Raw genomic sequence first — 247218 nt, 5'->3', positions numbered from 1 at the left:
ACACTGAACTGCCAAGCCCCTGCCTGCACCCTGGTCTTGGCTCAGAGACACTCAATTAAAAGGGAAAGAGGACCCCATCTGAAGACGTCAGAGGCTCCGAAACGCGATCCAGCCTCCCTCTTGGCCTTTAGTGCTGACACCACCGACAGTTGCTAAGAGACAGCGGCAGCACAGATGCTGGCAGGAGGAGTTCCCCTGAGCACTAGGCAATGCCTGCGGGCAGCTGTCTGGGGCTCTGCCCACATCTTCAGCCCCTGCAGGAGCCAGAGGTCGCAGCCCGGAGCCGGTGGCTTTGCTGAGAAGTCACCTGCTTGGAGCAGACAGGCCGCTCAGGCGGCATGTGAAGGCCACCTCTAGGGTTCTGGTTGCCAGGGAAACTGCAGCAGCCGGAGCCGTGAGATCACAGAGGTCACACTCAGGACAGAAGTTCTAAAAAGTCAGTCCTCCCCCGTGGCCTAAGGACAAATGAGAAGTATCAGGCCAACGGACGTACAGAAATGTACAAGTTGTCAAGGCTCCTTTCTTTGAAGACCATCCTGAAGTCTGAGGTCATGACCATCCTATTATTCTTGTATCTGGATTTTATAAAATAATGGTGATGGTAGGGGAACTGGGGTATTTCCATAAACACCTTTTACATGGCAAAATCAACACCAGCCTCGTTCGATGGCCCCTCCATTTCTCTCTCCTTCCCTCTCCTCTGCTCCCTCTCTTCTCTTGTCTTTTCTCTCTCTCTCTCATCCTAAAACCCAAGAGTCTTGGAATGCAAGGAAATGACATGAAAACCAACAAGCTCACTAAAATGGTGCAGGAGCCGTCCACGGCAGACATCTCTCTATACCTGGCCCAGTGAGGTCACAGAGAAAGGGTGTGGTTAGCTTTACCTGAGCAAACTTCACCAAGGAGGTGATGCCTGAGCTAAAGGTTGAAATATCAGGGGCTGCTTGCCAGGGGACAGGTGGATGGTGGGGGGGTGGGGGTGAGGGATGGCGGCAGAGACGTGCGGGAAGGACATACTGCCGAGCCCCTTGTTTGAGATGTCGCTACCAGAGTGTCTCTTTTGAGAGGGGCCACGTCGGGTCATGAAGCCAGAGCAATTGGTAGGGGCCAGGTAATAGCGGGTGGAAGCAAGCTAAGACCTGTGGCCTCCAGCCTGTGAACTCATGTCCTGAGCACCAAACGTCTGTTGTCCAGGATTCGAAATTCCAAACTGAACAGAGGCAGGAGGGTGAGTGGCAGGGCAGCCCATGGGGTGTCCCTTGGGAAGCCCCTTGTACTGGACGTGAGCAGGCCTCCCCCAGACCACAGGGGATTCTGAGTGATGTGAGCCGGTCTCCCGAGGTGACCTGTGGTTCTGTTGCCTGTTCCCTAGAGACATTCATGGAGATACAAAAGCGGGGATTCCACTGAAGGTGGTGGTGCCCTCTCTGGAAGGGCAAGGTGCTTTCTGTACACGAGGTACCGCCCAGGCTCTCAGTCCCCAAACTCGGGCTTTCAGGGATTTCCTACTGGAGTAAAATGGGGCTGACATTTTTTATATCTCAATTTAATTTTGTGCCGAGCCTGTTTTGCTAGAAGACAGAAATGTCATCTCAGGCAACTTGGGGTGCTCACCCCTTTCCCGAGGGCCGTCTCTAATTTCTGGGGCACTTCTCAAGGGTATGTAATGGAGGGCCTAAGGTCCCTTGTGTCCTCCAGCTTGCCGTGAGGACACCCCTCCTCAGTGCTCTAGGCGTAGGGCCTCTCTGGTGGGGAGCCCGCAGCATTCCTCTGAGCCCACTCTTGGAGGCTTCCTGGACCCCCGCCCTTTCTCTGCATCTTGCTGCCTCCCCAGGGCCCTTCCCAGGAAGTGGCACTGGGTGCTCTGGGCGTTGGCTCCACTGTTCAGCTGGGAGTTTTGCCTCCAGCCTGAGGCGCTTACTGGGCACAGGGGTCAGAGCCACTCCCAGGACTATTAGCGTCCACTGCAGGGCGCCCTCCTGCCCCTGCCCCTCCCCAACCCCGGAATCCCGCTGCCCTGGGGGAAGGGCGTAGGTACTCATCACGGACCCACCTCCATCTTTAAGCATTGTATTCATCCTTTTCATTTGTCTAAAGTCACTAGCTTTGAAGTTTTGAAAGCCAGGAAAAGGACGTCTTCTCCTCCACCTCATCACTTCCTTCCACCGAGGTATCCAGCAACTCTGGGCTTCGCTGCAAAAGGAGCCACAACGAGGTCTGGGTAAGATCTTCCCTGCTGAGGCCCTGGGATCCCCTCTGGACTGTTCTGTGCCAGATATTTGTCTCTTCATCTGGTTTCCTCCTTAATAATTAAAACAACACAAAACAAATAAGCAAACCCAAAGCTCTCCGGCTCTTGGCTGCAGCCCTTGTCTGGGCAGCTTATCAGTGTTTTCTGCAGGTGGCCTCGCTGCACAGAGCTGTTCTGCGTGCCAGGCCCTGTGTGAGGGGCATGGACGTGGCCGAGCTGTGGCGGCCACTGAGAAACCGGAACCGGCAGATCCATCACGGGCTACTTCGGCTCTCTCATTCCAGCGCTCAGAGATTTTTGTTTCCTGGCCACCATCTGCTTCCTGCACCCTGGGATGAGGGAGGTTACAAACAGGGAAAACTGTCTCGCTTGTAGTAGTTACAGCTAAAATTGAAGCGATGTTTCAGGCCCATTTGTTTACATTAAAAACATTTTTTTTTCTCTAGCCACCAGCAAACATCTTGTCCTCTGACTAGCTGTCACTTGCAAAGGAGCAGCTCTTTCTGTCTTTTCTTTCGATTCAATTTCCAGAAATAGGACCTGCCTTTTTTGGAGACTGAAGTGTTTGTGGTTAAGAAATGGGGTCCTGTTTTCGCCACTTACCACCTGATACCTTTAGAGAGGTGATTTGTATACACCGAGCCTCAGTTGCCTCATCTGTAAAATGGGGATGCTAATCGTATGTACCTTAAGAACTGAAGGATTAGACAAGTGAACGCACAGAAGTGCCTGGACCAGTGTCCCTGCCACAGCCAGCCCTCAGGGAGTGTGGGCTTGGATTATTATGTGACTAAATTGTTACTTTCCCACGGCCCTTGGGAATTTATGGGGAAACTGGCATCAGGAATTCAAGATTTTAAACTAAAGGAAGACTATGCACAGGGAGGAAGTGAGAAAGGGAAATGCTTGGGGCCAGGAGAACAAAGCAAAATGATATTTCAACTATAAATAGCAGTGGAACTAGCCATCCTGCTCATCCTGCAAAACAAGGAGCCCCTTCCTTTATGTCATTTAAAGGCTAAATAGAGCCCCACCCACTCTTCCAATAGCCGCACAGGGGAAAACCCGGTCCAGCTACAGAGGGAACTAGGACTTCCTGGCGGGTGCTGCCAGGTGCTCTGTCCAAGGTTGCCTTTGGCCTCCCACCTCCCTTGGCAACCCAGAGCCTGGGAGCCCCGCCATGAGCTGCCAGGCGAAGTCCCACCTTGGCAGGCTCCTGGATGACCCTGTGGTGTGGACTTCTGGGACAGGGTCCTTGGACAAGGGAGACGCAGAGAAACAGGTTTGTCCATGGATTTCAGAAGCATCCCTCAGGATTCCGGAGCTGGACGCCATCCTCAGGAGCCCATTGGCTCCAACCTCCGTCTTCTTCAGACAACCCAGCTTCTTAACCACTCCTGACTATAATCATCATCACCACCTTCACCATCATCACCACCTTCACCATCATCACCACCTTCACCATCATCACCATCATCATCACCAATGCTTGTTTTGAGCATTTATGACACACCTGGCACTTTTCTAAATGCTAGTTCCTCCTCTGCCAGAGCACCAAGGCTCCTCAGACTTTCTCTGAAATGCTGTTCAAAAGCCCCCTTCCTCCACGAAAACTCTGCTGCTCTGTGAAACTGGTAGAAGAGGTCAGGCCACAAATATAAGGAACACAAATAAGGAACAGGCCACTGTTCTGAAAAAAACACACTGTTACATTGCTGCCATTAAACAATTGCAAATGTGATGGAGGTGAGAAAAGGGGGTCTACAGGGTGCCACTGGGAAGTAGCCACCATGGAGAGCCCACCTTCTCCAAGGTCCCCAGGTTCTTAGGACCAAAGCCCAGGCCAGTCACCGAGCACCTCCCTGGTCAATTACTCCATCTTATTGGCTGCTGTTTCACACCACCATGTGTGTCCCTCATTCCCTCTGGTGGATGGATGGTGAGTGACTTCACAGTGACACAGCTGGGAAGTGATTCTGGGGTGTGTCCAGGCTGTGAGCTCCCGAGGACAGAGAAATAGCTCACACCTACGTCTTAGTGCCAGTAGGGGACATTCAGAAATGAATGTGGCACAGCGAAAGAGGCCATCAACAAAATGATAATGCAACATACTGTGTGGGAGAACATATTTGTAAATCCTATGTCTGAGAAAGGGTTAATATTCAAAATATATAAAGAACTCACACAATTCAATAGCAAAAAAACCCCAAACGATCCAATTGAAAAATGGGCAGAAGATCCGAATGGACATTTTTGCAAAGAAGGCACACAGATGGCCAACAGGTACGTGAAAGGACGTTCGACAGCACCGATCATCAGGGAAATGCCAAGCAAAACCACGATGAGATGTCACCTCACGTCAGATGGAATGGCCATCATCAAAAAGACAAGACACAGGGGCCGGCCCAGTGGCTCAGACGGTTTGAGCTCCATGTTCCTAACTCCTAAGGCTGTGGGTTCGATTCCCACATGGGCCAGTGGGCTCTCAACCACAAGGTTGCCGTTTGGTCTCCTCAACTCCCTCAGGGGATGGTGGGCTCCACCCTTCTGCAACTAAGATTGCAGCTGAGCTCCCAGGCTGAGCTCCCAGGCGGTTGGAGCATGGACTCTCAAACACAAGGTGGTCGGTTCGACTCCTGTGGGGGATGGTGGGCTGTGCCCCCTGCAACTAACAACAGCAACTGGACCTGGAGCCGAGCTGCGCCCTCCACAACTAAGACTGATAGAACAACAACTTGACTTGGAAAAAAGGCCTGGAAGTACACACTGTTCCCCAACAAAGTCCTGTTCCCCTTCCCCAATAAAAATTTTTTAAAAAAAATGACAAGACACAACAATGCTGGCGCGGATGTGGAGAAAAGGGAACCTTCACGCACTGTTGGTGGGATTGCAGATTGGTGCAGCCACTGTGGAAAACAGTATGGAGGTTCCTCAAAAAATTAAAAATAGAACGACCTTATGACCCAGCAATTCCAATTATGGGTAGTTATCTGAAAAAGACTAAAACGCTATCTTGAAAAGATATCTGCACCCCGCATTCATTGCAGCATTATTCACAATAGCTAAGACATGGAAACCGCAAGATATTGGTGGCTGAATGGATAAAGGAGAGGTGGTACACATATACAATAGAATATTATTTAGCCATAAAAAAGGAAATCCTGCCATTTGCAACAACATAGATGGACTTAGAGGGTATTATGTTTAGTGAAATAAGTCAGACAGAGAAAGACATTGTATGATCTCACTTAAATGTAGAATCTAAAGATAAAACAATAACAAAAGTTCATAGATACAGAGAACATATTGATGGTTGCCAGAGGCAAGGGATAGGGGTGGCAAAGTGGGTGAAGGGAGTCAAAAGGTACCAACTTCCAGTTGCAAAATAAATAAACCCGGGAGAGGTAATGTACAGCATGGTGGCTTCAGTTAATAATACTGTATTGCATATTTGAAAGTTGCTAAGAGAGTAGATCTTCAAAGTTCTCATCACAAGAAAAAAAATGTGCAACTGTGTGGTGACAGATGTTAACTAGACGTATTGTGGTGATCATTTTGCAGTGTTTATAAATATCAAATCATTATGTTGTACACCTAAAACTAATATATGTCAATTATACCTCAATAAAATAGACCACAGGGCAGCCGGATGGCTCAGTTGGTTAGAGCGTGAGCTCTGAACAACAGGGTTGCCGGTTCGATTCCCACATGGGCCAGTGAGCTTCGCCCTCCACAATTAGATTGAAGAAAACGACCTGGAGCTGATGGGCCCTGAAGAAACACACTGTTCCCCAATATTCCCCAATAAAAACTTAAAAAACAACAACAACCACAAAATGATTTTTTTTAAAAAAAGGAAGAAATATGGAGTAAATTAACATAGGAAGGAGCAACCGAATAAGTGAAGCCTTCATTATTTCCTCTTACAAGGAAGGTAAAATGGTAGGGGGCTTGAGCAATGTCCCGTTTACCTGCCCACGCCCTGACTCAGTGCTTGGCCCCCAGTAAACTCAATTATGTTTGTTAAATGAATAAATGGATGCATGGTTGAACATGTGTAATCCTGGTTGTCTATCATAGGGTACAATACAGTGTGTAGTGTGTGCTCTATAAACATTTGATAATTAAATTGATGAATAAAGTTATTAATAATAGGCACACCACTTAGAAAACAACCAAAGTAATTTTCCCCATTATCTTCCATTAATATTTACTGGTAACAGATTTTCTACAACCACACGTCGGCTTACTCCCTCTTCTGGATTTCTTAGCAAGTTAAAAACAAACAAACAAAAAACAACCTCCTGGGGGAAAAGCGGGCTGAGTCCAAATCTAAACACCTGTCCATGTGAGTGTCTGCGTAGCCTATGGAGTCTGCCAGCTCCCTTCTGCTGGGCCCGGAGCTGTCACACAGAAAGGACTGGGGGCGAGGATGGGGGAGGAGGTTCCCTGGGCCCGCCAGGCCGCCTGGGAAGTAGGCACAGCTGTCTCAGCCACATTCTCTCTGGGGATTCACTTTTCCTATTTTCAGCATCATTATCTGATTTCCACATGATTTTACAAGATACAAGGTAAATATTCATCCAAATACTTCTTTGCAAAAAAGAGTCCATTTAATCCGATGAGATAGGGTTGGTTGTCAGTGATGGACGAATGTTTGTACAAGTCGACTTCATACAAAGTCACCAGTTATGGGGCTCTCAGAGCAGGCTCCTCCACTAGATAAAGCCATCCCACCTCTGCTCAGCGTGGTTCTCCATCAACCAGAATCAGCCAGAAATGGGAGACAACAAAGGGTCCTTTCCTAAGCAACTTGGACTTTGGCAGACCGAGGCTGGGAGCAGAGACTCTGGGCTGAATAACCCTTGGGGGCTTCTGCCTCGTCCGTCGGATTCTCGGAGGGGGTCACTGAGAGTTCACGGCCACCGTCCAGCACTAACCCTCTTCTTGCTCCACGTCGCCTCGAAGGCTGAGCAGCGGAAGGTCTTTCTTTGCCACCCTCCTCAGGAGCCATTTTCTTCGTCTTCCCTCTTGCTAGCGGTATTTTCTTTTTAAAATAAATTTTATTGGGGAATATTGGGGGACAGTGTGCTTCTCCAGGGCCCATCAGCTCCAAGTCATTGTCCTTCAATCTAGTTGTGGAGGGCGCAGCTCAGCTCCAGGTCCAGTCGCTGTTTTCAATCTTAGTTGCAGGGGGCGCAGCCCACCATCCCATGCGGGAATTGAACCTGCAACCTTGTTGTTGAGAGCTCGCGCTCTGACCAGCTGAGCCATCTGACTCAGTGGCAGCTGGTTGTCTTCAGTCTAGTTATGGAGGGCGCAGCTCACTGGCCCGTGTGGGAATCGCACCGACAAACTTGTTGAGAGCTCATGTTTTAACCAACTGAGCCATCTGGCCGCCCAGGGGTATTTTCTTTAAAACAGAAGAAAGAAAAAAAAAAACCCTCAAAGAACAGGAAGGTGGGGTTCGGCAGAGGCAGGGGCCTGGCCTTCCAATCCACCTGTCCATAGTGCCATCAGATGATGGGAAGAGGATGGACCGGAGACCAGCGTCCTCACTCACTGCCTCGGCCTCGGTGCCCTGCCTGCCTGGTCTGTGCCCCCCAGTTCCCGTCTCTCAGGAGCGTATCCCACACTTTGGAGGGCATGTCGCCTCCAGACTGCCTGCTCAGCTCCCTGCTGTCTCAGCGTTTTCCTATTTCCTGCTTCATCTCGCCACCTTGGCTTGTTGGAGACTCTGCCGTTGTTTGCTCCCAGATATCTTCCCTGCCTTTCCATTGTTCTCTGTATTACAGGAAGCCACATTTCCCAGGCTCCCCTGCCAAGTGGCTTGCAGATGGCTGTGAGTGATGGGAGAAGCTGGTGGGAGACTGCAGTCCCAGGGCGGGGAGAATTGGGGCGTTCCTCCCTTTTGCTCTGCCCTTGGTGGCACCGTCAGCAGCTGTCCTGTGGCCCCGACTCCTGCAGGACGGCCCTTATCTCCACGTGGCCAGCTCCCACGGGCAACCCTTGACCTGGTACAGCTTCTGACAGCCAGCACTGAGCCCAGGCTTACTCCCCAGCCTTGGGGACTCCCTCCAGCTGTCACTAAGCTGTGTTCTCCACTGTCCCGTTTAGCGTCTCATCTCTTTCATTTCCTGCACAGCCAGTTCCTGGTATTAAAGTTCCCCTGTTGAAAGGTCTAGAGTACTTTCTGGACCCTGATTGATACAGATAGCAGGGCATCAACCCAGCTTTTATGAAGGCCCCAAGAGATCCTCACACAGCGGTCACTTGGCTCTGAGAATCGCCCACGCCTCACCCCCTGTGAAACCCAGAAGGAACATAAAGGATGGAGGGGGAGCCTCCAAGCACCTGCTACGCGGTCCCCGCCCCACCTGACCCTCCTTTCTCCCCTTGCTTCTTCCCCTCAGGGCAGCGCTAGCCCTGCCGGGCTGCTGGGTTTGTGGGAATAACTCCTTTCTGCTGGCTCTTCAAAAAATGCAGTGCTCTTTGGTCCGGCGGGGCCTCTCATTAACCAAGATGGAAAGAAACAGAGATCACACAGTGGGACTTAATTAGGAGCCACTTACATAGGTGGTTTTATGAGACCTAATTCCCTCTGTTGTTTCTCAGTGGTGCCCCTGAGAATCTGAAGGCTTACCCAGCTCCCACTTTCAAGTGCAGGTGGGAATGCCTCTGCAGGTGGAAAGGGCAGGAGGGAGGCCACCCCTGCGAGGAGGGGAAGCCCAGCCGGCTTCCAGCTCTTTGCCTTGGCCTCTGTTATCATTTCCTGCTTGGAAATGGGCCATGGTAGTGAGATGGCCAGAAATGAGGTCCGGGGAGGCGATCCTGGTGTCGAAGCTGCCACGAGGGTCGCGGTCACCTCTTTGCTGTGGGGTCCTAAGACTTCACCAGTCTTAAGACAGAGAAGGGATTGCCTTCAAAACCCACACAAGGGCCACCAGAAAGCAGGACCTGCTCCACTTCCCTTGTGTGACATATCTTTAAAAAGAAAAGAATAATAACACTGTGCAGGTTTGTCACTGTCTGTGGATGTCCCCACAGTTCGGGCAAAACAACTTGATGACCCTGGATTCAGAGTCCTTCCAGCGGCTCACCCTCCCAGGGGCCTGGTCAGATGGCCGACGGCGGAGGCTCCCCTCCCACGGGGCAGCTGCAGCAGGATTTTGCTTCAAGAAGGAATTCCCAAACAGCAAAACGGGGAGAACAGGCTCAGGAGCAGGTATTGGCAACAGAGGGAAACACGGGACTAAAGCTGGGTTTGTTTCCTCTTACTGTTTTGGTAAGCATTCTTTCAGTACTTACGTGTGTCAGGCATGAGCCTAAACCCATCTCATGCCTGGCTCATCTGATCTCCCCACAGCAGCCCCAGGAATCAGGTGCAGGGAGGAAAACCAAGGCTCAGAGAGGTGAAACAACAGGCCAAGGTCACACAGCTGCCTGTGGCTCATGTTGCAAGAGCAATGTTTAGACTCCTCAACCTGGGAGGCAAAATAAACATCTGGGGAGGCAAGGGTCAGCAGCCAGAGAGGCAGAGGGGAGGGTCCCGGCTTGGGGATGGTAGAAGCTGAGCCAAAATAGCCAAATGAGAGGCAGGGGTAGGGAGTGGGGGGCAGGGAGTACCCCGACTGGGTGTGAGCTCTATGGAAGAGAAGATCAATGTTCCCATTTCATCTGGACCTTTGACCCGAGGGCGCTGCCTGGAGCTTGTCTTCCTGCGACATGGTCCCAACAAAGTAAACTGAAGTGATCTCCTTGGCAGACAGGACGGGAGGACTTGGGAAAACAAGAGGTCCAAGAGTACTTCTGAGTCTATTTGGCTACATGTGTAATTCCCTCTGGGTTATAGCGTGTTTTAAAAAGTAGTTGTTGGAATAGCATTCCTAAGACGAAGACATATGCAATGAATTAAACAAAATGCAAAAACCTAAATTACAGAAAACTGTGTGTATTTTAAAACCAATGATGAGTGCTTTAAATTGCACTTGACAGATGATTTATTTAGAGAGATGTAGAGGGAAAATTACCCTTCTTGAGTTACATTAATGTAATCTTTTTAAACAGCTTCATTGAGATATAATTCACAACTGTACATTTCGCCCATTTAAAGTGTACAAGTCAATCGTTTTTACTATATTCACCGTTGTGCAACCATCATTACAACCAATTTTAGAATGTTTTATTTACCCCCAAAGAAACCCTGGACCCTTTAGCAATCACCCTTCATTCTCCCATTGCCCCAGCCTTGCTTAGGCAAGCAACTACGAACACGTTTCCTGTCTGTCTGGATGTGCCCGTTCTGGACATTTCACAGAAATGGAATCGTGATTGTGGTCTTCTGTGATTAGCTTCTTTGCTTAGCATGATGTTTTCAAGGTTCATCACACTGTGTATCGATACTTCATTTCTTTTTATCGATGACTCCTCCATTGTATGGACAGATCACATTTTCTTTATCTACATACCAGCTGACAAACATTTGGGTTGTAGTTTCTATTCTTTGGCTATTATGAATAATGCTTCAATGAACATGTGTCCAAGTTTCAGTGTGGCGATAGGTTTTCAATTGCTTTGGTCTATACTTAGCATGGAAATCATTGGGTCATACAGTAGCTCCCTTTTGGGAGACTGCCAGACTGTTTTCCCAGGTGGCCACACCATGTCACATTCCCACCAGCAGCATAGGAGTTTCCAAAATCTCCACATCCTGCCGACACTCATTCTCATCTGTCTTATTTTAGGATAGCCTTCCACGGGGTAGAAAGCGGCATCTCTTCGTGGCGGTAGAAAGCGGCATCTCGTCGTGGCTTGGGTGCACACTTCTCTGATGCCTAATGATGCCGAGTGTCTTCAAGCATCGAAGTGGACCTTTCAATTCTCTAACCCCCAGCCCTGCCTGCGTAGGCCCTCCCCACTGCTTCCCTCACTGGTTTGCATGCCTCCTAACTGGTCTTTCCATTTCCCATCCCGCTCCCTAAACTGCAGTCCCAGACCATGTCACTTTCTGCCTAAAGCCGTGAAGACTGACTCCCTGCTGCCCACAGGACTGAGTCTGAACTGCTGGCTGTGGCATTCGAGACCCTTCACAGACTATTGCAACTTCTCTATGACCCATCTCTCCCTGTTCCCGTCTGTGCAGCTGTGCTGTGGCTTTGCCCAGGCTGTTCCTTCTGCTTGTCATCCCTTCCCTGAAGTGTCTACCTAGTCAGCACTGGCTCTTTTTCCACACAAAATCTTCTGAGTGAAGCCAGACAGAGCCCTCGTGACGCACAACTCCAGGACAGGCCATTCTCGTTGAAATCCGTATCAGGATCAACGAAGTACCACTCGTGGGCCAAATCCAGCCTACCACCTGTTTTTGTGTCGTGCACTAACTGAGAACAATGTTCACGTTTTTTTAATAGTGGAAAATCATTACAAAGGAGAGTATTTCATGGCACAATCCTGGAGCCTATAAAGTGTCATTGGAATTTAGGCCAGCTCTCTGTGTCCATATCGGCTACCCACAGCCGCATAACAGCAGAGTTGAATAATTGCAACCCAGACTGTGTGGCCCACAAAGCGTAAAATATTTAGTATCAGGCCCAAATCCCGTCTATGCGAAGGGGACCCCGGCATTGCAAGTGTGCAGCTTCTGTGGGGGCGCTCCAGGAGCCCTGCCTCCACTCCCCTGGCTCTCTTCATACCTCTACTCGTAACACTCATCACTGCCTCGTCCTCTTGCCCCACAGACCTGGTGCCCCCAAACCTGAGGCTGCTCTCTGAGTTGCCTCATCTTTGTATCCTCAGAGTGTAGCGCAGGGTGTGACACAGAGAAGGACCCCCTGACTGTCTATGTGCCTGCAATGAATTAAATGCTTCCTGGATGACCAAACACCGCATGTTTTGGGATTAATGTAACTCATCCGAAAACGCTGGTGCCACTGCTCTAGATCCATTATTTCTGACTTTGAACCCACTCCACCCTTCAGCGCAACTTGTGTGATTTCTTCTCTTCCCCTCCTAGAGAAGTGCTAAGTGGCCTAGTTCATCGACAAATGAAAATCACCGTGGTCGACTACGCGTACACCTGAAACTGACATAAAATAATATTGAATGTCAGCTGTCATTGACAAAAATAAATAGATAAGTAAATAAATAAAGTATGCGCACAAGTAGAAAAAAATAAAATTGAAATCGCCGTGGCTGCTGTAGGCCAGGTTACAGCTCCCCGTAACTGGCTGGAGGTCTTCCCGGCTGCAGAGTTGAGAGTCCAGCCTCTGGAACGCAAGGGTAGGTGAACGCAGACAGGTTTGTCTGGCGAAATCGGAGCTCTTGGTGAAGAGGAAGCCTGGGCTCAGTCTGGAGGAGGCGGTAGGACGTGAACTGCGAAGCTGCTACACTCATGGCACATTGGTGGGATCGGGGGAGGGCACCAGCCAACAGTGAGCCCATCCCTTTGTGCAGTACCCACGAGAAGAAGGGCATCCGGTCTCCCTCATCTCATTTAGTCCCTGAAGAAAACAATCTCAGTTGAGGGTACGGACCCAACAGGTGACATCACTTGTCCATATGGGCCCTGGGGAGCTTGCATTCCAGTCTGGGTCTCGCTGACCCCAGCCCCTGCCTCTGCGCCCACTGCGGGCCCTCAGAGGCTCTCGAGAGCTTGTTGTTTCATCGGGGGACCTCAGCAGGCCTTCTGCTGCTCTTGGTTTCCCGGAAATGTATTTGTTCCCTTGCAGGAGAAAAGTCCTAACCTCTTCACATGAATTAGAAGGCCTTTCAAGGACTGCCCTGTGTATCCCCTCACCATCTGCGTCGTCCTTCCATCTCTTCTCCCATCCCGCACCCTCGGTCTCCAGGCCAGCCAAACCAAACTTAAAAATAATAGCCACGGCTTGTTCTGTCCATGCCATGCACTGTTCTAAGCAATTTCAGCTATCCCGTCTCATTTATATTCTACACAGCAGGTGCAATTATCCGTCCTACTTTATAGATGAGGGAACTGTGCGCAGGGTTGAATAACCTGCCTAGGGTCACACAGTCAGTAAGCGGCAGAGTAAGAATTTGAACTCAGGCAGTTGAACTTGGAAAAACATCAGGCTTACCCCAGCTGTTCATCATGTCTTGCAAATGCCATTTTTTCACTTTTTTCAACATGCCATCCTCTATCTGCCTTCTAAATGTTGCACTTGGAGTTCCCTCTTCCTAATACACTCTCCACCTTGCCTGACTAACCATACTCATTCTTCAGCACTCAGCTGACATATCACCTTCTCCGGGAAGCCTTCCCTGATTCACGGTCTGTCTGCTGCTCAGCTACCACCCCCATAGCACCCTCTGTTTTCTCCTTCATAGTACTTACCACCCACTGACACAACTGTTTGCAAGCCTGTCTCCCCCACTAGACTGTAGGCTCTGTGAAGCCAAGTAGTACGCTTGTCAGGATCGTGTGAAGGACACTTGGCCTGACCCAAACCAGGCTCTTAACACATATCTGTGAAATGAATGAATTTGGCAGTAAACTTCTTAGCAAAACCTTTACTGTGGATCAGGCTGAAGGTAAAACTCAAATCGGGATCTCAGGTTACTTGTTGTAAGATCTATGGGGAGCAGGGGGCAGGAGGGAGAAGAAAGAAAGAGCCTGCAGAAGCAGTATACGCATTGCGGTATACTCACTCACATACTGCTCTTTCCTCCACTCCCATCAATCACCAAGAATTACTTGTATTAAATTTCTATGCTCTTAGGGCTGATCTAAACCACTGGCCTCCATCACAACAACGCACCAGTTCCGGGAGCCTGCCATCCAGGCTCTTTGTCGTCACTGGTCATCAGAGCCGCTAAGCAGCCCAGGGGCTCATTGATGGTCTCGCCGAACACAGAGCAAGGGTTTTGGACCTAAGTGCAAGTGAAGAGTGAGGAGGTAAGGACCGTGGGGCGATATGACACTGCCAGTGTGAAAACGAGGGCCAGGTACCTCCACACAGCGTGGTTCCTGGAAAGACACAGGACACTGGTGACAGTGGCTGCCCTGGGAGACTGCAGGACAGGGACGGGAAGAGAATTCCTTTTTCCTGTAGTGCCCTTTCAAATGTTGGAGCTTTATTTTTTTTAACTATGGGCATGTATTGTCTATTGTAAAAAAAAAGTCAAAATGCTGATTTAAAAAAATGAAAGTAGTTAGAATATTTGCAGACTTCCTATCTCACTCGGGGCTTCTGCCCTCAGGGCCTCTGGCCCAACCAGTTGGCTGTGGGACAGTGCAGGCTTGCAGCCCTCCTACTCCTGACACTGCAATGCCCACACCTTCTTGGAATTTCAGGCCTTCCCGGCTTTCCCTGGAGTGACTCACAGAGGCTGTTTCCCAGCGCCGGGCTGTTTGCTGGCAATGCCAGGTGTTATTAGGGAAGGATGCACTCTTTCAGGTCCCAGACCTGGCCAGGTATATCCCCGTGGTAAGAGCAAATATGGGTAAAGGGGGGGGGGGTCAGGAGGGATTCGCACTTCCTAGGGTTTTCCCCTTTTCTTTAACTTGCTGTATTATTTGAGATTTTACAACGTGTACAAGTTACTTCTGCAAACAGACAAATCTGAAGGTGTGAACAGTGACCAATGAACTCCCAGGAACAACCAGCCTGCCCAGGGCCACTTCTGTGTCCTGAGGGAGGCCCCGCCCTCACACTGAGGAGGAGGCTGCCTGCATCTGAGGGGCTCACAGCCAGGTTAAAACCGGCGCTCTAGGCCAGAGGGAACAACAGATCACCTCTGGTGTTGCCTCACGGGCATCTTACTGTCTATCCACCGGGGATCTCACGGTTTTTCATGCAATTTAGTGTCTTTGCACGTGCCTGCTCCCCTGGGATCTGGATTCCTTCACAGAGACCAGCTCCTTTCCTCTCCCCCCACTTTCTCCCAAAGTTATATCCACTTGACCCTGTCTACACTTACTAGTAGAAAAATCAAAATTTCACTTCCTCACCAAATCCTCCGCTCCGCATTGATCAGGCCCCCTAGCCTGATGAGTCATTTGGCTGATTAAAAAAATGAGATCAACAGATTCAGTTCAGAATTCACCAAACGGGGGGCATGATTTGACAGCTCTTAAAGGGATCCAGCGCTTATGCAGAGCGCAGAGCACCCTAGGAAGGCAGCTGCAGCCTGACCTCCACTTCCGTCATCCTGACCCCGTGGCCTCTATTGTGAGAGGCCCTGCTGAGCAGTGCCACAGGTACCTCCCAGAGGCACCCCCTCATTTGGTCCAGGGCCCCTGAGATTAGAGGGGCGCAGGCCTACGAAAATAGTAATGCGTGCTAACTGACCCTCAGAGCGTCACACCCACCACCGGGTACTTTCCTTAGCCACAAACATATTTTCTAGCGTTTGTTCCCTAGCCTGACTCTTGTATACGTTGTCTATCACAAATACGCGTATGATTCCATTCCAACGAACCCACCTTTGACGACTGGTGGACAAGGCTGGGGTCAGAGACAGTTTTAGTGTACTGTTTGGGGTACGTGATTTTCTGAGCAAGGCCGAATTGCTTTTTGGTCGCTAAGAAACAGTTGGTTTGTAGTGCAAAACTTGGGTGAGGTGAGGCTTGTGCAATCGTGCCCTCTCCCTGACTAGTCACCTCCCCTTTTAGCTCAGGTATTTCCATCAGCAGACGCTGCCATGCGTCTTGCCGAGGCAGTCACGTGAGTAGACACATGTCTGTAATTAGTGTGGAGGAGGAGTCAGTCACAGGATTCTTGTGTGAGTGCCACGAAGGGGCAGGACTCCATGGGGGAGGCTCCTGGCCACCCTGAGAGCTGGGGAGAGGGGGAGCCCACTTTCTGGATGTTGCCCGTCCTTGAGCTCCCAAGGACCCAAGGAAACCCCCTCACTGACTATTCAGGCTGTGGACACAGGACCTGAGATGGATGGGGCTGAGGGGAGGAGAATGCAGCGGGGAGCTTCTCCAGAGCCCCTTTTGCGCATTACTCAGGTGTGTGCGCCTGACCCCTGGCCTACTTCAGATCTGTTGTTGCATGTCGGGTAATTGCTGTGTGCCCAGCCGAGCTGACTCCCAGAGTGACTGGTAAGCCCTCTCTCTCGGCAGGCAGTTAGGTGCTGCTTTAGTCCACTCTGGGAAGGGCTGTGTGAGGTCCTCCAGGGTATTTCAGGACAAGGTCCTCACGAGTTCCATCTAACGAACAGGTTGGTCTATTTGTTTTTCTTAAAACAAGAAAAAAGAGAGAGAGAGAGAAAAAAACTCTTATTTTTCCCTTGTAGGTTTATAAGAATTGTTGCCCAATCTTAAAGGATCTCAAATTTAGTTTTTAAAAATTATATATTAAATAAGGGTTTGTAGAAATGAGAACGGATAGCCATAGCACTTCTTCCAGCTTTAACATTTTAAAATGCCGGGAATCTCAGAGATTGGTGTCATTGAAACACGTTCAGCAAAGTGGAATAAAGCCCACGCCCCGGAAGTATGACTTAAGAATTCAGGATCTGTAACTTCACTGACTTGAGGCCCTGACTTGGGAAGCGGGGTCCAGGCTGTCCGTTGGTCCTTCCCTGGCTGCACACGCGCACGTCACAGCCGCTCTGGCCACCGCGAGGAGGGACCGAGGAGCAGGGTCTGGTTTTCCGAGGCAGAGACATTTCATAGACACGCTGGCCTCCCATCCGCCGTGCCCTCTCTTCTTCCACAGTTGCCTTTTCCTTCATTGTGACTTTCAGCACCCCAACAGTTCCCCCTTCTTCCACTTGTCACCCTTTTATGGCCTTCCTTTATTTAGCGACTTGATCACACACACCCACAAACACACACCACTAATCTAGACCGTCCAAATTTCTTGGGTATTGAAACCTGATGTGACTCCATCTAACCTTTGCGCCCCGGGAGGTCGGACTCACAGCCCAACGCCGCTGGCCTCGCCTCTGTGCCCCTCCCACACCCTTGGTCCAGGATAGAAGCTGCTTTTTCCTTTGGGCTGTGCCCCCTACGCTGAATTCCTGCCTCTTCTACATTCTCACCTCTGCATTTATTTTAGTTATTTGTACACGAGGCACCTCCCTCACGAGATAGTAAATTCCTTAAGGGTAGAGAGTAAGCACGTACATTTTTCTAGTCCCCATTAGCTTAGTACAGGTAGGAAAACAACATATTTTTAAAGGAGTCAAAGAATTTTTAAAGAACTTCTCTTTGCTCTGTTTCAAGCCGATGATTGAGCTCCCCCCATGTCCCCTCCCCGACAAAACAAAGAAACGAATCTCTTTATAACACAGGGGACGAGAAGGGACTCATGTCCAAAATGTTTACCAGGCTCTGAAATTTTCTCTCTTTTTATTTGATATCAGAACTTATTTTTGCCATGATAGCGAATTGTATTTCTTTTCAAAAATCTCTTTTGTTATAAAGTCATGGAGCTAATTGTACTAAAAATTATGACAGTATACAACACAGGTTGCTCGGTCAGGATTATGGGAAGGAAAACCCATGGCGCTGCCAGTACGATGGATGGGGCGCCGTGGGCTGTGATATCGGCCAACACAGACGTACAAAAGGATAGTGCGAGGTCCCCGATAAGCCCCCCTTGTTTTCTTTCTCTCTGTTTGTTTTCCTCTTTCTTTCCAGGGTAATGATTGGCAATGCCTTTGTTCTGCAAAGCTTATGAACATGGCAACGCTATGGGATTCCCTTATAGTGTAACAGCTTCTCAATGAGCTCCCTGGCAATTTTATACCCCAGAAATAGTACAACTTCAAGGTCACTGTACTCTGTGCTGTCACTGGATGCTGGGAGCGTGAGTGAAGTGAAGCCATGTCACCTGAAGAAAACGTGGCTGTGGGTGTCGAGAACTGTGAAAGGTTTGGGACTTGGCCTTACTTGTGTGCTAAGTGGTTATCCTGCCACAGGTGCGTGGATGCTGCCAGCAGGCTGGGACTCCCACGTCAGAGGCAAAGGACCTTGTTCCTCACAGCAGTAGCAGTAGCAAAGTACCTGCGTTTTCTTGTATGGGTTCCCCCTAGCCCCAGTTCCCACAGGGTGATGCGCAGAGGGCCGGGCAACATCTGCACTCGTAGGGGCTGCATTTCAGGAGAGGACGCCTGCATGTGTTTGGGAACCCACGTGTTTTGTAGTGGGCAGAAGCATGCCTTCTCCTTGCTCAACAGCTTGCCAGTTTATCTGCCAAGGCTGTCAGCAAACTTGCTCTGAAGGGAGGCACTCTCTCGATCTTCAAAGGCTAAGGTCCGATTTATTCAGTCACATGAAGATCAAGGGTAAGAGAGGTAGGCAAGGGCCCGAGCACGTAAATTAGGAGTTTGGGTTTTATTTTAGTGTGGTGAGAAGCCCCTGGAAAGTTTAAAGCAGGATTCTAGGGTATATGACAAAAATGGAAATATAGCTGCCCAAAGGGGCACCTCCTTTTGCCAGCCTCCAAGGTCATTCATGTGAGTGATGGGAACATTCAGCCAAAGTCCACTACAAACCTAGTTTCTGATGAATTCTCAACGAGATTCACCCAGCAGAAAGCTGTGGCCTCTGCCTGGAAGCAGATGCTGCCACCACATTCACTGAATGGACATCCAGGAAACAACTGTGGAACGGTGAGCTGAACGGATAGGAAATTCTCAACTCCTGGACTGTGGGCTTTGTAATGGCGGATCCCATCTGGTTTATGGAGCATGCTCAGTGATGGGGGGACCCTTTGTCTCATCCAAGGCAGTACTGCAGCCTACAGATAAACCGAGATGCTTAGCCTCCCTAGGTCTGTTCTGTCTCTGTAAAATAGGGGTAACAATGGTGCCTATTTCCTAGGATTTTCAGGTCATGGGAGCATGTAATGAGCTCTGTCCAACGTGTGGCCCAAAGTGGGGTTCAACCCATGCTTGCAGTCCAGTAAAGAGACTCAGTGGCCCCGAGAACAAGGTCGTTGAGAGCAAAGACTACAACGAACGTGTAAATGCAAACAGACTCTGAAGGCCTCAGGGGAGGACAGGATGGCTTCATCTGTCATTCTCGCAGGCTTGCCAGGGCCTGTGACTTGTAATAAAAGTGGTAAAGAACTCAAAGGTGACACTGAGGCGGAGTGTGTAAAGAATGGACTCTGGACCCAGACAACCTCAGTGTGAAGGGGGCTGCATGACTGCCTGCCTGTGTTGACAGTGACTTTGGTTGGGCATTTAAGTTGGTGCATTTCCTGCACCTTCTTTCCTCATCTGTAAAATGGGGGAAACAACTGATGAAATGGGGAAATCCCAGTTGTGAGTTAATATAAAGTGGCTGATACAGGGTAGATGGACAGTCAATATTAACAGTTTTTGTTTGTTTGTTTTTATAGAATTAGAGCTGGAGAAGTGTTTCTAGGCCGATGCCTTCACTTTATAGATGGAGAAACTCAGAGAACAGCTACTGACTTGTCTGAGCTCTTGGTGTGCTGGGGTTAGGGGTCTTTCCCAGCTCCCTGGACATTGCTCTGCCCCATCTCCATGGGGTCCCTGTGACCCAGCTTCCTGAGACAGCCGGAGGATATCGGAGAAGTCCAGGGGGAAGGAGAGAGGGAGAGAAACCTAACCCTGCTGGGAGTGTTGTCAACTCCCCAGCAGAGCCTGTGTCAATTAGTTTAATGGACTCCTTTGTGCGGGGCAGCTGGAGGGGACAGTGTTTATTTGCTTTTACCTTTCACTACCTGGGTTTCACAAATGCGCATCCTTATATTGACTTTGAGGCCCTCAGTGTCAGGAAATCCATGCTTGCCCATCCCTGTTGCCATAACAACAAGGTCCTGAGGGTGCCAGATGCATAATGTACTGCCTTGTTCCTTCATACCCAGGGAAAAAAAATGTGACCATTCAGATCTTAACACTCTTTCCAAGAAAAAAAAATCCAGCACTGCAGTTCATGTAGTTTAAAGAATCATACACATTATTGGGAAGCTTCTGAATGACTCGTTTAACCAGATGCCTGCATACCCTGAGATTTGGCTTCATGTCTCACCCCTAGAAGCTCTCTAGCATGGCCTTCAGGTCTCCAATGCTTCTCAAGCTGGCGGAGAACGTCTAGAAAATCTGACAATCCCCCAACCCTCGTACACACACACACACACACACACACACACACACACACACACACACACACGAGGACCAAGTGTCCGGGTTTAGTGGAAAGCACTCAGTTCTTCACTACAGGAGTATGTCACTTTGCTGGGCCAAAAATTTAGCAACTTGTTGGGGACTGAATAACCCCAGTCCATTTTCACACGAATACCCTTCACTTTCCTACTAAAGCTTATTCTCCCAGGCCAGCATGGCAGGAGAGGTTTGCATTTTTAATTAGAGAAGGAAACATTTGAACTGGGTAGAGGAACCCAGTATCTTTGTCTCTTTGTGTTTAGAAAACCATTTTGGTTGGACATGTTCATCCAGCAAGAGAGGACCAAGGGCTTCTCTACAGATTGGAGCCCTTTAAGTTCTGGAATCTCTTAAAGCTATTCCTAACTTAATGACCTCTGGTTTTCTATTTCTAGTCTGTTTTCATCCTGTGTCTTCCCTTCGAGGAGTCTAGAAAGTGTGAACTCAAAGGGCATAAGAAATGGATACACATTCTAAGGGACTTGCCCAAGACAAAACAAAGATGAAAGAAATGTTCTTTAAAGATATATGTGAAAGTGCTAGAGAGTTAGTCGTCCTGACAGAGCCCTGGTCACAGATGACCTCCTAGCAACCTGCTGTAATTCCATCAACATCACAGGAGAAACAGACAATTTGCTCATCGCCAATCAGTCTGAAATTACCATTAGGACTCTGGAGTTAAGTCCTGTCTCCTGTTCTCCATCACATTTCCCTCTCTCCCTCCCTTTTCCTCCTTCTTTTCTTTCCTTTTTTCCTTCTTTCCTTCTTTCTTTCCTTTCTTCCTTTTTTCCTTCTTTCCTTCCTTCCTTCCCTGAAAACTTTTCAATCACCTTTGCTGTCTGGTGTGGGGAAGCCAAACATAGAGAAATCATAGTCTAGTTATGGGGAGAAGACATACAGACACTTAACGGAGAACAAAAATGAGGGGCTCCCTACTGCCTGTCTAAAGGGGAAATTGGCATCAGGTCATTCACAACAAAGCTGGGAAATTTTCTGAAAGGCCACTCTGGGTTGGCTCTTAAAAGAAATAAATGGGAGGTGGATTGGCAGAGAGGTGGCCTTCTTGGTTGGGAAGATGAGGAGGTACAAGGGGAGAAATAACCAACTGAGAGTTAGGAGAACTTGGGGTGTATCCAAGCTGCTTTGAAATGAGATCTGTATTTGGGGAGTGGGGCGCCTCAGTGTCTTCAGAGCCATTTTCCAATGTGAATAGCGTATGGTTCTGTGATGGGTCAGGAATACAGTGATGCCAGGCTTCTGCTCGGAATGTGTGTTATGTCCTACAGTAGCCCTCCCCAGGACCTTTGCACATGCCCTTCCCTCTGCCTGGAACTCATTTCCTCTGGAGCAGCTCTGTTCACTAGAGCTTTCTGGGTGATGGAAATGCTTACCGTGTTTCCCCGAAAATAAGACCAGGTCTTATATTAATTTTTGCTCAAAAAAATGCATTAGGGCTTATGTTCAGGGGATGTCATCCTGAAAAATCATGCTAGGGCTTATTTTCCGGTTAGGTCTTATTTTCGGGGAAACATGGTGTTAACCTATGCCGTCCAATACAGTAGCCATCAGTGAAATGTGAGTATTTCACACTTGAAATGAGGCTAGTGTGTGGGACTGAGGAGTAAATTTTATTTAATTTTTATTAATTTTAATTTACATAGCCACATGTGGCCTCCATATTGGGTAGCAGGCCACCAGACTTTCTCATGGCTGGCTCCTTTGCAATGTTCAGATCTCAGCTCTCAACAACCTTCTCAGAGAAGCTGTCTCCTAGGATTACGACCTGTGGTAGGCAGAAGAATGGCTGCCCAAAGATGTTCATATCTTGATGCCCAGAACCTGTGACTATGTTAGGTTACATGGCAAAAGGGAATCAAGGTTGCAGATGGAATTAAGTTGTTAATCAGCTGACCTTAAAATGGGAAGGTTGTCTGGATGGGCCCAATGCAATCCTAGGAGTCCTTAAAAAGGTGTAAGTGCAGAGGCAGTATAGGCTAGAGACATGACATGGAGGAAAGATTTGAGAAGAAATCAACGCACCATTGCTAGCTTTGAAGATAGAGGAAGAGGGGCACAAGCCAAGGCATGTGGGTGCCTATAGAAGGTGGAAACTGCCCTCAGCTGACAGCCAACAAGGAAACGAAGACCTCAGTTGTACAACTGCAGGGGACTGAGTTCTGCCACCAGCCTCCCAGACAAGCATCTGTTTGGGAGGGAGTTGAGGCCAGAGCCCAACACTGTGAAGCCCTGGATGGGCATGTCAGAGTCTGGAGGGGGAAGGGTGGCAGAAGAGGAGCTCAGGAGGAGGGCGAGCGGTCCAGCTGGCTGGCTCTCTGTGCTGCCATGGTCTGTCCCAGAGGGAGTATGGGAAGTCTGCAGATTTAAATTCAAACCTGGCATGCCAGGTCTTTTTGAGGCTATATTTGTCTATGTGGCAGAATAGAACATATTTTCACTAATAGTCTGTTTTCTTGACTTAGACTTGAAATATTTCGGCTTATGTCTTGGGACCTCCAGTTGTGCTCTCGATCGGGCCTCCACAATGAGGGGGCTCCTCACCCCCTGGCTGGCATTGCTCTTCCCTGTCCAGTCCATCTCTCACCACCTGGTTATATTTTCTCCAGAACTCCTGACGCTGTCTGACGTGACTGATGCCTCCAATATCCCTGCCTTTCCCCATTCAAGTGGACACTCCAGAGAGCAGCACGTCTGTCTTGCTCAATGCTCTTTTGCCAGCAACTAGATGGAGGGGGCACTTAATTGATAATTGTTGGATGAGTGGGTGGGCAAAAAGGAAGAAGGGCCTTGTTGCTGGGCAGACATGTTTCACTTTACACGGGCAATTTGGGGATGTGGGGCTCTGCCATCGACCCGTCCCCACTCTGGAGAATTGGAATAGGAGTCCCTGAGGTTTCTCTAGGTTTTTAATTTCTTTGATGTTCTAGGAAAGGGGGAACCCTCGTGGATCCTGGCCAGGGGGCTCGTCTGGCTGACTTGATTAGTTGTCTATTGCTGTATATCCAATGACCCCAAACCGAGTAGCTTCAACCAACAGATTTTCTAATGGTTTCTGTGGTCAGGAACTTGGGAGTGGCTTAGCTGGGGGGGCAGGGTACTGGTTCACGGCCTCTCATGAGATTGCAGTGATGCTTTTGGTCAGGGCTGTGGGCATCAAAGCTTGACTAGAGGGGCTAGAGGAACCACGAGAGACAAGTCACTCACAGGGCTTCCTGGAGGCCTCGGCTCCGCATTGGCTCTTGATAACAGGCCTGGGGATTTGACATTATTCTGGCCACTGTGTCGCTGACATGACAGAGTGGAAGGCATTAACTAGTCGGAATTATAGTAAGTGGAGCACTCTGGGGAGGCTGAGCGGGGGAAAGTCCACATCTGTGGGGCACGGCTGTCCTCGAGTCTGGTTGGTTCTGCAAGGTTGCATGGCTGGCCTCTCTTGATGAAACCTTTGGCAGGAAGCAGTCTGAATAGAGAGAAAAGTAGGGCTTCCTAGAGCTTCCCACGCCTCTGAGAGCCTGCGCAAAGAGAATGGTGAAATTCAACGGCTGATTCTCTCTGGGCCCCAGGAGAGCCGAGTTCTGAGAAGGGCCTCCCGATACACACCGTGCCCCAGTTCCACGGAGTGAATCAGGTCTGATGCAATTGGCAGGAGACCTGAATCACAAGCCCCATCTCGCAGGTTCGGGACAGATGAGCTTTGTCATTTCTCCTAGGGAATCACTGCCATTTCTCTTCCAGGGTCAAAGCAGCTCCCCCTGCCCCATCTAGCCCTGATGAGATGGCAATTTAAAGAGCTCCGATTACCAGGTTTCATTAGGTAAGGAGGACCGACGAAGCAATGGTGGCCCAAATAACCTTAGTGGTACAGACACTGTTTCCAAGCCAGCAGAAGTCTTGCCAAATTAAAGGATGTGAGGATGAGATGCTATGAATATCAGGTTCCTTTGCGCGGGCAGTGGAGAGGATTCGTTAAATGCTTGTGAAGTACTTTGAAAATTCAAGCTATTAAGAATTATTGTTCTGCGTAACAGGGCAAAAATAGAATTCTTGGCTCATTAAATCTGTAATGTTGTTATGCCTGAGTGCTTTTTTTCCCAGGATATCTTTGAGAGCCACTTTTCTTACTATCATTAAAAGGAAGAAAGAGCAAGACAGACAAGCACGGTGTGTGTGAGTATACATACACACTTGCTGGAAAGTCATCTGGGTTACTGGATGTTTCTGTGGAGGAAGAAACGAACTGTGTGAGAACGGCTTCTTAGTGATTACTGAAGAGACCATTACTAAGACTCAATTGTCCAAATGTGTAGGGTCACTGTCACTAAAACATTACAGACAGGCATTTATTTTCTTTTAATAGGATCAAGGGACTAAAAGGCTGTGAGATTGTGCTTGTGCAAACAGTTCATCGGCAAGCTCTGATGGCCTATTCCGTCTTAACGTAACTGAACCAGGTGGACGTCCTTCGGCCTTCACTTTGTTGGCACATTTACCCAGGGACCTTTGGGTTTTGTTTGCAGACGTTCTGTGATATCTGAGAGAGTCCCGTCCTCCGTGGACCCTCACGTCTCATTCTGCTTCCTTTTGTGTATACCAGCTTCCTGGTACAGTGGCTGCTGTAACAAATCCACACAAATTTCATGGCTTAAAACAACACAAATGTATTACCTTACAGTTCTAGAGACCAGAGTGTGAAGTCAGTATCAGCAGGTCAAAGTCAAGGTGTTGGCAGGGCTGGCTCCTTCTGAAAGATTCAGGGGGGAGTCCATGTCCGTGCCTTTCAGCTTCCCGGAGGCCACCTGCATTCCTGGGCTCGGGGCCCTTTCCCGGCGTCACCCTGGCCTCTGCGCCCATCCTCACATCTTCCGGCCGACTCTGCTGCCTCCCTCTCTGTAAAGACCCTTGTGGTTACATTGGATGCACTGGGGCAGTTCAGGATAATCTTGTCACCCCAAGGTCCTTAACTCAGCCACCCCTGCAAAGTCCCTTTTGCCAGTCAGGTAGCATATTCACAGGTTTGGGGAATTAGGCTGTGGACATTTGGGGGGGGGGCATTATTCCGTCTACCACAGTCTCTATCTCCCAACTTTTTTTTTTTCCTGTCTACTCAAGCCGGGCCCTGACCTACATGTTTTCCACATGTTAACTAATTTAATCTTCACAATCGCCCTAGAGGAAAGGAGAGCTCTGCTATTAGAGGCGAGGAAACTGAGGCAAAAGGTGAAATTCCTTGAGGCGGGTCAGCAATTTAGTACTCAAGCCTAGGCAGCCTGATGTCAGAGCCTGCCTTCTTACTCCCAGATCACACACACCTCGTTTCTGTCTTTTTTAATGTCCTTGGTTTTAAATACAAGTAACAATACATGTGATTAAAAACAATTCAGATGAAAACCAGTCTCCTCTCTTCCTCCCACCCTGTCTGGATTCCGCGCCTCGCCTCGTAGCTTTTGGACCCTGTGACATCAGTCCTTCCGGCAGTCACCACTGTACCCTAAATGCTGTGCTATACAGGCACCTTCATTTTTCAGTTAATATAGAGAGTTGCACGTAGTTGTCCGAATAATAGAAAATGTACTTTTATTAATTCTTTCAGAATTACTAATATGAAAACCCTAAATTTAAAAATCAGAAGGCTTGAGGGCTCTGGAGAATTGATGTGTATACCTTTTGAAATCGGTGTACCTTGGTTGAACCACAGAGCCCTAGAGCAGAGAGAGAAGACTCTGGAGCCAAGAGATCTGGACCTTGGAAAATTCCTTATCCTTGCCGAGTTTCCTCATCCAGGAAAATGCTCCCTTCATAATGGTAGTTTTAAATTAAGTAACCCCATAAACTGAAGCACACGTTAGGAGTTCAATAAATGCTAGTTCTTCCAAGAAAGAAGGAAAACAAATATCTGCCGACAATGAATGAAAACATGGAAAAGAAAAACTAAACAGAATCCGTTCACAGTCAGAGGTTTTTAAGGACACGATCCTTGTCTAATGTTTCTTCATTTGCTCAACAAAACTTTTGCAAGCTATGTGCCAGGCACTGCTCAGCCTTGATGGGGACACAGGGTGAGTGTGACATGCCACTGCCTTCACGGGGCTCAGTGTAGACCCTGGCCGTAACAGGAGCTTCTCATGGACTTTTAAGAAAGGCTGAATTCCAACGACTATAAAGAAAATATTTGAATCCATGGGAATGAGTATGTGTGTGTGTGCATGCGTGAGGGGTGGGCAGAGATTGGATAAAAGCACCGGACAGATAACAACTCTGTCAGATGACAGACACATTTGGGAAGTAATTTTTTCTTTTTTTTTGGGCCTATCCTGCATCAGCTTTATTTGTTCAAATAGCACAGGAGGACACCAGCCCCACGCAGACAGCAGCCCAGGGCCACACCAGGCTCTCCGTCCTCCATCGGCATAGAGGCCTCTACTCTGGAGCCTCCCATGGGGGGCTTTGGGAGCCAGGGCCTGAGCTGGAGGCGGAGCTGCGGCTACAGGACCAGTTGGGGCCTCGGTTTGAGACTTGGCCTTGGCCTTTGGCCTGCAGAGCCTGAGACCCCTGGTGGCACGGGCTCCAGCACGTTTCCCAAGCTTGGGGTGGGCAATGTAGGCAAGTCGACCGAGCTTGCGGCTGCCGCCCTTTGGGATCTTGGGCTTGACCTCCTGGGCTTTCCGAGGGCCTCGATGGCCTCAGCCCGTGCACTCACGGCCTGGGCGTTGGTGGCCTGCGTCTTCCTCAGGCCCTTCTTGTTGTGCTTCCTGGCAAAGCGCATGTTCCTCAGGGACTTGGGGTCCAACCCCCTTAAGAGACTCGTGTCTTTGTGATCGGGGTTTCTTGATGCTGTTTCTGTGCCGTGTTCGCAACCGGTGGTGGGTGGTGTGGTCCTTGGACTTGCCCATGTCTGCACCCAAGCCCACAGCTCCCAACCCCGCTGGAAAGTAGTTGTCACTGTCACCTACCCCCATAGACTACCATTATGTAAAAACCTAAGTGATTTCCTCGCTTGTTAAATTTAGTGCCTAGCACACAACCTTTTCCTAAAGAAATAGATTAAATTCAAAGAGTTGTGAGCCAGGGCATTTCCTGATCATTCAGGCTTTGGGGGAACTTTTTGCAATTAGTTCCAGTCTCATTTTTGGATGCTCATGCTGTGTCTCCAATTTCTTCTCCACCACGTTTGGCAGAATTTGTTTGGGAAGCTGTTTAATACATACACCAAGCCCAGGCAGCGAATGACTGGCCACAGGTGTGTCTGATAAAGAAAACATTGTTTCTGCTCTACTTCAGGCATGTCTGCCATGTTAGGGACCTGCTTTCTTCTGCATAGCTGATAGGAATCTATTTGGAAGGGAGGAGTGCCTCCCACTGTAAAGTCAAGGAGGCTCTACTCCTGGCTAACAGCAGAGCTAAGCTGGGAAGGGAATGCTGATGTCTGCGGAGCTACCCACCAAAGCTGAGTGAACGACACATGGCGATGCCTGGTCTAACATAAGAGAAGTCAGAAGGTGGTTCCTACGCAAGAGATCGCTATGATTGCCGAGAAATAAACCCAGCAGTGATGGGTTTGGTTTTCTGAACTGGTCTGCTGCAAAACGATTGTATTGGCATCAGACAGTTGGAAATCATCTGTCTTGACTGGTTTAGCCGATTTAGTCCGCCTTCTCTGGGATTGTGTGTAATGCATGAAAAGGACAGCTTATTTTGACTATACACAGAGGAGGACAGCCGGGGTTCCTGGAACGGGGCTGACATTCGTCACGTGAGTCAGAGAACTAGTAGAGGCTTGATGGAGAAGTTGGAGAAATGGGCCTTCCCGAAATTCAGGGGTTGCACAGACTCATACAGAAAGCTACTAATGAGAGCAGCTGCAGGATAAGGAGTTAACAAAGGCAGGATTTGTGTTATGGAAAAAGGGCCCTGGTGACTGGGAGGAGGGTGGGTCATGCTAAGTGAGATTCAGGTTTTGAGCTTTTGGGAGCATTTGGAAAGATTTGGAAAGTTACTGTAGCATTGTATGGTATTGGAGGGACGAAATGGAGGTTAGAATTTTATATATCTGAGATACATATATATAAAATATGTAAATACAAATATAAAGTATGTGTGTAATTTGCATTCATGTTTCTTAAATTGAGTACACTGATGTGTCCAAGGTTCTAGCTAAATAGGTGGGTCTCAATGTTCATTTGTGGAGCTGTTTAAAAATAGTCATAGAAGAAAATGTGGGAGAGAGGAGGAATGTGTGTATATATGTGTATTTTTAGGGAATTCCCATGTAAAAGATGTCATGATAGCTAATTTTGAAAACATGGTTCCGTTGTCAAAACTCATGGACCAATGCCGTAAGTCAAAACACTTTCTACTTATTCCATTCCCTCTTGGAATAATCTCTTGGTAAAATCTCACCAGGCATCAGGGAAAGAGTGGTTGTTTTTGAGATGATGCCAGTGAGTTGGTATTTGACCTATTTTAAATATCAAGTTAATACAAATTCATATAGGAGCCCTGTCGTGCAAGGTGACAGGCAGGGTCTCTGGTCCCGCTCTCCACATAAGAACACAGGATATGGTGACACCAAAAAGGAACATCCACGGAGCCATAGGTAGGGGAGTCATACCACTATAGTCTCACTGGAGGCTGGATTCACACAACGTGTCTGCTTTTCTGCCAACTGACCGACTCCCCTCGCTAGCTGCAATCCGCTGTGCTAACTGCAATCTGTGCTTGCTAGCTGAGCCACCATCTTCTTGCTAGCCCCCATTTGCTGCTAGCGTAGCCAAGGCAGTTATATTAGTGGCCAATGGCTCACTGGTTACAGTGGACGGCCAGCTAGCCACAGCTGATGGCCATCTGATCACAGTTGATGGCCATTTCCTACCGGAGCCAGCACCTTTCCACGTGAGGCCGAGAGCCTGGAAACTGCACTCCTGGCTCTGTCCCCACAAGCCCCCCCAATACAGACGCTGTCACCGTGCTCGCTTTATTCCTAAGCAGGAAAGAGGAAAGTAAAGCCGCTTACTATCCCTGGAGGATTTACTTCAGTCAGGTGCGGGACCAGCACTTTGTTCCATTGGAGAAGATGGACTTGGCATTTGATGTGATTTGAGGGGACCAGGAAGGCTCTCTACCCTGAAATATTTTCTCCATGTAGCCTGAAAATACTTGGCACTCATCCTGAAATCCCATCAAGTGCATCACTAGCTGGGTTGCCTTTACAGTTTACAAAATATTTTCTCTATAGACTGTTATGGAAGCAGAATTGCCTGCCTATTCAGAAAATGATATCTACTTTACGGACGGACGGACGGGGCTATTTTCCTTCCAATGTTTACAATGTATAGTAGTGCTGTTTGTATCCCACCCTACCTCTCATTCATTCATTCATTCATTCATTCATTTATTCATTCATACGGAATAACTCAATCAGATTGAACCCCTCCTAAATCTAGTTAAGATTAGTGGAGCTGTAGTTAATGAGATTAGTTTTGTATAAAAGGAAGCAGAAGGAGGAAGGAGATGTAATTTTGACTCTTCTAGGGAAGAGTAAGGAGCCAAAGCCCAGGAAAGCAAGTGAGAGAATTCCAGAGGCAGAAGATGCTTCTGAGTGGCTGACTTGAGAGCTCCAACACTGTTTGGCCCATGTGTGGTGTCTTCAGAGAACACGCTCCTGGGCAGGCCTGCAGCTTCACAGAAACCACCAGTTTCTAAGGTAACTCCCTGACGTCAGCAGTGGGCCACATGGCATACTGTCATTTTCAGATGTGAGGGGGCCAAAATGGGATTTTGGCAAACTAGGGTGTTTGCCACATTGGCAAATTCCCTTTACACTGTTTGCAGAGAGACCAGAGGTTGTGGGGAGTAGGCAGCCTCTCACCCCGCTACTTCTTCTCTCCGAGGGCTAGAAAGTGACGTGTATCTTTTACAACCCAGTGGAAGGCCACCTGGCTAGTGGTGGGGCATTACCTGTGAAAGTGGAAAATCTGCCTCCGCACAGAGCGAAACGGAACTCTATTGACCTTTCCATATACGGACGAGTTATAACTTCCCCCCAAAACCGTGAAGGAAAATTGCAGTTTAAATAGTGTGTGATTAGGAATACTGTAAAATTGTATTTTGTGTAAATCGGCTTTATCACACGCCGGGCATTTATACATACATAGCTGGTATAGGATTGTATAGACAAAACAATGTATACTGTAATTTATGGGTGATTCAAAGGATTTTCAAGGGCGATCTTAAAATAATTTTTAATAATTACACTTATTTTTTCTTTATGGGCGGAGTTTACAACCTACACCTGGTAAGGTCTAGTGCCACTATATAATGTCTGTCTACACTTCTGTATGTATATGTCTACTTTTTCTATTGGGTTGGTTGAGATTGATATTATATCTTAAAACTATGTTCTATGTTTTATCTTGTAAAGTCTAGTTTTTGCCTTAGTTGAATGGAAATTGAATTGAAATGTCAATATGGCCTCTCTACCAAAAACCCTTCTTGGTTTTCCACATTCACCTCTTAGGCCCCTACTCTCTGTGGCTCCAGAATCTGATTACACAGAACACCCCCGACCCCCACCCCCCCACCCCGGGAGCCACCTGCAACCTCTTTCCAGAGTCCTGGGACCCTCCCTATTTCCAGTTGTTTTCTGTTTGCCCGCAGGCACTTTGCACCTAATGCCTCCAAACCCAGAATTTACCTTTCCTTAGGTGCTCCCTGTCCATCACCATTTGCCAAGCTAGAGATCTCTGAATAGGCCTTAGAGCAGAGCCATGAAAGCTGGGCTTGGGTTTGAATGCTGGCTCTGCCACTTCGCAGCTGTGTCACCTTGGGCAAGCTATTTGACTTTTGTGCCTCAGTTGTCTCATGTATCAAATGGGGATGATAATGGTATTATTTCCTTCACAGCGTTTTTATGAGAACTGAGGTAATGCATGTGCCTGGCGCAGAGTACGTTTCATAATGGCAGCTGATACTATTTGTCATTATCATCAGCCCTGGTTCCTTACTCTCCTTCACATCCTACCTTCCTGAAATCCAATTGTTTCCACTCCAAATCCAGCTATCTGTCCAAGACCCTCCTCTCCGTGTCCCTTGCCACCTCTTTGGTTCAGGGCTTCATTTCTTGCCCATATAGATAGTGTTCTCCCCAGTCAGTCTTTGCTCATTTTGGCTGATTTCCTCAGCCCATCCCTCCCTCCCTATAACCCCTATTCAGTATGGACCCACCTATTCTGTCATTGTCCCTTCACGTGCGTGACAGCGGCCTGGAAAGCCTTTCCATCTTCCTCTGGGAAACTCCTCCCCTTTAGCCTAATTCCTCAGTGACTGCCTTCTCGGCCTTACCAGCCTGCGAAGTATGGGCGCTCACATAACCTGAGCCCTCTGAGAACCCCACTGACTTCAGCGGCATGTGTCCACCACCTCCCTGGGCCTTGTTCTTCCACACCCTCCCGACCCCTCCCCGCAAGGGCAAAGAGCCATGCTGGAATTGGACAGTCGCCTCACATGCAAGGGCTTTCCTGTGAAATGCTTTCCCCTTATTGAAGTCCTCCACTCTACACTCCCCTCCAACCTGCTTCATTCCTTCTAATGCTTTGGTTCTTTACTCAGTACCTGTCCTAGTATATACCTGGCCTGTTATATACCTTAGGATCCCCTCAGGGGCACCGCCTTTTTTTTTGGTAACGCTTTTCACAGTTGTAGTGATGAATTTGTGAGCTTGGTTAATGTTTGTGTCCGCTACTAGACTGCACGCACTCCCCGAGTGCAGGGCTAGAGGTTGTGTGTTCTCAGCACCTGGCATTGGTTGAGTGAATGAATGAATAAATGAATGTCTTCATATCCTCTGCACTAGGTAAGCTCCATGAGTAAGCACAGCATGACAGAACATGTAAGATTCCCTCTGTACACCTTTATTGCTGAAGAAATGGATGATAACAGCATCAGTTAATGCTCGGACCCAAATAACTCACCCAAGTTCTTCAACTGCCTTTTGGGCTTTGGGGACCAGCAGCATAGCACAGCTTGTGGCTAAGAGTTCTTTTGGTTTTTACCTTCCCACCCTTAAGAAACACTGTTTGGATGTGCTAATGGTCCTGGAGGGCAGCAGCCACAGTGAGCCAAGCATCAGGCCGAGAACCGAAGCAGCCTGCCAACTCAGTCTGCAAACTAGGGGGAAGCTGGAGTTTCGCTTCCATTCGTACCTAAGACAACTGTGCCTTCGGCTTCCCAGCAGAGCCGTTGGAGTGCTCAACGGAGTGCGTGCATCAAAACTTCCCATTGAAAAAGATTTCCTGTTGGTGGGGAGGCTGGAGATGATGGGGGTTGGGGGGGGGACACAATTCCTTGGGTGGTTTCTAACGTATAAAAAGCGTCTTTTTAAAACACACACACAAAACCCCTGTTCTTGGCTACGCTGGTCCACGTTTCCACTCTCCACGCGGAATCCTGTCCCTATGCAGGCTCTTCCGCGGAGCTCTCCTCGGGGCTCGTGAATGCCCGCACAGCGGCGTGGCTCCGGGGCACGCACATCGTGTCCGTCCAAGAGGCGTGGACATTTCCTTCCAGTTCTGGTGGCAAGAGAAGGAAGCGCGGGTGCCGCTGAGCTTCCAGGGCAGTGAGCACGCGGCAGGGGCGAGCTTTGCAGCCAAAACACGCCTTTGAAGCCCGTCCCGCTGCCGCCGCAGCGCAGCTCGCATGGAGGGAGGGGCTTGGCCGTTTCCTTCGGGGTGGGGTCCCCGCCGGCGGCCAGAAAGTCAGCGGGTTTCTTTCTCTTTGGAAGGAGAGGCGCCGGGAAGGGCCCGAGGAGGCGCCTGGCGGCACCCGCGAGCGAACCCGGAGGGGCGGCACACAGGGCGGCGGCGGCGGCCGCCCGGAGCCCGGGGCCGCCTTCCCCGCCCGACGACCCCGCGGCCCCGGAACAAAGCCCCGCGGCGGCGGGCAACCCGGGGTCCCCGACTCGACGGGTAAGCAGCGCGCGGCCCCGGGCTCGGACGGTTGCGGGCGGCAGCGTGACCCGCGTTCGTCGGGCGCGCGGTGTTCAGCCGCAGCAACGGTAACGGAGCAGCCCGAGCACCAACCGCCCCCCGCGCAGAGCCGCCCCGTGGAGCCCGCGCGGGCGGCCGGCAGCGGCGCGGACGCCTGTGCGCCTGCGCGCCGGGAGGCCCCGCCCCCTCCGGGCTGCCCCGCCCCCTCCGGGCTGCCGGCCGCGGGGCCGCGCCTCCTCATGGCGGCCGCCGCAGTGTGTGGTATTTAGCGGGCGCGCGCGGCGGGCTCGAGGACGCGCGGAACGGCGGCGGCGGCGGCGGCGGCCAGGGGGGAGCCGCGGCGGCCGGTGCGGGGCGCGCTCTCGAGCGGCGGCGGCGGCGGCGGCCCAGGGTGTCCCGTCGGTGTCGGCGCGGGGAAGAGGCGGTGGCGGGGGGCGGCGGCGGCGACGGAGCGCGTGCGAGCCGGGACCCGGGTCCGAGGCGCGCTCTCCGCCCACAGGTAAGTGCGGCCCGGCTGGAGGGAGGAGCCGGCGCTCGGGGCGCTCGGCAGGAGGAGGACTCGCAGGCCCGGTAATGGCGGCGGCGGAGGCCGCCGGCCCGGCGCCTTTGTCTGGGCCCGTCCCCGGCCCCCGGGCCCGCCCGCCCCCCGGCCCCGGCCCCGGCCCGCCGTGGGGTCGCCCGCGCGGCCGGGCGAGGGCGGGGACCGGCCTGCTCGCCGCCCGGGAGGCGGGCCCGGCGGGGGGAGGCGCCTGCGCCCCCGGGGCCCCGGCGCCGGCCTTTGTTGTGCGGCCCGGCGAGCGCGGCCAACATGGCGGAGGTCAGCGGGCGCGGGCAGCGGCCGGCGCGGCCCTGCGGCCCCTCCCGGGCTGCGCGGAGTCCCGCGGCGCCGGCCGGGCCGGGCCTTCATTGTGCGGCGGCGGGAGCGCGGCCTCCTCCCTGGTTTGTGCCGCGGGCGGCCCGCCGGCCTCCTGGCTGCCGGCCTCGGCCTCGGCCTCGCGGGCGTGGACGGTCGGGCGCGTCGGGGTCGTGCCCGCCTCGCCGGCTCTGTGCTCGGGGGGGGCTCCCGGGGCCGCACGCGGACGGGCCAGGGGTCGTTTCCGTGCCGGGAACGGTGCAGGATTCGTTTGCTCTGCCGTCAGAGAGGTCGGATGTTGGGGGGATCCCATTGTCCTGCTGACCCGACGGGCGTAGCAGCCGCGAGCGCGGACGCGGGACGGTGACCGCACTGCCCCGCCTTCCCGCGGCGGCGGTCGGACGTTTCCCCTTGCTTGCCAAGCGGCCGTCGAGGGTAAATTGTGAACGCGCTCGGCACCGCGACGTTGGGGGCACCGCTCGGCCGCTGACCGCCTGCTTGGGTCCAGGCCGGCCCCACCGGTTTGTGACCTTGGGCGACATACGTAATTAACCTCGCTCTGCCTCATTTTCCCAATCTGCAAAATGGGTATCATGACGGTGCCCACTGCACAGGATTGTTAGCAGAATTGATGAGGTGATAGGTGAAGGGCTCAGAGCCGTGGTAGGCCCGGGGTAAATACTCGATAAATATTTGCTGCTAAGTCTGTTGTTGGTTACTAACCTTAGGAGGTTGTCTTGGCATGATGGACACGTTGTAAGTGCAGAGGCTAGAATTAGCGAGGTCACATTATCAATGGTTAGTGCTTGGGATTTTCTTTCAGTATAGTTTGTTTTGAAAAATGAGAATAAGAGTTTTAGAGGATAAATTGAGAGCTGTTTTGGGATGGTAGCTTTTGGAAGTTTCTCTCGTAAGGGATTTGGATAGGTCTCGTGTGGTCTGGAATTCAAAAAATCAAATTGATTAAAATGAGGCTTCCTCTTAGCCCTTTTCCATTTATGAATCAGTGTGCTTCCAAGGACTTGAGTTAACTGACTTGGAAAAGTGGCACAGTGAGGCCCTTTGAGCGTTAAGGTGTCTGTGGTGTCACCATCTCTTTTAAGACATTACTGAAGAGCAAAGGATAGTGTGATAAATGTAATGCCCTGGTAATCTTCTCGGGGAGATACTGGTTCAAATTGTGGAGGAGAGAATTTAGGTTAGCTGTTAGAGAACTTTGTGATAAGTAGAGTTTGGATTATACATATTGTGTAATTTTTCATTCTGAAAATTAAAGATACAGATTTCTGTGATCTGGAATGGTTAGTTGCTACCCTCAAGTTTGCTTTGCCAAATATTTTCTTTAGATACATTATAGAGTTGTACACCCCAGAGTGACACACATTTGTTACCGTTGATGTGCCTACAGTCACACGTCATTATCACCCAAGGTCCGTGGTTTACATTATGGTTCCCTCTTGGTCTTGTATGTTACGTATGAATTTTGACAAATGTATGATGATGATGTATCCATGTGCTTCACATTGACGTGTCCAAAACTAAAACCTTGATTGCTCTGAAGTGTCCAGGGCTCTCACCTGTATACCCAGTTAGTCACCCGCCCTGGGTTTTGTACTGTGGTTCTCGCAAATCTGGCATGCTTCTCTCATCTTCACAGTTAATTGCATTCGATCCTCTTCTGCCTTCTGAGTGGTCTGCCGTTTAAGGGAGCTTTCTAGTAAGTACACACACAGCCCCTCCTCAGCTGGCTCTCTGTGTTTGCAGCTGCCCATGTGCACCATGTTTTCTCTTCCTCAGCTCTGATGTCCTCCTCGACAGCACTTAGCTGAGCTGCTCTTTCTGGACTCCCACCTTGAATTGGGTGTCATCTCTGTGTTCCCATAGCACTCGGCTTGGCCTCACTGTAATGTGTATCCCCTGAACCGTAATTTACCACTTTGCCCCCCTCCTGCCACCCCCCCCCCCACCAAATAGACTGTAGTCTCTGTGGGGACTTTCTTTTGATCACCCTTGTTTGTCTAGAGTTTAGCATTTTTCTGACACAGAGTTGGTGCTCAGTACATATATTTATTGAATGACTGACTAATACCTTCACACTCTCCTTCATATGATCTTCCCGCCGTATTCTCCAGCATTTTCTCTTTGCTCTGGTCAAACTGGATTCTTTTTGTTTCTTGAACTGTCTGTACTTTAACATCTCTGTGCCATTGCTCATGATTGTACCTATTTTTTCAAATGTCTCTGTTCTACTTCGGGCAGATTATTTAGCCTCTCCTTAATTTCCATTAGCGTGTGAGCAATTATTAAATATATTCCCCCCCACCCCCCAATGTCCTAATGCAAGAGTGGCAGTATAGTTAAGTGGTGAAGAGGACAGGCGCTTAGAAGCTAAACCAGGATGTGTCTCTTGGCTCTGTCACTTACTAGCTGTGTTTGTGACTTTAAGCTCCATGCGAGCAGGGACACTGTCTACTTTTGCATCTAAAAGCACATTGCCTAATGCAAAGAAAGGGCTTCAATTGTGAAAAAAAACTAGTTGTGGAGTAAGTTATTGAATTTCTCTAAATATCACCACTTATATTTTAATGAGGGAAATAAGCAGAATTACAAATTGTGATATGTACTCTATGAGCGTCAAGTGTGAAGTAGAGAATAATAGGAGTAGGCCGGAGACCTGCTGTCAGAAGTAGTGACACTTCAGCAATGCTAAGAGGACAAGGTGCTAGCGAGCTGGTCCTGGAAGGAAAGGGAGAGCATGGCGGGTCCTGGAAGGAAAGGGAGAGCATGGCGGGTCCTGGAAGGAAAGGGAGAGCATCGCAGGTCCTGGAAGGAAAGGGAGAGCATGGCTGGTCCTGGAAGGAAAGGGAGAGCATCGCGGGTCCTGGAAGGAAAGGGAGAGCATCGCAGGTCCTGGAAGGAAAGGGAGAGCATGGCTGGTCCTGGAAGGAAAGGGAGAGCATGGCTGGTCCTGGAAGGAAAGGGAGAGCATGGCAGAGTGAAGGAGCAGGCCAAGGCTCTGAGGCAGGGATGGACAGAGGAGCTCCGAGAAGCGAGTGTTTGCTGCTGGAGCGAATGCGTAGGGGAAGAGATAGGCAGGGGTCAGAGTCAAAGTAAGGAATGTGAATTTTATTTTAAGGGTACTGAGAAGCCATTCGTTAAAGAAGTCATGTAACCCACTTCTAACTTTTGAGATTGCTTTAGCTGTTGTTTGGAGAATTGATTGGTTTGGAGGCTGTTCCTTTGATTGGACGGTGGTTGGCTGATCTGGATTAAGGTGGTGGCAGTGAAAAGGAAGAGAAGTGGATGGATTTGAGATCTGTTGGAGGCAGAATTAACAGGACTTGTTGATGGATTAGATGTGAGAGGTGAGGAAAGGAGGGAATGAATGGTTTCTGGCTTGAGCGACTGGATCATGGCGCTATTTACCAAGATGTGAAAGACTAGACGGGGATGGGACAGAGGGACAGCAATAAAATTCAGGATTCAGAGTCCTGCTGTGTGGGACATGCAGAATGATCAGTGAGGTCGAAGGGGAATCGGGGATGTGGTGTTCCAGAAGCCAGGTGGGAGGTGGGAGCATGTTTGGCTGTTAGAGGGCTTGGACCAGAAGAACAAGAGGGAGAATTGGATGCAAGAGTGAAGGGATAATAGGGATGTGAAGTCCTGAGAAGGTGAGAGGACGGTGCCCAAGTGCAGGTCACTTCAATTCTAAGGGGGGGGAAGGAGGAGCTAAGTCAGCATTTGATGGCGTCTGTTGTGTTTTCTAAACGTTGCATGGGCGAAGCCGTCAGTTGAGAGGATGTATACTTAGTGAAAACTGCTAGGCAGTAGCCTGATGTAGTAGGAGACTCACTGAGAAACAGCGGGGGAAGAGGAGATGCTGGGAGCTGTCAGCCAGTGACGACACTTGATCTGTTCACAAGAGATTCTAGAATACCTAGAACAATAGTGTTACTGGTTTTTTCCTGAATGTAGTTTTTTTGTTTGGAAGTATAGCATAAATACATACAGACAAGTGTTCACATTATAAGTGTACAGCTTACTGAATTTTCACAAAGAGGACACGTTATTGAGGGCATCTCCAAGATCAAGAAACAGAACCTTATCAGAACAAGAAACCCCCTTCTTTCTCCATAGAATCACCTGTCACCGACCTTTTAAGGAAACCACCTCTTGACTTTTAACACCACAGATTGATTTTGCCTGTTGTTGAACGTTATATGAATGGAACAATACAGTATGCCTCTTTCACTTCTCCCTGGCAAGGTTAGCAGCTGAATAACCATGTATTTCTTTCTTTCTTTTTTTTTTTTAGTGTCTTTTTTTTTTATTTTTTTATTTTTTTGGTTTTTGAGAGCCCACTGGCCCATGTGGGAATCGAACCGGCAGCCTTCGGAGTTAGGAGCACGGAGCTCTAACCACCTGCGCCACACGGCCGGCCCCTAACCATGTATTTCATTACTTTTTTTTTTAATCTTCAGGAAATCTAGGCTGAATGATACAGACAAGATAGTCCATTTTAGGTCAGTTTATTCTCTAGCCTTCAGCCACAGTGATCAGCATGATGTTGGCAAAGACCTTTCATTAGGTTTGAGGTTGCCCAGTCAGGCTGAACTTACGTGTGGTTTTCGTTTGCTTTGTTTTGAACAGCAAAGAAGGGGCTTGGGGATACAAGGAAAGAACTAGAAGGAGGAGGTTGGAGAGAAACCTTTGGAGAACTGCTCATCTATTTATAAAGCAGATATTGCAAGTGAAGAATATTTTCTTAAAAATTAGAAGAATTTACATAGGAAGTGTTTTATAGGAAGTATACTATACTCTTCTTGTCATGTTGCAAAACTTAACTAGTGATGGTGAGATTAAGTGCACATTAGCCTCTTTGCAAAAACTCTACACCTGGAAAGGTTACTTCAATAGTTGGTTTCACTAATTGTTAAAAAGTCTTGTTTGTTTACCCCCCCCCCCCTTTCTGTTTTACCTTTTTATTCCTTTGAATTTGGCTAAAGTTCAGGGTTTTTTTGGGGGGGGGCGGGAATGGGTCAAGGACCCTACTTTATTAGCTTTGTTAGGGACACTGGATGTCTTGTCAATACAGATAGTTGTGAGCTAATTTCTACAGACTATTCTTTTGATTTTGTTTGGAGAGGTAGATAAATTTGTCTTATAATTAACTTTTAAAGTGCTAAATTTAAGATTTTTTTAATAAACATAAACTAAATGTGTATATATGTATATGAAATATGTGAGTTTTTTAAAAAATGTGAATAAGCTGTTTTAAAAATATTTTTCCCTATAAGTAAGTATCCATCTGTTTCAGGCATTGAAAAAAATAAAGAATCAGAGCAGTAGACAAAATCAGCTCTTGATTTATGAGTATTTCATTTTGTGTCTGAAGTCAGCAGCAATTCATTAGCAGGGGAGTGTGGGGACATAAACTATGCACTGATATTTTTAAATTTATTTATTACCAAAATATGTTTTATGGAATATTTTGAGAAATACATACAGAAATGCCGCCCTCACCTTCCCCAAGATCACTCATAATCTCGTAATTGAAAAGTAACCATTGTAGACATTAGGGTGTAGTTGCTTGTCTCTGTGGTTGTGTCACATTTTTCGAATCAGCCATAGATATTTTAAATTTAATATCTTTGATGTTACTTAAATGCTGGTAGATATTTTCCTATTAAATGATTAGCACTTGTCAGTAACTATGCATGTTTGAACTGTGTAATTCCAAATGATGAAGTTGGTGCTTATTGTAGTCTGTCCATCTTTCAGTTCTTGATACTTTGTGTGCCTGTAGTTCAGTGTCCCGTCTCTTAACCTGGTGGTTTCTAGTTCTAACCTTGACCTCCCTCTCCCCTTCTCTAATCCCGCCCCTTAAGTCTTTAAAGGAAATTCTGCATTTCGGATGCCCTTCCATTTTCTTTTCTGTCCCATTACATGGGACATACATGCACACATACATGAATACAGACTGCTGTATGACTTACTTTTTTCCTGCACCAGTTAATTTGTATTTGTACACTTTTTCCTTGTAGTTTATACTGTCTTTTTCCTGTTTTGTTTTCTCTGTGCTAACTGCTAATGCCACCACATGTTCCTTACCACTTGTTTAAATGTTCAAGTTGCTAGAATGCCTCAGTGCCTTCTTCCTCTAATGTAAAGTTGCCTTTATCCTCAGTTTTCTTCTCTTCTGGGTTGAGTCGTCTGTTTACTGCAGCCCATGTTGTCCTTTTTCATGGTCCATTCCTTTGCGTTTGAGAGCTGGCCCTCCAGGAGCTTCCCAAGAAAATATCCAGGGGAAGAGCTGTTAGGAAGCCCTGCATCGTTATTCTGCCCTCAACATTTTTAGGATAATTTGGGCATAACATTCTGGAATGGTAATCCTTTTCCTTGAGGATTTTAAAAAGCATTGCTCTGTTGGTCTAGCTTTTGATGTTACTCAAAAGTCCAAAGTTCGTTTGCTTTCTGATTTATTTAATTCATCCAACAAATATTTATTGAGCCTGTACTCTGTGGCAGGCACTGTTTTAAGTGTTTGGGGTACATCATTGAACCAGACAAAAATTCTTACCTTCCAGGTTGGGGGGCTACAGCAACAAACATAGTAAGTAAATTGCATAGCCTGTTAGAAAGTACTACAGTCTATGGAAAAACAGTAGAAATGGGAGAGGAAGAAAGGGCAGAGGGAGAGAGTGGAATGGGCAAGGATTAGGAGTGCATAGTGGAGGGGCCAGTGGGCAGAGCCCTGGGCAGTGTTGTAACTAGAGGAGACCGGGCAGGCCTCACTGAGAAGGTAGCACCCAGCAAAGCTAGAAGGATGTGAGAGCAGCAGTGGTGAAGGCTGGGCCCAGAGGGGCAGCCCGCCCTCCGGAACAGGGAGGCTGGGTAGTGAGTGCGGGGCAGAGATGGGAGGGAGGGGGGTCAGAGAGTAACGGGACACATCCCACTCACGGTGTGTAGGGCTGTACCAGCTGTCGTGCGGGCCAGACCTGGATACGGGTGCCAGTGGGGGTGCCAGTGGGGAGCGGAGGAGTGACTGATCTGATTTAAATGTTAACTGGACTTTTGGTATTGCTATGCTCAGACTGTGGGATGGGGGGTGGGGGAAGACACGGACGGAAGCAGGGAGACTGGTTAGAAGGGTATTGCAGTAATCCAGGTGGGAGATCGAGGCGGCTTGTGCTGTATGGTCGTGGTAGAGCTGGTCAGCAGTGGTTGGACTCTGGATGTAGTTTACAAGGAGGGACAGTAACATTTCCTGGTCGTTTTAGATGTGCGGTGTGAGAAGGAGAATCAAGATGCTTCCAAGGCTATTGAACTGTAATGGGAAGGATGGAGCTGCTATGGAGTGAACGGAAGGCTCTAGGCACAGGAGTCTGGGAGAAAGGGAGGGGATCAGCTTTGCGGGGACTCCCCACCGAAGGAATGGCGAGGAGGAGTTGGATGGACAAATCTGGGGTTTGAGACAAATCTGGAGGAGTTTTTGTTTGTTTTATCTGGGCTGGAGATAAAACATTTCAACTCCTTGGCAATATCGGTGGAGTATAAAAACTGCAAGACGGAATGAGGTCACCAAAGTGAAGAAAAGTGGACAGTGGACAACTGCCAATTTCAAGAGTTTGGGGAAAAGAACAGGAATCGCTCAAGGAAGCTGAGGAGTAATTGGTGAGATGGGAAAAACAAGTGCTCAGAATCAGTGAGCAGAGTTTGTCAGTGATCAGTCAACTCTGAGATGTTGGTGACAGTTCAGAACTTGCAAATTAAATGCAAACAAAACTACAAAACCAGTGAAATTGAAGTCACACTGATTTATAAAATATTAGATACTGTCTGCTAAATTTAAGTCTTGAAACAACATGGGTTATGACTGTTGCGCTGTAGGTTCTTTTGGAGTTGAGCGTATCCAAATTGCCCACATGGTGTCACCACATGACGCGTTTTCTTACTGAGGTGTTTAAGTGCTTCTGTGAAAACCATGTTGTCGTTTGGCTTTTCTTCACTCAAAGGCATCATTTCTGTGGTAGGTTCCCGTCTGCTTTGCTCTGCAGCTTGTCATAATGAGAGAACTATAGCACTGGCTTGGGAGCATTCAGTGACACGGCTAACAGAGGCATTCAGGTGAGGAGAACGTGCTAATACTATTATTCAACATAGGAGAATACAACATTACATCTTGGTAGAAAAATTTGGACCCCAACCCTCCTGTGAGAATAGGATCTTAGCTTGAGGAAAATTAGAGTATAAGTTAATTCATGTGTTATGTCCGTTGAAATAATTAAAATGATTTCGTTAGAGTTTCAGATACAATATTTATGAAGACACAGATTGTAACTATTTCAATGGAATATAGTTTAATTTGAAGGAGAATCTGTGAATTTTTAAATATGGCATTTTCCCCCACAAATTTCATTTTTCTGTTTTACTAGGAAAAAGCCATCAGTCCTAAGTAGTAAGACTTTCTGATGTGACTTCTTAACCTTGTTTCTTTAATTTCTCTGTCTCCCAAGCAATGTACTCTCTTCTGTTTATTGTAGCACCAACTCTTCATAGGTTACTACCGATTTTGATCTTTAAAATTTTTTGCTCTGAGAGAGTGTGTGTGTGTGTGTGTGTGTGTGTGTGTGTGTGTGTGTGTTACCTTACCATACTTGTCAGATGGAATGTGGAGTTGAAAAGGTTGTATGTTACAGTGTAGAGCTCTGGGCACAGTATATTTTACGGGAAAGGTTTAAAAAGCATAGCTTACTGCCTAGATGGAGCAAAAGTGTTAACATTTACTAGAATGTGTGATAATTTTACATCTGGAGAGAATATAAAACAATCAGGAAAATAAACAGTTGTATTCAAAGCTGGGCACAAATAATAAGTTACTAGAATTTGGATGCTTTTACCTTGAAACTGTGAGACTTGTTTACATTGCAGTAGTAATTGTTTTGTAATCTTGACTGAGATAGTTTTCAGTAATTTCAAGTGTGTTACCAAAATTCTATTATTTAGTAATATGTGCTATGAAATAAAAACGTTGGCAAAGCCTATTTGACGTTCTTCCTTCTTTTACTCTTATTTCTCTGCTCTTACCTCTCTTCTTGATACTTTGCTTTGATTTAATGTCTAATGATTTAACGACAAACTCAGACTATCAGATTTACCACCTTGATACAAAAAATGTCACCAAGCAATGTACAGAGCTTTCCCGTTTACCTTGCCCGTTCATTGCCTTCCCCTTTTTCAGCGTAACCCCCCACCAGAGTGCTATGCCTGTCACAGTGATGGACCTACAGTGACACATCATTGTCACTCAGAGTCCATGATTGGCTTTAATGGTTCACTCTAGTTGTTGTGTATGAGTTTGGATGACTGTATAATTTATGTCCACCATTGTAGTATATAGAACAATTTCACTGCCCTAAAAATCCTCTGTGATGTACCTTTTCATCCTTCCTTCCCCCCCAACCTCTGGCAAACACTGATCTTTCTCCTATCTCCATAGTTTTGCCTTTTCCGGAATGTCATGTAATTGGAATTATACAGTATGTATCCTTTTCTTACTGGCTTCTTTGACCTAGTCATATAAGTTTCCTCTGTCTTTTCATGGTTTGATCGATTCTTTCTAGTTGCTGCACAATAATCCATCGTCTGGACGGACCAGTGTATCCATCACCCACTGAAGGACGGCTTGGTTGCTTCCAGGTTTAGGCGATTATGGGTAAAGCTGCCATAAACATCTGTGCGCAGGGTTCTGTGTGGACATTACGTTTTCAGCTCATTTGGGTAAATACCGAGGAGGGCGATTGCTGGACCATAGGGTGAGAGTATGTTAGTTTTGTAAGAAACCGCCAAACTGTCTTCCGAAGTGGCTGCGCCATTTGCACTCCCACCAGTGATGGCTGAGATTCCCGTTGCTCCGTGTCCTCACCAGCATGTGGAGTGGTCAGCGGTCTGGATTTGGGCCGTTCTGACAGGTGTGGAGAGTGTCTTGCTGTTTGCATTCGCATTTCCCTGATGACATGTGGAGCGTGTTTTCCTCTGCTCATTTACCATCTGTAGATCTTTGGTGAGGTGTCTGTTAAGGTCCTTGGCCCATTTTTAAATCAGGTTGTTTTCTTATTGAGTTTCAAGAGTTCTTTATATTTTGGGTAATAGTCCTTTATCAGATTTGTCATTTGCAAATAAATAGTTTCTCCCAGTCTGGTTTGTCTTCTCATTGTCTTGATAGTATCTTTTGCAAATCAGAAAATTTTAATCAACTCCAACTTTTCAATTGTTTTTTCCCTGGTTCATGTCTTTGGTGGTGTTCCTAGAAGTCATTGCCAAACCCAAGGTCATCTAGATTTTCTCCTATGTTATCTTCTAGGAATTTTATAGTTTTACATTTTACATTAGGTCTGTGATCCGTTTTGAATTTTGTGAAGGTGTAAGATCTGTGTCTAGATCCATTATGACTTCTGTGTTTGCCAACCTGTGGCCTAATCTTACTTGACCCCTTAGCAGATTCCACATGGTTGACTGCCATTTTTTTACTACTTCCTTATATGATTTTTTAGATTTTATAATTATTTACACCTTGCCAAGGTTTATAATATTTACATTCTAATTTGTACTTATAATGCATACAGTTTAATCTTGCTTCTATATTTAAATGGAATCATTGTTTTTTCTCCTTAAGTAATTTTCTTAAGGGTTTTCATGGGTACTGTATTCCTTGTTGCATGTTTAAGCATATCTGCTTTATTGCCTTTTTTCTTAATTTTTTTTCTGATTACAGAGATAATACAGGTTCCCTGTAAGAATGTAATAAAGCATAGTTGGTTCTAATATTGATGCTCATGTGAGTTTTTACGTATCTTCTTAGGTCCCCATCTTCCCTTGACTTCAGAGATACTGCCCTCTCCCGGTTTTCTCTCATCTTTGCTTTTCTTCTTAGCTCTTTAGACTTTTGCTACTTAGTGTGAGCCTCAACCAGCGGCATTGGCCATACCTGGGAGGTGGTTAAAAAGGCAGAATCTCAGCCCCAGCTTCAGACTCATTCTGATTCTAAATCAGATTCCGCATTTTAACAAGATCCCTGGATGGTTAGTAAGCACGATCAGATTTGAGAACGATTGCATTCTTTTTCCTTTAATGAAGCCTTAAATCTTTAAATGTTGGGATTTCTCTTGTTTTAGGCAAGCCCCTCTTTGACTTCAGATAGCACCTGTATGTCAACAGCTCTCAATCGCCAACCTTAACTCTTCTGTGTAGCAGCTGCTGTTTTTGATTAGACATCTCACAGGCAGCTCCTACTTTGCATTGAACCTGTGATCGTGTTTTAGTATCCAGTACGGGGCCTAATAGGTTCTGATGAAGTATGTGCTGTTTCCCCCGAAGTGGAAGCCTCGGTGACGTAGGCAGTGGAGAAACGAGCGCCCTTTGCTTTCCCTGTTTGAGTTGGGGTTTGCAGCCTTCTCTCCATTTGCTGCGCCCTCATCTTTGTTCGGACTTGGGCTTTTAGAGCAGCCCTTAGTAGGTCCTTGTCCTGGGCTTTCCCACTTGAGACCATCAGTCTTACCAGGCACATACCTCTTCTATAGCTACAGTTTTCAGAATTACCTGCAGGAAAAGGGAGCTCTTAGGAAAATCCGTACAATTAAAATGTTTTTTTTTTTTTCTCATTAATTTGCTACAGTTCTGGAAACTAAAAATGGGTTGTTTAAATTTTTTTCTTAGCATTATTGTTTTATAACAAAGTTTTGATTTTTGTTTTTTAGCTTGGTATTTAAAACTTGAATTTTTGATGTGGTTCTCCCCCCCCCCCCCACCCCTCCCAAGGAGGGCACAGCTCACAGTGGCCCATGTGGGGATCCAACTGGTGACCTTGTGCTACCAGCACCTCGCTCTAACCAACTGAGCTAACCGGCTGCCCCCAAAAATCTGTTGAATTTTTAATGAGACTTGCCTAAATTTTAATTTTGTTATGTGAAGAGTAAATATTAAAATAGAAGCAATTTTTAACATAATTTAACAAACATTTTCTGCATAATACCCATCACAATGTCAAATGTAAAAAGTATCATTTTTGCAAAAAGGAGTTTAGGAAAGGAGGAAAGCCCTTTAATGTTTGGAATGAAGTAGTTTCATTTAACCCATTGATTTCTAAATATAGAGAGCAAATTTATAATCTGAACCTGTACTTTTATTTTACAATAAATATGTTTCTAGGAATAATTTTTAGAGAAGTAAAAGGGGTCATATTTACATCCTATCTTTTTAACTAAATTAAGAATTTTACTTCTTCTTTTGACGGTTTTCACATTTTGCAATCAGACTAAGTTTTATAAAGCAGTTTACCGTCCCCTTTGAAGGAAACACAGCTAAAAGTCAGCAGTACACTACCAAGCAGATAAGTAACTCTCGGATCATTTTCTGGTACCCAGCCTTCCTGGTGTCTCATGCTCCCTCCCGGTACTTCCTTCCCATGTATGTTCTGGCTGTAACCGGCTTTACAGCACATTGTGATCCGCTTTCCATGTCTATTTCTCATCTTCAACTTTGATTTTGTAACTAGCTGAATTAGCTTCCTGCCGCTGCTGTAACATAACATTTTCACAGGTTCAGTGGCAGGCATTAGGATGCAGACATCTTTTAGGAGGGCATTATTTGCCTGCCATAGTAACATTTGTAAACTAGGAGAAAATGGTAAGCACAACATTGTTATGTAGTAATTAGAGTAGCCAGGCATGGGTTGTGACTAAGCAGAGAAATTCATCGGCTGTTTAATAAAAGGAAACAGGTTTCCACCTGAAATTGAGAATGAAAGTTTAAGTTCTTCTGTTAGGTTGGTACAAAAGTAATTGTGGTTTCAAAGGTTAAAAATAATTGCAAAAACCACAATTACTTTTGCACCAACCTAATACTTCTGTGTGTTAATGTGTCAAAGCAATGTTAAAATGCTCTGAAACTACTAAGGCAATATTAAAGGCTGACTCTAAAATGTGTTTATTTAGATTAAAATCTATTTAAACTTTATACTAAACTGGTCTTTAGAAAGTATAGATAATCAGTGCACTCTTGGAAAAACTTGGAATGTTTCCTTACTTTGGATTCTCTGGGCTTTTCTTAGTGTAATGGAGTTTTTCTTAAATTTTTAGCTAGTTGAGAAATTCTGTTAAGGTTTGTTGGACTAAAAAATTAGTTAAAATGGCAGTTGATCTTTGGCAGACATGTTTGATAACCTTTACCAGCTAATGGCATCTTTTTTAAGTGTGTGTCTGAAACCCACTGGTTCTAGACCTCTAACTCTTGATGACCTCGGGCTAGTAAACCTTGGAGGTCTCAGGTGAGTCCTTACATATTTTGGAATATGTGGTATCTGGGATTCACATACGGTACCCACCTCTCTTAATCTAGACAAAAGCCATGTGAGGTTGGAAATACTGTCCTGGTTTTACAGCTGAGCAGGCAGTGAAGACTGGTTGGAATCCAAGTGTAGATGGCTCCTCACACGTCTGCCTCTGTTGTCCTGACTCACTGTTGAGAGGTTTGTCCATAGATGGATGGTTTGCAGACCGCGCTGTAAGGCTCTGTACGGTCCTTTGCAAGTTTGGGGGGAAAATGAATCGTTTTTCTTTGCTTCAGGAATCAGTAATCTCCCTGACTTGTTTATACATTTGGGTGCTGTCTTAATTATTTGGAAAGAGTTTTTCTGCCTAAAATATTTGAAGTCACCTGCCCTGGAAACCTGAGACCTGTCTAGAATGAATATGTATTAGAAAATAAAAATGTAGGTAATAGTAATTTATATTTTCAGTAGATTATTTTCAATTCTGTTTCTATTCCTAATGATGTTTTATATAGCCTAATAGTAAAATAAGGTGAGGTGGCTGAACACTTAATGAATAGCGTGGGAAGTGGTTCGGTTTAGAATTTGCTGCTGGAAGTGGGTGATGTGCAGTCCCCCGCGGGGGTCCAGAGCCCACTGCCTGCCAGCTCTGGCTGCCTTTACAGGCTGCCGTAGGGTGATGTAATGACAGGCTACACCTCAGCACGCACTAGCTGATGCAATGCACATCGGAGGCCCAGGACTTTATGGGGCAAGGGTGATGCTTATTTAAAACCAAAACAAGCAGCTCGCTTTAATGAGGCCTTTTCGGACGGCTTTCCCAGAGTGGGAAGAGAATGTCTGAGCGTGGAGGCCGAGCCGCGCTTTCATATGGTTCTGTGTGGTCACTGCTCTCACTGCAGCCTCTTGGAGGTGGGGGGGGGGAGTCAGAATGTGGTCCTGTCGGGTGGAAATGGAGAAGTGAGCGGGGACTGAGGAACCATGGTCGCCGACGCCTGGCGAGCACGTCCTTGCTGGGCGGAGGCGGCGCGTGCTTTTGCTCTAGAACTCGGGGTTCAGAGGGTTAACCGGGGAGGGCTGTGGGGGGCAGATAAGGGCTCGGGCCGGCCGCGCATTCGCCTTCTGTGGGGCGCTTAGTTTGGAACCGCGCGAAGTGACCGATTCCGAGTGTCTGGCCCGTAGAAACCCGGCCTGTGTGGGCCGAGAGGTTACGTGGTGCGAGAGGTTACGTGGTGCGAGGCCGGAGGGCGGAGGGCGAGGGGCTTTGCCCCGCGGGTCGCCGCTTGGGGGCGCCCCTCCCTCCCCTCTCCTTCCCCTTCTCTCCCCTCCCCCCTCTCTCCCCCTCCCCCTCTCCCCTCCCCCCTCTTCTCTCCCCTCTCCCCCTCCCCTCCCCCTCTTCTCTCCCCTCTCCCCCCTCCCCTCCCCCCTCTTCTCTCCCCTCTCCCCCTCCCCTCCCCCTCTTCTCTCCCCTCTCCCCCCTCCCCTCCCCCCTCTTCTCTCCCCTCTCCCCTCTTCTCTCCCCTCTCCCCCCTCCCCTCCCCCTCTCTCCCCCCTCTCCCCCCTCCCATCCCCCCTCTTCTCTCCCCTCTCCCCCCTCCCCTCCCCCTCTCTCCCCTCCCCCTCCCATCCCCCTCTCTTCCCCTCCCCTCTCCCCACTCCCCTCGCCCTCTCTCCCCTCCCCTCCCCCTCTCTCCCCCTCCCCCTCCCATCCCCCTCCCCTCTCCCCCCTCCCATCCCCCTCCCTCCCCTCTCCCCCCTCCCATCCCCCCTCTTCTCTCCCCTCTCCTCCCTCCCCTGCCCCTCCCCGCGGGGTGCTCGGAGCCTGGGCGCTCGCACTCGAACTGCCTTTCCCTTCCCGGCCCTGGGCCCCCGGGGGCTTCCGCGCAGCGACTCCAGCGCCCGCCCACGAGGCCGCCACCCGCACCTCTGGCCCCGGCCGTCCGGGGAATGGGGTAGACACCCTGCCGACACAGGGCGGTGTCGCGCCGGATTGGAGCGTGGGGAGGTGCGGTCCGCTCCACGCCTCTGCCTCGGCCGGCCTCAGGGAGGGGCGGGAGCGGCGGGAGCCGGGCGCCTCCCTGCGCCTCTTGACAACTTGACCGTGACGTGTTCAGGAACAGAAACTATTCCGGGGCCTCTGGCCCAGGCTTGCTGCCGCGGGGAGGGCCGCGCGCCGCCGGCTTCTCCTGCCCGGGAAGCGTCCCTTCCCCTCTGTGCGCTCACCTGCCTGCCGGCCGCTCGCACCGGGAAGAGAACAGGTACTGGCGGCTCGGGCGCTGGGGGCCTCGCCGCGACGTGGCTGGGCTGGGCTGTGCTGTTTAAAGCAGATTCGGCTCGCGCAGCGCTGCTGCACAGGTGTCCCGAGTCCTGGCTTCCTCGCTGCGGGGCCGCTGCGTTTGCAGGTGGAGCTGGGTCCCGCCTCCGGAGCTCCTGGGGGCGCCAGCCGCTGCTGCCCTGCGGCCGCATTTCACTTGTTTTCAGTTTGAGTAGGAATTTAAATTGTGCTTCCTACAATGTTTGGGAAAATAATAAAGACATTGTAACATGAACCCGAACTACTGATGATAGGTGAATGTCTAACTATTTTGCTAGGCCTAGAAATTCAACAGTAGTGTTTTTCTTGCTTGGTAGTTCCATTATGTTGAATATAAACTGAGTTTCCTGACCCTCAGTGACTGATTAGCCCTGTTGGTTTAGCGGTTTGAAAGGCATTGGTGGCTTCGACTGTTTTGGGCACTTTCCAATACTGCTGCTCACTTAAGTGAGCGGCCTGAAGTGGGCCAGGAAGGCATGTGGCACATACAGGGCATTGTGACAATGCTAACCCCGTTCTTTCCCACAGGACCCAAAACTCGTGGCCCAGCATGTGCACCTAGACTCTCCTCAGGGAAACTTGGTGAACAGGAGAGCTGCTTCTGAGTCCTTTTGTTGGGCTAGGACACCTGGTTACAGAGCATCAGATGACAGCTGATTCCTGCTGTCCTAAATCTGTGTCACGGCCCACATCAGGGTAGAATTCTGCTATGCTTGTTTCCCCTTGAACTTTATTCCTCTAGTGACATGGAATTAATCTTTTCTGGCACCCTTACCCCCCCATTTAAGGTATCTATTCTTGAGTAACATAACCCAAATTGCATTTACATGGTCACATTGGTAACCAGCATTGTTTTTTCAACATTATGTTCTTTGCAACAGAATCTAATGATTATAGCTGAGAAAACATTAAATTTGAGGCACTGAAATTTAATTTTGTTAAAATATGGCTTCTATAGTTATTGGGAGTACACACGCTTAGACCATCAGTAGATGTTTTGTCACTCCAAGCCAAAGGTAGATTCCTGGGGAAAAGTGTTTTATCTTTCATTCCGCTCTAATGCATCTTTTGGAGCAAAAATTAATGCAAGACTGGGTCTTTTACTATATTATATTATATAAGACCCGGTCTTATAGTAAAATAAGACCGGGTCTCATATTAATTTTTGCTCCAAGAGACGCATTAGAGCTGATTGTCTGGCTAGGTCTTATTTTCGGGGAAACACGGTGGTTACATTGTTCGTTTCTTCCAGATGACATTTATCTCTTAAATGTTTATTTATCACTGTCCTGTTGAATGTTTCAGCGGCAGTGGTGAGCCCTGGGGTACACGGTGCCTGGTGACTGAATCCCCCATCCGCAGTGCCGTGTCTCTCTTTCTGGTGCTTTTATCTTTGTTCTTTATTTACCTTCTCTTCCTGACTCCTTTCCCTTTGCAGATGATGTCTGATTTATATTGTGGAGTGGAAGTAGGATAGAAAGATTTATTTTCTGTAAATACCAGACTAAAATGGAGGATGGATGGCCCTCCATTTATTTCTCCTCTATTCTACTTTCTCTCTTTTGAGGGGGACACCGGTCAATAGGAAACAAGATTAATAACTAGCTGACGTTAACATTGTGGGGAAAGACTTAATCGGTGAAGATGGATGATGGGATGGCAGTAGGCCCTTGTAAACCCCTCCATTCCCCGAAACAGTGCTCGAGCAGATCACTGGTCATCAGCAGGTCGATACCTTGGTGATCCTTGGGGTCACTTATAACTCCCTCTGGCTAGCTACAGCTGCCTCAGAATGGGAAAGAGACTAAGTAGGGGAATTGAACTCAGAGAGGGACAGAAAGTCCAATGAAAACTGATTAGATTTCTCCTTATACAGAATTTCTTAGTTGCTTATGGTCATTTGTATTTCAGCATTTATTTATTCCATGTAGTTCACCCAAAGATGATTTTGAACTTATTTTAAGAAAGGGAATTCTGATGCGTTCTGAAATATTTTGGAGGTGTCATCCAGTGTATAACTCCTAATAATCAAAATGTGTATTTTGGGTAATTTATGTTTTTAACCCTGTTGGTTTGCTCACAGTCAATTTTGCATGAAACAAGTATTTCTGGAACATACACATTATTTGTAAAACAAGTTAGAGTTGTCGTTCCTTTTCTCGGGCCGCCTCTTATTCTCCCTGCTTCTGTTACAGAGATGAGCCGCCAGACGGCGACAGCATTACCGACGGGGACGTCCAAGTGCACTCCGTCCCAGAGGGTGCCCGCCCTGACCGGCACGACCGCCTCCAACAATGACTTGGCCAGTCTGTTTGAGTGTCCGGTCTGCTTTGACTATGTGCTGCCACCCATTCTTCAGTGCCAGAGTGGCCATCTTGTTTGTAGCAACTGTCGCCCAAAGCTCACGTGCTGTCCAACCTGCCGGGGCCCGCTGGGATCCATTCGCAACTTGGCGATGGAGAAAGTGGCCAATTCCGTACTGTTCCCTTGTAAATATGCCTCCTCGGGATGTGAAATAACTCTGCCCCACACAGAAAAAGCAGAGCACGAAGAGCTGTGTGAGTTCCGGCCTTACTCCTGCCCGTGCCCTGGCGCTTCCTGCAAGTGGCAAGGCTCCCTGGACGCGGTCATGCCCCATCTTATGCACCAGCACAAGTCCATCACAACCCTGCAGGGGGAGGACATCGTCTTCCTGGCCACAGACATCAACCTGCCGGGCGCTGTCGACTGGGTGATGATGCAGTCCTGCTTTGGCTTTCACTTCATGTTAGTCCTGGAGAAACAGGAAAAATATGACGGTCACCAGCAGTTCTTTGCAATCGTCCAGCTGATAGGAACGCGCAAGCAAGCGGAAAATTTTGCTTATCGACTTGAGCTAAACGGCCACAGGCGCCGATTGACTTGGGAGGCCACTCCTCGATCTATTCATGAGGGAATTGCGACAGCCATTATGAACAGCGACTGTCTAGTCTTTGACACCAGCATTGCACAGCTTTTTGCAGAAAATGGCAACTTAGGCATCAATGTAACTATTTCCATGTGTTGAAATGGCAATCAAACATTTTCTGGCCAGTGTTTAAAACTGCTGCATTCAATTTCACAGAGAATAGGCACCATCTGCCTGCCAACCTGAAACTTTTGGTAGGTAGAAGCTAGACACATGAAGGTAAATAAAAAGGAAAGGCTGTTAAATGCAGGAAACAGTTGCATGTAGTAACACTAATATATTTAAAAATAAGTCAACAGTAAACCACTGAAGAATATATATATATATACATACATATATATATATATATATATATATATATACACCCAAGATGGGAATCTTTTGTATTAAGAAAGGAAGCATTGTAAAATAATTGAGTTTGTGTTTGTTGTAGATGGAGTATACTGTTGAAAAATACTGGGTTTTTTGTTTTGCTTTTGAGTGCGTGTGTGAGTGTGTGCGTGCGTGCGTGTGTGCGTGCGTGTTTGGGTTTTTTTCTTTAACTGACAAGCCATGTGGAGTGGTCTCGGACCACTGCTTTCCCCCTTGTGAGTCACATATAGTGCTGCTGTGTGTGTATACTTTTTTGTGTGTATTTGCTAATTTTTATTAATTCTAGTTTTTCATTAAATAAAGTTGACTTTCTTTTCTGTAATTCAAGCTTTTCCTCACTTTTTTTTTGTACCTTTGGAAAAGTTAAGTGTCTTTTTGATAAGCATAATTGTTTATGGTAAAGCTTATACATGTGTGTTCCATACATATTTTCTTTTTCTCCCCATGAATCAGTTCATTTAGAAGTATTTTACATTCAGAGATTTTGTTCCAGAGTTCCAGAGATCCAGAAAGGAAAGGTAACATCGGAAGAATCATTAGAAGCTGTTTACAGCCGCTGTAAGATGGTTGGTCTGTCTCTGTCTCGCTCTGTTTTTCTCCAGTTAAGTCACACCTTCAAACTTATTTGAAAGGTTGGGGTATACTGATTTTTTTAAAATACTGAAAAAAAAAATCAGGCTCTCCCCCCCACCCCCAAATATCTTGGACAAATCACATGCTTAAAATTTGTTCTTGTATTTATTGGTTTTGCAAAAGAAGGCATCATCTTAACACGGTATTTGTAATGAAAAGCAAATCATTTGTTTTAAAAAGAGGCAGTTTGCAAAAAAATGTTTTTGGTCTTTTATAATTCTCATTAAAAGAATATCTGGCAAATTAAAAACTCTTTTGTGTTTGCTTTAGCTCTAAGTTTGATTAAAATCCAAAGTTGTTTTCCTGTTCAATTTTGTACTTTATAGCAGAAAGCAATGTGCTGTATTTTGAAATGTAGTAGAATTTTATTGTAAAGTACAGCCTAAGAACGGGTATGGTCTCTGTCTGGACTCCAGTCTTTCTTCCCTTCTTGCTTACATTTCGACTCTCACAACTCCTAGGAGACTGCTTAGTGAAAATGCGGATCACTTTTTATCTCCTTTAAACACCAAGATGAGTTCACACCCACAGCAGCCAGACTTCAGGGACTGCCGCCAAGCCCAGCTCTAGCCCCCTCACCGGCTGTGCGACCTGGGCCATTTCCTGTGCAGAAAATGGGGTCAGGTCACCACCTCAAGGAAGTAAGTTACCTAGTCCAGTGCTTTGCACGGAATGAGCACCCAACAAATGTTAGTTAGCTGCTATGATGCTTTTCACCAGCGCCATCCAGTTAACTGTTGCTAGCTACCCTGAGGCAGCCGGCCAGATTCTGCAACTGCCTTCCGAATGGCCAAAGATCATTTTATTTGTGTGGCTCGTATGGGCACCGCAACGAGAGTTAGTTAAAATTACCTTGGATTTGCCCCTTATCCCACCCCTACCACCAATTCTGGATCACAGGTAACTGCTGTTCCCATTTTCAGTGATGACTCTGTAGTCTCTTCCCTACGTTTGTTTTTTTAATTGGTTATATATGTGCCTATGTAACCATTTTTGTGGAGAAAGGGAACACAGGTTAGCCCCAAGTGTATATCCAGGTCTATTCCTATTAACGCATGTGTGTTTAGAAAAGCAGTTTTTCCCCTCATTTAATACACAGTTGATCCTTGAACAACAGGAGTTTGAACTGCACAAATCCACTTACGTGGGGATCTTTTTCAATGAATACGTACAGTAATGCACATGTATTTTCCTTATGATTTTCATACCATTGTCTTTATTGCTTCATTGTAAGAACATGGTGTATAATACGCATAACAGGACTGTTACCTGTAAGGGTTCTGGTTAACAGTAGGCTGTTAGTCAGGTTCTGGGCGAGTCAGACCCCTGCATTGTTCAAGGCCCAGCTGGACAGAATCGTTCTGTGGAGGTGTAGCATTTTGTGTTAAAAATATTTTTAAATGATTTTTAATTTTAAACATTTAAAAATATCTTAAAATACATTTTTACAAATGTGCTCAATATTTAGACTTTGGAAGTGAGAGAATGGCACCCACAGTAGAGACCTATAACTTATCTATTCAGATTATGAATATTTTTCTAGTACTTTGTGTATTTACATATTTTCACATTTATTTTGAAATTATGTAATCTTGGATCATATAATTATGTAATCCCCTCACATCCCCACACATGTAAGCATTTCAGCACTTTTAATAATCTTGGAAAAACTCCATTTTGGGTAGACTTGTGAGGACTGACTATGATTTTAACCAGTTTCCTGATGTGTGGGATATTTGTTCTGCCCATTTTGTCCAGGTAAATCTTTTTGGCTATTTATAAATAACCTGCGTACATTTCTGTTTTTTGATTATGTTCTTGGGATCCTTTTTAATTTTTTTAAGGTCTTGATACTTTTATCATTGCTTTCTGGAGAGTTCCAGTAGACATAATAACTGAAGGATTTTACATTTCACTGTAACCTCATTATTTTACGAATTTGTGCAAATTAAGATAGTAAATTATGTTTGACAGCTCATAAGGTTGACATTTTAATATTTGTTAACGACATTTCTTCTAAGTTGTCTTAATATTCTTGGCCTCTGGTGAAGTTGAGATCTAGAGACATATTTCTCTCTTTTTTTTTTATTGGGGAAGGGGAACAGGACTTTATTGGGGAACAGTGTGTACTTCCAGGACTTTTTTCCAAGTCAAGTTGTCCTTTCAGTCTTAGTTGTGGAGGGCGCAGCTCAGCTCCAGGTCCAGTTGCCCTTGCTAGTTGCAGGGGGCACAGCCCACCATCCCTTGCGGGAGTCGAACCGGCAACCTTGTGGTTGAGAGGATGCGCTCCAACCAACTGAGCCGCCCGGGAGGCAGCTCAGCTCAAGGTGCCGTGTTCGATCTTAGTTGCAGGGGGAGCTGCTCACCATCCCTTGCAGGACTTGAGGAGTTGAACCGGCCACCTTGTGGTTGAGAGCCCACTGGCCCATGTGGGAATCGAACCAGCAGCCTTCGGAGTTAGCGAGCAGGGAGCTCCAACCGCCTGAGCCACCGGGCCGGCCCTATAGCTGTATTTCTTGGTCCATCTGAGATTTGGGGTCTTTTGTGCCTCATCTTTGTTAATGATCAATATTCGACTTTCTCCTATTAATGCCCGCCCCTTCTTTCGGTGTTTGGGTGTTTTCTTTCAGGGAATTGCAGATGGTAGGGATCACCGCTCTTTTGCTTTTATACTCTTAAATATGAATTTGTCCTGAGTTGAAATCGTGGGTCAGTTTATATGTTAATGGCTGTTGCGGAACGATTTTTTTCCCTTGTGCTTTGAGTAATTTTAACATGTATGACTTTTTTTAAGGCCCACATTTCTGCAAACTTTAAACTTCCATGAGTGGCTGTATTTTGGCTCCCCCAAAATCGTAGTCCTGTGTTATCCCCACTGCCTTTTACCCCAGGAACTTACAGCTCTTTATATCCGGGAAGACCTGCAATGATTCTACTAATGGAATTTTATTTCACGCAGCTTCCTGAGTGGAAGAATTGGTAAGTCACCCAAATTAAAAAATAAAACGCTACACTGGGGCCAGTTTGTGGCTGCTATATTGGAATTAGGGTGGGGTCAGGACATACCGTGTTTCCCCGAAAATTAAGACCTAGCCAGACAATTAGCTGTAAAGCGTCTTTTGGAGCAAAAATTAATATAAGACCCGGCATTATATATTTATTATATTTTATATTATACCTGGTCTTATGTAAGACCCCATCTTATAGTAAAATAAGTAAAATAAGACCGGGTCTTACATTAATTTTTGCTCCAAAAGACTCACTAGAGCTGATAGTCCGGTTAGGTCTTATTTTCAGGGAAACACGGTAATAGGGTGAGTTGAGTGTCTGACCTACCAACTAGTGCTGTAGTCACGTGTGTAGATTATACAAGAAAGGTACAGATAGTGACGTGGAAACCTGTGGCCAGAACCCTTGTCATTGCCCTCACCTGCCAAGTGTGCATGTTCAGAGAAAACAATGGTGGGTAATCCTGGGAACCGTGTGGGGGGAGGGAGGAGTGGGGAGTTATTGTCCGTTACAGGTTAAGATGATGAAAAAGTCTGGAACACACATAGTGGTGAGGGTGGCACAACCTTGTGAATATAAGCAGTGTCCCTGAATTATACACTTAAACATGGTTTGAAATTACATTTTTTTCCACAATATAAAAGGACAAATGAATAAAAGAGGTTAGACTTAAAAAATGAAAACCAGTGCTAGAGAAATGGCGGTCATACTTGGTGTCGTGCACAGCCAGACATTCTGGCAGCTCCTCCAGAAAAGAAAGGCGCGTGGCAAGCCCGGGCCGCCGCTGGCAAATACCAAGCTGCCTATTCAGGCCTCCGAAAGGCTACAGGTCAGTGCCACCGTGCGTGTGCTGGGTGGGAACAAGACAGTAACTTGGGTGTGGACTGACTCCCTCTGGTTGCTGAAAAATGAAGTTTCTTTTCCTCCCCTGCAGGCTCACTGACCAGCAATGACCAAATTGCAACAGTGCTGAGCTAGCCGACCTGCTGATGCCCTTTCCCGCCGCCGAGCCCCAGGGCTGGACGCGTCTCCCAGAACAGGCAGACTTGCTCGCAGGGCTGTGCCGTGTTTGGTAACTCGCAGACCTCATTCCCATCCAAGAAATTCCTCAGTATCCTTACATAGCTCTTCTCTTTTGAAATACGAGATTCTGAAGTCGTCTATTGGCTGGAACAGTCATTAGCAGCTGCTCAGTGTTGCTTCACATTACATCCTATCTTCATCTTCCCAACAACACTGATTCAGGAACTGGGACTTGCATCTTAAGGTGAGACCTATGAGCCAAGAAGTGCACAGACGTGGCTGACGTCACAGCCCTCATCCCTGGACTGAATGAACCCCAGGAGACGGGGTAGCCACCAGGTCTGGGAACCGGCACAGGCAAACAGACTAGAGGGGAGGTGGCGGGTCAGGACAACAGCTCAGGGGCCACCCCGGCCTGGCTCTGGGGACCGGCCTTTCTCCTAAGATGACAGGTGGCCAAGGGCCAGCGTGTCTGTGATGCGTGCTAACACCTGCCGCTCAGCTCCGTGTAGATCGTGCCGAGTGCTGGGAAGGGACCTGTAGTGCCGTGCAGCCCTCATCCCAGACGTCACCTAATGCGAAGCCTCTGCGCCCACGGCCTACCAGCTGCTCTCTTCTCATCTACGCAGGTCCCCTCTGAGTGACTGTTTCCAGGATTCAGCAGCAGTTACAGGGGAGTCTGCTACGGCGACGGTCTCGACCTCGACTGCGCCCGAGCCCCCCCGAGGGCATAGTAACAGAGTGCTGGGCCAGCGCCCGGTGATGGGGAAGGTGTGCTGTGGGGTGAGAACGAACACGTCAGGGGACAGGCTTCTGTTCTGGGCCCGTCCTGAGAACCAGCGCCCGTCCGCTTTCCAGGGACAGGAATGATCCCGAGACATGACTCGAATTTTCCCCAATTTATTAAATGACCATTTCTGCAGTAAGCACAGCCATCTGTGATCAGGACATAATCATTAGGGTACCCTGCTCACCCCCTGCTGTGAATAAGTCACCGTGTCGGGACCTCTTGGCACTTCGTGACCTAAAATTCTGAAATGCTGAGATGTGAGCCTACAGTTTGCTATTTAAGAGACCAGGTCTGGTCTTCACAGTAAAGCCACCGTCAAAAGCGGCATTCAGAACTTCATCCAGACAGCTCGCTGTGACAAAACGTAAGTCGTGCCGCACGTTGCCTGGGATTTCTTCAAGGTCCTTTTCGTTCCTCTGGGGGACGATGACCGTCTTCAGTCCCGCTCTGTGTGCTGCCAGCACTTTGTCCTTGATGCCACCCACCTGCAGGGAGAGGAGAGCGTCAGGCGCGGCTGTCCTCAGGCCCAGAGCAGCCCTGGACCGCCCGTCTTACACGGCGATTTTAAAGCATCCGAATCAGAGCTAGGAAAGGTTCTAAAAAGGTCAATGCATAGTAGACTCTCTGCATTTCAATCATGGAATGGTACATCCTTTTCACGGGGGGAAAGGCTCAGTTTTTGATAGGAAGCACCTCTTCTGTCCCTGATGCCTTGTTATGTCACCAAGGCCACATTTGTGTTCCATTCTGCACTTAACGATCTTGCCTGTCGGTTGATTCTGGAAAAGCGCCAACACCTCCCTACAGAGCTTAGCTTAGTGTACTGGGGTGACTTCCATGGGGGGGGGGGGATCACCTCTGTGCCACTGGATGAAGAAACATCCCGAAAGGATCTGGGCTCTTGTGGTTTTAAAATACGTCCACAGCGGTCTCTTGAAAAGGTGACGTCTAGCTCCCTGTCCCTTGAACGTGGCTCACAGGAAACGGTGGTGGAAGCGGCTATGGCTCCCAAGGAAAGTGAGAAACAGGAAGAGCTTCCGCCTCAGCTCTCCTGGATCTCTGGCCCTGGGGGTAGCCAGCTGCCGTGCTGGACTGTGGAGAAGCCCTAAGGTGGGGACCTGGGGCAGCACGCTGGAGGCAGACCCCCCAGCCTCGGTCCTCCCTCGGATGGCCAGCCTGGGGTGCTGACTGCACGAGGGGAGAGAGCCCGGAGAGGCAGAGCCTGGCTAAGCCTCTGCTGAATTCCTCCCTACAGAAACAGCACAACGCATCTCCCTGTTGGGGTGGGTGTTATGCACAGCAGGTAACAGCTGCCACTCACACCTCCTAGAACGTGCAGTCTGGGAAACCAGCCCTCTCGGAGCCTCTGGCCACCCGCACAGCTGCCATCCCTATCCACTGCCTTCCTCTTCCAACGGTTTTCCTTTACGCAGCTGAAGTGCACTTTCAAAGGACCTTCTTCAGAAAGTAAGATAAATGGATTCCTTGCATAGACATGTAAAGCTGTGTATACAACACTGGATGTAAACAGTTTTCCTGCCGAGTGTTGAAGGTACTGGACATCCAGTGTCACGCACAGATGAGACCAATGAGAAAGCTTCCCTTTGATCTGAAAAGTCACGGGGACGAAACCTGTTTCCTACGTGGTGTAGGCCCTTGCAATCTGAAGAGAACCTTCAACTCTAGGAAACGTTCCATTATTTCTTTGGTAATTTGTTCTGTTCCGTTTTCTGTTTGCTAGAACTCCTGCCAGACTGTTTTCCTACGTGTGACTGTTTTCTGTGACCCATTCTAAGACGACAGCTGTAAGGCCTGGCCACTGTCATACCCGTTCTGGCATCCTGCGCTCTCCAGCCTGAGCAGGTCTCTCCCCTAGATGCCGCTTCAGCACCCCCTCCGCTGGCTGGGAAGCCTGTGCTCCCCGCCTGTTCCCACTCCTGCCTGAGCCGGTGCACCCCCAGATCCCTGCTGTCTCCCTCCAGGTCCCTCACCAGGACACGTGGATGTTGTACAAGCGGCTGAGCTACCAGCTGATGACACCCCCACTCATTTCTGAGGGTTAGAATTTATTCCCTGTATCCTGACCGAGGAAACTGAAGAGTTAGTTCCTGGTCAGTAAAGCACTGGCGCATGTCCTTTCCAGCACACCTAGTACTAGCCACTCCTGTCACCTGGAATGAGACAGTTCCTGCCGCAGGAGGGTAAGGTAAGACAGGTCAGCCGTTCCTTCTGAGGACAGACTACAGGAAGGGCATCATGAGGGGTTAGAATGGGACTTGTTGACTTAACTGGGGGAACTGAGAGCTTTTTTAGTGACCTTAATTGGTGACTATGATCTGCTTTCACCATTACCTCATAAAATAAAGATGGCCTTACAATAAAGACATTCCTTTTTTTCTCATTTTGCTATAAACCTGCCAAAATTCTGTTGTGGACTGATACAGGTAACCAGTGACTTACAGCCCTAAATGGTCCCCCAAGTTCTATGTATTTTACCAGATTTTTATAAGTAGTTTAGGCTATGGCCCCATCTGGACAGAATGTTTTCCAAATTTAGCAACCAGACATGGTTAGTCTTTATTACAGTTTCCATTTGTACTACATTTTTTCCCCTATAAATCCATCAATGATAGTAATCTAAGTTATCTCTAGGAGGACAGGTGGCCTCCCAGGAACTTCAAAAGGTGAGAACTGGGCTCAAAGTTTGAAAATTGCTGCTCTCCTGTTTCATACCTATGTTAGATATTTAACAATTTGCTACTTAGAGCAAAGCCTCAAATCTTCACCTGAATAACTGGTATTTCTGATGACCAGACTGATACTTTTTTCCGTTAGCAAGTCTAAATTCTTAGAGGGGGAAACATGGGGAAAACTGTCAGTTTTCTTTTATTTGATCATAATTTAAAAATATGAATTAGTTACAGGTATAAAACTTTAATATGTATTTAAAACTAAGGAATTCACGGGAAGAAGGCAAACCACTGTTAATTTCAATTTAAAGATACGGTTAATTAAAATTTAAAATTAAAAAATTAAAAAACCATCCTCATACGTTTCTCATACTTACTGGAAGAACAAGACCTCTCAGAGTAATTTCACCAGTCATGGCTACATCTGAACGAACCAACCGCCCACTAAAAAGTGAGGCGAGACAGGTTACTATGGTAACTCCAGCAGACGGTCCATCTTTTGTGACAGCTCCAGCTGGGAAGTGCAGATGGATGTCTGTGTTGTCAAGAAGATCAAAATTTCCAGAGGCTTTAAAAAGGGAAAAAGGATTTCAATGTAGAAAAATTAAACCTATTTTACTTTTCTCCTAAAAAAGAAAATCCCAGAGAGAAAAATGTTTTGGGTAAATGACTCCTTCAAAATATTAATGGGTAGTCCAACTAGAGTGGGGGTCTAGAAGCTTCTTTCTATTCCCAGTAGGATTAAAAACAAAACGAAGCCTTGGACTTCTTGTCTAGTGCAGGCACTGGCCAGACAGTCCTAACGTGGGAACTAGAATTTCCATGGGGTTCAAATCAAGATTTGTGCTTTAGTGAAGGTATGTAGACCAATCATTCAGAGCTCGTCTTGATCTTTGTCACACAACAGGGACATGCCACCTGGATCCTGACCCAAAGGCTCCTCCAGCCCGGCTCCCAGCTGTGTCTGACCCGGGGCCCGGTCACTCACCATTAGTCAGATGGTATTTCTTTGCGTTGCTGCGGAGCCAGCTAATAGCGAGGTGGGCAGACTCCTTCATGACGTCCCCCAACTGGCCGGTCAGAGTTAGCTGGCCTTCGCCATCCATCCGACTTGCCTCCACAAACATGATTTCCCCCCCTAAGGGGGTCCAAGCCAAACCTATGGCCACTCCGGGCTGACTCAGGCGCTCGGACACCTTGAGAGCAAGTAGGAAAATGATCCGTTGAAGAGCAATTATTTCCGGGCTGACGACCCAAATGCAAGGGGCCACTTCTCCCTCTGGGGCTTAAGTTGAAGCCACACCCCCAGTGCTTATCACCTGGCATGATTTGGAGTCGCTCTTACCACTTACTATGGATGGCTTTCGGCCAGAAAAAAGCTGAACTTCCTCTGGCATTTATCCGAGGCAATTTTACCTTAAAATATGCACAAATAACCGATTCTTAAGAGCCACATCGAATTACACATCTCCTAATATTCAAGGAACAAACCGAACTGTTTTGTCGTAAACACTTTTATGGGCTACATATTTAGAAATACTCCAGATCCTAAGTTCATTTCAGGAATCATGAATTTGTTTCGGAAAGTAGAAACCTCTTTTTACCATACATTTCGGAAGTGTTGGCTCCAGAGGCCGAGGGTGAAGGCAGACATTAAAGCCCCTTGATTTCACTTCTGTGCCGCTCATTTTTACTTTCTCTTCCCGCTGCAGAGACACTGAAATCCCACGTGATTTCAATGATCCTTCTCGTGTGTGTGTGCGCGCGCGCGCGCGTGTGTGTGTGTGTGTGGAGGCCACATGCTGCCTCAGTGCCACTTCAAACAATGTGTCACCTGCGATCATGAGCCTAGGCAATGAGCCAAACATGAATACATCCAAGTCATGAAAACACATAAAGGACCAATAGAACGTCAAGCTAACAATCACTGCACCCTGTGGCCTCAGCATTTCTTATCCTATAGAAGCTATCGCGTCAGAGAACCGGGGCACAGAACATCAAGCCAGCACTCATCCAACACGACGCGTTCCCACCGCCAGGCGACTTCCTCAGCAAGGAGCAGCAGGGGCTGGAGCCCGAGTTTCGGGCTGCTGACGCTTACTCCTTTCCTGAGGGGCTTAGCTGGTGGAAACCCTGATTTTAAAAGGTCCTCTAAAAATCACAGGTGGCAGCCATGAAGCTATGAGTAGCCAACATGGTTGTGTGTTTTACAAGCTGAGTGCTGACTGACTGCGTGTGACAAGTCAGAGACTGGAGGCCACAGCGCAGGGCTGGCTGAGGGACACCGCGCACCAGACTCTCCCCGCTGCTCTGGCGCTCGTCCACCCGTGGTTACTCAAGGAGAGAGACAGAAGATCACCACGTAAGGAGAGAACAGAAACAACCATTTAGACGCGTCCACAAGGCCTGTTTTATCTAATCAAGTCAGCCCTCTCTGCCTTCATGACATCTAGTTTGGGTGGGATTTTGGAAGTTCCTGTTTCACCACATAACTTGATGGTGAGGGTTCTAATAGTAACCTGAGATGTCACTAACGACACGTCTGTAACTTAACATTCGTGGGTGGAGTTGCCCTCAAACGCAGACTCTGCTCAAGGCTCACAGGTACCGAGGAAGGAAGGAAGCTTTAACTCGACTTGGAGTCATACTCTTCAAGGGCACGTGTTCTGGAACAAACAAGTACCGGGTTTCCATGTACTGTCCCCTCAGAAGCGACCAGAATGCCAGGAAACATGACTTTCAAGAATAAGACACCGCTCCTTCCTCGCCATTTCCAGCCGTCTTCCTTTAACCCCTTTGCACAGAACACTATTTTACAGCCTTCCTCAGTAAAGGATCCAACACAAGCATTTCAACACTATCTACTCGCACTTCTATTGGTGTCTAATTAATTCCACAACTGCTTGGTGGGGTCATCGGTTACATGCGTCAGGACAGGCCCAGGCTTGACGCTCAGATGTTTCCCAAGACAGCCAAGTGGCACGTCAGGATCTCAAGTGCGTTTTTGTTATTCAATTTCCCACCGGAATATTCCTGCACTTCAGTTTCCTCACCTGTTAACTAAACCTTGTTCAAAGCATTCTATCACATGCCTACGCAGACCGAGAAAGTGTTTAAAATATTTAACAGAAACCTAATCAATACCAGACGAAGTCTCATGGTTGCATCAACACTTCAGGGACAGCGGTATTGAAGGAGCAGCTGAGTGTTTAACCACTGCCAATTTCAGACCGTTCTTCCCTTATGACTGATTTAAAAAAGTGACCTTTGACTGCAGTAGTAAGGGTGTCCCTTCCAAGCCTTGACCAACACTTGTTTTTAACCTGTTCTGCAATAGTGCAGCCCGGCAGAGGGACCGAGAGCTGGACCCTTTAGCAGGGCTCCACCCGATGAGCCGGCTCCATCACCCGTCATAGAGCCAGGGGTACGAGAGGGAACAGCTCCGGGACGACAGGCTCCAGGACATGAGACAGAGGCGGTTACACTCCCGCACGGGGAGCACAACAACAGAGTATCTCCAGAGCCCGGAGGAGGCACGGGTCAGAGGAGAGGCTGAGCAGTTCTGGGCGGAGAAGGGCCAGGAAGCCACCGTAAGAGGCCAGCAGGGGCCAAGGACTGAAGATGTGAATGACACTGGTCTTTCGGGGACAAGAACAGTTTCATGCCAAGCACGAAGCCCGAGCTGTCAGCTGGCTGTGCCGTGTGTGCAGGCTGGTTCTGTAGTGATGTTTACACTGTAAATTAGTCCCCTTTGCAGCTCATGCAACACTTTTTACGCTCCTGCCAGGGCTGTCACCACGGCAGCCACCCATCTGCCAACTTCTTTAGTCTTTGTGCTGAGATCCTAAGCCTTGAATTCATGAATATTTGGTTTTTCTAGTTGTGAATTTGTTTCGGTGGCATTTAAAGAAGGGGATGTCAGGTTACGTTTCCCTGGAGAAGTGCTGGGTCCACCCTGCCCTCTTGTAGCAGCACTCAACAGCCCATCCGAGCTGATCCTGGCACTGCTAAGCACCGCTGCTTTCAGACCCTCCCAGCGGGGCCTTGTCTTGGCCCCGCGAGCTTGTGGTGGGGCCCTGGCCAGACCAAACGTGCACATCTCTGCCATCCTATGGGCGTGGGCACAGCTTGCTGAAACGCAGGGGCTGCAGGGCCATTTATGGCCGTGGTTCTGTTGGGCAGTTTGTGCGTGTCCACAGCCCGCCCATTTCTGGTGCCTGGTTTTCTGTCTCAAAGGCCAGTAACCTGAATGGGACCTCCTGAGGTTCACCTCAGTGTGCTCTGTTCAGGATGCCTTTAACATTTGCACGTCTGGCCTCTTTTCCCTCTATCATTATTCTTCTCTTACAAGGGCAGTGACCTCCAGATGAGCACACACCACTGTCAGCAGCCAATACAGAGCAAAGCATACTCAGGCGGCAGTCTTGGGATGAGCAGGCTGGACAGGATGTAGGCACTTGTGGCTGGGATGGCTGGTTTAGAGGCTCAAAGTTAAATGTATCCTGGAAAGCCTGGAGCTTACTTGTTCTGACGGTTTGTGTCACTACAATTACCATCTGTGTCACCAGAGATAAATAGGATCTCTCTCTTTTTTTTCTTTTTTTGTCAACTGCAAGCCTGGGACGCTGGGATACGTCACTAGGATGAAAATGGAAGTGACAAGAGCCTCATTCCTCCCCAAAGATGTTCGTGTCATCAATGAAAGCGATTGTCACTGAGTTGACTACTGCCGACGGCCACCACACCACTGACCAGATCAGTTAGTGACGCGTCCCTCTGCCCACACCTGGCCTGAACCCAGATGCCTGCGCTGTACCCACTCTTCCTCTCAGCCTGCAGGGAGAGCTTTCATTTTACTGTATTTTTTAAAAAGTGGGTCTGGCTGGTCTTGTTTCTTTAGGAAACTTGACTGTATTTGAAAAGGCAACTTAAGATACTATTAAGATATATTCCTAAATTTGAAATTCAGACTACGCTCCTAGAACTCATTTTTCAAGCAGTTTACAGAAGTCTCAGGGGACGTAATTCTTGAGTACAAGCGTGCCTGTCACCTTTCTTCCTCACTGTCATTCTCAAGGTCAGGAACACTTTTTGTACCAACGCATTTTGCAGACCTGTCATCGTGAAAGTAAAGAGCCCCAAGGCCGGTGTAAGGTCGTTCAACGCAGGCACAGAAGCAGGATTCTAAAAACAGCAGGGATTTCTTTTTTGGTGATTGGGGGCAGTAGCTGTTTCTTTCTAGGGAGTCTGGTGGTGGCAGGAACCAATGTGTGTGCTACCACAGTGGGGGAGCTTTGTGTCCCTGAACCCCCCAATTCTACAGCCACCTGCAAAGAGCCATGTAGTCACCCCGTGAGGAAGCTGCCGCTGCCCGCTGCCCTCAGGGCCCATCCCGCCTCCTTCCCCAAGCTGGGCCTGGGGGAGCCGGCTTCGTCTTCCTCATACACAGCTCTGCCCGCAGCACTGCCCTGAGTCTGTGCAGCCAATATGCCCTCTGACCCGCCGCTAACTCCAAGAGCAGCTTCCTCACCTAACTCGCCTCTCCCAGGTCCTGGTCAGCAAGGGTACCACTCCTCCTGTGAACCTGCACTTCCAACACCCGCTCCCCGACCTCTGCGTCGGATCCTTCACGCCCACGTGTACTCAAGACCGTCAGTTCTACCAGCTTCTCATTACGGAGCAGCCCTGTCCTCGCTTCCTTCTCTCTGGGCAATGAAAAACACCTGTGACCCATCGTTACAGTCATTTCCTTGGGAAGACCCATGTTTGTGCCCGGCTTCAGTACACGCAGCGGGCACCCTCGCGCAGACCACTTTCTCCCTCACACTTTGGATCCCACCCCTTCTCACTTCCCGAAGACTTGGGGACACCCCCCTCCAGGCACATCAGTCCTGCTCCCTTCTGGATTATTCTCACGAAGCACTGTCCCGCTGACCTCCACGCTCCTTTCCAGCTGCCTCATTTCTCGCTGTCATCACAGCCAGACTTCAGAAGCCAGTTGCCTCCTCATTAATTTGATTTCCCCAGCTCCCATTCTCTCTTCAACACTCCTGAGTCTACTACCGTCCCCACGACCCACTGCCAACCTCCACACTGTCAAATCCAACAGACAGCACGGCCGTTCCCTCCTCCTGGAGCACAGCAGCCTGTTCCCCTTACCTGGTTGCTGTTCCTTAGTCTGCTCTGTCTGCTCTTCTCTACACGTACTTTCCTTGGGTGAACTCAACATTCTGGGACTTGATCCTCTATTTTCTGACAACTCTTGGATTTTTATCTCCATTTCGGATCTCTCCTCTGAGCAGTGATCTGCACGTCCAAGGGTAGCCACTCAGATGCCTCACAGGTTTTTCAGACTCATGTTCAAAATGGAGCTTCCAATTGCTTTTTCACCCCCTCCCCCACTAGTCTTTCCAATCTCAGTGAATGGCACTGCCACACAGATATCCGGTCGCTTTAGCCAGAACCCTGGAGATCCCTTTTCACTGCCGTTGCCTTCATTCCCCACGTGATCCATCAGAAGTAAGAAACACACTTTTTCTAGTAACTAAGCTGTAAATAAAAGCTCCCAGAAGCATCCTATGAAATGATCAAAATGCCTCAGCAGTCAGATTCAAACACCTGTTTCCATCCAGCTGCCTCAACTCAGTCCTGGTGGGAGAAAGGTGGAAGCCGGGCTAGACCTGTCTGTGGGTTTAACCGGAAGGAAGTGCTGACAAGGAGACCATGGGCTGCTGGAGGACTCCGCCTGGACCCGCACTAGAGCGCTCTGCAGCTGCAGTGAGGCTCACCTTTTCAGGTATGTTGTGCGAGGCTGTTTCCCGACTTCCTTCCCCCAAGCCTTTGATAGCACAGTGAAATCCTTAATTAGAGCACATACAAGAGGCATGCAGAATGACACACTGTTCTGACACGGGACCAGATGGCAGAGGAAGGTCACACTGCGTTTCTGAAAGAGGCCATGGCCAGGGTCTCGGGCTCTGAAAAGCTGTATTATCAAAGGAAGCACTAAAATCGAGTACAGAGAAAGCAGGTTTCCAACTGTAAGACGAACTCCAGATGCTAAAACACCCTAATCTAGTAAGCAGCCCCCAGAGGAAACTGGTGTGCACCAATGTAAACATGAGAATGAGTACCTCCATTTCGTACATCGGGGGCCCGAGGATGTCCTTCAGAGCGTGGAAATCAATCAGGATTGGCATTTCCGGTGGCAGAGCCAAGTCAGTGGTGTCCCCGATCGATTCAGCCTTTGTGTCTTCTACGAGGTGTTCTCTGCAACCTGAGAGAGAAAACATTAGAGATTCCCAGGGACTGGCAGGTTTTGGAATTCGTTAGCAGTTGGACACCCCTGACACCAGCAGTCCAGTTGCCTTTATGCATTTATAAGGCAGAGACCCTCGCCAGTGCACCTGGGGCTCGGGCAGAAGACTTAGTCTTTCAAGAGCCCTGTGAGGTGACATGGTGCTCTGCCTGTTCACTTACTTTCACTCCAGGAGGGTAGTGACCTTGCTGTTTTCTTTTTAACCATTATGTTCTTTAGCCAAGATCAATGCCTGGCACTCATCAACTAATGGCCCGTAGAGGCCAGATGTCAAGGGTCAAATGCAGTAGACTACCTGTACAATTCGGTTAGAGCCACGGAACCCAAGCTTTTAAATTCCCTCTTCAGAGGGGTCCTATCAGACGTCCTGTTTCCTGGTAGAACCCAAATAAGCGACACCGCTTTCGTAATCATAAAGCTAAACAGTAAGATTATCATTTTCCAATTAAAATAAATATAACTGGCAGTGCCAGGCTGGGAAGAGGAAATCCCTGTCATAACGGACTATTTCCTTACCTGCCTAAGAGCCTCGGTTGGGGACAACTTGTCAAAGTACTGACTCGTGTGGGTTTGAGCCCTGACATGCGGGGAGCAGGAACCAACTGACCGAGGAGACCATGTTTCCTGAGGGTCTTTGTAATTCCAGTTTGAGTAAAGAGAAATGTTACTTAAGTCGGGAGACAGAAATCTAAAATGAGTAGAGTAGAGGCTTCAAAAATGTAGGAAATATTTGGCTCTATTCTTCCTCACTCCTAGCTTTTTTCTTTTAATTTTGCCATAATTCTAGTTCTTGTACTATTTCATGAAATGTTTTAAAATACTATCTTTATTACCCTTTTACACACACCTTTCCTTCTGGAAATGTTTTATACACACACACACACACACACACACACACACACACACACACCATATAATAATTATAAAGTCACCTAATATTTAGATACACCATTGTGTATCTAAATATTTTTGTTTTGCTACGACTCTCCCATTCTGATAGCTCATGAAGTTAAAAGAACTGTTTTTCACTAACTCCTTTCCTTCCTGAAGCGATTACTGAGTATGTTTAACAATATTAGACCCTCACTGTAGACTGCAGAGACAACTGGAGACATCCCGGAGTGTGCCTAAGTGACCTCCGGCTATGACAGCCTTGGGGTGACCTTCAGATGAAGGTCAGTCTCCTCTCCTCTGGGCCCGTGGGGCTCCTCTACAAGACCGAGTCACGTGACCGATACAAGAGAGAAGCAGAAAGTGGTTCAGGTTTCCTGCCACTTGCTGGCTCTCTGACTGTATCCAGAGCATTCCGCCTCTCACCACCGTGTCTCCGCAGAACTCCTGTGAGAGTTAGAGAGCAAATCCTCTGCAGACGGCAAAGGGCAGCGTCACACTGCATCCTAAGTGTAGATCCTGAGTTACACATATTCTCACGTCCTCTCTCTGCAATGTCACTTGATCTTTCCAACTTCTTAGAGTGCTTGTCTGTTTCACAAAACCTAGCAATTACTGGGTCACTCAATAGCTTGTGGAAATGGGAGATTTTCTGTTTGCAACCTATCTAAGCAATGTCAGTGACCAAGGGTGGGAAGGCAGTCAGATGATAGTTCAGCTACACGTAGATCCCGAGCAGAACAGAAAGCAGGCGTTACCGCTTCATTTAAATTACCACACAGACAGAAAGGCACTATCTGTGTAAGGTTACTGCAGCCTAAAGACGAAGGCCTCTGAAACTTCAGCCGACGCAGGAGGCTGCGGGTTTCTCTAGCCTGTTGTACTGTGTGATGGGCTTTTCTGTTGCCAGCCTGGCTTCCACTGTCACAGGAGGGAGTAAAGCAGGATGGGTGAGAGCCAACCGCAATTATGTAACCGATGCTTTAGGACATGCAGCCCTTTCCCAGCGGAGTGGAGTAGTGTACTCGGTGCTCTAAGCACTAAGGGAGTGGGGCGGGGAGAGCCACTTCTAATGCAACGAGACCTTATCATGTAAAAGATGGCAATTTACTTCAGGCTGTAGGCGCAGCAGCTGTGTCATGAAAAATTCAATAAACTTAGCACTCATCTGTGCTTCAAGGTGTTCCATCATTAGAACACAAGCCCAGAGAAGTAAAGCTTAAGTCAGAAATGGTGCCAGCTGATCAGGAAAGACAGGCTAGCATTGGATTTTAAGAATCAGCCACTGGACCTTGTGTAATGGAAAGTGAGAGTAAGGAAATACTAGATTTTCATGGGATCCACACTTTGATTCCTCATTAAAACAACAAACAAGTAAAACATCTCACAAAGATGCCACTCAAGAGCGAGACCCCGGTTACAGCTGCACCTTCTGAGTCGCGTGCACAAGCTTTTCAGGGCTGCTCAAGCTCTGGTGCCACGCGCGCCCTGGCCAGAAGGGATCAGCACTGAGAGGGGACAGAGCCAGTCTCCAGGACTCACTGCTGGCCTTCCCCGCACCGTAACATTCTAACAAGATGGACTTTTCCAGGCTAGGCGAACATAATTGAAGAAGTTCGATTTCTCAATATAACATGGACCCTGTCCCACAAATCTTCCTACTGGCATCGCAACATTTTCTCCTTCTCTGTCCTTCTCTGGGGCTACAATAGTGTTCTTAACAAATGGTTAGATGTCACATGAAAAATTGATTAATTTCACCAAGAAGTGAAATTTAATTAAAAGCAGGATACCATTTTCTGGTTACCAAAATAAAGTAACTAGTAAACAAGTTTAAGAAACAACAAAGATCGATGTTAACGAGATTGTCTGAAACACTGTTGCTTATGGAAATATAAATTGGTTCAATCTTTCAGGAAAACGATTTGTCAATACACTGAAAGCCTCCCAAATATTCAAAATCTCAGACCCAGTGATTCTATTCTGCAGGAAGGTGTCCTTGAGGACAACTGTTGTTCGGACAATGAATGAAGCAACAACACAGCTACTCACTGCGGTCCTACTATGTGTAACAGCAAACGTTCGATCCAATGTAAATCTCAACATCAGGAACATGGTTAAGCAAACTGGTACAGCCACCTGATGAAATACAGGCTCTACCACTGTTTCCCAAATGTTTCTAAGTAACGTCAGAAAATTCTTTTGAAACATCAAATTGAGGAAAGAGGAGGGTATAAAATTTCACATGGCATGAGTTTTGCTAATATACTATAAATATATATGAGAATGAATGTAATGATACAACCTAAAATGTTTACAGAAGTTACTCCCCAAGTTAGGAGATTAAGATTACAGAATGAAATAGCCAGTAAACCATAGTCTCCCATTCTGGCTCTGGCTTCTTAGTTGGCCTTGAAAAAAGTCCCAGCCTTTGGTATCTGCTTTTTGAATCAGTAAAACCATAATAATTACAGTATGCTGAGAGTAGCTGGGAGAATTTAGGAATGCTTAAATCTTTCCTATGTAGAGATGAGAGGAACTAGTATTTAGACGAATACTTAATACACTTCTAAGACTCACGTGTCTTAACCTCACAGCCCTTCATTAGAAGAGAATAAACTGCTCTCTACCACCTTGTTCCACCCAGAACCCCCCAGACAGGGCCTTGTCCACAGTCAATCCACTGCTGGGAGTCACAGAAATGAAATACATGTAAGAAAAAAGAAAAAGGTATTAGGAATCAAGACGCTGCCCTATACTATAACACATATTACTATTATTTGTGTAGTAAAATTCTCTTTACAACTTTGAAGTGTATTCTTAAAAGTAATAAAGTGCGATTAAATAGAGGTTGAAAAGAAAGGCCATGGAAAAATAAAACGAATAGAATAAGCTAGCTCAACCCCTCTCTTCAACTATTTCTTCACTGAGAAGAAAACGAAATTGTTCCGAAAACGGGAGGGAGCTCAGGTGTGTGTCAGTTGGTTTCCTCTGCCCGAGGTACCTCCCAGCTCTTTCCTCGGTATTATCGACCTGCTTTGCGTCTAATTCAGGAGGCAGGCAGGATGGGGAGGGTGTCACCAAGGGGATGACAGCAGCACAGGCTGCTGGTGGAGCAAGAGGGAGATGTGGGCGTGCCCCGGGTGGGCCGCTCAGCCAGACTGGAGTGAGGGTATCACGACTATTAGGGAAGGACAATTCCATAGCCCCAAACTCCTCAGGAGGGACGACCAGGCTTCCCAAAGCAACTGTCCCTGGGCACGAGCAAGTGTTCCTTTCCACCCCCTTTCCCTCTGCCAGAGGAACACGGTTTCAATGGAAGCAGCCCCAGAGCCAGTCATCGTGGCAAGAAGGGAGAAAGAAAGCTATGAAGAGGGGCCGTAAGGGGGAAGGACGGAAGGATGTAGTGTCTTAGGAAACTCCAGCAGCTTTCTGTTAAATAAAAAGTTTCTTGCTTTTCGAATAAATCTTGCAACAAATGGCGTCTCCTGAGAGGTGATCCAACCCATGGAGACAGCGCAGGCCAGGAACACAACAAGGCTCCCAACACCGACAGTTGCCCAGAACGTGGCAGAACAAGTCCGCCTCAGCACGGACAGCCCTGGCCCCCTGTAATCATTACACTGCAGACAGGAAAGGTGAGTCCCCACTTTCTACAGTCTACGCACTGCTAACTTGAAGCACACACCACACTGTCAAGCCCGGTCTCGGGCGTTCAAAAGCTGTGTTTTGTGGTACGGTGATAAGAGAAACCCCTCGAGATTATGGAAAAAAGCATTCATTTTCACAAAGAGCAGTTTTCCACTGCATGCGAGGCAGGGAGGGAGGAGGGACGGACGGGGTGTGCACACATACCAGCCAGCGATCAGACCAGGCCCAGAACGGGGTTAACGCTCCAACAGAAACCAATACTCCTTGTTTCTGTCACACTAACACCATCCAGGGAAGCAGTTCCCTGGACACGCCCAGGTCTCGTTCTGAGGCTCAGCGCAGGGCAGGAAGGAGCAGGAATTCAAGAAGCATAGGCTGGAACCATGACATACAAAAGTTTAAAAACTGGGCAGAAAGTCAAAGACCTGGTCCAACCGTCCATTTTACACTAAAAAATACTGAGACTGGGGGGGTTAACCCGACTGCGGGAAGCCCACGGCAGAGCAGACAGCACAGGACTCCTGCCTCCCACCCGGCCAAGGGCACCTGTTGTCCCAACCTCAAATCAGTCTAGAAAAGCTGCCATGAGCCCTGCTGTCTGGGTCCCCGCTTTTGACTCTGGGGTTTATATCTATGAGTGGAACTGCTGGGTGTCTGGTGGTTCTAGGTTTTATTTTTTGGTGAACTGATGAGTTGTTTTTTACAGGAGATGTGCCATTTTACATTCCCACCGTCAATGCACGAGGGTTCCAATTTCTCCACATCATCACCAACACTTGTTATTTTCCACTTTTTTTTTTATTATGGCCATTGGTACTAGGTGTGAAGTAATATCTCCTTGTGGTTTTCATTTGTATTTATCTAAGGACTAATGATGTCAACCATCCTTCCGTGTACTTATTGGCCATTTGTCTATCTTTTTTGGAGAAATGTGCATTCAAGTCCTTTGTTCATTTCTGAATTAAGTTGTTTTTTTTCTGGATATCAATCTCTTATCAGCTGTATGATTTGCAAGTTTTTTCTCCCATTCTGTAGGTTATTTTTTACTTTCTTGATAGTTTTGTTACACAAAGTTTTTAATTTTTATTTTTTTCGATTTATTTTTATCTTTTTAAATTCAAGTTTATTGGGTAAAAGTTTCTAATTTTGATGAAGTCCAATTTATCTCGTTTCTCTTTTGTTGCCTATGCTTTGGTGTCATATCCATGACGTCATTGCCAAATCTAATGTCATGAAGCTCTTCCCTCATGGTTTATTCTAAGAGTTTTATAATTTTATCTCTTAAGCTTAGGTCACTGATCAGTTTTCAGTGAATTTTTGTATATGGTATAAGGGTCCAACCTGATTCTTTTGCATGTGGGTGTCCAGTTTTCCCAGCACCATTTGTTAAAAAGACTTTCCTTTCCCCACTGAATGGTCTTGGCTTCCTGGTTAAAAGTCACTTGACCATACATTAGCCTTTATTTCTGTCCTTTCTATTCTATTCCACTGATATATCTGACTGTCCTTGTTCCAGCACCACACTGGCTGAATTACTGAAGCTTTGTAGAAAGTTCAAAGTCAGGAGGTGTGGGTCCTCCAGTTAGTTCTTTTTTAAGATGGTTTTGGATATTTGGGGCCCATTCCAATTCCATATGAATCTGAAGTCTGGCTTTTCCATTTCTCTGGAAGAGATTGCATTGAATGCGTCGATCTTAACAATGTTAAGTCTTCGTATCCTGGAACACATATCTTTCCATTTACTTTTTAAATTTCTTTCTGGCAATGTTTTGTAGTTTCCAGCTTACATGTCTTTCATCTCCTTGGTGAGATTTCATCTTAAGTATTTAATTCTCTCAGATGCTACTGTAAATGGAATTGCTTTCTGAACTTCCTTTTTGGATTGTTCACTTCCCTAATCTCTTTAAGCTTTCACTTCCTCATCTGAAATGACAGAAACAGTACCTACACTTCACACAGATGTTACGTGGATGATGGATATAGGCTATACAGGAATAACGAAGCATAACATAACCACCGAGTTTAGATTCAGAGCCAGTGTGCCTAGGTTAAAATCCTGACTGACATGAACTAGCTGTGAATTTTGGGAATGTGACAATCTTCTGTGCCTAAAAACAACACCATATAGGGTGTTGGGTCATTAGAGGATTAAATGAGTTAATACATAAAATGCTTAGAACATTTTAGGCATTTCAGGAAGCACATTCCAGGAAGTTTATAAATGACAATTATCCTTCATGCCTGAATTATCACAGTAGCCTACCAATTTGAGTTCTCTATCTAGCTTTCCCACTATCCATTTTATTCACTATTTGTAAATGAGTTTTTCTAAATCACTGGTGTAATTACACTGCTTCTAGACCTAAATTTCTTCACTAGTTTTTCTTCACAAATTAAGCAAATTCCTAACTTCTAAGAGTTGCATTCAAGACCCACAACAATATAGCGTTGACTCTCCTTTCCAACTGTAGCTGCCCCTCAGTCTGGAATGCCTTTTAGGCAGAACGATACCACCAGCCAGACCGTAACTCAACTAACATTCATGGAGCACAATCTTGGGTAAGAAACCGGGACCCCGATTCTTGATCTGTAACAAGAATTAAACTGTTTACTATAACAAGAATTGGGGCTATTTAATTCTTCAAGCTTAGTAACATCTGCGGACAAATCACCAAAATACTTACTAAGTTGACTTGCCAAAAAATTACTCAGTTTTTAATAACGCTGATTTTTGTCAAGCAAACATTTTTAACCAGTAAAATTAATTATGTAACAAAAAGTATTACTGAATAATTGAAAAATTTCTTTGCAAGTTGAATCCAACCACACTGGGCTCCTGAATTCTGAAGTAGGAGCAAAATGACACAGGTTGTTTTGCCGAACTGTACTTGTGAGCACTGTGCACGAGGTGTAGTAACACTGCGAGCAGAGGTTGTGCATGAACCAATGAAGGATCGTGTTCACACGTTACTCTTGAGCACACCTGGTGTGTACGTGGATCCAGACCCCCTGTTTAGGCGCAATGAGGTGCAGTTATAAAAATGAGGGAGGTTTTTTTTCCCCCCTAAACTGAGTCTACTTTAAAAAGTGAGCTGAGATGCTAAGATTGTAAGTGGTTTTGTTACTTCTTCCGCTGAGTTAAACCAACTATGGATACAATGCATCTGAGAACCTCCTCTTGGGAAGGCAGAAAGGGGAAAACAAAGTATTTTAAAAACAAATCAGAAAAACCTGAATGTTTCCAACCGTATAATTTGTGCTGTCAGTTGCACATTAGTCTTTTCCAGAAAACCATGCTCCCCAGCCAGAGAAAGTGTGCTAAATGCAACTGAGATTCAAGTTACTGACCAGGCCGGGGAAGGTATTTGTGCCTGCATATGTTCAATCTTTTTTTTTTTTTAAAGGAACCAGTTGTAATGGAGAAATCCGTGTGGATCAAATACCACATGCCCAGAAAAAGCTTCATGCTAGCAAGAAAGTCTCTTAAGGCCTTTCTGCCAATATGTTCATTGTTTTGGGGACGGTAAAATAACCTTAATATTACTAAATACAATTTCTTTCAAGTTTACCTACTAAGCATTTTACTACACAGTAACTATTGCGATATAGATGGAAATTATGATTGTGAACTATTTCTGAATTTTAGTAAAGTTACCTATTGATGAAAATAAAGAATATCAAAAAAGAGTACTGGGAAAACTTTTTTTTCCATTCATTTATCCATTAAAATTAATTTTAAGATGTAAGCAAATTAATACTTTGTCTCAATTTACTAAAAGCCCTTTAAGAAATTTACAATTCTATAATAAATAAAATGAAGCTTTCAATGATCAATTCAGTGCCTACACAGCACTTTAAAAACCAGCATTTATCTCCCACCTAAAAATTATCTATTTATATGTCTACCTCCCCCAATGGATTAACCTGCCTACTTGCTGGTAGCTCGCTTCCATGTTTCCCAGAATCCAATCCAGAAGCCGGCATACAGTAGGTGCTCAGTAAATGCTAGCTGACTCACTGATTAAATGAATTAATATTATACGAGAGTCCAATACACAGGATCCTACTTTTGTACCACACGCGAGCTTTTACCCGTCTCCAGTGGGTTTTCTGCATTAATACATCTCATTTTCTATATGAGAGAGTCAGGAAATAGTCTTGGAGAATTGTTTTCATTAGTAGTTAAAATGCAGAGACCATTTGTAATACTAAAAAAAGTTAAGTATTGTTTTTAGTATCTGATAACTTTAAAGCCTGGTTTGGATAATGTATGACAACAACACCCAAAGGCCACTGAATCTTCCTGTATGATTTGTTAAATGGAACAATGACTTTTAAATTTTTTGACAGTATTTGATTTTCCTGTCCCAAAACAGAATTTAAATAACAAACGTTTGGCTCCTATCATACATAAACAGGGTTTTTCCTTCATTGCTGTTCAGCTTCTTTCTGGTCTACACAGACCAATAAATCTCTTCAACCAGCCGATACTGATGAGTGAATCAGTGTAAACGTCACAAGAATATCTAGTATGTTGTCACAATATCGGCAGTGCGTGCCAACATGGTATTTTCATCTCAATAACACACCCCCACCTGCTTTAGCTGTTTGGACTAATATCCCACCAAATGCAAAGGATTTAGCATAGAAAGTCTTATCTCTAGATTTAACTTTTTTATAATCTTGGTTTGCAAAATCCAGCCAGCTGGAACAGCACCCTACAAGCCCCAAAGCTTTCAGAACCAGCCCGCCAAGTGCCTTGGGACTAAAACTCGCTCTGAAGTCCGTATTTCTGAACAGTTAGCCCTAGCTCCTTTGACTATTAGAAATGTTTCTTTATTTGTCCTGAGCCATTAATACAGTCACAGAAAAGGTCAGCAGGAACAGAGGAAGCAGCACTGTAAATACTGAAAATGCAAAGCTGAATTCAAACTTCTCAGCCCCACCTGTGCGACCTGTGTCTTTGATAAGAAATTAGCCCGAGTCTGACGGATGATTTCAACAGCACAAATGCCAATGCCAGCTCAGCGAAGTCCTTCTGACAATCAAGTGTCTTATGAGACGGTGACGACTACTGAACCGAACCTCTTAAATAGTCCATTCCATAGGGATAAACAGCTGTCAAAGTTACGCTGCTTAAAGATTAGGGAAGCGCAGGGCAATTTAAGTTCAGCCCCCATAATCATATTAAAATTGTGACTTGTCACACTGTGTTCAAAGACCTTTTACCACCAGACGCAGGCATTGCTCCAGAAACGAAAAATCTGACTTCGGAGAATAACAATCACAAATAAACAGCCAAATTATCTGGTCTGTGGTTTTTGGGGTCAGAGGCACACTCACAAATTACTCTCTCTTTTTTTGTTCTGACTCTAGTCAGAAAGGAAAATATGGGATTTAGGTTAAAATGCTTGAGGACTTTTATAGGTAAGTGGAACCCAGTAACAGAAAATTCCCAATTATCCTTGTTTCACTAAAGACCACTAACACAGTTTTTTTTTAATGTCCACATGCCAAAACAACACAATCCTAATTGAACGCTGACAAAGGTTCTCCGAACACGAACTGCTGCTGAAGAGGGATTCGTGTGCTCGTGGGTCTCACCGAGCTTTTCTCCCCGAAGGCCCACTGTTCTGAACTGGTTCTTGTAGCACTCACATTTCCACTCTCCATTAATAGCCCAAATCATAGGTTTTCTTTAGAACTCTAAACAAACTATTTCAACTCTTGGAAATAGGGGTTGTATTACTAGAAATGAAACGTACAAAAGCCTTGTTTAAAATAAGCAAAAAACCCACAAAAAACCCCCACCCAAAACACCCGGGAAGGCCAGCCTTCAAGATGGTCCTGACAGCCCATGCTGTGCCATCTCTCACCACACCAGGTTGGTGTGTGTGACCAACAGAATGTGGCAGAAGTGGTGATTATAACAGATCACAGCAGCTTCTGTCTCGGGCTGTGTCTCCCTCCACATCCCACACTCTCCAAGGAGGCCAGCGGCCATGTCGCGAGCCCTGGAGAGGCCTGCGTGGTGTGGATCTGCAGATCTGGCCAACGGTCAGCAGGCACCGAGGTCTGTTCACAACCACGTCAGTGAGCCTGGAAGCAGACGCTCCCTGACTCGAACGTTCGGTCGGACGACAGCTTGACTGTAACGTCATGAGCGGTCTCGGGCCAGAACGAGCCAGCTCAGCTGCTCCTGGCTTCCTGACCCACAGATCCCGTGAGATGACAAATGTGAAAGGCTTTAATGTACTAAGTTCTGGGGTGATTTGTTACACAGCACTAGAGAACTAATGCAAAGGCTAAGGGCCAGATCCTGCAACAACTAGAAGACTGCTCCACGAAGTGAAAGACAAAGAATTAGCGGAAAGTTACACGAAGTGCAGAGGTTACTTCTGAAAAATAGATTTTCCATCAGTGTAAGAAATGAATTCATGACAACAGCCAGGAAAAGGGTCAAAAGTACCTGATTCTCCTGCAGGAACAGCTTCCTGTTTTGGTTACAAAGGAGTCACACTTAACTACCACAAAGCACGCTTTGGGCTTGAGAAGTCAATGGCAGGAAGCCACAACCAAGAACCCTGAAAGGAGCCCGACAGAAGCTGAGTGTCCCAGAGAACTGGACGTGAGAAGGGCTAAAAGAAGAGAGAACTTAGGAAGTGAGTGGGGGGAAAGAAGACCGCCCAGCAGTGGGTGGGCGCAGACAGGTAGACCGGTGAGGACATGGTATGCTCCTGCCCTTTGGCACCAAAGGCTCACCGAAGTGGCAGGAAGCCTTCCTCAGCCAGCAGTCCTGCCGACGGTGAAGAGTGCGGTGGACTGGGAGAATAAAGTGAGTAAGGGAACTAGCACAGTAAAATTCAGGTAATTTGTTTTGCTGTACCTTTAACTGTGAAGCTGTCTGGTAAGGATCTACCAAAAACTTAAGCATATTGCATCTGCCGTCTTCCTCCACATCAGGTTGATTTCACTTTCTCCACAAGGCACATATGTCAGAGAAACAATACGTGTCAAAATGCAACTCAGTTCAACTGAGATCCAGACTCAGTAAGATCTGTGGTCCAGCCAGCCCCATGTTTTGTGGCCAGCAGGGGCCCAGGGAACTACCACCAGAGGGCAGGCATGTTTTCATGGACATCAAATCCGACTCCTTCTGACTCATACCACCCAACCACTTAGCCCCTTTTCCAATTTACAGCTTCCATTTTCCTGTGGACTGGGAGACAGCCAATTTATGAAGATGTGTGTGTGAACACAGTCCAACAGGCAAGGCACAGTGTTTATTGGGGAATGTTGTGAAGGGATTTATGAGTTAAATCAGAGTCAAACTAGACAGCTACTGAGAATCGTATTCAACCGAGATTTTATGATAGTCAATTAGGTGTGATGAGTGGTGGCCCAATGATACAACACAAAGGCTAGAATGGCTGGTAATTTCTTCACAGGCTTTTTTCCTGCCTACTTTGTCTATTTCTATTCAACATTTTCCTGGAGGTCCCAACAGTATATTAGGAAAGAAATGAAATGAAAGGTATAATGATCAGAAAGTAAAAAGTAAAAACTGACCTTATTTACATATGTGATGATTGACAGTATACAAGAAAATGCAAAAGAATCTACAGTTAGAATTAATAAGTCAATCTGGCAAGTCTGCTGGATATAGGTCAGTATAGTATTCCCATACACTAGCAACAAAAAGAATTAGAAAATAATTAAAAATACCATGTATAGTAATACACACATAAAGATCAAATAATTAGGAATTTATCTAAAGAAAAAATATGCAAAAGCTCACCACTGAAAACTATTAAAATACATTTATTAAGACTTAAATAAAGGTAGTCATCAATCATAAGACGATATCAAATTGTCAATTCTCTCCAAGTGATTGAGATTCAATGTAATCACAATCAAAGTATCAGGTTATGTATTTACTTATTTACTGGTAGAAACTGACAAGCTGATTTTAAAATTATATGGCTATCTGAAGGACTTACAGTAGCCAAGGCAATCTTTAAGAACAAAGCTGGACGACTTCCACGACCAGGTATCAGACTATCTGCGTTAGTCGTTCCTGAAGCTAGAATGATTTCCCGATTTACCGCAGCCAACGGCCCCAAGTACCCATTCACTTACCATCAGTTGGCCAGTTTATTCATTTTTCCTGTGTTTATCTGAGATTGCCATAATATAAACAGTTACAGTATTGCTTTAAGGGACATTTAAAAAGCTTAATTATAATAATATCTAACACACCTCATGAATAATTGTTAAATTTGTGTAAATATTGTCCCTTTTTTCCTAATCAGTTTTTCAGATGACTTCTATGAGAATAAAAAACTAACATCTTGAGATTCATTAAATTTAATGTAGCTTCTCTAATAAATATTACTGTTTTTCAAAAATAATTGAGAGTGCTCCATATTCTGAAAAACTTCATAAGGCTTGGTTATAATACAAATCCTTCTGCTGAGGATACTTCTTGAGGGAAAAATCTTACTAGATATTAACAGACATCGCTGGTACCTGAGTACTTGAAGAAACGGACATTGGCCTGATTCTACAGAGAAGCATCCAACCATGCAAATTGAATACAGAGAACATCTGTCCTTGGCTAAAGGCAGGCAAAAAGCAGAATAAAACTTTAGCCACTACTTTTATCTCTCAAACCAACTAATATCCCAGAAAGGAAAAGCACAGTTCGGAATACACTAATAACATACAGAAAGACACAGGCCGTGCTGCTTTTATGAACTAATTCCATATTTATAAGTAAGTGACCGAAACCATAAAAATTCTTCCTCTAACAAAGAGCAACTATTATCTTTCTATGATCCCACCTGCCTTTCAAACGCTGGTATTTTTGTTCTGTTTAACTGCCAGTTAAGACCCCACAAATACAAAAACAAACTGTTCACACAGACCAGTGTCTCTGGGCCTTCTCCACAAAGTTTGTTTGATACGCTGGAAAGGTTTCTGCCTGTTTTGAAGCTTGTGGCCTGACATTACTTTTTTTCCTGGCAGTAACTCTAACTCTAGCAATATTTTTAACATTAAAAACAACTCCCTCACTGTATTACTTGAAATTTCTAAAACACTCTAATTTTAAATAATTCATTTCTAAATGAGAAACTTTCAGTTACTAAGCTAGCTCCATTTGAACTCTGTGGCACGAAACCCTAATAGAGACTTTGTAGAAATTCTTCTTTGGGCTTGGTTGAGGTCATAAAACACCAATTCAGGATTAGCTTATAATTATCTTACTGAAATCTGGAGGACAGTCATCTACAGTAACTCAGGGGTATCTTACAATCTTAAAACCAGCTTATAGTTCACATGCCTCTAATAAAAACTACAACCAAAACTATCCTCAAGAGAAAAGTATTTATGCTAATTATTTATTCATCTGGATGTTCTCAGTAATACTTTAACTACCCAAATATACCAAATATACTTTAACTACCAAATATATAGTTACATGCTTAACTATATTACCATGTAGAGAACAGTGGTTTTTTTTTTTTTTTTTCCCCTTTTAAGGAGGGCACAGCTCATAGTGACCCATGTGGGGATCGAACCAGCAACCTTGGTGTTATTAGCACCACGCTCTAACCAACTGAGCTAACCGGCCACCCCCTACGTTACCATTTAGGATTTTTTTCTGTGAATCATGGATCAAAAAACAAATGTTATCACGAAAATCTGTATGTTCTCCCACAGTTCACAAGCTGTATGAACAAGTTCTTGAATATTTCTGGATTACCTTTAAATAGCTAATACGATCACAGATGTATAGAAATATAAACACTGAGTACTATGTAACTATGAAGTTTCCTTTTGACATCAAATCCCTCTGAATGTATTATCATCAAAAACACACCATCTAGGGTGGCCAGTTGGCTCAGTTGGTTAGAGCGCGACTTCTTAACAAAGTTGCCCGTTTGATTCCCACATGGGCCAGTGAGCTGCACCCTTCACAACTAGATTGAAAATGACTTTGACATGGAGCTCAGGGGTCCTGGAAAAACACACTGTTCCCAAATATCCCCCAATAAAAATTAAAGAATGAAAAAAAAACAACCCCGACCCCCCAAAACACACCATCTAAATAAATCCTAAACACAATTTTCAAAGAGTTCACTCCATAAGCTCTCTCTGTCTTTCTACTCACAGACAAGAACAAAAAAACACTGGCTCAGTTGCTTATGGCTATAGTGTACAGAGAGTGTTCCAAGAACAAAAATGGGAAATTTGGGAGGATGTAGGCCGTACACGTAGAAAGGGAAAAAGGGAGACTTACGGGGGGAAATCACTCTGTTAAGTGACATGAATGTCTAACCACTACGCTGTACCTGAAACTCATGTAATATTGTACGTCAACTGTAATTGAAAAATAAATTTTAAAAAAGTCAATTAACACATATTTTGAATGTTATGTGTATTAGATACTGTGTCCTTACAATAAACTGAGCTAGAAAAAAAGAAATGTTATTAAGAAAAAGTGTAAGAAAAAAGGGAAAAGCACCTCCATTCTCCACTGTCCCTGTGAGCTATACCAGTGATTCCAGTTTTGGCTCCTGGAAACTTCTTTGAAATGTCTTTTTAACTAAGTTGACATGCAATTACATTAGTTTTAGGTGCACGGCACAGTGGCCACCACAGAAAGTGTAGTACCCACCTGGCACCATCCAGTTACGACGACATTACTGACTATATTCCCTGTGCTGTACTTTACATCCCTGTGACTGATTTTACAACTGGGAGTTTGTACTTCTTAATCCCCTTCCCCACCATTCCTCCCACACCAGTGATTCAATTTCTGATAGGTTCTCATTCACCCGCGGCACTTTTTAATTATTTGGATTTTTGAAAATAGTGGTCTGAGCATGTGTTTATCTTTAGTTGCTCTCTAAATCCTATTAAAATGACAATTCAGAAACAAAAAAAGGAAAAACCCACAAGAACAAAAAGAATAAAAAGGCAACAGCTGATACGAGATGCTGGCAACATTTTGGAAAACAGAAAGTGGATGGACGAGAAGCAACACACTTAGCAGGCTGGAGAAGGTGGAAGCCTTAATGTCCTTGGGGGAGGAGGGCCACAAAGGCTCAGGAATTTGAGGTACACCTGAAAACATGGGTGAGGAGTGGGCCTAAAGACGAAGAATGCTAAAGTCGGCAAGAAATAATCAGAGCTTAGACTCCCTACCCGCCTCCGTCACCAGAAGACGGGGGTTTGCTCCCGGGAGAAAGGAACCAGTGGGAGCGGGGAGACGCATCGCGCTGGAAGGAGGACTCCACAAATGTCTGCTTTGCCGATGCTACTGCTGTTAATGCACAGTGCTTAGCAACGGGCTGAAAAGTGGGGACGATGAGTCGTGATCTGCTCCCTGAGCCTGCCACAAATCACGGCTTCTCAACCACACTCCCCAGACTCCTTCATGGATACAGCAGAACAGCTAATAAATCTCTTTCCTATGAGCGAAGTTTCCAGTTCCCTACCGCTGGAGTCACGTTTGTCAGAGCAAGTCTGGGAAGCCCGTGTAGCAATATGCTAGGGTGAATAGGGACCCCACCCACGACTAGGCAGGAAGTCAAAACATTTTACTTGGGTACCAAAAAAAAAGTTTGTATTTGATAAATTCTAGTAACAGAACCCTTCCCTTTCTTTGCCTGCCATCACCTCCACATTATTTTTTTTAAAGTAATTTAAATTACATTTCAATTGGGTGGCTATCAAAGAAAGTGTGATAAAACGGATCATGCGTGGTGCAGCCATCCTGAGGGCAGAGACCCGCCTGCCAGCAGCACGCGGACAGCCTGGGTCTCTTACTGTTGTAACCGCTTTCTCGGCTATAAATATTGAAAGACTTAACAATCTGAATCAGAAGGAAAAAGAGAACGCCGGAACCCATACACAAAGCTGACCATCGTTACACATCTGGAGAACTATATCCTTACAGCACTAGTACGTGGTATTATTCCAGCTCAAATGCTGCTCTTTGTAAAAGAGAATTCTCTTGATAAAATACATCACAGGCCAAGTTCTTACTTCCTCACTGGATGCACTGGCTGGGGGAGCAGTCCGTGCCTTTGCTCTGAGGCTACCCCGCACCAACCCTCCGCACACAGCCCTCTTCTGTCACTCACTCCTCGCCATCCCCCCCCCCCAGCCCCTCAAGGTCACAGACCTTCTCCCTCCGTCGCATCAGAACGGTCCAACTTGGCTTCTTTATGCTGTCCTTCTGCCACTTTCACAGCAACAGCTCGGCAAATGGCCCCAAGCTTCCGATCCAGAGAGCGAACCCCTGCCTCTCTGGTATACCTGTCATCAGACAAAAAGATTTAATTTTTGCCTAAATACCAAAATTGGGTAGTGAAAATAGAAGTAACGTGATTAGCATTTACATGCAAGAAACAGTATACATTTAAAAGTTCATTACACTTTCTTGAGTACTAACTCCCTCATGTTTAAAAAACTACTTATTAAAGGGTTGTTATTTCTTAAATATTCAGCGGTATTCTCAGCTACACCTTTTACCTTTATATAGGTTCTCTTGAACTATGACCTGGACTTACAAACGAACCCCTCGTTCTTCCATTTCTAGTGCCCAAGTTAAACCGCAGCTTGTGAAATGTCCTTTACTCCTTGCTGATATGTGTAAGAGCTTTCTTACACAAAATATGTCAACTTAAGAAACTTCTAGATACATTTATTACACTTGCAATAGTGCTGACAGAATCTGAAAAACAGAACATTCTTTTCCCACTAAAGCAAAACATAATTGGAGACAGAAATCTACTTTTTACTAGGAACTGTGCTCATCACCTCTATTCAGTGAATTTTCATTGTAGAGACTACTACGGAAAGAACAGTAAGTGACGCAAGCATTGTGATTTTGTGTAACAGATACTAAATGTGGGTAAGCAGAGCTGTCTTAAAAAGCTTGTATGTTAGACGCAAATTCCATAAACCACTTCACAAACCATTACACAGTACAACCATTTTTGGCAGGATTTGAACAGGCAATATCAGGTAGAGAATGCAGTTTTATCTGAAAAACTGGACTGCATTGGGCAATCAGACATATATTCTAGACTTTAGGGAAGCAGATTTTTTTACATTTTAATTTTTCAATGACAGTTGGCATTCAATATTACATGAGTTTCAGGTGTACAGCATAGTGGTTAGACATTTCTGTAACTTACAAAGTGATGCCTGATAAGTCTAGGACCCACCCGGCACCACACACGATGATTACAATAGTACTGACTACATTCCCTGTGCTGTACTTTCCATCCTCGTGATATTCTGTACCTGTCAATTTGTACTACTTAATCCCTTCCCTTTTTTCACCCAGCCCTGCCCCCCACCCTCTTCCCCTCAGGCAACCATCAGTTTGCTCTCTGTATCTGAGTCTGTTTCTGTTCTGATTCCACATATCAGTGAGATCATGTGGAATTTGTCTTTGTCAGTCTGACTTAATTCACTCAGCACAATACCCTCCCGGGCCACCCACACTGTCGCCAATGGTAAGATGTCATTCATTTTTGTGGCCGAGTAATACTCTATTGTATATAAGAACCACCTCTTGTTTATCCGACTGTCTTTTGACGGACAGATTGCTAGAGATGCAGATTTTTTAACTTCTGAGAAAAGACAAATTAAAGCTCTTGATGACACACTCTCAAAGTAAAACTCATTTCCATCAAAAGGATGGGAGGCTGTAAGGATAAAATCCATATTACACAAAGGCACATAATCTCAGGAAGGAAGGAAGCAGGACAGTCCCTTAAAAATAAACCATGCGTAGAAACAAAACCCCAAACCCGACGTCACTTCCTGGACAACTCTCTCATGAGCTCATATTAGAGGGTCTGGGGAAGCTTATGCAGGAAAGGCATGAACACGCAGTCCTGGTACCAGAAGTTCAGAATGAATTGGAGCTTGTCAAAAATAATAAGGACAACACCGAAACACCTTTTTTTAAGGCGTTTAGAATAAGAATGGGCCAGGAACAAATGCAGACAGCGTAACATTAATAGCGGACTGAAGGAAAGTGCACACACCAACCCCTACTTGGTATTTTTAAACTGCAAAGTGAAGAATCACCAGTGTCAGATAAGAACTGGCTAACGTTTCTGAGCAATGACTTGAGCATGAACACGCCATACATGCCAATTTTCAGAGGACGTAAAATTCATGTCCATGGTGATAATCGATATGAAAAACATCAGTCTGCTATGATGGTCGCTGAGGCAACAAAACGACAGACACAGCTGCAAACGTCCACATTTGGGCTTTCAGAAATTCAGCCCTACCAACACAGAATGGCACCGACCAAGCTTCGCAGAAATTCACACGCAAAAGAACTAAAGATGTTAGGTAACTGCAAGTGCAACAGTCTGGAGGATGACCTAAGCAGCTCGGACTCTGGAGATACAGGTACACTGTGATCGCCAGACTGAGAAAACCAGTGCTCTTCTTATACTATGAGCTGTCCAGGTGACATCTGAAATACTGAGCTCCACTGTGCGTGTTGAATTTTAAAAAGGGACATTGATGTCACAGCAGTCATTCAACAGAAGACTCATTGGGATACTCAGAGTCTTGAAAGTGGGTCAAGAGGACAGAAGTGCAGTTTGAAGGAGAGCATTTGTAGGGCGTGGGCCTGAGACAGCATTTGTTTTAATGCTAGAGGGGCTGCACAAGGGAGGAGTTATACTTAGATTCCAGGTGCTGCTGCAGGGCAGAACTTGGTATTTTTTTTAGGAAAGTATGGGAGGGGAGTAGAAAGACCACCTTTATAACGATTCCATTTACCCCCAAGGAGCAGTGAGCACAAGAGCACGGAAGAATCAGGAGGACTGGCTGCGAGGCAAGGAGGCCTAGACGCCTTCCAAGGTTCCCCGCACTCCTCCTGAACATTATGGGGCAGTGACTACGACACACGAACAGATGAAAACCCATGTCCTAAGTCTGCGAACTCAATATCTGAAACTTGAATGGACTAGCAAATACCTGTGCTGTTTTTTTAAAAGTGCTCAGAGAAATGTCCTAATATCCATCACTTTTATGACCTGATGGTTTGAGCTACAAGTAGATAAAAAAATAAAATAGTTCTTCAGGCAACAACTGGGAAACACAAACAGTGCTTACTCTTCGGAGTCATTATTATTTAGATCCAGATAAGCGATGGATAATTACTCTATCAGTCATATTGTACAGATGGGGAAGCTATCAAAAAGGTTAGGTGACTTCTTAAAAACTACCCAAAGGCAACAGGGCTGTTATTTGGAATAACGACATTGCTGGAAGACTTTGGCACACAAACCACCTAATTTATTTGTCCTGGCATTATCCACACAGTAAATCACAAGTCAAGAAAAGGAACTCCCTGGTCAGATGTAGTCTTACTGTTTTGTACATAAATTTAAATGGACTTCCAAAGAAGGCTGGCTTAGATCAAAAAGCAGTGTGACTGGCCAAACTCTAAGTCCAAGTTCAAAATGAGGAGATATTTCACTTCTCTTGAAAAACAGCCCGTCCTGGGAAAGGCTGCGTGCGGAGCACTTGGCAGGGACACAGCTGCCAGATGACGCAATGCCGAGGCAGGGGAGCAGAGAGGCTACTGCAGACACACACTCTCAACAGGGCCTATTGTCCATTGAAACACGCAGCTGATACATTAGGCTAAGCAATAAGCGACTCAGATAACGTACTGCTTGCCACAGGCGTAAGCCCTTGGTAACTAACTTGGGAAAGCTCCTTCTCTACTGGTCCAGTGTTAATTCTGGAGATGAAAACTCGAAGGACTTTTAAAATCTCTCAAAGCGGAGAAAAGAAAATCTGAATAACTTAAAACAGATGTCTGAAAGCAGCGTCTCACTTAAGAGATTTCAACTTTTAAGATCCAACTTTTAAGGGCCATAAAAGGTGTCTCAATATTTTCCATGTTTTTGGTTCTTAGTTTATCAGATTAATCCCTTCTACTGCTATTGTGGAAAGGTTGAGATTCTGGCTCAGGTAAAGTCCTTGGCCACGAAGATACTCTGAATGCTATCTTGATGAATTTCTGCCTAATATACAGGCCCATGCAAATCAATAGCTGCGGAAATGCTTGCTGGGAATCTGCTGGAGAGAGAAAAATGGCTGCTGTGAGTTGCCAGAAAATCGCCGTCTCGGATTCAAACATTAAAGAAGTCGCAAGATGGCTGACTCACCTGGTGATGATGTCAAGTGTCGTGACCTGCGGGACCTGGATCTGCTGAGGAGTCAGGCCGTGCTGTTCCAGCTGCTTCGGGATCAAGTGCCTGTGGGCAATCTCGATCTTCTCCTCCTGCGTATACCCTGGAAAAGAGCAGACCGCGTTTTGCAATTATTCACGTGGTTTCCACAGTGCCATGCTTTTGTAAGGGATCAAAGGCAGATGCAATGGATCTTGGATTTAGAAGGAAGGGAAGAATTACTTTACCTCAGATTATAATCAGAATACAGAAATTTAATGTTCAATCAACAACTGTTAAAATTTCCAACTTTTTCACAAAGCGAGCATTCATTCACTAAGCACAGTACTTGAAAGTCTTTTGAATAAATAACAGCTCTCAAGAAAGAAAAAAAGTCTCAGTCTAACTGTAGAGATAATTATCTCCTTAACTTAGAGTTTTTATTTTATTAGTTAATAGGAAAATAATATAGCTCTTTCCTTAGCATAATTTAATACATAATTGAAAAAACTTACAAACACAACAACAACAAGACTTCAATTAAATAAGCAGCGGGTTGGGTTCCAAGGAAAGAGCTGCACAGGAGGTATTTCCGGAACTCTGACATAAACCTTAGCAACAAAATAAACCCAAAACTAAGATGTCCCTGAAACAGTTTTCTCCCTCTACATACTGGAATTTTATTTATTTATTTATGTGTGTGTGTGTGTGTGTGTGTGTGTGTATGTATGTGTATATACAGTACATACTATATATATTGTGTGTGTATATGTATATATGTGTGTGTATATATGTACACACACGCATGTATATACCGGGGGTGCCAAAAAATGTACACACATTTTAAGAGATGTTATCTATGTGTTACTTTTTGAACTTGAATTGAATTACGCAGCAATGTGTAGTATGTCATTTGCTCAAAAGATGGCGTTAATCAAATGAATGCTAGCATCAATTTTCATACAGTTTTTTCCTTTCTTAAAATGTGTATACACTTTTTTGGCTCTCTCTGTATATGTATATACGTATATACGAAGTATGATGAACAAATACGGTGAATGCTGCTGCCGAGTGCCATCCAACAGAAAGGCAGGGATCTTTAATACGGGAAGTGGCGTGTTGAACCTTAGTAACGGTGTGTGACAAGTTTCAACTTGTTTGGTGCAGTCAGTCGGGTGTGAGCTACGGCTGAGAGGTGTGCTTACAGTGTGCCATAATTAATCATCTTCCATCATGACAACGCTCCGCATCACACATCGCTTCTGGTTTATGGTAATTTCTGTCAAATAAAAACATTATGGTGTGTTCTCATCACCTTATTCGCAGAATCTGGCACTGTGCGATTTCAGGCTCTTCCCCAAAGTCAAAATGATTCAGGACATTGAGGCAGCCACGACAGCGCAATTAAAGACCCTTGCGAAAGAGGACTTCCAGAACTGCTTCCGAAAGTGGCAAAAACGACGGGGTGTGTTCGAAGACACGGGGAGAATTTTGAGGGGGATTAATAGCAATGTGCCTTTTACTATAATGAATTTTTTTAATTTAAACATTCACCGTAGTTTTTGATCACACTGTGTGTGTGTATCTTATATAATTAAAAGATTTTATGTTCTTGTTTATTCAAAAGCCTAAATGAGTTCAGATTTACTTTGTCTTTAGACAAAATTTCCCCTAAACTAATTGCCTCTTTCCATTTAATAGCAAAAATTTAAAAGGTGAATTGATAAGTCATCTTTTAAGTAGAAAAAGGGAAGAAACACCACAAAAGGTAAAAGACAGGATAACCAAACCTGCAGGAAGAAACTGCCATCACATGTCCACCTTTGCAGCAGTTGTCCTGATTATTTCACTTTGCACTAGTGTTTCCTATGCATTTTCTACCTTAATTTGGCGTTTCCAGCAATTGGGTCTCATGATGCATTTATTTTAGTCTTATAAACATACACAAAGCAATTTTTTACTCCACGGTATTTTAAAACTTAGTATAGGAACTGGCAGGGCTCACAGATAACTAAGAAATCTAATTATCATTCACATAATAGTAAAAAATATACTATTTGAGATTCATATGTAACATACACTTCGATTACATTTAATCTCAATATATTTAGATTTTACTCTATTTTCATTTTAACAAACATCCACTGATATTTGATGTCTTCTAGGGAAAAGTAATTCTGAGCAATTAAAAAAAGGTGAAAACACTGGGATTAGTGCTAGTTAACTAAAGGATTTTTTTTGCACACTTCAGTGGAGGAGGAGACATGGTAAAAAACATATAACTACTTGACAGATCCAACTAAAGGGACGAATTTAAAAGCACTCTGCACTTTTATATAAAAGTGAGACCAGATGTAATAGAGAAAGTTCAGCTACTTTTTATGACTCATCTCTTACTTAACGAGAATAAATGATTACACTTTCAGAGATGGTAAAAAGCTTCAAATTCTGATAAACAAGAAGCTAAATTGACCATGTGATGATCTATTTTTGGTTTTCAAAGACTTACTTTGAAAAAAAATTATTTTTATCTATAATTTTAGAAATTGCTTCAAATGAGAATGTCTTGTTTTTCACAAAAAATGATCATTCCTTAATGCTAAGTTCAATCTGAAACTGTTATGCAAAATTTATTCTTGATACTCTGTCAGGGTTAAAGCAAATAAACAAAATTTTGCCTTCCAGACTTCTGAATCTACACAAAAGCTGGTTTATTCACCAGCCTCAGAACTCTTGAAGGCAAATCAACTTTTTACTCAAACTTTCACAGCTTGACCAATTTTAATGGGTGATACTCAGAAAGGCAACAAATATCAAATAATGATTTTACTTATGAATCAAGTACCTGGCACCTGAATGATCTCCATTCTGTCCAACAAGGCAGGTGGAATAGTCGCAGTGGTGTTGGCAGTGGCTATAAAGAGAACTTGGGAAAGGTCAAAGGCCACATTTAGGTAATGATCTGTGAAGTTATGGTTTTGTTCTGGATCCAGCACCTATGGGAGAACAATAAACATTAAACAAATTCAATACTTCCAATAGAAAGCTGTATAAATTAAAACACACGATATACTAGCAAGGTTGATATTTTTGCTCAGTATTGTTAGTTTGGGGAATGTGGGATAACTCTAAAACCTGGGCATCATTCTTTACATTCCCCACATTCTAAATACTATTTTTTAAAAAAAGAATGAAACATGTTCAATGTCAAAATTTTTGAAAACATAAATGCACAAAGAAGCAAAAACTACTCTTTCAATTTTATTAGTAAATCTATTAACGCCAGGTCGTATGGCTATAAATAAGTTACCAAACCTGCAGAACCAGTTTCTGTTGTGGTAACATAACCTCTCTCTCTCTCTTTTTTTTAAAAGTTTATTGGGGTGACAATTATTAGTAAAGTTACACAGATTTCAGGTGTACAATTCTGTAATACATCATCTACATATCACATTGTGTGTTCACCACCCAGAGTCAGTTCTCTTTCCATCACCATATATTAGAACACATCCTCTCTTAAACGCTAGGGGAATTAAAGTAAATGTGTAGAGTACTTTGAAATTCTTAGGTAATAGGTAAAACAATAATTAGTATATTCCTCTTCAAACATTATCAGAAAGTTTGGTATCAAGTTTTTAACTGAAAGGGAAATTCCAAACAAGAGTAAACTAGTAAAAATTACTATGCTACTATATTCTGATATAGCACAAGGAAAAACTCACTTTTTAAAAATGTCTTAAAGCAAAACCTTCCTGTTTATAATGAGCAGAATATCAGTTTCTCTTAAAAATATTTTAAATGGTTAAATCAGATAATTTACCGATCATATGTTTTTCTTTTTCTTTTTAATGAAGTAAGATTCTATTTCAATTTTATTTCTTTTTATTTATTATTATTTTTTTTAAGGAGGGTGCAGCTCACAGTGGCCCATGCAGGGACCGAACCTGCAACCTCGGTGCTACTAGCACCATGCTGTAACCAACTGAGCTAACCAGTCACCACCACTAGATTCTCCAAACAACTGTATATTAAGGAGGCTGTATCTCTAGGTTACAGCTCGGATGTTCTGACTCACAGGCGCTCTCTGTAGAGAGGCCTACACAGGACTTTAAAGGAGGTTTCCAGGGCCTTCTACATGTTGTAAACCTTTAACATATTGCCACTTCCACCAGATTAGTATAGGGGTGTGATCAAACAATACGGTGAATGTTTAAATTAAAAATATGTATATTACAATAGAAGACACACTGCAATTAACCTCCTAAAAATACTCCCCCTTGCTTTGAATACAGCCCATCATTCTTGCCACTTTCGGAAGCAGTTCTGGAAGTCCTCTTTCATGAGTGCCTTTAGTCGTGCTGTCGTGGCTGCCTCGATGTCCTGAATCATTTTGACTTTGGGGAAGAGCCAGAAGTCCCATGGTGCCAGATCCAGTGAATAAGGTGGATGAGGACACACTGGAATATTTTTATTTGACAGAAATTGCTGTACCAGAAGTGATGTGAGACACGGAGCGTTGTCATGATGGAAGAGGAAGCAAAAGACACTCACGAAAGAGGACTTCCAGGACCGCTTCAGGAAGTGGCAGGAACGATGGGAGAAATATGCTCAAAGCGAGGGGAGGATTTTTGAGGGGGATTAATGGCAATGTGTCTTTCACGGTAGTAAATTTTTTTAAACATCATATCTTTTGATCACACCTCGTAGATATAAATAGGGCTGACATACATATTCAAAAAGGAAGTAAAATGACTAAAATACTTACCAATCACAATTTTACTTATCTAATTAGAATACACCATTTTCGCTAAAAATATAATTACATTATCTCTTAAAATTTATTCTGTGTGTGTTATATATATATATATATATATATATATATATATATATATATATATGTACATAATACCGTGTTTCCCTGAAAATAAGACCTGGCCGGACCATCAGCTCTAATGCATCTTTTGGAGCAAAAATTAATATAAGACCCAGTATTATATTACATTACATTATATAAGACCCGGTCTTATATTATATTGTATTATATTATACCCAGTCTTTATTTTATTATATTATATTAATTATATTATATTATATTATATTATATAAGACTGGGTCTTATATTAATGGTCTTATTTTCGGGGCAACACGGTGTTATTGTAGGGTACTAGGGTTATGAGAGAGGCCTCAGGAGAACTCAAATCTGCCAACACCTTGATCTTGGACTTCCAGCTTCCAGAACTGTAAGAAAATAAATTTCTGTGTTGTTTTTTTTTAGCCACCCGGTCGGTGGTATTTTGTTATGGCAGCCTTAGCAGACTCTTAGATCCTTATTACATAGACATTTATGTACGTACACAGAGAGATATTTTCAAAATATTTTACTGATGGAATCTGTGAACAAAGTATGTAGAGATTACTGGTGCAGGCAAGGAAAAGATCTTAGCAAATATAAAAGGCCTCAAAATATAACCACAATCAAATCTTTGAAAAAAGGGAACCTGAAAATATATTCCACCTGAACGACAGGTTAAGTCAAAATAAAAGGATCACAGGTTAAGTGACCAAATCATTTAAGCACAGAATTAAAACTAAATGTAGGAGGGAGCACTTCTAGAATGGCAGAGTAAGGAATTCTGAAAATCTCCTCCATTAAAGCAACGAGAATACGAGCAAAATTGTCAGAATCAACTTTTTCAGAATTTTAGAAAGTAACTTGTAACAATCTGAGGAGTGCTTATTCAAGAAAAAAACAGATGAATTTCAGTAAACAGAGCAAGCTTTGCGGTGTTTTAAGTTGCTTTTCTCCCATCCCTTTACTCTTCTCAAGTTCATGGTCGCCTTGAAAACCAATAGCCTCGTAACCAAAGCAGCTATGCAACCACTGTTGGTGGCAGAGTAGGATCAGAGCGAACTCTCTCTCTTCAGAGAACTGTCAATATTTGACCTGCAAGGCAGTTCCTTGGAAAACTTCATTCTCAGCTATTTATGACTGGACTCAGAGAACACTGTGTGAACAGCCCTATCCCTGGGGCACTTGCCAGAAACAATCAGTAGCAACTGTTTAACATTTAAGCTGCCTGAGGCAGCCTAGGTAGCTGGGACTAACACCAGGCTGATCACAAAACTTAAAAGGAAAAACTGGGGAATGAGATACTCATGGGGGCCTAAAAAAGCTCAGCCATATTCCTGAGATGCTAGAAGGTCATGCTACCGGACAGGACTATAAATGTGATGTAAATGTGACGGGACAGCTGTGAGGAGGCTCTACAAGGTGACGTCAGGCAGACACTGGGGCTGTGGAAAAGCAGGAAGCCAAGGCCAAGGCAGAGACTAAAGGCGTGCGTCAACACACACAGCCAGGGCCCCTGCAAAGAGAGCGAGACCTACTGGAGGAGGCACTTACGGAAATCTACGTCCAATCATTAGCTGACCACTACACAAACTGAGCAACCTCAGTGGCCACACATGGCCGAGAATACAGACTTGACAGAATGAGAGCGGGGAAATCACTAAAAAAAACAGCAACAACAGCAAATCCTTGGAGTGGGGGGGTCTCATTATATTATATAATTATAATTACACTACTTTATACATTTGGGTTCAACAAAAATTAGGAGACATACAAAAAACACAAAAGTATGGCCGAAAAACAGTGAGAAATAAAAAGCCGTGAATAAAAACTGCCCCTGAGGAAGTCCAGGTGTAGACTTCCTAGACAAAGAATTTGTTGAAAAAAACTAATATGTTCAAAAAAAGTATGTTCAAAAAAACTAATGCTACAATATGGATGAAACTTAAAGTGACATAAGCCCATTACAAAAAGACAAATACTGTATGATTCCACTTACATAACACATATAGATTAATCAAACTTACAGAAACAGAAAAGAGAATGGTAGTTGCCAGGGGCTGAGGGTGGGAGGAAGTGGAGCTGCTATTTCGTGAGTTTCAGCTTTGCAAAAAATTTTGGGAGACTGACTGCATAATAATGTGAATATACCTAACACTACTGAACTGGATACTTAAAAACGGCTAAGATGGCAAATTTTATGTGATGTGTATTTACCACAATTAAAAAACAAAACTAAAGGAAATCATGTCTAAAGAATTACAGCAATCTATGAGAATGATGTCCTGACATGGAGAATATCAATAAAGAGATAAGAATTATAACAAAAGCAAACAGAAATCTTAGAGTTGAAACTATAGTAACTTAAATGAAAAATCCACCATAGGGTCTAAATAACAATTTCAGTTGCAAGAAGAAAAAAATCAAGGGACTTGAAGATGGGTCAAATTGACTGTCTCTACTGCTCTCAAGTGTTTGTTGTTGTTTGTGTTTTTTGTTTTCCACTTTACTACTGAATTCAGTGGTGGGTCTTGGCAGAGACAGAAATGTGGCCAGAACTCAGACCACAGGTGTGACCCCAATGGAGCATCTGAGGATGGTGAGGGAGGAAAGAAAGGCTTGAAGATTATATAGTCACCAATTTGTCACAATATGTCCCACCCACACCAAGAGTGATTCTCATGTAAAACTGCCTAACCAACATGAGGGAAACAAAGAGATTTTCAGATACACAGAATCAGAAACCATTTACCACCCATCCGAACTTTCTCAGGAAACTTTTGAGGGATTCATAGCACAAAACTGAGAAAATGAATCAAGAACAACGAAGTCATGGAATACAGGAAACAGGAAATCCCACATGGTGGGGGGGTGAAGGGGGAACCTAGGAAGACAGCTAGGGGCCAGATGTGGACAGTTCCAGATTGGAGAAGGAAAGGTAAACATGATAGAACATCTATGTGTCTGAAAGATTCAAAAGGAGAATCAGACAACTGGTGAGAGCAGACAAAAGACGCAAGACAATTATTAACTTTAAAAAGACTTTTAAAAACATGTACAGAAAAATGAAAAGGAGGACAGAAAAAGAAAAGGGATCACATTTTACCACATGGCTCAGCTGTGAAAAGCACTTCTGTAATGATGTAAATACTCAACGAGGAGCTAACAAAATCAGGATGAAATTTATATTGGGAGACTAGGGTACTAAAACGATATAGTAAGGGTAGAGGGAAGAAAGCAAGAAAAATCCTCATCTCTTATAATGCCCCAAACTGGAAAATCAAAATGAGGAAGTAGCAACACAACCATACCATTCTGAGAACGCATTCATCAACTACAAGTTAGAAGTCAAAGTGTACGAGAGGAAATGGGGGCCAGGGAGGAGACCTGCTCCCTGGTTTGTAACAACCTTGTAGAATTACTGGTCTCTAAACAAGCATGCATAAAATTTCGTTAAACTACTACTTGAATACGACCATCTGATCCACACTGGAAGTGCAGACAGGGAAGTCTCTAAATCTTACCTCCAGCAGAGCGGCTGCAGGATCGCCCTGCAAGCTTTTTCCCAGTTTGTCCACCTCATCCAATAGGAACACTGGATTGTTAACCCCAGCGGTCTTCAAGCCATTGATGATCCGACCTGGCATACTGCCAACATAGGTGCGCCTACAGAAAAGTGAGCGAGCAGCAAATTAACCAGGAGATCTCAGCAGGCAAGAGCAATAGCATTCAGAAGCCAAAACTTTGCACTGGGAAAGGTCGCTTAGCTACTCCAGTAATACAGCAGAGAGGTACTACATCCTGAAAAAGCCCTGCGATACATCAAATTATATTAGGTTCAATTCTTATCTCATCTTCCATTTAAGTCTCCTTGTAAGTTACCCATAATACTGGAAGAACTGTATCTACTTTTTGCCACTTAGTGAAACTAAACAAACATTACACTTAAGTCGCATAGTTCTGATTCTTACTCCTCCAGATTCCCAAATGTCCAAGGGACCCTGAGTTTAATTCCTACGCTGTTCATAGCTTTCCAGAGCACCTTCCTTGAACTGCCACCCCACACACAACCCGCTTTCTCTGCACTGAAGAGGCTGCCCCACAGCTGGTTAAAGCACCACCATCATCACGGAGGAAATTAGAACTGGGTCAAAGGCCACTCAAAATGCAGACAGCCCCAACCCCCGAAAAGAAAATTTCCAAACTTTAATTTTCAGAGGCAATAATCTGTTATTAATTGTAGTAAGAGGATCTGGGTTAACAGTACTGCTATCAAAACATCATTAATTCTGGCCTTTTGAGTAGACTGTGTTCATCCTACACATACTGGCACAACCAAGTTCACGCCCAACCAGACATTGTTAGTGCATTACAACGTCAGAGGCAGCTTTAACACACCCGAACAAGAACCACCTACCTAAGGAGGCATGAAATAAAAGTATGTCTGTCAAACTGAAAAAAGTACCTTTTTTATGAAGTCAGCAAAACTTTAAGCAGCAACACACTAACTTTAATTGTTAACTGCTGCCTAAAGCCACATGCAAAGCAAATGCAGTTTGTGGAAAGGCAGGTGACTGCCTACAAGAAACTGATCAGTGCTAAGTGGGACGGAAGCAGTTAGGTCCCGACCTGCAGAGCCGATCCGTGGAGCAGCCCTGGGTTCTGTCACATGCCTGGTATAAAGTAGGACAGAATACATGAGTGTCCTTTGAAATGACAAGAAAGCCTCAGAAATACTGTGGGAATGCTTTTCATCCCAGGAGGGTGACCAAGGCACTGATACAATAAACATCGTCTTGTTACAAGGAGTTGGCACATTCAAGATTTCAGAAGAGGATATAGGAAGGACAAGACTCAAATTAATAAATCCTCTGAAATTGTTTCTCTAGAGAACTTACATATTTGCCGATATTCTTTGAAAAGCAGGAAAGGGAGAAATTGGGGGAAAAAAAGACAACAAACCCTCAGTGCCTCTAAGGGTCCTTTCTTGCTGCATGAATTTCTTTTCCTCTCCTTACTGGTTTTTTGTTTGTTAGTTTTTTAAGTATGTTTTTCCAGGACCCATCAGCTCCAAGTCAAGAAGTTGTTTCAATCTAGTTGTGGAGGGCGCAGCTCACAGTGGCCCATGTGGGGATCGAACTGGCAACCTTGTTGTTAAGAGCACCGCACGCTCTAACCAACTGAGCTAACCAGCCGTCCCTCCTTACTGGTTTTGATAGGTAGATGTCAACAACAGGTACGGACAAGTCTAGACCTAGAGCCAGGGAGAGAAAATCATATTCCAGGCAGGGACCCTTTCTAAAGAAGAAACAGAACTCTACACACTAGTCACTGTATACAAATTCCTCCTGAACTTCCCATTGCTTTCCAGGGCCCAGACAGTCAGGTCTATTACACCCTCATGCTTTTCCACCTTTGTAAATATGGTGCCTTCCTGTCCTCGACACTCCCCCTGCCTATGTAAATCCCAGCCCTTCTAAGAAACTGTTCCCGACCACCTCTCACCAAGGGATTTTTCTTTTTTCTTTTTTTTTAAAGGATTTTATTGGGGAAGGGGAACAGGACTTCATTGGGGAACAGTGTGTACTTCCAGGTCTTTTTTCCAAGTCAAATTGTTGTCCTTTCAGTCTTAGTTGTGGAGGGCGCAGCTCAGCTCCAGGTCCAGTTGCTGTTTCTAGTTGCAGGGGGCGCAGCCCACCATCCCTTGTGGGAGTCGAACCGGCAACCTTGTGGTTGAGAGGATGCGCTCCAACCAACTGAGCCATCCAGTAGCTCAGTGGGAGCTTAGCTCAAGGTGCCGTGTTCAATCTTAGTTGCAGAGGGCGCTGCCCACCATCCCCTGCGGGCGTCGAACCCCAACCAACTGAGCTATCCAGGAGCTCAGCATCAGTTCAGCTCAAGGTGCCCAGCGGCTCAGCTCAAGGTGCCGTGTTCAATCTTAGTTGCAGGGGGCGCTGCCCACCATCCCTTGCGGGACTTGAGGAGTTGAACCGGCAACCTTGTGGTTGAGAGCCCACTGGCCCATGTGGGAATCGAACCGGCAGCCTTTGGAGTTAGGAGCACGGAGTTCCAATTGCCTGAGCCAAAGGGCCGGCCCCCCAAGTGATTTTTCTAATAATTCAATGTCTACAGCATTTGTTGGGCCTATAATTCAGACACATACTTCCGATCTAGCTTTTATTCATGGGTGCCAAGTACAGAGCCTCCTCTGAAGAGCCAGTGAGCACTTGCATGACAGATAGTGGTCTTATTACAGAACAGATGCTGGATACAGAACTATAAGATTGTCCCCAAACAAGCTCGCTTCTCCTATTTATTAAGGACACCCAATCAACGATGCCAGCACCCACAGTATCTTTCTATCACCCCTGATACGTTCATGCAACTCTGCGAATACTGCTTTGGGCAAAGTACTTGAGCTAAGCTTCAGTTTCCTGATCTGTAAAATGGGGATAACAAGAGTCCAGCCTCATGGAGTATATGAGGAGGATGACAGAACCTTACAGGTAAGGCACACAGCAACGTGCCTGGTACGCAGTAAGCTTTCTAAAGATGTCCACTGTAATTGTCATTAGCAACAGCTACTTAAAGTCCACTTCTGGTTTCCTGCAAAGAGTACAAAAGTAGAAATTGGTACACCTAAGTTTGGGTCCCACTTCGCTCTGTCTCATGGAAGCAACTCTTATAAATGTCTGTTCACAGCACTGAGCACACTCAATCACAGGTGACATCCCCTACATGTGTGCCATTAGCCTAGAGCTCCAACCGACAAGACAACTCTTATCACAGGGCCCAGAAGCTACGGGAAAACATCTACAATGTGCTTCTCTTTTGCCAGGAGGTATGATAACATGAATTCACTGACTGAAGATACAGAATATATTTTCAATGAATTTTTGGAACATGAATTAGATGGTGAAAAATGGAGCAATACAGAAAATAAAAATGTTCTCTTTCAACATCACTAAAAACAACTATTTAAAAAACAAAACAAAAACAAATTAGCATACCGAAATATCCTGAGAATTGCATAGGTAGGAAATAAATGAAACTGGCATTCTTTCATAAATTACAACTTTTTTGAGGACAAAATATTAGTCTTTTTCATGTTCTTCCTCATAATACAACACCTAAAAAGCAACGTAGCACATGCAAATACAGGGCAGTTTGCGAAGAATGTATCACTTAACTACATATCATTCGGCCTGAATACGCGATCGCCTAGAAGCTTTTCTGAAAATTCAAGTACACAAGTTAAGAATATATGAAATCATACTTTTTCCTGTAATTGTTGTAGGCAGTCCAATAGGTTTATCAGGACTATATAACTAGTGTATAAGATAACACAAAAACAGAAGTGTCTACATAGTTCAACATTTTAAGTTACAAGGTCAGCATTTTTCTTTTTCTCAAAATGGCCTGGTTTATACTTCAGAAAACAATTACAGAGAATTACAGTATCACCTATTTACAGCTTTGTGGTAATCAATTATGCTACTATTCTGCTCCATCCTTAGGTATCTTCACATCTGACGTAACCCAGAAGGCTGGTCGGCCTGTCACTGCCAATGACATCTAAGTATCAGGGATAAGACGCATCTTCACTCACCTCTTTTCCAGTACGTAGAGAAGGGAGAAAAACAGGCATTTACCAACAATTTTTCTTGCCTATTCAATTAAAGAGCTCTCATGGGCTATAATGAGAACTATTAAAGTAATATTTACAAAGAATTTGTAGTACAAAAAAATGTATGTTATAATGCTAAGTGGAAAGGGTAGGATTCAATTCTGTTGCTTAAAAATAAAATGACAAAAGCTGCCCAATGAAAATTCTGTCAGGAAATAAAATATGAAAAATGATTATCTTCATGTTAGAAAAACATGAGGATCTTTTTCTTTTTTTTCTTTTCCAAATTTTCTACGAAGAAAATGTGTGTGAGTGTATCTCAAACTGGAAAAAGGCATAAGCCTTAAAGGAGACCCTAATGATCTCAAAAATAAAAATAGTCTTTAAGAAACTAAAAATAATCTTTAATGCAGCATGTCTAAAAAACCTGGTATTCTTATAGGAGTCATTCCTCAATCTTCTGACACACTCATCTAAAGGACTGCACGACTTCCAAAATGTAATCATGTCTTCGTCTTAGTTGAATTCACAAAGCACCCACGGTTAGTACTGAGCTAAGCAGCGTGGAGTAATACCTGGAGTACGAGATACGCTAAAAGCCCTATTTGCATTAGAAGTGCCAGTGGCCTGTAGCAGTTAATCCTTACACAGGCACAACAGACAACCAGTGGTCAGCTTGGAGGAGAGTAAGATCATACCTGACTGCACTTACATGACTGGAGGAAGTCTTGGTTGAGGCCTTAAAATAAACCTAAGTTTTTGAGTGGCAAAGGAGAGCTATGTGCAAATACAGGTTCTTAGGAGAGTAGTGAGCAACCCACAACACGCCTGGCAACTATGCTAAAAATGCATTAAGGCTTGCTGCTTCAGCTGTTTTTCCCTGCACAGACCAATAATGAAACAGCTCATTTATCTAAAACATCACCATTTCAGGTTACACATGAAAACTTAACGTGGAAAGCAAAAGTTCAGTTTTCTTCTCATCTTGTTTAACAAGGATTTCTTGTAATGACATAATTTTATTATCTGATGTACGGCTGGTAAACTACTTCCAAAGAGTTAATATCAACAGTAACTTGAGATACAGCATGACAATTGGTATATTTCACTGAGGAACAATGAACGAAAAACAGATTACTGTGTGAACATGATTTCATAAAACTTCATCCTAAAAGAAGTTATTTTGTATTTAATTTATATTAAATGTAACTGATTTAAACTATTTAAATGTGATATTTAAATATAAAAATGTAAGTTTGAAAAACTGATGGATGGGCTTAAAAAGTGGACAGAAAATCCCAATGGGTAGAGAAGTGTTCTACCCAAATGAGAAGTGTTGAGAAGACTGAAAAACTGCAGGAGGTAATATAGAGCAGACACGTGACTTCCTGTAAGCCACTCAAAATATAATAATATGAATAAAAACAATGGGCCAATATTTAGTCGGATCACAGTTATCTTCTAAGTTTAAGATTTCAATGTAAACCAAGTCTTTCTTTTTCTTCCTCGCCTCCCACCTCATTATCATTTAACCCTTTGGTTACTTTTAAAATCAATCCCTAACTTATTAGCACCTTCCAGAACATAAACAGCAACTTCTGGCCAAGGCTGGAGTTCCTTGCCTGGGGAGCTAAGGAAAGGGAGGAACAAAAGCAAGAGAATAAGCAGGAAGACAACACAGCAGCTCTGCTTTCCCTGGGCTATTTTATAACCACACAACAGTGGTGCCCACTCAGAGGCAGAGGAAAAACAAAACTCAGCATGAACTCTAATCGTGAGCATATGACCAACATTTAAATGCCAAGACCTAGGCGTTTCCAAAATACCTCCACTGTCACATGGAGCCACTTGTTCCCACAAACTCCACCCCATACTCCTGCTGTGATACTCTACTGTTCTTTCCCTTTTCCCCCCTCCTCTTCTCCCCCAGCCCTGGACTCTGACACAAGCAGGAACTTGGCTCTCAACCTCTTCTTTCCTCCACAATCACACCCACTCGCCAGCTGCTTCCAAACAGGGTTTCAAATAAAACTTGCCTCTCGGCTTTGATAACTTAGAGGTGGGCGGGTGTTAAGTCCCCAGTGGCACAAGGCAGTGTGTAAGGAAACATCGGGCAGTGATAGCTACGGAGTACCTCCTGGCAAGGTGGACCGGAAACCGGGCTAACAGAATGATTCGCAGGAAAGTCCACATAGCCTTTAGCTGGCAACGGTCACAGCCTTCATACACGCCAAACACGTGTCAAAAAGCTTCTGTTTACACGTTTTAGGCAACTTCACAACCTTTTTTTATTTATTTATACGCCCCCTTCTTCCACCTACCCCACTCCGGTTCAAGCCATTGTTTCTCAATCTAGTTGTGTAGGACACAGCTCCCTGGGCCATGCTGGTATTATGAGCCTTGTGCCCCCACCCCGGGCTGAGGCCGGTGGCTCATAGCAGCTCATGCCAGCCCATGCCAGCCCACACCAGCCCAGACCAGCTCCAGGAAGTGCTGTTGTTCATAACCTTAGCTGTAGAGGGCGCAGTTCCCTGGCCCATGTGGGAATCGAACCAGTGACCTTGGTGTTAGGAGCACAGCGCTCCAACCACCTGAGCCACCGGGCCGGCCCCACAACCTTCTTTTACAAAACAAATTCTTATTTTCTTTAGACTCAATTCTCTTAACAACAGTCACACACATAAAAATATATTCACTTGAAAAAAGTGAACAAATTTTGTATCAGTATCAGTAAAGATTTCAAACAGAGATCTGTTTACACCCCATACTCAAAAACGGTGAGAACTATGACATTACTTGTTGCCCACCAACAGGCATCAAAATTTTCCACAATTTTGCCACACAAATTAATATTTTTGGTACAATTTAAAAATCAGATTGAATTTTATAAAAAGTCGTATTGAAACACATAAATCTAAACTTGCCCTCTTGAGAATCTAGAATTAAAATAATAATTAAAGCTAATTTTTATCAAATGTTCCCTGTGTGCCAGTCACCGAGTAAGTACTTTCCAAGCTTTACTAAATGTGGAAATAAATAAGGACAAATTACCTACATGTCACGTGCCCATGACATTGATTTCATGACAATTCCACAAACTCATTCTCTAAATTCCGTAATACCTAAATACTGTGGCTATGGATAACAAAAGGAAGAAATAAAGTAAAACAACTCTGAGCAGGTGAATCAAGTCACTTGAATAGGGAACACCTCCCAAAAGCTCGGTAGCAAAAATTAGAAGATTTAGGGCTGAGATCCAGCTTCTCCAAGATTGGTCCAAGATGCCCATTTCTCTACAAGAGCAAACTACAGCCTCTAGTGGCACAGGCGAGAATAAGAAAGTCTAGGTAACAAAAATATTGTTTGAAACTTCCAGAAAGTACGACCCCAATCAATTCTCTGACCTAACCTTCAGCCCTCATTGCTTATGTATCAAAATCCTGCAATAATTTTTCTTTAATGCATAAGAATTGTAAAAAAGCAACTAAAAGAGAATAGAAAGAACCATTTTTCATAGAAAAATCTGTGAAGGTTCCTATCCCTGCCTGAGGCTGGTGACCTTAGGAACGGGGCAAACGGAAAACAAGACGTTATCAAAGCCTACATGTATTCTTTTTCCCCCCACAATCCATGTTCAATCCACATTCAGCAAGCTGCATTTAAATCACCCCTGGCAGCTGGCACTGCTCACTGCTTGCACTGTGAGCTCGTCAAGACCCCACTCAGAACCTGGGTTGCTTTAAGGACCTTATGAGTGAGGGCATGATCTTGACGACAGGAGAGAAGTTTTATCTTCAGTTTCATTGTTTTCCAATGGAAGTTAAGTACTTGCTTTAAAAAATTTTTTTAAATTGAGATTTAATTGGTATATAACGTGTTAGTTTTGGGTGTCCATCATATTCTTTTTTTTTTTTTTTAATTGGGGAACAGTGTGTACTTCCAGAACTTTTTTTTCCAAGTCAAGTTGCTGTCCTTTCAGTCTTAGTTGTGGAGGGCGCAGCTCAGCTCCAGGTCCAGTTGCCGTTGCTAGTTGCAGGGGGTGCAGCCCACCATCCCTTGCGGGAGTCAGAACCGGCAACCTTGTCGTTGAGGACGCATTCCAGCCAACTGAGCCACCCAGGAGCTCAGCGGCAGCTCAGCTCAAGGTGCTGTGTTCAATCTTAGTTGCAGGGGGCGCTGCCCACCATCCCTTGCGGGACTCAAGGAATTGAACTGGCAACCTTGTGGTTAAGAGCCCACTGGCCCATGTGGGACTCGAACCGGCAGTCTTCAGAGCTAGGAGCATGGAGCTCCAACCATCTAGGCCACCGGGCTGGCCCCATCATATTCTTTTATAAGCAGTTCATGATTTCTACATTTTCAAATGTTCTTTTAACACTGACACTATCGGCATGTGATCTCACAGCCTGCAGCTGCTATGGAACCGACACCATGAGACAGGCTCATGTTTTCCCAAAGCATCTTCCAATGTGAGCAACAGAGACCACAGAGAACAAAACAATGAACGTAACATGCAAATCTGATTACAATGTCAGGTTAATCAGACGTAGTTCTTAATAGTTTAATGTACTTTTACAGAAAGTGTCAAAAATGCAAGGATAAGCCTTAATAATTATCCTAATCTTTCTCCTTATTACTCACTTATACTGTAAACCAGGCTTCTTAAAAGGAAGTTTAAACTGCAAACCTAACAAATTTGTTTTCAAAGGTCTCTGCCCCCTCCTACCTGCCCTAGCCATACTGCACGCACTTTTTAAACTCTAAGAGTTGTAGGTCAATACTTAAGAAATGTTACTAGGCCAAAATGCATGGGAAGACATCATAATATCTAATTGTAACTAATTTATAACTGTATGCAAATGAGATTCAAGGAGGGCTGAGGCACAGACCAGCCATCCAGTGGCATACAAACAGCAAAGTTCGTTTGGGTGTCCCACGATAGACAGGTTAGCTGGGAAGTAGGGTAAATGTCCCTTCCATTCAGGTGTCAAAACAGCCCTTTCAGAAAAAGATGTACATTATGTCTGAGCCTGTGGGGCTGGGCGTTGGGGGTGAGGATGGAGTCAACGGAAAAGCAGCATAAGAGACTGAACCGAGAGCAGTGTCTACCTGTGTCCTCGGATGTCAGACTGATCGCACACTCCTCCGAGAGCAATCCTGTGGAACTCCCGCCCTAGCGTCTTGGCCACTGATCTTCCCACGCTAGTTTTACCAACTCCAGGAGGGCCAACAAAGCACAGGATCGGGCCCTTCAGGTTGTTCTTCAGCTGCCTGACGGCCAAGTATTCCAGCACTCTTTTCTTCAATTTTTCCATGGCATAATGGTCATTATCCAGAAGAATCCGGGCTGCTCGAATGTCCAGACGGTCTGTCAAATAACCCAACAGAAATAACCTGAGCACATGGAATTTTTAAATGGAAGGATTTCTTTCAAGGCTTGTGAGAGTCAAAATATTTTTTAGGAAAAAGATGTAACAAGAACAGACGTGGATCTTTCTAAATGAGTATTTAGGAAGACCCAGACTTGGTTTTCTTGCTTTAGAAGTACTAGTAGCTACAGAAATTGTAGGCACTACACGATTAAAAATCAGAGTTAATACTCATATCATTTTGCTTGGAATGATTTTCTAGATACACGTGATTTCTATGGAAACATAATTTCTACAGATTCTATTTGTGCTGGCATTTGTTCCTTTTTTTTCCTCATTACTTTTATAATATATGCTCATTCCAGAAAACGTGATGACATTAATAAAAAGGAAGGAAATAGTCATCCATAATCTCATGCGCCCAAGAGAGCATCCTGACCTTTATGTTGGTAGGTGTTATTCCAGGTGTGTGTGTGTGTGTGTGTGTGTGTATACACATACCTATTTTTCAAAATGGCAATTATATGAGGGCTTCAAGTTTTGTAAAATGTTTTTTTACTTACTACATTGTGGGCATCTTTCAGCGTCAAACGTATTTTTCAGTAACACGTCAGTGGCTACATAATATTCCACCATTTCACCATCCACTCATGTAACTTGCTGACCACTTAGGTTGTCTAAATCATTAGTTGCAGAGCAGTCTTCACCATGCACCCTCTTTTAACTAAATCTCTACATATATCCGTAATTCTTTCCTTTAGTTAATCTTCTGTGAGCAGAAGTATTGGGTCAAAAAAATTAAGACCGAAAGAATCGCCTAAGTTCTACTGATTCAAGTCTCACGAGAGACATATGAATCAGGCTCTGTCTCCGAGGCCAAGCTTGCATCAGGTTTCCTGATGTGCTTCAGTACTTAAATGCTCATAGATTAAACATAGATCATGGAGCCAAGATAAGTTCACCAGCTGGGTGGCAGCTAGGGTATACTCCACAGCCACGTGACCGTACTGACAGAGAAAGAAGAGGGTGAGAGAGACAGAAACACACTGAAGTCCTCTTTCAATCAGGTATTTGGAACTTGCTATGTGTTTTTCCAACAGGAAAAAAAAATGACCTTAAATAATAGTTTGGTCTACAAAAACCTAGCTAAGCTGTAATATACGTAATTTAATTGATTTTATTGAGAGTTTTGGCTGAGAGATTAGGAAAGGGAGAAAGAAAATTTCTTTCCCCCTTCTTGGCTTCAGAACCGAACCAATAAATATGAATAAATGAAAGAAAGTCTTGCAATTGTTTACATGCTAAACCTGGCACTAAAATCCACCACAGTTAACACAGAACCCTGGACCAATCCCATTCTGTATATCTAAATGTTAAAATGCCCCAGTGGGATTTATTTTAGTTACGCCAACATGGGTCAATATTAGGTTATTGATATATTTATGATATCACTATGTCCAAGGAGAAAAATCTTTCCATCAAAGTGTCATTTTGTACCTAAAAAGGCAGTTGCTATAATGTAACACCCATTCTTGATTAACATTTAGTAAATTCAGAACAGAATTCAAGGTAATTTAGAAAAAAAGGAAAGCACTATGAAGGAATTTCTTCCAAGAAATATGCCAAATAAAGATAATTTAAAAAGCAAGTTCTTTCCAACTTTTAAGGAAAGATAATTTCCATGCTATATAAATTACTGTTTCGTATCATTTCTATACAGGATTATTTTTTTCTGATTATTCTTTTCAATGATTCGGAATGCATACTTCCTATTTTGAATACTTGTGGTTACATGTAAAACATTTAAAACTCACTTGAACATCTATTTCTGTATTGATAGCTGGAAGTTTGAAATGGTATCTACTGGCTCTTATTCAAGGTGAAAAATCAGAAAACTGATTTCCTCCAACTCTTTCTCTCTGCTTTCTTTTCTGCTTTTGATGACCTCTACTTAGGTAAACACCTCTTTCAAAAATTATGAAAGACATTTTCTGGTTTTATAACTATACTCACAACATTTATTTAGACCTACTCCTTTCTATACAGCACTGGTTTAGGAGCGCAACGTGACTCCCTATTACACCACAATTACCCACTCTCAGTTCTCTGCTGAAACGCTATACACTGGAAGTACTCTCATGATGGGTACACGAGTGCTATGGATCTCTCATGCTGACGCAACTTCTGCAGAAACTCTTGTAGTTTCTGGCACGTGAGTGGTCTTCTTTCCTAAACTGTTTAATAATTGCTTTGCCCGGTCTTTATATTTTCTTGGTTATTTTCCTAAAGAATGGGACTCACTCAGCTCTCTGTTCAAATAAACGTTTTGCCCCCAAATCTCTACAATTACACTGTAGAAGCGTGGTAAAAATCCCTGCTTAGTAACTAATCTCACTCTATAACTAGGACAAGTGGGGAGGGAAGGAAGCTGAGGTCAACTTACTAAAGGCAAACACTTAGATCTGTAGTTTTCACATTCTTAGGCCATTATGCTACGTGCACCCTGCATTTCTCTTAAGTCATGAGCTAAAACAAACCCTGCCATGCAGAGAAACATTACTGAGAACATTCCAAAATTTCAAAATAAGACTCTTGGTGTTACCAGTTACTTAGACGTCCCTCACACTGTTCACTAGCCCTGCTGTCAAAGGCAAGAACAACAGCGTTTGAAAATGGTCACAAATCATGACGCAAATGCCTGCACACATATATCAACGTGGAAGCTTGGGGAGGAAGTGAGAGCAGAGCAGTGAAACGCCTCTAAAGCTTAAATGTCACTTTCTTTCCCAGGTCTAAACGCTCAGGGAGCAGAGCTCCCTCCAAGTCTCACAGAATAGAGCCACTGCACGCCAAAGGTGGGCACTGGGGAGCTGTGACTTCAGGGAAGACCACCTCAAGCAGGTCGGCACTGAGAACACACACTTCACCGACAGCAGAAAAGCCTACTTCCTCTAAAAGCAGGCAAAAAGGGACTTGCGTGCAGCCCCTTCTTTTCCTGTTTGAGCCCAAGACCCAGGTGATGCAAGTTCAATCTCTAAATGATTGTCACCAAGAACTAACGGAACAGTAAGACAAGCAATGGTATTTCAACAGAATTTGCAGCGCTTCCTGAGTCACAATTAGACTGCAAAAAAGGTGTCCTTTGGTTGGCTCACCAGTTGTACTCTTGTTCCAAGGCAGTTCCACCATGAGTTCTAAGTAATTTCTAGTCAGCGCATATTCTGGCATTGACTGAGGCATTTTTTTGAGTCTGTAGGGAAAGAATACATAGCAAACATGTTCAAGAATAAAGACTTCCATACAAACAGAAAACCAAGCTTATCTCCATTTCTTGGTCAGGTATACAGATTTGATGAAACAAATCTGAAAAAGTTTTTAAAAATCTAGTTGATAGAACATTTATTTTGTTTGTAAGTGTGTTACAAAACAAAATGCATTTATAAAACAAAAATAGATAGTTGCAAAGTGGGGGCGGGCGGGGAACACTATCGCTGCTTCAACCCTTGCAATATGGCTTTGTCAGTGCAGGTGTCTCACAGGGACAGTCTCAGGTCACATTCATCTATTGCTTTTCTTAGGACAACCAGATTTAAGTGCCTAACCATGCATAACACAATTATACATATTTTTCATATCAGAGATCAAGTTAGCTCATATAAGCAAGCTAACATCAGATATTTAATTAAAACAACGCAACTTCCATCCTCTATGCAGTGTTCTGTACACAACAGACGCTCTATATTTACGAACTAATGTCAGAGTCAATACAAACATCCCTCCACTACACTAACTAACGTTCTTAACTGTGAACCTCAGAAAGTCAAATCTTTAGTTTGGTTCATTATAATTCACTAATAAAAGAAAATGCGATAGAGTTATAATGTTACAAGTATGTAACGAAAAAACTGGCTTTCTATTTAACTCTGAGATTACCCAGAAAATGTAATCAATCCATAAACTGCCAGTCCCTGCCCTCTAGAGTTTGTATTCTAACAAAGAATACAGGACACGTAAAGACACAATGATAACTGAACAAAGATTATGTCTAAACAAAGGATGGTCTACTCTTCCGGATAATGAAAAGGCGGTCACAACAGCGTCATGGGTGACGGCATACTGTAGGGGGAATGGCTGCATCACTTACACTCAGCACTTCAGAAAAAGATTAGGGAGAGGGGGGTTAACTCCGCAGTACTAAGAGGGTTTTAAGAATCAGATTCTGGCTGAGGAATGAAGAGGGAAAAGCATTCCACAGATCACAGCTATAACCTGAGAATTTGGAAAGTCATGAAAGGTAAGAGCTGACAATGCAGAGATGAGAGGGATTGAGTGGCTACACTAAATATAAAAGGAGAAAGATCAGAAAATACAAAATCAATCAGTTTGTGATTCAAAGTAGCAGATTTGTTTCTACGAGCGACAACTTTTAACATTAATAAGCAAAATGAAAGCGCTAATGAACGCATCGCTTCTACAGTTTACCTTTTAATCTCTTTGACGCAGACTTTGTGGGCCTGCTCTGGCATACTAGATGTTCGTATTTTTTTCTCCAGCAGGACAATGTCATCATTATCTTCATCCTCATCCTCATCTTCTAAAGTACCTGGGATGTGCGTTAGCCTCCGGATAGGGCGTACTGCTATGACCTAAAGTCGAAAGGAGAAGAGTAAAACCATATATCAAAATACAAGGGAAATGACGTCCCTAGCTACACACAAAGCTAAAAGTGGTGCTGAATAAACCTTTTCAGGGCCCGAGTCGAAACCTTTAGGGAATGACAGAGTTCAGCATGACAACTAAGAAGCACACACACGTATGAAGGCAGCAAAATTCAGGAAGCAGCCCCGGATCGGGTGACATGACTCCTTGGTGTATGTTTACCTACTATATGAGGGGAAAAATCGAAGAGCTGGCTACTAGAAATAATGAAAACATGTAGGAACTTCCTTCCTTTAGCTACTACTGCAGCCACTACGCTCCTGCTGTACATTACTACTTCCGATTTGGCAACCGAATAAGCCATTTTTCCTCCTCCGTCCCAGCATTTCTAACATCTTTAATGTGGCCTCTCTTCTTGTCAACACACAGAAGTCTTCCTCCTTTCAAAGTACTTGCTCTCACGCAGGGTCCCTTCCAGTTAAGCCCCTGCCATTTACGCAGCTCCCCGTGATGCTCTGCTCTCCCACAAGCGGCCCTGAGCGTCACCTCCCCTGCCTGGACCAGCCATTTCCACAGTCTGCAGGTGGGCCGGTCTCCATCGTACTGAAATTGTTCTTTGAAGCCCAACAACCATCTTTTAAACAACCGTATTTAAAAATGACCTATGTGCTCTCTGAAATTCTCTATCATTAACATAATAATTAAACTCCAGCCATTCCTGGAGCAAAATGATATATCAGTATTTAAGTCAAAAGCCGTATTTTTTTAACCTATGAAATTGCCTATTTAATACATTCAAATATAAAAAGTTAAAAACAAAGCAGTAAACAAATTGTAGTTTTATAAAACAAAAAAAATCAGTTATGCTGTTGTTGAGACGAAGTACTTCTTTCCGCAGTGTTGTTCCCCTGCTATTAGAGAGCACATTTCAGCTCTAAGCGGAACGGATTAAAAGAAACATTTACCCTCTTATCATCATCCTGCTTGTGTTTTCTGGTTTTCTGAAGCAATTTCAGGCCTTCAATTTGTCTGACAAGCAGTGGTATGGTCATCTTGAACCGTTCCTCCAGGCTCACAGCATCTAAAATCTAAGGAAACACGAGTCCATTAGCATCTCTCTTTTTCAGAAACCCATCTCCAAAAAGAAGGCAGTCAGAGTCATAACTTAATTGTCAAGTAAAAAAACGCCAGCCCCTGGCAGTATTCACAGCTACACTGTGGCTAACACCCAAGTCAACTTCTATCAAACCAGCAAGGTTGTTTGACATGGATATCAGAATTCTAAAAACACCAAGAAAAAAATTACCTTGAGCTTTTATTAAAAAATGAAGCCATGAGCAAGAACAAAACACACATTTTATGCCAACTCTCTTTGGGAATTGTTCTCTTAAAGTCGGAATGTACCTACCTATTAGGCCTGAACAAATTCTAGGTTCAAATGATTAAATTTTATACACACAAGAGACGAGGACTTTTACGCATCCCCTCCATACTGTACGTCTGAGTCACTAAGGCTCCCCAGTCCATCAGGGTAACACCCCGCCCGGGCCCGCAGCCAGCTCACTCCAGGACCCCACACTCTTCTGCTCCGACCGATTAACTGAATTCTGGTGTTTACACACAACCCGCTTGTATTAGGTGCACTTGTTATTATCCTTGTTGGATTTAAGTGTTAAATAAACTGATAAAATAAGGAGGGCTGTTTCACTGAAAACTAACTTAAACGTTCTGGGAAAATTCAATAAAGCAGACTACTTAACAATACTATAAATATAAAAATAAGTGAGCAAGAGAACTTCTATGGTTTGGGGAAAAATACAAATCTAAGATTTTGCACTTGGATTATTTTTCAAGTGTCTTTAAAACTCATTTCACTTTAGAGAAACAGAAAATGAAAATCACAGAAAATGCACCATAGGTGTGGTTTACATAAGAAACACAGAGGATTCTAATAAAGCAGGCCCACACCCCAGGGAAGAGGCACAGCTCCACATGTTTAAAAAACAGTGCGACAAATTATGTTTATATACTTAAGTTAAATAGCTACCTTTTCATTATTCTCTGCTTTAACTTTTCCCGTAAATTGACAAAGTACTAGCACGGATCATGTGAAGAGCAGTCTGAGTACACAAAAATGTAAAGCCACTTCAGTGTGAAAGCATTCTAACTATTTCTGGGAGTCCCAGCATCTCTTACCTGAAGGTCCAAATTTACTCACTATCTAGATCCAAATGAAAAGCGACAAAGCAACTCAGTATTGAAGGAGAGGACGCTACCTGGAGCTTCTCTTTGTTGCTTGTTCGGATGATGGACGTCAGAATGTCCGGTAAAGCTTCCCTTGGCAGACTATCTAAAAGACGTCGCAGCTTAGCAACTGCAGGGACGGACATATCCAACATTTCAACCAACTGCAAGGGACAAGAAAGTCTTTTTACAGAAATCGGCATTATTTCTGAATTTAAAGAATCTGATTGCCACACAGGTTTAATGTTTGGGCCCAAGTCCTTGTTTTTGAAAGATCGTTGATTATTATAGTCCAGAGGCTTTATAGGCCTCAGATGAAAATAGAAGTACTTTCAAAATGTGAATCAGAGTGAAAAGCAGAAATGGCTCAAAAGTAGGTAACACTAGTGTTTGTTAAAGGTTTTGTAAATTTGTGGCTTTAAATTTTATTTTGAAAAAATATTACAATTGTTATTAAAATACAGAAGAGTTGCAATACTACAATAAGCGCCTACAGATCCTTCCCCTAAATTCACCAATTAACAGCTTGCTACATTTGCTTTCTCTCTGCACAGTGCATGCAGGCGCAGGCACACACAATTACTGCTGAACACTGTAGAGTAAGTTGCAGACACCATGACCTTTGTTCCTAAGAACAAGGACATTCTCTTACACAATCACTGTATAATTATTAAATCCTGGAAATTTAACATAGTTGATGCTGTTATGTTAACCAATCAGCAGCTGAAATACTGTTTTTTAGTAGAACATGTGGATTAACTGGAATCTGAGCACTGACAGTGAATGGTTTTTATAAAAACAATTTCAGGACATATCCTGGAGTTAAAAGAGTTAAGCTCAGGCACGCTTTCAGTAACTGTGACAGTCACTGGGGCTACTGGCAAAGGTTCCCCTTTCTTTTGGGCACATGGTAGGCCCGCTTTTTCTCACCTCCTTTGAATAAATGTGTTGCCTGATCCATGAAACATGAGGGGAAGTGACAGTTCCTTTTGGGCAGAAGCATTAAAAGCTGGTGAGAGTTGCCACATTTCCTTGTTCTGCGTCAGCAATAAGTCAGCGATAACGGAAGCATGTTTTCAGAGCAGTGTCTCTAAGTGACTCTCAGAGGGGGCCGACCACAGTGTCATACAGTGCTAGGCATGAAGCACGAGTGAGAAACACACCTGTGTTAGGTCATGGGACCGAGGTTTTGGAGTGTACTTAACACAGCAAAACTTAGCCCATACTGAACACTGCAACCGATGAACCGAATCCTCATTTAGTCACTCTAGTAAGTAAGGTCTTACGTGCTAGTAATAACTGAACCTCCCTGAAAGCACTGTAACTTAGGAACCTACCCATTACTTGCCTGGAGTCAAAGGAATTAGTGTAACTATGAAGGAGCTGTTCAGGTGGGAGAATCTGAAGACTCTTTGTCGTACACATTCATGCTAAGAACATAAAACAGGTAAAGCCCCTACTTGGAGCACTTACTGAGTACAAACTACCTGCCAGACACACTCCCGGTAGGACAGGATGGCTAAAGCAGGGTGGATTCAAGTTTGCTGGGGGACAGACCTATAGGATACGTTTCAATACGATGGGATAGCATTCAAATAAAGGGGTATGTTGGGATGTGGAGGGACAGGCCCCAAACCCTGCCAGCCTGCAGGAGCTGGCAAAGCTAAACGGAACCTGAAAATTCAGAGGGAAGAGCACTCCTCGTAGGGAAACCGAAGGCAAACTCAGAGACAGGAAATAAGACGCAAAGCTCTTTGATGTACACTGTGGCTGGAACTGCGGGTCTGAATGGGAGGAACTCAAGTTGTGAAGGGCCCTAAAGCGACGCTAAGAAATCTGCACTTGACCCTACAGCCATCCAAGTTTGGTACTCAGGGGAGAGGCGTGGCCACAACTTAGAAAGGCTTAGTGAACAGCATGGGGCAGAGAGAAGAAGCTAGAAGGATATCAGTTAGGAAGCGACGGCAAGTCTACTGATGACGGCTATATAACATATAAGGAGATGTAGAAGAAGAGGATGAAAGGAAAGCATTAACTGGAAACTACTTGATGTCTAAAAAGATGAATGATAAAATTCTGATATCCCAACTCAATGAATTTTTATAAAAGTACTTAATGTGAAAATTAGATATGGATATAAAAACAAAACAGGAGACTGAATATGGACTAAGACCAGAAAACAAGCAAAAATTAAATTAGATGAATGACGGTAGTGAAATTAACAGTGATGTTTCTCACTAAAAATCCTTGTCTTTACAAAATTCATGTCTTTACAAAATCCTTACGTTTCAATTTTTTTCTGTTGATTCAAAGTGGGGAGAAGTAAAGTGTAAAATGAAAGATGCGATGAAGCTGGGTCCAGCAAAAGAACAAAGCCCCCGGGCCGACCCCCAAGACGAGGAAGAGAAAGCCTGCTTCCCCCTCCATAGCCTTCATTCCTAAACAGCACATCCACCTCATTCAGTTCCCAAACTGCAGCGTCTTTCTTCAGAGAAAAGTTCTCCCGTTCAGCCCCCACAGAAGTCATAGCTCCAAGTTTTCTGCTTTTCTGTTGCTGTTCACACCACATCAGGAGTGTGTCCCATCAAATGCCACTTCAGGCACAGCCACCACAGGCTGCGGACACTTGCCCAACACACTTTTTACTGATCAATGGTGTTGCTAATCAAGACCTCTGGGCACTGCTCTGTCCTCACAGGTCCAGTTACAGGCCCTGCATTACATTACTAGGAAGTAGAAGACTACATTTTATAACACAACTGATAAGGTTTGAAACAAAATGGGGTGAGGGGCTTTTCCTGTTCAATCTAGAGCTAACCAAAAAACTCCAGCCTAGAATGAAGATGTCAAATATTTCATGCACACCTACTGTGTGCTTCCCTCCTAGTTAATGGAGGTTTTAACCACTCAAAATCTATCTACCATGGGCTTACACTTCCACAGTAACTGCCAGGCACAGCCTGACCTTGACTTCTGAACCAACGCAACTTACACAATTGGTGCCTCGATATTCTAGTGAGAGATCGCTTCTGTGCAGTATTCTCATTTTTCCAATTATTTAGGTTCGATAACTCTCGGGTTTGGAGACGCTGGGAGTTATAAGGAAAGCTCTAGAAAGTTTTGGGAAAAATATGGCAAAGTGTTGGCTAATGCGTCCTCGAATGATATAGGTACAATCTCAGACAAAAACAAATTGAAATTAATATACTGTAATATATTATTAAACCATTTAAACATATGCTGCCCTAGAACTTCACCACCCAACAAATTCCTCATATCTTACGGTGGCAAAAACATGGAAGATAAAAAGTTTTAAGGAAAAAAAATAAGAGCAACTCACTTGGACAGCGTATTTGTAAAACTGCTCTGATAGCTCTAGTCCCTCCCCAGTTTTACAGGTGTTGGGAAATTCTTCAAGTCGGTCCAACTGTTCCACTTCAGCCACAGGATAGGGCTTCTCTTTTAGGACCTGTACAATCTGGAAACGGCACAGGCCTGTGATCAGCAAAGTGTAGTGGGGCTTGGGCCAGTTGCTGCCCACAACCTGAACTGCCAGTGCGGCCGTCCCAATCCTGCAAAACACACAGAAACGCCATGACAAACGTGCCATCTGGTAAAACAGAAACTCACCTCAAAAACTGTTGCGTTTTCTGAGAAATTTGTTACAAAACAAAGAACATTATTGCCTTATTTAATTTAGCATCTATTACATGGTCTGTTCAGTCACAACCATCAGCTATGGGGCAAAGCCGGCCATCCCATCTGAACTGGCAACTCTTTAAGAATTAGGTACAAATTCCGAACATGTGGGTTATTTAAGCACAAAAACAAAAAAGTAGTTGACGATTACATATCTTAAATTAATTTTGCCCACTGGGAATCAGGCAATGTCACACCAGAGTAAATATTAGCATTTTTAACAGATTTAAATATAAATAGCATGATGTAAACCAATCGAGTTGCAATACCAGTTTTGCTACTAACACCCAACCAGGAGTTCACGCAATCAATCTACAAAACTGCTACATACCCACCTTATCACAAATTGACATCAAACCTGGAAATTAACATATGTGCCCTTGAATTCTGAATTTCTAAATGTGGGGGCTAAATAGTAGCGACCACATCCTGCCACGGACTGCGTTGAAGACCCACATACATCTCAAGAAGGTACAGACCTAATTCTGTCCTACGGGGCAATTACCTCACCTAATACTAGTTGGAAAAGTTGTATGTTAAGTCTTAGCTCCTTATCCAAACATACAATTCTGACCACGTCACATATAAATGTAATTCGCAGAAAGGAAGTCTCATTCAAACGAAGCCAAAGTTACATGAAACAGAAAGACCAACATTTGAAGACACTTCCAGGTCCCAAACTGAAATTGCATTTCTCATTTTGGCCACAGGAAAGCTTATAATTTCAGAAAAGAAACTTGAACTCGAGTGACTGGTGCTCTCAACGCCCTGGGAAAACACTGACACTGCACTTGCCCATCTGGAACGTACTGAATCGCGTACAAATGCAGCACGTGAACATTTTAGTGAATCTGCTTGCTTCTATATGCAGGTAGCTTCGGATGACTTCCTTATAAATCACCCATTCTGTAGATCATATGTAACCTCTGGCTTCCCTCTGCCAGATGTTACACATAACTCATCTTTCCTTACCACCTCATGTACACAGGGGATAAAAACTGATGTCAACGGTACCAAAAACTAAACAATTAGAAGACAGTTTGGAGGGGAGAAAAAGATCATATGCTTTAAAAAGCTGCAAAGATTTGGCAATTCTCTAGTAAGTGATCTGTGCGGTGGCAGCTTTTCTTCGCTCATGAATCAATAGTGGGTCATAGGCCCCATTTCCTGAAAACCAACTCAGGCTGCCTGAGAAAGTTAGCAGAACCTCAATGATGAGAGATTCACTCATTGCAGACAGTATTCACCAATGCTTACACAATGCAGAAAGAGTTCACAGTTCTGTCTACAAGAAATATCACCAGACAGAAACCGGATCCCTGGCCTACAGGGTTTACAAACTAGAAACCACAGAAACCAGAGAGAGGGGGGCCAATTCAAACCTCAAGATCAGGAGAGAAATTTGTTTGAGCTACATGCCTGGTTAAAGGTGAGACTGAAAATGACTTTTCTTATAAAGCAAGTTAAATACTTTTGGTAAGTCTGAAAGGAAGATGTTCCAAATGGAAAAGAGATGGTGCTGGATTTACACTATGCCTCTCCTCCTAAGGAGACAAACTATATAAAGGTTTTATTTAAATATATTAATTGGTTCTTTAAATCATTTATAATTGACTAGAATGTACCCCTCTTAAAGAAAAACATGATCTGTGAAATGATAGCTGGTAAGAAACAGAATGCCTGGTTAAACATTTGGGTGAAAAGCTCTGTGGAATGGTGGCCAAGACATGGAAACAACCAGTGTCCTTTGATAGATGATTGGATAAAGAAGTAGTGGCATATATACACGATGGAATACTATTAGGCAGTAAGAAAAGATGACACTTATGACAGCATGGATGGATCTTGAGATCATAATGCTAAGCGAAACACGTCAGACAGAAAAAGCAGAGAACCATATGATTTCACCGATATGTGGTATATAAACCAAAAACAACAAAAGAACAAGACAAATAACTGAAAGAACAAAAACTCCTAGACACATGGTTTAGGGGTTACTAGAGGGTAAAGGGGAAGCAGGGCTGTAGAAGAGGGTAAACGGAGTCTAACACATATGGTGATGGAAGAGAACTGACTCTGGGGGGTGAACACACAACGGGATATAGAGATGATGGATTACAGAACTGTACACCTGAAATCTAAATACTTTACCTAAGAACTTTACTAATAATGGCCGCCCTCAATAAACTTTAATTAAAAAAAGAAAAGCTCTGTAGGAAAAGATCACGTGTAATGTTACTGCAGACAAATTCCATCGTGTACTGGGCTCCAGCGTTCACACAGGCAGACCTCGCAGGGGTGCCAGGTTCTACCCTGCAGGTCACCCACAGCTATGGAGAAAGGCTCCCTCCAGGCAATGTGGCTGCACACTAACATGCAAAAAGGACTGCCGTTCACAGCAGCACAGGAAGTGGTTCAGGTCAGTCAACACCTGGCCCTGCTCCTTAGTGTGGCAAGGAACACAGGGGAACCAGTGCACTTCTGCGGCTCCCTGAAGACGGAGGCAGGGTCACCTGGATGGTCTGAAGGCAACAGGCAGGTACAGAGCCCTCAGCCACCACCTGGAAAAGCAGGTAACTGGGGAAGGAAAGACTTACGTTATCAAAACAGGATAATGTCATGAGTGATTCAATCTTTGTACTACTAAAGCCTTTTTACGTTTTTAAGTAAAGAGCGTTTAAAGGTTGTATTAAAGAACAAACATTGGAACCTAACACTACGGAATGCGGTGCAGTCTTTCTACATAGACTTTTCAAGTAGCAAATAACAGTTTTGGGAAAAGTGGATGGTCGGGTGGGTCCTTATAATGTTGGCACTCTATGAAGAATTTTCAATGTATGTTTTCTAACTTAAATAATTGTAATATTGTTATTCATTTAAAACAAAGGCAGCGATATGAACATCAAAGATCATCTGAATATTAGTGATTGCTTCCAAGCGAGAGAGTTTAGAATTTAATTATTGTTGTTTCGGAGGGATTTACATAGAAGACATTAAATACCCTCCAAAATCTGGCCAGAATAATATTACCAAATGGTTATTCAAACCTAAAATATGACTAAATCTACTTTTGAAATTCACGGTGTACCCGTGGGTAATCACCATACATATGCACAGCAGAAAACAAAAAAATTCTAATCACGGTCCGCAACCAAGTCCATCGGCACAGAAAGCGAAAAGGTATGGGAGAAATAAGCAGGCGTAAGGAGGGCGACATAGGTAGGGAAACCCAAACCCAATACAATTGATCAGAGTTTACTGAAACTTGAAAAGTATCCAATTCCACTCAAGCAATAACCAAAGCAGGCCAGATGGGAGCCAAAATGTTTTCCATGTTGGAGACAAGCAAGGCTTTTACAATGTGGCCTGACAATGGGCTGCTAAGGCATTTTGTTTTGTTTTGTTTTGTTTTGTTTTGTTTTAGGAGGGGGGGGGGAAGATACCAGTCTCTGAGAATTTGAAGAAAGTTATGGACTGTCTTTAAAAGCCATGTATATATCACAAGGTTTTGGATAAAAATACGGCTTTCCTAACTGTCCTGAAATGCGTTTCAGAGTCAGGCACCCCTAATTGTGAAAAGGGTAAGTGCAGGGCACGGAGGAGGTCTGAACGGAAAACCTGCCAAGGAGAGTTGAGGAAACGGGGCCGGGGCCTGGGGGGCGAGTGTGGAGCCGCCACGGCACCTGCGGAGAGCAGGTGACGCACCAGCGCTGGCGGCAGGAGTGGCGAGCCGGCCACACAGGGAATGTCTGTCGGCAGCCAGGTTTCAAAGTCTAAAGAAACACGCTGCTACTTTATTTAACCTCAAAGAAGCAAAATGCCACCATTCCAACCTTCGCTCCACATAAAACGGACTGATTTATTAATCAACAGAACACTTTCCACAGGAAGCGTTGGAAACGTCGCGTGCACTGCACGCGGGCGGCACACACGTGCGGGGCGGGGGTGTCCTGGGACGCGGGGCGGGCGAGGGGCCACGGGGGGACAGTCAGCGTTCTGCCGGGACTGGCACCAAGCAGGTGACACGCGTTGTGTCACGTCTTGGGGACCGAGGCCATGAGTTCCTAAATGACTGCTGAAGAAAGACACAGGCGCACGTCAAGTCTGTCCCCGAAGTCGCAGCGCGAGGCCCACGGCGCAGGGCGCTCCGCTGGGAAGCCCGGGGCCTGGCAAAGGACACGCGACAGAGGACCGAGGGGCGGCGACCCGACGCCGGGGACGGTGCAGGAGAGGAGGCAAGGGGACACGCGGCCGGCGGCCCCGTAGGAAGGGGACCGAGGGGCAGAGCGGAGGAGCACGGGGGAGGGGGCCCGGTCGCTGTCACCCGCCGCGGGAGCTGCAGGCTTCCCGCCCTCAAGACTCTCGCCACGTAACGGCCACCTGGCAGCGCCCACTTCGCGCACGAGGGGCCCGAAGGCACAGAAGCGGGCCGCCCACCTGTGCAGCGGCGGCAGGTCCTGCGCGTCGCTGGCCGGGTCGGGCGTGTTGGGGATGACGCCCAGGATGGTGCTCTGCAGCGACGTGCCCTTGAGCAGGCGGCCCCGCACCAGCTGCAGGTTGCGGGCCGAGTCCACGCTGGTGCGCATGGTGGAGCCGGGCAGCAGCACGCCCTCGTGGGTGAGCAGCAGCGGCAGGCGCCTGGGGATCTGGATGGGGCTCACCGACGACATGGCCGCGGCCGTTCGCGCCTGCACGGCTGTCGGAAGGAGCCGCACTAACACTTCTGCGCGGCCCGCGGGCGCGACCCGAGCTCCCAGCCGCCGGCGCGCCGGCACTTCCGGTCCGAGCTACGGCAGGTCCCGAGGCTCAAACGCCGCCGCTTCGCGCTGCCCCCTCCGGGAGCCGCCGGGGAAGACTCGCGTCGTATTTACGCGAAAAGAGGCGCACCCCGCCCTCTGCGACCTTGACGTCTGCAGCCCTGCTCCTCCGCTTTCTCCGGAGGCTCGCTCACACAGCTGTCCATCCCCTCTGCTGTGTTCGGAAGGACGATAGTGTGTAAATTATAGCCATTGAAATCCTTTTAACTTTGAATTCGAATTGACTTTAGATGTACAAAAGGGTTACAAAAACGGAGTAGAGAGTTCCCATACGGCTTTCACTCAGCTTCCCCGTAATCGGCTTACATAATCATGATTCAACTATAACAAGCAGGAAATTAGCGTTACTGTGATAGCGTTACTATAGACCTTACTCAAATTTTGCCAGTTTTATTAATAATGTCTTTTTTTCTGGTCCAGGATCCCACTTTTCATCTACTTGGGAGGTCTCGTCATCATTTTCTTTTCTTCTAAAACCTTGGTGTTTCGGTCCATTACTTTGTAGAATGTCCCTCAGTTTGGGTTTATCTGATATTTTCTCATGGTTAGATCAACGATATGTACTTTTGGCAGGAAAACCACAGAAGTGATATATGTGGTCCTTCTTAGTGACACGTGGTGAAAGGTCGTATCAATGGTGACTTTGACCTTGATGACTTGGTGACGGTGCTATCTGCCAGGTTTCTCCTCTGTAAGCTACTATTTTTCTCTTTGTAAGTAATAAACGTGGGGAGTTAAGTATATTAATTGGTATTCTGTAAGATGAAGCCGCCCCATCTTCCTCATTTATTTACGGTAATATGGACTCATGCATTTTTAAGAGTTACAATCCAATCGTATCATGCATTTCATTGCTTGAATTGTTTCAGGTCGGGCCATTGGGAGTTCCTTGACACTGGGATTTGACTTGAGTTTGACTGTAGGTGGCAGAGGGAAATCGTTCTGCCAAATATGAAGTCCAGCAATGCTCTCAGGGTCCAGGAGAGAATGGAAAGTCCATTCAAGTCAACTGGCCTTTCTGAGGGACGGGCAGTGCCAGGCCCTGAGCGAGTGGTAGAGCGGCAGAGAGGGTGACAGGAAACAAGTTCCTGCCCTCAAGCTTCTCTTGGCCAGAAGGACAGCCCCCCAGATGGCTGAGTCTGGCACACGGCGGTAGGAACTGTATGTTTGTGTGTGTGCAACAGAAAAGGGGAAGGACGTGCAGGTGTGCCAGAAGCTGTGGTGGAGACACACGTGCAGGAACTTAGAGGCACCTGCCTGCGGTCTAGCTCTTTCTCTGACAGGAGGCCATCTTCTTTCATTCGTTCTTTCCTTCATTCACTGAACAAATACCTTTTGCATCCATGCTGCATGTGTGCTGGATAGTATTTTAGGCGCTGGGGATACAGTAATGAATAAGACAAGGCTCCTGTCTCCGTGGAGCTGACGTTCTAGTGAGGGGAACACAATTAGCAAGGAGAATAATGGTGGAGAGTGGTAAGTCCTTCAGACGGTCAGAGAAGGCGTCGCTGGAGAGATGGCGTTTAAACTGACCTTTGCACTGAGGAGGCAGCAATGCAAAGATCAGGGTGTGGGGGCAGACGCGGCTCTACTCCAGGCAGAAGCAGCAGCGATTGCAGTGGCTGGAATGAATTTGGGATGTGTGAGGAACCTGTTACTGGAATTTGCCGAGCTTGATGGTACCGATGAGATAAGAGATTCAGTGGGGTCAGATTACAGAGGGCTAGTAGGCCGTGGTAAGGAATTGGGGTCTTACTCCAAGCCCCATGCCAGCCAGTGGAGGTTTCACGTTGCAGAGTAACATCATCTGGCTTATGTCTCCAAAAGATCATTTTGGCTGCTGTGTGGAGAACAGAATGAAAGGGTTTAGGATCAAAAGCAGGGAAGTCCATGAGGAGGTGGTAGCAGCTATCCAGGCAAGAGGTGATGATGATTAGACTAGAACGTGTGGAGTTAAGCTGTGTCTGCAAGTAGCTTTAACAGAATATGCTGATGGATGGGACCTGATGAACGAAGGACAAGGAGATCTCCTAGATCGGGGCTTGAGCCTTTAGGGCTTGGAGACAACTTCAGCTCGTAATCGAAGATGCTGGATACAGCAAGCTTTGGACCATTTCTCTGGATGTGTCCTGTGTACCCTGTCCTGTGATAGACTCTGGGGGTGACACAGAGATAAAATATTCATGGCCCGGAACCACAAGAGCTCACAATTTTAAGGCCACCCCAAGGGCAAGGGGAGGAAGGGGCCCATTTTTTGAGGCTTGTAGTGTTTTAACAAAAAATTTCAAAAATCATCTTACAAACTTTGCTGTGTATTTTTTAGACATTTACATTTAACGCTTTTAACATAACACCCGCACCCCCTCCCCCCCCACAAACTGTATGTGCTCTATTCATGTAATACTTGCTGGATTTATTTTTTGAAATTCAAATTCATACTGCACAATAGAAGGTGTGGCGTGGATGGGTCCATGTTTAAGGTGCTTGCTCGATGAACCCTGTCTTTCAATCCTGCCAGTATATCTCTGTGATGGGATGTGTTGGCCCACTTGGGAGAATATCAAGAATCTAAATGTGAAAAACAAAAAAAGAATCTAAATGTGAGGTCCTTAGTGACCCTGTGTTCTCCTTCTTTGCAGGCTCTGTTTCTACTTTACTCATTTAGCCACCAAATGTCTGAAGTTTCTACCATGGGCTGGGCACTATTTGAGATTTCATGAATACATCCACAAACAAGACAGACAAAGTCCCTGGGTGGCAAAGAGCTGGCATTCTAGTGAGGCAGGCAGAAAATACATAAGCCAACAGAGACATAAGGGGCGATTTCAGAGGTCTGGGAAGGTTACTTGGAGGTGGTATTTGAGCTGATTGAGGCGTGGATGACAAGAGTGGACCGGCTCTGCAAGGAGCTGGGAGGACAGTGTTCTTGGCAGAGATTACGACTAGTGCAAAGGTCAAGGTTGGGGGAGCGTCCCAGTTTCTGGAACAGAGGAGAAGGCCAGGCCTGAGATGCAGGGATTCAGTGATGGCCTCCAGAAGCTGTTGGAGCTGGCAGAAGAAAATAAACTTAAGAGCGGGGAAAGTTAAGTAGCACAGGGAATGAATGGACTGGAAGGGAGAGATACGGGAAGAGTGAGGTCTGATTTCAGACTTCTCCAGGGCCTGGCTTGCAGGTAGCTCTGCTCCTTTGCTCTGGGTGCCTTTTGGCCTTGGGCATTAGTCACAGTTTACCTTGTCCTGGGGGCCCTCAGCTTGGTCACAGGCTGTTTCGCCAAGTTTAAACCAAGTTTAAAGCCATGGCTTTTGCCCCATCGGGATGGGGAGAACAAAGGGCTGGACCATCTCCTTTCTGTTTCATTCCCAGTCATGTCCTGGTCCCCAGTCTGACTGCACTGATGGCCTTGCCACTAATTAGAGGGAATAACCCAGCTCTTTTTCTGGAAAGGAAGTTGGGAGGCAGGGGAACTTCTCAAGGACTGCCACAGAAGTTCTGGAGGGGATTCCTCTGGCCAGTCAAGGAAGGGGAGGTGGGCCTCGCAGAATTGGCAGGCTGCCCAAGCTGACATGTGGCGGAGCTCCAGTTGTATTGAGTGTCCTGCAAACATATCCAATATGCATGCTTGATTCTCACTAGGTTTACTTTTCTCTGTTACTAGTTTCCTGGACAAATTCCCAATAGTCCCATCTTTGAAATCCTCGTTGCATTTGTTTGTGGGTGTCTGTGTATAAATAAACCAAGTTGACAAATCATACAATAGCTGAAAGTGAGAGAAAAATCCAATTTCTTGATTTGGTCTCTAGGAATCTGGTCTTCCTCACGAGCCCCTACTCGCTGGTTAATGAGGAGAAAATCAATGTTTATGCTTACCATTTTAAGGTCGTGTTCAATCTAGTCATTTCAATTGTTCTTTTAGGTCAAGTGCAGTAAAGCCTCAGTCTCTGAGTTGCGCCTGGCAGACGATGAGTCAAGATCCTGGGCGTGGTGTCCTCTGCTCCCCAGCTTTCCCAGATGATGTCTTTGATCCGCCTGGTCCTCTGGCCCGACTGGCGCTGGGGGGTCTGGTGTATGTAGGCCTTCAAGTGATGCTTGTGGCTTCCTCACGGCCTGGTGCCTGGTGGTTAAGCCCAGGGCTGCTGGGCCTCTGCTGGCACCACACCCCCTACAAGGCCATCCGGTAGATCTCACGTGTTTGCAGCCCACGGAGGCCACCAGGCCCCTCTGGGCAAGCCCCTCACCCAGACTTTCAGCTCCACCTTGTTCTCACGGCACCTTAGGGGAGCCAGGAAAGCTAACCCCCAGGCACAACCAGCACTCGCCTCTAGAGCACTTAGGAGTGAATTGGATAAAGACGTCCCTGGTGGGAGCATTTAGAAAAAGGTGCCGCTTTTTCCAGATGGATGCAACCGTGGTCAGCTAGAGCCTGGCTCATGAGAACCAACTGTCAAATCTCCAGGGATTTTGCGAGCCCAGTGGTTAAACACAAAGATTAAAAGAGTTAACTTATACAAAGTTACAATTAAGCATGCTATATCAAAGAGAAAGGTAATCCTCAAAATGTATCCTTCCTAATTATTTTACTTCCTTTTACTACCACTTATACTTTCGAAGTCATTTACATTCGTTGTATTATATCTATGGTGGAAATGATACTGTGCCTCTCTCCCCAATTCGTACTCAGGCGTCATGTAGGTGACGGGAAATCAGTCGTGGTGGGAATATTTTCACCACAAAAATTAGCAAAGACTACAAATCAGGGCTTGTTTTTATTACTTTGTTGCTTGTCTAGGTGTAAGAAATAAATGCAGGAAATGTTAATGATGAAGATTAAATCGACAAGTGTGGGGTGCCGTAGCTATGATCTTGTGAAGAACAACCCCTGTCTCCACCCCCACCCCCGAAAAATGAGGACATATTCTTTCCGGATTTGAAAACTATTCAGCAAAGTTACCAGGTCACTGGTAAATGAGTGAGACCCAACCAACATCCATCTTTGATGTTGCATTTTCCTCTTACGCGTTAACGTAAAGCAAAATGTCAAGGCAACATTCACAGTGGAACTACTTATTCTCCAGTGGCAGCCAGAGGTTGGTTCCAGGCACAAATGTTTGTCAGCACTGCATTGACACGGTGCTGTGCCAGGGTGCATGACTTGCAATCTACAATTTGCTGACTGCACTGCACTCCCCACCGCCATTTCCTCCATGGTTAAGTTTGTATAGTGGATAAACTGTCCAGCAGTAAGCGCAGTCTTCCCCCCAGGGCCTCCTTCTACTGGATCATGCCAGTTTTACTGTAATATATGCTTATGTGTGGGCTGCTTCAAGGCAGCCAGAAAGCTGGCCTCTTCCCAGCTTAAAGTTTGCGACACCCTTACTTACCTAACCTGTTTCCTTTGCCTTTTTTTCCCCCCCGCCAGCCTGGAAAGGTCCACTTTTATCATCGCAAGTCTACTTCGTGGCCTAGCGTCACTCCCAGGGGTCTACGTTGTATGCTCTATAGGAGAATCCCAGAAACGGAGTCCACCAGATTGGGTTGTGATATGCTAAAAGGAAGTGGGACGGAAGGGAGTAGGATAAAGGAATTTAGAGAATCTTCTCCCACCACAGTAGGCTAGTCTGCAAGTCTGTTTTCTTGAAGCACAATCCAAGATCTGAGCATCAAAAGCTGTATCTGAACACCAGCACTGACTACATAACTTGCAGAGTCTGGGACACAATGAAAATGTTGGGCTTCTTGTTGGAAATAATTAAGAATTTCAAGATGTTGATGGCAGAGCCGTACACCAAGCTTGCAGCCCTCTTGTATGGGGCCCCGTGAAGCACCAGCCATACCCCAGACGCTGGTTACGTTGTCCACTTTCTTTCTCGTTCCATTCCTTCGGACGTGTTCCCAACTACCATCCCCTCTACCACCTCAGCCAACGGCTGTTCTGGGAGTGAGTCACATACTCAGAAAGGCAGAAATGAAAAGCATTATCAATGCGTTTCTAAAATGCCTTGGTTATTTAAGCTTCCTAAGCCGTGCCTACATTCACTCCCGAGTCTGTGAAAACCAAGAGTTAGAGAATGGCAAAATCACGTTTCTTTCACTCACTTATCTATCCGTTCATCATTTATTTATTGGACACCTGCTATCCTCCTCGCGCTGTCCCAGGCCCCAGGGATTCAAGCGTGAGCAAAGCAGATGTGTCCCTGCCCTCAGGAGGATCTCTGTTTAGTGCAGGGAAGGAACCCTAAACAAATGATCCACGTGACTGCACAATGACAAACTGGGGTAAGAGAGAAGCGTGCTTGGCTGTATGGAAGCAGACCGCCCTGGCCCAAGGTTGTGGTGTTGGGAGGAGGTGGGTAGAGAAGATTTCCCTAAGCGATCTTGGGCTGAGGCTGAGCACATGTTTAAAAAGAGGGAGCCGAGTCCATTCGAGGCAGAGGGAAGACAGGTGCTGGGAGAGCACACTTGCAGTGATGTCCTCTCCGGGCTGCTCGGGGCTGGATCTGAGCTGCTCTGACCTGTTGCCTTTTCAGATTCTCTGATTTTGGGAAACGAAGAATTGGCAGGACAACTGAAAATGACCAGGAAGAGGATGTACTGGGTGCCTCGGTCTTCAGGTGGCCTGGTGAATCTTGGCCTGGATGTCGGTGATGACATGGTTTCAGGACTTAGCTATGTAAGTAGATGTTTGCATCAACACACCAGGAAACGGAGCTGACAGGGTATTCTCAATGGTCATAGATTAGGTCAAAGAATTTTGTCCCGTAGTTATTCAACTTTTATTTTTAATGGACCTCAGGCTTCTATAATTAGATGGATCATAATCCTTGTCACGACACACTGTCATGGTTCATGCATATGTATGTAGGTATGTACTGTCTGTTACCTACCGATCTACGTAGTTACTTACAAGAATATAATAAGTATCTGTAAACCCATCACCACACACCAGTGTCGACCTTGACAATCACATCCAGCTGTTGGTCTTCTCCTATCTCCTTCCCCCACGCTCCCTGCCTGAAGTGACCACTATCCTGACTCTGTTCCCATCGATGCTTTTAACATAGTATTATTTATTCTACATGAAGTCCTAGCAGTGATGTGTCTTTTTAAAAAATTTTAGTTGTTTCCCACTTTATCAAAAGGGTGATAATATGATGTTTTGGGATTTACATTTTTTACTTATTGATTTCCTTTTAGTGGGTTTACCTTCAGAGGGTGACTTGGACTCACATTCTGTGGGTGACTCATCATAGCACCTTTTTTTTTTTTATCTGCAATGTTTGGTGATGGCAGGGACCTGGCTTTCCTGACTCTAGGCCCAGTGCTCATTCCAAGCCTGGCATTTATCTATCTATCCATCCATCTATCATCTATCTATCAATCATTTATCTATCATCTATCTACCTATCACTTATCTCTCAATTATTTGTCTATTGTCTATCTATCATCTATTATCTATCTGTCTGTCTATCTATCTGTCTGTCTGTCTGTCTTTCTTTCTGTCTGTCTGTCTATCTATCTGTCTGTCTACCTACCTACCTATCATCCATTGATCTAGCCAGCTATCATCACCTATCTGACCATCCATCCATTTGTCTATCATCTATGTATCAGCTCCGTGTATCCATTTTTGAGATGTAATTGACATATAACATTAGTTCCAGGTGTACAACATAATACGATATTTGCCCATGTTGTGCAATGATCACCACAATAAGTCCAGTTAGCATCCGTCACCATACATAGTGACAAATTCTTTTCTGGTGATGAGGAATTTTAAGATCTCTTCTCTTAGAACTTTTAAATATGTAACACAGTATTATTAACTCTAGTCCCCATGCTGTACGTTACGTGTCCAGGACTTCCGTTATAGCTGCAAGTTTGTGCCTTTTGATCTTGACCCATTTGCCCAGCCCCCACCTCGCCTCTGGTAACCAGCAGCCTGTTCTCTGTATCTATGCAATATATGTGGATCTATTTTAGATTCCACATGTAAGTGAGGATACATCGTATTTGTCTTTGTCTAACTCTGACAGCCTTTCTTTCGTTAGGAAGCTGGATGGGGACAGATCCATCTTCCTTGGGTGGCTGGTTGAACCCTCCCTCAGCACAGTATTTATGAGGTCTGCGACGGATGCTCTTTTGTTGTTTTCTTTCTTCAGAAAACTCACACTCTTGAAGATGAGTCCTGCAGCCAGCAGGAGAAGAAGTGTGACGCACCCCGGAGGGCAGGTGTCCTCTCTTCAGGGAAATACGAGGATGCCTGGAAAACCATGATCCCCTTCCGCCGCAAGCCGAAGTGAGTCTTGTGGGGAAGGTGAGGGCAGTGCCTGCTGGCCGAGGGGGCCTGAGCCCCTCACACCTGGACCCCGCCCAAAGGTTCACACCCATGTCCTGACACACTCATGCCGCCTACCATGGACGAGTATCTCCAGAGAAGCCCGAGGCACATCAGGGAGGCAGGGTCAGCACATTCATGCATGCGTTCGTTCGTTCGTTCTTCTCACAAGGGTCACTGAGGACCCACACGTGCCAGGCACCTGCTGGACCATGGGAAACAGCAGTGAGTGAGACAGACATGATCCTTGCCCTTCATGGACCTCACATGTGGGAGAAAGACAACAAGCAGATCAAGCCACATAAACACGTGCTCACAAGCGGTTGGAGGACATTGCTGTGAAGAAGTATGGGGGTGCCGAGGGGCAGCGGAGCAGCGGCAACGTGATAGGTTCTGAGTGGTGCTTGAGCTGAGACCTGGAGGACGAGCGAGAGTTTACAAGACCAGAGGAAGGCAGGAATGATCTGGGCAGAGGGAACAGCATGTGCAAAGGCCCGGCCTTGAGGTGGAAGGAACGCAAAGTGCTATGTCCAGGAACTGAGAAGGAGGTCAGGGTCAATACAGAGTCATGTGCGAAAAAGGCCGCAGCGTGGTATAAGGCTGTAGGGAGAGGCACATGCCCGGGGTATGTCTCCAGAGGCCGCATTCAGGTCTTCCTTCTGAGGGTAACGGGAGCCTTTGAAAGGTCTAAATGCCCTATGATGTTACCCTTCCACTGAAGAGTTGCAGAGATTCAGTTTATCCTTTCCAATAAACCACAGTTGAAAGTAACCACCCCCATGTCTTTCTAACTTTCGCAACCTTGCTTTCGGGGCCTCCACGGAATTGTGTAAGTGTTCACATATTTACCACATATTAACAGGCCTGTAACACTTTTCTGGTCTGATTCGTCAGTTTGCATTATCGGGAGTCCATTTGGTATTTATAATTCCCTCTTCTCTCCAACATGTTCGCTAAGATTTTATCTGTCAACAAACTGCATTTGTTTTCCCAGGTTTCAAACCCGAGCTCCTGTCAATACTAGTTACATTGTTACTACCCATTGCTCTTATCTCCAGATGAACAAAGGACCTTGGTTCTTTAGCTCACCTGGGCAAGCTCAGCTTACTGAGGGACACATTGTTTTTGGGCTTTGGGGACATTGGCACCAGGTCAGATTGTCTCCGTCTTTGTGATTACAGATAGCTTCACACATCTGATGCAATCTCTTACCCTCCCTTCAGTCCCTTCTCTGTCCGACAGCTCTGGCAAAGGCATGGCTAGCGGTGCCCAGAACGCAGAGCCATGGCTGCTGCTGGGCTGGGAGGGCATGACGGGCCAGAGTGGAGAAAAGAGGCCAAAGGCAAAACCAAAACCAAAAACATCTCATGAGTTTGGCATTTTTGTCTTCTCATCTTTCGCCTCAAATCGTTTTTTTTTTTTTTAAATTGAGTTTTCTACATATTAAAAGACAGAGATAGCATTAAAGGCCACTTTGAAAAAAAAAGTAGAAATTACACAGAATCTCAGTGCCCTAATCAAATCATTATTTCCCTATTTGTGAATCATTCCCAGAGATAGGACCTTAAGATTATTTACTTTTATTTCATTTTTTACTGTTTTTGTGAAAGCTACTTAAGCAAGCATAGAAAAATGAAAACAATAAGAATCTCTTTTCCTGTTGCTTTCCTAATGCTAATCTCTTCTTCAAGGTCAAACACTATTAATAGCTTGACATAAATACAAATAAAAATGTGTATATGTAAAAAAATAAATGTATATACACAGATATAAATGTATACATACATATAATTGTATATATAAACATAAATATGTATTCATTTATATCAAAGTGGTTGATTTTGTATATAGATAGTTTTGTCTGCCTTCTCTCATTTCTTCCTTTTTTTAGATAAGTAAAATGTACTGAATTTCCTGATCTGCAAGAGACCTTTTTCTCTTGCTTACTATGCTTACAGCGCTTTCCATGTTCTACCTGCAGGTCAGCTCTGTTGCTGGATACGTCTGCACTGTTTTCCACAGAATGAATGTACCGTGCTTCTTTTCTTTTTTTAAAACTCATTCCCCTATTTATGGTTGTTTTTGTTGTTTCTGATTTTTCAAATAACAGAGCAATGAAGAAAACATTTTTGTACTTTTTTGACCACACTGCAGACTTGACATAGTTATAATTCGTCCCTTCAAAATCTTGCTCTGGTCGTAATTTTCCCTCTTTAGAGCCTCTATCCTAATGGTGACCACGTGCCCTGTGGCTTCTAGGTTTCCTGCCCCACAGCCCATGGATGACGCTGGCCTGTTCTCCTACCTCACCTTGTCATGGCTTACCCCACTCATGAACCAAGGCCTACGGAAACGCTTAGATGAGAACACCATCCCCCATCTGTCAGTACATGATTCCTCGGCCAAAAATGCCAAAAGGTAAAGTCATGTTGGGCAAGCCAGGGGGTTGGTTAAAGACCACTTCTTGGGGGGATGGTGATGAGAGATGCTTAGGAGTAGGTAGGGTCCATCCTCAGACAACGAACGAGTACCAGTTCTTCCTTTGCAGCAAGAGGCTTCCCTCCAGTGTGGAGGTTCATTAACCTGCGGTTCATGAATCTCCGGAAATGGTAGACGTATTTGATACATATGGAGAGAGACCTTTTTCTGGAACAAGAATTAACATCTTTTATCAGATTTGCCTAAGGGCCCAGGACCCCAAGAAAGTTAGAAATGACCGTTTCAAGTTCCCTTTGCTTTTCCTTTTGGATCAGGCATTTGTCTGTGTCATTCAATTTGGGGTTAGTGGCTTAGTCTCTTACTCCCGGAGTCGCCACTAACTGGCTGTGTGATTAAATTTCCTGTACTGCCCACCTCACAAGGTACTATGAGGATCAAATGGGGAAAAAAATGAAGCAGTGACTTGAAACGTTCTGTCCTTGTGGTCTACCTTTAGCTACTTGCTGAGACACCAGGTGTGACACGGCATGCTCCAGATGTGTTCCTGAGAGGAGCACTCAGTGGGCAGGGGCGTCTGTGAAATGTTGCATACCAGTACCAGGTCTCAGATTTACAAAGCAAATGAGTGTATTTAAGGCACTGAGAATACAGAAGCTGGTTAAACTTAGACCCGTTGCTTCTCAGACTTAATTGAAAAAAAGAATGGTTCCAAGGAGCTCCTCTTGGGTAACGCCAGACGTTGGTCAGAATCTCACCTCTTACCAGCTGTGACATCAGACACATTCCTTAACCCTTTCAGCACCCGGTGTGTTTCCATATAAAACAGTGGACCACAAAACTTACCTCATGGTCCCTCATGGAATTGCTGTAAGAATCAGAAGAGGTGATAAATTTAGGGTGAAGCACCTGGAAAAATGCCTGATACAGAATTAGAAAAATTCCCATTCTGACAGCCCTAATGGAAGCGGATCTAGTCATCAATGATGGGGAACGTGGCAATAAATGAGTCAGGCTGACACACCTTATCCCATTGGTGCGCTTAACATCACTAAAAGTGGGACGCCAGACATTGCGTGTCTTCTGATGTGAGACAAAAGGAAGTTCACTGCATCACCTATTAAATAATTTTGCCAATTGATTTGAATTCTGCATTTCAGAAGCTTCTGGATCTAACTAGCAGTCTAATGGGAAATGCAGGGGAAATGGTAGAAAACACCACAGCAGTGAAATCCAGAAAATGGGGAGTTCTACAGGATCAATAACTCAGTTTCTTCCACAAATAAGTGGCAGAAAATACAGAGAAGGAAAAAAAGCAGTTATAGGTTAAAATGAGATGTAAGAGAGCTATCAGATTTGTCTTTTTGAAATATAATGTATGGACTTTGTATCTTGATTTAGGCAAACTAACTGCAAGAACACATTTTTGAAATCATTAGAGAAATTTGAATACGGACTGGGTATTAAATACCATTAAGGAATTATTGTTACCATATTATTAATATATAACTATTAATTGTTATTAATAACTATTATTATTACGGTTACATTGCGTTGTTTTTGTTAAAGGCCTTGTCTGGAAGAGACACATACTGAAGCATTGATAGATGAAATGATGTATCTGGGATTTGCTTGAAATATAGCAAAGAAAAAAAAAAGAAAAAGAAAGAAGGAAGGAAGGAAGGAAGGAAGGAAGGAAGGAAGGAAGGAAAGAAGGAAGGAAGGATTGAAGGAAGGAAGGAAGGAGAGAGAGAGAGAGAGAAAGAGAGAGAGAGAGAGAGAGAGAGAGAGAGAGAGAGAGAGAGAAAGAAAAAGTGGAAGGGAGGAGAGATGAAGCAAACATGTCAGATGTTGATAATTGTTGAACCTGGGGAATGGGCGTTTGGGGGGCCCGATACTGTTGTACTTTTGTTGTTTGGATACTTCTGTAATGAAGCCTATGTCAAAAGACCGAGGACCTTTGGGCAACACATGCAAAGAGATTTCACTTGGCTCCATTTTCCTCTTTCCAAGGCTTCGTCTCCTTTGGGAAGAAGAAGTGTCACGGCATGGGATGGAAAAAGCCTCCGTGCTCCGAGTGATGCTGAGATTCCAAAGAACGAGGATGGCGTCTGAGGTGCTGCTGGCCTGCTGCTTCTCGGTCACGAGTGTGCTGGGGCCAGTAAGTGGCGGCGTGGTCAGGTCTGGGGGACTCTCAGCTTTTGGGGCTTTGGAGACTAGCAGGTCGGAGTTCATGCCAGGAATCAGGGATGTATTTGTCTCTCAGCTGCTGCTCAGAAAATGAAGATCTTTTTGGGGGACAGTAGACCTAGTAATAAGAGCGGGAGTTCTGCAGCCATTGCTTCAGTCCAAACCTTGGCCCTTCCGCGTAAATGCTGGGTGACTTTGGGCAATTTGTATACCGTCTTTGTGCCTTAGCTCCACATGGAATCCCATGACACTCTCAGAGGTAGACTTCATGGAATGCTTAGGTGTAAAACAGAGAGCATAAGATTGCCTGCCTCCTAGGGTGACGTCACATGAGGTAAGTATCTGAAGCACTTGGTATGTGCCCTGCTCACTACATGCCAGCTGCTTGGAGAAACTGCTGAGCAGCTCTGGGAGTATAGGTGGCAAGAACTAAGGGTCTCTGCCACGTACCGTGGTTGGGATGAAACGGCCATAACGATTTCCTTAGCCCAAGATTCCGATTGAGTCTGATTGTCCCAGCTGGGGTCCCATGCTCACCGATTGGCCAGCAGTGAGTAGGGCACACTGATTGACAATCCAGCCTAGTCTGCATGTGGTGGGCCAGGTGAGAGTGTCTCCAGAAAAGAGGAAGTGCTGTTACCAACTAACAGGAGTATGGACGTAGGTCAGGAGGAAGCACCAGTTGATGACACCACAGAGATAAGTGCCTTTGGTGATAGAGTGCTGGGAGGTCTCCATTGGTCCCTCTAGGTCCACTATGCATGCTGTCCTATGTCCCTAGTGTGTGTGACCTCTAGGGGTCACATCAATGACATCCCCCTGCCCTCTGGCTTCCGGTTGGGTTTGACCAATAGGAGACACCAACGAGAGATTGAAGGGATGGAGAAAGTGAGGGCAGGATACCTACTCCTCTGACTGCCTCCTCCTTCACTGGAGGTTGGTGACCAGACTCCTGTGAGGAACCCTTTCTGTGTGACTCTCTCCTTCTGGATTCCAGTAACCTCTCCCTCCCCTGTACCCTCAGGTCTGGGGAGGTAGTGGTTCCCTGCTGTCACCAGCTCCATGGTGCTCTGCCATCCCTGTTGGATTTCCTAAATTCTGCCCACACCTTAGTAAATGGTCACTAAATTAACCCCTGAATTACCCTGTTTGTGTGTGTCTTCTATTTCCTGTCAGGACCAGCTAAGAGGTGGCAGAACTGGGACCAGGGATTCAGATTAGGTCAGTTGGACTGAGTCTCCTCCGACTGGACTATGACCCTGAAGGCAGGATGGTGCCCGAGTCAGTTTTGCTCATTCAACAAGCCTCCTGCATCGACCGGAGAACCTCACACACACAGTCCATGTTTGATATTTGTTGCCTGAAAAAAGGATCGGAAAGTCTGAATGATCCCAACTCCTGTTTTTCTCTTTTTTAATTTTTAAAACAATTTTATGTAGGTGCTGATTATCCCAAAGATCCTGGAGTATTCCAAAGAGCCGAAGGGTATTGTGTACGGACTGGGACTCTGCTTCGCCCTGTTTTTCACCGAGTGTCTGAAATCTCTGAGCCTGTGCTCATGTTGGGTTGTCAACCAGCGCACGGGCATCAGGTTCCATGCAGCTGCCTCTTTGTTTGCCTTTGAGAAGCTCGTAGGATTTAACTCCCTAACGCACATCACCACGGGAGAGGTAAGGGGCTGGGGCCGAGTACCAGCGCCGTGCTTCCCTTCTCCTCCAGACACCACTGCCCCAGGGGCCAAGGGCGGGAGTCCAGCCTCTGCAGCAGTGCACTTACCTGCCTCACGACAGAGACCTGCAGTGAAGCCTGCCATGGCTCCTTTTCTGTACAACTCTGTTCTGAGCATAGACTGGACGCAAGGCCCAACTTCCACAAACATCTCCATAGAAACATAGAACTAGATGGCCCATTGGGACATGCAAATAGTTGCTCACGTGAGGATTTCTAGAGAGTTGCTTCCATAAATTGTATTTGAAATTAATTTTAAAGACACCTGGTTACATTCTCCTTGGCAACAGACTAGAATAGTGGAGATGACTCTGTAGATTTCCCTTATGCCCGGAGGGACCACCATTATTAGTTTGGCTTGTGTACTTGCAGACTTTTTAAAGATCAGTTAGGTACACTGGCAAGTGACTCATAGAAAACACATTGTATTCTGTGTGTGTGTGTTTATATAAATGATACTACCTTTTACATAGTGTCCTACAACTTGGTTTTACCAAGAGAAAATATATGATATGGTCTTTTGGGCTAGTGTGTACATCGATGGGACTCTATAATTTACGTGGTTTTGTAGCTTTTCCTCGCCTCCTCATTCTATCTTAGTTTTCCATATTAGCACATACATATCTTCCTCATTCCTTCTCAGTGATGCTTACTCATAACATGGCACTTTCTTTATTTCCCCCCTCCCTTTTTTATAATGCGACATAATGGACATATAACATCGTATTAGTCCAAGGTATACAACATGATGGCTTGATACACATGTTGAAAATAATGACCGCAATAAGTCTAGTTAACACCTATCACCAGATATAGTAACACATTTTTTTTCTTGTGACAGAACTTTTAAGATCTACTCTTTTAGCAACTTTCAGATATCTAAGACAGTGTCATGAACCGCAGTCCCCGTGCTGTACATTCCATCCCTGGGACTTATTTCTTATAACTGGAAGTTTGTACCTTTTGACCCGTACCTCCACTACCCCCACCCCCTACACAGCACTTTCCGTGTACCAAAAATCATTTTACAGGCATTATCCCATTCAGTTGTCACATCAACACTAAGAGGTAGGCTGTATTATTGTTCCCATTTGACTGGAGAGGCAACAGAGGCACAGAGAGACTTTGTATCGTGTCTATGGCTCCACAGCTAGTAAATGACAGGTCTGTGACATGAAGAGCGAAAGTGTGCTCCCGGATCCAATATTCTCTAACTCTTCTTGAATGGGCACATCCCCCTTTCCCCACCAATGGACATTTAGACTGTTGTAGGGTTAGTGCTGCAAGGAACATCCTCGTATGGGCTGCCTTCAGCACGTGTACACAGTTCCCAACAGAAATGAAATTGCCAAGTCATGGGGTTGGTGCAATTATTCATTTTAGAAGATACTGTTAAATTGCCCTCCAAAGCAGCAGTTCCATGTTATGCTCCCTCATAGCCTCCACAATTTTTAAAAGGTTCAGCGGGGGGGCACATCCTGGGAATTCGAAGGAGGTCAGATTAAAGTTAAAAGGAAATCCCTCCTTAGAGGATTCAGATTGGTCATTCTAAAAGGCATTAGTGAATCGATTCTTTAAACATTTCTTGATTAGGAATGTCAGCTTTTATATAACATTGAAGTAGGTAGGATGTGTTAGGGAAGGGGGCAACTGGGCCTAAAAGTCTATAGCGAAAAAGAAAAAGGGCAAAGAATAAAAACCTCAGTTCCTACCTAAAAAGTTCAGTTATCATTAATATTAGTAAGAGAATGAATGGACTATAATGGCATGGAATGGGTGGGATGGGATGGGATAAGATGGGATGAGTGGGATGGGATAGGATAGGATAAGAGACTAGTAGCCGCTCTCTGGAATCTGGATATTAGTAGTAGCAGCATGTTGCGAGGGCTGGGAAGGGAAGTTGCCACATTTCAGTCTCTTCCTGAAAGCCAAGGGGACATTAACCCCTCAGCAGGGCCCTACGTCCCTGCATGGTAGTCGTGACGCAAGTGGGGAACAAAGCCCGGGCACACAGGTCAGACAGAGTGAGTAACACAGCTTTCTTTGGGAGCCAATGTCCCTCCAGAGGCCAAAGCTCTGGTAAGCACAGAAGGTTACACAGAATAGAATAGAATTTAATAACGAACCAAATTCCAGAGTCAATCGGGATGGAGAAGTTTCCTGGTCCAGGAGAGGCTATTGGGCCCACGACAGGTCTGAAGCGAGCTGGTCTTGTAGGGAAGACCTTCGGAGAGTCCCGGAGTGTCACGACTTGCACCTCTGTGGGACAGTGTCTCGCTCAAAGCCTCGTGGAGGGTCTTAGCCGAGCGCCCAGTCAGACCACTCACAGCATTGCTCTGGAGTTCTGCTTTTATCCTCTTTTCCTTGGACTTACTTCTTAGGTGATAACCAGGAGCTGTTTGCCAGGAGTTGTTTACCTCTTAGGTGATAACCAGGAGCTGTTTGCCAGGAGTTGTTTACCTCTTAGGTGATAACCAGGAGCTGTTTGCCAGGAGTTGTTTACCTCTTAGGTGATAACCAGGAGCTGTTTGCCAGGAGTTGTTTACCTCTTAGGTGATAACCAGGAGCTGTTTACCAGGAGTTGTTTACCTCTTAGGTGATAACCAGAAGTTGTTTGCCAGGAGTTGTTTACCTCTTAGGTGATAACCAGAAGCTGTTTGCCAGGAGTTGTTCACCTCTTAGGTGATAACCAGAAGTTGTTTGCCAGGAGTTGTTCACCTCTTACGTGATAACCAGAAGTTGTTTGCCAGGAGTTGTTCACCTCTTACGTGACAACCAGAAGCTGTTTGCCAGGAGTTGTTTACCTCTTACGTGATAACCAGAAGCTGTTTGCCAGGAGTTGTTTACCTCTTAGGTGATAACCAGAAGCTGTTTGCCAGGAGTTGTTCACCTCTTACGTGATCACCAGGAGCTGTTTGCCAGGAGTTGTTCACCTCTTACGTGATCACCAGGAGCTGTTTGCCAGGAGTTGTTCACCTCTTACGTGACAACCAGAAGCTGTTTGCCAGGAGTTGTTTACCTCTTAGGTGATAACCAGGAGCTGTTTGCCAGGAGTTGTTTACCTCTTAGGTGATAACCAGGAGCTGTTTGCCAGGAGTTGTTTACCTCTTAGGTGATAACCAGAAGCTGTTTGCCAGGAGTTGTTTACCTCTTAGGTGATAACCAGGAGCTGTTTGCCAGGAGTTGTTTACCTCTTAGGTGATAACCAGGAGCTGTTTGCCAGGAGTTGTTTACCTCTTAGGTGATAACCAGAAGCTGTTTGCCAGGAGTTGTTCACCTCTTACGTGACAACCAGAAGCTGTTTGCCAGGAGTTGTTTACCTCTTAGGTGATAACCAGGAGCTGTTTGCCAGGAGTTGTTTACCTCTTAGGTGATAACCAGAAGCTGTTTGCCAGGAGTTGTTTACCTCTTAGGTGATAACCAGGAGCTGTTTGCCAGGAGTTGTTCACCTCTTAGGTGATAACCAGAAGCTGTTTGCCAGGAGTTGTTTACCTCTTACGTGACAACCAGGAGCTGTTTGCCAGGAGTTGTTTACCTCTTAGGTGATAACCAGAAGCTGTTTGCCAGGAGTTGTTTACCTCTTAGGTGATAACCAGAAGCTGTTTGCCAGGAGTTGTTTACCTCTTAGGTGATAACCAGAAGCTGTTTGCCAGGAGTTGTTTACCTCTTAGGTGATAACCAGAAGCTGTTTGCCAGGAGTTGTTTACCTCTTAGGTGATAACCAGGAGCTGTTTGCCAGGAGTTGTTTACCTCTTAGGTGATAACCAGGAGCTGTTTGCCAGGAGTTGTTTACCTCTTAGGTGATAACCAGAAGCTGTTTGCCAGGAGTTGTTTACCTCTTAGGTGATAACCAGGAGCTGTTTGCCAGGAGTTGTTTACCTCTAGGTGATAACCAGAAGTTGTTTGGTGAATGTGTTTATCATTCAATTTTGTTATGCTCAGTTTCACACAAAAACACATTTTCCACTTGACCCTTTTCAGTCTCACACCTGTGCGGCCATATTCCTAGCTCACATCCCTACTAGTAAACAACTTGTTTTGCAAACTTCAATCCAATATATATATTTTATATGCTCTACATACAGCAATAGTATAATAAAATATAAGTTTTATGGGGCACAGTCTATGTGTGCAGGTACCTTATATCTCCTTGACATTCTAAGGTAGTCATAATTACCCCAGCTTTAGACGTAAAGAAGCTGAGGCTCAGAGTGGCAGGGTAACTTGTCCAGGGTCACACAGCTAGAAAGAGGAGAGCTGTGTACCTGGTGTGTCTTTCTCTACCACCCTGCTTCTCGAGCCTTCCTGCCATGGGAAGGCATGGTGAAGCCACCTGCCCCATGCATGTGTGGCCCCTCCTGGGGACCTGGGGAGGTGACACCTCTGCCACAGGCTTCCTGTCTTCCAGGCCATCAGCTTCTTCACCAGTGATGCCAACTACATGTTTGAAGGGATGTACTATGGCCCCCTGACCTTCCTCATCGTTCTGTCTCTGGTCATCTGCTGCGTCACCTCCTACATCACGCTTGGAGTCACTACACTCATCGCTGCCTTCTGCTACGTCCTGGTGTTACTGCTGACGGTACTGTGTTCCTTCAACGCCCCTTGGATGTTGACCATTCCCCAGAACTCCCAGGGCTCCATAGTCTCGGGTGCTTCTGAGTGAGAAACTCGCCAACTATTCATTGCATCGTCGTTAGGATTCAGCTTCAACTCCTACCTCCAACGGTTCTCAGGCCGCCATGTGGGTCTAATAAATTAGAGGGGAACCTGGTGTGTGGGGTCCACCTCGCAGGTTTCTACCAGGGATTATCGGTGTCACAGCCTTCCCTCAGCAACTATCTTCTGTCTAAGGTATTTGTCTCTTCTCTCCCACGCAGAACGTGCTGATGTAATAATGCAGGCAGCGTTAGCGTTTGGCTGAGCAGTGTAATGGGGGGAGGGAAGCCATTTGCTGCCAAACATTCAGGTGAAATAAAATTGTGCGGAAAAGGAAGTGACTCTTGGATGACATGTGCTCTGAATTGTTGAAATGGAGTGTTTGAGTCCCTCTGCACAGGTGACTGTGATTGTTAGGGGGTTTAGGATTCTCAAAGACAGAGGAGTCATATTTCTGTTTAGTTAGCCTTCGCCTGGCACAGCACCCAGGAGACAAAGACCCCCCAGGATGTGTGAGGCAGGTCTTCTAAGGCACGATGGCAGGAGCGGCTTTCATTGGAAAGCCTTCCACGGGCGCCTGGTCCTTAGTCTCAGAGGTTTCCAATAGTGCAGGATGAAACCCAGGTCCCCCTTCTGCACCTGAAGCTGCCTTTGGAAATGCTTCCTTGCCCTTGTCAAAAGAAGCCCTCGCATCCTGACCACAGGGTATCCTGACCCGCGTGACTGTGAAGCTGCAGCATCGAACCTCTGAGGTCAGCGATCAGCGCATCCGAATGACCAGTGAAATTATCACCTGCATGAAGCTGATTAAAATGTACACATGGGAAAAACCATTTGCAAAAATAATTAAAGGTACAGAAAATCTGGCTTTCTGCTCAGAGCCTGCAGACATGGTGGTGGGCCATGCCTCTCACCTTCCGCAGGTGTTTTTCATGCTCTTTGGAGAATGCCCCTGTGGTTCATTTGGTGCATTTCCTTTTTTGTCTTCCAGCTCTCAGAAGGAAGGAAAAGAAACTGTTGGAGAAGATGGGGCTCATCCAGAGTCTGAACACTGTCCTCTTCCTGGCGTCCCCCATGGTGGCCACCGTGCTGCTGTTTCTCACCCACATACAATTACAGATGGACCTCACATCTCTGGTGGTTAGTGTCTTGGGCACTTTGTCCCCTACCCACACTGATAGGGAGTTTTCTCATGTGTCTTTTCCCAGCTCATGTCCCTCTGAAGGGTTTGCAAATAGATAACACAAATTGATTTGGATTTTCCAGAATTTTAGGGTGCTCAAGCTTTCTTCCATTTCAACTTATGGAAGAAAAGGACATCCCTTGTATAGCAGCCATGGGAAGGAGGCCGATGGAGCCCTCTGGGAGTGCGGGGGTTGGGGTGTGTAGTTCAGACCCTGATGGTTCTGATATATGCCTTAACTCTTTCGCTGCGTGATTGATTTCAAGTTTTTTTTCCAAAGTGTCAGGAATCCACAAAAACCAAGAAGTTGATATTTTGACGTTTTTATGCATTTAATAATAACAATTTGAACTGTTTTGTATGTAAGTGACATTTTTATGTATAAAAATTTTGGATATATTCATTTGGATATATCCGACCATTGTGGTTAGGGTTGGGAATCATAAATTGAGGAGTTTCTCTGATCCCCAAATAGGGTTGTGGAAACGCACTTTCCATTTAAAGGTATAGCCTCTTCTGTCTTTCTTTTGTGGTCTGACTTTGGCCTTTGGCTGTGGCCGCTGCCTTTTAGGATTAGGAATCCCAGTTCTTTGAGAAGAATGACAGGATGCCACACTTGGAGAGGTTGGAAGCCAGCTGGGGAGGCCAGGAGAGTGCACCCAAAGCGGGAGGGAGTCATTTGAGCTCTGCAGCCCGGGGCTCATCTTGTACTCCAGACAGCAGCCCCTCTGCTTGGCCCAGGCGTGCACCAGACAACCACCCCCTCCCAAGACGTTGGAGGATAGAAGGGGGCTATGTAAGGAAACTTCCAATGGGACATTAGGGTCACATAGCGCTTCACCATCTGGGATTACTGCTCCATTGGAGTTCATCTTTTAATTAAACTGGAAAAAGAAGGAGGTGGAGTGGTATGTCCCCAAGGTACCTCCTGCAGATCACGTTCTGGGATCCTAAGAGCTGAAGGTGGTCTGCTATCGTCAGGGAAGGTCTCTGGGGAAGAGTAAGGCATGGCTTAGGCTTGAAGCATAGAGAGGTTTTGAATATGAGAGAAGAAAACAGAACATCCAAGGCAAAGAAGAATAAATATGATTCTAACAGCAATAACAGTAACAAGCTATGTCAATCATGGACAAAGTTCTCCCTTACACTTTCTCAGTGCTTCCAACCTTTTTTCCTGTACTAACTTTATGCTTTTTGGCACTATGCCAGTGCGGAAGGGAGTTTGTGGGGGTTGGGGGGTGACCTGCCCAAAGTTACAGAGCTCCACGTTGGTGACGTTCTAAGAGTGATGAGGCCTTCAGACTTGCAGACTCGGAGACAGTGCTCTCTCTACCCGTGTTTTCTGTCTCTCTTCCCCAAACAACAGCTTGGCTGCTACCACACGAAGGACCTGCTTGTGGGAAGCTGCAGTGTCTGGCTCTGTGGCATGAGGCTCAGGGGTGGAGGGAGCAGGCAGGGTTGGGACCCTCAGCACCTCGTCCCCTCCCCATGCAGGCCTTTCCGGTGGTGGCCATCTGGAATGTCATGCGGTTCCCAGTATTCTTTGTGTCCCTCTCAATCAAAGGCCTCACGAATTCAAAGTCTGCGGCAGAGAGGTTCAAGGTAGGTGGTCAGGGGACCAGCTGCCCGGCCCTTTGCATTGGGTGCCCCCTTGTCTTCACCCTGCAATGCTCCTCCTGAATGTGAGGATAGTAGTTATGTGGGGGCTGGGGGTGGGCGGGGAGAGCTTGGAGGGCGTGGAGAGCCTTGTCCACACCGAGCGGTGGGATGAGATGGAAAAGGACCCCACTGATAGGTATAAGTTACGGCTCTTGGGTTCAGTGGTAGATTCACGAGTACTCACTGTCATTAGAAATAACTCCACGAGTAGGTACCCAACTCACTGAACAACAGAAAGCAGGGCATACAATTCCCAATGATGCCAGGATGCCTTGGCCCAAATACGATTATTAATCCAATTAAACAGACCTGTGGTCCAATTAAAGAAAATAAACAGACCTCTTTTTTTCTTTTGAAAATAGCTTTTTGCTTTGTTTTTGTCAAATGCTATGTGCTCATTGTCCAAAGTTCAGACAATACCAAAGGTACAGAGAATAAAAATGGCTCAGGGTCCACTACCTAGAGATAAAACCATTGTCCAAAAGGTCACCAAGTGCCATTTAGCTCTCTTTTTAAGCAAATCCCCAGGCAGGGACGTGTGAATATGATGTGACTTCAGTGAGATCATATGTATCAACCTCCCCCCTCCCTTTTTAATGCTAGAATTCACGTATTTCAACTCTTGTATTTATATCACAGACAGGGAGATGGAGACGCAGAGGCAGGTGACCTGCCACTGGTCACATTATGAAATATATGACCTAAAACAGTATTTCTTACAGAGTGATACATGGACAGACGCTGTTTCTCTTAATAACTATAAATAAAACTTAATTAGAACAATTGTGCATCGATTCTCTGATGCAATGGCTGTTACCACGTCAGAGCAGGCGCACGTAGGTTAGGCTGTTGGGCAGTGAAATAAGGTAGGAAATAATTGACAGCGCAGATAGTGCGCCCATAGGGAAGAGGGAGCCAGTGGTCTGAAATTTGGAAAACCTTGATTTAGAATGTTCACCAACAGAAACAAACTCCCTCTTCATCGATGGTGGTTCTTCCAACTTTTACTGTTACTCAGAAGTTCATAAACCAGACCGAGAGGCAGCCCAGCGAAACGGGTACACATTCCTACTGGACTGAAGAGCTGAATTCCTCCTCCCTCCCTTTCTTTTTGTCTGTACAGAAGTTTTTCCTCCAGGAGAGCCCTGTTTTGTATGTCCAGACATTGAACGACCCCAGCAAAGCACTGGTTTTGGAGGAGGCCACCTTGTCCTGGCGAAAGGCTTGCCCCAGGATTGTCAATGGTGGCTTGGAGCTGGAGAGGCGTGGACATGCTCTCGAGGGGACGACCGACACTCAGCCACCTCTAGGTGTCCTCGGGCCAGAGGACACAGGGCACAGCTCAGCCCCAGAGTTGCATAAGATAAACCTGGTGGTGTCAAAGGTAGCCTTGTCCGGGCCACGCAGGCAGGCCAGCTGCCAGACACTCGGGGCTGGAGGCTAAGAGCTTGGCCTGGCGCCCCGCCATTTCCTTGGCTAAAACCTGTTCTTTCCAAATTTCCCTTTAAAATACAAATTTTCCATGGAGGGCAAATACAGGAAGTCTTTCATACTTTAGTATGAATCAACAGATCATCTAACATGGTGCTGTAATAGCAAACCCCAGAATAGCACACTATATGTGTGCTGGTCCACGGAGAAGAGAGGGTGAAGGAAACCAAACTATTAGGTTGGTGCAAAAGTAATCGCCATTTAAAAAGGTTGAAAACAATTGCAGAAACCTCAATTACTTTTGCACCCACCTAATAACCTTTTTGAAGTGCCAAGCACTGTTCTACATGTTTCGATTTGGTCATTCCATGAACTGACCTTATCTGGCTTCTTCTCTGACTAGTATTTACAAGGGTAGTTTCCCTGCTCTGTTCTAATCTCGCTTCCACATTCCTCTATTGTCTATTAATATCTGGTAATAGATAAGATGTCAATATCTAAAAACAATATAGAATGTAGATATTGATCTATATGATGATAGAGACATCTAAAATAGATCTTCATATCTAACAGTAATCGATATTAACATCTAATAGTAATAGATACTAATATCTACTATCCATTATCTAGTCACACTTTCCCCCGTGGCAATCACGTGTAGCCGCATGGCTTCACATTCCACCTCTATGCGATTCTCTGGCCTGAAAGTCTCCTCTGAGCTCCAGACTCAACTGTCTATTTATTTAGAGCTCCTCTTCAATGATTACCAAGCATTTCAAACAAAACAAGACCAAGAAGAATTCTTGATTTTCACCATCTCTGACCCATTGCCCAAATCTCCCCCATCTCGGGAGATGGCACCACTGTCCTTCCAGTGGTGGAAGACCTGGGAGTCACACAGGTCCTCCTTTCCTTCTCTCCCACCAGTTTCATCCATCAGCAAGGCCTGTCGTCTCCACTTCAACTTCTCACCATAGCCCTCCCCCGCCCGAGCCCCAGCCACCACCACACCGTGCCCACTTCCTCTAAGAGACTCCCTGCCAGCCTCTCTGCCTCCACTTTTGCCCTCTCGCAGCTCACCACACGCAGTGGCCAGAGGGATCGCTCCCGTTAGCGACACTGCACTCCGGAGGGCTCCCAGGCTTCCCCGAGTACCCTGCCCCCTCTCTGACCTCTTCCACGTATTCCCTCCACACCACCTTCGCCAGCCCTCTCACAGCTCTTTGGAGGCCAACCTTGTTCCTGTCTCAGGACCTTTGCACCTCCTGTACCCACAGCCTGGGAGCTCTTGTCATTCAGGTCTCACCTGCTTTAAGAAACCCTGCCTGGCCAACCCATTTAAAATTGCTTTAACACGCAGCTCTCTGAAAATCGTAGCCAATTTCATTTGACTTAAATCACTTATCACCATCTGATGTTATTTGTTTGTTTGCTTATTGATTCCATAGGTTCTTCTCTCCCCCCTAGAATGCAAGCTCAGTGAGAGTTCTTTTCTTCATTATTTGGTACACAGAAGAAAGTCAAATGACTATTTGATGGATGAGTGGATGAATGAATGGATGAATGTATGCATGGCTTCTGTGAGGCTGGCTTTGTTAACCCCATGTGACTGGCTCAGGATCACACAGTAGGATAGCGGCCCATCTGGAATTTGGGTTTCTGGCCCGACAGGACCACCTATCCATGAATTCCTTTCCGCCATTCCCTTTCGACTTCCTTCCTTTGAGGTTGTCCCATCCCATCTCTATGGACTGACCTCAGATCTCTTGAGATCTGCTTTATCTAAGGGGCTTTGGGGTATGTGTGGTTTTTTGTTTTCTGTTTGTCATTTTGTGGTCCAACAGTGACCCACCCTGGGCAAGCGGGAGGGCTGTGCTGTCCCTACACCTGTCTGTACTGACTTTGCAGGGGACCCTGCTAGGTGTCTCTGGTACGACGGGGAGCGGCAAGAGCAGCCTGCTGTCAGCCCTCCTGGGGGAGGTAAGTGACCTGTGCCTCACACACCCTGCTGCAGGCACACCAGGGGCTCCCAAGCTTGTTTCCCCAGTCAGGTGCACAATCACTTGGTCTGAGCCAATCAAGTTTTTGTAAATTGAAAACAGTGGGCGTGCACCGAGGGGATGGTGAGTTATAAATGTGCTGCCTTTTCACCCTCTGACCAGGAGTGCTGCCTGTTAGGTCACCTGGAGATCCACCCTCACCTGTTCTGCCTGCTTTCCCCACTCTGTTCTGTAATCAGTCAGCTATCAGGTGGTGACACAGGGTGTCTCAAAGTTTAACATGACAATTTAAGTCATTTCGAGAAGCCAAACTCAGAGTGGGACATTGTCCCTCGTGCAGGAGACTCAAGAGTAAAGTGTGGAAGAAGGAAGAGCAGGAAGAGGAAGGAAGGAGGGATGTGGAGAGCAGGCCGTCCTGGACGAGATAGGGCAGTCTTACTCGTACCCTGGCAGAATTCACATGCCTGCTGGGGGTCATTGCCCTTGAATCCCCCCATTCCATCGCCTGTGGATGGTTTCAGCCCACGCCTGCTCAAGTTACAAAAAATCCCAAACCCGTTCTCCCAAAACACTTGGGGTCATGTTACACACTCCTTGCAAACAACTCCTTGAAATGGCCACAACACCTGGCATTCATTTATGGTCACCTCCCCACGAGGTTGGGGGGGTCCCACCAGCCTTTCTCCTCTCATCCCCAGCCCCGTTTCCCTCCTGGACTTCTCTCTCTTTCCCCTCCTTTCTTTGCCGGTCACTCTTCCTTCCCACATTGTGGGAGAACTAACAATGCTCTTGCTTCAGCTCTTTCTCCCAAATGGTCGCACTCACCACCTCCTGGGAGTGTGCTCATGTTGTCAGCAGCAGTTCTCTCTGAATACATCAGTCCGACGGCTTGTTTCTTTGTGCTCTACATGTGATGGCCTTCCCCCAAGTTCTTTGCAACTGGAAAAAAGAAAGACTCCACTTTAAAAAAATATCGTAGAACTAATATGAAGAGATTTGCATACTAGGCCCTGGGCTCAGAGCTTCCCATTTCCCCCTTCAACCTTGCAAACAACCCCATGAGGCATGTCCATGCTACCATGAGGTCATGTTCAGAGAGGTGCCTGGATGCCTGGACAAGGTCACACAGCATGTGAGGGGTGGAGCTTAGCTCCTCATCACAGATTTCCTGGTGGCCACCTGCCTAGTGCCAACGGTTTGCCTGTTTGTCTGTTTACTCTTCAAATGAACTAGTTGCTTTCCTGCCAATGAATGAAAACAAAAAGGTCTGATTTTAAAGTGTTGTTCTTATTGATGGAAGCTTCGCTCTGATTCAGAAGTAGGAAGCACAGGATTAGAAAGAGAAAGGAGCACAGGATGGTGGGTCCCATTCTGGGGTGAAGGGGATGAGGGGAGAGGTCGTTTTTTCATGTGTGTTTTTAAATTTATCAAACAGAAAAGCAGGAAGAACACTGCAGTAAAGACCGCGTACACCCACCACCTCCATTCAACAGTTGATACCGTCTGCACGTTTGCCACATCTATGCAGAAACGTATTTTGTAGAACTGTTTTAAATTACCGAGATTATGACACCCTGCCACTAAACACGCCATCATAAATCCAAAACACGAGGACAGTTTTCCACTAACTACAAAGCCATCAGACACCCAACCACATTAGTCCTAATTCCGTGATATCCTGGGATGACCAGAGCCGTTCTGGGGCTTTCCATCTCACTGTGAGGGGCCTCCAGGCACTGCTTGCTAGGGAACAGGGCTGGGAAACAAGAGCAAAAAGTGTGGGTGTCTTCAGTGCAGAGCTTGGATTCAGCCCCCGCAGGAACTGGTCTGTCTTAGCTCCACGCACGCAGGGCCATTCCCTCGGGCTCACTGGCGAGCCTGGCAGGACCACGTTCAAAGTCCCGCTTGCACCGGAGAGCCCCCAGCGTGGGGGCAGTGGGGCCCAGGGCACTGGCTGCTGAGTGGGCAGGGTGTGCCGCTGGCTCCCCCGTCCTGAGGCTGGACTTTGTCTGCTCCAGATGCACTTGCTGGAGGGCTCGGTGGGGGTCCACAGAAGCCTGGCCTACGTCCCCCAGCAGGCCTGGATCGTCCCGGGTAGCGTCAGAGAGAACATCCTCTTGGGGAGGCAGTATGACAAGGCCCGGTAAGCTGCTGGAGGGGCGGGGAGGGACATGGGTGGTGTAACTGGTTTGGGAGGGACTCCCAGCTGCTAACACTTGCTGTGTGCTCACTTTCTTGCATCACCATATTTCCCCCTCACTGTGAAAGAAAGATTATTATCTTACCCCCTTTCTAGGCAAGTCAGTGGAGGCCCCAAGAGGTTAAATAATTTGCTCAGAGTCACACAGCTGGTAGGATTTGATATCACTGGGATTGAACCCAGTTGCTTTCAGAAACGTCACGCTTAACTATCGTACTGTAGGAGCCAAAATAACCTTCCCCCTCCAGAAGTTACTTTAGAACTTCGTTTGTACTAATGCCTTACCCCTGACTCACACGGTACCTCCAAGGCTGGACGCTGTGCGCTGTGGAGGAAGTGAATTTGGGCCCATGGCCGGGTGGCTGCCCGCCTGCCGCCTCTACCTCTCCTTGCCCTTTCCCGCCTCTCCCTCCCTGGGTCCTGCGTGGACCTGTTTGACACATTCACTTGGAAATCTTGAGTGAAGTGTCAGGGCATTCAGTAAAGGACCCCGGAAACCTTGGCGCAAATGCTACGGCTGTGCTGCCCGCGGTGGTGGATGCTGGCCTCCTTTGCTGTAACACGGGCAGAGACCTGGAGGGGTGCATATTGGCCGGAGCCAGCGGGCTGTCCCGTGGGCTCCTCAATGACAGGTCCAGTGCCCACTGTGAGCTGCCTGCTCGCCCATCCCCACCTCGTCTGCTTCTGTTCCCAGATTACTCAATTCGGGGGGAGGGCATCACAGAACCCTGCATCCTAGCAAGCCTGACATCTCCTCCCCTGATGGCTCCCATCTCATTGGTCACCAAACCCATCCAGCTCCCATCTCATTGGTCACCAAACCCATCCAGCTCCCATCTCATTGGCCACCAAACCCATCCAGCTCCCATCTCATTGGTCACCAAACCCATCCAGCTCCCATCTCATTGGCCACCAAACCCATCCAGCTCCCATCTCATTGGCCACCAAACCCATCCAGTTCCCATCTCATTGGTCACCAAACCCATCCAGCTCCCATCTCATTGGTCACCAAACCCATCCAGCTCCCATCTCATTGATCACCAAACCCATCCAGCTCCCATCTCATTGGTCACCAAACCCATCCAGCTCCCATCTCATTGGTCACCAAACCCATCCAGCTCCCATCTCATTGGTCACCAAACCCATCCAGCTCCAACCCCTTCATATCTCTGGAGTTGATCTCTTCCCCTCCAACTCCACTGCCTGCCGGCCAGTCCTCTGACCTCTTGCTTTAACTCTTCTCACTGCCCCTGCCCTGGTCGCCCTGTCTCCTGTCTTCTCCGGCTCTGTTCCTCCCTGTGGACTGCCTCCAGGGCGGTCTTCCTAAAACACAGCCCTCATTCATCTTGGATTGCTCTTTCAGACTGACGCGACTCATAGAGTAGCCCTGAAATCTCTGTCAGAGATAGAAATGTACTCAGCACTGCCAGGTATTTAATGAATATGTCATTTCACCCATGAACACAAGGTCCCACGTGCAAGAATATTCACACCGCACACTGTTCATCGTGCCGTGTTTCCCCGAACATGAGACCTAGCCGGACAAACAGCTCTAATGCGTCTTTTGGAGCAAAAATTAATGTAAGACCCGATCTTATATTAATATAAGACCCAGTCTCATATTAATTATATTATATTATATTATACTATACTATACTATACTATACTATACTATACTATATTATATTATATTATATTTTATACCTGGTCTTATAGTAAAATAAGACCGGGTCTTACATTAATTTTTGCTCCAAAAGACACATTAGAGCTGATTGTCCAGCTAGGTCTTATTTTTGGGGAAACACGGTAGCAAAAGACTCAGAACCCAGGTGTCCGTCCTTGGTGCATGGGTTCAGGGAACAGCCACATAATGGAATACTGGGGTACTGTTAAAACAGTATGAGCCTGTACACGCCACACACATACGTAACCGAATAGACAATTTCCGAATACAAGCATAAGAAACTGTAATCCTGGCTGCTTCTGAGAAAAGCAGCTGAGGGTCAAAGATGTGAGGGAGACTTGCTTTTCACTGTATCTTCTTGTTCTGTTCAAGTACTAAATACACGAACGCATTAGATTAAAAGAAAGGAAAGAAGAAGGACATGAAAAAAGCCTCCAGCGTTTTACCATCAGACTGAGGATCAAATCCAAATGCCTCAGCATGCAATGCAAGGCCTTTCCCTTCCAAACGTGGGGCGGCTGTGGCCACATGTCCCTTCAGCTACCTGTCTTCCCAGGTACCTCCAGGTACTCCACTGCTGTTCCCTGACCCAGGACCTGGAAATTCTGCCCTTTGGAGACAAGACGGAGGTAAGTGTGAAGTGAGCACCCCCCAGCTCTGTTGTGATGTTCTGGGGTCCGCAGGCTGCCTTACTGGGTAGGAAGAGGAGGGCCCGCAGCTGGCCCTCCAGCTGAGCCCCGAGCCCCCCCACAGAGGGAGGGAAGTTGGAGCTCCTGTTGCAGTGGGAGCTGGCGAAGAGGCCCCCTCCCCCACAAGCACTGGGAGCTGACAGTAAGTCCTCCCTCTGTGAAGCCAGGAAACCTCTCATCAGTGTGCCTTGGGCCCACGTGCGGCCCTGACCCACACGGGCCAACAGTTGCTCTGCCAGTGGGACCACGGGCCCTGGCCCCACAGCGGCCATGAGAGTTCCGACTGCTGCATTTGCCTGATGATTCACTGCCTCTCACATTGCCGCCACACATAAGACCCTGCTAAGATCGAAGCAGTATTGTTGTCCTGATTTTGCTCCCTAATGATGGCTCAGTCTGCTGACCATTTACCATGCCTAAGGTGCTAGTCTAGTAACTTGAGGGCCTTGTTTCATCTACCCTGTTTCCTCGAAAATAAGACCTAGCAGGACCATCAGCTCTAACGTGTCTTTTGGAGCAAAAATTAGTATAAGACCTGGTCTTATTTTATACACGACTGGGTCTTATAGTAAAATAAGACCGGGTCTTATATTAATTTTTGCTCCAAGAGACCCATTAGAGCTGACTGTCTGGCTAGTCTTATTTTCGGGGAAACATGGCAGGAGGTCAGTTCTTTCACTGTCCTTCTTGGAAAGGGGACAGTCAATCCTTGAGGGGAGAGATCTCAGTGGTCCTGTTCGTGGTTGTCTCCTCAGTAGGAAAAACATGGTCTGGGAGTACTGACCTTGCGGGTTGCTTTACGGTGGGAGGTTGATTCACCTCCGAGTACTGTGCACAGTACCCGGTGTGGAGGAGGTGTGAGCCTGTCGTTAGAAGAACAAGTTGGCACTTCGTGAGTACATGCTGAATGAGTGACTGAATGTGGAAGCTGGGCTGCCAGGCTAAGCAGCTTGTCCCACTCACACGATGGTGAACAGGGATAAGAGGTCACCCTGCTGCTCTTGAAAGCTCGAGTTCACGGTATATCAGGTACTGGGACTTAGACCCTGGGCCCCTCGTCCTCAGAGCCTGACTGAGGGACGGGTTAGCCAGCAGTTCCTGGAGCGCTCGTCTGCAAGGGGACCAAAAATAAAGGGACCAAGGAACTCTGGTTGCCTGTCACTCTCTGCTACTCCTGACATAGGGGCCCTTCCCACGACAGCAACAGTAGAGCCCCTCCAGCCACTGCAATTGTCCTGCTGAGTACAGTTGATCTTGAACAATGTGGGGGGTAGGGGTGCTGACCCCCCCCACAGTTGAAAATCCACATATAACTTGTGACTCTACAGTCAGCCCTTTGCATCTGCGGATTCAATCAACGATGGATCAAAGACACTCGTGGCTGGTTGAATCCGTGGTGTGAAACTCACGATGTGAAGGGCCGACTGCGTGTGTAAACGTGGACCGGGCAGTTCAAACCGGTGTTGTTCAGGGATCCGCTGCAGAGCGCGGGGCAAATGGGCTTCGGTAACCCGGCTGAGGGCCCCTCAAGCTGACAGCTGCAGTCAGTGGAGTTTTAAAACCCGATCAGGTGTAAGAAGGCGCTGTTTGCAGGGAATGCGTGATTTAGTCTATTATCTAAATTACTAAAGATTTAACATACCTCCTGAGAAGTTGACAGATTTAGAAAAATTGTATCAAATTATGAGTTATAACATTTCAATTCACAAAAATCAGTGTTTTCATCCTTTCATTCTCTGCGAGGCAAAATTTGAAAACGAGTTCTTAAATGGGGGGGGGTCGCGCGGGGGATCCTTAGGTGTCCGGGAGTGTGCCCTGAGGGGTTCAGTGCTGCCCAGCTGGTTTGAGCACGCCTGGCCGAGCTCGCCCCTTCTAGACACGGTGCCTTTGGCTGGCTGTCCGCAGGTCGGGGAGCGGGGCCTCAACCTCTCGGGCGGGCAGAAGCAGAGGATCAGCCTGGCCCGCGCCGTCTACTCCGACCGTGAGGTCTATCTGCTGGACGACCCCCTGTCGGCCGTGGACGCCCACGTGGGGAAGCACATCTTCGAGGAGTGCATTAAGAAGACACTCAGGGGGAAGACCGTGGTCTTGGTGACCCACCAGCTGGAGGTGACCGCCCTTCCTGGGCTCTGGCCATGATTGGCCTGTAATGTAGACCCTCAAGCCATTTCAGTGTGCTTCAATAACAACCTCCTAGCAGCTACCCTTCCTCTCAGACTAGACCCCCAAATTCAGGGAGTGTTGCAAAGAACTTGGATTTCCTTTGTTTTCCACACGGAGAAGATAGGCTGCTGAAAATCGAAACCAAATTTTATGGTCTCCTTTACCTTCAAAACTTTATGGGCGGGCCAGTGCTTTTGAAAAAAAAAAAAAAAAGAAAAAGAAAAAGAAAAAAAATTCCCCAGAGAAGAAGAATTCCCCAAATCTCATTTCTTCGATCGAGTGCCATGGCTGCACTAGCTGCTGCCTCTCACAGGTCCTTTCCCCAGATAGTTTCATACTTGGTTTAGGCCTCAAGACATTATTGTCATTGCTTCTCCCCCTTCTTCTTATGTATATTTTGGCCTTACTTTTTTTTTCCTTTTTGGTGTAAAACACGTAAGATATAAAAAAAGGCTGAGAAAACAATCTAATGAAAACCCATGTGCCCACCATCCAGACGAGACAATCAAACGTGGAACCGCCCCCCCACCCCCCAGGTGGCGTTCCAGTGCCTCCGGCCTGCTTGCCGCACTCTGGTGTCCATTGGGGCCGGGCGTGTCTCCATACCTTTACATGTACGTGAACCTTCAGACACGGCCAAATTTCCTTTTCCACATTTTCGAGATCTATAGAATTGATGTTTTACTTCCATCCTATGTTAATTTGTTTTTCCCCTCAACATGATGTTTTTGAGGCCTTCCATGTTGATACATGTAACTTTATTTAATACACACTGGTACAGTGTTCCAATATCTGCAAGTACCAGAATTTATTTCTCTAGGATAGACAGGTATTCCCCCCCTCATTTTTCACCTTTACAAAAGGTGCTTCAATGTACATCCTTCTACATGTGTTTGTATGCATATTTGAGAGTTTTTTTTAGGATAGAGTTTTAAGGGTTGAATTGTTGGTTCATAATTCTTCAAAAATCTTTAGTTTTACTAGATATGGTCAAATTGCTTCCCAAACGAACTGCACCAATCTACAACCCCTCACCAGCATTTTACGAGAGTTCCCTTTACTTCCAGTTACCACCGACACTTGGGGTTGTGCAATGTTTACATTTTTGCCAACCTAGTGGTATAAAATGATATTTTGTCAGGATTTAAATTTACATTTTCCTTTTGAATAGTGAAATTGAACATGTTTTTCATATGCTTACCGAAGACCTTATTTCTTCTGACTCTTCAGTATTTAGAGTTTTGTGACCAGATTGTTTTGCTAGAAGAGGGGACAATCTGTGAAAAAGGAATTCACAGTGAGCTACTACAAAAAAAGGGGAAATACGCTAACTTCATCCGGAAGATACACAGGGAAGCCACGCAGGTGATGCCTACCCCGCCCCACCCCACCCCACCCTCACGCCCCATGGGGAGGAGCGGCCCCTGCATTCATGGCTTATACTTCCTTCCCAGAACAAGATTCAGGACACAGCACAGACAGCAGAAGTGTCACAGGTGGAAGGTCAGGCCCAGACCGCCTGCCAGGAAGAGCCGCCCAATGACAATCCTGGTAATGGTGCTGGGGGAGGTGAGAACATCTTGGTACCTGCTTGGGTCCCCCAGACATCCCGGCATTTCCTTCTGGACCCCAGACCGGGCCATGTCCCTCACTGTCTGGGACTCTAGAGCTCACACATACAGGCTGCCAGTCCAAGAAGCTGAGGGCTGTGGGGTGTGGATTGTGCTGGTTCAGAGGCCTGAAGGATCCCGGGAGTGTGGTGGGGGGCACAGCTGAGGGTGTGTGGAGGCAGAGGCAGGACGGAGGGTAGCTTTGGCTGGAAGTGGCATAAGCTGCAAACTTTGCCAGGCATTTCAACTTTCATTCATTACATGTGAGTCAAGAACAAGCATTGAAAACAAAGGTATTGAAATCAGAAATGATTTGGGCCCAATCCCCAACGTCTACAAGCTCACGGCCTTACCCTCTTCTGAGACAGGGCAGCAGAACAGAAAGCCTTCCATTTTTAAAGTCAGATAGGTTATGGATCTGGATTCTAGCCCTGCTGCTTACAAAGCTGTGTGACCTCGGCCCAGACACTTAACCTCTCTGAACCCTCATTGGCGAAAGTGAAGATAACGGCGTTAACTTTGCAGGGCTATGTGGAGATTGGAGGCGGCCAGGTGCAGAGACCTCAGCACAGCGCCTGGCACGTGCTAGGCTCCTGCCGCCAACAGCATCTTCAGCTGTGAAGGTCCGAAACTGGTTTGCGCAGAAAAATAATTGGAAAGAGAGGATGTAGGTCACAGAATGAAGGGAGAAGTTGAAGAACCAGGCCTCAGCAACTTTGGGTTTTAAGTAGCAGGAGCAGGTGCAGAATCTTTTGGAAGAAACTACTCGAAGTATTTTCCATCCCGGTGTCATTTCTATCAAGATTCAAAGTCCAGGAAGAGAGCCTCCTTCCCCAGGAAACACTGGGGTGTTGTTATTAGAAGAAGAGAGAGTATCAGGCAGAAATCACAGACGCTCTCCACAGTGGTCGTCACCGTACCTACTGGTATCTCCAGGTACCGACTTACCTGCCCTGCTCTAGGCCAAGAATCCGCCTGGTGTCACAGCTATTTTTTGGGGGGCAGTTGTCTCAGAAGTGTATTGCTGCAAAGCATCTTAGCAACCATCTACAGGTCTGCCCATTATCAGATGGGGACACAGAGAGGTTAAATGGCCTGAGGCTGCACAGCGAGGACAATTCTGGAACTCAGTTTTCTGGTCCCGGGTCATGGTTTTCTTCATTCTCTCCAGCTGCCTCTCTCAACCCATCAGGCTCTTGGGAATTCCAGGCCCTCCAAGGTTTACTGAATAGTTGGGGACGGACCCCCTTTCCAGATTCTGGGGCCCAAGTCAAAGGTTACCTCCTGCAGAGTCTTCCACAGAAAACCTGCTGGTTTTGGTCAGACGTGGGTGCGGCACTGTAGGTGGCCAGTGAGGGCGCTGGAAAAATTGGAAGCCAGGTGCGGAAGGCTTTGCAAGGACTCTTCTTGATGCTGGTAGTAAATGCAGGAGACTGGGAGGCATTCCATTTCCTTCTTCTCTCCCCCTGCCCCAGTGCTGGAAAATCAACTGACAAAGAAGGAGACGATGGAAGAAGGGTCCCTGAGTTGGCGCGTGTACCACCAGTACATCCAGGCAGCTGGAGGTACGACCTGTCAGCTGCCCCGTGTCCGACCTGTGGCTCCCTCTGGGACCAGCCCCTGAAACTGGGTCAGACTGGAACATGTGAGGTCACGTGCGGTAGAGAGGCCAGAGGAGACGTGCCACACATGGGTTTACCTTGCACAATCCCAGCCACACTCGGTTGCAGGAACTCTTCCACCACAGTCGACGCTGGACGTTATGTTTTCATTGTACTTGTGTTAAAATGTACCTGCGATGTGTTTTAATCAGGTATGGTAAGACATGAAAATTATTGTTATGAAGGCGGCAGTGTATAGTCCCAGATTCCTAGAAATAGCAGTGTTGGCATGCCATGTAGGACCACGTGGGGAAGCACCAGGGTTGGTCAAGAGGCGAGAGGCGAGAAAGAGGACATGGCTCAGAGGCTTCATTGGAGTTTTCATGAGAAAGAGTAGGGAACCAGGGGAGGTGACCGAGGAAGGTTCAGATGAGATGATCTGAATGATTTTCGGGGGCTCTGGGCTATAAGGGTGGTCCTTGGTTGTCTGGTACCTGGACCTAAGGTGATGCAGGGCAGGGGGTATATTGGCTTGATTGATGTGTGAGAGTGTGGGCTGTGGGTGGGCTGGTTTGTGCGTCATGGGGACCCCACAGGGAGTCGCTGGCCATCTCTAGGAATTAGCTGGCCCTGGGAAGGGCCGTGTCTCCAAGATCAAGGCTCCAATCCCAGCACATCAGGATACAAAAATAAGAAAATATCGTCAATACAGAAGTCTATTTCAGTGTTTTCTAAACTGCCGGCCCTAACCCACTAGCGGGCGGTGAAGTCAGTTGAGTGGGTGGTGAGCAGCCCTGAGAGAAATGGCGTAGGATAGAATGGACTGCCAGTGCCCTTGCCCACTGCAGCATTGGTGACGCTTTTATTTTGATGGGGTTAAAAGGTGTTTCTGAAGGCGGGTGGCAATTAGAAGTTGTGAAGCTACTGCTTTATTAAGTGGTGTACATTACCAAGTCCACGCACACATAATTGTACAACGTTACAACCACAAGACCAGGGTATCACACTGCATTTTTTGAGTAATTTCAGAGATTCCTGAGAGTAATTTTGACTCCATGCCAAGTTCTTACTCTTTGTTGACTTTGGAACCTAACTCCCTGTCAGGTGGGTCTCCTCTCCGCCCGTCTGGAGCAGGGAGAGGCAGGCTGTGCGGAGGAGATCACTACCCCCAGCCCTTCCACCATGGGCGTCCCTGTTGCACAGGGCCTGGCCAGGGCAGCGAATGGCACATACTTGTGAAACAACAAATCCATCAAGCTACCACTTGATCTATATTTACAGAGTAGCTCGTGCAGGCCAGGCTCCAGCGAGGAGGGGATATAAAGTCACCTCAGAACCAATCCAAAACCTAGCTGGACATTTGCACCCACTACATGGCAAGAAACACCTCTGGAGCCAGACAGAGTCTCAGAAGAGGTGGCCCTTGAGGGGCCCATAGGAAGGGTGGAATCTGGGAAAAGGAAGGTGAGACACAGACTGGATAGGTGGATAGAGAGCTGGGGCAAAAGACAGATGCTGAAGGAGGGGTTGCATGCTGGGTCTTCCCCTGCGTGGCTCCTTTGAATCCCAGCTCTGCCACTCACCAGCTCTGTGATTTGGGGCAAGTGACTTCCCCTCTTGGAGACTCAGTAAACAGGGGATAGCAATTGCTAACTCGAGAATGATGCCTGTGTGTAGTACAATGCCTGGCATATCACCCGCAGGACTGTGTACCAGCAGCTCTTGTTATTTTGAAAAGTGAACCCTCAGGACCTGTGCCAGGGGAACTAACCTCTCTAGAATGGCACTTACGTGCCAGGCATTGGGCTAGGTGCTTGGCACATACCATCTTATGTCATCTTCAGAGTAGCCCATGAAGCTGGTATGATGGCCATCACCAATTCCATAGGTAAGGAAGGAGAATGTCACTGACATTTGGTACCTTGCCCAGGGTCACGTAGCTTGTGAACAGGAGAGCCAGGGTTTGAACCCAGGGCTTTCTGACTTCAGAACCCAGCTCTTTCTAGTCCTTTGAGGTGTTCACGGTGGACGGGGGTCAGGGAGGCCCTAGGCACCAGGGTGGATGAGCAGCTTTCTCAACATCTGCCGCACACCTTTCCACGGCACCTGTGAGTCACCTCCCTCTCCCCCCCAGGTTATGTGGTCTCTGTCCTGACTTTCCTGCTCATGCTGGTGTTCATTCTGCTTTCGGTCTTCAATGTCTTGTGGCTGAGCCATTGGCTGGAGCAGGGCTCAGGGGTGAGTGTCGTGACGGGAGTGGGGCACGTGTCTGTGGGCTTGTGTGGGGTGGGCCAGGGGTCCCTCAGAGGGGGTCTGGAAACCCTGCCAGCCAGCCCAGAGCCTGCTACTGCCAAGATGACAGATGGAGCTCCAGGGGGACCTCCGGGGGCCAGAATTCCCGGGGCTTCCTCCCGCCTGGGCTGGCTCTCCTGTGCTCACAGAATGAGCGCTTATCCATGTAGTCTTGTTGGTCAAAACTAGGAGGTTTCTGTCCCCAGGCAGCACCCCACGAATGCTTTACATTCCACCTTAGTGACTGTTTCCGTTGGTGGCAGTTTTGCCTTCTCTCTGCCTTATTTAAAATCAAAGATAAACAAGGCCGCCCTTAGTGACAGCAGGGAAAACAGCCTCTTCAGTCACTACTGACAGCAGGGGGAGGGCTGAACACCATTCTGATGTGCACAGAAGTGAGCTGGGCGTTTTAAAGGGTGGAGGAGGGAGCAGGAGCAGCTCAGAGAGTCAGCGAAGTGAAAACTGCGCTGGGGGAGGGTCAGTGTCAATGCCATGGGGCCACTGGGCAGTTGGGCTGCTAGCTGGCGTCACGGAACTTGGCGACGACTATATGGTTCTCAGGTCCTTGAGGGAGATAATTCTGACTTGCAGAGACACGTATAACTGTGAGCCCTTTTCCGGAGGTGGTGGGGGGATATGCTGGTTAGAACAAACAGTACATTCTCTGAGCAGCCCCTGAGCTTTCTCAGGCAGGCATTGTAATTGGGGGGCTGGGGTCCTTCTAGGGACACACCTGAAGCCACTGGAAGCCGTGCTAGAGTGTGGTCCAGTCTCCCAGTGCAGGGGTTTGAATGTGGTTCTGGGTTGAGAGTTCTGGCGCTCTCAGCCTCTACGTGCTTGGGTAACATTCACCTTCTCCGCCATGTCCCCATTTTCTCTATGAGGAAACTGTGCTGAGAGCACAGAGTCCATGACCCGAAGGTACCAGGACTTAACCTGGGTACTTGGAACTCAAGCCATGTTGTCCCACTGCTCTACTGGGTTAACTTTTGAGTCATGTGTTAGGCAGGGTTTTGTCCGGAAAACAGACGCCACTTGAAGTCTGTGGAGCTTCCAAAGATTTAATACAGGAATTTGAGGCTGTGCAATGATCGGAAGGGCTGGAGGAGAGAGGGGAAGACGCTCCAGTGTCATCAGCAGTGGGCTGCCCTGAAGTGGCTGATTCTCAGACGGCCGCCTGTAAGCCCCTGGCCACACTCTGGGTCCCAAGCACCCGCCCACAGTTGCCACCAGCATGTGATGGCTTCTTCTCCTCCAGCTTTTAGGTTTCCTGTGGGTGCTTCTCTGGGGCAGAATCTAACCTGAGACCAAGCTTGCAAGGAGTCTGGGGAAACCAGTCCCCAGCCTCTCCCCTGCAAGGCAGAGGGGGCAGGGAGGATGATACAGGGTAATCTAGCACAAATTTCCAACAGCATTGGGGAAGCAGTTTATCAACCCATTTTCTGCCCCGACAAGAAAAGGGGTCTCACTAGAAAGCAGGCTGCCCTGGGACAAAGGGGGTGGTGGGTGATGGAGTGGAGGGAAGGGCCCAGTCAGGGACATGGACCAGTTAGGAGTGGTCCAGGGACAGACAATGGGGGCCTGGTCCAGGGTGGGAGGGGGGGTGAGGAGAGAGAGGAAAGAAAAGCAAAAAAACACGGAGGTTTGTGTGTGTGTGTGTGTGTGTGTGTGTGTTCAATTACAGTTGACATTCAATATTATAGTAGTCTCAGGTATATAGCATAGTGGTTAGACTTCTTTTTCACCTCTTTTTCTTTAAAACTTTTTTATTTTCCAGTTACAGTTGACATTCAATATCATTTCATATTAATTTCAGCGTAGTGGTTAGACATTTATATAACTTACGAATGATCCCCCTGATAAGCCTAGTACCCACCTGGCACCATATTATTGATTATACTCCCTGTTTATTCTTTACATCCCCATGACTACTTTGTACCCCGAGCAGGGAGGTTTTAACTCACGGCTTCTCCCTGCACCAGCCACTGAGTCCTATGTGGCCCTAGGAAGAAGGCCTTCTCTCCCCACCGAATTTCACCCTCCACTTAGGTGGTCTGAACTCCTAAAAAAGGAAACACATCGTTCCTCTTAATTATTCACACACAATGCTTCTGACGCCCAGTGAGCAGGTCTCCCCCTCAACCAATTCTCCACCTCTCCAGATACCAGCTGGGTGTCCTACAATTCAGTTCAATTCTGACACTCACCGCCTGGAGTTCACACAGACCCCCCAGGTTGAGGGCTCAGTCCCACAAGACCACCCCCATTCCAGACACCAGTCCCAAGTCTGGACCTCCTAGATTTCTGACAGACCAGTGATAAATTGGGGTTCCTATGACTCCTCCTTGGGTTTGATAATTTGCTAGAATGGCTTGCAGAGCTTAGGGAAATACTTCTACCGGTTTATTGTATGGGACGTAATAAAGGATACGGATGGACAGCCAGGTGAAGAGGTACACAGGGTAAGGTCCAAAAGGGCCCTGAGTGCAGGAGCTCTTTTCGGTGGATTAAGGAAGCACCGCCCTCCTGGCATGTGAATGTGCTCTCCGAACCCCGTTCTTTGGGGATTTTCCTGGCAGCTTCATCACATAGGCATGATTGGTTTTAACATAACCGTCAGCCCCTCTCCCGAGCCCTGGAGGATGGGCGTGGGGATGAAAGTTCCAAGCTTTTACTAGTGGCCTGGTCTTCCTGGTGACCAGTCTCCAGCCTGAAGCCCCAGCCACTAGCCGTCTCATTAGCTACAAAACAATCCTCTTGTTGCTCCAGAAACACCAAGGGTCTTAGAAGCTCTTGTACCAGGAACCAGTATGAGAACAGAAGATGCTCCTGGCACCCCATCACGTAGGAAATTCCAAGGGTTTTAGGAACTCTGTGCCAGGAGCGGGCCTAGCGACCACGTGTGTGTGCTGTCACACCACATGCCACGTGTGCGTGCTGTCACACCACAGCCCTGTTCTTCCTTGAAGACCAACAGGAGCCGGGAGGACAACAGAACGGCGGCAGACCCAGGCCGCGTACTGGACAACCCTCAGCTGGCCTTCTATGAAATGGTCTTTGGGCTCAGCGCCGTGTTGCTGCTCTTCATGGGGATCTTCTCCTCGCTGGCGTTCTCCAGGGTCACGCGGAGGGCGTCCACGGCCATCCACAACAAGCTCTTCAGCAAGGTAGGGGCCTGGGCGTGGGCGGGCCATAGGCCGGGCCCTGACCTTGCCCCACTGTGTTTGTTTGCAATTATAAGACTTTACTTTTTTGAGCAGTTTTTGCTTTAAGAAAAATTAAGTGGAGGGCTGGTCTGGTGGCTCAGGTGGTTGGAGCACTGTGCTCCTAACGCCAAGGTCGCTGGTTCGATTCCCACATGGGCCAGTGAGCTGCACGCTCTACAGCTAAGATTGTGAACAATGGCTCTCCCTGGAGCTGGGCTGCTTTGTGCAATCGGAGGTTAGTGTGAGCTGCTGTGGGCCGCTGTGCTGCCGTGGGCTACCGTGTTCTGCCATGAGCGGCTGGCGGCCAGCGTGACTGGCTGGCAGCTGGTGAGAGATGCCATAGCTGCTGTGAGCGACCGACTGCCTCAGCCGGGGGGAGCGCAAGGCTCACAATACCAGCCTGGGCCAGGGAGCTGTGTCCTACACAACTAGACCGAGAAACCACAACTTGAACCGGAATGCGGGCGGGGAGGCAGAAGAAGGGGGTAAAAAATTGAGTGGAAAGTACCGAAAGGTCTTATATGCCCCTTACCAACTCCCAGCATTCTCCTACTAATAACGTCTTGCTTTAGTGTGGGAAATTTGTTACAACTGATGAGCCAATATTGATTTATTATTATTATTACTATCATTATTATCTGAAATCCATAGTTTATAGTAAAGTTCTCGCTTTGTGTGGTACACTCTGTGGGTTTTGATAAATGTAGGCTGACATGTAGGCACCAGCAAGTATCATGCAGACTATTTTTCACTTCCCTAAACATCCTCTGTGCTCCACCCTTCCATCCCATCCTCCCCCCAACCTGAGCTTTTTCCCCCTGTCTCCATAGCTTTGCCTTGTCCAGAAGGTTAGTGAGTTGGAAGTGGACCCTGGATCATGAGAGGGATGGGGGCAGGCTGCACTCTGAAGCTCTTCTGCTGCTGCAACCACGATCTAAAAATTCAGTGTTCCTTGCTGGAGGGTCAGCGGTCATCCAATGCTGGCCTCCATTGGCTGAGCACTGCCATCTGGAGATGCTTGTAACTGCCCTCAGTTTCCATTATTATCCTCATAGTACATATGAGAAAACTGTGTGTCATGGTGAGAATACCAAATTGTCTATGGCATCACACTACTTCTTAGAAATGTCATCGCCCTCACCCACGTATCAAATATTACCATGTGCCAGGTTCCATGGTGGGAGCTGGGCTTCCATGGTGAGTGCACAATGCAGGTGTGATTTGGGCCATCATGACCTTGTAGTCTGTTGAGGGAGACAGATAAGAAAACAGGTTCCTGTAACAAGGTGTACAGAGTACCCACGAGGTGGGGGCACTCAGGCAAAGAAGCATGGCAGTCCAAGAAGGCTTCTCTGGTAGGACCTAAAAGATAAAATGGGTTTAGCCAGTTCAAGCTTAGGAGGCGAACAGAAGCAGAGCACTGCCGGGGACCTGAGTGGGGTTCCGGAAGCTGGTGCTCAGAGTGTGGAGTAGGGCTCTCGGGGAGAGAGGGGGACACCCATTCCCTGTAGACTCAAGGCAGTCTGCGTTGCCATTTGGGGAGGATGAACCAGAGGCATGTCCCACATCTCAGACAATGCAATTACTTGGTGGAACTGGAAAGCAGGAGAGGGAAATTCTCCCTGAGCCTGGCCTCTGGTGAGGGCACCGGCTAGACAGCTTCCAAGGTCCTGACTCCACATGCCAAGATTCTAGAAATATCCAGGGCACAAGTCTCAAAATTATCATTTGTGTTCTAATATTCAGAAATGTTCCAGTTCTTTTCCATCAGAAAATGTGTCTTCTTCAAAATAGTTTTCTTTCTCTGTCCTTTTATGGCTTTACTTGTTTTAAATTCGCCTTTGTCAGTTTTCAGTCATCATAAGTAAAAGGACCAATCTCTGAGAAGACTGGCACAACGCCAAAAACAACAAATAAAAGCAAATTGTTTTGATATTTAAAAGGCAACCAGAAACCCTTTCCCTGAGTCCCCAGAAACAGCGGGCTCTTGAAGGATGACGTAACACACCACAGCTGAACCCAGTTCTGCTCCTGGCCGCCCTCTCCCTGCCCCCAGCCCCCCCTGTGAGTTCAGAGTCCTGGAGGGGCCCATGGTTGCGCTCTTTGGTTTCTCAAAGTGATTGTGACAGTTCTTATTGTTTTTGCTTATGTATTTAACAAAAGATTCTGGAGATAAAATGTAAGATAATTTAGAGGCAGAAAAAGCAAGAAAGCGCAAGACAGGGCCTCTGAGCCTCCCCCTTCCCACCTTGGAGAGCAAACATGAATGTGAATTATACTTGGTCAGCAGGACCCAGGCATTTGCAGTGAGAGCTGCTGTAAGGGACACTTCGTGGCTCAAATAATTACCATCTATTAAGAGTCAAAATGTGCTTTCTTCCTCCTTCCCTCTTCCTTCACTCCTTCCTTTAGTTTTGGCCTTCATGGAGACGATTAACTTCTATCCATGTCTTTTTCTTGAGTTAAGGCTTGAGAAATGCATGGGGGAAGTGCAAGTGGTCCGTTGGTCGACAGGTCAGTGCCATGAGGCTTTGAGGAACGCCTTTTGTGAAGCTTGTGGCTGTGCTGGGAGTTGGAGAAACCTCGGGAGGCCCGGTCTGGTCAGGGTTTTGCCACTAACTACCTTGGTGACCTTGAGCAAATCCCCGGGCAGCTGACCTGTGTCTGAGCTATGGTTTCCTCATCTGTAAAGCGGGGACAGAGAACTAGATGCTTTTGTTAGAGCCTTTTAGTATGAAATGTGCAGTGACATTGCTGCTGCTAATCTTTGGTGATACTGAGTGCACATGATCCCGTCATAGGATGGAGTAAGAGCTGGTATTGATGGAAGGCCTACTGGGGCAGGTACTCTTCTGAGCACTTTCAGTGTATTATTACCTTTCCCTTCCCTCCCTCCTTCCCTTTCTGCCTCACCTCTCTTCCTCCCTTACTTTTCTTGTCTTCTTTTTTCCTTCCTTCCTTCCCTCCCTCCTTCTTTCCTTCCTAAATAACAGCTTTATTGTGATATAATTCACATAACCATAAAATTCACCCTTTTAAATTGTTTTAAATTCACCCTTTTAAACTCGGAGGTTTTTAGTATATTTACGGAGTTATGCAATCTTTACCACAATTCTGTGAAGCATCATTGTCCTCCCCATTTTACAAACGAGGACAGAGAGACTCAGAGGGGTTAAGTAACTTGCCCAAGGACACACAGCAGTAGGTAGAGGAGTCGGGGCACTGGAGCCCAGGCAAGTTGACCACTGCTCCAGGCTACCCCCTGCACTTCCTCTAAGGGAGACAGCCTCTGGGTCACTGCCTGCGGCCCTGCCCGTGACTGTGACTGGTGTCTTCTCCCTGCAGATTTCCCGCTGCCCCATGAGTTTCTTTGACAGGACTCCCACCGGCCGACTCCTGAACTGCTTCGCGAGGGATTTGGATGAGCTGGACCAGCTCTTGCCCGTTGTGGCCGAAGAGTTCTTACTGCTCTTCCTGACAGCGGTCTCCAACTTGTTGATTGTCAGTGTGATCTCTCCCTATATCCTGCTTGTAGGAGTCGTGCTTGCCGTCATTTGCTTAATTTACTATGTGTGAGTAGGTTCTTTTTGCTTGTGAAGAAATGGGCTTTGGGACTTGGGGAGCGAGGCAGGGACTCAGCTGACATGGGTGGTCCCACTCCCACGGGTGGACGGCCCAGGTCACTCACTCTCATTCTCCATGCAGGAAGTTCAAGAGGGCCATTAATGTGTTCAAGAGGCTGGAGAACTACAAGCGCTCCCCTTTGTTCTCCCACATCCTCACCTCTCTGCGTGGCCTGAGCTCCATCCATGTCTACGGAAAAGCTGAAGACTTCATCACTGAGTGAGTCTTGCAGCCGTCCCAGGACGGGACCGCAGGTGGCGGGCAGGAGGGAGGCTGGACAGGGAGCCTCTGGGCACAGTGTCAGCTGCGGAAGCGTCTGAGAGAATGTGCTTCATCCCATGTATGTCTCTGAGTCTCCAGAGCCTCCTCTGTAAGGGGATGCTGTCACGCGGGGTCTCAGCTCCCGCTCCCCACACCAGAACGCAGGACATGGTGAGACCAAAAGGAACAACAATGGAGCCGTAGATGGGGGAGTCACACCACTATATTCTCACTGGCGGCTGTTCGAGACACAAAAAGAAACATCCGCCAGCACCCCAATGAGGGTCTTCCTGCACCCCAGTCTCGCTGGCGGCGGGGCGAGACACAGGAAGTAGGATCCACACGATCCGCAATCCACCATCCACACTTGCTAACCCCACTTGCTAGCCGCAATCCGCTTTTCTGCTTCTCTGCCAATCAACCAACCTGCCGGCCTAGCCACGGCAATATATTAGTGGCTAATGGCTAACCGGTAACAGCTGACGGCCACCCAGCCACAGGGGATGGCCACCTGATTACAGCTGACGGCCATCTAATAACCGAGCCAGCATCTTTCCACGCAAGGCCGAGAGCCTGGAAACTGCTCTCTGGGACTCTGTCCCCACAGATGCTCACACAAGAATAAACACTAAGTGATACAGAAAATGTTTGTAAACCTTAAACACCTGTGCGTCGCGCACACATATTAGTATAATTAACGGTAAGAAGCATCGCTGTGACAGCACTTCTCATTCTCCTTTTTCCTTTCGCTTCCAAACAGGTATCTAATTTTAATAAAATACTAAGGAGCGATAGCTTTGTGAATAACAGCGTTTCCTTGACTACTCACACCCATAGATTGGCCTGCTCAATGTTTGTTGAAACAAACAAAGATCCTACGACTGTGGCTGGGCTTCATTGTATAATACGAACATAGCGACTTGTAAAGAGCGAGCAAATATATGGGCACTGAACTACGTGCAGGAGACTCCCAATCTGCTGGAAGACAGGACACACAGATATAGTACTATTTTTGTAACAATCCAGGGTTGAATATGGTAGGAGAGGCACAGAAGAGAGGGGCGGACAAAATGCCACGAGAATTCAGAGGGGAAAGAGAGGGTCTGCAGCTGGGGCTGGGGAAGGCTCTGGCGGGGGAGGAGGGACACCTGAGCTGGCCTGAGGCCTGGGAACATGGGCCTGGGAGGTGGCATGTGCTTCGTTAACTGGAATGTGGGCTGAACCACGGCACCAGCTCTCCGAGTGGCACTGGAGAGCACCCGAGGACCCCACAGACACAGGACTGAGGGGTCCTTGAGTGAGGTACTAGTGCAGCCAAGCTGAGAGCCTGCCTGCCAGGTACTCAGCACCTGGGGATAGAGCAGTGGTAAGACAGACACAGCCCCGCTCGGAGGGGGGTAGAAAGGGCCCGCTTGCCTTTATGCACTCACAAATCCTGGCCTTTGTTCACTCTCACTGGTCCAATGGGGGGGACTTACCCAGCCCTAGACCAATCACCAAGGCCCAGGAAAGAGCCGGTGCAGAGAGGCCTAAGTGGTCAGAGCCTCCTCCGAGACTGGGGCCAGGTAGACGCCATGGCTGAGAAGGCGGGAGGGAAGAATCCCCCGAAGAAAAGGCAGGTTCTGTTGGTGGGGGTGGGGACCGGATGCTGGAGGAACCAACCGGTGTCCACCCTTGGACACCCTGGGTTAGACAAATGTGTTTCCAGGTTGTCCTTCCTCTCCCAGGTTTGAAAGGCTGACTGATGCGCAGAGTAACTACGGTCTGATGTTTCTGTCGTCCATGCGATGGATGGCAGTGAGGCTGGAGCTCATGACCAACCTGGTGACTTTGGCCGTGGCCTTGTTTGTGGCTTTTAGCACTTCCTTCGTCTCCTATTCCTATAAAGCCATGGCTCTCAGCTTCATTCTGCAGGTGAGGGAGGGGCTCTGGCACAGCGGGGGCTCGGCCTGTGGCCTGTGGGCAGACTTGGGGGACGTAGATTACTTCTTGGGTTTTGGCTGTTTGGCCGTGATCTTATAAGCCATGTACTTGACCTTCTGAATCTGCTGCTTTGCTCAGTTTCCTTTTCAATGGGAAGTCTGGATTCAAAGATATTCAGTGAAACCACAGAATATTGGAATTGAAGGGGAACCCACAGGCAACAGAGTCCAACATTCTTATTTGCAGATGGGGAAACTGAGGCCCAGGATGGGGAAGGAAGTGTTGGAGAGGACAGAGCAGGAACGATCACCTCCTGGTTGCCTGGCTGGTGTCTTTTCATTTTCCTGTGCAGATCCTTTTCTGAGTTAGCTGGGGAGGCTATAAAAAGATGGGGGTCTCAGGTCTCCTCTGGAGCGGGGCTTCTTGGACTTGAAAGAGCATAAGATCTGACACAGAGTCTTGGCCCCTCAGAGGCTTCCTCAGCGGGGGCCCCTGGGGCTGACAGGAAGACCCCGCTGCAGAGCACGGCCCTAGCAATTCGGGGGCAGGTCCTGGTCGGCTGGGGTCTTGCCGTCTAACTTTAAAAACAGGTTCCCCAAGGACGCTGATGTGCCTGGCACACTGAGGGTGTGGAAAGGGACTGGCTGGTCAAGGTCCACGCCCGCAGACTCCTGGGAAGGGCTGCCCTTGCAGGCTGTGAGGCCAGAGGCCGGCTCAGCAGCCACCTCCGGGAGCTGGCTGCACAGTCCCAGGGCGCCCGCCCCCAGGCAGCGTCACTAACCGGCCCCCCTCTGTGCTGGTGTGGCTCTCTCTTTGTGGCTCTGATCTTCTGCCCCAACACTAAGGCGTGTTTTGGGGCATGGAAAGGGGCTCTGTCTTGCTCCTTGTTGAGCCCCTGCAGCAGGCACACATTTGTACGTCCACACTACCCTCATCCACACCCACGTGCACACAACCTTCCAAGGCTACACAGGATGGCTGTGTGGCTCTCACACTCGCGGACAGCTGACCAGTGGGTGAGCGTGGGGTTCACTGGAGCTGGCGCTGAGCTGCTGCGCTAGGCACTGTGAGCGGCCTTCCATGGCACTGTCACCATGTGCCAGGAGACACGGCCGGGGGTTCAGGAGTTTGGTTTGGGACGTGCAGGGTCACTCCGGGCTCTGCCATCGTTAGCAGTGTGATTCGGGGGGGGGGGCTCTTATCCTCCTTGTGCCCAGGAGTTCTCATCTGTAAAAGGGACATGATCACAAGTCCCCAGATCATAGACTTGTGAGGAATGTGTGTGAATGTGAGGCACGCAGTGTGTGCTCGACAAATGTTCGCTGTGGCTGTCCTTGACCTACAGAGAGGAAACGAGAGCTTCGAGCCTTAAGGTACCCACGTCCCCACAGCCAGTAAGCGACAGGTCTGTCCACAGTGGGACACACTCCCTCCCTCCCTCCCTCCTCTCTGACACACGCACATGTGCGTGAACACACACATGCACCCCCCCCCCACACACACACCAGTGCAGAGCTGCTCCCAAGCCTTCCAGAATTCTGGGGAGAGGCGCCAAACTGACGTCCTAGGGGAGCTGGAGTCACTCGGGCCAGAAATCTCCCCAGCGCAGGGGGGGGGGCAGAGGCACGCAGGCGCCTGCTCAGGCTCCCCAGCTCGCATCGCCGCAGGCGCCCCTGAGGAGCTCTGTCTGGAGGCCTGACTGTGCTTCAGAACGGCCCTAGTTCATCCTTTCTTCTCAACGTCTGCTGCCCTGTCGAAGCGTGTCACCTCTGTCCTGGGTAGCAACCTCCCAGCCCCCTGCCTGCCCCACCCTGAAAACCTTTCCGCTCCACCTGCGGCACTCTTCACCAGACTGATTTCTGATGACGTGCGCTGCTCCTCACCTCACTGCCTTGTCCAGGGCGTCCAGACTCCGTGTCCTTATGCACTGGGTCAGGGCTCTGGGCCCTGCCTCCACGCCCCTCAAATCTGGCCCCATGACAGCAGTGTGCACTCCCTCCTCTTGTCAAACTAGTACCTTGCTGACTTCTGCATGCACCCTCCAGGAAATCACGGTCACGCTTTGGGAGGCAGGACTCATACACCATGTTGCTTTGCAGCCCTAAGAGGTTACTCAGTAAATACTGCAGAGGCTCCTGGCTGCAAGCCAAAGCAAGCCGCACAACCACCGCACGCTGCCACGTCTGCCGCCCTGTCTGTCTCGCCATCCGACTGCACACTCGAGGGCAGGGCTCATCTGTTGCACTTTGGGGCATGGAGCCTGGCCTCACCCTGCACACAGCTCTCCGTCAGGTCTGGTGACTGAGTGCATCCCGAAGTCATTGTCCAGTGCTCTGCATGGCCTGTTTCCCCGGATCTTGAGCATGTAGACGGGGGCCCCATTCCCAGTTCTGCCCCCAGCTTCTGGGTATTCTGTGTAATGCATTTCCTTTCTCTGGGCCTCAGTTTCCTTACCTGTGGGGCCTCCAATCCCAGAGTCCCTTAGACTCCTCTAGGCCTGGGTTCCCTTGAAGGCAGAGCCTGATGCAAGGACTTGGGTGCCGGCTGATGACTTGGGATATGCTTCTGGGAAACGGGAAGAGGAAGGAGGGGCACTGTCCTAGGTCACCAGCGCTTACTCCACTGGGAACTCTTGAGAAGTACATAGGACGCTCCCAGGATTGTCCCTGAAGGTGGAGGACAGCAGCCTGTACACACCAGCACCTTTCCCCATGAGGGGAGGGCTGCTCCCAGGGGCCTTCAGTGCCCTGTGTTTCCGGGCTGCACCATGCGTGGGCTGCGTGGGAGCCTGAGGTGTGGACGAAGACCTGGGGCAGAAAGCAGACAGTGCTGAGGTGGAAAGGTGTCAGAACTGCCCACCCCAGCTGCTCCAGGGCTCCAGGGGCAGCTCCGCATTCTTGTAGGAGATGGTTTGAGGACCAGCCGCTCAGGAGCCATGCAATGAGCGGGTTTCCGGGCGTTGAGAGCTGGCACTCCCAGTAACCCCTTGGCCTGACGCTTCTCCGTTGCAGCTGGCGTCCACCTTCCAGGCCACCGTCCGGATGGGCTCGGAGACAGAGGCGCACTTCACGGCTTTGGAGAGGCTGCTGCAGTACATGCAGGTGGGACGCAGCTTCTGTGGGCTCTGCACGGCCAGCACCCAGGGCTCAGGGCACGTTCCCAGGGGGAGGCCGGGCTCTGGATCCTTTTCCCCCATCGTCCCCACACCTGCTACTTCATCTCTCCAAAGCTCCTTTTGACCACTCCTTCTACCTGCCAGCATTCCTGGATGTAGAAAGAGTAATCCCTTTTTAGAAGTCAGAGGTTTGCCCAAGTCTAATAATAATCACGATGATAATAATTGCTATTGCTGTTGCTTTTATTTATGTCACAGTGGTAGTTAAGCACTACTATAGATTTTGGAGTCAGGTCACCCGGTTCAAGTCTAAGTTTTGCCGCTTGAATCAGCTGTGTGACCTGTGGCAACTTATTCAGCTTCTCTGTTCCCCAAATCTGAAATGGGAAAGATGACAGGATCTACTTCATTGGGTTATTACAAAGATTAAATAATATAATACATAAACACTTAGCAGTGCCTGGCCCACAGTAAAGACTCACTATTATTACATACAGGTTATCTCAGAATTACAAAACCATTTTATAAGGTTGATTGAATTATTATCCGATTATCTGGAAGAGGAAACTGAGGCTTGGCCAGATTAAGCATCTTGCTTAACATTACATGTGAAAGGCAGGTCTCCTGCCCCTGTCCTATGAGTGGCGTTGGTGAGTCGTAGAGCTTGGATTTACGCCTAATGCACACCGTTGTGACGCGCTGGCAGTGGGGAGCCGTGACTTGCTGGCAGGAGACCCTGCTTCTTCTCCATCGTCCTTTCCTCCCAACACACCCAACTGCGCCTGGCCCAGGGCCGTGGGCTCGGAGTCGGGCAGCCCTGGGTTAGTCCTCGCTTGTCCACTTCTCAGCCGTGGGATCTTAAGCAAGTCGGTGAGCCTGTTGGAGCCTGTATCCTCACCTGTGAAATACATCTAAAAATGCCTACGTCACAGGGTGAGGATAGAGAACCAGTCTCCACAGAGTTCAGAGCCATAAAACATGCCCCTTGGGGGCAGTGAGCTCTGTCACCCCTATTGCCAGTGTCCTGGATTCTATTTCTTTCAAGCCTCACAAATCAAATTGGAAAAAGTTTTCTGTGTTCATAACAAGGGGGCTAGCCATATGGTTTATCACTCTTTGGGGATAAAACCGTGTGCCCTTCAGGCCACTGAGGGCAGGGATGGTCCACTTGGGGTGTTCCTCTGATCACATGGCCGGTGGCTGGAGCACGATGCAGGGCAGGCTGGGAGGGGTCAGCAGGGGGTGGTCGGAGACAGATGGTAACTATTGATTTCTTTTTCTTTCTTCAAAAATGAGATGTGTGTCCCTGAGGCTCCTTTACACATTGAAGGCGCGAACTGTCCCCCAGGGTGGCCACAGCACGGGGAAATCACGTTCCAGGATTATCAGATGAAATACAGAGACAACACACCTATTGTTCTCAGGGGCATCAACCTGACGATTCACGGCCAGGAAGTGGTGGGCATCGTGGGCAGGACGGGCTCAGGTGAGCTGAGTGTCCCGGGCATGCCGTCCTCAACTCTGGCCTTTGGGTGTTGGACCCCACGGTATTTGCTGGCCCTTACTTTGGGCTGGTCCCTGTGTCAGACACTGGTGGACAAAACCCAAAGTCCCTGCTGTCACGGGGCCCCAGCGGAGGAGACAGGTGTTACACAAATCATCAGATAAGGGAATAAATAAGGTAGTTGCAGGTTGTGGTGAGCACCGTGGAGGAAACAAAAGGGGGGATGTGGAACGGAGTAACGGGTTGGTGGGTCTTGAGCCATCGTGGCCTGGGCTCTGAGGCCAGCATGGGAGCTGAGACAGGAAGGGGGACAGGGTGCAGGGGGCACAAGATGTGAAATCCGGGTCCCCTTTTGCTTCTCCTCCCGTCCTCCCTTCCTAGACCTATCATCAGCCTCCTTCGTCTCCCCCTTTCCTTTCCAACTTCTTTCCTTCTCTTCTTCTCCTCTCACTTTTGGGAGATCTGGTGTAAGTGTCCCTCCCTCCCACTCTGCATTGTTCAGACACATTGTTCAGAGACACTGCCCAACTTGGTTCTGGCCCCAGCCTTGTGCAGCCCGGAGCTGCCTCCTCCAGGGAGCCCCCCTGCCCCGCCCCGCCCCGCCATGACTAGAGCTTTCATGGGTCGGCCTGTCCTCAGGACTCACACTACTGCCAGGTGAAGCGCTTCTCGCTGTGTTTCGTGAGTTCTTTCATTTGTATGTGTCGCCTGCAGTTGGCCTGAGAGGGCTGGGGTTGGACACAGAGAAGCCCTGTGCAGCCTGGGCCACTGACTGTCTTCACTCAGCAGTTACTGAGCCCTGGGGACCTTATCGTTTAGAGCAGAGGTAGTGAACTCAAACGCTTTAGCAGCCTGGCAAGTAACACAGATGAGTGAGCTGGCTCTGGGGGGGAGGGGGAAGGGGGGACGGGCAGTGACTGAACTGGAGAACAGTCCTCCCTTGGGAAGTGCTACACTCAGCTCCAGCTGCTTGTTGCCTGGGGGGCCATGGGGTCCCGCGTTGCCACTTGTTGCAGGACAAGCATGCAGATTGAATTTTTATATATAGGATCTTTGGATTTTTAAAATTTTGGCAAAGAATTTAAAAAATCGCAGTAACCCTGTGTGTGTGAAACACAACCTATCTGTGGCTGGATTTCATCCGGGGCCTCCATGCGTACCTTCTGATCTCGGCTGAAAGCAATCTGCCGGTGGTTTGGGGTACAAAGGATGGGCCACGGCGGGGAACGGGTCAGGTGCGCGCCCACCAGGTGCGACCGGTGCTGTGGCCAGTGCAGACCCGCACGTGGAGCTCCGCTGTCTCTCGCCCACCAGGGAAATCCTCCTTGGGGGTGGCGCTCTGCCGCCTGGTGGAGCCCGCCGCGGGCAGGATCCTCATCGACGGCGTGGACATCTGCAGCATCGGCCTGCAGGACCTGCGGTCCAAGTTCTCCGTCATCCCTCAGGACCCTGTCCTGCTCTCAGGAACCATCAGGTGAGCGGGGGGCCACAGCTCAGTCAGCTGGTGGCCAGCGCCCTGATTTCTGGGCCACTCGTGCCTACCTGGCCCACCTCTGCGAGGTGGAAGACCGAACGCGGCCCTGATACTATACAGAAGAGCATTCTGTAAACCGTGATGGCCTCACACAAGCCACACGTGGTTTCCATTTCTTCAGACCCTGATGGGATCGGCCAGAATTCAATTAGCCAGCAGCATTTGCCCTGGGGCTGCCCCACTTTCGTGTCTGGAGGTGGTTGACTGTCGTTTTTCCACCCACTGCGGGGAGCCCACGGGGACGTCTTAGGCTGCACGTTAGGGAGTGCTTCTTTGGGGGTACATATTCCAGGCAGGGGAGACGTGGCAAGTACCCGGGCAGTCTGGTCCATGAGGCAGACACAGTAACATCTTTCCTGCCTCTTCTCCACACGTCCTACCTCCTCGGAAGTCAGCTCGGGGCCTAAACTTCACCCCATGACTGCTCCTACCTGACTGCACAGTAACTGTGTGGGACCTCCACGGCACGGCCACTGAGGAACGGTGACGCGCCAAACATGAAGCTAGAGCCCTCAGGTCTCAGGGATATTTAAGGGGAATTCTTAGAGGCAAGAGGGTAAACTGACCTCAGAGCTCCATTCATTCATTCATTCATTCATTCATTCATTCATTCATTCATCCATCCATCTGTCATCCATTTTACTTGCCTTTTCTGAGCCTCTGCCAGGTCTAGACATTGTGCTGGGGACTGGGGATACTTTGATGAATGATCACTGTCCCTGCCCCCTCAGGAGCTCACAGTGTAGTCAGGGGTGGGGGTTGTGAAGATGTAACAATACCTGACAAATTATAATACATGGAGGTAATTGCTAGATCAGAGATATGAACAAAGGATGACATGACCTAAGGGAACTCAGAAGCAGGACAAATAACTGCCTGGGTAAATCCAGAAAGGCTTCACAGAGAAGGTGACATTTGAAGAGGATCTTGAAGGTTAAGTAGGAGATTGCCTGGCAGAGAAAGGGGAGAAACTCTTTCCAGTGAGAGTATATAATATATATATGTGCACAAACAGAGAATTTAAAAATGACTGCGTTGTTTTAGGGGGATGAGAAAACATCTAATGATAGATTTCTGTGTTAAGGTAGAATTTGGCCAAGTCTATCGTGCCTTGGGATAGAAGTAGTAAAAGTATGAATTGACGTTTATTGAGCATTTATATATGCCAGTCCTGGGCTTTATTATTCTCTCATTTAACTGTCACAACAGCCTTCTGAGGTGGGTACTATCATTATTCCCCCTTTACAGGTGAAGAAACTGAACTTAGAGAGGAAAAGTGACTTGTTTAAGGAGACACACAAGTAAATGGTAAAGATAAGTTATCACCCAGGGAGTCTAACCCCTTAGTCAGTGATATCCGCTCTTGCCCCAGGAAGGCGTATGGAGTCCACATCTGAATCGTTTAGCTTTAAGGTTCTGTCTAACTCTGAGTGTCTTTGATTCCAGCCTGTCCCTCAGACTGACTTGTAGTATGACCTTGAACAAGCCATTTAATACTGATTAGCCACAATTTTCTCATCAATGAAAAGGGTGTACCCATCTCAAGGAGGAGAAGGTGTCAATGAGCCCATCCGTGAAAATGCTTTGGAGATTCTCAAACATCATGCAGATAAGACATTCTACCTTCCGCTTCTTTCATACAGTCAAGCCCTAGACACAAAGTAGGTGTGTGGCTGCCAGAACTGGGGAAAGACAAAGCAGAGGCTAAGATCAGGCTCCAATCAGGACTCAGTGTTGCCTACGACGGGCGTGTTTGCAAAGTTGCCCACATCAGATCCAAGCGCAAACCTTAATGGGTATAAAGTCCAGAGAGATCACAGCCTGATGTCAGCTGCCTGGACAATCAGTTAGGATTTTTTCATGGCGAGACTCAGAAAAACCAACCCCACCGCAGTAAGATGCCATTTTACACCTACTAGGATGGTGATAATAAAAAAAAAGAAAGGAACATAAATGTTGGCGAGGATGTTGAGAAATTAGAACCCTCATTCGTGCACGGCTGGTAGGAATGTGCAATGGCGCAGCCACTGTAGAAAACAATTTGGAGTTCCTAAAAAAGTTACATATAGAATTACTATATGATCCAGCAATTCCACTCCTAGGTATTACCTGAGTTGAAAGGGGGACTTGCACAGATCTTTGTGTACCAGTGTTTGTGGCATTATTCACAAGAGCCCAAAAGCGAAACAACCCAAGTGCTCATCAATGGCTGAATGGATAAACGAAATGTGGTCTATACATACAAAGGAATGTTATTCAGCCATAAAAAGGAATGAAATTCTGGCGCATGCTCTAACATGGCTGGGCCTTGCAAACATTATGCTAAATGAAATAGGCAAAACGCAAAAGGATAAATACTACGTAGTTCCACTCAAATGAGGTACCTGGAATAGGCAGATTTGTAGAGACAGAAAGTAGAATAGAGGTTACGAGGGCTGGTGGCGGGGAGCGGGAAGGGAGATTGCTTATGGGTAGAGTTTGTTGGGGATGATGAGTTTTAGTGGATGGTTATCCGACATGGTGAATGTATTTACCACCACTGTGTTGTAGAATTACAAATGGTTATGATGGTAAACATTATGTTATGCATAGTCTACACATACACTCCAAATGGCTGAAGTTCAAAAGGCCTCTTGGCTCATGATACCGGCAAAGCCAAGGCTGACTCAAGGACCCAGTGCCCCCTAACTCTGCCTTAGCTTCACTGCGGGCTCTAATGAGGGCCCTGGGATGCCATGTGTCCCCTCCTGAGGCAGAATGGTTGCAGCCTGTCCTGTGCAGGCGATTGCTTTAAAAGTCCTGAGGTACACTACTTGCTTACCTATCTATCCCAAGCAATTCCTGTGGCCCGGCATTGCCCTGTGCTGAGTGGCTTCTACCCGAGCAATCACTTGCTCCACCCCTGGAGTTGGTGGTAGAGCCCCTCCAGGACCACATGGGCTTGGGCGCTGGGGAACAAGTGGCCCCAAACAACAATTGGGGGCTGCCACCTGCAGGGAATGGCCACTGACTGGTACGAGCAATGGTCAGTCATGGTAGTACAGGGGCTTCTCTAGTACAGTAGTCCAGTGGCAGCCATTCTTGGTTGGGAGCTGTGTAAGACAGCCTGCTCAGGGGACCAGTGTGCGGTGTGGTGACCGAACCCTGCTCTGCCTCTCATCTCATCTGGCAGGTTCAACCTCGATCCCTTTGACCGCTACACGGATGAGCAGATCTGGGACGCCCTGCAGAGGACCTTCCTGAGCAAGACAGTAAGTGGCTCCCACGCCAGTGCTTAGTCTCAGCCTGGCTCCTCACATGTGGTGTTCCAGATGGTGCCACTTTGGGGCACAGATTAAACTGTCTCACGATGAGAAGACACCAGCAGTGAGCCAGCACGTTCTAGGCCCAGGCACACGGCAGAGGCTGTGTCCTCCTGCCTTCCATGCAGTGAGAGCGAATGAACACGCCAGTGAACAGACGGACTTTCGGATGGTGCGCCGACGCCGACAGGCAGTTCGGTGGGAGCGGTCCCTGTCCGTGGGCTGGCCCGGCCAGGCCTCTGTAGGGATGGGACTTTGGGCTGAGACCAGTGCTAAGAGCACAGCGACACAGATCTGGGAGAACATTCTAGGCACAGGGACTAGTGTATGCAAAGAGCCTGAGGTGGGAGTGAGACAGGCGGGCGCAGGCGAAGGAGGAGTGTGGAGGGAGGGGGGACGATACAGAAGGCGATGGGAGAGTTACGAGGGGTCAGGTCTCACCCCACAGGGCCTATGCGCCCACAGACCTACATGACCTATAGCTCGTCTTCCCCCAAATGACAGGTCTGCAAGTTCCCCCAGAGACTGCAAGCAGAAGTGGTGGAAAACGGGGAGAACTTCTCTGTGGGGCAGAGGCAGCTGCTGTGCATTGCTCGAGCCCTCCTTTGCAACTCCAAGGTGAGGCCCCTGAGCAGCCACGAGGCCACGGAGGACCCTGGGTGGGGAGCACACCGCTGTCGCCCTCCACTCCATCACAGGGCGTCCAACGGGGCTCACACGTGTCACCGATGGCACTCCACGTGCGTCTGTGGGGCAGTGAGGCCCGGGCCCCGCGAGCCCTGACATCCCGTGCCTGCGCTGACATGGTCCCCCCCTAGGACAAATCGATGCGCTTTTCCTACAAAAAGCAAAAAGGCTGGAAGCCTGTGAATTTAAAACCTGCCCTCTGCACATTCTTTTTAAAACTCTGACGCAGGACACTCCCTTGTCTGTTAAAATGGAGACTCGGAGAACAGCTGTCCCAGGGCAAAATTACATACTTTTAAAAAGTTTCATCTGACGGAGTTTCTTGACGTTTTCCAAAGAGTTCGCCAGTAATTTTATGTATTTGACTCCCCGGGCTAGTTAGGAGCCAATTTTCTCTCACAGCAAGGCAACACACACACACACACACACACATACACACACACACACACGCACACACGTACATACACCTCCACACTCACACATGGATGCAGATTGGCACATGTGTGTACACACACACCACACAACATGGCTAATTCATGGTAAGTGCAAAAACTGCTGGTGCAGAGCAGAGCTGTGGGCCAGAGCAGGTGGAGCATGGGGGGGCCTGAGACCGAAGGGGCACTCAGGGGAGAAGGGCCCCCCCTTCCTGAGTTAGCTGGACGACAGGACAGGACTTGCAGCGTGGATGCAGCCCTCTTCACCTCTCAGTTCCTCATTTCTCCGGACTGTTCCCCAAATTTGACTCATCATTTCATGATTTTTGTCCTGTCTGCATATCCTGTGATTTATTCGCGATGCCCTCTTTTTAAAAACAGGCTCCTCTTAAACAGGGACATACGTGAAATCCTACTTTCTGTGCTGGTTACATTTCCTCAGGCCTATCGTTCATGAGATAAATAGCAACGTGTGAAAGTGAAAAGAACGATTCCCCATACACTGGCCACCCCACCCCACGTGCTGCTCGGGGCCTGTGCATGCCCCTCTGTGGGGCACTGCTCTACGTTAAGTCAGGTAAATGGCAAGGAAGGCAGTTCATGAAACAAGAAGATGCCTCTGCGATGTTTTCATTTTCAAGAACTTCATTCTCTGGTCACTAAAGAATACTGACCTGAGCTCTTGGTTGTGAGCTAATATTCTTTTCCTAACGTGATGGATAACTAGAGTTCTAAGTGGCTTCTGAGCTCAGTCCAAATGTGTCCTGTTGCAGCTAAGGGACTTGGTGGCTGAGTGGTGGACCCAGGACTGGGCCCAGGCTCGGGGCCCAAGGAGGCCGCCCCCACTCCTGTTTTGTCTCCCCCCAGATCATCATCATTGACGAAGCCACAGCCTCCATTGACCTGGAGACGGACGCCCTGATCCAGCGCACCATCTCCGAGGCCTTCCGGGGCCGCACGGCCCTGGTCATTGCACACCGCATCTCCACCATCCTCAACTGTGACCGCATCCTGGTCATGGGCGACGGGAAGGTTGGAGCTCCCGGGGCCGGGGGAGGACGGGTGCTCAGGGGACCTTCGGGTCCTTCCAGACTGAGCTCAGCGGTGTCCCTGGCCCCTCCCCGCCTCTCTCTACCTCTCAGGTTGTAGAGTTTGACCGGCCTGAGGTCCTGCAGAACAAGCCTGGGTCTGTGTTTGCATCGCTGCTGGCAACATCCAGGTCATCAAGCTAAGAAACATGGAGCTGCCTGGGGACTGGGGGCTGAGGTCACCAAGCGTATAGCTGCGAGGCCTGCCGTCTATGACCTTCTGGTGAAGAGACGGCTACTTCTCCCGAAAGTTGGGCTGAAATGGGCCCATGGGTGCTGGGGGTTGGGATGGGAAAGGAGACTAAGGGAGCAACACCTGGGAAAGGCCACTCGGCTCCCCAAACCTGAGACCCCCAGCGTCATCTGAGACCAGGGGGTCAAATGATCACGTGTCTCTTTTTCACTCTTAAAATAATATATTGGTTAATTTCATAATAATGTAAAAGCTTATTATAGTTTTCCGATCTGTGTGAAAAGTGTTGCAAATGATGTTGATTTTGTAAAAAAAAATGAAAGTAAGAAAAAGTCACATTCTCTGTTCTGCTTTCTATATTCGTGAGGACCCATTCAGCTGCAGGGAACAGAAACTCCCGCAAACTGATGTCTGGAAAAAGGGACTTTATTGGCTCCTGTAACGAAAGGTCCAGAAAGAGTTCTGGGTTGGGTGCCAGGTTCAAAGGACGTCTGCCTTGTGGACTCTGCCTGTCTTCTCTCTTTTTTCCCGTGTTTGGCTTCACTCTCGTCATCTGCCTCCTCCTGGCGGCATCATGGCTGCCAGCAGCTGTCGGCTCCCATCCCACCAGCTCAGCTCCCCCGATCATGTGCCCATCCCTGAACCAATCACATGCTAGGCTGTTGAAATACAGTGACTGACCAGGCCCGCGTCACAAGCTCACACCTGGGCCTGGGGATGGGGTCAGTTGCTGGAATACATGAACTGAGAATGGAGGGGGTTGTTTCTCCGAAATAAAGTTGGGGAGGAAAGGATATGGAGGCTGGGCGGGCCGAAACAGTAGCTGTCCACCACATGTTTGTTTACTGACTAGAGTACAGACGGATGGAATCAGAGTTAATTCATGACATATGACAACTGGAAACAAGATCGTTTGTTGCCGCCCCCCCCAGTGGTTATAGACATATAAATAGAAAAGGTCATCCTTTTCAACTTACTTCCAGGCAGACCTCACTGTTGTGGGGAAAAATGTTTCCAATTAGTTTTGTTTTGTTTTGTTTTTAGATTATGGTATCTGATTATGACACAAGAAAAATCAATTCAGTCTACAAATATTTTCTGCTCTGTGTCTTGCACCGGGCTAGGTGCTGGGGGGTGCAATGATGTCCCTGCCCTTGTGGAATGTGCCCTTATGTAAACAAGTAAACAGGTGGTTCCAGAACCAAGTGACTGGCGGTGTGGATGGTGCAGGAGATGGGAACAGTCAGAGAGGGCTTCCTGGTGGAGGTGAGGTTGCGGTTTACTGAGACCTGAGAAATGAACAAACTTTTGCTCAGACGAAGAGGACTGGGGCAAAAAAGGCTGTCCCGGGTAGCGAGGACAGCAAGTAAAGCCCCGCAGGAATGAACTATGACGGGATGATGCAAACAGAGGAAAAGGTCCAAGTCCTGGTTAGTGACACGTGACTTCTGTTCCTTCCTGTTGTTCTTAGGCATCACCTACTTCTGTTCCCAGGGCATTTCCTAGGTGAATATCTTCTCTCTTTTAAAAATCCCTTTGACCCGGTTGACTCCCTTTCCCCTCAGTTCTTGCCTTTTCTTCTTGGACCCTGCAGAGTGTCTGGGGGTCCCTCCTGCTCTCATCCTATCCCAAGTCTGCAGGGCCGCAGAATCGCTCAAGTGCAGGTTGAAGGTGACTACTCACTTGCCTTTACCCTCCCAGAGCTGCTGTGGGGCAGCGGCACGTGTCACGTGTGAGAAAGCACTCCACAAACCGAGTGCTCTGCCCCAACATTCTTGACCCAAGGGTCTAGGCCGAGTTTGGCTGTCATGTGTTCCTTGAGTTGGACAGCAGATGGCAGGCTCTTCCCAAAAATGAGTGGGAGTCCCGCCGGCTTCAGATCAAGATCCACTGAGGATCCACGGGAGTGGGGTGGGGAGTGTTGACCCCCGAGTTGGAGGACAGGAAATAGTGCCCATTTCCACTCCACCATCAGGGCCCCATTCCGCCTTCAGAAGCAGCAAGCAGCCTCTCTCCTGGGACCGATTCTCAATCTCGGCTGTGCGTGGGAGCCGGCCCAGGTTGTCCACTCCAGACATTCTCATCTCATAGGTTTGGGGTAGAGACTGAATTTTTGGTGCTTTTGGTGAATCTCATGTGCAGCAAAACAAGAACCATTGGTCCCAAGCAGCAATAAAGCAGGATTTTTTTGAAAAATAGTGTGTTTTTCTACCAGCATTGGCAATATTTTATTTCTTAAGCTGAGTGATGAGTACATGAGTTTGTATTTTAAAAATAATTCTTTGTGTATTTTGGGGCATGTGAACTATTTTATAATAAGATTTTAAAGACTGGTATTTGATATTTCAAAAGCACAAAAATAATTGTAATGAGAGAATGGAGAACTTGGCTCTACTTCCTTGTACCATTTAATGGCTTGCTATTATTTGCATTTCCAAGTACATCCTGGTGGTGAGGAGATCACAGTATTTTTAACGCAGGGGTTCTAAAGTCTTTAATTGTACTCGGAAGCTAGGCCTCCTCCAACATCAACAAAAGCTGTGTGACATGGTCCGCAGGAAGGCAGGCACATGTGCAGATGTCGCGTCCCACGCGACAAGAGTTGTGGGGAGCGAGGAGGGCGGCGCAGGGTTAAGAAAAGACAGCAGTCATACATAGAGTTTAAGCAGACCAAGGGACCCCCAGTCTCAAGGACTGGATGCCCCGAACCGGTCCTAGCATCAGCCTTTATTAGTTAGGTGGGGAAGCAAAGGAGATAAAGCTCGTCAATCTCAAGATCTGTGAATGCCATACATCATAATAGGAAACTGATTCAAGCCAATCACCCTTGCCTGCAGGCAGCTGTACCATGTGTCTCAACTTCCCTAAGGGACAAAACCTATATGCAGATGAATAGATGGAGAGCACCTCATCGAATCTCTTCCGCTACAGGTTTTGGGAAGGAATGCAGCCACAGAGGCAGAGGCTTTCCTTAGCCTGGGGGAACTGGGGGGCTGTGCCCACCTCTATCAACCCCGTGGGTTCCCCTGTTGGTCCCCAGGCGACTGCGTCTGGCTTGAGTTGTCCCCCCCCCACCCGCGTGGGGAATCTTCCTCGTCATTGGCTGACCAGCCAGATATCTTTGTGGGGCCAAACAGGGAGACATAAAGTGCAAACACAAAGATTAAACAAAGTCCTTGAAAGGATCCGTTTTACAGACTCTCCTTTCTTTGGGGGCAGGTACAAGGAAACAAATGGTTAGGCTGCTGCATGGCGACACTGATCAATGGAGACATTGGTCCCATTGCCCCTGGCCCTACCCTGCTCTCTGTCTTCTCAAGGAGACTCTTCATTCCCACCCCTCACGTTCCAGTCTCCTCCTGGTGAAGGGCAGTCATCCTCTGGGTCCCTTGCCCCTGCCTCCCCTTCCTGGACATGTGTTATGCAGAGCAGTCCAATTCTCGCTTTGGATGCCTTTTCCAGCCAACTAAGTCATCAGGGTCTCATTATCTACCCCAAGAGACATACCAGGGCTGTTCTCTAAACTAAACAGTTTTCACCCTCTAATGCATTCAGGCTCCAGCTGTTAAGAGAGTAAAATTTCACCCCATTATCTTGAATGTCTCCTAGTCTATCCCCCTGTGTCTCGTTTAAATAACTCTATGGAATCCAACTATGTCAGAGACAGAAGCGACTTCAGAAATGGTCAGCCCAGAGGTCCCTAGCCTGGTCCATGAACTCAGGGGGAGCCACGAATTTGGATGGGAAAAATTACGTATTTATTCTTACTAACTGAAATCTAGCCTTCCCCTTCATTATGAATGAGGTAACAGATAATAGTAGTATTGGCAGCACCTGTGACTTTGTCACTAATGGAATTCACAGATATTCTCAAATCTCATTCACTCGTTTCAGATATCCCAAAGTATCGTTTATGGGCATCGCTGCTTTGAAATCATAGTAGTTTTTAGACCTGCTGCTAGATCATGTTATTTAATGCCCTAGCATAGAAGCATATATGTCACAATATTCACTTTTGTTTTTTCGGCATAAATTGATAACCTTGTTTCAGTATAATTGGTTTTCTTTGCAAGCCTATGTAGTTTATTTCATGCATTAGAAACACTAGTCTGAGAACACACTAGAATGACGAAGCGATCCATGGCACAAAAAAGGTTAAGAATCCTCATCTAGTTCAGTTCTTTGATTTTACAGAGGGGCACTGAGCCCCAGACAGAGGAGGTGCCTGGCCCACAACGACACCATGGCCTTTAGCAGGCTGGTCTGGGACTTGAATCTACATCAGGGAAGAAAGGAAGGAAGAGGAGGGACAGGCAAGCAGCAAGGGCTAGGGATAAAGGCCTCAGCCCCACACCCGGTCCGCTCAGAGCAGGGGCTGGGTAGGTGGCCCCTGCACACAAGCTCTAGTTCTGACTGGGCTCCAGTGCAGGCCCAGGTCACCCACTGCCTGTGACTGGCCGGGGACTACCTGGTAGGAGCTACAAAGCGATCCACAGTTGGTCGCTGCCTGCACTGGTCCTGGAGGTGTGTGGGAGAGGACAGCTGCCACCAGTCCAGGGCCTAGGCCAACTCCACAAAAGCCAGGACACCCTGAGGCCTGCTGCCACCTGCTGGCTCCTGTAAGTTTCAGCCGCTGATAAAGCCTCATGCAGTATGGAGGTGAGTGTGGCAAGGTCTCAGTGGGTCACCAGGGTGGACCAACAGAGCTCACAGGGCCAATCGGATTCCGATTTGGCCTGTGGAGGCCGGTTCAACACAGGAAAGATGGCGCCCAACTGCCGGCTGTGCAGGAAAAAGCCCCCGCAGAGAAAATGGCGACCGTTTCCAGCCTCACCTGAAGCCACACACCTGTCTAGCCCACCATTGTCTCTGCCCATATGCCTCCAACGCCCCCCATCACTGTCCCTCTGCCAGAGCCCAAGGTGAGTGCCTGTGAGTGAGTGAGTCTGTGCACCGGCCATTTAGGAGGACACCTGGGTTTCCTGCAGCCGTCCCACCCAGCTGGTCGGAATCCCCAGTTTTTCACAACAGCCAGATGTTGTAGGGGCTCCTAGTCCAGGCACCAGTACTCCAGGATGGGGAGTCTGGAGTGGCGGTGGGGTCCCTCGCTCCTCTGTGGCCGAGATCTCCCTCCCAATTCTCAACTGCCACACGCAGCTCTGGGGCCAATTTGCATCTCAGTCCCTCCTACCAGTCTTGACGTGGCTTCTTCTTATATCCCTAGTTATAAAACTTCTGTTCAGCTAGACTTCAGGTGGTTCTCCAGGTTGGTGGTCCTATAATTTAGTTGTAATTTTAATGTGGCCATGGGAGGAGGCAAGCACAGCGTTTATCTACTCTGCCATCTTGGATCTCCAATGTTTTCTTGAGGACTCTCTTGAGCAAAGACTGAAAACCCCTCTCAATCATTCCACTCCAGAATCTGTTGCCCGGTAGCCAAACAATCTTCTTTATGTAGTACCAAAGTACTGTGTGTCTTGGTAGAAATCCATCTTTGCTAGACCTTCTGTGAACATGGAGAAACACTGCTCATCATTCTTCTTCCATAAACTCGACAGCATTTGAATCTGTTTGGAAATTGGTGTCCCATTTTGAATCTGTTTGGAAATTGGTGTCTCATTGGTCAGAATGAGTCTGTGCTGTGTTTCTGAGACCTACCGGGGTTGTTGTTGTTGTTAAGATCAAGTGACAAAAGGATGAAGACCTTGGTAATACACAAAGAGATCTTTACAAATCAAGGGATGGTATCAGCAGTGATTTGCATTTATGGAGGAAGGAATGGAGGCGAATAAAATGGGACACCGTAGATATGCATGAAGACAGCCTCTGCTGGCCCCACCAGTCCTGAGGCCAGGAGGCCTTCCTCACAGGACTCTTCTGCCACACTGCAACTGTCCCCAGGCTCTCCCCGTTTCTCACCTCCCTTTTGGCAGGAAGAGAAGTATTGCGAATTATATCCCCAGACACAGCCAGCAGGTGGAGGAATTGACCAGGTGCAGAGTAGGAAGAGGCCCTGGGCAGGCTTAAAATGCTACAGCAGCATTTGTCATAAAATCCAGGTGAGCTAGGTGGACAAGGTCTTCTAAGGTGTCTAAATAATTCTTGATGATGAATCAAGATTCATTATATCTGAATTTGAGGTTTTGCTGCCTTCCAACCATCACTGGCCACCGTGGAATACTTGAGCCAACTCTGAGCTTGGACACATGTTGTGAGCAAGGTACCATGACATTTAAAAGGTACCAGGCATTTAAAAAAGACTCAAGAAATTGGAAAAGACTCGTGCCCCAGAGTTTGTAACGCTTGAAATGAGATAAACAGGACATTTTTACATGCAGGAGTTAGCTGTTAGTGCTGGTCCCAGACTTCACGTTCATTTAATTAAAAAAAAAAATTGAGCTCAAATGGCCTTTTATTTTTGGTTAAGCGAATGGAGAATGACTGAATGAATCTCTGTTTGGAAGACTGGACCCCCCTCCTATTACTGACCTCAGAGCAGCCTCACTTTTGCAAGAACACAGAGTGGGACACGCACGCCTTCCGGGAGGCAGGACCCCAGACAGGGAGTCGGGAGACGTGGCCACTGGTCTCAGCCTTGCCCCAAGACTGTCAAGGAAAGCCTTCCGTTCCTGTTCTCCTCATTGGAGGATGGGGGCCAGGGGAGGATCTTCTCCTTCTCTTATACAAAGCGTGATGTGACAGGCTGGGGAGAGGGTGGCTGTGCCAGCACGTTGCACAAGCTTTGACCGTCCCTGCAGTGGCCGAACCTCGCCATGGCCCATCCCGGGAGGAGGCACCGCCCCCTACTGGGGGCAGAAGAAATGTTGGTTTCCCAGAATTCCCTCGGCAGGCGTGGTGGCAGCGGCAGTTGAATGGGACAGTTGGGGAGGATGGCTCAAGGCAGGTGGGACAAGACAAGCCGCATCTGGAGAGGGGGGGGCCCAGACGACGTGAGAGCAGGCACCATCCTCTCTGAGCCCCACGACTTCTGACCCTTCCTCCTCTCCCTCTTGTCCTCAGGACACTAGCGTTTGCTGCCCAGGTAATAATCAGCCCCAGTTAGTCCTGGGGGCCCTTGTCTCTCATTCCCAGGAGGCTGAGTAACACCCTCGGAATGTGGCTGCCCTCATGGGAGGATGCAGGGAACTGGGGCTGCTCGGAGCAGAAGGAAGGCCTGGGTGCAAAAGAAAAAGTAGCAATGCCAAGACAGGCTTTCCCACTCTGTGATATGAAAAGCCTACATTGAGTAAATGAAGTCTTTTCACACACACACACACACACACACTGCACTGTTCACAATTTAATCACAGGATTTATTTTTAAAAACCTTGAATTCATGCTACACCACGTGTGCTTCACACAGGTCTAAAATGGGAGTTCTTATCACTCTCAGTTTTGTCAGAACATCTCTAACTGAATGGGTGACCTCATTTAGAGATACCATCGCTGGATACCAGTTACCGTTTGGGCCTCTGGGGAGGAGAGGACTTGAGCAAAAGCCCCCTCACCCCCTTCTGCACACCCAGGCTTTGTATTTTCTCCGGCACATGCTTCCCTCTGCCCCAGCTCCACCTTCCTCCTCCCTCTCCAGCACCAGCCCCTCATCATCACTTATTGGTCCTTCTCCTGGCTCTGGCCACCCCCATCGGTGCTGGGACAGCTGGAGTGGGCACACAGGACAGGTGAGGGGCAGAGTTAGAGGAAAGCGCCCCATAGCTTCTCCTCTGAGCTGGAAGCTGGCCAGGGCCTAGAGGAAGGAGCTGTGAGAATTGGGGGGAGGGCATGAGGCCATCAGATATTGGTAACTGTGGTGGCTTTAAATTAAGAATGGATTTACTGAGGAAGGAACAGAGGCCATAATCTCTTATGTGGGAAGCATTTTATGATTAGAAGTATGTGTGCATTTGGTGGATGCAGGGGGAGCCCTACAGAAGGACTTCTGTGTGGGCACCAAGGAAAACGGGGAACCCAATTCTCAGACACGATATTGTTCATTGTTCCTCTTCTGGGTTAAAGAGGCAGACACAGAACAGAACTGAGCAAAGTAGAAAGTGTTTCCTCTGGAAATGCCCTCTAGGTATCTTCCGTCTTCCCTCTTTGGAGAGAACCAAGGATAGCGAAAAATAAATCTAAGGAAAATAGCAGTGCCAATGTGATGATGAGTCCCCAGAGCCCCCGAGTTGGGAGACAACAGGAGTGTGGGGACTGAGGCAAACGGAAGCAGGTGTGTCCTGCCCAAGGGTCGCTGTTGCCCAGCGTACGCTGACCGTAACCACACAGGCACACAAAGTCCTGATGGTTTGACGCAAGCCACAGGTGTTTTTTCTTTTAATGTGGTAGTTCCTCATCTAAATTCAAAAAATTAAAAAAACTGCAGGCTAAAGAAAATGGACCTGTAAGTTATACGTGTTCTGCAATCCACCAGTTCGCGTCCTCTGCTCTCAGCAGTGACCTTCCTGCCTCTGCCTTGTCCAGTCTGTTGAGGTCAGGTCAGGGACATACCACCAGCCACAGAAGAAGGCACCAGGGACCTGTGTCCGGCCCCTGCCAACCCTCAGCTGCTCTGAGTGGAGAAAGGCACGCCAGGAACAGTCCGGATGGCTGCAGGGGCCCTGCCTGGCCAGCTCCATCAGCAGCCCCCGACCCCACTCCATACCTGCCAGCGAGCAGAAGTGTCGCTCCAGGCATCTCCTCACTCCTGGCAGAGGACAGCATGACAGACGGGGATAGAGACATTAGCCAAAGCACACTTCCTGATTTGAAAAGTCTCATTCCCCCCCCCCCGGCTGCCAAATTGAGCAACGTGCGATTCCAGCCGCCATGCTCCCAAGCCGGCCTCGCCGGTCAGAACTGCCTTCCCCACGGTGCGCTCCAGGAAACGACCTCCCACCACCAGTTTCCCATGCGCTCTAATGGCCAGGGAGACCTGTGTCCCGTGTGTGACATCTTCGGTCCAGACCTTTGGTGCCAGGACACTTGCCATTAGACAAGTGAGGAAAGGGAAAGAGCTTACGTAAGCATTCTCCAGGGATGGGAATTGCAGGGACTGGGGACGTTTAGCCGGACGAGAGGAGTCGCAAATGGGCTTTTGGGGGCGAGCAGAGGGCCGTACAGTGGCCTTCACACACGGAGGGCACGAATGTAGACTGCATGGCGCCTGTGAGCAGAGCAACTGCGGGCGAAACCGGGTTCCATTCCACAGAAGGAAACCAGTTCATCTCAGCACTATTTCTTTAGAGAAAAGGTTTAACTGTTTATTTTGAAATGATGTCAATCTTACAGAAAAGTAACAAGGATAATGCTGAGAAATACTAACTACCCTGCACTGCGATTTGCAAATTAACGTTCTGCCACATTTGCTTTAAGTCCTTTCTCTAAGCATAACTACCGTGTTTTCCCGAAAATAAGACCTAGCCAGACCATCAGCTCTAATGCGTCTTTTGGAGCAAAAATTAGTATAAGACCCGGTATTATTTTACTATAACATAAGACTGGGTCTATGTAATATAATGTACTGTGATGTAATATAATATAATATAAAATATAATATAATACCGGGTCTTATTTTACTATAATATAAGACCGAGTCTTATATAATACCAGGACGCATTAGAGCTGATGGCCCAGCTAGGTCTTATTTTCAGGGAAACACGGTAGGCTTGTGGATGGCTTTTAGCTATCATGTCTCTTTAGCTGCCTTTCATCTGGGATGTTTCTTCGCCTTTCTTTGTCTTTCATGATGCTAACATTTTTGAGGGGCTGTGCCCCACAGGCCAATGGTTTTGTGAATGTTCCTGTGGGCTTGTCTGATATTTCCTCACGACTAAACTCAGGTTATCCAATTGTTTGCAGAAATACTATATGAGGACGGTCTTAAAAAGAACTGGCTGGGGTCTGTTGCCAAAGTTTGCTGAAGCCTGGTCTGGCTGGCCAGAAGGAAACTCTCACTGGAGATGATGAGTTGGCCATGTCTGGTGTCTTCTTGGATTCTTTTAATTCTTGGAATCTGTGATTCTCTCTCCCCCAAATAATTTTAGTTGGATTTCAGAACTTGTAGCAAGGGCTTTCTTCTTCAACAGCAAGTCTGTTTTCTTGTCTGTGCTTTGTTTGGACTCACCTCTGGGCAGGTGTCAGGGCTCTGCCACAGCTCAGGTGTTCCCGCCTGTGTCGTGACGATAACAGGGAGGATGGGACGTGGCAGGAAGACTGTATGCGAGGCCGCGGCTGTGTCTAGATTTCCCTCCTCCTGCCTCTCAGTCCAGGGACCCAAGTGTACCAAGCCACTTTCTTTACTTTTCTCTGAGCACCCCTGTAGCAGCTAGCAGCCCTCCACCATCTTCCTGTAGGAAATCTAGAAAGGCCGGGGGTCGGGATGGGGGGGCATGGTACTTTGGATAGAGAAGGCTGTGAAGGGCTTTCCAGTAAACTAACAAAAGGGGGGTCTTCTGGGAAAGCTGGGGCGGGGGGCAGAATTCTGGTATTCATATGGTATTTCTTCTTTCTTTTTTCATCCTGTTACTTTCCACCTGTTTTTGTCTTTATTTAAAATGTACCTCTTGTAGGCAGCATACCACCGGGGCTTGCTTTTACATTCAGTCTGACAATCTCTGGTTTTTACTTGAAGTGTGTATTCCATTTATATTTCATGTAGTTATTGATATGATTGTGTTGAAGTCTTGCTATTTGTCTTCTATTTATCCTTTGTTGTTTCTTCCTCTGTTATTCCTTGTCTGCCTTTTTTTGAGTTAATCTACTACTTAGTGCTCTGTTTTATTTCCTTGATTGACTTCTTAGCCTTAAGTTTTGTGTTTTTTCTTCCCCTAGGGCTAGCACTGTTATAGTTTATGTCGATGAGTTATCCCATGCTTATGTCTCCCTTTCTGGGGAGAGGAGTTGTGCCTCAGACTCCTCTCATAACCATCATTCAGGTCATGTCATGTCATACATTCCTTTAACAAGTTAGTATTAAACATCTATGAACCAGGGACTGTGTAGGTATTGGAAATACAGCTGTGAACAAGATAGTTGTGAAGCCCACAGTCCTTTTGGGGAGATAGTTGAGTGAGTAGGCAAGTTTTCCCAGAGGAAGAAATGTCCGAATTGAGCCTTGAGTATTGAGCAGGGATCGGTCAAGTGAAGACGGAGATGCTGGATTGTTTCAGGCGTGGCAGTGGTGAGCACCAAGAGCCAGAGGCAGGAGTAACTGACAGTGTGTTCAGGAGCATGAGACATTCGCCATGGTGGGAGCGCAGCGTCAGGTGGTACAAATGGAGGGTGGGGAGTGGAGCGCAGTGCAGGCTGGCAGGATGTTCAGGGAGTTCCTGCTTGGTAACTTCTCATTTGCTCGTTGAATTAGGAACCCAGAGCTGGGTCCAAGGTATTGGTGTCACTAATATTCATTAATTTAATGAGTGAAGGTATTTTGAACAGGAGTACGGCCTATAAAACATGTGCACCCTCCAGCTGTCAATAACGCCTCAGTTTCCACTTTGGGAGATTTGCTGTTTTGAAGCGAAGACATTGGTAAATGGGTTGTTGGATTGTGGACTGGACAGGCACTTCAGAAAGTGTCCTCTCCACCTGGATTGTGGGTTTTCCAGTGCTCCCAGCAGTGGGGGGATGTGAGCCTGTTCAGATGGGCCTGGTCCTGAGGGGTGGCCTTGTTGAAGATCTCTGACCCGTGAATGTGGGGACAGGGAAAAGTGAATGCACAAGCTCCTAGGTATCTGAGAGAACTGGGAAGAAAAAGGGGTGTGTGTGTGTGACAAACTTCTCTCTGGGTCACAGCAAAACAGCAAACCTATTTTCTTGGGGCTCTTTGGCCAGGTTGGCTCTCAAGTTGGTCATGGACTGGCTCCCAACAGAAAATGCACAATAGGCTTTTCGGCTCTTGCTCAGCCCAAAATGGGAAAGAAGGAGAACAGAATGTTCTCGCTAATAAGGAAGCCTCAGAGTGGAGTTGAGGGATCTGGAGGGGCTTCTGGCCACACACCCCATAAATGTGGAAGGCTGATTGGTGAAACCAGGTCTGAGGGGTTGGAGCAAGGGAGCTGGCTGGGGTGGAATAGAGGCTGCCTGACCCCATTCCAGAGTGTCTTTATCTTTCAGTGAACCTTCCTTCCCCTCTCTCTGTGCTGCACAGTGAAAGTGTCCTGAAGCCAAGAGCCCAGAGCTCCAGACTGCCATCGGAATGGTGGGTGAAGAGCCCTACCTTATCTCAGATCTGGACCGGCGAGGCCGGCGGAGATCCTTTGTAGACAGGTATGACCCCAGCCTGAAAACCATGATCCCTGTGAGACCTATGCAAGGTAAGCCAGGAGGAGGATTGGAGGGAAGGCCAGGTCAGAACAGTCTCCAGCTTATCAAGAGAGTGGGCACTGCCCCTGCTCCCTGCCCTATGCTGCTGCTCTACATGCTTTTTGTCCTTTATCCATCCATCCATCCATCCATCCATCCATCCATCCATCCATCCATTATCCATCTGTTCATCCATCCATCCATCCACCCACTCATCCATCCATCATCCATCTATCCATCCATCTACCCACCATCCATCCACCATCCTTCTAACATCCATCCATCCATCCATCCATCCATCCACTCATCCATCTATCCACCTGTCCATCACGTCCCTTATTCATTGCTTGGCCACTCACTTCCTGACCCCTCCTGCTCTTTGGTGAGAGGCAGGCAATAGCTCATGTCTAAGAAGATGCGTTGCAGCATCTCCAGTACTTCTCTGTCTGCCTTTAGTGTCTCCTTCCATCTACCCCACATCAGCTGAGACCTTCTTCTCTTCCAGGTTATGCTCTGTCCCCAGGTGAACTTATCCACCCCAGAGGCTTAAACACCAAACACAGGCAGACATAGTAACGCCCATCTTCAGTCCGTGCCTCTCTTCCAGGCTCTGAATTCTGATCTCCACCGTCTGACGGGGCAGCTGCATGTGGACGACTCACAGCACCTTACAGCTAAAGCTGCATTCTTCACCCTTGACCCCTACCTGATGCTATTCTCTCCTTCTTCCTGTTTCCCATCTCTGTAAACTCCATTCACACAGTTCGTCAAGCCAGAAACCTGGGATCCTTGATCCCCCTTTCCCTGTTCACTCACATCTGATTAATTCATCAGTAGGGCCTGTTGTCTCTCTCAGTCCATCTTTCCTTAAATCCGTTTCCTTTCAAGCCAGTGTCAAGCCACTGCCCCTTCTCACCTGGATGCCGAGTCTCCTACTGGGGTCTGCCTGCTTTTGCCTTTGCTTCCCCCATAATGCACTGCTCTCACAGCAGCCAGAGGGTTCTTTTAGGTGTATAGCACGATCTTGTCACCTGCACTTCAAAGCCTTCAATGGCTTCCTCGGCATTGAGAAGCCCCGCCTCCCAGGCTCCTGTCAGCCCTTCTTCGCTCACCACACCCTCCTGTCACACTGGCCTTCTTTCAAATCTGCCCGGAGAAGATGTCCCTCCTGATTTTTCCGTTGCCTCTGTCTTTTACCATAACTGGTATTGTGCCAGAGATGGGCAGCAGGAGCAGGAAACGCAAGCCTGGGAAGTGCCCACACGCCAGAAACCAGCCTGTGCTGGGCCAGGACCTTGCTTCCTGCCCCTTCTGCATCCCGTCCGCACATAAAGGAACAAGGGAAAATTAATGCTGCTCGTCTGAAGCCACCACTGCCAGGGGGAGGGTCGTGGGAAGCCCCCTTGCAAAGCGTGTCCATCGGAGTGGTTTCAAACAGCCAGTGGAAATGTAAGTCCCTTTCCTTCTTCCTCTTCTTGCCTCCCAGATTTCGAATCCTTTGGGACGAAGGGGTAGAAAAGGTGGAGAAAGCCTCTCTGGGCTGAGTGGTCTGGAAATTCCAGACAACCCGTGTGTTGATGGACACTGCGGCCAATATCCTGTGCTTTGTCATGGCAGCCACAGGGCCGGTGAGTGGGGCTGGCCCTTCTTCTGCCTCGTCTGCAGTCCCCAGCCTGACAAAGAATGCCATTAGTTACTTTCTCTATGAGCTCGTGGGTTTAGTACGTTGTCATTATCTTTGAGCTCCTCGGGGGGCGAATTTTTATAAAGCTAATCCTTGCCAAGCACAGCAGCAGCCACTGAAATTAATTAAAAAGTTTGCCTCATAAAGTCAGCTTGCTGACATTAACTGAGGCCTCCCATCCCGCCTCAAGCCCCAGCGGCCCTCTCCTCTCTCCACTGCGCTGTCTTACAGACGATCCTGCTTCACCAAATCCTCCAGCAGACCGAGAGCACCTCCAGGAACGTGTGGGTGGCACTGGCCTGTGCGTCATCCTTTTGGCCACTGAGTTCACCAAAGTCCTCTTTTGGGTGCTCGCCTGGGCCATAAATTACCGCACGGCAATCCGGTTAAAGGTGGCTGTCTCCACTCTGGTTTTTGAAAACCTGGTGTCCTTCAAGACGCTGACACACATCTCAGTAGGGGGGTAAGCTGGTCCAGAAGGAGTCTAAGTTAGAAAAGGAAGCCTGAGTTTCCGAGTATGCGTGAGCTGTGCTTCCTGGAGGGGGCGTCTGCCTCCCTTTGTTTGTCAGAGAAAGGAGAAATTCAGAGAAATTCAGAGAAAGGAGGGTCCGTTTGAGCTGGAGGATTTGGACAGTCTTACTGGTCCAGTTGGGCTCCTGGCGACCTCACCCATCCCTTTGGGGATTGTCAGTAGGACACGGTGGCAGTAGAGCACACTACAGGACTTTAATAAAACTGATTGACCAATACATCTGGCCATTCCAATGGTGCAGTAATTGGGGTGCCATGGCCGTAATCAAGTCCATGCCTGTTGGGCTTCAAAATGGACATTTTCTTAAGCCCTTAATTCTTCTTCTTCTTCTTCTCCTTCTCCTCCTCCTCCTCCTCCTCCTCCTCCTCCTCTTCTTCTTCTTCTTTTTTTTAAGATTTATTGGGGAAGGGGAACAGGACTTTATTGGGGAACAGTGTGTACTTCTAGGACTTTTTCCCAAGTCAAGTTGTCCTTTCTGTCTTAGTTGTGGAGGGCGCAGCTCAGCTCCAGGTCCAGTTGCCATTCCTAGTTGCAGGGGGCGCAGCCCACCATCCCTTGCGGGAGTCAAACCAGCAATCTTGTGATTGAGAGGATGCACTCCAACCAACTGAGCCATCTGGGAGCTCAGCGGCAGCTCAGCTCAAGGTGCTGTGTTCAATCTTAGTTGCAGGGGACGGAGCCCACCATCCCTTGGGGGACTCGAGGAGTTCAACTGGCAACCTTGTGGTTGAGAGCCCACTGGCCCATGTGGGAATCGAACCAGCAGCCTTCGGAGCTAGGAGCATGGAGCTCTAACCACCTGAGCCACAAGGCCGGCCCAGCCCTTAATTCTTAGTAGTGAAATCCTCACTTTTTACAAAAGAAAATTTTCCTAGTCACGGGAACCCCAAGTGATGTTGGGTAACAGGAAAAACTTGCTTCTTTCCTACAGTTTTTCTTTCAGTATGTTCAAAGCCTCTTGCATCAATTATGGTTAGATTCAGCTGCATATAACAGAAAACCCTGCATAACAACGGGTTAAACAAAATGAATTCTCTTCACTCTGTGCAGGATGGAGTCTGGAAGAGGTCAAACCAGGGCTGCTATGGGGATTTCCGGATCTTTCCATGTATTTTTTTCATCACCATCCTAGCACATGGCTCCCATAATCATTCAAGTCGGGCGCTGGAGATCCAGCCATCCCATCCGCATTTCAGATAGCTGGTAGGAGGAAGGAGAGAAGAACCAAAGGGGTACGTCCTCTAAGTTGAGTTGGCTCCCTTTAGGAATCCATCCCCAAAGCCCCATTTGACACTTTGCTTGTATCTCTTTGCCTCTAACATAGTCACGTGGCCACACCCCTTCCACAAAGGAGGCTGGGAAATGTCTTTAGCTGGGCACCTTTCTACCTGGAACGAAGCAGAGTTGTGCTAATGAGAAGGAGAGCTAGACACAGGGCAGGCAGCCAGCAGTCTCTCCAGCTTGCTGCTAGATGGAAATACTACCCTTTACGTCCCTCTTCATTCAGATTCTCAGCCCTGAGAGACTGACTCTTCAAAGTCAGACCAGAATGAGACGCACAAAACTCATCGTGTTAGCCCCCTGATAAACCCTCTTCCCTTTAAGGCAGTTTTTCAATTCTCTCCTCAGATCCCTCAGCCATTGTAAAAGCCTTCAACTGAGAAAACGTTTAGGTGGCCCTTCCAAAGCCTGAACCCATGTGCTTTCTTTCCAGGTGCTCAATATACTATCAAGTGATAGCTATTCCTTGTTTGAAGCTGCCTCGTTTTGTCCCTTGCCAGTCACCATCCCTATCCTTATGGCTGTTTGTGCGGCGTACGCCTTTTTCATTCTGGGGCCCACAGCTCTCATCGGGATATCTGTGTAGGCCATATTCATGCCCATCCAGGAAACGGCACGTCTTTGCCGGGGTTACTGCTTCACGCTTGCACTTCCCACACACTCACTGAACTGGACAGAAGGCTTCATTTCCAGGCCGTGGACCTGAAGCCTGCCCCCACTTTGTGCTCACAGATGTGCCTTCTTTTCCTGGCACAGCATAGTTTTTTAAAAACTTGACCTTGAATGCCCTTGGGGATGGGGGAGGCACATACTTCTCCCGTTTGTCAAAGTTCCTGACGCTCTCTTTGCATCCTGGGGATTCATGTATTTGTATCACCTGCCTGATCACTGGGGTGTCCCCAGACCATGTCAGCTGCCACAGCTCAAGGGAAGGACTCAGCCAAGACTCGCAGTCTGACCTCCCTTACAACTTCTCCTGGCGCTTACACTCCAATCCTGGGTTTTCAGGCCAACTGCAACTCAGCAGTTCTCCCGGAACAGTGTTTGGACCTTGATTTCAGATGTTTATGGCTAAGCTCAGTTCAGCTTTCCGAAGGTCAGCAATTTCAGTGACAGACAAGCGCGTTCAGACAATGAATGAGTTTGTGACCTGCATCAAGCTGATTAAAATGTCCGCGTGGGAGAAATCCTTTACCAAGACCATTCAAGGTAGGGTGAGCGGCTGCGTAAAGAACCACTTACCCTGTAGAAGGCGACCTTGTAAGGGGCCCTTAAGGTTCCTGGGGTCAGGTGTCCTAGAAGGGGGCTGAAGGGACCCCCCGAGCTGCTCTGCAGGTTTTTCAAAGGGTTATGAAGATTTGATAATAGAAGCAGGCATCTGTTCTGGTGAGCCCAAGGGCTCGGCAGGTAAGCACCATATGGTTTGGCCTTTCCCGGGACATATGGACGCTGACTGACCAGTTAGTCACCTTTTAAAAAATAATCCACTAAAACATTGTGAGCAGAAGAAGAGCTGTCTCAGGCTATTTCCGTGACTTAGGAAATGTCTGCACACACGCCCATGCCCACGTCCACACACACGCTTCCACAGAAACCCCTCCGCGCCTGCGGCAGCAGCCTCCTCATGGGATGACCCCCTGACTTGACATATCTTGCGCAGATAAGAGGACCTATGTATAGCTTTTCTTTTAGAGACGATATGAAAGCCACTTCAGTCAAATAGAAATGCAAATCTAATTGCAGGAACATTTCCATAATTGCTGGCATAGACTCAGGTGGTTGACCAGTTAATGATCTGAACCACTCTTACAATTGACTCTCCACATCTGCAATTACACTTTTAGACCAGCATGTAATTGGGCCGGAAGCTGTATATCCATGATTCAGGGAGTGGCTTCAGAAAACCTGCTTCTCAGCTTGCCAAAGAAGGCACCTCAGGTTGGGACCCTGGTGGCCCTACGGGACCCGCTTTGAAGACTCAGAAATACTTCTTCACACATTGAACTCACCTGAATTGATTGGATTTGAATAAATTTGGTTCCATTCAACTTAATTCAATTTAACACGAGCTAGACTAAGTCAATAAATATTTACCAAGTTCCTACTATGTGTAAGGCCACGGGGGCTACACAAATGAGCAGGGAAAGGGTCCCTGCTTTTAAGAGTAAGGGAGGATGAGCTAACTAAGCTCAAATATAGCTGTAAGTTTGTTGGCTGTACCTCCAGAATATGCCTACAATCTGTCTGCTCCCCTCCAAGCCAGTATCCTCTGCCTTCTGGACAATAGCATCCCCCGTTTTCCTCCTTCCCCCTAAAATCTATTATGCATTCAGTGGCCCAGGTGACCTTTTAAAAATGTCAGTCAGTGCTCGCTTGGACAGCACATATACTAAAAAAAATGCCAGTCAGATTCTGTCCCTCCCCTGCTGGCAAATCTTTGGTGGCTTCTTATCACACTTAGATTATCCAAATTTACGATTCTGAATGAAATGCAGACTCCTTCATAGGGCCTATCATATCCAGCATGAGCTGGTCCCTGCTGATCTCGCTGATTTCACCGCATCTTACCGTACCCTTGGATAACTCTTGCTGTTCCCTCTGCCTGGAGTGTCTTACGCTATAAGTTCATGGTGACTTTGTCTTGACCCTAGGTCTCCTCTCAGTGTCACTGACTCAAAGAGGCCTTCTTACCACAGTCCTAGGCAGCTCCACGCCCCACCACGCCCCTGAATCACATCACCCCACTCATCTTGTTCATATCACCCAACACAATCTGTAATGATCTTATTTATTTTGTTCTCTGTCATCCCTACCGGAAGAGAGCTGAGACCCTTTTACTCCAATCAGATTAACATTTGTTAAATGAGGGAACACGTGAATTAATAATGGGATAGAAAGGGTAAAATGCCACAAGAGAAACTGAGAGAAGTTCCACAGAGGTGAGAACGTTGGGTGTGAGAGATCAGGGAAGGCCTCTTGGAAGAGGTGGCACTTCTGATAGGCCTTGTAGGGTAGCGAGAGTGTGGGCACTGACAGAGCTGGGGAAGCCCAAGGGAGGGGCAAAGGCGGGAGGTGGAGAGGTAAGCAAGCGTGCGTTTGGGTCAGGAGGTGGCCGGTGTTCTCCAGGCAAAGGGCACGTGGGCAGCAGAGCTTTGGACCCCAGTAAAACTGGGCTCCCATGTATCTCGACCACTTAAAAGGCAAATTTCTTAACCTACTAAGACTTTTCTCTCCTGTTGAAAGAGCATAATAATAGCCTCTCCCTTGTCCCGTGAAGTGAGAGCAATCTAATGAGAGAACGTCCACACAGCCTTCAGCAGAGTGCCTGGCACATAGTGGGTACGAATGGTCATGGTGCCATGTTGCCAACATGAAAGGGCTGTTGCAGAGGATGTGGAATTGAAGTTGAGGACTTTTAACTGAGGTTTGAACTTAATCTGTGAGAGGTGCAGAGTCATGGCACTTAGAAGGGAGAAATGCTCGTGGGTTTTGTCGCTATTCCTGGGACACGGGGCGGTGCCCTAAGCTGGCAGTCTTCAGGCCAGCACAGGGGTTTTGTTTGTCCTGTACAGTATTTAAAAACCCTTTTCAATTAGTTCCTGACATTTAAAAATAGGGAGTTATCTCACCACAGTCCAGATCTCAGACTTGGCAAAAGCTAGGGTCTGGTGACCCTAGGCCGCCTACACGGGGAGGTGGCTGTCCCTTTGGCTGGTGCACGTGGTCCCCATTTTGCCGCCCTCTACACCCTCCCTCTGGTTTTACTTTCTGTCCACTCCCTTCATTTACGGTATTTGGCTGGCCCCTGCAGGCATCTGAGCCTAGGACTCCTGACACACAGAGAATGGGGCTGGAAACCCTCCAGCAATGACAGCTGACGTGCACTGAGCTCCCAGGACGGGCTGGGTTTGTGCCCAGGGCTTTCTGTGCTTCCTCTCATTTCAACTTCACAACAGGGATCCTTAACTCTCTGTGGAAGGAGGTGCAGGCAGGGGTAACACCGGTGCTTGACATGCAAAATAAGACCAGCGTGGACTGTTACATATTTTGAAGACATAGGAAGAGGGAAAGGAAACTACTGGAAAAGCTGCATTTGTCCCAAGTGGAAATTCAGCCCTGGCCCCCATTGCGTCCACCGTAGCCACCGTACTGACATTCACCTGCCACATCCTTCTGGGACGCAAGCTCACCACCTCAGTGGTAAGCATATCTTGATGGCTGGCCTCTTTTGCACCCCAACTCCGCAAGTGCCAGGTGGGAAGCTCCCCCCCACTTCTGCCCGGCACTGGCACCACAGCACCCCGTCTGGTGGGTCAGGTGGTGCCAGAATTCCATTCCTGACAAGGGGGGGCTCACAGCAACTATCGTCCGGTCCATGGCAGGGCAGGGGGCGTAGTTAACGCTGAACAGTCTTACTGAAAACAAAACTTACTGAAAACAAAACTGAAACCAAGCAAGCACTTGAGTGTATTCTTCATGGTGAGTCAGACATTACCCGAGGGTGAGTGTGTGGATGTGATCTGGGTGGGAGGAGGTGTAGGCAGCGGGTGAGGAGGTCCTGCGGGATTGGGGCCAGAGTCCCCTTGCTGATGTCACACTCTGCTATTTACCAGCTATGACTAGTGGCAGGTCATCGAACCTCTCTTGCCTTGGTTTTGTTATCTGTAAATGGGGCGATGATAGTCCCCATGGCTGAGAAGACAGAGGATTTCTTTTCCGTGGGCGGAAAATGCTGGATAAGTGTTTGCTGTTCTTGTCTGCCTGCTCTCACCCAGGCCAGGAGGGGTTGGGTGGAAGCCTCAGGAGAGGTGGGGTGAATGTGAGGGCCTCAGGTTTTTTCTTTTTTTTTTTTTACAAGGCGGGGCTGTGCATTCAAAGGTAAAGAAACTCTGAGCTAGAGGGGAAATAGCCCCTGGCCCACATACAGAAACAAACAGCTGAAATAGTAAACCCAGTGTCTGAAGGGCGAATGGCTGGAAGAAAATGAGCAAAAGAGAGAGAGAGAAAATGAAACAAGCAAGTGTAGGTGTGCGCATAGGGGAAGAACTGCACCAAATCCAGGGTGCTGAAGGCAGAGGGGGCTGTTTGAGAAGGCAGGACGGTCCTGCAGGGGCACCCACTGGGGGCCGGCAGTCCCGTTACTGTCCTCTTTTTTTGGGAGGTGCATTGATTTTCTCAGGTTCTTCGCCTACAGTTGACTCCCACACGTATTCTAGGGGTTTGAACCCAGCCACGGAACCCAAGCCGGAACGAATGTCCTGAACAGACTGCTACCCAACTAGCGCGACTGCTTCCAACAACAGAACATTTTCTTTCCCCAGCAACACAGCAAGCAAATTAATTTGAAACCAATTGAGTGCACATAGTTAATATTCCCTGAAACGATGATTTAGAAGAGAGCTAGACAAAGAACACATTCCCTGAACGCAGCGCTCGTATTTCTTTGGATTCAGAATCCCTTGCAGTCACCTCATCTGCCAGGGGGTCAGGAGGTGAGCCCCCAGGCGAAGCGCCCGGCGCGTGCTGCTCTCTCAGCCAAGGCCTGTGCTTCCTAAGCTAAGACAGTGCTTCGGGACTGGGGAGCCACGTTCTCTTTGGGGAGGGATTTAGGACCAGATGTGATAAAGGAAGCACCCTTTATCATCCTCTTAACAACTCACTAGGATTAGTCGAAGCCGGGGGCCCCTGTCCATGGGACCCACTCAGCAGCAGATAAGATTTGTCAATGGAAGCTGTGTTATTAATTTCTTAAATGGGTGGTTAGGGAGAGGCTGCTATTTACAAGTTGGACAGATGAGAACATGAAATCTGAGATGAAGTCATCTCATATTGTGCCTCCCTGGGGCACCAACAGAGCCGGGAAATGTGCCTTCTTGGGGTCCACTGGATATTAACCACCTGTCGTGCAGGGCTCAGTGGGAAAGGCCCCAGTGAAGAGGGGAAGGGATTTTTTGGGAACGGCAGTTGAACAAAGGCTCTCAAATCTGTCCCTTGTGTGTGGGGAGGCAGAGCTGGAGGCCAGAGCTTGGGGCAGGAGAGCCAGAGGCAGTCGCTCTCTGGCAGCTTCCGCCTTCATCCCTGGGACTGTGTGTTGTGTGGAGGAAGATAGGCCAGCTCCAAAGGGCCCGTGGGAAGGGAATGATTTGAAAAAATCTGCATAGGGTTTTGAGCGAATGGTCTAGGCCAAGGAAGGATGTGGTATGAATGGAGATTTCAATACATTCACTTAGAGCCCTTCCCTAGACCTTATGCTCTCTGGACTGTCAGAGACAAGGGCATAAATTCTCCACCACTTGGGTGAAAATCCAGAAGCAAACTGTATTAAAATGTTGCTATCCCTGATTTGCCAACCCATGATTTCTGAGCCATGAAATGAAAGAAATTGTTCCTCTGAGAATCCCAACTGCACCACTGTCTCCCCTCTCAGGAAGCTGAATCCCCGTGGATGTAATGGTTCAGAGCCAAGGCCACATCTCTTCCTAAACCTCCTCCCTCTCTTTTGTTCTTCAGGCATTTAGTGTGATCGCCATGTTTAATGTAATGAAGTTTTCCATCGCGATCTTGCCTTTCTCGGTCAAAGCAATGTCAGAAGTCAATGTCGCTCTAAGGAGAATGAAGGTATAACTAACACTGGGTGAGTAGGGAAAAAAGATCTAATTTTTGGGTGGGGAAGTTGCAGACATGGGAAAGCTGTGTGGACCCACTGGAGGGCTGGGCTTGGTGGACTTTGGGAGAAGGCCCTCCATTCAGACTTGGATTGGTAAATGTGTGTGGAAGAGAGTATGTGCATTTGTAGAAAAATGAGATGGAGTTGCCTTCCAGAGAGACGACTTCCTGATTCTCTACTCTTTATCCAAGTTGTTCTGGGAGTGGGACATTACTGGAAATTACTACCTAGCGCAAACAAAGATGAGGCAGGGGTGAGGGGATGAGAGCCTACTTGGTTTGTCCTATAATGGCTGTGCTGATGGCAGTGATGAAGAGGGTAGGAGGGACGCCACATTTATGCAATATTTAGGCACTTTATTCATTCATTTATTTGTTCATTAAAGACTCAGTGTGCCTCCTACACACAAGGCATTGTGGGACATGCAGGTACAAAGAAGAGAGAGCCTTTACTCCAGTCTAGCGTCGGACCAGGTACCCCGGTGATTGCTGTACACAGTAAGGAAGTAAGTGACACGCAAGCAGGGCAGATGAGGTGGTTCTGAAGTGGAGGTAAGGACAGGAAAAGGAAGGCATCCCAGGCCGGAGAACAGCATGTTCACACATCTGCAAATTCACGGAAAGAGCTTACTCCAGCCAGAAATCTGGACGCCACAAGCATCCTAAGTGTGTGGACCCCTCACCACTCACCTCCAGCCAGCCACGAGCCCTGCGGACTCATGTCCTGGTCACTGGATCCCCTCCGTTTTAAGAGATACCACTGTGAGACTGACTAGAAGGTACACTGTAGAGTCACCACTTCTGAACAAGAATCATTCCCCTCCCATCAGCGGCATGTATCACGGCGTCGGGTACCTCAGACTGAGGAACACTGCTGTTTGCTGGCTCCTCAACCTCCGGTCCGACCTTCATTCATGGCCTCACCATCTCTTGTCTGAACCATCACAGTCACTTACGGGCCACTCGTCCTTTTCGCACATCGTCCTCAAGGTCAGGTCGCATTCAGCACACAGAGAGCTGGGAAAACATTGCTCTGAGCACTGATGTTCACCTGCTGGAAATCCTGGAACCCTTGTCCTGCCCAGGACCTGGCTGAGCCCACCATCAGCGGGCCCTGTTATATCTCCACCTCCTTTCTTGCATGCTTCCTACTTTGAGCTCTGGGCCTCAGTGACTCTGAGGTGCTTGTTTCATGCTCCCACCCCAACAAACCACGCTGTTGCATGCTGTGCCCTATAGTAGAGCTCCCCCCTCCCTCCCCTGCCTCATCTATGCTTGCACTTCACCAATACAGACTCAGCTCAGGCGTCCGTTACTCAGACCTCCTGAATGGGGAGCCACGTGTACCTTCTCTGGCCGGTACAGTGCTTTGTCCCATTTTATTGAAATGATCTGTGCACGTTCCCATCTCCCCCCAGACTGTAATCTCTTCAAAGGCAGGAGGAGCCATGCCTTCTCATTTCTGCTGTTTACCCCAGAACCTGGGGCAGAGTGGGCGCTTGGCAAATGCTTTGTTGACCTAAGCTCCGTGGGGACCTAAGGAGAGGACACAGCAGAGACTGAGAGTGTGACCTTGGTTTCACCAGCATTAGGGCCAAGCAATGAAGCTCACCACCCAAAGACAGGCAAAAGTTGGCTCTTGGGCATGAGGGTCAACTGCTGGGATGAGCCTTCTCCAGGTGGGTGACCCACTAGGCCTTGTGGCTAAGGAGCCATCTGTCCTAGAGAGCACGAGCTAGCAGATGATTCTCCTGCAGGTTCTCCTAGGAGCATACCTTCAGAATACCTTCCTGGATGTCCTAGCTAGAATCGCTAAGATTGTGATTTTGGGGTCATGAGGAGATCTACTGGGATGATTCTTGCAAATGGATGATGTCTATCCAGTTAATTTTGTTTCTTTAATTTTAGAAAATTCTCATAGCGAAAAACCCCCCATCTTATATCACCAACCAGAAGACCTAGATACTGTCTTGCTTTTAGCAAATGCCACCTTGACATGGGAGCAAGAAGCTGGCATGAAAAGCAACCTAAAGAAAGTGGAGAATGAGCAAAAGCAGCAGAGGCTGGAGATGTACCGTTTGAGTCCATCAGCCCAAGAGGTCACTGGCCCAGAGCAGCACAGCGGCAGCTGCCAACCAGTTCTGCAGAATATAAGCTTTGCGGTGAGAAAGGTGGGTATGGGGCTAACGGGATGGCCGCCAGCCCTCCTCCTCGCGTCACACAGCTCGGGGCTTCTCAAGGCCCGACACAGTTCAGCATGTGTGGAGATGGGCGCGGGCTGCCTCAAGCAGGCTGTTTTCTTCCCCCGCTGTGAAAGCCATGTACGTGAACAGTGGAGCCACCCTCTTCAAGCCGAGGAGACGGTGGCAGTATTAGTAGTGACCTTTACACCCCGACGGCGTTTGGAGCTCGTTTCAGTGTTGAATGGACAGTCCATTCAGGTGGTTAGGCACTAACCGACTAACTTCCATACATCTTTTCAGATTTGTTCTTAATTTTACATGGGAATACCATGTTATGTAATAACGACCTTTCTGAGCGGGTGCATAATAACTCATTTAACCACCCCAATAACCCTACGAGGTAGGTTCTGTAGCTCCCCCCACTTCATGATTGAGGACCCGAGGCACAAGGAAGTTAAATAAGTCGCCCAAGGTCCTGCAAGTGGCAGGAAAGGGCTTCATACCCAGGCTCTGTGCTCTTCACCACCACGCAGCTCTGCTCTTGGGAAAAGCAAAATGAGGTCAACAGCAACCCAGCAATGGACGCCAGCCAGTCTGTGGCTGCTCCCCTGCCCTCAGGGCGGAGAGAGAGAATTTAGACAACGTTCTGCATTTCGGGACTGTCTGGCCTCCTCCTGCAGGTGGCGAACTGGGCAGCGGCATTCCCGGGTGGCAGCGTTGATTTTGCTGCAGAGGATTCTGCGTTCACCTCGCGCCTGGCATTTTAATCTCCTATCATGTTCCCGCACCCTTCCCCCGTGTGGGCACCACAGAAGGAGAGGTCCTTATTTACTATGTGATACTGAGCTCGGTAGCTGGTGCGGATGGGTGCCTCTTGCAGCGAAGGGCTGTCTGGCCCCTCTCCGCTGGAAACGCTATTGGGCTATTGGTCGGTTGGCTGAGCGTGATGGATTCGGCTCTCAGTTGAGTCCTGCTCTGTGCAGCCCACTCTGCTTTGTCATCACTTTCCCCGCCGGTGCCCAGCGGCCCCCACACTGCCCTGCCCACCTCGGCCCCCTCCCGAGGCCCGAGCGCACTGCTCTCCTGTCCCACAGAAGTTGCTCTTTAGGCCTCCAATTGCTTTCCTCTTCTTCCGTACGTTGGTGACGTCTGGACTTGCGCTGTGATCACGGACATGGTCAAGGTTTGTGACCTAAGGTGAAGACAGTGGTGGCAGCACAGTGAGTCACACGAATGAAGGGTGCGCTCTGGAGCCTGGAGAACCTGGGTCCAGGCTCAGCCACTGACCAGCGGCGCGACCTGCGGTGCACTAACCTCCTGCAGCCTGTTTCTTTACCTTTTGACGGATATTTGAATAATACTACCCACTTCGCAAGGTGGGTGTGAGAACCGAGAGAGACCATACACAAACGCTAATCGTGCTGATCTGAGCTGCTAACAGCCAAGTCCAGCTGAACTGCTGGCCCTCAGTGTCCCAAATTCAGGGCATCCATTGTTTTCTGCATTTACCTCCAGGATTCCATCAGACTGTAGCCTCCCCGGGGTCAGGGCGTGGTCTGTCCTTGTCATGGTGTCGCTCTGCGCTGAGCCCAGGGCCTGGCATACAGGCGGCTCCCAATATCGTTTTGTGGATGAACGAAGGGATAATCACAAACCCAGGGAGTGGAGGCCTCGTGGGTTTTCTGCTAAAGACAAGGATGAATCTAGAAAGTTCAGACCTAGCGCCATGTGGAGGACAGGACTCAAAGGACAGCCGCGTGTCTGAGCAGGCAGGATCCATCCCTGTTGTCTCTTGGTCCCAAAGGCTCCATAAGGCCCCAGTTCCCTCAGGTCCTTTTAGTGGAATTCAAATGGAGCAGCTTCTCTCCTCTGCGCGTCAGGGACCTTTGGGCTCCACGAGGCAGGGGCCACATCTGCCCCCTTTACCCCCAGCACAGCATGGAGCCTGGAGTTCAGGAAAGACTTGTCAAAGGATTGATTCCTGACGATAGCAGCAGCCCTCCTGTGCTAGGTCTGACAGGCAGGTGACGGGCCCTGGGGTCCAGCTCAGGTGGGGAGGAGCCATGTGTGGGATCCCAGAGCGCTGGTCTTAGAATGTTCTTGGGTGTTTCGATTGTAACATTGCAATGTCTGCCTGAACACAAGAGTGGACTCGTGCCCTCCTCTGAGCCTCCACGTGCATTCTTGCTCTGCGTGCCGTGGCTTCCCAGACATCTGCATGGCTCACCCTCACCTCCTTCATGTTTTACTCAAACGTCACCTGTAGCAGATACAGACAGCGGTCCACCCATGTGCTCTGGCCATCTCCTAACTGCCAGCTCTGCCTCTTTCCCCTGGGGCCCTCCCCACCACCCACAAAGTGCCAACAGACGAGGGAGCGGGTCTCAAATGCTGACTGGCGGGTTTTATCCCGACTCCCCCCGCCACTGCGGAAACAACACCACACTCCGTTCCTGTTTCCTCGAGTTTCCCAGCTGCACTGAGCTCCCTGGGCCTCCTGTGGGAGCTGACCTAACAGTATGTCCTTGATAGGCTCCCTTCTCTTTCCTGGTGTTTCCTGCACCTCCAAAACAAGCTCCTTTCACTCAAACCCTGGATTTAGGGCCTGTTTCTGGGAGAATGAGTGAAGCCATCTACCTTTCCAGGAAGGCTTCCACCCATGGGCACCACCTCTTCCCTGTTTTGTCTGTTTCCATGGCAGGCGTCTGACACACTCTGCACTTGACTTATCCTGCTTACTCTCTGTCCCCCATCCGGCCTTTAACCTCTATTGGATGTGCTTCCCTGGAGCCTGGGCACAGGATGGCCCTCAGGGCAGGACCTGGTGCTCCAGGCCAGCAAAGGTGTCTCACATCACCACTCGCTCGCTCGCTCACTCGTACTTGATTTCGAGAAGCCCTCCGCGCACTCTGACCACTGCGCAAGGGAAAGCACTTAATGAGAACTTAGGCTCCTGCACCCACCCAGGCTGTGTATCTGGGATTGGTGAGAGGTTGCAACTGCCGCCTCCCAGAGCCAGCAGGGACCCCATGGTCCCCACCCGCTCAGTCTGCAGACGACACCTGGGGCCAAGGACACCCTCTAAGGACAGGGAGAATGACTGTTTTTGCTGTCTCTCTGGCAGGGGAAGGTCCTGGGGATATGCGGGAATGTTGGAAGTGGAAAAAGCTCCCTCATTGCAGCTCTCCTTGGACAGGTGAGCTGTGTGGCTGCGCTGTGAGGCTGGAACACTAAGGTGACAGTGACATGGTTCCCTGCCTGTCATGTTTGGGGCCCTGTGAGAACAGCAGACCCAGCGGCTGGACACGGGGCACGTAGGTAGTTGAGGATCATTTCCAGGAGGTTAATGAACTTGGCAGCTGCACGCTCCTTGGCCAGACAGGGGCTGCGCTTTTCACAGACTCTCGGGTTTGCCTCCTGAGGCTGTGTGTTAAATGGGGACTGCTTCCTTGCCGAGAGCTCCGTCTTGGTCAAAGGAAGAGATGGGTCATTAAGTCCATCGTTTTCCCCACGACTCAAGCTGTCTTGATTAGCAAGGCCAGCCCGGCAGCTTAGCAGGGAAGGACCCGGGAGCCTGAGACTCACAATGACTTTGGATGTGTTTTTCCCTCGTCGGTCTCCATGCCCTGGTGTCTGCCCAGAGCAGCTGCTCGAGCAAGCCTTCCTCCATGACAGAGTGGCTGAATGCACGCACGAACGAAAGCAGCGGTGTGCCCCCAGCTTCTCTCCACACCTCATGGTAGGAAGAGGAGGAACCCGGGGTTCTCGTCCCTTGTCTTCAGCTGTGTGACCCCCAAGGAATGGCCAAGCCGCGTACAGAATTCACAGACTCCTCAGTTGTCAGAGTTTCTCATCTCAAACGAGTGAGAAACTTTCTGGGGAAATATATTACGTCCTCTTTCCCCCCACTTTGCTGCTCCTGGAGAGAAGTTTGGGCACCTGGCACTGTCCTTGCCTGCAGCAGGGAGAGGGGAAGGCACCTTTGAAGAAATGGGGCTGCCAGGCTCCGAACAATCCCCCCGACCAGGGTGACTTTTTTGGACTCACTTCTAGAAAGAGTGAGAACTCCTTCTCTGCCCAACGGTGGAGGCGGGGGCTGGGGCAGAATCAGGTGAACTCCCGAGATCCCAGAAGCCTGCTCCGGATTCCTCGGAGACGGGTGTGTTACAGGTGGCCCCGGCCAGTTCTTTACCTTACAGGATGCTGTGAGGCTCTTCCCGCACCCTGTAAGAGAGGAGCCCGCCTCTGCTCAGACCCCCGCAGTGATGGGAGCGCATCACAGCCAGTCCCCTCTTTGGAGAGGTTTGGTATCCACTGCAGTGACATTTCCTCCTTTGAACTTCTACCCTCTGCTCTGCTCCCTCGGACCGTCCCAGAGAAAATAACTGTGTCTGCCCTGTGACAGGGGTGGGGTAAGGCCCCTCACTGTGGTCACTGGGGAGGCTGGGTGGCTAAGCGAGCGGGCTCCGGACTGCCTGGGTTCACCCTGTCTCGGCTTTATGTTCACCGTTTCATCTTGGACAGGTATCGTCACCTCTCCGAGCCTCAGTTTCCTCATCTGTAAAATGGGGCTAAGGAGGGTCATAGTGAGGGTTAAACGACATACTGTATGTAATGTAACAGTCGGCTGTAGCGTGATTCGCAGCGGCAGTGACCATTACTTTATATGCACTTCACACAGTGCCTGGCATATGCCGTTCATCGTAGCTGTCATATTACTATTACCATTATCGTCACCATTCTGTGTCCTGCAAGGTTAATGTTCTTTGCCCCTTGGACCATTCCTGAGGCGAAGCAGCATCACCTCCCTCAATCACCTTGGCCATCCTCCTTCTCTGTCTCTGACACACTCTCACTGTCCCATGAGCGTCAGCCCTCAGCGTCGCATCACAGCCGGCCTCCATGTTTCCTCTCCCGACGGCTATGAACACGGCCTCACCAATAGCATCTACTGGGGCCATCTTAAATGAACTTGTGCCCTCAGGGTCACAGACTGGAGCCCAGGCATGTTTTTTAATTGGATTGTCCAATGTTTTAAAAGTCCAAAATTTCCACAGGAAACTAGATTTTCTGCTCCTCTTGCAAAATGCGACACTCTGGCTGCACGAGGCCTGCATCCTTGCACAGCACCAGCTCTGCTCCTGAGGACAGGGCAAGGCAGGGCCACCACCATAACAGTGCAGGATGTGGCAGGGCCACCGCCACAACAATCCAGGTCCACTGGGGGCCTGGCTGAGGAAGGGGAGCCAGTCAGTGCACCCGAAGGAAAAGGGAGCTTTGGTGATGGGTCCGCTCAGGGGGCACCTTGCTTGAGCTGCACCAAGGTGCTGTGTATGCTAGCAGCACCCTGCAGACAGGACTCACCACTGCCTTTTCTAGAACATTCCTGACTGGCCCCTTGCAGATGGTTGACTTTGAGACCCTCGATACCCACAGTTGGGCTTTGCAGTGTGTGGACAAGACATCCTGTCACCCTTCTGCACCTTCAGAATGAACGCTCAGTGACAAGGGGGTGCAGTGGGCCCCGGGGAGGTCGGCGGGTCTGCGTCTGAAGGGGGTCTGGTACTGTGGTTCCAGATGCAGTTACAACAAGGGGCTGTGGCCGTCGGCGGGACCCTGGCCTGCGTTTCCCAGCAAGTGTGGATCTTCCATGGAAATGTGAGAGAGAACATATTATTTGGAGAAAAGTATGATCCCAAAGGTAAGACGAGGTGCTGTCGTGCTTGGGACGCTCTGCTACACACGTGACCCCATTGGTAATGGCTGCTGAGCTTCTTTTTGTTTTGTTTTTGAACAAGTCCTGGTTCAACACTGATCAGATCCAAATGGGTGATGCTTTTTCTCCTCCTGACCGAGGGTTGGGGAGAGGTGCCTTCTGCTGACCACTGGTCACACTCTCGGGCACAGATGGAATTGACACGTGGCTCCCGGTGCTGAGCAGTGTATGTTTGGAGGGTCTGTGTACCAGTGCACGTGTTCTCTGAGAAGAGGAAGGCAAATCTGGCAGTTTTGCTTTAGGCCAAGTAACCAAAACTTTGCTTGAAATCATGAGCAGCAGGTATGCAATTCATCAGCGCTGCAATGATTACGTGACATCAGAGATATCACGAGATGTTGCTATTCATGTCCTCAAAATGAAACAAATTCAAAGTTCAAGTCGTAATTCTGCAGACACTGTGGGCCGTTATCTCTGAGCTCTGGCAAGCAGCAACTTCCTGTGGTTCTCTGCGGGGTTGGCTGTGCTGCCATGTACAGACTCTCCTTAGAGCCCCATAACCACCCGCTTAGGGAGATCCTGGCCCCATTTTACAGATGAAAAGGCTGCGGCCCAGAGAGGAGAGCTGACCTGCCCAGGGCAAAGCTGTTCAGTGGCAGAGCTGAGGCCTGAACTCCAGGCCAGCAGCACCGGCTCCTGCTGGATGCCTGGCAGCTGGGCCACCTGAAGCCTCCCAGTGCAGTGCAGACACAAGGGATTGATTTTATGAGTCAGGCTGTCAGCTTTCCAACGGCTGCCTGGACTTCCCCATGCTCTTATCTGAACCCACAAACTCTGCCTTTGCTGGCCTGCACGCGCCAGCATGTGGGTTCCCAGCAAGAGGTCTGTCAGCGCCCTCCTCGTCCCCCGCCATGGCGTCCTGCTGCCAGGAGGCTCGGGAGTGGCAGGAAGCTCTGACCAGCGCGGCTGTCCTTGGCACCAGCTGAATTGCTCTGCTCAGCACTCTCAGCCTGCCATAGACTGGCCACTTCGCAGCCCCGCCTGGAATGGCTTCTCTCTCTTTTCGGAAGCCATGGCTACAAGGAAGTGTTCCTGTCTTTATCAGTGAGGACGTCAGCGGGCAAACATTGACCGCATAACCTGCACTGCCCAAGACCACGGGGGACACGGGGGTGGCTCAGAGGTATCTCAAGTCTGGAAGGGGCTGCAAAAGACGCACAGAAATGACAGTGAAACAAGGAGGAAGGTGCCAAGTGACAGGGGCTGAGCTGGATTGCTCAAAGGCAACAGAGGTCACAAGAGGAAAGAGAAGCTGGCGCTTCAATTGGGCCTCAAAGGATGGATCGAGTCCCCTCCACATGTGGCATCTCTAGCAGCGGTTTTGCTCCTGGGATGGACATTGTGGCTTTCAGGCCCAGGATGGAGGGAGGAAGTTTAAGATGGGGGGGTGGGGAGTGGCCAGGGGTTGAAGATGCACTGAGCAGGCTGAAGCTCGTAGTTGGCGACTGGCAAATGTAATAATACTAACGACCCCGATGGGGAACTGGCAGTGAGCCAGGCGTGCAAACGGCGTTGCCCATGTTTCTGCTTCCTGCTCACAATCCAATGAGAGTTGTTAGCCCAGTTTTATAGGGTGGAGTGTGACGGTGAAGGAGGGACAGTCATGTGGCTAAGGTTACACAGCTGGATTCAAACCCTGGGGACAGGAAGGCACAGTGAGGGCACGAGCAGACAAAGGCAACGTCTAGTCGGGAAGATAAGCATGGTGACCACAGCTCTGCACTATGGAGGTCCAGTCCCTGGAGACCACCTGTCCTTCTGAGGAGTCCTGGGGACCCGGAGGGGACTCCTGGCACCTGACACACGTGGGCTGCAGCTGTCCTGCCAGGAGTCCTCATCGTGGGGCGGTCACCTCAGCCCTGGTCCAGTCTTCGAACCTCGCCAGGCAGCTATGTGACCTCAGGCATGAACTGTCTTCCCCCCAGGGCTCAGTCTCCTGAGAGAGCCCACCTTTCACCAAGGTCATTTTATCTCATTCTTGACGTAGTGAAAAATGCAGGCAGCCACCAGATGGCACTGGAATGTCAGTCCGACTGTCCAGTGCTGGGAGGAGGGGGCTCAGAGCCCCAACGCAGAGCCTCTGGGCTTTTCCGGAACATTTCTCCGCTGCTTTTACTCTGGGGCATGCAGGCATGCTTCCAGATGCTTTTAGGCGCGTGGGTTGGACAACAGCTCTTTTGGGAAACAAATAAAATGAGGCCAGTGCCCGGTCCCTGAAGTCCAACCCATATTTCGAGTCATATTTTGTGAGTATGCAGAACAGAGCTGCTCAAATCACACCTAGTCTCACTGGAGAGAACTGGGGGCTCACTGGTGAGACGGGCGTCACCAGGAGCTTCCGGGGCTGGAACATGTGCCCCACACAGGCAGAAAAGGCTGTGGGGCTGGAACAAGTCCAGTCGCCCCGTCTGGAAGATGGGCTGGTAACAGCTGCCTGCTCTCTTTATGGGCTGTGGGAGATCGAGAGATTGGAAAGTTAGAAAAAGCTAGGCGAAGGTGAGACGCTGTTGTCAGGAAAATGGCTGTCAGAAAGTGTCCCAACTGGACATTAAACGCCATGCTGTTCCTGCTTAGATTGTCCAGGAAAGTGGACAAGGAGCTGGGCAGTTAGTCTGAGGGAGGCAGGAAGCCTGGAGCTGCCCAACCTGTCGGAACAGCTGTCATTTGGCCTTTGGGCACCACCATCACCCCCACACCCCACCGAGTGCACCAAAGGTAGCCACTTCTTTCCGGCTTCTAATCAAGAGCATCAAGGGTTGATTTGACCTTGGGTGGACCCCGCAGTACAGGGGATGACCTTTGGCTGTACTGCAAAGGTGTCTTCAGGCTGAGCTGTGTTAAATCTCACCAGCATGGTGCTTGCTTCTAGGAGGAAGCTTCCTGCCCTTAGGTAGGCTGATCCCACAGGGAGAACTCCGTCTCATTCCCGAAGGAGAAGGAACCCCTCTTGGCAGAAGTCGTTGATCTTAGGAGCAATATGGAAATGACTGGAAATCAAATTAGAAAAACAGAAGTGCTTTGGGTAAAAAACGTGGGATGCTATCATTAAACGTAGCTATATTTTCATCGTACAGATAAAGCTGGTGTAAACGCCTCAGGCCAAAGGGGGCGGCCTGGCACCTGACAATGACGAGGTCATCGATGAGACCCCATTTCCTTTCCACCACACCTTGGCTGTAGTGACTGTCAATTTCACATTCCAAACCTCCACAATCAGACTTCTTAGCAGGGCGGCGCATTTAGGAAGCAAATAGCCAAGGCAGGTTTAGTGTGCGCAGTGACAAGCCAAAGCCCCCTTTGCACCATGGGACACCGCTGGATGGGAGTCTGGCAAGGCGCTCTCCTCTCTTAGAAAGGCAGGACTTCACTGTAGATCGCTTTACTGTCTCTGTAGTTCTTGATGTCTTGTGATGAAGTCATTTTGTTAGAAGATGGAGAAGTTTGTGAGAAGGGAACCCACAAGGTAATGGAGGAGAGGGGATGCTATGCACAACTGGTTCACAGCCTCCGAGGACTGCAATTCAAGGTGACCTGCTGGTACCTGGGTGTGAGCATACCTGGGTGTGAGCGTACCTGGGTGTGAGCGCACCTGGGTGTACCTGGGTGTGAGCGCACCTGGGTGTACCTGGGTGTGAGCGCACCTGGGTGTACCTGGGTGTGAGCGTACCTGGGTGTGAGCGTACCTGGGTGTACCTGGGTGTGAGCGTACCTGGGTGTGAGCGTACCAGGGTGTGAGTGTACCTGGGTGTACCTGGGTGTGAGCATACCAGGGTGTGAGCGTACCTGGGTGTGAGCGTACCAGGGTGTGAGCGTACCTGGGTGTACCTGGATGTACCTGGATGTGAGCGTACCTGGGTGTGAGCGTACCTGGGTTTGAGAGAGTGAGGGGCCTGCCCTCCTGACTTCCGGCCTGGGAGTTCTGTCAGTCGGCTTTCAGAAGGCATCTCATTTTGTCTCCAGGATCCTGAGCACATTTACAATGCAGCAATGGTGGAAGCCCTTAAGGAGAGCCCTGCTGACAGAGATGAAGGTGCTGGTACAACCAGAGTTCGAATCCTGCCTCTCTTGTTACCTGTGGCTTGTGAGTGGACACTGATCTCTATTTCTCACTCTAGTTTTGGCTCCAGGAGACGAAAAAGAGGAAGGGAAAGAATCCGACACAGACTCCGCATTTGTAGACATCAGCAGTATTTACCATTCATTGCCTCAGTTACATAAATACACGTGTGTGTTAAGCTTCCACCATTTGGGGAAGAGGAGTGGGGCATGGGGCGTGTGGTCTGGGGCAGGTAGAATTACAGGGTCCCATGTAGTGAGAGCCTTGGGGTTCCACTGCCTGAGTCCAAGCCTTGCTCAACCACTTATGACTTTTACAACTTGGCCACTCTAAGGTTGGCCACAACCTTAGTTTCTTCATCTGTAAAATGGGGAAATAATAGTGCCAACCTCATAGGTTCCTGCAACAATTACATAAGAAGCTGTACATAAAATGTGCAGTGCCCGACATATAGTAACCCTCAATAGTAGTTGTTATTATTCATTGAAAAGATCAAAGCAATGCACAGAGATTAATTAGATTAAAGCACACACAACATAAGAAAGGGTTGTGCAGTGGTGAAGAGATTGCGGCGAGATAAGGCCATTCATTCTTTCACCAAGTAAGGACTAAACATTCTCCTGTGTGCCAGGCACTAAGCTAGTCTGAGGACAGGAAAGAAATATGCCCTTGTCCTGATAAGGGAGAGGGGAGTCACAGGCCAGTGGAGACTTGTGGGAAGTTGTGATACGAGTAATGGGGAGTTGTAGAGGGCTTGACGAGTCGGGGGGGCTTCCCAGAGGGGGCAGCCTTTGGACGGGTCCTTCAAGGCTGTGGAGGAGTTTGCAGGGGACACAGATGAGGAAGGGAGAGGACTGGGGTTGAGGCTACGAGGGGATTCCAGGAAAGCAGAGAGGAGAGGTGAGGAGATGCGCCTGGTGAGGCCCGCTGGGCGGGCTGCCTCCTCGTTCCCCAGACACTGCTGCCTTCATCCCTTCATCCCTTCTCCACTGTTGAGCCTACTCTGTGCCCTGCCTGCCCCGCCGTGGCCCTGAGGGGCAGGGATCAAAACCCAGTCTCTTTCCTCAAAGTGTCCACAACACGGTGACTTTCCAAGTCAGTGTTCTCTTCCTCAATAATGTGTGGCTGAGAAAAAGCCTTAGTAGAGTTCATCAAATTTAAGATGCCATCCATTTTAAGATCACTTTATGTACTCCTGTACTTAGAAAGAAAAATCTCTGCCAACTAGACAATATGGCATGCTACCGAATGGAAGGCACATCTGATTTCAGAGGTGTTAAAATATGGCGGAAAAAAAGTGTCTTTGAATGGACGAGATTTGGCACCAGTCCTGGTGCTTGTGACAAATGCATGCACGTTTGGAAAGACAACATATTTTCACTGCTCTGGAGGCTGCCAAGGCTGAAGTGAGGTGCCCAGCCATCTCTCCCCGGCTTTCCCAGGGAAGTTCTGGGCTGCCCAGGATTTGGGGTCCTGTGGAAATAGAAAACCCTGTGCCTCTTTTCCTTCTCTCCCCCCTTCTCTGGAGAGAAGTGTGAAATTAAACGATTTGGAAACTGTAGGAAGGGAACGAGTTAAGGGGGTGCTGCCCGCCACGCCTGGCATTTTCTAGAGCGCAGCACAGGGGAGCAGAGTGTCCGCAGCTCTCAGGGCTGGGATTTGACCCAGTCCTTTTGTGTTCCAGGACGCCTCCGTTCATTAGGCTGTGCCCACCTGCCGAGACTTCTCCTTCATTTTGCAGTCCCAAAGGGAGACACAATGAGTGAGAATCAGGCTGAAGCTTTTCAAAGAAGCGCAAAGGTTCTCAGGTCCCCAGGTTTGGGTATAATGATGGGTCTATTCAGGGTGGTGCATTTGAGGTGTGAAAGCTCTCCCTGGCAGGGCAGGTGCAGGCGTGAGCACGGCCGTAGGTAGGGGAGTCCCATGTCAGCTCCATTTATCTCTGTTTGTAAAAGCCAAGTGTGTCTCAGGATTCTGCTTTGGGCTGACATATCCATTTCCTCTGGAGGGGGGGCATGAGGCTCTCTCACTCCTGATGGCTGAGATGGCTTCAGCCAGCAGCCCTGCGCCTGAGTGCTACTTCCATGAGCACATGACAGCCATTTTCCTTGGACAATGGAGAGGACCGGGGCAGCCACGCGGCTGTCTGAGGAGGGTGCCTGGGTGTCTTCTGCACCGTGAGCTCAGAGAACCTGGGGGCCTCCTCCTCCTTGCTCGTCCTGGAGTAGATGGGGTGGGTGCCCTGAGTGCTTCAGCACACGCAGGCTGGCTCCCAGCTGCTTGGCTTTGCCTGGGGGCTCTCCGGATCTGCCAGCTGCAGGTCAAGGTGAGGTGCTGAGAATTAACCCCCAGGGAGCAGCGGCCGATGGGAGCTGATACAGAAATATCTTCGATTGCTGTGATCATGTGAGAAACCTGTGGGCTGTTTCCCTGGTTCGAGATTTCTCCACGTGGGATTAAGACATGACTGGCTTGATGAGACGCCTTGGATTTTTCCTTCTCATCCCTCCCCTACTCCCTGCAGCTCCTCCATAAATGGCATGTAGTCATAGCCTTGTCTTAGGATCTGTTTCTGGAGAACTCGACCAAGACAACCTGTCTCCCTAGGGTAGAGCACATAGTAGGTGCTTAGTAAATATTTCTCAAAAGACCAAAAGCCACCTGCCTCACAGGCTATAATGAGGACCAAACAAAATAAAATGAGCAAAAGTGAGATAGGAATCTGAAAGCATAGAGCAAATGGCAGGAAAGGTAACCGCCCTGAGTGGTGGCGTGCGGCCCGTGGGAGGGGTGCCCCTGCCCCACCAGTGTTTGTTGCCACAGCTCCAGCGCACCAGCTCGTCCAGACCGAATCCCCCCAGGAAGGAACCGTGACCTGGAGAACATATCACACACATATCAAGGCGTCTGGAGGTTCGGTGTAAAACAACGGGTTTTTAAATTTTACTTTGCATTCAAAAAAATTCCTCCTTAGACTGTTGGGTTCCCATTTTATGATTTCTCCCCCCACCCTTCTTACTGTTTAAAGGAGGATGTTTCTCACAGTGGCCCATGCAGGGATAGAACCGGCAACCTCGGTGCTACTGAACTAACCAGCTGCCCCTATGATTTCTTCAACAGTGACTCTTTATGCTAAAGCTGTTTATCCATGATTTTAATTTTCCCCTAAAAATCTGAAGTTTGATAATACAGCCTTTTAAACGGAATCCTCTTTTATCTCCGTTAAAGCTGCCAGACTGTTCATTGAAACGAGAGAGCAGTGGCGTCACCAGCTATGGTTCTTCTGTGAAGCTCAAAGCAAGGTTCCCATCTCAGCACACAAAACATACCTGTAGTTTCATTCCCTGCCTCTCCCCAGCAAGACGGGGTTTGATTTGTTTGTTTTCAGGGAGTACTGAGTCACTTCCATTAAAGTGCACCTTGGTGGTTTCTGCAATATGTTGACAACTGGAACCCATTTTCCAACCAGGTGGAACAGACACCCCCACTGGGGTTCAGGGACGCAACATCCAGAATTGTCCCATCAGCCTAGAAGGTGGTTCCCTTCTAGGGGTGGGGGGCGTGCTCTTGTAGGTTTTGCATTTCCCATCAGGGCTGGCCTGGGGAACCCCTTGGACCTCTCCCCTCCTCTTGCAGGGTACCTCCTCTCTCTCTTCACCGTATCCCTCTTCCTCCTGATGACTGGCAGCTCTGCCTTCAGCAACTGGTGGCTGGGTTTCTGGTTAGACAAGGGCTCACAGGTGAGTTTCCCTCTGGCATTGGAAAATGTGGGGTGAGTTAGAGTCTGAATGCGCCCACAACACACAATGAGCTCATTTGCCCCTTTCCATGAAGCTGAGGTCAGTTGCTTACACCACATGATTGAGCTCCTGAAATCCCCTTCGACTTTTCATGACAAATAGGCCTTGGACTTTTTGTGTGGCACCTTGAGTTTTTAAAGGACTGGCTACAAAGATTGCGCCAGGTAAAGACGGCAAGTCTGTGGGGTCACGGATGTGCAGCACAGAGCGTTTGGCAGCTTCTGTTGTAGGAGCCTCTGAGGACGGGTCAGGGCGTTGGGGGAGGCTGACACAGATTTGTCTTCCTGTCTCTGAAGAGAAACCGGCAGCTTGACGACATTGCCGGTGCCAGAGGGTTCCACCCTCTGTGGCTCTGCTCCCCCAAGTCCCTGTACAGGAATGGGACGCGCAAGAGTCAGACTCGGTCCCTGGATGTGCTGCAGGGCCCCGGGTGTCTCTCTGCCTCCCAGGCTGTCATCTAGGCCAGAGCACCTCCTGGGAAGGACGGATAAGTCTGCTCTCGCTTGAGCTTGCCGGAAGCTCTCCCAACACTTGGCCAATAGTTTCAATGCTTTCCTGGAGCCCCAGGGAATACTGTGGGGTTGCCTGCCCATCCTCCAAGGTTATAGTTTGGTACAGTTCTGTTGCTATGACAACCATAGTGAGGAGGCCTGGGGAGATGTGGGCAGTGGAGTGGCGCTATGCCCTCCTGGAGTTTGGTACAGCTTCCTGAGGCCATTTCCAGGAGAAGCCAATCGGAGGCTGGCTCTGTGCAGTAAGAGGGCCGTCTCTGGGGCATATGGGTCCCCCAGGGCCCCGCTAGCTCATGAGGAGTCTTTCCGTGAGCAGCCCCGTCCTAGGCAGTGCCACTGGCTAATTGAGCACGCAGCAACGATGGCAGAGCGAAGCCTCCTTCTCCATCAGTTAGCCCCCCAGGGATGTTTTAGCAGTTATGGATGTTTATCCATCAGCCTCCACCTCTGGTTTACACTTCCGCTCTTGCTGTCATCAGCAAAATGGCATTTAGAAGAAAGATGCTTGTTTGCTCCCTAAAGGCAGTCTTGCCTTTTAGTATATGACTTAAGAGAAAAACGAAACTGCCAGTTTCTCAGGAGGCGGCGATGGCTTCTCCCCAGAAATGCTGGCAAAAATGTGTTGTCCTTGGGCGAGATGGATCCACACGTGGTTTCTTTGAGCCCTCGACTCTCCAAGGTGCCTGCGGTGAGTGTTGCTCAGCCAGGCTCGTGGAAGCCAGATTTCCTTTGTTTCTGTCACCGTCCTAGCCCAGCACCACCTCTGGTCTCCTGGGGCACAGCCAGCTTCTGGACAGCTGCTCTGTGCCCGTCTGGTTTGTTCCCTTTGCTTTGTCACTGACTGTGCCAAGCCTCCTAAGCGGGCGGCCTCTCGGGGTCACGCGGCCCAGCAGGAGGACCCATGCAGAGCTCAGAGGCCCCCAAAGGGAACTGACTTGATTTAACCACCTGACTCATTCTTAACAATTATGGCCTTTTTTCAGTTTCTTCTCTCTGGAAAATTCCCACTCCACTGTCCTGACAGTTGACCACTTCTTGGTGCTTCTTCTCGTTTTTCTCCAAAGGTGACCTGTGGGACCCAGGGCAACAGGAGCATGTGTGAGATGGGCGTGGTGCTGGCAGACACCGGGCAGCACGTGTACCAGTGGGTGTATGCAGGCAGCATGGCGTCCGTGCTGGCGTGCGCTGTCACCCAGGGCTTCACCTTCACCAAGACCACCCTGATGGCGTCCTCCTGGCTGCACGATCGTGTGTTTGACAAGGTGCAGTTCCCTGAAGCAGTGTGCTTACTGGTCCATCTGTCAACAGGGTTTATTGAGCACCTACAACGCGCCAGGTACTGTGCTAGGCTCCGGGGACAGACACGGGGCTCGTGGCGCTCCCAGCCGAGTCTGGGACGTCTCCCAAGATGTAATTACACAGTGAAAGCAAACCTCAGGGAATGTGGGGGCGGGATGGTCATGGGCCGGGGCTAGGCTAGGGGTGGTCCGGAAGATCCCCCTGTGCTGCCCTGCTCCAAGCGTCCTGAGTACATCGAGGCCTCACAAGGTGCTTCAGGCTCCTCCTCGTGCCACTGCCTTGAGGGCCCTGCCACAGTGCACAGCTGTGACGCACATTTTAGGGACAGACACAGTGGACCTTGGCTTTTTATTGCCCTGGGGCACAAAGTCCTTCTCTCCTCCCGAGGGACCCAGGCTGCACCCCAGGTTCGGAGGGAAGCTGCCGACGGAGGCCGGATCTCCCACATTCACTGTCATCCTTGGTGACCACCTGCCCGGGATGCTGCACATCGTGTTGGGCCCCGGAAGGAAGGCAGGCCCTGCCTGCGCTCATCAGCCCAGGCCCAGGCTGTACTGAACACACACCTCGGACGCTGACTCTCCGATTGTCTGCGATCTTACAGAGCCCGATGAGCTTCTTTGACACGACGCCCAGCGGCAGGCTAATGAACGAGCTGGACGTGAGGCTGCCGTTCCACGCTAAGAAGTTTCTGCAGCAGGTTTTCATGGTGGCATTCATCCTCGTGACACTGGCAGCTGTGTTTCCTGCTGTCCTTTTAGTCCTGGCCAGCCTGGCTGGAGGCTTCTGTATTCTTTTACGGTAGGGTGATGCACTATTTTTTAAAAAGGAGCAAACAAAACCCACACATGTGGTTAACTGCACAGTGACCAGGTGGTGTCAGGTGGTGCTGTCCTGGCTGAATGGTGGAGCATACTGGTTTTCGCGCTGACAAAACACCAGGGGCTGTGCTAAGTGCCTAGTGTACGCCCAGCATTTGAGTCTGAGGGCAGCCCTGAGGTGGACGTGATGGAGAGGTTGAGCCACGGCCGGGATGGGGCTCTGCCTGCCGTTCCTATGGCTGGAGAAGAGAGGAAACAAGTTCTCCGTCTCTCTGAGCTTTGAGAACTCACCCCTGCCCTAACCACTGATGTGGACAGACAAAGCCTTCTGGCTGCTTGGCATGTGCCCCGTGCCCACCTTCATGCCATTCTGGGGGAAAGGAGGGCAGCACTGACCCTAGGCTACTGGGACACCCAGCTCCTCCCTGTTCCGCGACAAGCTGGTGTTCTCAGCAGCACGGTGGGTATCGCATGAGGGCAAAGGGTTGGAAATCAGAGAAATTTGTCCCAGAGCCCCAGCTCTGCTGCAAAACTAGCTGCAGGACCTTGGAGAAGTTGGAGAAATGCTACAGCCTCAGTTTCCTCCTTTCTAAAATGGTGATCATTAAAACATAAGCCTCACCTGTTCTGGAAGGGTTCTTGTGACTGTCAAATGAAACTAAAGGACTGCAAGTATCTTGTAGGTAAGAAATGGAATACAGTATCTATAAACTGAATTTCCATAAAATTTAATGAAATGTTTATTATCCATCTCTGGGCTGGACACTGAGGGTCTTAAAGAGGGACCCCGATTGTGAAGGGTTTGGCCCACAAATCTTTGCTCCCATCTCCAGCTGTAAACAGGGTTGTTTGTTTTTACCCAGAGACACCACACTCAGAGCTGAGTTTTACAGCTACAGCTTTGGCCGCAGTGTGGAGGGTGGCTGGACCTCGGGAGAGGTCGGGACAGGGCCTCGGGACGGGAGGCTCTTGAAAGGATGTCTGAGTGACAGGTGACGAGCACCAGACACAGGCAGCAGCGGTGGGGACAGAAGAGGGGGTGGATTTGCAGGCCATTTCTGAATAGTCACCGAGGTGAGGAGATGGGAGAGGCCAAGATGTGGAGTGACATGAAGAAACCAGGAGCAGAGGCAGAGGCGGGAACCAAGGTACGGGTTTGGGTTGGAGTCTCGTCTGTGGATCAAGTCCACGGTGCTGCCCGGAGATGACGGAACGGTGGGTGAAGAGGCGCCCGGGGCTGGAGAGCTGGGCTGGGCATCCTTGGTCTCTGTGCTGGCTGGCGTGGTTGTGGGGACGAGCACAAGTGCCCTGGGAGTTGGGGAGCTGGCCCTCACTTCAGTCTCTGAGGAAGGACACATGGCCTCAGTCTCCAGCCTCAAGGATTGATTGCAATGACCATAAAAAAGAGTTTCTGAAAGAATTTCTTAAATTGGGCTCCTTGGGCTGGTGTTCAGTTTTGTAATCCCTGTGTTTGCCTGGTCATTGGTCCTGCCTGTTCTCCTGTTGAGGCTGTCGGTTTACTTAGCAAAAAGTTCTTCTCTGCCCCGCACTCCTACTTTTTACTACAACGACAGGCCAGAATTACCCAAATGTTTCCAACTGACTCATGTGAGCTCTGAACAAATGAGGTTTTCCTTTCCTTTCCCCTGGGTCAGTTTTGCTGCGAGCCTGGAGGGCACTTACTGTGTCCCGGGCCAACTTGCCAATGTGCATGCCATGGGCAGTGGTCTCTTGTTCACCAGTGTCCTGGGGTGTTGACACCCGGGGGAACTGCATGCTGTGGAGAGTTCATTCAGCTTTAAAGTCAGCTCCTCAGGCTCCTGTGACGTTTGTTCAAAATTGACTTTGAAAATGCCTTTAGAAGACCACACATTGACATGTGACACACCAGATCCAGATTTTCATCCAGAATTGGAACAGTGTTTTTTCTTGGGTTGGGCACCCAAAAGTGGTTGGCTTGTATTTAGGGCTGCACTGGATGAAAAATCCTGGTCTTACAAGACTCAAATGACGTATCATGCAGCGAGCCACTCATACTGCAAGAAGCACTGAGAACTGAGACCACAGGAAGGAATGGCTCACATTTCCGAGACCCATATTTATAAGGCCCCTGCCCCCACCCCACACACACAACTGGGCTGGCCACTCCTAGAGGAGAATGGTGGGCCATCCTCTTGTCCCTAGTTAGATGGCACCTGTCTGACTTTAACTTTGTCTTGAGGGCACAGTCAGCTGTGAATGTGCCGGTGTGCTCTCTGCCTCCCCGGGGGACCTTGTGGCCATCTTGGTCCCTCTTGATTTCCCCCCAGCGTCTTCCATGGAGGAGTCCAGGAGCTCAAGAAGGTGGAGAACATCAGCTGGTCACCTTGGTTCTCTCATATCACCTCGTCCATGCAGGGGCTGGGTGTCATCCACTCGTATGACAGGAAGGAGGACTGCTTCAACAAGTGAGTTCTGTGCTGGGGCTCCCGCTTCTCAGCTCACCCCAACATGAGGTCACAGCAAGGATGGCTTCTCTGGCTCCGAGATGGGAGGTGTGGGCTGCTGGCGGCTGGCTGTCGATGAAGAGCTGGCAGCATCGAGGCCCACCCCCCTCCTTAGACACCTGGCCTTCCTTCTCCATGTCTGGGGCCCAAAAGATGTGAGCTAATTCAGTGACAACCTCAGCATGAGATTTGACGTGTCTTATTTTTTCACACAAAAAGTAAGATGTGTTCAATATAGGAAAATAGGAGAAAAGAGAAAAAAATCAACTGAAAACAACAAAAGAACAAGACAAACAACTGAAAGAACAAAAACTCATAAACATAGACAATAGTTTAGTGGTTACCAGAGGGTAAGGAGGGAAGGAGGAGCAAGGCTCTAGAAGAGGGTAAATGGGGTCCACTACATGGTGATGGAAAGAGAACTGACCCTGGGTGGTGAGCACACAATGTGAGACGTAGATCATGTATTACAGACTCGTACACCTGAAATCTATGTAACTTTACTAACAGTTGTCACCCCAATAAAATTTAAAGAAAAAAAAATCATCCATAGATCCCAACCCAAATCCTATTAATATTTTCATATATTTCCTTCCAGTCTTTTTCCCTCTGTTTCTGAAGGATTTATAATAATTTTGGTCTTGTTTTATTTTCAAATAGCATTTTTCATGCTATTACCTCTTCCTTGTCAAGATAATCTTCAAAGGCCAATTATATTTCACTTAGTGGATAGACCAGTTTCTTTCTTTTTAAAATGTGGGGACTGGATTAGAAACATTTCCTGGAGTGTTCCAGCTCCCAATTTCTAAAACACCTGTAATCACATATAATCACTGTGTATCAATCACAGTAGACTCACGGTGGGAACAAAGAATCCAAAATTTAGGCCCTTAACACGTTTATTCTTCCCCAAGTCAAGAATGGGGGTCCATGGGGTAGGGGAGGGGATTCTGCTCCACACTCAGGTACACTGTCTTTCCGTTGGGCCTTGGCCCATCTCGAGGGCCTTGGGGACTTCTTCAGGGTCCTCTGTGTCTAACTGGAAGATAAGGGGAGAGATGTGGTGGAGGGCTCATGGGACATTTTTATTGGGTCATCATTTCTGCACATTCATTGGCCAGATTCCAGTCACATGGGCTCACCTAACTGCAAAGGAGGCTGGGAAATGTAGTCCAACAGGAGGAAAAGAAAATGGAGTTTGGTGAATCTATAGGCGTCCCTGCCATAGATGTTCTTTCCCCCCACCCTCCATATTTTCCTTCCTCAAAAACCTAACACACACTCCAAAGCTTGCATCTAATTCTCTCTCTCTTCCTGCAGTTCGCTACCCAGGATCTCAGTGTGGGCTTGGCATCCCGGCTTGTCTTTAGTTCACGAAGCAGCCAGTCCTATTGCTAGTTTGACCTGAATGGCGTCTGTCAGGAGTCCTGCGTCACACATTGAGCCTTCCAGTGTCCCGGTCATGAGGAAAGGCTTGTCTGCAGAGCCATTCCGCGACTCGTGACAAACAAAACAGACGTGAGCTTTCTTCCTGCAGAGTCTCCTCCAAGGCTTCCTTCCCAGAGAACCCTGCAGCGAGCTGAGCCCTGCATGACTGACAGCTCTTCCTCTTTTAATACTCTTTCCTGTCATGGGCTTTCCAGAGGGCTTGGGCTGCTGACAAGTATTGCTTTTGCCACCAGACACAAATGCTAAAAAAGGTTTGAGGTCAAAAATTCCAATTTGATCCCAGCCTGTTTCCGTGCAATCTAACCAACCGCACAGATTAAGACCCGAGATGACTTCTAAGTCACTTAAGCTGTCAGTTGAATTTGTAGGCTTTATAGCTACATGATAGAAACACCATGGTGTTTACAAGAATATTTTAACTAAGCTCTGGGGAAGACAAGTTACAGAGGAAACGGAAAAGAGGAGGGTGCTACAGGACCCTGCCTGGCTGGTCAGAGGTGCTTCCCAACGGGGACCTCAGGATGGGGAAACAGCGGTGCCCAGGGACGCCATGGCTGTGCCAGTGGAGGCAGCTTAGCGTCTAGGGGTTTAAACACTGCATTCTTTTCCCCTCAATCATTTCTACCAGTTATTCCCAGTGGGTCAGGGGAAGCTTCAGTGGCAATTGAATCTGCTGTCTCTTTTGGTTAATGCTTAGCTCAATGCAGTTAAAATTTCAATCTTGAATGTATTCAAGACACAGCCCTCCCTTTCCCCCTCGGGTCGTGGAGTGGCCACGCTGTGCTGCGAGTGTGTTGGGCATGGCGGGCAGGTGTGCTGGGGGAAGCACTGGGTCTGCTCTTTTAAACACCCTCTCCCTTTTCTCTGAGCCTGTTTCTGTGATGCTGGAGCAGGGGGATGGGGTGGGGAAAGCCACACTCAGTGACCTCCGTGTCTGGGTCATTCTCTCCTCTCTGCTGCTCATTCCTGCTCTCCAGCTCCCTGTGCACATGTGGTGTGGCAGGGTAGGGCCCCCACCAGGAGCAGCTCCCCAGCAGCTCTGTGAAGGCATGGCCGTTGGGCACGGTCTTCCTGTGAGCTCCTCCTGGCTGCCTCACGCTGTGTCTCTTTGATGTGGGGTCTCCTTGCCTCGTGCTGAGCAATGGCGCATCAAGACTGCAGCCCAGAGGCCGTTTCCCCTCCCCACGCCCAACTCCAGGAACTGCCGGAAGGGCCAGATGTGCCTCTGTACACCTGGGGCACAGAACGAGGAACTCCAGGGGTGCGTCTCGGCCCCTGCTGGTGTCATCATGCTGTCACTCTGCCCTGTGCTCTTTCTCCTCCTGGGCTCAGTGGACACACAGTAGGAGTCCACGACGTCAACTTCCTCTTCTTGAAAAGCCACCCGACGCTTTGTAAGAAATTACCTTGATCTTCATTCTCTTCTTTCGGGAGGGGACCAATCAAGCAGCCTCCCTTCCCCCCTGGACCACCACAAACACTGGCCGTCCCTAAAGGTGACCTCCTCCACAACCCACTCCCACTCTTTGTGTAGATCAAGGAGCAATGGTCGATTCCACAAGGCCTTCGGGAGTGGCTGACTCCCGGTATTGGTCCTTTGAAGGTGGAGCGTGAGGGCCTCAACCCCTTTTGTTCTCAGCCGTGGGTTCCAGTTGCCAGTTTGGGAAAGACAGTCAGTACCTACTGTCACATGGGATAGCTCAAAATACGTGCAAATCAGATGTCTATGATGGCAGACTTTTGAGAGCATGGGTGTATGCTTATTTTTGGAACCGTGTACTCACCCTGGAGTAAGAATTCCTCTTCCTTTATTTCTGCAGTGGCCCTAACCCTAGGTCGGCAGACTCTCCACCCGATCTCCTGTTTTGTCTGATTTCTTAATTTTAGGTTTAAGATGCTAAATGATGAAAACTCCAGCCACTTCCTGTACTTTAACTGTGCTCCCAGGTGGTTTGCTCTAAGGATGGATGTCCTCATGAACATCATCACCTTCACTGTGGCTTTGTTGGTGACCCAGAGTTTCTCCTCAATCAGTGCATCATCCAAAGCCTTGCCATTATCCTACATCAGCCAGGTAACGCCTGGTGTAAGGCTGGGCCTGGCGTGGAGGCTGTAGAATAGAGTGCATCAGGAGGATGGGCGTAATAGAAAACCCAGCCCAACCGGGTTTAAACAAAAAGAGAGCTGAGGGGTTCACATCCTTTAAAAGTGTAGGCTTCAGGCATGGTTGGACCAAGGCCCCTGGCTTTGTCCTCCTGTGATGACTTCCTTCATGGTGGTGGTGATTGGCAGCCTCGAAGGGCTGTACCAGGAAGAAAGCAGTGGCACGCATTTCCTGCCCTAACCGCTGAACAAAAAGACCTGTGCTTCACTCTTACTGGACCAACTAATACGCAGAACTAATCAGTAGCTTGACAGGATAGGGGTTACTGGTTTAGGCCGAGAGGTGGAGCTGTACCCCATCCTACCCTGAGTCACATAATTGCCCATAGGGGAGAGGGGAAAGGATTCTGGAGCGCCAACCACAATGTCCATGACCAACGATCACTGACTTCTCTTCTGGTTGTTTTGGTTTTCTTCTTTTGAAAAACAGTAACAGTGAAATACATGCCATTTACTATGTTTCAGACACTGTTCTAAGCCCTTTAACATAAATTAATTCATTTATCCCCACCACGGCCATCTGAGATGGGTGCTGCCATAATCCCCATTTTACAGATGAGGAGATTGCTGCTCAGAAAGACTTGCCCAGGATCGCACGCCTGTCATGTGTGAGAGCCAGTGTTTGAACCCACGTCATGGAGGTCTGATCCCATCTGAGACTGAATCTCCTTCCCTGATAGATGCCTCATGTTCTCTCTGGAAGCATTTCCGGTGCAGCCCTTACCGTCCGTGCTCTCAAATCCCAGGACGATGCATGAGTGTGGATCTTTTTTCCCTTATTCTGTTCAAGGTTGTGGGTTACTTTATACTGAAGTCAGTTCTCTCTCCGAGTTGGAAAAATTTCTCCTTCTTCTCCTCTTGACAATCTCCTCATCTCCTTTTCCTGTGTTCTCTTTCTGTGACTCACTGTGGGTGAATACTGAACTTCTGGCATCGACAGTGTCTTGTTTCCTCCAGGAGTATGTTTCCTTTTTTTATCTCAAAGTTTCCATGTCCTTGTCTTTTTATCTTTATTCTGGGAATTTTCCTTGGCTCTGTCATTCAGCCATTCTTTTGAAGTTTAAGTTTGGCGATCCGGTATTTCTATTCTTAATTTCTCAGTCTCTGGGTTTTTAAAGGAATCACTTTAAAATAGATCCAATACATTTTTCTAAATTTCTCTGAGCATATTAATTCGAGGTTCCCTTCCTTCCTTAAACTATCCTCTCTCCTTTGCTGATATCTGATTTTTCCAGAATCAGTTGTTCTTTTCATTTAGCTGGTTCTTGCTCTTTTGTGCCATTCGTTTTGTTCTTACGTCTCTTGATCCATTTGTATTTGAGGGTGAGGGACCAGGTGGGGTTTTCAGGGTTTCCTTGGCCTTTGTATGTGCCTTGCTGGGTCTCTCCTGATGAGAAGTTTTATAAATAGGGGTGGGTGGGTAAGGCTTTTCCACAGACTGGCTTCATTTCAGGAAAGCAGCCAGGGGACTGGCCTTCAGGCACCCGACTGTTGGATTTAGGGGGTTTTACCTAGGGTACTAGTCTGGGGGCCCAGTTTATTCCCAGGTAGTTCATTCAATTTCTTTACAGCAGTTGTGTGTGTGTGTGTGTGTGTGTGTGTGTGTGTGTTGGCCTAGGGATGAAGGTCCAGCTACCCCTGGTGGGGAGCACTTATCTGTACACAGACTATTCATGAGCCTCTTTGGGGGCCCCTTTCACACCTGGAGCCTGAGTTCTGGACACGGGGCCCTGTATGCCCTGGCAGGACACACTGCCTCCATTCCAGCAAAAGGCTTTCATCCTTTTTCTAACTTCAGTAAATCTGTAGCCCTCTCCTACAGTGATATCTTCCCCCGATCCCCTTGCTGTCAAAGGCCTTTTTCTCTGAAAAATCTGTTATCGTTTTAATTGTATTTTGGGAAGGAGGAACAAAAATATCTTCTCAGGACTCTATCTTAAGTGGGAGAAATGAATTTGCCTCTTCGATGAATGTTTTCATTTGTTGTTGCCTAGAAAAGTACGACACAGACGCTGCTGCATAATTCCCTTACTTTAGTCCAAGTGAAACAGCTTTCCTCAACTGAGGTCATGCTTTTGGGGGAGACCATCGGCTTCCCATGAGATTGTTTTCAAACATTCCTGCAAGGCTGGGAATGTGCACACACTGAGATGCAGGGGGATGTTTCCTGTCCAGCGGGCTGTGTGGCTTCCTTGAGCATCAGCCCCCTTTGGAGAACACAGAATGCAAATGACAGAGCAGCCCCTGAGCATGGAGGAGACACCCTAGATGGATAAGGAATTGGCATGAAATTCCACAGAGCAGGAAGTGAATGCAAAGGAACGTCACGTGATGTCACAGAGAAATTGAATAAGCAGTTGGGGCCAATTCAAAACCCATGGAGGGCTGCCCAGGGCTCTGAGGAGCTGATACCCTCAAACTTGACAAAATAAGTACATGCCCTTCTCACGGTCAGGGTTCATTCATTCATTCACCAGATACGCATCGAGCATCTACCGTGAGCCAGGAACCATGCCAGCTGCTGCGGTTTCAGCAGTGAGCAAGCTGGACAGGTCCCTGCCATCGTGGCGCTTATATTCTAGTTGGATATAAAGGCACAGCAGTGGGGCTGGGAAAAGTAAGTGCACAAGGAGCTGAGTGAGAAAGACGACTTCAGAAATCTTTTGTGTTATGGAGATAACAAAGTGGGGGTAGGGTGGCTGGCAGTGGGCGGTCACATTAGATCTGACAGTCACAGGACACCTCGGCCGGGAAGTGACTTCCAAGCTGAGACTCGAACGATGAAGAACCAGCCAGGAAAATGGAAGGAAGGGTGTTTTAGGCCGAGGGGCCAGGGAAAGGCTCGGGGGCTGGCAGGAGCTCAGTGCGACTGGGGAAGTCAGAAATGCACATGGCCTGAGCAGACTGGTAGACCAGGCCTGGGGGTCTGGCAGGGGTAGCTCTGCAGCCTTGGCTAGCCACGGGCAGGCTGGCCTCTGCTCTAAGGAGGGCTCTTGGCTGCAGCCCGTGGACGTGTGGGCCAGGTAACCTTTTCTGTGAGGGGCTGTGTGTGCCACACGCTGTAAGATGTCAGCTGCCTTCTTGATCTCTAAGTAGGAGATGCCAGTAGACCCTCCCTCCTCCAAGGTCGGGACAACCAAGAACGTCTCTACACGTTGCCAGAGGTCCCCTGAGGGGCATAATCACCCAGTTGAGAGCCATCGCTCTAAGAGAATGGGAAGCCAGTGGCGTGTTTTAAGCAGAGAGGCCTGCTGCGGGGATCTCTCCGGGGGTGTGGACACGCACTGCTCCCCACACTGCCTCCTTCCCGTTAAGGACACATGCTGCTGCTCAGAGCTTTCTCACCCCATTTGCCTGGCGGGCTTCTTATCCTAACGGCCTCCTCCACCACCCTCTCTCAGGCAACTCCCAGCCCCAGCCAGTCTTTCCCAGCAGCCTGTCTTATCGGCATTCTTATCCTTCCTTGGAATTGCCAGCCCACTGGAACACAAGCCCTGTGAGCGCAGGGCTCTTGTCTATCACATGCACCCCCGGGAACCAGTCCCCAGGCGTGCCTGGCCCAGTCCCTGCTCCCCTGGTGAAAGGAAACGCGGCTGATCCTGCCTCTAGCCCAGCAGCCAGCTGTGCTGTGACTGAGGCAGGTGCTGTCAGTGCCTCGGCCTCCCAGGCAGGCCAGCTGGCCCCTTACTGCTGTGGGAAGGTGCTGAGTCCAAGCCCAAGGCAGCTGTCAGGTGTGGGGTCCTCCGGCCCGGCCTCCTGGGGCAGCTCAGGGGAGGTCCTTGCCATCTCCCTGCGCCCCAGCAGGAGGCCTACACCCCTCGTGTCTCACCTCCTCTCTGTGCCTCACTTCGCCCAGCCTCTACCTGTACTTTTGGCGGCCACCTCCTGGAGTTTCCCAGGGCTGAGGTGACAACTCACCAGTGAGTGGCTTAAAACCAGAGAAATTGCTCTCTCCCAGTTCTGGAGGCAGACGTCCAGAATCAAGGTGTCTTCCCTCGGAAGGCTGTCGGGGAGAATTCGTTCCTTTTCCCAACGGCTTCTGGTGGCTGTTGGCGTTCCTTGGCCTGTAGGGGCTTGGCTCCCATCTCTGCCTCCTCTTTCACATTTCCTTTTCTTCTCTGTGTCTTCTCCTCCTGGGTCTCTTATAAGGACACTAGTGATTAGATTTAGGACCCACCCGGGTAATCCATGATGGTCTCAAGCCCCAGAGCTACACCTGCAAAGATCCATTTTCCAAATGAGGTAGCAATCACAGGGGTTTCGATGTGGACACCTTTTGGGGGGGACCACCATTCAACCTGCCCTAATACACTGTGTGCACTCGGCTCCCAGGGTTGGCTTCTGGGGACCCTGGCCTATGGTGGATGACTTTATCAATCCACATCCCCCAGTCTGGGCCTGGATTTCCTCGTGTTGGAAGCAAGGAGACAGACTTGGTTTTCTTCCCCCTCTGATGGTCTGTGGTGATGGATTTCAGATGCTTCTTGGCTGTGGGGGGGGGGGGGTGTCAAGCGGGGAGGGCGGCAAGAGCAGGACCACACCAGTGGGCAGCGAGGGGCCCACACCCAGCAGTTTTGCGGGCCGGGAGGATCCCAGCTCCACCCAGGAGCCAAGCCGGGCAATGGTGGGCTGATTCTCACCATCTGGAGTGCCAGGGATACATGGAATTACCATTTGTTTCCAAATACAAAGGGAGCCTTTGAAGGAGTAGCTCCACTTAGGGGCCTGTGCTTTGTGTGGTCCTGAGGCCGTGATGGGGCCTCCCAAGGGCGGCGCCTGGAGGCGGAAAAGGGCTCTGACGGTGGCTTGTTCCTGGGCCGTAGCTGAGCGGACTGCTCCAAGTGTGCACGCGGATCGGAGCGGAGACCCAGGCCAAGTTTATCTCGGTGGAGCTGCTCCGGGAGTACATTTCGGTAAGAAATGAGCGCATCTGAGAGGGGCGCGCCAACTCTGGCAGCATTCCTGCCAGCATTTGATCTTTTTAAAAGTGAAAGGGATGTTTTTAAAAATTGAACTCAGACCATAAGCCCTCTTCTTAAAACTCATATTTACAATAAAACCTTGATGTGGAGGGACAGGTTCTTCTTTCTAAAAACAATTTCCCTAAGGCAGATTCTGTACACAGAAAAGAGAATTCGGCAGCTTACTGCAGTTTCTAAAATTAACATTTGATTGACTAAAACTGTAAAATGAAAAAAAAAACTAGTCTAATCCTTCTTTAAAAGCTTTTTTGATCAACTTACAAATCCTGCTATTTTTTGAAAAGAAGTCTAGCCAATTCAAGTAATCACCTTTAAAGGCCTTTGAATAACATTTGGCCCTATTTACAAACTTAAACACTTTGAAAACATTTTAAACTGGATTTTAAAACTTAATACATTCCATTTCCTTTTTAAGTACCCCGATTATCTGATTTAACAAACAAACCCTCCTGAGGTTACATAAATCTAATAAATTAAACTAAATAGAGTGGGCTTTAAGTTTGCATAGCAATCCCAATGCTGTATATAAACAGTAAGCTTTTAGCTTAAAATCATGTTTAAATGAACTATTCAATTATGATTTTAAATTAGAATCACAAGCCCAAATGTTATTAATATTATGAATCCATAAAATATCAAACATGCAGATTCCTTAAAAATATTACTGTCATAATTTTGCTTCTCTGAAATATTTTTATTATTACTTCTAAACCTTTTAGAGGTTAAAAATACTGTCTAGAAATACAATTATTTTCTCGGCTAACTGTGGTTGCTTATTGACCAGAGATTCCGGCTGGTGCCACCCTCATGGGGCAGGCACAGGGGAGCCCCACTTCTTGTCACTAACAGGAACTTCATAACTCTAGAGGAGGGGTTGTCTTGTAATGCAGCCAAGTTGCTCTCTACTCCTTAATTAGACTTAGCATTTCTTGGGCTCTTTAAAAACTAAATGTCTTTTCCTTGGAACTCTAAAGACCTCTGAACTTGACATCCTGCATTCTTGTCATCTTCCTACTTCTAACACTATGATCACTCTTGCAGATACAGAAATTGTATCGGGTTGAATTTTGCAAATTTTAAGACTTGGTCTGGATCTGTTATCCAGCTTCAGGGTCACACTGCTGGCACTTGCCCAGGCCCACAAGGCTCAGTATGAGCTGTCCCTTTTAGTTGTCCATCTCTACTCACTAAGCTCCAGCTGCATGACTTTTCTTTCTATTCCTCAAAGTGCCCAAGCTTGTTCTGGCCTCAGGGCCTTTGCATTAGAGATCACCCTGCCTGGAAGGCTCTGGACTCAAATCTTCTTGTAGCTGGCATCTTCCCAACTTTGAACACCAATACCTAGAACTGTGTGAATAAATGAAAGAATGAAAAAGGGAATGGATATTAACCCGTCATTGTTTTTCTGCTTTCAGACTTGTATTCCTGTATGCGCTCCTTCCCTCCAAGTGGGGACCTGTCCCCGTGACTGGCCCAGCCATGGGGAGATAACATTCGGAGACTATCAGATGAGATACAGAGAAAACACTCGCCTTGTTCTCGACGGGCTGAACTTGAACATCCAAAGTGGACAGACGGTTGGGATTGTTGGAAGAACAGGTTCTGGTGAGGACAAGCTCTGGCTGTGTTTCTTTCAGGCGGTTCTCTTGGCATTTCCAATGAGTGTGCTAGTGTGTGTGTGTGTGTGTGTGTGTGTGTGTGTGTGTGTTGGACCGCCTGTGTTTTTCCCTCGATCTCATCACTGTAAATTAGGGTTTCAGGTAGAATGGTTGTGTGGAGTTGGAAGTAAACATACACCAGTTTTTTAATTAATAAATGAGAATCATTCTGGCGAAATGAGACCCAGAGGATGAGTCGTGTGTGAACCATCACTGCAGACACTGGCAGGCTGGCAGACGTGTGAGCGGTTGGCCGACCGCCCTGCGGAGTGAGCGATTTCTGCCTGCGCCGTTGGTCGTCCTCTCAGAGCCTTTTCAATACATTAAAAATGCCCTTGATTGGGTACTTGGATGTGACGGAAGTGCCAACTGATGTTTGAGTCGCCGACCTTGCTTCCTCGACCCCAGGGAAGTCGTCCTTAGGAATGGCCTTGTTCCGCCTGGTGGAGCCAGCCGGCGGCGCCATCTTCATCGACGGCGTGGATATCTGCACCATTGGTTTGCAGGACCTCAGAGCCAAGCTGACTGTGATCCCCCAGGACCCTGTCCTGTTTGTAGGTACAGTAAGGTAGCTGTTTTGGATCGTTGTGCACCCCTATTTTGGGATCATGAAATGAGACCAAGCAGGAACTCTGAAGCGCCAACGGCGTGGCCAGCCTGGGCTTTTCCATCTGAGGGAGGGAGGGAGGCGGCAGGCAGAGGAGCTGGTCCCATTCCCGAGTGGGGCTTGGGAGAAGCCGAGGACTAGGCCCCTGAACGTTACGTATGCTGGATAAACTACATGACAGTGAGCAAAGTACTCCTACATAGGGTGGGCAGATAGCCTGGTGTGTGCCTGGATTTCGGCATCCTGTCCGGTTCAACAGATGCCACCCTGGTTTGCACAGTAAATGCAGACAGCCCTCGGGAAGTGCATCAGTTCGTTCCCATGAAGGAGCGAACAGAAGCCATTCAAGTACCAGACTTCTAGGACGCTTGCGATCTGATGCCCAGGCACCAGGAGAACGCCTGTTTCTCACGGAATCCAGTGCAGTGGCCGACCCTCTACTGAGAGGCGCACCTCTCCCACTGAGCGGCAGATGAAGCCGGGCCGTGTTTAGCGAGTATGAAAAACAGAATACGCTCCTTGTCTTGAAACGCCACTCATACCCCACACAGCTGCTCACCCTCTGCGAGGTGCTGGCAACTGCAGACGTAGCTGCTGCTTCTGAAGGCGATTCTGAGGGGAATCGCTCTCCCTTTCTGTCTGCCAAGAGTTTGTAGAAGGTCAAATCCTCTCTGCTGTGTGTCTTCCTGAGCGCCCAGCAGACCTTACACAGCCCTGCCCACCTTGGTGGTCTCCGTGCCGTCACAGAGCTGTGGGTCCTGGGTTTCTTGGCCTGAGGTTGGTATTTGATGACGTCCATCGTCCTGGCGTAAGCACTACTCTGAAGCCACTGGGTCACCACATGGCACCTGCTGCCTTCCCCTGCACGCTGCAGAAAACCTCTTGCCCTCAGGAATCCAGCTCCCTCTCCCTTCCTTCCTTGCAGGTATAACTTGGATCCCTTTGGGAGTCACACGGATGAAATGCTCTGGCAGGTTCTCGAGAGGATGTTCATGAGACACACAGTAGGTCTCGGGGGCTGTCAGGATGAGTCTGGTTCCCAGCACTCGTGCCCCAGCTACCCGACCCAGGCTTATCTGCTGGCACCACGATCCTTGTTTTTTCTTTATGATTAAAAACAGCAATAGGTGGTATTTATTAGGCCTGTGCAGTGATTCAGCCAACACTTCCACATGCATTATCACCCTTGGTCCTGACTACACCCATGAGGCTGGTACTCTCACCTCCATCTTTAGAGATGCAGAAAGGAGAACTCAGGAAGTACCACGTGCAGGCTAGTGAGTGGCAGAACGGAGACTTGAACCCATGTCCATCTGACTCTAGAGCAGATGGAGTGGCCTGCTGCTCTGCCAATAGCCTCATTCGCCTTTCGGAAGCGAGAAGGCACCGGAAAGTGAGGAGCATGGCATGCTCCAGAATGGCAAGTACCGTGTTTCCCTAATAAGACCTAACTGGAAAATAAACCCTAGCATGATTTTTCAGGATGACATCCCCTGAACATAAGCCATAATGACTCCTTTGGAGCAAACCTTAATCTAAGACCCGGTCTTATTTTCGGGGCAATAGGGTACCTGGTTTGAGTGGACCAAGCCAGTGGACCTGAGACATGGGGGCCCGTCCTATAAAAGCTGTGGCTGGGTCAGCGGGGAGTGTGGCCACCTCTGCAGCCCACAGGGGATTCCCCCCCAGGACTGGGTACCAAGGGGAACATATCCCAAAGCCACTTTGACTTGTCCTGCTGGATAGCTCAGACCCTGTCTCACCTTACCTTGACGACCAGAAACCTCTCCCATCCCACGTCTGTTTTTTCCATGAAAACAGGCACCCTGGGAGCCGTTTACACTTGTTTGTATTTCTCGGGAGCAGTCAGTGCATCATTTGCACTCCTCTGGCGAGCTGTCTACGGGGTTCTGTGAATCACACTGTGATTTTAAATTATTAATGTCCGCCCACTCCCTGCTTGTTCCCTGGTGCCTGTTTGCAATGTTGAAATGATTGTTGTTTTGCACTTTCTTTTCCTCAGTAAAATAAAGGCAGCTGATGAATGCAAGAGAAAGAGGCAATCAATAGAGATGACGCAGGACAACTATATGGATCGTCAGCATAAATGTGGCATTTTCTGTGTTTTATAGATAATGAAACTCCCGGAAAAATTACAGGCAGAAGTCAAAGAAAATGGAGAAAACTTCTCAGTAGGGGAACACCAGCTGCTTTGTATGGCCCGAGCTCTTCTCCGCAATTCAAAAGTAAGGAAACAGCATGGGAAATGGATCGGTCAAGTTGGGGAGAGTTCCCACAGAGCCACTCAATCCAGGAGCTAGAGCCACGTGTTTGTCTTTCAGCAAAGAGAGAGCAACTGAGCCACTTAAAAACCAATCCCTCTTTTCTTGAGACAAAGTTGTGAGAGGTAAAAATTGAATAATCACAGCCATTTACAGCCACAGCAGCTGCCTCCCCCAGGCCTGTCCCCGGAGGTCTTGCTTAGGTAGTCTCTGTCCTCCTGAGGGGTCTGCATTTGAGAAATCAGCCTCTCAGCTTCTCCCGTGTCCCTGAGCAACAGTACCCAGGACACGAAAGAAGGTCTTCAGGGTGCTGGGACATGAGACTGGTAAAACTGATGCTCATTTTTCGTACGGACCTAGCCATCCTTACTTACTGATTTCAAGGACGGGACTGCCGTTGCGTTAGAAATCCCATTCTGTGTGTGTTCTCTAGACGTGCTAATGGCAGGAAAGGGAGTCAGCCACCTTCAGTGCTGGCTGGGGCCCTCACCACACACTGCTAAGCAGTTTGGTGTTATCTCTGCATTTCATGCTCAGAATAAGGTATAACTCACTTTTACAGACAAGGAAACGGAGCCTGGGGGAAGTTTAACCAAAGTCAGGCAGAGTCACAGCTCAGCTTGAGCCCTCTGACTGGCAAACCAGCACTGTGGTAGAATAATTTCCCACCCCCAAAATGTCCACATCCTCATACTCAGAACCTGTCAATGTGTTACCTTACAGGAAAAGGGGGCTTTGCAGATGTGATTCATTCAAGGGTTTTGAGCTGGGGAGATTATCCGGGATTACCTGGGTGGGCCCAATTAACCACACAGGTCTTTATAAAAGGCAGGAGAGTCAGAAGGACAGAAGGACACGTGAGGATGGAAGTAGAGGTTAGAGTGATAGCAGGAAAGGGCCCCGAGCCAAGGAATGCAGGCAGCCTCTAGAAGATGAACCAGGCAAGGAAACAGTTTCTTTCCTTGTACCTGCAAAGGGAGTGCTGCCCTGACAATACCTTGACTCTGGGACTTCTGGTCTCCAGAACTGTAAAATAATAAACGGGGGTTTTCAGTCTCTAAATTTGTGGTAATTTGTTACAGCAGCAAAAGAAAACTCATACAAGTACTGCTATTATATTATGCCTCATGCTGACTCATGTTAGGATGGTAGATAACCCCGGGTGCTTCTTCCTACCACTTTGTAGGATTAGAATAAGCCACTTAAAAAGAGGAGTAAAGAATATATAATCTTGTTCCTCCAGCCAGTCCCTCTGAGGAAGATGAAGGTGGTGTGACGTGACTTATTTTGCCATTGTTTTTCTAACCTTTTGAGATGATGGATACTTAGCTCATTACTTTTCAGCTCCCCCCACCTTTTTTTTTGATAAGTAGAGCTAAGACTATAAATTTCCCTCTAGGTACGGCTTTGGCTTAGTGTGACTTTTTACAACATTTCTTCCTCAACAGATCATTCTCCTTGACAAAGTCACTGCCTCCATGGACACCAAGACAGACACCCTTGTTCAGAGGACCATAAAAGATGCCCTCAAAGGCTGCACAGTGCTGACCATCGCCCACCGCCTCAGCAAGGTCCTCAACTGCGACCTGGTCCTGGTCGTGGAAAAAGGGAAGGTACAGGAAGTTGTGGGCGTCACCTCTCCAGAGGCTCAATGGTTTGGGCTCTGTGGGGGTGGGAAGTAGATGCTTTCTGACAATTTCAGCTCTTCTTTGATTTCCAGGTGGTCGAGTTTGATAAGCCTGAAGTCCTTGCTGAGAGGCCAGATTCTGTGTTTGCGATGTTACTAGCAGCAGAAACCCAAGTCCAATTATAAAGGGCCCTGTGGGGGCCACATCAGCCGACTTCAGAGGAGGAAGAGGAGTGAGAGGAGCTGGATGAGTTGGGAGGAGGAGGGCTATCCTCCCAGCAGGCAGCCCTGGTCCCCTTTCCCGTCCATCCCTGACACGCAGGCTGAGCTGAAGCAGCCGTACCTCCCGACCTCTCTCAGTGGGCTGGGGGCTGGTTCTGGGGTGGGGAGCACAGGCCACCACCTGTGGGGAGGAAGCCAGGCAGTTACAGACCTGTCCCTCACCTCCTAAAACCCCAAGGGTCCCTGTGTGTCCTTATCAATACTACCTCAGTGCCTGACAATACAAACATTGTAACTGTAAGTTAAAAACTGGTCGAAGTAAACAGAATGGGCAAATGCCTATGGACTGAGTTTCTAAAGGTTTCTTGCCGTGTTTTCTTCCCATTTAACTGCTATGCACATCTATTTTGAGTGAATGACAAGCAGTAACTACACAGACCTGCATCGTGAAAAATCGGTTACAGTGTTCGTTTGGTGAGAAAACTTTAAAATCATATTGTATGTTCCGTTTGGTCTATTAGAATAAGCAGGAAAACAAAATGTTGGAGTTTCTCTGTAAATGACATTTTATATCTTCTGTGTTGGTCATTAAAATGCAGTAGGAAATTAAACTATCGCGAAATGTTGCCTTGCAATTATTTTACTGGCATTCCAATTTCTGTACTGTTTCCGCTCACAGACCCTGGGTGCTTTCTCCACTGACTCAGTAATAAACCCCCACAGCGTTTCTCAAATAAAAGGCCTTTTCTCCAACCTCAAGGTTTGCTATGATAGAGGCAGTAAAGGCATATTCGCAGTAGCCCAGGAGTGAGCGCTGCTAATTCACGGTGACATTTGAAAAAGAAAAGAAAAATCTGATGGGCCCTTGTGCCAATGGCACACCCACCGTCCGGCTGTTTCTCGTTTCCCAGGATTGAAGGCCCCGGTGAGGTTCTCATGAACATGAGGTCTCCTGGCCGTGCCTCCCAACCCCAGGCTGAGCTCTAGATGGCGGCACAGGGCAGCGATGGCCCCCAAAGCCTTCGGCACACGTCTCCCACCCCTCCCCTTCTCAGTCTTGGTCACACTTCTCCTGTCCTTCCACACATGGAGGCAGGCAGTGCCTGGCACATCTGAGCACTCCAGACTGAGTGGCGTGGGTATTGGACCCCAGGACGAGTTCATCCAAACACAGGCCGCCGCCTTGTGGGTCCCACCCTGTCCTCGTCCCCATCTCCGTCCCTATCGCTGTGTATTTGCAGGTTGGAGAGGCTAAGATTTACAACCTACAAACCATCAGCCAGCATCTCGAGGGCTGGGCTTGTGGAGTTTGCTGCCATCCAATCCCTCTCCTGCTCTCCTGGCCACGCCCGGGTAGGTGTGCAGGCCCAGGTGTGAAGAGCTCCCAGTCTGGAGAGTGCTAGGACCCTGGCTGGGGCAGCCAGGCATCAGTGCTGCCATCAGCACACCAAGAAGCATGTGGTCGAAAAGACCACGAGCGAGGGGCTCCTTGCACAGGCAGCTCCCTGCCAAGTTCACGTCTCCCCATGAAGGGACAGAATGCATCCTTAAGCGTCCACTGCCCTGAGCGGAGCCTTCCTCCTGATCTGTGACCCTGGTTGGAGGTCATCAAACCCACACCCAATGGGCTCCAGAGCAGCTGCCCCAGGCTGAGTGCGGCAGTCACAGTTGATGGATGTCCAACGACTCCCCCATGTGGCAACCAGACCTGGTAGTTTGCTGGCCGTGGGAATCCATGCCAGCAGTGCGATGGGGGCGGGGGGCTTTATTTTCTGTCAACTCGGCACCAGCCAAACCATCAGTCTCTGATCACAGGAAGGCATTTCCGTGAGGGCAGGGGAGGGCAGGTCTACAGGGATCCCTGGAGCTCATTCACATTCATTGAAAGACACGTCCCTTCCTGCCACTTGCTTCTGCCCGTGGTCCCCTTGGCGTGCACTGTCCAGAAGAGAATGCCCATCCTGACATCTGGTGAGCTCCTGCGATGTGACAGACACTTTCACCTCATTTCGTTGACTCTTCACCTCATTCCCATTTTACAGGAGAAACAAAAAGGACACACGAGAAGTTTCTGCAGAGATTCAAGTGGAATTATAACGAAGCCTCCATGTAACTAAACATTTTGTAAATGTTAAATTTGTAAGGGAAGTTGAACAAAGTTTAACAAATTCTGAGTCTTCCCTTAGTGTCCACTTTGATGCTCATTAGGACATCAGAACTTTTTGAAATGTCCTCATTTTAATCTGGTGCCCCAGTTCTGCTGCCTGCCTCCTGGGTGATCTTATGTTCAATGTTGTGAATGAGAATCTCTTGAATATCCTTTGTTAGATGCCAGCAGAGAATAGAATGAACCAGTTACAATCATTATTAGTACGAATTAATAACAAATTGCCCGTGACATGTTTCGCAGTCCATTGTGTCCTGAAGCTAATGGTGAGAACGGCTGATTTACAGCGGGGTCAGCAAACTATGGCCCAGAGGCCAAACCCAGTCTGCCACCTGTTTTTATAGAGAAAGTTTTAGTGGAGCGCAGCCATCCTCATTTGGTAAGCCATTACCCATGGCTGCGTTCACCTTCCAAAGGCAGAACTGAGTAGCTGAAACCAAACATACATCCTCAAAGCTGAAAATATTTATTCTCCTGGCTTTTTACCAGAAAAGGTTGCTGACTCCTGTTTTAGGCACTGGTATGTGATGTAACTCAGTCAGTGAGACATGAGACTCTCACGTCTCACTGGGGGCTGGGGGGCTGGGCTCTGGAAAGCCTTCTCTCCCTGTTAGAGCAATTTCCGGCGATCACAGCCGTTAGGGACCCTGAGTCACCCCGGTGGCTTTAACCAATCCCCTAACGCCACAATAACAATGGCGCAAACCCTCTCAAACCAGGAAGCCCGAAGCTATATAACCAAACGTTTGACCCCCAGGCGAGTGCTTGATCTTTGGGAATGATCCCACTGAGGCCACCAGCAAAACAAAGCTGTGTTCTCCCTGATCTCTGCATGCCGCTTGAGTTTCTCGGTCCTTGCTGTTTCCCGCAACATCCCACTGCCTGGTGCGTATGGAGTGTCTGAAGTGTACAGCCACCCATGAGCATGGAGGAAGAGGAGGGAGGCCTTCCTTGACACTGGGCTGCTGGTTCACTAACGTTGCGGTCTCCACACCTCTGTCCTTATACCGTCTAAGCAGCTTGAGTTGGCTTGCTGTTACTTGCAGTCAGAAACATTATAAACGATGAGGAAGATGGTGATGGCTTCCCTCCTGGGAAGGTATGCGTCCTGAACTGAGGAAAGGAGAGCCTGGGTCCCTGCGCCGGATTCACACTCATCTCTCCACCTTAGATGTGGCCCGAGTGAGCACTGGCTCACATGGAAGCAAGGAGCTTCCACGCTCATCTCCCTCCAAAGATTCATGCCACTGATGAACATTTTCCTTACCTGCTCTCCCTGCTGCCTGAGGTCAGAAGGCCTAAGAACTCACTGATTTTGTTCCTGCTCTTCAAGCAAACAGATCTGAAGTTGGCCCAGAATTGTTGGCTAAAATGTAAAATATTCTTTGCTAAGAGTTGGGATCACTTTGGCCAGAACAGCATGATTTAAAATGAATTGAAAAGCGCAGGAGGTCATTTTGGGGTCAGATGGACCGATCAAAGAAATCACTTTTCTTTTGGCCCGTGTACAAGGTCACCTGTGGGTGACGCTAAATCAAGCACTAAAACCTTCACATAAATGCTGATCTCCATGGAGAGGGTTTGACTTCGTGAAGTGCATGTTCATTTTTTCTTAGCATAATGTCTTCAAGGCTTTTGTCAGCATTTCATTCCTTTTTAAGCCATCCTGATAAGTGTGATAGCTCATTGTGGTTTTAATTTGTCCCTAATGTTTAGTGATATAGAGCATCTTTTCATGGACTTACTGGCCTTGCATTTCTTTTAAAGAGAAATGTGCACAGCATGGGCGAATCTTAACAGAGACACACTGTTCTACCATCTTGCAAAGTTCCTTCTTTAATACAGTGTCTTGGACGAATGTTCTCACTATGTCAGGATATGGCAGGAACTCAGAGACTATAATTATTGACTATGAGCTAAGCACCTGACATAATCATAGCATTAATTCTTTAAAACAACTCATGAGGTAGAAACGGTTCTTCCTGTTTGCTCAGGGAGATTATGTGACCTGCCCAACGTTACCCAGACAGTTGTGAGAGGAAGCAGGATTCACACCCAGAGCCCACTCACCGTCCAATCCCTTCACTGCACAGATTAGAAAACTGAGGCCAACAAAGCCTAAAACGGGTCCGAGTTCATCCACAGAGTGACTGGGGGAGGGTCAGACTCCTGAATTCCAACCCAGTGCCATGTCCATGACACCATATTGAGGGTTGCACAGATTGTTCCCGAAAAGGATTACGGTGGCCCCGTTCTGAGAACCAAGCCATAAAGGAAATAAAAGATAATAGTTCTTTCCTCCAGTGAGTTTATCATATCACAGGGAAATGACTTAAATGCACCAAAAACATACAGTAAAATGGCGGGGGACGGAGTGTAAGTTTAGATGCGAGTGCATTTGTTCACGCAGTCAGTATTTCACCTGACCATTTGCTGTTTTCATCCTTCTTTCCTTCCATTAAAACAAGGGAGAGGTGAATGAGGTTGGAAGAGGTGAGGATGACGTAGGAAACAAGCAGCGCTTGTGGGACAAGTGGGGGCCTGAAGGGGACGGGCCTGGGAAGGGCACTCCTGCTGGGAATTCCTCCAGAGACCCGAGGGGAGCGTGGGCCTGGGGGAGGGAGACGGCAGTGCGGCCACATGAACGAGGGCTGAGGCTGGAGAAAACAGCCAGGGCCTTCCCTGTCTGCTCTCCAAACACAGCTGGAGCCACCACCGCTTGGATACAATTGGTGATGGGAGAACAGTTTGCTGCAGAAACAATTAGGGCAGGCTCTGGGAAGAACCTGTTAGCAATCAAGGGAGTCTGGCCAAGAAAAACAGGGCCTCCCACAATCCCACTGCAGCCGAGCCAACAAGATCAGGGAGACAGGAGTGCGTTAGTTCCACTGCAGAACCGCCATTCCCGCCTTCCCAAGGTGGGATGGGCGTCCTGAGGACAAACAGCCAGCAACATGCAAGGGCTGGTCTGTAACTGGCACGCTGTCCCCAACAGCAGGAAGCTGTCTCCTGGGCACACAGAGGGAAGAGACAGGGAGCCCAGCAACTTCTGGCGCACTTTATGCCTGCAACGGGTAAATCCGAGATCGTCTGCACAGCAGGATGATTTAGGAAACGGCGAGGCCACTCTGTCCAGGGAGCACGTTTGGCCTGGCAGCCCAAGGCGAGCTTTGGTAAGTGGTCAGAACTACGCAGGCCACAGCTCCACTGACATTCCTGCTGTCTGTGACGTGGGGATTTTAGAGCCGAGCGTCCTCAGGCTAAGCACAGGCAACACGCTGATATCTGGGTTGACAAACCGGAGGAGGAGAAACGAGCCCTAGCTTGGGGATTCCAGGTCCCTCTGGCCACTCTCACGTCCCAGTGTGCTTTTGCTTCTAGCCGTGTGGACCTCGAACTCTTCTTCCCAGGACCACCTGGGGCTACTGGAAGCCACACTCCTCACGCTTGAGAAAGGGAGAAGAGCCTAGACGTTTACATCCCTCCCGAGCAGCTCTGAGCTGATATGGCACCACTCTGAAATGTAACTTACACTTCCAAGGTCCCGTGTGGGAGCAGGCCGAAGGTAGCCCCCACAGGACTTTGCCGGAACCTGCATTTTCCCCCACCTTGTCCCGCTTTCCCCTGACCATTAGAGGTTTTCACTGCGAGTATTGCTTGATAAAGTACCAGCATAAATATCCTTGTCTCAGGGCTTATTTCTGGGGAATCCTACATAAGACAGAGTCAAAGACCTGAATTCAAACCCAAACCCATCATTTCCAAGATCTCAGCACCCCTTGGGGGACCACTGCCCATTTTCTTCTTAGCCCAGGCCCGAGCTACTTCAGATGACGCTCACCTCACCAACTGTCTCTGGGATGGAGCCCAGGCCAGAGGGTCACATCCCTGCGGCGCCAGGACATCGAGTACGCATAAGACCAAGGTCGCCAGCTGGGTCAAACGCAGGACTTACTGCAGCAGGAACTAAGGGGACAACAGAGGTTCCCCTTACATGGTGGGGACCACAGACCTCTTTAGCTTCAAGCTTCCAGATGCTGTTTTTTGATATCACAAGGAGAGTATCTGCCTGAGAACGAAGCCAACACAGAACCAAGACTGGGGATACCGTGTGCCCTGGCATTCCTCACCTCCTACGAGACAGCACACTGCTGATGGCCGGGACCTGGTGCTGACCTCCTAACCCCGAGGTACCCAAATGTCCCCACTATGCCAGAGCCACGCTGTGTTGTGCCCCGAATGGGGAGAAGGCCCCTCACTAGGTGGCGCAGCCCGGCCCAGGGGGCCAGGCTGGGACCAGATGCCTTTTCAGGACCAGGCTACCCCCTGCACAAAGCGTCCTCTTGCAGGTCAGTCCCTGAGTCAGGGCCGAGGCCCTGGGGACCCCTACGACACTGCACCTTGAAGCACTTAAGTCAGAAAACATTTATTTAGAGCTCACCATGTGCCCGCAGCACCCTACCAGTGCTGCCCGATGACCCTGTTTACTTCTCAAGAGCTCCGTGAGCACGGTGGTTTCCACGTTCTAAGACACAGGCTCTCAAGCTACTCGGCCAAGGACCTCGCATTTTTAAAGTAAGTTTTCCCGGTGATTTTACAACTTGAATCTCCTTTGATTATTGTAAGTTTCCTGAATTGGGATTATTAGCCCTCATTTAGAATTTTAAAACCAGCCCAAAGCATAAAAAGTTGAGATAAACTGCCCACCGTCCCATGGCCACTTCAAGGCAAGGTCCCTTTGAATACCTTCCTGCTCAGAGCTGGAAGGACCTGGGAGGCCACGCGGTTCCAGCTGGTCATCCAACTGGAGCGGAGAAGGCTCAATGGAGGAGACTTGCCTAATAGCAAGCTGGGGGCTGGGGGCTTAGTCTTTCTCTTCTTTTATTGTACTGTGCCCCTTGGAAACTCTCTGTCTCCGATTCTTTGTCTCTGTCTGTCTCTGTCTGACCTGTCTCATCTGTCTGTCTCAGTGTCTGTCTGTCTGTCTCTGTCTCTCTCCGGGTGGAAGTGGAGGGCTTGACCAGGATACTGGTGGGCCGTTGAGCAGCCATAGCCAGCAGGCCCTGTGGGCTGTCACAAGCAGAGACGGCACAGAAGGATACTGCAGCCAAGGTGAGTTTAGAGTCAGAAAGAGGAAACCATCTAAATGAAAACCTTCAACCGCACTGGAGAGGTGGTGAAGAAAGTGAGTCAGCAGGACTGGTGCAAACTCCGCCCGAGCCACGCCCCACCCCTCCCTTCAGGAAAGTTCCTGCATGGGGATTGATGTGCAG

The 247218-nt window shown here is 47.7% G+C and overlaps 4 protein-coding genes across 10 annotated transcripts; 3 read left to right on the top strand and 1 right to left on the bottom strand.

The window, feature by feature from the left end:
* The first annotated feature begins 32622 nt into the window (after positions 1–32622).
* SIAH1 (siah E3 ubiquitin protein ligase 1) lies at positions 32623–55857 on the top strand. 7 transcript variants are annotated; one of them, XM_081032507.1, is made up of 3 exons: positions 34262–34293; positions 51154–51229; positions 52044–55857. In XM_081032507.1, exon 3 carries the CDS (start codon positions 52046–52048, stop codon positions 52892–52894), a length of 849 nt encoding a protein of 282 aa, XP_080888633.1. In that variant the 5' UTR covers positions 34262–34293; positions 51154–51229; positions 52044–52045; the 3' UTR covers positions 52895–55857. The 7 variants fall into 7 exon arrangements, with proteins under 7 accessions (XP_080888635.1, XP_080888630.1, XP_080888633.1 ...); XM_081032506.1 differs by lacking the exon at positions 34262–34293 and adding an exon at positions 49767–49792; XM_081032509.1 differs by lacking the exons at positions 34262–34293; positions 51154–51229 and adding an exon at positions 32623–33333.
* Positions 55858–58716: 2859 nt separating this feature from the next.
* LONP2 (lon peptidase 2, peroxisomal) lies at positions 58717–122689 on the bottom strand. Its single transcript, XM_081032503.1, has 15 exons — positions 122286–122689; positions 117490–117721; positions 114182–114313; positions 112871–112993; positions 111729–111892; positions 110402–110496; positions 106987–107245; positions 97775–97916; positions 92247–92397; positions 89399–89525; positions 85366–85499; positions 68446–68588; positions 62301–62508; positions 61690–61880; positions 58717–59107 (listed from the first exon to the last, which is right to left on the bottom strand). Exons 1-15 carry the CDS (start codon positions 122516–122518, stop codon positions 58886–58888), a joined length of 2556 nt encoding a protein of 851 aa, XP_080888629.1. The 5' UTR covers positions 122519–122689; the 3' UTR covers positions 58717–58885.
* A 6021-nt stretch (positions 122690–128710) lies between these two features.
* ABCC11 (ATP binding cassette subfamily C member 11) lies at positions 128711–181702 on the top strand. Its single transcript, XM_081030350.1, has 29 exons — positions 128711–129333; positions 130823–130959; positions 133258–133416; positions 135448–135595; positions 137064–137294; positions 141761–141934; positions 142716–142863; positions 143003–143151; positions 144689–144796; positions 145977–146237; positions 148193–148264; positions 150303–150427; positions 152725–152797; positions 154763–154966; positions 156251–156385; positions 156475–156589; positions 158106–158195; positions 160366–160469; positions 163493–163690; positions 167075–167301; positions 167435–167572; positions 169342–169528; positions 172549–172638; positions 173949–174138; positions 175471–175630; positions 178863–178941; positions 179497–179610; positions 180981–181145; positions 181256–181702. The coding sequence occupies exons 1-29, from the start codon at positions 129235–129237 to the stop codon at positions 181343–181345; spliced, it is 4170 nt and encodes a 1389-aa protein (XP_080886476.1). The 5' UTR covers positions 128711–129234; the 3' UTR covers positions 181346–181702.
* Positions 181703–193584: 11882 nt separating this feature from the next.
* Positions 193585–239742, top strand: ABCC12 (ATP binding cassette subfamily C member 12; the record flags this gene model as incomplete). Its single annotated transcript, XM_081030913.1, is given in 32 exon segments — positions 193585–193702; positions 194148–194196; positions 195178–195232; positions 195236–195319; positions 195607–195661; positions 195664–195834; positions 195837–195838; positions 197622–197768; positions 198250–198402; positions 201248–201388; positions 203699–203806; positions 205763–205796; positions 205799–206025; positions 209162–209233; positions 211615–211738; positions 211945–211979; positions 215208–215339; positions 215774–215907; positions 215909–216000; positions 218694–218783; positions 219507–219610; positions 221247–221462; positions 222086–222282; positions 224612–224749; positions 228125–228311; positions 233224–233313; positions 234798–234987; positions 235449–235608; positions 236573–236651; positions 237780–237893; positions 239378–239542; positions 239650–239742. Coding segments are annotated over 32 exon segments (3756 nt in total).
* Between the last annotated feature and the right edge of the window lie 7476 nt (positions 239743–247218).

This window comes from Rhinolophus hipposideros (assembly GCF_964194185.1).
Source record: "Rhinolophus hipposideros genome assembly, chromosome: 21".
Lineage (NCBI taxonomy): Eukaryota > Metazoa > Chordata > Mammalia > Chiroptera > Rhinolophidae > Rhinolophus > Rhinolophus hipposideros.
The sequence above is the reverse complement of the archived record's forward strand: the minus strand, read 5'-3'. Positions and strand labels throughout refer to the sequence as shown.

What these genes read in the sequence shown, in the direction of transcription:
- ABCC11 (XM_081030350.1), top strand. Translation starts at nt 129,235, where the DNA reads ATGACCAGGAAGAGGATGTACTGGGTGCCTCGGTCTTCAGGTGGCCTG. An exon ending in GTACATCCAGGCAGCTGGAG is followed by an intron (nt 158,196 to 160,365) that starts GTACGACCTGTC and finishes TCTCCCCCCCAG; the next exon opens with GTTATGTGGTCTCTGTCCTG. An exon ending in CGTGGGCAGGACGGGCTCAG is followed by an intron (nt 174,139 to 175,470) that starts GTGAGCTGAGTG and finishes CTCGCCCACCAG; the next exon opens with GGAAATCCTCCTTGGGGGTG.
- LONP2 (XM_081032503.1), bottom strand. Translation starts at nt 122,518, where the DNA reads ATGTCGTCGGTGAGCCCCATCCAGATCCCCAGGCGCCTGCCGCTGCTG. An exon ending in TTGGAACAAGAGTACAACTG is followed by an intron (nt 107,246 to 110,401) that starts GTGAGCCAACCA and finishes GTTATTTGACAG; the next exon opens with ACCGTCTGGACATTCGAGCA. An exon ending in ACACTTGACATCATCACCAG is followed by an intron (nt 85,500 to 89,398) that starts GTGAGTCAGCCA and finishes GTCTGATGACAG; the next exon opens with GTATACCAGAGAGGCAGGGG.
- SIAH1 (XM_081032509.1), top strand. Translation starts at nt 52,046, where the DNA reads ATGAGCCGCCAGACGGCGACAGCATTACCGACGGGGACGTCCAAGTGC.